Source organism: Ips typographus, linkage group LG6, assembly GCF_016097725.1.
Source record: "Ips typographus isolate SLU linkage group LG6, UJ_Ityp_2.0, whole genome shotgun sequence".
Lineage (NCBI taxonomy): Eukaryota > Metazoa > Arthropoda > Insecta > Coleoptera > Curculionidae > Ips > Ips typographus.
In genome coordinates this window covers 1937661-2168628 of record NC_138427.1, presented here as the reverse complement: position 1 = coordinate 2168628, position 230968 = coordinate 1937661, and the positions used below count along the sequence as shown (strand labels likewise).

The 230968-nt window shown below is 32.6% G+C and overlaps 18 protein-coding genes, 2 long non-coding RNA genes and 1 pseudogene across 28 annotated transcripts; 14 read left to right on the top strand and 7 right to left on the bottom strand.

Moving 5' to 3' along the window:
- Positions 1–646: 646 nt before the first annotated feature.
- Positions 647–1598, top strand: LOC145730730 (uncharacterized). Its single transcript, XM_081982081.1, has 3 exons — positions 647–805; positions 857–1003; positions 1308–1598. The coding sequence occupies exons 1-3, from the start codon at positions 754–756 to the stop codon at positions 1526–1528; spliced, it is 420 nt and encodes a 139-aa protein (XP_081838207.1). The 5' UTR covers positions 647–753; the 3' UTR covers positions 1529–1598.
- A 2233-nt stretch (positions 1599–3831) lies between these two features.
- Positions 3832–6603, top strand: LOC145730724 (uncharacterized). 2 transcript variants are annotated; one of them, XR_014178673.1, is made up of 3 exons: positions 3832–4137; positions 4226–4385; positions 5190–6603. It is a non-coding gene; the product is annotated as an uncharacterized LOC145730724 (long non-coding RNA). The 2 variants fall into 2 exon arrangements; XR_014178672.1 differs by lacking the exon at positions 5190–6603 and having other exon boundaries at positions 4226–4424.
- A 17529-nt stretch (positions 6604–24132) lies between these two features.
- LOC145730653 (uncharacterized) lies at positions 24133–25884 on the top strand. The gene is made up of 3 exons (XM_081981977.1): positions 24133–24835; positions 24883–25371; positions 25423–25884. Exons 1-3 carry the CDS (start codon positions 24548–24550, stop codon positions 25855–25857), a joined length of 1212 nt encoding a protein of 403 aa, XP_081838103.1. The 5' UTR covers positions 24133–24547; the 3' UTR covers positions 25858–25884.
- A 13913-nt stretch (positions 25885–39797) lies between these two features.
- Positions 39798–49391, top strand: norpA (no receptor potential A). Of its 2 annotated transcripts, none has more exons than XM_081982933.1 (17): positions 39798–40133; positions 40510–40707; positions 41594–41673; positions 41837–42073; positions 42136–42330; positions 42387–42595; positions 42654–42890; positions 42948–43141; positions 43271–43415; positions 43493–43650; positions 43779–44018; positions 44079–44306; positions 44359–44553; positions 44653–44707; positions 46654–46831; positions 46979–47240; positions 47371–49391. In XM_081982933.1, the coding sequence occupies exons 1-17, from the start codon at positions 39963–39965 to the stop codon at positions 47626–47628; spliced, it is 3240 nt and encodes a 1079-aa protein (XP_081839059.1). In that variant the 5' UTR covers positions 39798–39962; the 3' UTR covers positions 47629–49391. The 2 variants fall into 2 exon arrangements, with proteins under 2 accessions (XP_081839059.1, XP_081839058.1); XM_081982932.1 differs by lacking the exon at positions 41594–41673 and adding an exon at positions 41319–41398.
- A 132-nt stretch (positions 49392–49523) lies between these two features.
- On the bottom strand, positions 49524–53978 carry AIF (Apoptosis inducing factor). Of its 2 annotated transcripts, XM_081982934.1 has the most exons (13): positions 53817–53975; positions 53538–53640; positions 52503–52723; positions 52274–52429; positions 52152–52218; positions 51835–52090; positions 51600–51775; positions 51357–51548; positions 51180–51298; positions 50828–51025; positions 50587–50698; positions 50285–50490; positions 49524–50142 (listed from the first exon to the last, which is right to left on the bottom strand). In XM_081982934.1, the coding sequence occupies exons 2-13, from the start codon at positions 53629–53631 to the stop codon at positions 49879–49881; spliced, it is 2061 nt and encodes a 686-aa protein (XP_081839060.1). In that variant the 5' UTR covers positions 53632–53640; positions 53817–53975; the 3' UTR covers positions 49524–49878. The 2 variants fall into 2 exon arrangements, with proteins under 2 accessions (XP_081839060.1, XP_081839061.1); XM_081982935.1 differs by having other exon boundaries at positions 52656–52723; positions 53538–53978.
- A 664-nt stretch (positions 53979–54642) lies between these two features.
- Positions 54643–73430, bottom strand: LOC145731253 (glutaredoxin domain-containing cysteine-rich protein CG12206-like). 2 transcript variants are annotated; one of them, XM_081982936.1, is made up of 8 exons: positions 73072–73430; positions 62478–62909; positions 60480–60704; positions 60199–60423; positions 58391–58710; positions 55615–55848; positions 55486–55551; positions 54643–55429 (listed from the first exon to the last, which is right to left on the bottom strand). In XM_081982936.1, exons 2-8 carry the CDS (start codon positions 62905–62907, stop codon positions 55253–55255), a joined length of 1677 nt encoding a protein of 558 aa, XP_081839062.1. In that variant the 5' UTR covers positions 62908–62909; positions 73072–73430; the 3' UTR covers positions 54643–55252. The 2 variants fall into 2 exon arrangements, with proteins under 2 accessions (XP_081839062.1, XP_081839064.1); XM_081982938.1 differs by lacking the exon at positions 73072–73430 and adding an exon at positions 66066–66082.
- A 4278-nt stretch (positions 73431–77708) lies between these two features.
- Positions 77709–80376, top strand: stops (SOCS domain-containing protein stops). 2 transcript variants are annotated; one of them, XM_081981676.1, is made up of 7 exons: positions 77709–77974; positions 78118–78285; positions 78451–78555; positions 78897–79020; positions 79063–79221; positions 79271–79444; positions 79503–80376. In XM_081981676.1, the coding sequence occupies exons 1-7, from the start codon at positions 77848–77850 to the stop codon at positions 79648–79650; spliced, it is 1005 nt and encodes a 334-aa protein (XP_081837802.1). In that variant the 5' UTR covers positions 77709–77847; the 3' UTR covers positions 79651–80376. The 2 variants fall into 2 exon arrangements, with proteins under 2 accessions (XP_081837802.1, XP_081837803.1); XM_081981677.1 differs by having other exon boundaries at positions 77745–77963.
- A 927-nt stretch (positions 80377–81303) lies between these two features.
- On the top strand, positions 81304–81701 carry LOC145730462 (uncharacterized). The gene is made up of 2 exons (XR_014178625.1): positions 81304–81443; positions 81502–81701. It is a non-coding gene; the product is annotated as an uncharacterized LOC145730462 (long non-coding RNA).
- Gycbeta100B (guanylate cyclase soluble subunit beta-1-like) lies at positions 81486–87911 on the bottom strand. Its single transcript, XM_081981675.1, has 14 exons — positions 87831–87911; positions 85921–85994; positions 85667–85767; positions 85298–85416; positions 85059–85214; positions 84445–84598; positions 84157–84311; positions 83892–84103; positions 83673–83843; positions 83463–83581; positions 83277–83395; positions 82158–82295; positions 81919–82076; positions 81486–81844 (listed from the first exon to the last, which is right to left on the bottom strand). Exons 1-14 carry the CDS (start codon positions 87831–87833, stop codon positions 81703–81705), a joined length of 1821 nt encoding a protein of 606 aa, XP_081837801.1. The 5' UTR covers positions 87834–87911; the 3' UTR covers positions 81486–81702.
- Positions 87912–89382: 1471 nt separating this feature from the next.
- Positions 89383–136097, top strand: Gycalpha99B (guanylate cyclase 1 soluble subunit alpha 2). The gene is made up of 14 exons (XM_081982797.1): positions 89383–89536; positions 97192–97441; positions 121390–121466; positions 123516–123598; positions 124032–124202; positions 126416–126611; positions 126749–126891; positions 126946–127157; positions 129399–129578; positions 130112–130250; positions 130423–130589; positions 130694–130837; positions 132935–133089; positions 134053–136097. Exons 2-14 carry the CDS (start codon positions 97262–97264, stop codon positions 134255–134257), a joined length of 2052 nt encoding a protein of 683 aa, XP_081838923.1. The 5' UTR covers positions 89383–89536; positions 97192–97261; the 3' UTR covers positions 134258–136097.
- A 199-nt stretch (positions 136098–136296) lies between these two features.
- On the top strand, positions 136297–137911 carry LOC145731160 (RIB43A-like with coiled-coils protein 2). Its single transcript, XM_081982799.1, has 8 exons — positions 136297–136476; positions 136530–136670; positions 136725–136888; positions 136940–137076; positions 137130–137233; positions 137287–137514; positions 137570–137676; positions 137727–137911. Exons 1-8 carry the CDS (start codon positions 136354–136356, stop codon positions 137866–137868), a joined length of 1146 nt encoding a protein of 381 aa, XP_081838925.1. The 5' UTR covers positions 136297–136353; the 3' UTR covers positions 137869–137911.
- A 444-nt stretch (positions 137912–138355) lies between these two features.
- LOC145731162 (serine/threonine-protein phosphatase PP1-gamma catalytic subunit B-like) lies at positions 138356–140597 on the top strand. The gene is made up of 7 exons (XM_081982801.1): positions 138356–138498; positions 139212–139343; positions 139395–139625; positions 139679–139855; positions 139907–140055; positions 140110–140244; positions 140474–140597. The coding sequence occupies exons 1-7, from the start codon at positions 138441–138443 to the stop codon at positions 140498–140500; spliced, it is 909 nt and encodes a 302-aa protein (XP_081838927.1). The 5' UTR covers positions 138356–138440; the 3' UTR covers positions 140501–140597.
- LOC145731158 (uncharacterized) lies at positions 140292–143658 on the bottom strand. The gene is made up of 12 exons (XM_081982798.1): positions 143398–143658; positions 143242–143330; positions 142997–143174; positions 142723–142947; positions 142518–142676; positions 142322–142468; positions 142186–142271; positions 141923–142130; positions 141415–141871; positions 141257–141365; positions 140952–141204; positions 140292–140892 (listed from the first exon to the last, which is right to left on the bottom strand). The coding sequence occupies exons 1-12, from the start codon at positions 143491–143493 to the stop codon at positions 140863–140865; spliced, it is 2037 nt and encodes a 678-aa protein (XP_081838924.1). The 5' UTR covers positions 143494–143658; the 3' UTR covers positions 140292–140862.
- A 175-nt stretch (positions 143659–143833) lies between these two features.
- Positions 143834–145608, top strand: HDAC11 (Histone deacetylase 11). Its single transcript, XM_081982800.1, has 8 exons — positions 143834–144044; positions 144105–144270; positions 144325–144435; positions 144501–144592; positions 144648–144819; positions 144867–145072; positions 145125–145233; positions 145289–145608. Exons 2-8 carry the CDS (start codon positions 144139–144141, stop codon positions 145460–145462), a joined length of 996 nt encoding a protein of 331 aa, XP_081838926.1. The 5' UTR covers positions 143834–144044; positions 144105–144138; the 3' UTR covers positions 145463–145608.
- LOC145731155 (polyamine-transporting ATPase 13A3-like) lies at positions 145589–154006 on the bottom strand. Its single transcript, XM_081982794.1, has 20 exons — positions 153645–154006; positions 153281–153514; positions 152974–153208; positions 152576–152780; positions 152035–152248; positions 151809–151920; positions 151554–151755; positions 151301–151489; positions 151037–151246; positions 150847–150975; positions 150671–150782; positions 149404–149573; positions 149228–149345; positions 148988–149169; positions 148740–148934; positions 148483–148689; positions 148337–148421; positions 146119–146386; positions 145855–146062; positions 145589–145798 (listed from the first exon to the last, which is right to left on the bottom strand). Exons 1-20 carry the CDS (start codon positions 153664–153666, stop codon positions 145649–145651), a joined length of 3447 nt encoding a protein of 1148 aa, XP_081838920.1. The 5' UTR covers positions 153667–154006; the 3' UTR covers positions 145589–145648.
- A 124-nt stretch (positions 154007–154130) lies between these two features.
- On the top strand, positions 154131–154924 carry mRpL23 (mitochondrial ribosomal protein L23). The gene is made up of 3 exons (XM_081982803.1): positions 154131–154286; positions 154346–154625; positions 154684–154924. The coding sequence occupies exons 1-3, from the start codon at positions 154273–154275 to the stop codon at positions 154846–154848; spliced, it is 459 nt and encodes a 152-aa protein (XP_081838929.1). The 5' UTR covers positions 154131–154272; the 3' UTR covers positions 154849–154924.
- A 94-nt stretch (positions 154925–155018) lies between these two features.
- bon (tripartite motif-containing protein bonus) lies at positions 155019–167885 on the bottom strand. Of its 3 annotated transcripts, none has more exons than XR_014178754.1 (16): positions 166954–167885; positions 165344–165569; positions 165032–165289; positions 164861–164971; positions 164501–164808; positions 164129–164340; positions 163766–163871; positions 163510–163703; positions 163280–163449; positions 161353–161513; positions 161015–161299; positions 160731–160929; positions 160477–160660; positions 158907–159059; positions 157181–158857; positions 155019–157112 (listed from the first exon to the last, which is right to left on the bottom strand). XR_014178754.1 is itself a non-coding variant. In XM_081982796.1 (16 exons), exons 2-16 carry the CDS (start codon positions 167306–167308, stop codon positions 158711–158713), a joined length of 3069 nt encoding a protein of 1022 aa, XP_081838922.1. In that variant the 5' UTR covers positions 167309–167319; positions 167518–167884; the 3' UTR covers positions 155019–158710. The 3 variants fall into 3 exon arrangements, 2 of the variants coding, with proteins under 2 accessions (XP_081838922.1, XP_081838921.1); XM_081982796.1 differs by having other exon boundaries at positions 155019–158857; positions 166954–167319; positions 167518–167884; XM_081982795.1 differs by having other exon boundaries at positions 155019–158857.
- Positions 167886–168121: 236 nt separating this feature from the next.
- Positions 168122–169129, bottom strand: Adi1 (acireductone dioxygenase 1). Its single transcript, XM_081982075.1, has 3 exons — positions 168830–169129; positions 168439–168744; positions 168122–168381 (listed from the first exon to the last, which is right to left on the bottom strand). Exons 1-3 carry the CDS (start codon positions 168950–168952, stop codon positions 168244–168246), a joined length of 567 nt encoding a protein of 188 aa, XP_081838201.1. The 5' UTR covers positions 168953–169129; the 3' UTR covers positions 168122–168243.
- A 6753-nt stretch (positions 169130–175882) lies between these two features.
- Positions 175883–176727, top strand: LOC145731125 (protein rolling stone-like). Its single transcript, XM_081982744.1, has one exon. The coding sequence runs from the start codon at positions 175883–175885 to the stop codon at positions 176642–176644; it is 762 nt and encodes a 253-aa protein (XP_081838870.1). The 3' UTR covers positions 176645–176727.
- Positions 176728–177223: 496 nt separating this feature from the next.
- On the top strand, positions 177224–199851 carry LOC145730591 (uncharacterized; annotated as a pseudogene). Its single transcript, XR_014178648.1, has 12 exons — positions 177224–177369; positions 185695–185748; positions 187415–187612; positions 189439–189610; positions 189658–190040; positions 190768–190887; positions 191277–191478; positions 192984–193114; positions 193362–193551; positions 193656–193715; positions 195215–195387; positions 197999–199851. The product of XR_014178648.1 is annotated as an uncharacterized LOC145730591 (transcript).
- Positions 199852–224713: 24862 nt separating this feature from the next.
- LOC145730446 (uncharacterized) lies at positions 224714–225451 on the top strand. The gene has a single exon (XM_081981659.1). It carries the CDS (start codon positions 224714–224716, stop codon positions 225449–225451), a length of 738 nt encoding a protein of 245 aa, XP_081837785.1.
- Positions 225452–230968: the final 5517 nt, after the last annotated feature.

The following is a 230968-nucleotide window of genomic DNA, read 5'->3' as shown; positions in this document are numbered from 1 at the left end:
AATTTGATTATATATATTTTTTAAGTACTGTTGAAAATTTTTAATATTGGCATTTGTTTAAAGAAACAATTCAAATTCTTAAATTTTTTATTAGCTACCTATACGGTACACAAGTTTCAGACGTCTAAAGAATGGTTAGAACTGTGTGAAGAATGGTGTGTGTCTGATGATGCCTTCGTTAGGCGAAACTCGAGTAACGCAGGTACCCAATAAAAATTGTGATACTTTGACTTTGCACAGTTTTTTTATAAAACCACTTGTAAAGTCTTCTTGAGAATTAGGGACTACTTCTTCAGAATCAAGAACCACCAAATGTGATCAGTAAAGTGCAATTACATGTAACTTTTTAATTATTATTTTCAAAGATTAACTTTGTCCTGAGAACAGCTATTTACGAGTATTTAGATTCGTTGAAACTGTGATAGCAATCAAAAAACGACTTTCAATTAATAAGATACTCTCCTATTTAATCACAAAATGTATTTTTAGTACCAAACCTAGTTAATTTTACAAAGGTAATTAATTCTGGGAAGTGTTTCACAATACTATTTTCGAGAACTTACATTTTAGTAAACATAGAAATAGATCAAATATTGTTATCTGATCAGAATAATTGTATTGCTTGTGAAACGATAACTAATAATCGGTTATTCTTTTAAGTGTTTGAGTAAATAAGATTCAATCAAACCTGAAAACGTAAACAATTAAGCTATAAATAGGCAACTCAAAACAATTCTTACACAGTTACTCACTATGGCTCAAAAAAGTAGTTTGTTTTATTTAGTTTTGGTCTGCTCTGTAGTCGGTAAGTTGCAACTCACTTAAGAGAAATATTTACTTAAATTTTATTTTTTAGGTGTATTTTCCACGTATTGTTACCAATGCAACTCTTACAATGATAACGACCATACGGCTTGTATTGACCCGATGAGTCCTTATCCTGCAGTTAACTATACAATATGTTCAAACTCATACGTTTGCACTCGAGTTTCGTATGTTACACGTAAGTGTCACTCAATCAAAAAGTTCAATATAATACTGGACATTTTAGTTTGTTCCAATACTTTCAGTTAGTTTTACTGGTTCTCCGGGATAGTGGCATATTCTCAAAAATTATCATTTTGTATTAAATTCAAAGTTCAACTAGAAAATTCATCTACATCAGCGTTGTTTATGCTGATGTAAATGGATTTTCTGTTTGAATTTTGAACTTAATACAAAATAACCATTTTTGAGATTTGGTCAGTAGGAGAACCAGCGAGTTGTTCTGAATATAGTGACTAATTCAAGCAAACAATTTCTTGCAGAGAAACAATTTGTTGTATCCAGAAATTGTGACCTGGCTGGTGACACTTGTAACGACATCTACAGGACGTTGACTGTGTATTATCCAGACCTGTCAACATTCAATTGTTACTCTTGTAGTGGCGATTATTGCAACGATGTTTCAGGAACTGCCTACGCCAGCGAATTGAAAACGATTGAAATTTTACAATCTAAGGAATCAATAGATACGACCACTACATAATCGTTAAATATAGTTAATGTAAATAATTTTATACGTGTTGTTTATTAAAGTAAATATATGATTAAAAGTCTGATTAATTTCAAATCTCCTCTTTGCTAACCCAGAAAAATAAATCAAATACTCACATTTTCATTTTTGGCTTGTACGTTTTTGAGATTTCTATATGATCACTAAGATGTGAGGACAGCCACTAAACCGAAATAGTAATTACTGCTATCCGTCGACCTTAATATCATGCAGACGACAGGCCCTGCGAAACACAATACTGCAACGTTGTCCAACTTTTTATTTATGTATGGAAGTTACTTTTTAATATTTCCTGACTTGGGGTAGCAGCTGGCTCGTACAAAATGAACATTTTAAAATAATAGCGAACATAACACAGGCCGAAATTCATTATGAAGACAAAAGTTACGTTCCGTATAACATACGAGTGGCGTTTTCATTCGCCCCATATATTTAGGGTTGGATTCAAGCGGCTTGTAGGTGCACTTTGACGTATTAAGCCGCGAATTTGCGTTCCTGAAATTGTTACTCTACAGTTTTGATCTGTCTTCGGGGTAATGCAAATGGCGTATATGTCTCTATAACGATGAAATTCGCATCTGTGGTTCGTAATCAAGCAAACTGTCACGACGAATCAATGATTGGCGATGACAAACACATATGGAAAGCGAAGCATAAATCGACAAATTGTCAGCAATATGGTAAGCTATTAGGAATGTATTGAATGCGTGTAATTGGAAAAAGCAGGTTTTGACACAGCCTGATAGGTACATTTCCTTTAACGCTAGAAGACGGAGGGGTGATGGAACAGGACTGATAAAACTAAAATAAAAGAAGCGGCCTAAACTTTGGTCGGGCCTTGTTTTAAACAAAGAACAATCTTTCGCAATTCCAGTTGCAGGAAAGTTTGATAGAAAGAAAAGATACAGGGACCGACCCCAAGTTTTCCTGCCCTTTTTTTTACTTCTTTATCCGATCAAGTTTAAGGTTAGGCAAGTCCGCTGGAAAAGTTATTTGATCCGGACAGCTTTATGCTACATACTTTCTTGGAAATTGTATTTACACATTCTTGCACTTGCAAATTTCCAACTCTCCAGACTGAGTGCGCGAAATTTTCAAGTAGATTTACGAATAAAACTTAATTTTTAAAATAAGTACCTTAGGGAAATTGTTTCCAATGTATTTAAATCTTTGCAGATTTATTTTGTAGGAAATATTTTGTGTTGTCTAAATTGTATGTATGATAGTATAGTACGTTTCAATCGCTTTACTTTAAGTATTTCTCACGACCTTAATATTAATTCGTACTGTAACAATATACATAATAAACTGCTCGTCAAAAAGAATGGAACAGCATAATTTTTTTGCAGTATTTTTTATCCTCTTTTTAAAGGTGATTTAGCGAAATTGATTGGAGTTCAAATAAAAAAGTTACAATCATTCAAAAATTGAAAAAATGAATATTATTGGCAATTTTTTATTTTGCTCCAGGAAGGTTCCAATGTACAGCAAAGGGTATATTTATACCAAAGGACCTTAAATTAGGTAAAATAAGTACAAAAAAAGCAATTTGAAATTTTTTATTTTTCTCAAAAATTGAAAGAATGAGGGGGTCTCTGTTTACTACTTTTTGAAAATCAATATCTCGGTAACATGAAGAGCTAGAGTGGAACACAACTTTTGAGTGGATGTTTCTTCATATTGATTCACTCGATTTTAATAATTTTTTTGAAGATTAATTTTTAAGTTTTTACGGATCTGAGTAGGTATACAGGGTGTGATTAAAGTGTAGTCAAAAAATGAAAAATTTGGTCTAAACTTAGCATAAAAGTTTCCAAATTGTATAGGTACAAGTTTTTTCCAAATATCAAAAAATAATTCATAAATGAAATACAGCATGTGCCATCCAGTCAGACTATGTGCTAGTTCAATGATCTTGTTCGTTGATTTTATTAGAATTTACTACTTTTTCAAATCTATTCAAATTAGCTCATTCAAGAATTTGGCGCATCCAATTTACCGAGAATCGAATATAATAATAAAATTCGCAGTCTCCTACAGCAAATTTCGTGCTTACCAACCTCAATGACCTCAAAATTTAATATTGCGCGATAGCGGGCAGAATGAAACCAAAACTTTCTCAAAAGCTTGCACTGAACAGAGGTCCGTTAATTTCATAATTGCCTATTAAATCGTAATTGCGTTTAATTATTCCCACATTCCTTCACTCGAATTGTGTCTGCAATATGATTGTCAAGTAAGGTATTTACGATTGTTGTCTCTTAATTTCGTATGCGACTCCGTAGGATGGGCGACAGTTCGCAGTAACCCTCGTAAACCATTTGAAGGGAATTTGTTTCTTTGCACACGCCACTGAAGCTGGACACATTAAATAACCGATCCTATAAATCCAGGCATAACGCCACATAAATCTGGGCCCCATAAACCACGCTATGCGGGCCCCAGTCACAAGTGCGGGGATCGACGGCACAGTGACAGCCGCATAAACAACAGCCCCCGTTGAGGTAAAACCAGAGATTGAATCATCAATCGGCATTGACTGATACTATTTGTTTGTGGTCTCTGCACGTCTGTTGTTTCAGGTAACCATATTTTAAAATTGCACTGACTTTTTATTTATAACAAATACAGCATTTTGTAACATTTGTGATAAGAGTTCAACGCTTGTAGAGGAGGAAAATATGAAACAAAGTGTCAATTGTACCAGGACCAAATGCTTGATTGTAAAGCTAAACTAGCAGATACGTGAATTTCTTGAAATGTATAACCAAAAGCACCAAGTGACCTACAAAATATATGTGGATGACACCTGGTGGATTTATGTATCAAAGTAAGTCGCAAATAAAATCATAAACGTCTTGGAGCTCAATCTGATTTGATTTTACACTTGTTGGACCTCTGACAACAGTAAAATTCTTGCAGCACTCATTATAACTATCCAAAGTTATTGGGATAGCTTTCTGACAATTCTAAAACAGTAAGAAGCATCTTTTGACTTTATTTTAACATTATTGAAATAGTAAAATGCTTCCAGCACTCATTTTGACTACCCAAAGTTATCGAGAAAGCTTTCTGACAATTTAAAGACAGTAAGAAGCTTCTAATTGTTTTACTTTACCAACTTTGGAATAGTAAAATGCTTTTTGAAAGTTTTTGCCCTCTGAAAACAGTAAAATCCTTGCACCACTCATTTTAACTGTCCACAATTATCGGGAAAGCTTTCTGACAATTTAAAGACGGTAAGAAGCTTTTAATAGTTTTACTTTACCAACTTTGGAATAGTAAAATGCTTTCTGAAAGTTTTTGCCCTCTGAAAACAGTAAAATCCTTGCACCACTCATTTTAACTATCCACAATTATCGGGAAAGCTTTCTGACAATTCAAAGACAGTAAGAAGCATCCGTTGACTTTATTTTATCATTGAAATAGTAAAATGCTTCCAGCACTCATTTTGACTATCCAAAGTTATCGGGAAAGCTTTCTGATATGTATGTTATTTTAGCTAACAAGGAGTTATGTTACGTTTAAGGTAGTTCTTTGCCAAGCTATTGAGTGGGATATAAAAACGTAATCAGTTTGATTGCTCTATTTTGCTATTTTGCACTGGTTTCTTCAATTATAACGTTTGTTCTAGCACTAGAATGATCCATGTGAAGTAGTTTGAACTCTATTCCTAGAATAATTATAGGTTCTCAGTGTCAATAAAAAGCTGTTACATAATGGGAATGTCTCATTATCGGCGTTAACGTGCCAGTAACACCTGTTTAAAGAGCCGGTGGGGACGCAGTCTGTTGTCGGAGCACTAATGGCCTTACCGAGGGAGATATGGTGTTATCTGTCAGCGACAGGCACCTCTTCTTCTTTAGCAAAAGGTCCAGGCGACCTACTTACATCCACTCTCACCTTTGTACCCGAAGGGAGGAATATTGGCTATTTTTAGGGCTCTTAGCAGGATTTCGTAGCCGGATTGCATCTTTTCGCCTTAAAGTGGTGTAAGGGATTGCGTCGAAGGGCTCATTCGAAGGGCATTTTACTGCACGCCAAACCCCGATGCGAAATCCATATATACCAGGTTGTTGAACTTATTTTTTGGAATTTTTATTGTCGTGTCATGTTCCTCTACACGTACGAAACGGTGCAGCAATGCAAAATTGGACTTTTACCTAGCTGATTTTAATAAAGGAAAAGAAAGGAAAAAAAACGTAACATAAAGCCAAGGCAAATTGTGACGTTCTCATGGGGCTCTATTTACCTCTCGCTCTGTTGCCGCAGCTTAAACTGACATTTCAAGTTTAATTTTATAGAAAGACCCGCTTAACTGGGAAAATTAGATTTTTCCGGTACTGTTCGCTTTTCGCGGAATTTATACTTTAAATTGCCAACTTTTCATCCACCAGTCGGACCTTTCTTTTTTTTTTCCTGCCAGGAAGTAATTACGTTTCAATTGAATTGGATGCAGTTGTAGTCTACTTGTTGAGACATTTGATGCCATTTAAATAATTGCCAATACCGTTTAGTAAGTTGAATAGTTTGTGGAAATCAGGAAACTATTCATTCTTCTTTTTACAGCTACGTAACAAATCAGTTAACATGTAATTTGTGGTTAAACTTCCATAAAAATTTCCGTGAACGAACAACATTCATATTCATATACCCGTGATCAGCAAAAGCGGTAAAACTTTACGTCTTAATTAAACAAGTCTGAAGTGCTTAAGGTTCCATTCAAACTAAACAAATCGCCTCTTGACTTTCAATGAACGAGCAGACGCAAAGTGAAACTCGGTTTTTAATTTACAAGAGGCAATTTGCCTAAGATTGCAGGTAAAAATAACGATTTTTCCCGGTTTGGGGGCTCTTTTTCGTGCGAGACGAGGTGTAACTGGTATAAACAACGTTTTAATGAAACGAGCGTCGTACATTTCAAAATTGCGAATCCATTCTGGCTTTTTTAAAGGTTTCAACAGAAAGAAAGCGTTTATGTTCTGTGTGAGTTTTACCAGGAATACATCAGGATACAAAATTGTTAATTGATTTACAAGTTACACTATTAATTAGTTCATTTTGATTACAGCATACAGGAGAAAGGTTTCATGGTTATAAAGTTTATGAAATTCATGGAAATGTCTAACATTTTAATACTATCTAATTATTTTTGAGTGTATCTATTCTGTCCTGTGTTTGAATTAATCTGGATTAAAATTTGCATACATCGGTAACAAGATAGTTTTCGATAAATTTCAATGGTTTTCTGCTTCAGTTGTAAATCAGATTTTACATTCCACTTTGATGTCAAAAAAATTCATGAACTTTGTTTTGGGCAATTTAAATGTAACTTTGAAGTCAGTTTTCAAGTCCATTGACTTGAAAATCAACAACAGTCGAAAACTTGAAACTGGAAAACTGAAAATATCTCAACCATCCAATTTTACGTCAAATTTCTCATTTAACTGAGTTTTCATAGTTTTAAAGTACCAGTAAACAGTGCAGCTAAACACGTCGGTAATTTTAATTTTTAAAATTTTAAAACTGAAGAACTAATAATCAAAAAAGTGTACTTTTTTAAATTTCATCGTTTAGCAAACTTAGAATTTCCATTAGGCAATAATTTTGTGATAATAAATCAATGAATGCCCACACAAAAGCTACAGTTTCTGTAATAAAACCATATAAAATTGACACATCGAGACTATAGTGTGAGATTAATTTCCTGGCATCTAATGGATCGGCGAAGCCTAAAGAGACTGAAAGAACTCGTTAGAGCAATCACGTAGAGTTCTATTAGTTTCATTTCGGAGTTCGGTGCAGTCGCAATCACTACTAAAGGCTTCCTCCTTTTCCAAACCGAATGACAGTGGGAAATAATGCCTTTTGTCTCACGAAACTTTTCAGCAAGATACTTTTTAGTGTGAAAAGAGCACTTTTCCTGCAGGTTTTCTGCAATCTTTGAACACGACCGCACGTTCCTGAAGAATTTTTTCGTTTTTTCTGCCATGCAATTACATAAAACTGTCTCAATTTTTTTTCTTTGTTTACCAGTGCATTAAAACCGTAATAATCAGTAAAAGACCATTTGTTGACGTTAATTTAACGAATTGCTTTAAGCAGTGCCGGATTTAGGTACATTTTTGAAGACTGTACAAAGCGGAAAAACACAAATATACCATAAACTAGTATAAACCATCAGGGAGCAGGCATACAAAAATGCAATTAGTAAGTTAAAAAAGTGGTTTGATACACCCTGTCATTTTTGTCTTGTGACTACTTAGCGAAGCCCTTAAGGGCAAAAATATCTTAATACAATATTGTAGAGGATGAAATTTTCTTCCACTTTCCTTATTTACACTTTTTTGGAGTATCTCCTTAAATAACAGAGCTACGCTCAGTCGAAATAAAGTTAATCACAAGTGGGAAGCATTGCGACGACGAGGTTGCAAATTAAGTTGTGATGATCACACGAGTTTATTAATTTGCCATACCACACGAGTATTGTACAATATTTTATCTACGATTAAGACAAAAATTATCAATTTTTAACTCTAACTTTTAGTTACGTAATGAGGGATCTTACAGTCACTAGTGCGATAATGATTGTTTTATATATATGTTAAGTGACTGTGAAATCTCTCATTACTTAACGCAAAGGAAGCTATGTAATGGATCATTACCGTACTAGTAGTAGATACACTAATATTTTTAAGGTGCAAATAGTCACATGACTACTTTCAATAATCAAATTTAATTACAAAAATGTGAAAATGGTCACGAGACAATTTTCGATTGTCAAATGGGTTAATTAAATTTATTTTAATTTAGTTATTAAAACTGATATTTTTTAAAGTCACGTCACTCTTTTTAAGGTAAGAATGGTCACGTGACAGTTTTAATCATCAAATTTAATTACAAAGATCTTAAAAATGGAATTCATAAGGTCAAGTGAAAAATTTTAATGTCGAAACCGTACTAGTAGTAGATAAACTAATATTTTTAATGATTTTTTTAAGGTGGAAATGGTCATATGACAATTTTCGATTGTCAAATTTGTTAATTAAATTTATTTTCATTTTAAGGTCACATGACTGTTGTTAAGATAAAAATGGACACGTGACAGTTTTAATCATCAAATTTAATTTCAAAGTTCTTAAAAATGGAATTCATAAGGTTACGTCAGAAATTTAAATGTCAAAATGTTATTTGGAAAGTCACCTGATCATATTTCAGTTTGAACTAACATTTTTAAATTCACATGACTTTTTTTACAGTAAATATAATCACGAGACAATTTTCGATTATATATTATTTTGTAAAGATTACGTGACTTCTTTTTACCGTCAAAATGGATCCTACAGGTCTCATGACCGTTTTTTAGTTTTAAATTGATACACTGAATTGCGTGACTGTTTTTAAGGTTAAAATGTCATCTTTAACATTTTAATGTTCTTTACTCACTGTTTCTTTGTGTATTTTTTCCATTTCTTGAAAGAAGTTAAGTCATTCTGAAGTCATCCTTAAGTCACGTAACTCTTTTTAACGTGCAAATGGTCAGTTCCAATAATCAAATTTATGTTTAAAAGTCACGTAACTCTTTTTTAACGTCAAAACGAATCCTGACAGACAGTTTTTAGAGAGATTAAAAATGAAATTCATATTGTATTAAGTAAAAAATTTAAGACTTGGTGGTAAATGAGTTAAATCCAGCACTGGCTTTAAGAGCTAGAATTTTATCTCTTATAACAAGGGAGGTATCAATCTCGGTTTAAAATCCTCAAGCCGAACTATTACCCACATCAATAAACTGCGAAGTAACAAAAAGTAGGTTTCCACTAAAGTGACGCCGCAAATAAATTCGGTTTCGATTGATGACTCTATTGTGAATGAGGTCTGGAACAGTGCTGTTCGGTAATCGTTTAATTTTAGAGTTACTTTGCTGATAATGGGTTCGCAAAAAATTAGGTTTTTCTTTTAACATACGTAAAGCTGAGACCACAGAAAAACCAATTAAAATTGTTCAATTTAAAGATTATAAAAATGTCATTCCATGTGAGTGCCTTTTTGAAATGGGTTTATTTTCAGAGTATTAAAATATACATTAATTTTAAGTGTCCAGTGCAGAGACAATGGCCCTTGTAAACTGCACACCTTGCACGGGAAATGACGTAGTAATTAATAGTCCAGCATCAATTACTGCCACCGAAGCTTAATTTAGAAATGGCCTCGGGCTGCAACAATTAATTGCATCCACTTTTAATCAATTACATTTTATAAAACGTTAACTCGACTCGACAATAGCACGTGCTGTCGCATGATTTGTGTTTCAATACGCGAAATTCCCAACACAATCCGCTGCTTTTGCACAATCGAACTGAAAATCTCTTGTTGCAAAGTACATACAATATCGAGTTTCTTAGAAAATCTCGACATTTTTTACAGATTCTTTGGCAGGGACAATCGCCGTTTAGAGCCGCGTCCGAGTAGATTTTCCGGGAAATAAACTCGAAGCTCCGACGTCCAGCTCATTTCTTCGGCCATTCTTCCTCGATAAGAGAATTTTGCGTTGCCATTCAAATACAATTTAACTGATTTATTCGTGCATCAAATCTTGTTGAAGCATTTTCATGCATTTTCAGTCGGCCGATGCACACGTAAGTGGAAGCTCGCAAAACGTTATACGGCACCGTCTGGAACAAAGCTCTCGTACTTTTAACACAAAAAGTTGAAGACAGAAGCGAATCGGCGCCGTTCATTGCGCGTATAATTTATTAATTCATATGCCAGATCCGCAGAGCCACGTTCTGAGCCATAAAGGGCCATAATCGGTTTTAAAACTGCCTCTTTAAATAAAAATAGAGGCGCTGAAAACGGTTGAAATGGCAGTGCTAGTCGTGATGCACTGCATGAGACATTGTTATTATTATTTGCTTGGCTGAAATACGATTTCAGGAATTACAGGATAAAATAAATGAGTTTTTTTCTATTATAGTACACTTTGTCAGTGTGATATTTCTGCCATTTCTTACAATATAAACTCCATATTGATGATTAGAGTTCTCACCGGGTTTCTGCATTGCGGTTCAAATCTACTACCAACTGCGGATTGAAATTTCTCGTTTGTCAAGCGACTATTTGGGGATAAAACTCCAATTTCATTTTCTTTTTGCAGTAATGCTTTTTTAAAACTAGTCTGATTTTTTTTACTGAACTTTAAAGATCTTATTTTCTACACACTCACATGAGTCAAGTTCGACAAAATACTTGCATTTGCTATAAGCAAACAGCTTTTACTAATAATGTGGTTATTACTGTGTCTTTCAATCATTCAGCCAGGAGCAGAAAAAAGCTTGTTTAAAGTGAAAGCTTAATAACACTTATTCTTGCTTTCTTAGCAACTGATGGCTCAACAAGTTATAGTGGACTATGTATTACTAGAAATGTTGCCGTAAACAAGTGTTCCATTATACTCTTTGTGTTTTGGCTGTCTTTTCTGCTTCACCACAGTTTTAAATCTTCTTTCATACAGATGGAAATACATATACAGTCTAATAAAATTTTAGAGTAGTTTTTTGAGTAACCTGGACAACGTTGCTTACATGTTAATGTAGTACATAGTTATTTGGCATTTGGCGTGTAAAGTAAAATTGGTAAAGTAAAATTTAGTGTTATAGGAAAATTTACCAGTTTTACCAGTAAATTCCAATTTGACCAGTAAATTTTTAGGTCTAATCGAAATTTGCTTAAAAAAATATCATTTTCCTGTCACGGTCAGTTTTGGTCAATAATGTCAAAATAAAATCATGAATAACAAGTAGCCTTTTCTAAAAAATGGCATTTTCAGCTTTTTGTCACTTTTCGATACCTCATGTTTAAATTATGTCAAATAATAGGTTTTTGAGATGACAAAAATGACGCAAATCTGAAGATGTTATTATTTAAACAATTTGTAATATTCATTTACACACTGACAATTGTCAAACCAACTGTCATAAATCTCAGAAACAGGTCATGTTTCAAAAAATGTAAGAAAACTGTGTTAAACTTCTTGCAAATTCTAGGCAAGTTTTGACAGTTTTGACCTTAGTGACAGATATCACGTGATTTTTGGAGGATAAATTAGCTAGGCAGTCACGTGACCACTGTAAAAATAACTGTCATAAATCTCAGACGTTGTATCGAATACTGCAAGAAACTTTTCTCAACCCTGATTTTTGCAACTTTTGAGCAGTTTGACAGTCAGAGACAAAATTGCTTGTCAAACCCACTTGGAGTGACAAAATGACTGTTGTAGGCACATTTTTGAAATTCCCATTAAATTTCCTATCCAATAACATGAAAAAACACTACAAAATTTAGTACAGTCAGGGAGAAAAGCGGTGTCAAAGTTTAAATTGTCAGAAACACAGTTCAAAAAGAAAAGTCAAGGACAAAATCGTCTGTAAAACCCACTTGAAGTGGAATCACATTTTTAAAATTCTCATTAAGTTACCTATCCAATAACATAAAAAAACATTACAAAATTTGGTACAGTCAGGGAGAAAAGCAACCAGTGCTATTAAACAAAAGTGACAACTTCTGTCCGCTTTTAGATACTTATAGTTAGTTCATTAAAATAAACAAAACTCTCACAGTTTTATTGTCCAAGTCTTCAATAATTTAGGAAATTGCGAAATTGTCATTTCACCCAGGGCGCTTAATCAAAGCAAGACAATGCTCTATAAGCTGACAGTCTCCGACAATAGAGCGTTACATAGAACAGGCTTCGGCACAATTAATTCCCCATTGCGCTGAACGCATCCAGCTGGACACTGTCGATAACGATGTTTGTTTGCGACTCCTGTTTAGGTTAGTTCAGGTCTGTTTTCGACAAAATAAAAATATCTGCCTGCCAGAGACAGATTAGGAGAACGTTGCGCGTTCCTCGAAAGAAAACAATTTCCGAAAATTGGCGGCAATGCGCAATACGAATTCGGGCCGATTACTCCAAAGCCAATCATCCTAACTAGGCGATGGATTTGGAATTTATATACCGATCGCGTCGAGCCGCTAGAAACTCGTTTGAAACTCATTTGGTGTGTTAAATTGTTAATGAACCTAATTTGCAGCAACGTCAAGGACAATAGGCACGTGCGAGGGGCGAGCGGTCACGTGGCTAGTAATCGGAGAATGGCCACTAATTAGAAGCTTGACGGGTACCCAAATCGGTTAGGCAGGGACGGACACTCATTATAATTTAATCAGATTTTTAAATTTGTTTTTTCATAATTTATGTGGATATGATACACCGTTTTTTATGAAGAAGGTTTTTTTTAAACTAGTTGATATTGAAGTTAATCTTATTAACTTAGATATTCTTTAAGTCCGAAATTAGGCTAAACTTCCATTTGTTAATCCACGAACCCATCTCAACTTACTCATAGAGTGGTGTATGTCATACATTAATAAATTATGAACGTAACGTAGAACTGAGAATTCCTACGTCTACGAGAAGCAAATTTGGATGACCTTTCAATATCAATCCCAACAAGTTAATTTCTGTAAAGTGGAGAACCTCTAAACTTCCAGGATTGTGCACTGTTATAACAAGGGACGAATTAGTCTCTTTAAAATTTAAGAAAATTGATTATTCTAATAGCTTGAACGACTTGTTGATATATTTGTAAACTTCCCTGGTTCGCACGCAAAGGTTTGCACACGTGTAGATGCCTATTTATTGTTCTCTTTTGAAAATCTTCTTTAAAATACCTTTTTTTCTCTCAGTATTACCGCATACATCACACAGCTTTTTATAGCATGTTTCAAGGCAAAAGCGTAGGTCCTGTCCTGTATTTAGGCTGGTCATCGGAGCTTTGGCCGATCACCCACCGGCAGATCACGGCGTCCTTTGTGATTAATGAATTTGTCACGGTCTGTACCGAAAAAATACTGACTGGGACGACTTTTTGATAACGCTGCTACTGCTGCCGTAGACCGTGTCCGGTTCCTGTGAAATTGACTAATTATGTCGGTCGTTAGATCGACGACACGAAAGCTTGCTCAGCGCTTTTAACCCTGTTATTAATTCGATCCGTCCGAAATGAAACTTTCCTTGATTGTCAGTTGATAGCAAAATCTATTAAATATAGTTTCTGGAAACTTTATGCCAAATTAATTTTCAAATAAGAAGGTATCCAACTTTTAGAACAAAACACCTTGCATATTAAACCATTTCTAGATTGTATATTTAAAATAATATTTTTATTCCCCCAAACGATTGGTTTTTCACTTGAATGGTGCTCTAAAGACAATCGAGACGGATTTATTTTCTTAAAATGATATCCGAATTGTGGATCTTTTTTTCCAATTTTACCGTTATGACAATAGGTTTTTCTTAGTTGTCTTTTTGTTAATATATTAAGAGAATGTAATATTAGATGAGACGACTATAGCTGTTTCATACCAATCAGATTTATTGCCTAAAAATCAGATCCAATTAATGGCAAACGCAACGTGATCCGCAATGCGCCGTATCCAACATCACTAACCTGGATCCAGAGGCTTTTCCAGGATTAATAATCTGCCGCGTATTGGATTACTATAGTTTCATTGCATTCTGGCATTGGACCAATAATAAAACGATTATTATATTAACACTGAGAGGCCATTTACTATGAAACGTTTGAATTTAATTGTTATCGCGTTAACGAGGTCTTGAATTTGAAATGTACGTTCGGTTAAACTCTTGAAAGTAATATAGATTGATGTATTCAGATCCGTCTTAAGGATGATGATATCTGAATTGCAGATTGAACAAACACAATTTCGAAGAATGTAAGGCCCGTTCAGGCGTAGCTTTCTGGCAAAAGAGATCGTTTTATTCCCGAAGATAGAGAGAACGGGCCCTTATTTGCTTTGTAGAATACGGGTCGGCTCAGTCGATGATTTCCAGCTTTTTTATTGAGAGAGAAATTTTCTTTTGGTTTATTTGCATTGAATAATTTTACCCTTAAACCAACGTTACAAAAATTTAAAAAGTTTACTTACTAACAGAATCGAGCCAGAGTAATTACCTTTCATTCTAGCACCATTAAGCTTGTTTTGCTATTGTTTAAAATAAAACTACACGAAACTCGCATTGCTTTTCTACCTTCGGCCTTTCATTTCATGGCAATGTAAAAACTCAGTTTTGCATTGAGTTTTATTCATTAATTGGAAAGTCAAGAGCGCATTTTCGTAAAAACTACGAACGCAAATTAAAGCACTTGGAGCTGCCTAATTAGCGTCCAGTTGTCGACTAAAGATTTTCAATGCGGCATTGTTTCGTCAGTACTTTTTATTTTGCAGTAGAAAATGTTGTTTTCTTATTTTCTTTGTCGTATTTATCCGCAACGATAATTGGTAGTCTGCTCTTTGAATATTCGTCTTGTTTCATTCCAGTAACTTTATTCTCATTGGTAAAACGAAACATATGTTCAAATCTGACAAAGGAGGCTTAGTACTGAAGGGACTCTGGTTTATTCCTAATTATCCGGAATTTGTTATAGGAAATTTTGCATTTTTATTTCAAGGGTAATCCTTAATCCTGACGTTAATCTGACAGTGAAATCGAGGTAGAACAATGAAATTGCAACATCAAGCCTTATTGAAAGAGAATTACTATTATTACAAAAAATTTGGGTATTTATTACTTTCAGCTGAAACTGAAAAGCACTGAAAATTTTTCATACAAATGTAGTTGCTCATAAAAAAGTTTGTAACGAAACAAAAAAATTATAATTGTTTCTTTGGGTGGTAATCGGCAACCCTGTGTAAACAAACTACCATAAAAAATATTTAATTATCTTATAATGTGTACCAAAATGAAATTTTCTTTAAAAAATTTCTTTACAATACAGGGTGTACAAAATCTACATTTTCAATCATCTAGTAATAGGCCAGAAATGTATTTTCCCCGTTATTATTTTAATAATAAATTTGTTTTTAAAGGTTATTGGTAACTTAGTAAAAGTCTAAAACTCCTCGTTCTTGAGATATTCAATTTTGTCGAAACCAAATAAAAAAATTATATTTAGTGTATGTTTTAAAAAACAAGGAGAAATTATTAAAACTTTGATTAACTGAACGAACAAAAAACAGCAACTCTTGGAAACATTATTTTCTGGAAGCAATAATTAGTGGACTAAATGGAATTAAAGAAATCAATAAAAATTGTTGGTTATGGCTAAATGATTTAGTATTCCGTTGAGTTTAATAAAAAACACAACGTGCTATCCCAAAATAGTAGAAATTGTCATTTGGACAACATTGCAAACACTCTTCGAACCAAATTAGTTGAATTGATCAGTTTGGCAACATTACAAACATTACTCTTCAAACATTGCAAAATGTTTGGTCACATTTGCAAACAGTCTTTGATCCAAATAAGTAGAATTTGTCAGTTAGGCAAGATTGCAAACACTCTTCAAACCAAATTAGCCAAATTTGACCGTTTGGCAACATTGCAAAGACACTTTGAAACTTTAAATTAGAGTAGGGCACTCAACTTTCTACAGAAGAAAAAGAAAGACACTTTTTCAGAAAAGTTTCGGGAAGAAATAGAGAAGAGGAGAAGAAGACTGAAATTAATCAACACATAACTTCAAAATTCACGTTTTATATTTTTTGATTATAATATTGTTTGTTCATTGTCATATGATTAACTCAAAACTCTCAAATATCGATAATAACAATAATAAAATTAGTAAACGAATATAATAATCAATATGTGAAAGTGAGTCTCGAGACAACAAAGAACGAAGACAATAACATTGAACATTGAATTGAATGACATTCACAGTTTGACACGACACCAAATGTCAATATTGTTAATGTCAAGAAATCCGAAAATTCCCAGATTTGCTTTTTGCTTATTTATAACTCTACTTTAAATCAGATTGGTAGAATTTGTCTACATAGCAAACACACTTCGAACCAAATTAGTAGAATTTATCAGTTCAGACAACATTGCAAACAAATTCCGAGTTTGAAGTCGGAATTTAATTAATTTCCGAGTTTGAAGTCAAAATTTAAGAAAAATAACGTCTGTGGGCCTTCTACGCCTCAAAAATTTAAACGTTGATGTAAAAAGTTTTAAGTTTCCAACTGACAACATTCTTTGGTTCAAAATCGCAATAGCTTTGCACGACTACCTCTAACTCTAAGGTTTCCATTGCTCTCCATCGAACTGTAACAAGAGCATGACCAGAAAACATATATAAGAGCCAATCTGAGCCATATATTCGGACCTTTCTAAACTGATGGGCATTTCCCTCGTAATTTCTCGCCAGAGCCAGAAACCACCGGGCGATTTCTATTGAGTGTCTTACCCAGAATACTGATGGAGATTGCGGACCTTGCTATCTATTTGCTTGTGTGATCTAAAACTGTTAACTGAAAATCTCAGGACTGATCGATATCTTTTCAAATAATCTGGAAAAAATTATTGTTTATCCGAACAGCCATGCAATCTGTTCGGATAAACTATTTTCAGAGAGTTGCCCTCCAATATATTGACACTAGAGTTTTATCTATATTACCGGCGTCTTTTTTTTTTGTTTCGGGCTATTTTTAATTTGCAGTAAATTTCTACTATCTCGAGGAAAATCGAAGTTAAACCTTCCAGGGAATTACGCCGAGTCCCTTCAATCCTGTTTATCGAAAAACTGAAGCGATTTATTGCGGACGCCGAAATAAATTAGAAAATATTTCTGATGTCGGAGACTTTTTTCTTAACGAAATATGGAGAATAATACCTGCCATTAAAACGAAATAAAGCTGCCTGAAATAGTAAATGGCCAAGTAATAAATACTAGCAAAAATTGTTTCTGTAAACGGTAACTGGATTGTCTGACAAACAGAAAATTTAAGTGATTATTGCAGCAGATAAAGTGTCATAATGTGTTTTTTTTTCCTGGAAGTAAAGTCAAATGTTTGTTTTGAGGAACAGTAGCAGTAGTAGGTCAAATAATCACATCGCTGATTATTTATATTGGTAAAACTTCAAAACCCTAAAGAAGGGGGGGTTCAATGGTTGTGTAATTTTTATGCTACATTTTTTTGATAATTCTGTTAAATTCAAAGGGTCATACCAATCTTTTTATATGAACTGGTGTTCTAAAAGCATTTTAAAACTTTCTTATACTAAAAACAAAGCAGTGTTTATGTTCAACGATAATCGTCCACAGTCATTAAGCGTCGTATTGCTTGTTTGCCAAACTCGTTAAAACACGAGAGCTTGGATTAGATCTGGCCATTTTAAAAAAATAATTTTTATGGGCAAACTTTCTGGATACGTTCCGGCAAACTGCGCATTTCGACAAATATTTCCCCGTTACTGGCGGAATAATATTTGACTTTTGCTGGCAGTAGTTTGTTGTTTAAAATATCGATAGTTTTACTGTTAGTAATAAGTGAAATGGCCTAGTACACGAAGTAGAGACATCTTTGCAATAGAGTCACGTTTAAAGAAAATGTCCCAGCAATCGCAGCTCTACTTTACATTTGCTCGACAAATAATAGATTCCGACCAATAAAAGAGCTTGCGCCACATGTGGCTTCAATTATTAATACCTGCACCAGTCTGCACCGGTTAAAGCCATTTAATTCGTTTTGAAGAGAACTGGGTATCGTTTTCATTATTTTAGCTTCCATTAGTAAAAGTTGTTTTTTTGGTGCCGCAAATTTCCAACTTCAAAATCGGATTGAAGTAGACAAAGACATTCATCACCATCCGAGGGGTTTAGCGTTTTATGCTCATCCATCGTTACGTATGTAAATGAAAGTACATAACATAAATCTAAACCTCAACTGAGGGGTCAGAAAATTATGTAAATTCGGCTCGTATGCGTTACAGGGCATCTGAAATTTGCAGACGTTTATATTGATTGAAGGACAAATTGCTCCCATTTGACTCGTAAGCTTTCAAAGAGGGTAAAGCAATGTCAACAAGAAACTAAGTATTTTCAACTTTACGATCCAAAAACTAAAACCAAGTTTTATTAAAGCCGTTTGCAGCGCTTAAATAATAATATGAAACAAGGCCAAAACTAGCGGAAATAAAGCCGAGAAAATGAAAGCAGTCGTTTTAAAGGGGCAAGTCAAGCGCACGGCAATATCCTAGACCTTATAAACCGGGGGCTAGAAGGAATTAATTGTAATTACGGCCCTGGGGATTCATTAATCACAAACTCGAGTAATTACGCTCTTGGCTCTAAGTTTGTACATACGCGGAGCTCCAAACAATAAGCTCAACTCTGATTGGACGAACAAAAACCATTTTAAAGTTCGAAATGAGTTTTATCTTTAATGAGAAGATGTTTTTGAAAGGAGTCAATAGCGACGTAATATGAGGTTCGAACGTTTATATTCTTTGCAAATGAGGGTGAAACTTGCATACATTGAATTTGATCTTCAGTAAACTCAAGGTAATCTTTATAATAGTACAAGTTTCTGTCTAGGTTTTGTTTGTTAATCTTAACCAGTTTAGGTCTCAATGTTTGCAAAGTTACGGGCCTCTTGAATGTTAAATTTACAGTAAATGAGTCTGAATACTGAAGTCTTTGATACAGTTTTTTTTTAAATTATACTACTGCTCGTATTTTGTAATAATACGACATAATAACAAAAACAACGTTTTCTGAGAGCTTTCGAAATTATCTAGAGCTTACGAAAATAACTATGCCTACATTATTTCTTATTAATAAAATAATGTGTAATAATAACGAACGCAATTTACAGACACAAGAACAACAAAAACAACAAGGAAAAAAAATACAAAAAAATACCATTTATCAATAATCTCAGAGACTTTTAAACATTGTTGAAGAAAGCGGTTTACAGCTTTTACAAATAAGCTTTAAAAACCAAAAATTTTGTTAAAAAGCACCTTTTCACTACTTCTACTCTACTCTTGAATTTAGTCTGTTCTGAAAGCTGTTGAAAGCTTGTAGACTAGTTGAGGAGCATTTGGAAGCTTTTAGACTGTTCCAAAAGTTCATACTTCATGAGCATTTAGGTGTTAGAACCGTTTAAAGAGCATATTCAAGGTTCAGAACTGCTGTAGAGGCAACTGGAAATATTGGACGTTTCTAGAAATTATTGGAAGTATTGCTCTAGAATCGCTTTAGACTGTTTTGAAAGCTTTCAGACTAGTTTAAGAGCATTTGAAAGCTTCTATGCCGCTTCAGGAGCATTTGGAAGCTTCTGAAATCTTTTTAGAGTACTTTAGGAACATTTAGAAGATTTTAGGACAGTTTAAAGAGCATATTGAAAGTTCTGGACTGCTTTAGAGGAAACTAGACATCTTAGACGCTTCTAGAAATTATTTAAAGCTTTTAAACGCTCTAGAATCGCTTTTAGACTGTTTCAAAGGCTTTTTAAAGCTTCTATGGTACTTCAGGACCATTTGAAAGCTTCTAGACATTGTTTTGGAGTTTCTATAATATCTTTTAAGCTTCTGAAAGCGTTTTAGGCTACTTCAGCAGAGTTTAGAAGGTTTTAAGACAGTTTAAAGAGCATATTGAAGGTTCTGGACTGCTTTAAAAGCATTTGGAAATCTTAGACGGTTTTCTAAGACAGTTTCTTAGACAGAAATTGTTGAAAGCTTTTAAACTACTCTAGAATCATATGGAAGCTTTTGTATTGTTTTGAAATTTTTTAAAAAGAGCATTTTAAAGCCCTTTAGACTGTTCCAGGAGAATTTGGAAGCTTTTGGGACAAGAGCATATTGAAGGTTTTGGACTTCTTTAGAGGCATTTGGAAACTTAGACGGTTTTAAAAGTTGTTAGAAGCTTTTAAACTTCTCTAGAAGCATACGAAAGCTTTTAGAATATTTTGAAAACTTTTGAGATCTTCCGGACTAGTTGAAAAGCATTTGGAAGGGTCTAGACTGTTTTGGAAGGTTTATGACTACTTTAGAAGCATTTTGAATTCGTCCTCAAGCTTCTTTGACCGTTAATGACAACGGAACCAGACAGTTTTCTAATGATATTTACGTCAAATCGTCATGTTTCAATTTAAAGAGTACTCTTGATCATGTGCTTACGGGACACCATGTATAATTATAAGCGTCTTATCAAATTTTTAATGTCAAGGGCAATAAATTCATTCCGAAACGTAGTTGTCTTCTCTTTACGAGCCCAAAAATTGTCAACATTTATTACTAAAAACATGTTTAATTTTCAGAAAGCGTCGTCGTTTACCAGTATCTAAACGATTTCAAAGCCTGATAATAAAAATCTTAAACAGTATCCTAAGAATTTGTTGATTACCACTAACTTTCTCAAAATTAAAAGCAAATAGTGAACCAAAGTTCTCCTCTTAGTTCCCGTGTCGTTATTCTAAACTTTAGTTCCTCAAAACCATCCTGTCAAATCTTTTGATTGCGTTCAAAGAATCCAATGAGGACAAAAATGTCTTATCCGTGCTCTAAACTAGGGAAATTCCTAGTCAAACTTCATGACTTTGCCACGGTAATTGGATTCGAGTTTCAATAAAGGTTTCACTAAAAGTTTCAACTATTTGAAGTCCGAACAAGAAATGCCGGAACGTTTTGGATTCCGGTTCGCTTCGAACTTGCTTATTTCGGGTTAATCAAAATTGCCTTTCTTATTTGGATTAACATCGAAAGTTGTCTCTACTTTGGAAAATCCGCCTTTGTACGATTGTTATTCGACGATAGCTTACAAAATTCAATCGGCTTTGGCTTGTATTAAAGTAGCTGAAAATTGTCACTTCTAAAAGTTTCATTATATTTCAAGAGTCCCGCCTGCGACAAATCTTTTATCCAATTTTCTGGATGGCTCTTCCGATTAGCAATTAAATAATATCCACGCAGGAGAGTTGCTTTGATGTCTGGATATTTCCATAATGCCGAAACAACGGACAGCTTGATTTTTCGTGCGGCCCGAATTAAATTTTCATTAAAACGTCAATATTGCCGCTTTTAATAAAATTAGCGTTTTGTCCCGAAAAAAGTAACGACGTTACTTCGACCTGTTGGTTTCATTTTATGGCATCCGTAATTTCGTTTGGCAGACGCGTAATTCACCTAACGAATCGTAACAAAAATTCGGCAGAAATTATGCAAAACTCCACCATTTTGGTAGAACAATGTAATTGGAGCGTAGGTAATTTGGCATGGTAAAAATTATCTAATCTACAGCTTCGAGGGTTTCCAAACAGGTTTTTTTTTAATTAATTGTGCCAAACTAAAAGCATCCATTCTAAAAAGGAACGCCAGGAATTTAAGGATCTATTTTTCCTTCCTTCGGTTTAATTAATTGGCACAAGGTATTGGTCGATTTAAATGAAGGAATTCTTTCACCTATAATGTGCCGGGAATACAAGAAAGCTGCAGCGTCTGTAATTAAAAATTTGACTAATTGACAATCAAGCTCCCTCTCAACGCTTAAGAATTTTAATGTTAAAAGAAAATTGCAATTGAACACCAAAAAAATTGTTCATCACATTGAACAAACAAAACTAATTTACTCACAAAATATCTGAGCTTGTTGATTTTGAAATGTTAGTTTTACAATGGAGGCCCGACAAAATAATTAATTTACAGGATTATTTGGCAATTATTGTATTAAATTCTGCGGTTTTTAATGTAATTGGGCGCTCGTTTTGTCCGAAATGCACAGCCTGACAGGAAAATTATTCAGCGGTTAACTCCAGAGCACAGCACATTCGCAAAACAGTCAATTGTCTGCATTTACTACCAAATAAACTAAATGCGAATCGGGCGATTTTCAGCAAAAATACTACCGCAATTCAAACTAAACTACATAACCTCATAATTTAGAAATCCGCCATATTACATTCGCGGCAATGACGTTGGCAATTTGCCAATTAATTCTCCCTTAAACAGGGATTCACTAGACAAGAACAACCGCAAGTTATGTGTCTTGCACCAGCAGTTCATAACGGTTTCATGATTTATTTCAATTGAAATCCAATGGATTTTAGTAAAAATTATGTTCACCCGATTCACCGAGGTTGTCAAATTTACCACTAAAACTTTCCTGTCTCACAAGAAGAATATTAATATACGTACATCTCTGGATTCTTTTCTAAGTTTGTTTTGTTTTTCTTTACTGATTTTTGTTTATTTGTAGATTTTCTTGAAAAAAATTAAGATTTAAATCAAGCATAGCAGGTAATTCAATATATCCCCTACCCTTTGGCAACATCGACTGTATTCTCAGTAAATTGGTAGTAAATAGACACTCATTACTTAAACCATGTATGTAATAAATTATGAATAATAATATTCATAATATGCAATAATACTAATAATAATATAATAATCTTAACGATACGACATAATACAGAATAATCTCTAATAATACGATAATCAAGCAATAATACATATAATATCAGTATTATTTGGAATAATACAATAATACCGGTATAATACCAATAATATCGCATAATATTGAATAATCTATGATAATCCTCATATAATATGGGCTCAAATTTAAGACAGTGTTACCCCTCGATTTTCAGCAACATTTCACTTTAAAACCCGGAATACTAACTCTTCTATTTGACTCGTTCTCCGAATGTTTGCACGTCAAATATTTGAGCTTTTATGCCGATTCCGGGCTATGATGCAGTTTACTTGTCCCGGAAGTTTTCCTGTCCTGCCAATTTGCAGTTTGAAGACCTGCCAGCATTCGTAAACGTTTAGTTTCAGTGTTTATTTGATCTATATAACAAAACCATTACTTGACAGTAATATCAAATGCTTTTTACCGCATTAGTATTAAGGATCAGTAAAGTGGCACGAGTTTTAAATTAAAGAGAAGTTCATGACGAACATTTTGAGCTTTTCACAGACGCTGAAACCGCAAAAATGACAAAGATAGGGAATATTCTAACCTTTGATGCAATGTCCAAAAAAAAAAATAGAATAACTCGGAAACGGTTAGAGATAAGGATATTTAGCAAGAGACCAAACTAGTTCAAAATTGCGTTAAGACTGTTTATCATAATATTATCCATGTTTCTTTTTTTAGATAAAAACTAGTAAGTAAAAAAAAGCATTTCAGTACAACTAATTTTGGTTTATTATTCAAATAGAACTAAAAAAATAACTATTATAACAACCATGCAGAATCAAAGTAATAACAGTCTTATAAAGCGCAAAATGTAAAGGCTTACTGTCTGATTTACTAAAAAAATCTTCACTTCCATTCCTTTCAGTGTCGATTATTACCACTTTGAAATATTTGTTTCATAACTAAGTAAAAGTTTTGTCTAAAAAAGTAAAAAATATAAAGAATATGACAACTTAATTATTAACAGTTTAGATAGTTGTGTTTGTTTTTTAATTAAAATCTGAAAAGTTCTTACAATAAATTCAGAAAGAAAATAATAAAAGTGATAAAATTTTAGTTAGAGTGATTGCTTTGTAAATTATCGAATTTTTCGTGCGTAAAAGAAGATGTATGACAAACTTTTAGTTTAAGTCTACTTTATTGCAAATAATCATAATATAGATGGACCCCTGCTCCTATAAAGAGTCATTCTTTTAGGCGCACAATGAAATTATTTTATTCCTGTTCATGAATTGGAAATGTAATTTTCTTATCCAGAGATCGTAACCGTAACGGTTAATAATACGGAGGTAGGCAGGAAGTGGTGCACCGAAATGGGAGGACGTCTAATAATATTATGATTGTACGAGACTATAAAATTATTTAGATCTCTTTAAATGGCACGATTTTTAAGTTGCTGCAATAAAAGCAATTTGCTTAGCTTTACTGCTTTCTTACGCGCACAGAGAGAATGTCTTGTGAGTGTAGTAAAAATAAGTTATGGAATTTTATAACTTATAACCATCTATTATATGAGGATATTCAAGTCTATTGTCGAGAGTGCATACATCCTTGTTAACATTTAGACCAATTATTGTAATATAGACAAACAGAGCCGCCGTATTAAAGTCCCTATTATTATTTCAAATAGTTTACGCGTTGCGTTATGACGGAGAAGTTCGAAAGTTTAATTCGTAAGGCCCTCAAAAATGAAAATCTCAATCAATACGAAATTAAATTTCGGGGAGGTACTGAAAAAGGTGAAGGATACATTGGAGATATTGCTTTTGTTGACGTGCACGGCAAAAGGGAAGGTGAAGATAATGAAGTGGTTTACAGTCTGGTGTTGAAAACTGGGGGAAAAGGTCGAACTTTACGATCAATTGTCCGTCTAGGATTCGAAAGGGAAATTCATATTTATTCAAAAATTATTCCATCTTTTTGGACATTACAGGTAAATTATTTTTAACAACATTTCCCGTAAAAAAATTGTATTTACAGCAAGAACAAGAATTACAAAAATTTTCATCAATTCCACGATGCTACTTGACAATTTTAACCGATGACGATGAGGCCCTAGTACTAGAAAACCTCAAATCAAGCGGATTCAAATTATACGACAGAACCAAAGTCATGTCATTGAACCACATTAATCTGGTTCTAGGCGTTTTAGGTCAATGGCATGCTTTGTCATTCGCTCTTCAAAAGATGAAACCTTTTGAATTTGAGCAACTCACCAGTAATTGGAAGTGTCCAGTTACTAAAATCTTTGTAAACAGTCACGTGGGACGATGGATGAACATGGCTCAGAAGCATCTGATTGGTTTAATGCAAAAAGTTGGAGAGGAAAAGTTGTTGAGGAGTTATCAGCAAAAAACCGAAAATAAATTAGCAACTGATATTCTTGATGAGATTTTAAGTAAGGATATTCAGCAAGTTGTTGTTACGCACGGTGATTGCTGGAATAATAATTTGATGTTTAAATATCAGGTTAGTACCCTTCATATTGAAACTTGGATCATACTGTGATCATATTTTTAGGACAAAGAAGAGCTAATACCATCTGAAGTAAAAATGCTGGACTTTCAAATTTCGAGTATTTCAAGTCCAGTGCTGGACTTGAGTTACTTTATCTATGCTGTATCATCTGAAGAACAGCTGCAACACTTTGATGAATTTCTTCAAACTTACTACAACAGCCTTCATGTAACTTTACAACAGTTACATTGCAATTCACAGGAACTGTTTCCTTACCATGATTTGCTGGATCATTGGAGGCAGTACTCAGCCTACGGAGCCATGATTAACCCTTTAATCGTTTGCGACAACTTAGTGGATAAAGATGACGCCGTGAGTTATTCCAATAAAGATTTGAAATATGAGTCTATTATACAGAGCGTTGATCAGAAGCAGAACGAATTGTTTTCCGCAAGACTGATGGCCGTTGCTAGGCATTTTGTCAGTTATAGCGAATAACAGTGAATAAATCTATTTAGAGAAAAACGCGTTGTTTTTATGGCACTAAAATGCACTCACCCTGATGATTCGAGGGGACTAAAATCGAAAACATGTTATGAACCATGCAGGTTTCTCTAAACCCCTACGTTCCCAGTATCAATAACTGATGAGCCATAAATATACATTAGGCCCCGTTAAACACTATATAGAGGCAGTGGTTTGCAGTGACAAATTAATGGCAAAAATAAGTTTAAAACCAAAAAAAAAACCTTTATTTACACGTATTGTATTAAACCTACAAAAATGTTATTAGTCAACCCAAATATTTCACACAATCTCAAATTAGATCCAGTTTACATTGGGTGGAGACATGTAGGTAGGTAATGTATTTTCATCTAAATTTGTTTAACAATGTATGGCTTTAATTACGCAGTTTAATCCACTGTGAGATAGGTTCCATTGTTCTTTGCGGAAATTATGCAATCCCTCGTGAGAGTGCGCCGCATTACTGGCACGTGTATACGTGGAATGCCATTTCGTTTAACTTCAAATCCGCTTCGGTATCATCCTCTAGTGCATTTGCTGGTTCACACTCTTTGAAGTTTTTTTTTTAGATTTACTCTTCCAAGTGAATAGAGGATATTGATAACTTTTAAATAGTATAAAAAATTATACAGGGTGGTCCAGTTTTAAAGGTCAATAATTTACCAATCGATAGCCCGTCAAAAAATAAGTTGACATGCATTATGTCATTTTCCTGAAGAACGCTTCCTAAGGAAGACACAAACCTCCAATGTTATATATTAGCTTGTCTGTGATGTTATTCAAAACTACTGACTATTCAATTCAAACTTTTTTTTTATTCAATTAAACACTGGCAACAGTCCGAATTTCCGGACTAATTTAATTCTAAAAATTAGCGTTCAAGACTAATATCGTAGCATTTAATGCCATAATTGTTTACTTTCATCAATAAAGAGTCTGAAACATAACTTTTACTATTCGGTTTTTCAGTCTTAAATCACATTGAAGCGTCTAGAAGTCAATTTAATACTGACAAAGCGTGAAATGGCATGTTTAAGCCTATGGAAAATGTTAAAATAGTTTTTTAAGTCTGCTATGTCAAAAACTTGGTGAAGATAACCCTAATAAGTACTTGATTTTCCAAGCTGAAAGCAGTTTTAAAGCCCTAAAAATAGTCCAGAAAATAAAAAGCAAAGTAAGAAAACTTGAAAAGTTAGTCTTCAAGTCAATTTTCATGAAGCTAATGTCAATATCCTGTATTTAAGGCTATTTTCAAGACTAAAATATTGAAATATATTTTCAAATTATGAAAACTTACTTTAAGCAAATCAGTCACTTTTTGGTGTCTAAGTCAATTTTCAAAGTTGAAATGTGTGAATTTGTAGTCAAAAATTCTAGATAAAGTAGTTTCTCATGGCTACAAGTCAATTTTCACTACTAAAGTTTTTCAACTTATCTGAAAACTATAACGACTGACTACAAAGACAGTTTTTAAGCCTCTGAAGTCAATTTTCACAGTTTCCAAGTCAATTCTCAATGCTAAAGTCTTTTAATTTGTCTGAAAACTATGAAAACTGGTTACAAAGACAATTTTTAAGCCTCCCAAGTCAATTTTTACCGTTTCAGAGTAAATTTACTGGTTTCTAAGTCAATTTTCAATACTAAAGTCTTTCAATTTGTCTGAAAACTATGAAAACTATCTACAAAGACGTTTTTGAAGCTTCTTAAGTCAATTTTCACTGTTTTCAAGAAAATTTTTAAGTTGGGTTTGAACGTAATATCTCAATTATCTCGTAAACAAAGTTTCAAATCAGAATTTTATAAGAGATACTTATTTTGTCAAATTGAACAAGTAAAAAGTAAAAAAATATTTTTGAAAAATATACAGTGACATAGAGAATGAAGCAAAAACATGAAAACCATCTTTCTGTATTTACACCATTGGACAGTTTCGACAAACGTCATTAACATCACATAATGAGTATTAATTGCACATATATTTGTTATAAATTTGATTAAAATATTGCTCCAGCGGTCTGACAGTTACAAGAAACCGATTTTTTAAACTAAACTTTTATGGACTGTATTTTTTCCTTGGGAAGCATTTTTCAGGAAAATGACATCTATGTATGTTAACTTTTCGAATGGTGAATTATTGACATTTAAAACTGGACCACCCTGTATAAAAAATAGGAAAAAAAGGAAAATACTTTCATTCCTTAGGAGAGTGAAAAGTTATATTTTCTATAGGGGTCGTAGAAAAATAGTTATTTGCGCAACTAGGGAGGAAAGTGCAACTTTTGGCCCGCGAGCAATTTTCCAAAGTTCAAGGGTGCAAAAAGCAGTTTACCCCAAAGTTGCGCATCTAATTTTTTCTACAACCAATGTTATGTTTTATGAAAAAAAAAATGTTAATACCTGGCTGAAAAAGGTGTTACTAAAAAAATGTTTGTCAATTTGTCAAGAAAGTCACATACTGTCTTTAGAGAGTGTGAGTTTTACTGGTGGCACTTTTCCTCCCTAGGTAGTGAAAGTGATATTTTTATCTCTCAAATGAGGGTGAAAAATTTTATTTTTCTACGACCCCTATAGAAAATACAATTTTCCTCCCTAATTTGAGAAATGAAAGTCTTTCAAGGGTCGTAGAAAAAATAACTAATTTTAAAATACCTTCTCTAGTGATATTTTCTGGGCTGTATTTAACAGCATTGAACAGAGTTATACTGTCACAGACCACCTACAATAATCTCACTTCTGATTTGGCAATTACAAGACACAACCTGTTTAACATTCTCTAATGGTCCGGAAATGACGTAGTGTGGGAATTATCAACGCCATCGCTTAACTCTGCATAATTGGTTTTGCATTTGACCATCTGCCTCTAATTATTTGCCTCAAATTTGTTGCAGCCTCTTATAAAGGAGCGTGTATTTTACGCCTGAATTAACGGTATCACAAATCACAAACCACTTTCCTAATTTAAAAAATATGTTTTAATAAAACCATAAATCAGACGACACGCATCGAAAATTGTCTCTACTGGGCGCAATAATTATTAGGATTTTAATTAACCAGCGAGATTGAGAACATTAATCAAGGGGGTGTTGCAGATGAACAATTAGCGTGTATGTAGCTTAAAGCTCTCGCAGAAGTTAGTTGCTTTACGCTTTATAATTTTCGCGCTTACTCATCATAAAATTGGCCACTCGTGTTCAATTACCAAGTGTTTTTGAGCATGTTCACAAAGAGCAACAATTATTTGTTGGCGTTTAGGGTCGTTTCAAATTCGAAATGCAGCTAAACGTAAAAAAACGTGAAATCGCATCGGGCGCTTTCATCCAAAATGCAAATCGAGACGGGACACCTGCCATTTGCAGTCCGAAAGTCCAATAATTGAATCCCGAACGGGTCACCAGAGATCAACGGGACCAACCCGATAAAATCCCGTGGGAATGCCATTAAATCATGCCACATTACCCTGGATGGCGGCAAAGGTTAGTAAAGTAAAATTTGTATTGAATTTCTTACTCTTTTGTTACCTTCTCTCATTAAAAGTTACCAAAAGTAAACTTATTGGAAAATTGCGCGCATTTTTCAGGGGCAATTAATCAAAGACGAAATAAATTGACAAGCGAAAAATTAACGGAAATTATGGGGCTCCCAGACTTTTATCCCTCCGGAGAGAATCTTATTAATGAACAACTTATTTGAAAGCCTGAGAGGCTATAAAACTGTTGAGAATAACTCTTCCGTAACTTTTTATCTGGAATGGAGTTTGACGAAGTTTGTTCTTTAAATCCCATTTACCGTTCAGTTTATTAAATAGTAATGACAAACGAGTTTGACGTTATTTTAAAGAAAAGTTAACTAGCTGATTACTGTTTAATTAACGTTTAGCATTCATCAATTTAAATCTGAAAACAAACAGAGATTCGATAACTTTTCATTTGGGGTCCTCCAGAAGTATATCATCTGTTTCGGGATTTCATTGTGTAGATTTAACTGTTGGTTCTTATGGATCGAATCTGGATTTTAAGACTCTGAAGATGATAGATAGATCATTTTGTTACTTTTAGATGTTTGTGCAACAATACAAGGGAGCAGTAAATTGTTGTTGACGCATATATTGTATTCTAGCACTTTTGCTTCATTAAGATAGAAGCAAGACATTTCTGTTATTGCTTTTATTAGGGATTGATATCGAGATGACAAAGTATGCCCTGGTCTGGTGACTAAGAGTTACCATTAGCTTCCTTTATGGTTTTGGTGGGAAAACCTTGGTCATAGCATCACATCCAAATTTTGCTAAACTTAACCAATTTAGCAACGTTTAATTTATGAATTTACCAATATACCTATTTAACATGTAAGAGGTGGTATGTTCTAACAACAGACGACTACTACTAAGATATAATATAAACTTATTTACTTTTGCATTTTTCTCTATTATATGATATTTTCCTCTTGGCAAAAGGTAAAGAAGTTCAAAACAAAAGCATCGTAATAAAGCTAAAATATCCGGCTTAAATGTGCATTCCACGGTTCCAAAGTGCACATAATCCGATTGCATTTTGCAATTTTCCATTAAAAAGCGCAGAAGAAACTGTTATCTAACCGGACCATTTTTCCAATTTGCCGCATAATTGCTCTTGAAAATTAAGAAATAAGAATGAGATATACAGAGTATGCCGCAGTTATAAATTTGTATCGTTATCTTGGTGTTCAATGCTTGCCTGGCTATTTCCAGCCCCTTAAGCCGTATACTTTTGACAGTTAAGACTTATTTATAAGGGGAGAATATTTCCCATTTGCTTTCTTCCGCTTTTTAATTTGCTTTGTTCGAATGGGTTATGATATCACATTTTAGGTTTCAGGTAAATTGGTTGGATGTTTTAAAACTTTTTATACTTAAACTTTAATATTGTACGCAAAAAAATGCGAGATAACTGCTAAATAAATCGATGGAACATTTACCGAACTAAGTTAATCAAATAGGAATAATGTGGCTGCTCTACAACTGCACGAAACTCCAAAACGTAATTAAGGAGCAATATCAGACGGTGAACGCTGATTTCTCCAGGGGCCCAGGAAGCTCTTCGATACCGAAAATCTGAAATTTTCCCCTGAAAACTAATTTTAAATGTCGTAGTTTAAGTATTCTTTATTACGAGAGAAACTGATAACACACAATATTCTAATGAGTTAATTAGTTTTAAATTATCGAAAAAGTTTTATGTAATACTTTTGGAAAGTTTATCTGAAGAACCCATACAAAATATGGTTCATATCGTTCCAAACAATCACTAAACCCCTTTCAAATAATAAAGTTTCTTAGTACACAAAATATCTTCCATGTAGGGCGAAGCCTTATCAAAGGCGCCCCTATTTGAAATAAATTTTAAACTTATTGGCTCGATATTGTTTCTGCTTGAACTGCCTTTTGATCGAGCTATCTAAAATCTCAGTTGTAAGACGAAAACAGGAAATGATATGGGTTGATAATGTCCAAAATCAAATACTAAATAAACCGTAACGCGTTCGTAAAATTCCATTAAGTGATAATTACAAATAGCTGAACTTAAATATTGCGACACTTTCAGGACCAACTGTGTGCCACTAAATTATGGAATATTACTAAACTGGTGGGGGTCAGAACATAACTTGCGGTAGATACTGTCTGGAATATCTCCAACTCCAGAAATTAATTCGGTCTGGAATTCGGAAGTTAAACCGCTTGAATGTCGGAAAAAGTTACTTTTGCATCGATGACGTTGCCGAGGCTGAAAAGACAAAAAGAATGCAAAACTATAGTCTAAGTAGTAACTAGTAGTTCAGTTTTAGTATTTCTGAAGAACCAGTTAAAATTACAGTAATATTGGCTTATCTTTATTATGACTGAGTACTTTATTACAATTTCAGTAAATGGTTGATAACAAATTATAAGACAGCCAGATAGAATTTCAATTTATTTTCATGATTATAACGAAATTATTAATTGCTTGAGAAAATCCACAAATAATTTAAACTGGTGCTAACCGGAAAACGATCGAACTTCTACAGTGTTAAAAAAAAAACAAAATAAAAACAGTTAAATTTGGAACTAACTCCTGCCAGTTGTGACAGCATTTAACAGGTTCTGAGTTATTATTCTAAACATTTTTTGCTTTTTCAGTAACTGTTTCCGAGATATTCTACTTTTGTTTTTTTTAATATTTTAAAAATTTTGTCTCTCCGTTATTTTTTAGGTTTTAGGGATCGCAAAAATCTCAAACTGCTCTTGCACTTCCTACGATTAAACATAACAATTAGATAAATACGTATTAAATGTTCTTGTAATTCAAGTAAACAGACAGTTCTCCAAAGTTATGGGAGTATAGAATAAGGGGTTCGACATCAAGCCCAAAATCAACAATGTACTAAATCAAAGTGTCGGAAAATCTGCATAATCGAAGGAAAGTTCAGGAAGTCGTAATCCGGCTATGAACGGACCATCGGTCCTTAGATTCAGGAGTTTCAGTCACATTTCTTGCTCCGTTGGACCTGAAAACTAGTGGAGTCGCGTGTGACGTCACGCGGTAACCCTGCAATAAATGACTCGCGAGTAAATGAAGTGCGAATAATAGGGCCGGCAAAACTTTACAGTCTGACGATTTTATTATCCCTACGTTGTTGGTAAATGCTTTGTTTTTGCTGGAAATGCACCCAAAAGTTTTCTAAATATATTCCTATTCCTCACTTAAAAACGCTAAGTTTGCTGAAAGGTGCCAAACGTAGAGAAGAAATCAATATTCGAAATTCAAAAAACATTCGTTAAAAATGTGTATAAGACTTGTTTTAGTTTTAAGATGGGATTAGTAAATATACTAGATATTTAACAGTTTTACGTTATGCTGCATATAAATGCCTTCATACTCCAGTAATCCAGGAAAACAAGGAGCGTTAGTTTCTGGTCATTTGTTGTAATTACCAAATCTTTACACTATTATTATTCATACCTACTCACTTTTTAGAACCAAAATATTTAATCATCTGGTATGTATCACTCTCTATAGTATCACATATCTACATATAATGAGGAAATATAAACATGTAAAATTCAAAATGCCATTTTGTATGACGGATAGAATCAAGTTTAGTCCTAATTTCATTTTTATAGATGCAATCTGTACACTATACTTAAATCATTGATAAAATTTGTCTATTGGCATTTATGACAAAGACTAAATAGATTTATCAATCATATCTCATACATAAAACAGAAGCCACGTGTAGAAGCCTGATTAGATTTGCTTTAGTTTAGTGTCGCAGCATGTAAGATCCCGATAGACAAGGCTAGAGAACATGACATAATGTCCTCGGCACAATAGGGCTAATATTCATGGAGGCTGTCCCTCAACAACAATAGAGAATAATTGCGAATGAACGATTCTGCCTATTGTAGGAAACAGTGGACCGAAATGAATTTTACGAAAAATTAACCATTCACCAGCCGAATAATTTCACCAATTTGGTTCAATTATTATGCTCGGATTTTGGCACGGATTGAGGCAACCCTGATTTTAAGCCGGTTTATATTAACATAATCTTTAAATGCGGCTAATTTCAGCTACAATAATACTAAAAGGAAAAAGCGAAAATTAAACTTTTCGAGTTTCTGGGATTTAAATTTCAATATTCCGCGGGTTTGCCCTCACGGTCGGTTTGACACTGTCGGCTGGAAATAAACGGTGCAAAAGAAAATTAAAGGTAAGAGAGGGCCGAGGATCATAAGTCAAAGTAGCACGTAGAGAGGAGTAGAAGGAAGTAAATGGCAATAAGAAAGAGAGAGCAATGACACGAACTAACTCGCTTTTAATTTAACAGCACCCAGCAATGCAATTTAGAAGATCGCTATTGGCCATTTATCTATCTCGACTCGGTATATAATCGGTTTTTGCGCCTTTGCGGTCCAAACGTTCATTTTTGTGATGGAATCGAATAAATATCTTCTACCCTCATGAACTTTATGTTCATTGCATCAGTAGAAAATATTTTAAAAATAATTTTTAAATTCTTTTTCTTGCAGAAGTTGTAAAAAACCAAAAAACTGACAAGGACAAAAAATGACAAAAAAAAATGTTATTTTGATTTTTACTAAAATTCGATAAGGGCATAATAATATTTAATATAGTGGCACTGCAATGAAAATCCCTATACAAAATATAAATCAAAATTTAATAACGTCCGTAAGCCCCAGTAATTCATGACAAACACATATATAATACCTTATAAAATTACCAGATACGCGAAAAGGGCGCAATTTCCGTATACATATTCGGGTATTAAAATATTTAAAATGGAAACGCAAACGCAAAACGAAATACTGCCGAATGCGCCGACAAGTTTAGAATTAAATTATTATTCAAATGAAAAGCCCAAGACGAGGGAAAACGCTTTTGCTAAACTTGCTGGAAAGAAGAAGAAGATCCATTTTACATTTCCCTTGCCGTTTCCTGCATTACTTTATGGAACACTGCTCTGACCACAAACGGCACAAAAATTGCCTCACAATGGAAATTAGATGTTTGCTCTTTTCCCCTTTGGCTCCTATTTTATCGGTTATTGTTGGTAGTTTCTGCACCCAACTTTATACAAGGGACCCCAAGAAAATCTGACTAACAGCCTGCTATGTAAACTATAAAATGCCATAAACTTAACAAAGTTACTTAATAAAGTTACTAAAATAAAGTGAAACCCACTTAACCTCTAAAATGACTTTAAAGAAGGGATCGAGCGATATTTTATTAATGCCCTACCACCTAACGTAACACTTTCAGGTTGAATCTGAAAGGTCAAAGCCCCTCTAAGTACGTTAGTTCCCCCATTAATGAGATTTCCTTCAGCCTCACGTTCCCCTATTATGGGAAATTTATAATCAACAGGCCCAAACTTTGAGTTAAACTTCCCAGTTTAATCATTTATAGTATTAAGTACCTAGTAAATATTAAACTAGAGTTACATGCTGTGCATTTTTTTACACCATGTGGTCTAAAGGATAAGTTACCTAGTTCGTTATCTTTCCCAAAAAAAAATAATAATTCTTATATTAATACTTGAGAAAGTTCACTGACTTTAAAATAGCAACGTTTCGTATAACTTTGCAAACCCAAGAAACTGTTAAAAATCCATTACAAAAGTAATTTCTAAATGTGAAGTAAACGATGTTGGCTTGAGTGATCACAATAACGCCTTAAGCCAATTTTTTTTTTGTACACATAATTTAATTAACGGTGTGTCATACGACTCTAGATTATGAAGCACAGATATTCAGTAACAAATACTCACAAATTAAGGCATAACCCCAATATTAGGAAACTTATCATTCCAAATTTCCCCCTACTACTTAAGGTTATTACATAAAATGTACAATCAACAAAGTCGAGCGAAAGTAATTCAAAAGCATAAACTATCAGTTTATAAGGATGTAATTCGGAAAATATTCAAATCCAGCGTATGCCGCAGACTCTCTCGGGGCCCATAAAGATCGAATTAAAGTGAGCCTGCCACTATATCTACCTGCCCTGACTGTTATGTGTTTATTGCCAGAGCTAAAGTTTAATCGTCCGATTTGCGCCCCTGTTTGAAGTTTGTTCTCTGTTTATTACTTTTGCTCCATCTAGCGAAAATTTAATTAAATATTGAATAATTTTATATTGGTCTGATATGGCTTATTAGGAATACTTTGATACTGAAAATTGAAAAGAGTATATCAATTAATTAAACTAAAACTATCTGAATGCGGATGTTCGATAAGCGACAACGATCCATATTAACAATTTGCATATTTAACTGGTTCGACCACCGCCCTCTGTACAAGAAAGCCAAGAAGGTGCATGCCAAAAATTCCAATATGGCCGAAATATGGGATTGACAGTTTGCATTTGTTTGTATTGTGGAAATTGAGTTTTTGGATGATTAAATTAATTTTTAAGGTTTAAAGTCAAGACTTGGGATTACTTGCCAAAGTAATTGTTGTTTATATGTTTATTGTTCTAGTGAAAGTGTAGTTTGTGTTCATTTTATTGTGTTATCACTATTGTTATTGTTCCTTCATTGTTCTATAATTTGTTGTTGGTTTTTTAACTTAAATTCTATTGCCTCTACAATATGCCGTCACACTTGTTGTTTGCCAAATTGTAAAAGCAATTTGGAGAAAGGCCCAAAAGAGTCCTTTCCTTTCCAAAACACCCTGCTCGAACCCAACAGTGGTTGAAAGCTTTGAACTGGAATGATTTTACTCCAACACAATACTCAGTGGTAAGTACAATGTGCTTTCTCATTCAGTAAACTTATTGCCTCTTACATACATAAGTGAGTTAAATTTTGAGGCCGCCTGCATTTTGAGAGCAACAAAGGTTTACTCTGAAGAAACAGGACAGCTTTTAGAAGTTTCATTGGCACATTTACATTTTAAAAGAAAGGTCTTGGTAATAATATAAAACCCATTTACCAGTTTTGCTTACCTAGATTCAAGGATTTCCAAATTTTCTTTGATTGAGCAGTTTTTACATTAGTTTGTTGTACTTTCCAAGACAAAGGGTTCTAACCAAACTTGCTTTGGCTGGACTTTATTGGATATAAAAAGCCATATCTATACATATCTGGATCAGGAATGAAGCGTTCTTTGATTTTTCACTCACAACTTCTAATCAACTACACGAAAAAATAAAAAAAAACATATTTTCTACTGCATCTCCATAGGTTTGTGTACAAAAAAAAATTCGATAACGCCGCCATTAAAATGACATTCTAGGCTTTCTTGTAAAGAAGGCGGTGGTTCGACTCGTATCCCTGAATCAGGAAACAAATTTTTCATCATTATATCCTATTATGGGGGTGCCAAGTTAATGAAATATGTATTTATTCCACCGGCGAGGCTTAATAAACCAAATGATAGAGCAATTCCCCATTAGCAATAATTTGGTATTATTTTGGGGACAATAATACTCGCTTTTGAATAGGTCACAATAAATTTTGGTTCGCATTTAATCCGTAACATACAATGGAAATAAAATTTTAGTTTTAGGATAATTTTTGGTAAATGCCAATTCACTTCATACTATTACAACGTTTTGTTCAGCAAATCCGATGGATAATGCAATGTTAAATCATTCGGCTTAACTCGTCAGAGACAACATTTCTAGAAAATGTCTATTTTGTTCATGTTTTCCTCTATTCCAGAATAATCCTGTCATAAACTGCACTCCATTAAAAGGTAAATTGGTAGTGAGGGTAAATGTACACCCAATAGTGCACGCCAATACATAAATAGATATGGCACCATAATAGGATGACCGTTTAAGCCGATCACTAATTTGGCTATTATCGATACGAGCCTATAGCGGATACGCAATTTCAAACCGTTATCATTTTTGGACGAACGCCATTTACCTATAGGGAGTTCCCAATGTAGATAATTCATCCCGTGTTACCGAGTTTTGGATTAAACTATGCAATTGAGTTACCGGTTTACTGTGCCACATAAAACTATACGTATAGAATGTTACATTAGCGCTCGTTTGGGAGTTATGTTTGTTTAGATGGGACTTTAGTTAAAGGTGGTTGATTAGCTACACCGTGCTCTAACATCTTTGAGCGTCGCGACGCATCTCAATTCAGAATTTGTGCTACAAGCGACGTCGGCGAAACACCAAACGTAACCGGATTGACCAAACATCAAACATTGTTAAGGCAGGCGTACGCTGAATACGAACTTGGACTGATTTAGGCACAACGGGGGGATGCAATCCGTCTTATTTGAGGCACAGCCAAGTGCTACGTCTCAAATATTTGCTCAATTTGTATTGTTTGATAACGTATGTGTATGTGTTGCAAAGACGACGGTCTTATTATTTATCAAAATTCAGTCTGCCTTGTAAGGCAATTTAAAAACTGAGCCGTTTCAACAGAAAGAGGGGTTGATATACAAATTGTCTCAACTAAACCATAAATCACTCCTAAATAGAAACATGTAAATAAAATTAAATGAATTCATAGTATAGTTGCGGTGATATTATCCATAAACAGTGTTCACTCAAACGAAAATAAGTGCCCAAGAATTACAGATACTGCCTGAAAAATAGAATCCATTTGGATGGCTGCCATTTGAAAGAAATGAGATATTTAAGCGTACTAGCCTGCTTTTGTTGGCTCTCCGCAAAAAGTCGTTGAACCTATAAAATAAATAATTTTTGACTAGAATATATGTCTTACTAAAAAAACCCATTTAAAATGATAAAATGTAGTCTTTATATAGATAGCATTCTTGATTAATCCATTTATTTAAAATCTCATTCTGCTCTATAATATCCATGTGCATCTCTTAAAGTATCTTTATAACCATTTTAGATGTACCTGTGTAGATTTAATTTAAAGAGAGACTTATAAAGGCATTTTTAAGTGAACAGCAATACAGAAACCATATGATTTGAAGTACCTTTATCTAAATTTGTGTATTAGGTAATATTGCGCTATAAAAGGGTCACAGAAACAGTATTAAAACAGACACAAAACACAGGAAAATATCTAATTATAGAAGAAAGTATGTCAGGTTGTAAATTCAATTAGGAAAATTAGCTTATTAGCTATACTGATCTGAAATCTAAAATCAATACACTATCATATAATGTGGCCCCTTTGCTTTGTAATTGTGCTAAAAAGGTTACAAATGTAAGTATTTAAATGACACCCTTAGTATAGATTGCATTTTTATTAATATTTTATCACCAAAACCAGTTTTAATTCACTATTATGCTTCAGACAACAGATTATTTAATTTACTAATTTCCTCCCCAAGCTTTTTTTCAATTAATGGTGTGGTAAATCTAGTATCTTCAACATTTAAACTCACAAATACAGTTTTATTCAATTTTTTTGTTAACCTACTAGCCATTCCCACTGCTCCTTGATTCACTACAGCCCCTAAAAGTAAAGTTGCACTTGGACTATTTGAAATTCTGCTAATGGTTGCCATAGTCAAATTGTTGCAATATGGAACTGATACATCATTAATATAAATAACAAGTGAATCCTTTAGTTTTATAATTTGGAACAACACTTTGGTGTCAATTATTGTCTCAGTAAATTGATAAACTTTGGTCCTAGGAGGTACAAACTTTATACTACTATCAAGTTCTACACTTTCAGTATTAGTCATTTTGTAGGTTGTATCTGAAAAAAAAAATGGTAGTTTAAACTGATAATTAACATAAAAATGCACTAATAAATAATCATTGGCTGAGGGCAAAAATCTGGAAATTTGATAACTCAAACCCATTGAAATATTTTAAATTTCTTTAATCATATTTGAACTCACTGCTAACTAAGTACTAATTTTTAGTAAAATGAATGCTGCTTTGAATCAACTTTCAACTCATCAACTTTTTTGTCTCTAGAACTAGAATGAGAGTATGCTCAGGCCCTCAGCTCAAGCTTGATATTATTTTTTAACGCTCTATAGTGTTCTTTTGATGTAGATTTTATTATTTTCCTATTATGTATGACTTAACAAAAATTACTCTACCTTTACCCTAAAGCTAAAATTAAAGTACTATCTATGTTCTTACCTGCAACTAATTTGGGACGTTAATTCCTTTATATCGTTTTTTTTAACTGTTATAAAAACGCTTACTACACAATTGGTTTTGTATCAAATTTGATCATAAATTTAAATTATTATCTATTTATTTTTGTATTTTATTTACTCTTTTGAGATTTGAGGTTATGTTATATACAGATTATTTTTTTTAAGGAGTATTTTGACCAGGTTGTCACGTGGACACTATTAGAGACATTTATCTATTGGTCACATGACTGCAGTTGCACATCTGCAAGAGTTGCCTGTAACTGTAAGTAATTTCGACTGACACTGACAATCTAATTTTGAACCTAACCTCACTTTGAATCTGAAAAATAGTAATTGTTTTCCTAAAATCTAAAAATAACAAATTGTTATTAAACAAAACAAATTTCAACAAAATGAAACATGTTTGTGGTAATTACTAGTGCGTCAGTGTATCTAATTTTAGGCGAGTAGGGAACGTGGAACCTGAAGGCGCAAAATGACCAAAAAATTCGAATTTGACTGGCATGTAAATGTACCAGAGCCCTTATTAACTGGCTGTGTGGTCGATAGGTGGTCTGAAGAAAAGGATAATTATGAATGGGAACAAAAGGCCACCTTCAAAGTGGATGAATATGGCTTTTTTATATATTGGAAAAGTGAAGGACGGGTAAGTATTTAAAGGGATTGTCAAATATGCCCTTCCTTCTTTTTGAGTATCTAACTCAACCAGTTTACAGTGCATGTAGGAATTTACTATCTAATTACTATGTTTTGCTAGAACTAATGTTTGCAGATAAGTATCCAGTATTTTTTAGACTGCTGAGATATTCTAAACTCATTAGAAAAATCCAAGATCTTTAAATTATAGGTTGTCACTTTGGGATTTGGATTTTTATTTATTATAAACTCCAAAAACCTTCTCCACACCGTATTTCTGAGTGTTTGTTGGGCATTTCCACACATAATTAATTATGCAGATTGAAATTAATCATACTACCCTAATGTGCAATTTGTCATTCTAGCATAGACATGTATAATTTTAGGAGGGTGATGTAATTGAACTGTGCCAAGTAAGTGATGTGAGAGCAGGTGGTCTTCCTAAAGACACAAAGCTATTAAATAACCTCTTAAAAAAACATGGCAATGACTGGGAAAGTAAATCTCTAACCATATGTAGTGGCACAGACTACATCAACATCAGCTACCAACACATTATATGCCCTACACCAGAAGATGCTAAGGTATTTGTTTCTGACTAATGTTGAAATAAAAAAGTTGCCAGATTAGTATAATCTCCCTTAATATTACTGTGAAAAATATAGCAATCTTATAAACTGTCTCAGGACCCAAAGTGCTATATTTCTGATGTAGTAGATAATTATTAATTTTGTTCCATAACACTTTACTAAGAGTTTGTGTTTTATTTTACTGACACCTTAGCTACTCAGTCAAGACATACAGGTACAAAAAATGTAAAAAATTGTATAGGAAATCAAATATAAGAACCAAACTAACTATTGCTAACTAGAATTCAAAATAAAAGTTGGATGAATCACACATTGTTCTATTGCCATTTAAATTCATGATTAAAAAAGTTTATATTTTTTACAGTCCAAACTGAACATTTAAATGAGACAGATCTATCACGGTTCTTTAATTTAAGAAGCAGTAACAAAAAGATTTTATTTATTTTTCTGTGAAATAAGCATTTAAACAGTTTTTATGTTAGTTGTGCAATGTGCTGACATACTCAATGTTTTTCATTTTGACCCTTATTTTCCTATCAACAGTTTTAGATTTTTCCTATCTGTAGATTATTAAATCTCTGATATTTACATTCAGTATTTTTAAGGTTTGGTTGGATGGCCTTAGAAAAATTACTCACAATGTTAAAGCTAACAATGTTTGTCCAATGACTTGTTTGAAAAAGCAGTAAGTCAAAATCGAAATTATTAAACTAATATGTGCATGTTCTTGTGACAATGTGCTGGGTCTGCATGTAAATGTCAATCATTTTTCTCTTTGCGGTAAAGTGTATGTTTTCCATTTACCTTTTTCCACTTACCTTTATGGCTTTATAATCTTTAAACACTTTTAATTTTTTGCTGCATGTCTTCAATTATATAGACTTGGCAAAATGGTTTAAGGCAAATTACACACAATAACAAAATGGCTAATATTTGTCCCAGGACAGCGTTAATGAAACAGTAAGTTTTTTTTTTACTTTATTAAGGTAGGCACCTCTGTAATCCGCACAAAATGGAAATGATTTGCACTTTATATGCATTGTAGATGTTGCATTTTGTTCTGTTCATCAAGCTAAAAGAAAGAGTGATGTTTACAAAATTGCACTACACCACTCTTTTTTAGTTGGATGCGTCTGGGGTTTTTAGTAGATCAGAAAGGCAAAATTCCGGTTAAAGTTATAGCTCGGACATTTGCTTCTGGCAGAGCGGAAAAACTGGTTTATTCATTCTTAGCCGAACTGGGGCTTCCCAGTGAGAAAAACGACACTATTGAACCAGAACAGTTTACTTTTGAAAAATTTTATGCTTTATATCACAAAATTTGTCCCAGGAATGATATTGAAGAACTGTTTAGAATGATGTAAGAGTACTATGATCTAAATTAATATTTATTACTTCGAAATAATATATGCGTGTTTGCAGAACTCAAGGTAAAGATGATCATATGACAGTGGATCAGTTAATCAATTTTTTAAATGAGAAACAAAGAGATCCTAGATTGAATGAAATTTTATATCCTTTATATGAGGAGAAACGAGCCATAGAAATAATACAGACTTATGAAACTGATGAAGAGCTTTTGAAAAGTAATAAACTCAGTAAAGATGGTCTTATAAGGTATGTTGATTTTTTTGGTAGGCTGAAATGGTTTTGGCTATAATTTTTTCAATTAGATATCTCATGTCTGACGAAAATGCTCCAGTATTTCTTGACCGCCTTGATATCTACATGGAAATGGATCAACCATTATGCGCTTATTACATTAATTCTAGTCATAATACTTATCTAATTGGTAGACAGTTTGGAGGTAAATCTTCAGTAGAAATGTATCGCCAAGTATTATTAGCCGGTTGTCGTTGTGTTGAGTTGGATTGTTGGAATGGTAAGTGTTTATTTCTACACGAAATTAAATGTTATTTAAAATTAATTCTCATGTAAAGGTGAAGACGATGAACCCATCATAACTCACGGTCGTGCAATGTGCACCAATATTCTTTTCAAAGATGTTATTTATGCGATCCGAGATACTGCATTCGTCACTTCAGACTATCCCGTCATACTTTCGTTCGAAAATCATTGCAACTTAACTCAGCAACTTAAATTAGCTCGGTATTGTGAAGAAATTTTTGGTGATTTGCTTTTAAAGGAACCACTGGAAGATTATCCTTTAGCAAAAGGTATTGTATGCAGAATAAGAATTTTTAATCAATAAATAAACAAGGATCTAATTGTAGGGGCGCCTTTACCACCCCCTTCAGTTTTGAAAAGAAAAATTTTAATTAAAAATAAAAGATTAAAGCCAGAGGTGGAAAAAGTGGAATTGGAGTTATTCCGTCAAGGTCAGTTTGTAATTCAAGATGAGGAAAAGGAAGATGCGGAAGCTAGTTCTGATACTGCTAGAGTGATTCCTCCAGATATTTCTGCTGAGGTATTTAAATTTTTCTTAATACAGAGGTTATAAGTAAGTTTCGTAAAAACTAATTAATACACTAGTAAACTAATAAAATATTCAACACGTTTGAAAGTAACTTAATTATTTTTTTTGAATTAAATTCAGACTCCTGCCGTGGATGCCCCACCAGGTGAAGGTGCAGAAGTAGCTACGCCGTATACATCTTCAACGTCTCAAGTTCACCCCTTGCTTAGTTCAATGGTCAACTATGCTCAACCCGTAAAGTTTCAGAGTTTTGACAGCTCAGAAGGTAGGCTCCCAAGAACAATATAATTGACATAAAACGGTGACAGATTGTAAAAACGTCAACTGGTATGGTTGTTTCAGAGAAAAAGATTCATCACAACATGTCCAGTTTTTCTGAACCAAACGGATTGACTTTGTTAAAACAACAAGCAATTGAATTTGTTAATTACAACAAAAGGCAAATGTCACGTATTTATCCTAGCGGAGCTAGAGCCAATTCTTCAAACTACATGCCGCAGGTTAGATGTGAGATTTAATTATTTACACAGGGTGACTTCAAAGCTTAACTTACTCTTTTACCTAGGTCCTCTCTCAAAAAGCTAATTTAGTTAGTAGTATTTTGATTGTGATTTGAATTAAACTTTAGGTGTTTTGGAATGCGGGTTGCCAAATGGTTTCGCTCAACTTTCAAACTTCTGACTTACCAATGCAACTAAATCAAGGCAAATTTGAATACAACGGCAATTGCGGATATCTACTAAAACCTGACTTTATGAGACGTCTCGACAGGACTTTCGATCCTTTTGCTGAAAGTCCTGTAGACGGTGTAATTGCCGCACAATGTTCGGTTCAAGTTATTGCAGGACAATTCTTGTCCGATAAAAAGGTAGTAGTTCTTTAACATAATAAAAAAAAATGATTTAGTTTTGGTGATTTATCGTAACAGATTGGTACCTACGTAGAAGTGGATATGTACGGCCTACCAACTGATACAATTCGAAAAGAGTTTCGAACTCGTATGGTCCCTGGAAATGGTTTAAATCCTGTATACAACGAAGAGCCGTTTGTGTTTAGAAAGGTTGTGTTGCCAGATTTAGCAGTGCTTCGTTTTGGTGTTTACGATGAGAATGGCAAGTTACTTGGACAGAGGATACTGCCCTTAGATGGCCTTCAAGTACGATCACTTCTTATCGGATTTCACAAAATACAAGATTTTTCAATTGTAGGCCGGTTATAGACACATTTCCTTACGCACTGAAGCAAACTTCCCAATGTCACTTCCTATGCTGTTTTGTAATATTGAATTGAAGATTTATGTGCCTGATGGATTTGAAGATTTTATGGCCGCCCTTAGCGATCCTAGAGCTTTCAGAGATGCAAAAGAGAAACAAAATGAACAAATGTCTTCAATGGGTATTGAGGTGTGTACCAGCTTATTTCTTCCTTTCTCTAGTTTTGAGACACTTTGTTTCACTTGTGAAGAAAAATTTAATTGTTGTTTTCAAATTGTTATTCTTCAGGTCACTGACCAAAAAGCTGCTGAGAAACAAGTGAAAAAAGAAGAAAAGAAAGTAGGTGAGTAACTTGGTTGTTAATGACTTTTATTGTAAAAACTTTTAATGAAATCTTGTTATAAGTTTTCTTGAATATTTCGTAATAAGACATGCAACAACAAAACAACGATTTTTTAATCGAGTAACTTATGCTAATAACATCATTTACTAATATACAGGGTGGTCCAGTTTTAAGTGTCAATAATTCACCATTTGATAGCTAATCAAAAAATAAGTTGACTTGCCATTATGTCATTTTTCTGAAAAACGTTTCCTAAGGAAGATACAGTCCTCCAAATTTCAATTTAAAAAATCGTTTTATAGTTTAAAACTGAACATTCAAGACTTGTGAAAGTCCAAATTTGTACTGAATAGTCTAAAAACTTTTTTACTACTAGGAATGGTCTTATGATTCGCTTTTTCAGACTGCCATCCTGGTTGAGTGTCTGAAACTGGCATTCAAGAACTAAAAAAAGTCCGGAAATCAAGACAAAGATTGTATTGTGCATGAAACTCATTTTTTACTACTAAAAATAATATAAAAGTTGACTTTTAATGCTAGAACTGACTTTACTAGGACTAAAGAGAGTCCAAAAGTATATTTTCAAGACTTTAATTGGTGTACAACTCAATTTTCTGGACTGGACACCAAGTCTAGAAGTAAATTAAATTTTCGGACTATTTTATTTCTAAAAATTAGTTCTCAAGACGTATTATTGTAGCATTTGGTACCAACATTTTTTACTTTTATTACTGAAGAAACTTGACTTTTGGAAATAGTCTTAAACTCGTTTTTTCAGTCTTAAAAAGCATTAAAAACAGTCTGAATTTCTTAGAGATGCTACAATTTATTGCACCTATGAGTGTAGAAGTCAATTTAATAGTGAAGAAGCTTGAAATAACATTTTCAAGACTATGGTCAGTGAACAAACTGGCTTTTAGGCCTGATAAGTCAAAAACTTTGTAAAGATAGTCTTGAAACTCGATTTGAGGCACTGAAAACAGCCTTAAAACACTAAAAACAGTCTAGTTTATTAAGAAATACCCGAATTTTTAGCACTGAGGTGTCTAGAAGTCGATTTAATAGTGACAAAGCTTGGAATGCTATTTTAAGTCTATGAAGAATGTAAAAATTGTTTTTTAAGTTTGCTATGTCAATAACTTGGTGAAGATAGTCTTGAAACTCGATTTTCCAAGCTGAAAGTAGTTTTGTAGCACTAAAAATAGTCCAGAATTCGAAGAAAATGAAAAGCAAAGTAAAAAGCACGAGAAGTTCGTTTTCAAGACAATTTTCATGAATCTAATGTCAATGTCCTGCATCTAAGACTATTTTCAAGACTAAAATATTGAAATTTGTCTTCAAATTATGAAAACTTACTTCAAATGCAAATTTTAAGCTTCTGATGTCATTTTTCATTAGTTCAGTCACATTTTGGGGTTCAAGTAAATTTTTAAGGTTTAAATGTATGAATTTGTAGTAACAAATTCTTGAAAAAGTAGTTTTTATGTCTACAAGTCAATTTTCAGTATTAAAGTCTCTCGATTTGCATGAAAAGTCAATTTTCAAAACTAAAGTCTTTCAGTTTGTCTGGAAACTATGAAAACTGGCTACAATAATATTTTTTAAACTTCTTAAGTGAATTTTCCGTTTCCAAGACAATTTTTAAGTTGGGTTGGGTTAGTTTTGGGTCTTTGACCATAATAACGTGTAATAAAGTGCTCGTTCCAAATTTGATCAATATTGCTCCAACGGTCTGACAGTTATGACAAAAAAACGATTTTTTAAACAGAAATTTGAAGGACTGTATTTTCCTTAGGAAGCACTTTTCAGGAAAATGACATAATGAATGTCAACTTATTATTTAATTGGCTATGGATTGGTGAATTATTGACATTTAAAACTGGACCACCCTGTAGACACTAGTAATGGCGATATTTAATACTCAAAAACACTAAACTATGTTACAGAGCCTTTGGTATTCGAGCCGATTACAATTGAATCCATTAAACAGGACAAAGCATTCCAAAAAACTACAAAAAAACAGCTGAAGGACTACGACACCTTAAAAAAGAAACAGCAGAAAGAAAAGGCTGGTATCCAGAAGTCGCAATGTGCTGCGATTGATAAGCTTATTAAAGGAAAAAAGTTAGTTTGTTATTTCGCAAATAACCATACAAATTAGGGAAAAGTTATACAATTTCCCAAACTTTTCCTAACGTTTTTTTTGTTTGTCGATATTTTTGAAAAACCTGATAATTTAACAAAATAAATATAGGCGAGTCTTATTTACAGTAAAGCAGATTTGAGAACCGATCCGAGCGTCCGAAAACTTGTAATCGAGCAAACAGTCGAGTGGAGCTCATTAATGGAAAAGCATCGAAAACAAGAATGGGAATTTTTGCGCAATCAATTAAATGACCAGCGTGAACTGTTAAGAAAGCATATGGAGTTGTTGCAACAGCAACAGATGCGACAATTGGAAGCGAAGCACGAGAAGGATTTAAAAGAAATGAACAGTCAACAGGCCAAAATTGCTGTAGAAACTGCTAGAGAGGTAAGTTTTTTTTAATTGTTGTGTTCTGATTTAAAAAATTAGTTTACTAATTCAAACATTTTCTTAACGTAACATAAAACTCATTCACGTAAAATATACAGCTTGATAAAATAATTACTATGTAATTTAGGTGACCAATGATAAAACATTAAAAACTAAAAAGGATAAAGACAGACGGCTTAAAGAAAAGCAGCAAAACAACACGAAAAAGTTTATGGAAGAACGTAAAACGGCACTAATAAAACAGTCTAGAGAAAAAGAGAAGCTGCAGATCACTCACGAGAAACAATTAGGGGCTTTGTCTCAAGATATCCAGAAGATGATCGACATGTATAAGAACGAGGAGAAGGAATACGACATGTCTTCAAAGAACGAATTTTTTGCCTAGAAATATTCTTATATAACAAGCTTTATTCACCTTAATGTTTGTTATATAAGTAGATGTGTCTTTAAATATTCCTTACTACTCTACGAATTAGCGTTGATAACAGGTGATGACCAAGTAGCATTTATTAATTATTGTTTCAAATATTACTATTAATATAAATTTGTATAGGTATGTAAACATCAAAATTGAAATTTAAACAATTTTTCAGTGCCATTTCTTGCTTTGAACACCGTTAAGTGTTATGATAAGTAGAGTCCGGATTAAAAAGCATAAAAATCTGTAAAAAAGCTTTAAAAAAACAACAAAACTCTTTCAGAGATGTAGATTTTTTACTTTTTTTGAGTCAAGGAAGATTTTAGACTGTTTTGAAAACTTTCAAAATTGTTTTGAATCACTCAAGGAGCATTTGGAAGGTTTTTGGACAATTTAAAGAGCATATTGAAGGTTTTGGAATGCTTCAAAAGCATTTGGAAATTGTTAGACAGTTCTAGAGTTTTTTGGAAGCTTTTAGATTGTTTTGATACCTTTTGGGAGCTTCTGGACTAGTTGAAGAGCATTTGGAATCTTTTAGATCGTTTTGGAAGGCTTCGACTGCTTGGGAAGCATTTTGGAGTTCCTGTAGTGTTTTAAAACCTTTTTAAACTACTTGAGGAGTGTTTGGAAGGTTTTTGGACAGTTTAAAGAGCATATTGAAGGTTCTGGGATGCTTTAGAGGCATTTCAAAATTTCAAAAACAGAGTTTCTGTAGTATTTTGAAATCTGTTTTGATTACCTTAGGAGCATTTGGAAGGTTGCTGAAGAATTTAAAAAGCATTGAAGGTCTTTTAAAAAGCATTTGAAAACTTATGGAGGATTCTAGAAACTTGTGGAAGCTTTTAAACTGCTTTAGAAGCATACGGAAGCTTTTAGGCTGATTTTTTGAGAGCTTCTAGACTAATTGAAGATTATTTGGAAGCCTTTAGACTGTTTTAATAGCTTTGGAAAGCCTTCGACTGCTTGAGAAGCATTTTGGAGTTTCTGTAGTGTTTTAAAACCTTTTTAGACTACTTTAGAAGCATTTGGAAAGTGTTTGAACAATTTAAAGGACATTGAAGGTTCTAGACTGCTTTTAACGCATTTAAAACCTTGTAGACGATTCTCTTTAGACAAAGCTGTCAAACTGCTCTAGAAGCATACAGTCTTGAAATCTTTTAAGAGTTTCTATAGATAAGTTGAAAAGCTTTTGGAAGCTTCTAGGCTGTTTTGTAAGCTTTTGCAAGGCATTTTGGAGTTTCTATAGTGTTTTGAAGTGTTTTTACAATTTTTTAGACTACTTCGGAGCATTTGGAAATTATTTGGTCAGTCTAAATTTGTAAATTGATACTTACCCATTTTGCAACAAATAATTGGTATTTTTTTGTCTCTCAGAAGCCTTTAATATCTCAATATAGCAATATATCCCTATACAAAAAATGGCAGCAAATAAGCACAAAAAGAAGAAAAAAGCATAATAAAAATCTGTCAAATGACGTATTTTTGCGTAAATCGTTCACATTAGCTGTCAAAGTTTGGTTGCTTTTATTATTTACAAAAAACAAAATTTCTAGAAATCCGGACTCTAATAATAAGGTAAGTTTGAGCATTTTTTCATTGGTTGACGTTATTTTGCTTTGTTAAGACCATGATGGAACTTACAATCTACTTCAAATGTTTTAGAAATAGGAAAAAGAACTAGTCAATTGGATCTTATCTATTATAGTTGAAATATATGTTGTTCACTGCAAGTTTAGTTTTTTGTCAATACTTAGTGCAATCATTTTAAAGAAGATGATTTTCTGACCAAGCCAAACCCAATAAAATTACGCTGGAGCAACGACTTCGAGTTTTCTGTTTCTCTTGCAACTATCAAATAAAACTGCCCTTTTATCCAAACTTTATTGACACAGTAATAAACACTCGTCTCAATTATCACAATTAAAATGTAGTTATTAACCTACTGTTATTAGCTAGACAATTACACCACTCGAACGAAATTATGTGTTATGTAGCAACAATACCGTTTCTGCTGTTACACGTCCACACTAATAAAAAATGTCCATTACTATAAATGATTGAAAACTTATGTGTGTAATAGATGCTTTTAACTATGTGACGTAAAGACGTTTTCAATTCAGTTATTCTAATACAAACGGTGTTTCAAAAGAAAAGCTATAAATACATGTCCATTCTTCAACTAACGACAATTATCTTACCTCAAAACTAATTTAAAAGTTATTCCTCTCCGTGTATATTAAACAGTTTGGCTACCTCGTTCAAATCGTCGTACTTTTTCTGATCTTTGATCACTTGCCGGGCTATGGACATTCTATTGAACACATTCCACAGGACAATTCCCACGACGACGTCGTTGCGCAAGTAAAATATTACTCCTTTACCGTAATCCTCACCGTTACTCGGGTTGGGGAGCAGTTTTTTGGATTCTTTTAGTTTTTCTTTTTGTTCGTCTGAGAGGTACTTTTCACATTCTTGAGGTAGCTACAAGAAGGGCAGAAACGGTAGTTTAAAAATATTATATTACAAAAGTAATTTGTTTTTGTGCACACTAGACTCAAATGTCAGTTTACTGTGAATTTTAAAAACGATTTCTTTCTTTAAATGTCTAATTAGAATTACTAACCTCTTCAGTCTTTGATCGATCTCCTTCGCCGGTCTTCTCAACAACAGCTTGAGGAGTGTCTTTTTCCGTTTGTTTTGCAAACACCCCTACAGTAGGTAATGATGAGTCTACTATTCCTATAGCTTCATAGCCGACGTCCGGTCCTAAATCGCTCCAAAACATGCTTTGATGGAAATAAGGGTTACGGGCTCCAGCCATGTTCTCTCCTGAAAACAATTTTGATAAAAGGTTTATCACATAGTTTCATTTATAACTTTGAAAGTAAATCTTTGATTTTTGAATAAAAAAACAAAATAAATTACCTGCTAATCTACCGGACACAACTGCATGATCATGATGTTCAATACGTCTTCGACCTAAACGCGGATCGTAGAAACAGGCGCAGTCTCCAGCAATATATAAATCGGTTCTGGCCTAAAATGTACAAGATAAAAGAACCGGTACTTTGATAGAATAAGAGCATATAAATCATTGGTAAAATATGTACAAATTATTATTATACTTTTATTTTACTTGTAAAACTCCACAGACAGATTTTTTTACCTGGAGCTCAGTATTTACTAGATATCCTCCCAGTTCCGGATCCACTTCTAAATCAGACTGCTCAGCCAATTCTGTATTGGCCTCCACGCCAACGGAAACTACCACAAAATCCACATCCAACGTTTTGCCACTGCTCAATGTCAGCTCAACTTTATCATTTTTCGATTTAACACCGAGTATTTCTGTATTAGGTACCACCTTCAAAACCCACAAATTATGCTTTTAAAAGTAGAAATAATACTACCTGCTTTATTTTATTTGTAGGAAGAACAGAAGGATGTAAAAAAATATAAAAAAAATATGGTGTGACAAATATTCATGTAAGTAGGTAATATAGGAACAAAAAACTTACCCGTACACCTTCTGCTCGCACTTTGTCAGACGTCCACAAACTCAAATATTCAGGCAAAACTTTGCCCATATTACCAGTTTCTCTAAATACTTGATAAATTTCTTTACTTTTTTTATGATCTAGAATAAAATTACCATTCAGTGGACTAAATTGATTCTTCAGAAAATTTTCTCTCACCTTTGCGGCCAAAAGCACAAGCTAATTCACTTCCCAAAAATCCTCCTCCAACAACCGCCACCGACTTTGCTTCTTCAAAAGACTCAAAAACATCTTTAAAATCGTCAATATTCCTAAAAAGCTTAATCTTATTTTTGAGGTTTTCATCGCCAAGAGCCACCTCAAACACTGGAATAACTCGAGGAGTAGCACCTAAAACCATCATCATTATCCCAGAAAATTGTTTCATTTAATTAGGGTCACCTGTAGCAATCAAACACTTGTTATATTTAATAGCTTCTCCGTCTTCTAAATACGCGAGTTTATCCATAACGTCCACTCGCGTTATGGACCAACCCCGGGCAATCGCTACTCCACCGTTTTCACTAGTCATCAAGTCTTTGCAGGAAATATAGAAGTCTTCTGGTTCATAAAACAAACTAAACTCCCCCAGAAGAATTATTCAAACTTAGAAACAGATCAAATATGTAAGGCAAACCTTCGCTCTGAGCCATTCCATTGTCTGAAAGTCAGGTTTTTTGTAACATTTTTATCGTCACTAAACCAAATCTCTTTAGACAAAGGAGGCCGCATGTATGGATAATGTTCTTCATTTGAAACAATCAATACTTTTGCAGTGGGATCGGATGATTTGATGGCACGGAAAGCGGTAAAGGAAGCAGTTCCACCGCCAATCAACAAATAGGGAACCTCTTTTGGAATGTCTAGAGATGTTTTCGGATCTTTAAATGCGCCTAAAGATATTTTGAGCTTTAAAATTATAATAGAGTGACAATAAGTGAGGAAGTTAGAAACCTTTTTTAGTTTTCTTTTTAGAAGTTGTCTTATCTTTAGGAACTTTTCCATACCCAACATAATAAACCTGCAAAATTTTTGAGTGGAAAAAAACCAAACCAACCACTTGTTGAAGAACTTACTGCGCCGATTGAAACAGTGGCTAAAAGAACACCAAGAAGTAGTATTCGTCGACCCTTTTGCTTGCGTTTTTCTTCATGTTCTCCCCAACTACCCTCAGGTTCGGGTATTTTACTTAAATCATTGGAAGGCTCACAATACTTGATGGAGGGAGGTTTCTAACAAGACGTAAAACGCGTTAATCAAAAGCATTTAGTAGCAACGTAATTTCAAGGAATAAATTATAGATACCCTAGGAATACCATAAGGGGTGGGTTTGCAGGGATTGATTTCTACAGGACGACATTCTTTTAATTTTACACTGTCAGGAGGTTCATCTGAAGATGGGTTACTTTGCTTGGATGGATGGGATTTGATTGAGGTTTCACTGGGACCATCACATACCTTTTTACCATCATTACTACTGAAATGGCATTTTGGTGCAATAACAAGTGTTGTCCCTGTCAATGGTTCTGAAAGATAATAAATACTGGTAAGTAGTTAAAGATTTGCAGGCAGAATAAAATTATATTCATGTGGTAATAATAAAAAGTGACTTAAAAGTGAAACCTTAATAGTTACAATAACTTTTTTTTAATTTTTTAAAAATTGTTTTTATGTGTCCTAAGTTTATTTGGAGAATAACAAAAATGAATACATTTTTTTCTCTCTTTTTTTTTGCTCTTTACTCTGTAATCTACAAAATCTTCAACAATGTACTGATATTTCTGTTAATGACAGTTGAGAGGAGCTTTAGAAAGTATACAAATATTTTTAAGGAAGGAGAAGGATAATATTATAGTAACATATTGTTGGTTGGTAAAGTAGGTTTTCCCATACAGGCATTTATTACTGAGCTTATTCAAAAATTCAGGAAAATAAAATTATTTTACCTAATTCACATAAAAATGTTTGCAATATTAGATTACAATTAAACAAAGGGTCAAAAAACACATTGCACACTGGTATTTCTTAATATTTATTATAAAATTCAAGATCAGCAGAAGCAAGTAGATCTGTAAACTGTATTTTTGAGTGTATTTTGCTTGGATTTCTTGCCTTGTAATTTGTGGTTAATTGGAATTTCTTCCTGACAATCTAAGTAAGTGTGTTAGACTGCAGTAGAAAAAGCCACTGCAAATGCAATAACTTTAAGGCTTGAATCAAAAATCAAAGTTTTATTGTCAATGAAAGGAATCTTACCTGCCTGTTTGAATATACTCTTCATATGAAAAACACTAGTGCTAAAAGTGTAATAATAAAAGCAACAAAATCAAAACAACTTACTTTGAGCAGCACATTCTCTAGCACAAATAGCAGATGAAAGGGTTCGAACTGGTGTCACTTTAACAATGTTTAAAACTTGTTTCACACGAATCATACTAATCACCTTAAACAAAGTAAAACTATTGAAGACAATTTCTTAGCTGCGCCCCTGAAATCCAGGGCTATTGAGCATTTTAAGCAAATAAATCGCAATTTATTTGAAGTCACAAATTCCCTGACAGTGCCATAGAAACCATGACAGTAAAAGAAGACTTTTCCGAATAAAAGCGTGCGAAATACCTTAGAGAGGCTTTTGCCGTTAAGCGACTAGGAAAGGCTGGTAAAATTTCGTTCGATTATCTAGTAATAGCATGCGGAAAATTTGATTTTTAGGAAAAGTGCAATTTGGAGCAAAATAATTTGACCTGCAAATTTTAACCTGAAATTATGTGAGGTTATGTTCTGGACTGTTAATTTTTGTCTTGTCTTCTTTTCGTTTCTAATCCTAACTTGTTTGCCTATGAATTTTAGCATTTTGTAGTTGGACAGGGTACACTGAAAAGGTACACAAAATCCAGTTAAGTTTTTAGTAAAAACTAATGGTATTAGGTATGGTAATGGCAATTCTTAATGAATAAACCTACCATATTTTACAAAGAAATAAATCTAACGAGCTTTTATTAGGCAAATATTTTCTATAGTAGAATAAAGTCTAGTGAACAACAAAAGTGAACACTTGCGTGTTCAGAAAAATTCTAAAGACCCAAGAAACGGGCCAAAAACGTTTTGCTCACGTAATAAGCCCAGTTTACCTAGCTAGCATTGGTTTGGCTAATTATTTTCATTGTTTAAAAATTGCCTCAACTACATTTTGTCACACCTGAGGGCTGATTTAGATTATTATTGCCTAGCCTAAATAACTGTAAATCAAATAATCTAATTGTCATAATGCTTTTTTTTATAAATTATGTTTAATTTATAGTCTTTATCAGCTGACCCACTTGTGGAACATGTGTGACGTGGATTGGATAACATCCCGTAGAAACTAAAAAAATTAGACAAATTTCTAAAACCTAAACAAATTGTCTGCAAACTTTTTTGTCTTTTACCCCAATAAAAACTCATATTTTGTAAAAGCCTATTCATATATTTTATAAAAGTAATTCACGTTACAAATATAATTTATATACAAAAAATATTCAAATAAAAAACACAAAAATTTCTTATTTTTAATAACTATTTCCCTAACTTAACACATATAACACACAATATAAATTGCAATTTATATATTTGTATTGGAATTTAGGATCAGGTTTGAAAATGCGTGAAGGTGCCAAAAAACTGTTGTTTTTAGTCAATAATTGATCAAAAATTTATATGAAAGATATAAGCCACTTATATCTAAAATATTGCACAGTCTTAACATCTAGGGCTTAGTCCAATATAAATGTCCCTTTATTCTGAAACACCTGTATTGAAAAGTTTCAATTCCCCAGTTTAATGTATCCATACAAAACCTTTTAAAAAATATATACTGTTACACTAGTGTCATGGAAATTATTTCCTTAGATATGATAATGCTCAGCACTATACCAAAGTTGTATACTATACGTTATGTTTGCAACTTATCTATAATTTGATATGCATATAGTAGATTAATGGCACGAATGCATACAAATTATTACATATAATTTTCCTGAATAATGGATTTTTTTTTTCTTATGTTCCTTGTAAAATTAGGAACAAGTAGTGCACTTGACAAGACCATTTTCGTCACAGTTCATACACTTTAGTGCAACAAACTCAGTGGTAAAATGGTTTCTATGGACCGACTTCTTGCTTCCATTGCAGACTCCGCATGGCAGAAGTCGGTATCCTCCGCACATTTGGCATGTATTGCATGCATCAGGATTCTATGTATATTCCGTAAGTTAGTAATTAATTCAATATTTTTGAAAAGTAAACTTACCTTGTAAGCCCTTAATAATTTACGAAGCTCCCCGGATTCATTCAGCCTCTCTATCGTTTCAGCGTCCTGTGAATAAATGAAGAAATATGTTATCAATTTGGTGAAGAGTCTCAGAAAGGTTTTAATTACCCCACAATGTTGTCCATCAATATAAACTTGAGGGATTAAAATCTGGTCACACCTCATCCTCTCCCTGATTTCATTCTGGTACTCAGTACTCATGAACACATCTCTTTCTTCAAACTTTACTAGAAGAGTTCTCAAAATCTGCTTCACTTTCATACAGGCTTGGTATGTGTCCCTGATAATTCCCATGGTAGTGGTATAAACCACGACTTTCCCAGCATCCTTCTCTTTGTAACTCTGGAAACAGAGACACATTTTTAACATACACAAGGATTTTATTCATAATAAATAATTAATTAATAAGGTCATCAGATATCAATTAGAGAGCAAAGAATGCCACGAGCATGTTACTTTTAATACAGTTAACGGTTTTTTAACTTTATGTGTTTTTAGGAAAAGTTGAATTAGGACAAGGTAAACCGTTTTACAGTAGTAAGGGTCATGCTACGCTGAGTAAACTAAATAGGCATATGAATGTTTAACCGCATTTTGAGTTTTTACAGTTAAAACAAATGCCATCTGATTAATAACAAGTTGTAAACAAGTTAAGTGCTAGTACAACATCAGATAAAAACACAGAATTACAAATGGGGAAGAAACAGTTCCAGTTCAGGTTGTAAATTAAACAAGTTTATTTAAATAGATGTGATTACCATTGAATTAGCCTAAATTGCATTTTTGGCCTAACAAAGTAAAAGGATGTCAAGTAATAGTTCAGTTGTTGTTTAACAGAATTCAGCAGCTGGATATAGATAATAGATAATTGGATATGAATCGTTATTGAATTTAAAATGATTTCAAGAGGAAATTTTGGTATGAATTACAAAAATATAACGTTTTTGAAGATCAGCCAAAGAGAATAATTCTTTGTTGGTGAGAATGCAAGCAATGAACTTTCATTTACCACTCATTAATCACAAAAACCTTCAGCAAGTCCGCGACATTTCATGATATAATATTATTAAAAGCAGTAATTTGCGAAAGGTTGAGGTCATTTTTGCGGAATTACATAGATCTGTTAGCTGAAGGCAAAAAGTTTTGATGAAAAACTAATGCAAAATGTCCGTTCAACTTACAAAACTACTTCATAGACAAATCAGATATATCAGCAGTTTGTTGTTGATCGTTGTCACTAATGAAGCAAGGTCACATACCCATTCGCTGATTTTTACACTGGCTCTAGAACTATTTTCAGAGTGCAGAGTGAACGTAAAACGTAAAATCGTAATCGAAAGCGAAAAATGCTCGTTTAAATTCACATCAGCCAAGCAGACACAAGAAAAAAAAAGGAAATTAAAAGTAAACTCGGAACGAGAGATGCAAATAATGCGTATCAGTGACGCAGATCACGATCTGATACCTATTGATTTAATTTAATGTAGTGGAATTGACGATGAGGGAATTAGACTCAGATTGTGCCGATTGCAGAAAGTTTGTTGTTGAATGTAAATTTTGCTAGTTTACGTGTAGAATTAATGAGGTAGTCGTTTTCACCTGATTCATCTTCACATTATTTTCTTCTTCAAGGTTCCTCCATGGAAGTATAAACATTAATTGTAATGACGAACCAATGGTAGTTAAGATCTATTGGGCCAGTAACTCAGAAATCACCTATTGATAGTAAATTCTGATCCTTTCTTTAAGTGTTTTTCCATGAATTCTAACGGTCTATATGACAAATACCTATCTAATTTGAATACAGAAACAACGATTACCAAATATATTATTCTGACAGTAAAACTGGAGTATTCAAACTACATTTTTTAATGTTTGCTTCAGAATAGTCTAGAATAGACAACAATCACTTTCCCTATTTCTATCTTTTTGCAAGTCGTATAAGTTCCGAACCAGCATGTTAAATACACGTCCAATTTAACATAACACGGGTTTTTAAAATTCTTGTAATGCGGCTCATTAATGCAACAGTTAGGAGTACATCAAGTCAATTGTAAACATGTGAAAGTAATTCCTTGACACTAAAACGTAGGAATACTTGAATATGTTTGTTTGTCGAAGAAGAGAATCCTAATTTTGTAAAGAGGCTCTAGTGTGATGCAATATGCATGTTGGAATTTATTTTAAACTCCATTTAAAAATATACAGTCACAACAACTTTGCAACTTGTACAAGTAAACCATCCATATTCTTTTCTTCTGTGAAATTTACACTAATTGTAAATGAGCAACAACTGGTTTTTGCAAAAAAAATTTTTTTTACATTATCTTAATGCAAAAACTTTTTCAATGTTGTGGTTGCAACGATAATAACAATGCAGTGAGGATTAAATAAAAATGGGTGAAAACTCAATCAAAAATAACAAAACTAAAGTTACAAAACCAAATTGTATAAATTTGCACATAACATTCTTGGTTTATTAAACTCAATTCATTACAATTTGCCTATTAGTGTGGTAAGTTAACCATTTTTCACTAAAATGCTTGTGGTCCTAAATAATTAGGAAACTAATAAACCAAAGAATAACATCATACTGGTAAATGTAAATAATTTCTGGAATTTTAGATATCTACTGTGACACGCTTAAAATAAAGTTTGTAAAAACCGTAAACAATTATTTCCTTAATAAGTTGGTTGTAAAAATCGCTAAAATATTTTCAAGAGAAAGCAGGGCAGAAAAGTGCTATATGTGATTCGATGCCAATTTGTGACCTGACTATTATTCTTTTACTGTCGATTATATGTTTTCACCAACAATCCAAAACACACTAGCCTTTCTTAAATTGTCTAGTAAGTATGTCACCGAAAATAGGCATAAACTTACTTTTTCATTGGAGTTGATTTGCAGGAAAGTGGCAATTCCTGCTCGCACTCGATTTCTCACTCCTCGCACAGTACCTTTTGCACTACGAATGGTAGCCGGTTGACCACCTCCTAGAAGATCTTTGTATCCGGCGAAGGTTTCGTCTTCGATCACAGTTTTAACCGGCACTACGTCATTTTCAATATCTTTCTCGTTCAAGTGGAAATCGAAATACATATCCGAGTTCACTTCATCAATTGGCTTAATTGGTTCAGTAACGATTGTTTCTTTTTGTCGGTCTTCGTAGGATTTTTCGTCTACAAGGTTCGGAGAGTAGAATTCTGAAAATGAGCAACATTTTTATTGATTTAAAAAAAAGACCTAGTAGTGCTCTAAGTGTTAAATCAAAATTTTGTAACAAAAAATTTGAAATTGTTGTCTTTCACATTAAATTGAACAATTTAAAATTCTTCACTTTTTCAGAGTTTCTCAATTAGGCATAACGTCGTTTGTTACAACTAACTATGAGGCTGTTATAAATAAATCATCACAAAACGTCTTTCAAGCCTGAATTTCATCAAAAGATGAATAATTGAGAAAGACGTTGCTAGGCCGTGAACAACACCTGTTCAAAGAAGTCGATAAGATTAATGGACAAACCAAACGTAAGAAATGCGGTTTTTGTGGTTTCCTAACCTTTTTTTATTCTTATACAAGTCAAAAAACTATGAAAAATTGACCAGTATGTGTTAATGTGTTGATGGAAACTCCAACTAACCTAACCAGTTATTAGTTTAGCATCACCAAGAGCAGTTTTGCTGTTGGAATTTGCGTGAAAACTTATAATTGATTTGAAAGTACAATTGCTCCAAATCATATATCAATCATTTTTAGCTTTTCCCTATCGTTGACTTGGTAATGATAAAACAATTTTGTCATCATAATTACTATTGCAATATCACATATAAAGTGCATGAGAGTAGTAAGTCTGAGTAGTTAGGTTTACTTAACACAAAAATATACCAAAACGACAATAACAAAATCACTTTAAAACCTACTTACATATAATTTTCTTTTCAAAATCCTACAGAAATAAAACAATTATGCACACAAGTTAAATACTATAGAAAACATTGTGATATCTCTCACACAAATCACACACTAATCTGCTGTCCGCATAAAATTCATTATTATCTGGAAAATATGAGAACAATTTAATTTATCTAAAATTGATTAGGTTACACTATTCTAATTAGGAATTATTATCAAATCGTGAAGTACTTTTGCAGAAAAAAAACCAGTGCATTATGATAAAACACGTGATTTACACTGAAAAAAGTGACAAACTATTAATTTTAGTTTTTTTTTTTGGTAATTAATTAAAAGTGAAACTCTAAAACTTACTAACAGAAGCGCGGAACTATTATCAATAATCTGTACTATGCAGTTTAAAACTTTCAAAACTTTTAAAGTAAATTTATTGGATCTATCTGATCAGATAATACCTTATTTATAATTAGATCAATGACGGAAGTTATTTTTATATTGTCTCTCCCAATTTTTTTATTGTATATTGTAACTTGATGTTGAAATATGCTTTTGGTGTGTCAAGGGCAAACCTATATGTGTGTAAAATAAGCTTTTTATTCTATGTTGTATTTCTTTTTTTAATTAAAATGTCTTAACGTTCATTAAAATAATTGATTGATCAGTGTTTCAGACAGATGTATTTATTAGTTACATGTTGATGTCTTTTCGGAATGATCTTGAAAGCTTGATTAATGGTTTTGTTGAAAAAGAGTTAAATTAGGGATTTGTAGTGCACTTACCTTTTCTTTGTCTGATATCTTGAAGTAGCATTTGTGGTAAGTTGGATGTACTTTTTCTAACAGACATGATGGGAGTTATGCTACTACTTTTTCCACTATCAATCAGTGAGTTTTTCTCAAAATTTAACGAATCACAACTGATGCTACTAGCACTACTCTGACTTTCACAATCGTCACTGTCTACTTCAGCTCCGCTGCTCAAACTCGCAGTTTTCTTATGCGAACCTAGAAACATTAACAATAAAATGAGTATTTTAATTTGAAATGGAGTTTAGTATTACCTATTAAAGTAACAGATACTCCACCAACGTTCTTCTTCTTCATAAACGGAGGAGGTGTTCCATCAAGATCACTGCACGTGCCCGAATCCAAAGTGTCACTAGGACTCATTTGTCCACTGGACATTATTCCATTGTACTGATTGAAGTAATAGTGTGATGGACTTGATCTTTCCACTGCATCCATCATGTTGTTACTTGTTTGGAATACCTCCGAATTGTTGTTTACTGAAATCATTTTGTCAATATAAAGGAACAACATTCTAATTCTTTAAACTAAGTTAAAAACTAACAATTTAAGCAAGAGTGAAATGTAATGATAATTTGCTTTCTTCATCTAAAGACATTATAATTTTCATCAGACTACTCATTTCCAAGTAGGTTTAAAGCTTATTTAATAAACCAGTGATTACTAAAAGCACTTCAGCGCTCGTAAAATGGTAGAATGTACCAGCTGTTCGTAGTTTTTAGACTAATTGTCGTTTATCGCTCTTTAATTTGCATGAATAAAATTAATCCTATAAATATGAATTGCTTACCAGAAGGAGGGAATAACACGTACGTATACCTAGTCGTTCCCACAACACCTCTATTCTTTGTGGAGACGACTGTATGTTATTCCCTGCTTCTGGTATTTATACAACTACACTGAGAACTGAGAGATCATAGACATCCACTTAACTTATAGATAGTTTGGTTTTTTGTACAGAAGAACAACAAAAACCAGATAATAATTACCATACAAGTTTACCGCAACTAAAATCAGATATTTGAATAATCGTTTTGAGTTAATAGACGACTATTGCATAAAAGTGAACACTAGATAAATGAAAAGGAACATGATCCTGACAATTACTATAATTAGGATCAAAGTGTGAAGAATGTATTAAAAAATTATTCTATTTCATCCCTGCAATTACCGTTATAGATTTAATTGAAAACATTTTTTAAATTAGCATTGTAGAATACATGCTTAATACCTATTTTATAGACTTTTTAAAATAACATCCACAAAATTTCAAACCAAATGACATGAATTAGGAAAACTTTCTGTTCTTCTAGGAAGACTTTTTTAGATGTTTTTGAAAACAATAATTTAAAAAAAAGCATTATTAATCAGGTGAATATACCGGGTATTCCAACTGATTGATAAATTAACCATTGCCCCTAAAAGTAAACTGTAAAGACCAAATTAAATCCAACTCAGGTCATCCAACCAGTAAAAAAGAAATATTTTTTATCTCGAAGGAATGTCCCATGATGCTTTCACAGCTTGATTTTTCGAACTTTATGTTTCCTGTAACTGTCAGGAATACAAAATTACTGTCTGGCGCCCTCAAGATTAAAAACATGTCTTGTAGAGGCTTTAACTGTGTTATTTTTTCTCTTGTCTGTCTAAAGTACATACTGATGTTGTGATTAAACCATTTAGGAAGAATCATTTTTTAAAATGATTAATATCCTTTTACAATATTTGGTGGATTGTTGTAGCATGGTTTGCTAATCAAGTATTTTGCTTTTGTTACAATCGTAATAAGAGCTGGAATTGATCTATTTTCATTCAATTACTTTTGAAATTGGAATTATATGAATGATTGACTTGAAGTAAAACCTTTTCATTATGAGCCAGATTTAATGTTTTCTTCAAAAGAATTTACTTTCTGACACACACCAAATGGTCAATTAAGATCTGACGCCTAAGGTATGTCAATTGAAGATAAAATCAGAGATACAATGGCATCATTTCACAGAGTTAGCAAAATGCAGAAACTGGCGTTTACCGTTAAAATGGCAGTTGAGAGAACCATCTGTAGTCCACAACATTATTTTATTCAAATTAGACTACAAATAACCAAATAGCATTTAATAGTTGACCAATTAATTTTCTAAACCAGAACTTTCATTTTGTGCCACAAACCTCGATGCTGTTGAATTAATTTGCTTAATGTATTAAAAATGGAAGTTGATTTTGACTTTTAAGGGTGGTTAAGTAGTACTGACCTGATATCCTGATGCAAGTTTCCCCTGAAGGCACTTCACTAATACCACTGTCCTTGTCACTGCACCCCCGAACGTCGTTTCTTTCATCCCCGTTACATATCAAACGTGTTTCTTCCGGATTAATCAGGATCTTCACGACATGGCTTTTGCCACTGTTTTTGCACGAGTACGTCAATTCCTGAAAGCCGTCCGGTATGTTCAAGTCAACGGTGTTGAGGTTTACCGTTGTGATAGCGGAAGAACGTGAAGACGTCTTGTCTCGATGCGATGAATAAGATGCACTGATTAATATCCCATCTCTTTCGCTCTCCTGCTGGCCCGAGAAGCGTCTGTTCTTTTCAATTTCTTCTAGAGTTTCTTCGTTCGGCCTCCTGGCTTTTGTCTTGGGTGGTAATGGTGGCGGCAGGCAGGTGACTGGCTGTTCGGACATGGCTGAAAATAATTTCAAAGCATGATTAAGTAATTTGCTAGAATGTAGTTTGCCTTTATTACTGGTTGCTGGCAGCTTTTTTTGCTGCTAGATTTGCTAAGTTGGAAATTACCTTTGGTAATGTATACTAGGTTTTGTAATACGAGTGCAAGCTTTTTGATGGCGGTTTAATTGAATAGCCAATTTATGGGCAGATTAAATTTGCATTTTCTTCTCATTTGTTATTGTCTCTCTTTCCACTTTGTTTTGTCAAAACGGAACGTCTAATTGCTCTGTTTTTGCTGTCTAGTTATTGACTGTTTAATTATGCATCCAATAATTATTATTGCAATCATCAGGATGCAGCGTATGTAAAGTGTTTTTTAAGTTTCTTAAAACATTATTGGAAGCTTTTATCAACCTCATTACAATTATTGATACATAAAGAATAATTTGTCGTTTTAGATGAATAACAAGAATAAAGTAAAGTTTTCAGGAAAAACTCCATATCAAATCTATTGACCTAATACAAAGAAGGTTAAAATAATACCTTAACAGCCATTAATTTAAAAATCAAGCAGTTTTATAATACTTAATTTTCTATTATAACTCAGCATTTTGAAATTTATGTATCTTGTTAAGCGTCAGAGCATATATGGCTTACATTGCCCAGTAGTGCGTAATAATGTATTACTATTCAGTATATTACATCACTAATAGCAGTGAGACTTTAATGGGATCTAATTACTCGTATAGTAAAAGCGTTCAATGACTTATACAAAAATCAATTAAAATTATTTTTAAGTACGTTTTACTGTTTAGGTTTATTTTGCTTTAAAAAATAATTAACTTATGTTTGAGTCATGAGGACTTGTTTTGAGTTTGCGAATCACAGTTTGAGTGAAGTAAAGATTGTTTATCAAAAAAGTGCAGCATGTCCCTTTATTTTAAGATGCAATGAAAGTTAAAAGACAGTTAAAACTGACATTCTTTCATTTCTGATGGTAATGGTCGCAGTTACAGTAAAGTAAAATTTGTTTATAAAAAAATACAGCATGTCTCTGGGTTTTAAGGTCAATTTACTGGCTACACAGCAAATTTTCAGACCGTAATGCTCAAATTTTGAAAATATTGACTGAAATTGCTTTTCATGGCATTGCTGACTTTCCTTCATTTTCATTTTTCAAAAGGATTTATCACAGTTTGGGTTAAGTAAGAGTTGCTAATGGAAAAATTGCTATACGCCTCTGGATTTTATGGTCATTTTACTGGCTACACAGAAAACTCATTGCATTTCTGACTTTCCTTCATTTTCAAAAGGATTTGTCACAGTTTCAGTTAAGTAAAAGTTATTTATGAAAAAAATGTTATACTTTCTTGAATTGTATGGTCACAGTTTCCGTAAAGTGGTTTGTATATGGAAAAAAATACAGTACTTCTCTAGATTTTTTATATCTGGATTATTATGTACGTGAAGCACACATGAAGCAAAGAATGCATTATTTAAATTTGTTAATTAAAAAAAAGTTAAAGTTATTTTAAACAGTAATGTCTCTGGAGTATAATAACTCCAAGCTTTGAATTTAGTGAGACCTGTAGCTTTATTTTCTGGGTATCCCCTTAATATAAAACAAAACTACTTTCTAAAAGTTATTTAGTAGTTAATCACATTCTCCAACATGTCATAAAAATTTCAACAATACTGAATTACAATCAATTAGGGTTGATGATGCTATTTAACCTTCCAGTCTTCAACTACTAAAGTGACCTAATATTGTATGTATAAAAAAGTGTCCAAAATAAGCAAGTATAAAATACAAAACAATACAAAACCTAATACATTTTTGGTTAATTTTGTCTCAACTGTTACTTTAAAAGTTTCCTAGAATTGTAAATAACCGAAATCTGACACTTTAACGTAATGTTTAATTTGTGATCTAACGTTACTTGAATAACTTATAAAATACCATTATAAACACAAAAGCAGTACCGCTTAACCTCGGTTGAACATTCCCATGAAACAAATACGAAATCATCTTGTAATCCCCTCACTTAACTTTTATGTAACATCTGAATGCGCAAATCTTGACCGCACTTTACACAATTTTCAAACGGAATTTGGTAGCAGAGCATTAAACTATTCTAACTGTAGTAAGATTTCTTGCAATAAACCAAATGATAATCTTGCAGCATTATTCTCTGATTATCATAACTGATCTTTCCATTTACATTACTGAATCCGTTAGGACTTCGTTGATGTATGCTGCAATTGAATTAACTTTATTGAGACAATCAAGATGTTAAAGTGGCTAAATTAGGGAGATTTTGACTGAATGATTAAACGGTCTATTTTTCCAATTGTAGAAAGTAAGTGATCCCAGTGAAATTACTACCAGCATAGATTTTTAATTACGAAAGAAGAGTTGGTGTAATCAATATTTATAACACCATACACGCACACGTAATGTTTATTTTCTGCTTCGTGAGTTTTTTCACTTGGGTTTTGATTAATCTAATTCTCATCCACTGTGCATAAACCATTTTTATGGGAAAGAGGTGAGTCCCACAAAAAGCGTTTTTTGCTCCATCTGTATGAAACTAATATTTCACACTAGCATGGATTTCCGCAAACTAAATCCGTTAATGTATTATTCAACAAGTCGGAAGAAAGCCTAACTAAAGTATTCACATCGCTAAATCAATTAGCTTACAATCACTAGATAATCGGAAAATTTTATTTAAAAACTAATTAAATTTGAGTGGATCGATATGATCGACAGAATAGAAAGTATAACGTGATTAACGCCATCGTATAATTATTACAAAGCGATATGAAGGTGAATTTTTACCTGTTAAATCATAAACAAAATTAACAAGAATTGTAGCAAATATTTGCCATACAAGATCGTGTCTTAGCCTTGCCATTGCCGCGATTGTTTAAACAATGCCCAAAAGTAAATGGTAACAATTCACTACACTGTTATCTTTCACTAATAGCTTATTAGTAAATACTAATTAATCATTGTTTTTTTTTATGGTGTTTGACACAGATCGTTCTGTTGATTTAAAAGTACAACACAGCAACGGCATGTTCAGTCCCGGTACTAATTACAAATCTAGATAAAATCAGCCAGATAATAACGTTAAATCGTGCTGTTGCTAAAATACCTTATGCGTACCTGTATAAAGTTACTAAAATTGTTTAGGGTCCATATATGGTAAAACCCAGCATATCCACCTGAAATATGAGCCAAAACAAGAATATTTATTACAAAATGCTGTGAAGGTCGACAAGTAAGAAATACTTAACAGAACCAGACCTGCTTTTAAGAATCGGTATGCCAAACACGTTTTCTATCGTCTCTTTGGTATAGGAAAGTAAGAAAAAAACATATTTTTGTATAAATGCGCACATTTCCAAGAATTCTGACTGGATATGAATGGAAGCCGGTTTTCAAAAGTGTATAGAACGGATGATAATTTTCATGTTTTGCGGTTCGTATGCGGTTAAATAACATGCAAATGATTAAGTTTTTTGTTAGCAGCATGTAAATAGTGCAATTTTGCAAGATTGATTACAATTACTAAATAACGTAGAGTAATAGGTTGGCATTAGCCTAATTAACGTGACGAAATTATTGTTGATTTATCCGACAATTTTGATTAAACTTGTGTTAATTAGTCAATAAATTTGAATCCGCTGTCTTACCAGTAATAGTTTTGTGTTGTGACTGAATTGCATAATAAATTAAATTTGATCAATAAACCACCTTGTATTTTGCGTTAATTACATCGTAAATATGTATTTTCTTGCATTTTTCATCTAACGTTCGCTTAAAGCTTGCCAAATTAAAATAATAGTATATTATTACCCAAGGTTTAGACAGAAGCTTTTATTGATCATATGTCAAGTTTAAATCCCGAAGAGTGAAGCGACGAGGGATTTAAGACATAAGGTCAATAAAAGCTGTCTAAACCGTTGATAATATAGCATTTTTTCCACTATTAACCATATTTTTGATGGCCCTTTTATTGAAAATTTAAAAACTTAGGATAACAATATGAAAAGTCAACCTAATTTATCTGTCTCTGTCAAGTCAAGTATATTTCATATGTCTTAATAGACAATGACATTATTATTTACCTAGGTCAATAATATTTCCTTTTTTGTTGTTTGTGCCAGACTAGAACTAGAGATTTTAGACTCTATTTTTGACCTAGGTCAACAATGACCATTAAGGTAAAGAAAACGAATTTCTCAAGTTACTAATCGGTCAATAATGATATGTTTATCATTATTGACCGATTAGTAACCTATATTAGTAATGGAAAAAATATTAAATGTGTATCATAAAGTTGCTTTTTCCTATTGCTGTATTCAGGGTTTCAAATTAATGTAATTTTGTTTTAGGGTTTATTTTGGATATTTTACTTTTGTAAAGAAAGTACATTTTACTGTACTTAAGAGTAGTTTCAAGCAATTAGTTCTTGTGACACTTCTGGTGTATGAAGGTCTTCAGAAAAATCAAAAGCTTTATAGTAAGCATCTAAAGCATCTCACCAAGAGGATAAGTTTGTTTGAAACTGCATCATATTCCTAAAGCAGGTGTTCTGTAGTTTTTTTAATTTCCATAGAATCTGCATTTACCATTTTTTACTCGATTGAGGAATATCTCGGGTTATTTGACTTTCTTAGTCTAAAAACTATTGATATTTGGGAAATCTGGTTAGGTTATAATGACTTGGTAAAAAATAAGGTGCATGGAGACAGTGAGCAAATTCTCTGCGTTTTGGTTAATAAAAGTATTTCTAGCTGTCTTTTGTCTACTTTTGTTATGCTCTATAATTTCTTCTTTTGTATCGTAGAATATGTTCTTCTTATAATTTTGCTTCTTGTTAATGCGTTTCTTTAACTTTTTGTCTGATCTACTACACAAGTTTATCAGTCAGCGGTATTTGTAAATACTTCACATTTACTTAAGATCAACGACTCTTTCAGATAACTTTATTTCAGGAACTTAATATACAGAAAGTGATTTCATATTTACCTTTCTTTACTTATTATAACAACGTCATCTGGTTAATTTATTGATAATGCTTACAATTTAACATAAACTTCATCATCAATGTTTTTAAATTTTATAACAGGTCACATTAAAGAATAACATGCTAATTTATATTTTGTACAATACAAGTTGATGAAAGAACATTAGTAAACATTGCAATACTGAAATAAAAAATCATTGAATGTCATTCAGATAAACATTTTGATTATCCATCTATCAATCTTTTCGAAAAGAGTTAACTCCGGGACTGATGTAAATAGGATATAAATGACGATGACTACCATAAATAAATGGAATACCCAATTTCTTAAAGGTTACTTTGTCGAAAAGCAGGTTTCTTTATTTATTGTTGCAGATTCATCATCAATCTTTGTAATTCAGGTACAACAAAAGTCTGGAGGGACACCGTAAATTATGGTTTTGTAAATTATTCTTCTTCTTGATAGTAATTTTAATACAAATATGACTAATGTTAAACAGTTTCTTTCCGTATATGCCAACCACTTCAAATATGGACCAGATGTTCATCACTTTAACATAAGAAAACGAGTAGGATTCTTTTAACTATACCGCCTTATAATAAGATATTACTTAAAAAAGGTTTGGCTTTCTTTACCGAGTATAGGTGCTTTGATTAATAGATTTAAGATCAATGACTCTTCAATGGATTATGGCTAAGCAGTAACTTTAAAACTTCACAGATTTCTTTCGTTTAAGTGTTCATATAGTAATGTTTATTAAAAGCTCTTTTAATACCATTGCGATTACCATAATCTTGTAAAAACATGCTATATGTACATTTTAATTACAATGTAAGTGTGTTGGTTTTACTGTACCTAATATTTATGGAGGTTTGCTCAAGAAAACTGTTGGATGAGTAAAGCTGGCTGTTTTTGGGAAAAGTAAAGCTATGTTTTTATCAACTACTCTTTTCCTTGGACATCCGATATTTTACATATACTAATTAAGTAACTGGGTAGTAACTTCAGTAAAGATAAAACAACAAGAAAGCATTTATTTACAATATATTGAACATACAAACCGCAGTAGCTTATAAACCAGAAAAAGTATTTGAGTCAAGGCCTGAATATCAATAAATTGCATATGACCTTTCAAGAACACAGATCAAGATTGAAAGTATGCAAATTGTAATGAGGATAGTATTTCTGACTTTTAAAAACTGTAATTAATCTTTATATTCCAACTTTTCATTGTCAGTTTTAATCTTTCTTTTGAAGATGATGAGTAATCATTCTTCCCCTGAGGATGCTGTTGAGAAGCGTTATTCCACGATAATTGTCCGAGATTGTTTTCTGCCCCCTTTTTAAATATAGGTACGCAGCTTTTCCATTAATTTGGTACTTTTTGTTCTATTAATATGTTTCTGAAGAGAGTTAATAATTCTTTTTGTAGGTTGTCTTCCCCGTATTTCAACATTTTATTGGTTCCTTTATCTCATTTTATCTCGCCAGGTCTTAGGCTTTTTCGATTTTCAAGATGTGTTCTATCGTACTGCCTGTCAATTCTATCTCATTGTCTTCTTCTTGGTCTTCTTCTATTTGTAGTCATTCAGAGAATAGAAAATTAAATAAATCTTTCTCAATGATAAACAAAAGATCCTCCACCCTTAAAAATGAAACCAAAATATGGTAAACCCATTCTATTGAAACGTCACGTTGCTTCTCCTACACCCATTACATAGACCTTTGTCGCCGCATAGAAATGCCAAGCCTTCACTTATTATTCTTTGATAAAGAAAATATTTCAGACGTGATTCATTACAATTACAAATAGGTAGAGGTCAAGAGTTTAAAGATCTAACAAGGCGAAGAACAGTGCTCGACTGCGGCACCTTAAAACAAAGTAAAGCATACGTTTACTGAAACTTTTCAATCATGTACTTTTATATAACAGTTAAATGAGTGAAAACCCGATTTTATTGCGCAAATATCTTGTTTATACACCGTTATTCTTGTAGTTTATTTACTTCTTGTTAATGTGCTCTCCCACAAGGCAAATCAAGGATTTATATAATGATGCTTGTATGGATTGCAAAATGTACAGTTAACAACCAATTAACGGGTGACGACAATCAGTAAATATGCAAATTATAGTATATTGTTCTTCAGTTAACTCATAAGTTTATAAAATAACTGTGAAATTTTATTATAGTTGCTTTGAGATGTGCAATAATCATAAATCGTGATTGCTGGGTCTTAAATATTGCCCAAACAAGACGGAACTATTACCAAATAAAGTGAATTTAATTAGTTTCACTGTCACTGTGACTAATCAGACAAACAGCTCTTTTTATGTAGTGATCTAATTTACTATATCTCGACCGTCAAACCACATTTTCGACAACACAAGGAAGTCTATTATGTATACTGCTCGATCTTTGCCAAATTGCTCCTTTCTATTTGGGATCGTTGATTGGTGTGGGTGGTGATTGGAATTTACGAATCCTGAAAGTCCGTATTATCAAAACGTTTATACTCACATTAGTAACGTCTAAAGTTATTATATCAAAAGTAAAAAAGACCTACAATATTATAATTACATTAGTCATGCAGACGTTTCAGACACGTGCTTCCTGATTGCCTCACTGAATTCTATAGTGTCTTGCCATTGCAGTTGCATATTAATTATCATGGGAAAGAGGGTATTGGCTGTATTATCTGTAAAATTTACAACTCAACAGGTGGTAACTTTAAAAACTAATATCTTCAGAAAATTTGAATCGGTTTTAATATGGATATGCCAAATTTGTGGTCAATGGTTGTAATTACAGTTCTAGTGTAATGTTTTGCACTAGAAGCAAACTTTTTGAAACCCACCTTTGTTAGACCACTTATGGAACAAGGCGGAAATTTGTAAATTGTATAGGAATGGAGCAAACGTTAACCAAGATTTAAAACAGGATAAACTTTTTACTATTTGATCGAGTTGGTTTTGACATATGAGTTCACTATATGCTCTCAAAATTTCAGATTTCTATCTGGCTAAACTTTGGAGATAGCATCAAAAATGTCCAAAAATGACCCCAACGGAACGAAAAAAACAAATTATGCTTCAAAAGTACGAGTAAATAGCTCACCCTGTACAAGACCTATTGAAGTGATTTTCGTTCATTTTTTCTGCTAAGGGCAATTTTTTTATTGCTGGGCAAAAATCACTTTAAAATGTGTTTTTGTTATTGTATAGTACTACTTACTATATGTAGTATTATTTTCGAAGTATTTTCTAAAATTTACACACAAATTAATTCAACTTTGACAATTTAAAAATTTATATGTTTTTTCCATCCGTACATGACTAGTTTTATCTATGTCACGTGATAGAGGGCCCCAAAACAGACCAAAAACATTCTTATCCCATAGTCCCCATCTCTTATCAATTTCGAGATATTTGCGAATACAATTTTTATTTGACAGGTAACTGAGATTGAATATTTAGAATGTATTACACTTTATTTGAACTTTTTCTTCTTCTTACATTTACACGTAATGTACTAAATTTATAAACTACAATATAGCTTTTATAAGAATAATCAAGAAGGTTTGGCAGATTTTTCATTATTTAGGTCAGATTGGAGAAAAGCACAGTGTAGTTGAACCATTATAACTGCACTGATATCGCAGCATCGCAATAAAGAATAAATTAACAGAAAAACTATTAAATTAATCGTGCATAAAAACGTGTTTAACATCGGTGATTTTCCATCTTAAGACTTCGCCGCTCATAAATGATTAGATGCAAAATCGCTGGAGCAATAAAAGTCATTTTCTTATGGTTTTACATAATCTGTGACGAAATGGCATTATTGTTATCGTGTCTCGGGCAACTGGCGGCATATATGAGAATAACACGAAATCGTGTGAAATTCAATTGCATCAGACCGTGAAGATGTGCACGTTGAAAAGAGCATCTAACAGTGTGAAATCTAATTAAACGCTAATAAAAGCCGCCTCCTGTAGTTTTTCAGCTAAAATTACCTAACAAAATTAGATTTATGTTTTTCCATCTTCTATAAGATTTTTTACACAGCCATTTCTTCTGATTTGAAATAATTTTCTCTAATTAGTACTTGGTATTACAATAAGTGCTAGCATTGGTTATACCGCAAATTTTCTGGTTGGCAGCATGTTCGTTTAGTGGTTAAGAGTTGTAATATGATAAATGTGCAAGAAAACAATTATTTTTAAAACTTGTAGGAAGTGTTATTGACTTTCACGGGTATCGGAACAATATGAAAGTAAAACGTTACTGGTTTGTAAATTTATCGCAAAGGAAGTACAATATTTGTATGGACAATACCACCTTTCACTTACATGTAATGTTTTAAGTGACCAAATCATCACTTAAGTGTGATTGTCACGTTTTTGTTGGACAGTCTAGTGTAACTTATGTTTCCAACAAAACGAAATAGATTCCAGTGTCTGTTTTGCCATCATAACTTTATTTTTCGAACAAATTTTAAATAACGTTACAATATTAGACACTGCAAACCAAGGAAGATTTATACTAAGAGCAGCATTACCACTGATAAGTCATGAACGTGAAACCGGATCTTAATGAAATAACAGTGAAAAGATGTTACTTTAAACACAACAAGATGTTTACAGTAGGTAGAAATCAGTATTTTTAGCTTTGCAAGTTACATGTTTGATAAATACGACAAAATATTGATAATCCAATATTCTGTAGTATCACTTTGCTTGTAACTTTCTTTCATTTTGACTTTTTTGCCTATCATTATTAACTAAATTATTGTAGTGTAGGTAAATACCTATAAGTTAGTGAGAGTATTTAATTGAATGAAACTAACTCACAGTAAAAAATTGAAAATTAAATACTATTTTCACATCCTGTATATCTTGAAGTTTTCCTCTGACTATCTTTTCTTAAGTCAGAGTTTACACTAACTACCGATTTTTTGTTTATAGCCACGGTCATTAGCACCTAACTAACTAAATGCAAATAATTATACGGTGGTGTACCATAAGTGGGTTAAAAGTTTCAAAAAAACCGAAATCCTGCATGAAATTAAACCGCAAAACTGAAACCAGTCCAAGATATTTAAGCTCTCAAACCGGTCGAAGCAATTAACACTACTTACTTTTCACAATAAAACAGCCCAATCAGATCCACAAAATCCCAATTACACAGTCATAATCAGTCGACAATTTGCCCCGATTAATTCAAATTCTGCCGAAAGACAACAGATGCTCGGCGTAAATATTAACCGAGTTACCGCGATTTTATCGAATAGGGCAAAGTTTCGCAGTATGCCACAAAATGAAACCGATCGATTCGCGTTTTGAAAGTAACCGGAAGTGTCTTTCTTCTTTACGAAGAATTAAGATGAGACAATATTTCGTTGAAAAAAAATCACCAACTTGCCGAATCAGTTTGAAATCCCAGTGGTAACGGTACTCGGCACGGTCGATGGTCAAGTTAGTACTATCGGCTGTGTGTCGGCTAAGAAATCGTTCGGACGGTGTGCCACTTGCTGGTATTCGATGGTATTCTTGAGCGCTTTCACGGTGACATTGAGGCGTCTCGTACTCTCTCCGTTACGGCCCAAATTGATGTGCAAGGTGCTGAATGTTTTACAGGTGTTTTGTAAACATTGGATAACTTATTAACCCTGCAGCCCGGATATTAGAATAAAGTTTAAAGAATCAATTAGAACTGTTGATTTCTATTTAACTAATTTGTTACTACTCCAACTCAGCCCAATATAGTTCAGATATAAACAACAGTTTAAAAAATGTTGAGAAAGTAGGTAGTTGACGATAACCCTAATAAAGGTAATACCCTTTGATGATTCAGATTATGTAAAAACAACTGTAGAAAGCACCAACCAAACATTCATTTTATCAACATTGATATGCTAGGTAAAGCGTCTTCAAGTGAAAATATACTATTTCTACTAGTATTCTACTCGAACATGCATTGATGAGGCAACAACTTATCAAAAGTATCAAGGCAGGTTGGCAAAAGTACTACTTTTTGTATTAGATTATCTCGAAATCGTAAAGAGCTAGAAATTTTTCTCAGTTTTTTTTGATAAGGTTCAAAAAGGTTCCTTTGTACAGCAAAGGTCATATTAATGCACAAAGAACCATATTTTAGTTAAAAAAAACAACAACAAAAAAATAATATTTTTCATTTTTTCAAACAAAAGATTGAAAAATTCATTCAAATTTGAGAGAGCTTTTAGAATGTCCTGAAAGATTTTCAATGATTCTAAAGGTTTTCAGAATGTTCAGTACGGTTCTAAAAGCTCTCAGAATCTCTTAGAAGCGTTAGGATGCTTCTGAAAGCTTTTAGAATGTCTTGGAAACTTCAAGATAATTCTAAAACCTTCCAGAACGTCTTAGAGGCTTCTAAAAGCTTCCAGAACGTTTTAGAGGCTTCTAAAAGCTTCCAGAATATCTTAGAAGCTTGTAATAACTTCCAGAATGTCTTTGCAGGTTTTGAATGCTTCTAGAATGTCTTAGCAGCTTTAAGATGATTCTAAAACCTTCCAGAACGTCTTAGAAGCTTCTAAAAGCTTGCAGAATGTCTTAGAAGTTTCTAAAACCATATAGAGGCGTTAGCATGGTTCTGAAAGCTTCCAGAACGTCTTAGAGGCTTCTAAAAGCTTTCAAAATCTCTTAGAAGCTTCAGGATAAGCTTCAGAATGGTTCTAAAACTTGTTTAAACTTCTTACTAACGTACTGAATACTAGAAAATGGCTTAAAAAAATATTGTAATTTTGTATACAGGTCACTTTTTACAGTTGATACCTAAATTAGCCTTGTTAAATTTGACTTGTTAGGTTTGGCAGTATTTCTGAATATCTCAATTAAAGTGTGAGTTTGACAGTTTTCACTTTAACAGCCCGTAATTCGGTTATTTTGCCACTTACAGAGTGGTTTAATATATCAAATTGTAGCTCTTAAAACCCTCTTTTGACCACTCTGTATGGTTATGCAGCGCACATATTAAATAAAAGAGTTATGTAGTATTAAATACAGAGTGAAAAGTGAATTTAACAAGTTCAAGTTTCAGACACCATCGGTTTGGTTGGCAGGTACAGTGGTTCAATATATCAAATTATAGCCTCGAAAATCCCTTTTTGACACTGTATAGTAACTCGAAACAATAAATTTCTCTAGCACAAAAATTCTTCTTCAACCCTTCTGTTTAGTGTGTTCTCAGAAGTAAAAATGTATGCATAAATCGTAGAAAAGTGTTAGTATAAAGTGATAAATGAATAAATACATACCTCTATAGAAATAATCGACAACCATTTTAGTCACAAATCAGTCTTTAACGGATTATCCACAAATAATGATAACTAACCGCAAAGAAGATTTTTCCGTAACTAAACAATTCTTCCGTGGATAAAAAGTTTATATAACGTAGCCCACTGAAACCATAACGCTTTACTAAGTAGTTTTAATTGTTAATTATCATAAACAGTCATTTAACATCGGAAACATGCAAAGACAAAATTCAGTGTATTTGTAGGTTTGTGCGGATACATATTTCAATTTAGCGAAATTTCACCGGAAGCATTATTAAATAGAAGATGGTGCGTATAATTATACCATCGTTCGAAACTAAAGTGTTTCCGTTACAAAAGAAATTCATTGCTTCGACTCAATCAATCCGTTTTAAATCGAGGTTAAAGTCTTTAAAACTGATATGGATATGTTCCATTTGTGGTCAGTGACGATAATTCCAACTGAGGAGTACTGAAAGTACTATAAGTAAAAGATATGGGCAGTTAGTTACTAGGTTTCATGTAAAAAGTGTAGTTTAATAAGGTCGCTTTTAACCTTTCAATTGTAGAAAAAATGAGGATTTTTTTCTGTATTCAGATTGCCTTAATTTTTCTAAATCCTGTTGGTAATCTAAATTTGTAATTAGATTTTTACTCGTATATATGGTTACACAATATTATCTGAGTTAGTGGATTTCCTAGAGGTTTCTTTTTATTTGGATAAAAATTGTTTATGCATTTAAAAAAACATGCATCTGAAAAATTGTAATGTTGAGCATATTGCATCATTTAATTTGAATTCAACCATTTAAAATGTGTATCAAACATCACAATAGTACGTGTGTACAAACAATTAAAAACAGGAAAGTTCCTAAATTACCATGCATACCAATTGGATCGTTCTACTTTGTATCCCAAAACTGCTTAATTATCGTGTAATTAGAATAAGAAACAATGCCATAATTTGTCATAAAGCATTGGAGCGATGTAGAAAAAGACACGGAAAATAAATAAACAATACCATTCACTGTGTGCTACATTTGCACTGTTAAAAAGCTATTTAATGAATTTCAGCCGAAATAACCATGATATGCATACTTTCTGATTAGCAACAATAGGAATGAACTTGTAGTGTAACTATTTATATTGTGCATGCATTTAAAAAGCAGAAAATTGTTTATCTTTGTTTAATTGAGTTACGCTGGTTACTTTTTGATGTTTCACTGAGTTGACACGTCTCTTTGCAAAAAAATTGTCAGTATATGAACTTGGTATATCAAATTGTTGATTACAAAAACCAGACTTATTGTTGGTTTAACTAGAGATATGCCACGGTTTTTAATTAAGATTGTTTCATTACTGTTGTCTGGGAATTCCTTATGGTTTTGTTATCGGAGAAATTCGTAACAAAGTTGTCGTATTAAAAAAATAGATTATTAAATACCAGTTGGTTACGGTTGTTGTAATATGTAGCACATCATTTCGTTATAAACTCAATAATAAGCTAAATTTTATATTTCTGGTAGTTTCCTTGATCTCTTGAATAAACATGGCAAAACGAAAATATTTTGTACTTTAGGCTAGAACTTCCCACGATGCTAATTTGTTACCAATTCAATCTTAGACGACATTACTAAATTACGAAACTACTATATTAGCAGGTGCAAAATTTCTTCCAAGTGTACAATTGATTTAGCACCATAGGAGTGTCTACTTATGTAATAAAAATTGAGCAATACTGCAAATTATTGTTCTGAATAAGATTATACTTTCACTCTTGTGATTGGGTTTTTCGGGCCATTTTATGATCGCTAATAATTACTTAATCAATCACTACACCGAAAAAAATCGAGTTTTGACTATTTGTTTTATTGCAGCTTATGTATGATTTGGACCAATTCACATGTGTGTTTAAAAAAAGACCAAATTAGCGTACTAACAAATTTACTGCAATTGTTCTAAGGTCGTTGGTCGATGTTCAACGTAATCAAGACGTGGTTCAGATGACCTACAATTGCCTTGTAATTAAACTTTAAATTAGGTGCATACAAAAAATAGCTATTATATGGAATTAAAGTTTCTTAACGTGGAGTAACGATAGTATATTATTAAATTTTAATCTTTACATCATAATATTGCCTTGTACTTTAAAATACCTAACCCAAATATGCTTAAAGCTTCACCTATGGAAGCTAATAACGTGCTAAATAATCAAATACTGAAGAAGGTTCGATTATGGTTGTGGTTAGGTGTTTTACCAAAGAAATTGCCTTCAAAACGTGTTACAAATTTCTGATCAGGGTTTTTTGTCTTCAATATACGATTAGACAAAAATATCTATCATTGCCAACACAATTCAGAGTTAATGTTTTAAATCTTACTACAAGGTTTGAATTCTTTATTATAAAGCCTTAGTAGTTCTAATTGGATTAAAACAAAAATAGAATGTAGAAAAGGTTTCTAAGTTTTGCTAGTTTAGAAATCACAACTACCTGGCTAGTGTCTGTTATTACCTACTACATCATTTAAAACCAAAAGTCATATTTGACAAAAAAATTTGTTCACCTTTTGCGGATGTAACTGAATGTAGAGAAAATTATAGGGTTTAAGGGCACTGAAATGGAACAGTTTTTAGAATGTTACCTGGCCGAATTTAAGGAAGCACCTAGAAACAGTTTGCATGATAGAAGAAACCGAAAGCAGATGGTCGAGTATATTAATATTCTTATTCAAGGGTGTGCTGGAGGTATTTTCTACCTAAATAATAGTGTATTTATAAATTTATCATCCATTCAAAGTATTTTTTTTAATGCTAAACATAGTAAAGTAACCGCTAACAAGCTCCTCAGCTTAACAAGCTGCAAAAGCTTTTAAAATGTATCTTTGCAGCTAACAATGACGATACAAACCAAACGTGTAGAGAAGCAATATCAACGTTAATTCAATATCACAATAAGGCAAAGACACTCAACGGATCAGTATGCATGATGGGAAAAAATCATAACATTCTTTATGTTGCAATGAAACTGTGTTACTTGTGGCAAATGCAAGATGCAGGTGATTAATATCTATTAAAAAAATGTCAATCGTATAACGGTCGATTCATAATTGAATGATTTATCGTTCCTGACAAGTACGATTGAATTCCATTACTAGTTGTAATGGCGATTACTTCATGACGATAAATTTACAGTTTTATTTATTAATATAGTGGTGTTTCAGAATTGGTTTGCCAGCTGTTGCGTAATATTTATTCGTGTGAAGGAACCTTTGAGCGGATATTTATTGGGGCCATTTTTGGTACTAAAGCTCCTCACTATATTGCAGGTACTTATAGGCAATTATGTATGTCAAAAATTTTGCATTAAATTAGTTAAGACAAATCTCTCGGAAGCAACACTTAACGACATCATCATCGATATTCGTAAAATACTTTCACTATATTATGACGTTCTCTTCCTGGTCTTGAACACCGCAGTCACCACTATAATTCAAGTTCAATAACTCGCTTATTGAATATATTATAAAACATTGAAAATTACATATTATTATATTAGGCTCGTTAAATAAATTAAGGAGGAAACCTAACAAATTAATAGTTATAAGAGCAGTCTGAGTTAAACACTTAAAATATTTGCATTTAATGTTTTACGGAGTTACTGTTTCAGGATGGAAAAGCGATTTTGAAGATGAGGAGGAAAATGTTAGGGGAGTGGTGTATTTTCTGGATAAAGCTAACCGTGGACGATTACAATTGCCATTCTTGAAAGACAATGTTTTAACGGATTTTAGGTACAACCTTCCTAATGGATTTTTTGTTGCTAATTAGAACAGATTTGTAGATTTGCCAATTGAAAGCTGTGGAAAAGCGTCATGTGTGAAAATTTGTTTGCAATTAGGTTTGCCAGATAGGTTATTGATTTTGATGAGATTTGGTGCGTTGATCGATGATCCTTTGGAGCAAATTAGCTGCCTACAACATATTTTAAAAAGGTTTTGTTTTTGAGATTTACTATTTCATAATAATTTTTTTGTATCATAGACTAATGGAGTTTAATCACTGTTATCCATATAATCTGGTAGCCTGTTTGCAACTGATTTTAAGAATTGTTCCTACAATTCCTCTTATAGAAACAACAAATGAAGCTCTAACTAGACACATTATTGAGGAAGAATATTCTGATCTTATCCAGGATGGTTTAATTCCATGCACGAGGCAATAACATAAAAATTCGGTTATTTCAATATAGTTTCCTACAACTTTGTGCTTGCAGATTTGGACACACACCCCCAGAATTAAAACATCTATGCAGATGTTGTGTCAGGTATAATCTATGGAAACATTTTTCACTACCACATGGTATACGACAACTTCAAGTGCCTGATAATATTATGAAGTATTTAGATCTACTAGCAGACTGAAGACATTGAAGTTATTTCAGTTTAATTACTACAAATATTTAATTAACACAAAATCATTAACGCTGTTAAACATTGAAAGGTATTAACAAACACTTTCATTTCTACTAGAGAGTGGAAGTTTGTCACGTAATATTGACATTTAAAAATACATATACATATTCGCACTTAAATAAAATGATACTTAAAATTATGAAACTGACAATCACTTTCAGTAATTACCCAAAAGTCAACGGCATGATATATTTCAGCTATTCCAATTATTAATTGTTTGCATGAGTGGGTACATGCATTTAGACAAATCACTTCAGGGCATTAGATCTCCACACAAGTGAAGGTAATTATGATTCAAAAATGGTAGGCTAAGTTGAGCAAGTTTGTAAATTAGGAAATTCAAACTTAGCACATGCAAATTATGCTGCTTCAAGTACCTATTCAGATTTCTAACTTTTATTTTCTACCTTATTAGGAAAGTTAAATATATTTTGAAATTTGCTCTACTTTTCTATAGCAAATTAGGCAATTTGATATTAATCATTACCTCCCTTGGGGAAATTATAATATTACTCACATATTTAACGTTTTATTGAAAGATTGCATTAAATCGGCTATTAATATTACAGGCTAGTGATTTGAAGCGTAACGGATATGTGGACATACTAATAAACTTTTTTTTATTAATTAGTAGCACTTACAGCCAGAGTTTCATAATAAAGGAATATAAAAACATCGGTTTCATTTAATCAATTATTATTGGAAATACGTGGACGTTGTGGTACACCTATCATAAAAAAAAACTTAATGCAAGCAACATCCAACAACTGACAATATTAAAAGTTTTTTGTAAACTAATAATTAACCTATTAAACAGTAAAACAATTTTTAACACCTACATACATCTTTGTGATAAATCTAATTTTCTGGTTGTCTAATTTATAGCATCTAAAAAATTTTTTACTGGACTGTTTGTAATTACACAATTTCAAAGTCTTCAATCAACCAGATCGTAATTTTCATCAAAGAGAAATTGGTCCAAATCATTAACTGAATTTGTTCAACTTTTTTTTGTGAAGACCAAACAATTTAGTAAAAAAATATCAATAATTCTGATATTTCTTACCCAGATGGCAAACACCTTTCAATAAAATAAGCATTCTTTTGGAAGACCTTCTCTGATGTGCTTTCAATTTCAATATAGCCTGTCTCTATAAATCATAAAAAATTATAAGATCGTTCATCAGAAACAAATTGTATCAAAATCAATATGAACACCGTTTGAAAATACTTTCCTCAATTAAAAACAGGTTCATTCCACAAGCAGACATAATTTAACCTAGTAATTGGTCTGCCCAGAGCTATGTATCTCTAAATTGCACTATGCATTGCAGCACTACACCTCTTTAAAGGTATAAATTAACTTAATAGTTTATCTAACTAGAACATAATTATTATTCACAGCACATTTCCTCCGTTAGCACCGAGAACTTAATATTTATTACGGTATGCTATCAATGGACCGCCTAGTTATGCACGCATGGTTCAAAAGCAGAAAATTACACGTTTCCAAATATGTTGCAGTTATGCGGATAGTTGGTATCTTTTGTGCGAACAGTTCTACTTATGTCATCGCAATGGCCCAGTTTACTAGTGTAGTTGCGGTGAAAATTTTGCAGGTCAGAGAAAATTATAATAGGATTGATAATTCGGTCCACTAGTTGTAGTAATGATGATCTATAATATTATTTTGAGGAAAGAAATATGTTAACCACTATTTAGGTCAGTTTTTGCAATTTGAGGTTAGTACAAGTATTTACAGGTGGTGAAAAAAATGTTGAAACTTATTAGTAATTTCAGTTGTATTCCAGACTAGAATTCAATAATTAAAGTTCTTCTGCCTTATTACTACCATGAAACAAATTTGGCTTAGACTTATTTAAACTATGATTTGAGTATGTTTTATCATATTATTTTCTTATTATATACACCTTAAAAAAGCTAATAATATTGTTTTTGTATGTATTATAAGTGTAATTAATAAAATAGACGATGAACGACTTAAGTATTTTCAACCTGAGGCTTTTCCAGGTTTCTTGAAAGCAAGTAGACGTGCATTGGATCTGATTTGCCTTTCATTTGCACTGGTCCTCTGTAGTCAAACTTGAATTGTTCGTCATAATTGTCTTCCATGAGTAGAACCCTAAAATCATAAATAAGTATAGGTAAGTGTATTTTGTAATTTTCCAGTTAAAGGGAATCTGGGCAATGGTTTACCTATACGCATCTCCAGACACGTTAATTTTGCCAGGATCTCCAGTGGTTTCGGTACGACTAGTCAAATTCACAGTGTTTCCATACAAGCAATACCGTGGCATTCTTTGTCCAATTACTCCTGTAACCACTTCTCCTGTATGAATTCCTATGGTAATTCTCTAAAAGAAAAATGACATAATGTTGAACCTAGTCTGAAGTGGCCAGGACAATGTTTAAAACAATTCAAAATGATTATTTACCACTGGAGAACCGTCAAATATCACAGAACTCCCAAGATCCATCATATCTAAAGCTAATTTTGCGATATTTTTAGCATGCGAAATGCAAGGTTCTGGAAGTCCACTTACTGCCATGTATTTATCACCTACTGTTTCCACCTAAAATTTGCAAAAGTATATAAAATAGCAGAGAGAGAAAATTGTTACAGAAACTAATAAACAAACTAAAATTATTCAGTGTTAATCAAAAATGTTATACATAACAAGACTGATCAAGAAAAGTTTAGTAACCACAGTTTCGTTGATATCAAGGTAAAGGCATCTTTAAAAGAAATACGTTAAAATTCATAATTTCCAAGATTTTACCATAATTTATCTAAAAATAACAGACAAAACTGAATTATCGATAAATTTGCCAACTTTTTATGTTGTTGATGTATTATCAGTATTTCTGAATGGTCTTATGTCAATATAAGCCTTTTTGTTAACTAAATAAATACTCAAACCTCTTTAATGTCATCTAGAGTATCATTTCAAAATAAGGTTATCTTGCGATCCATTTCACTTAAGATTGAAACAAACAAGACGAAATGTGTATTTAGTCATTTTGTTCTTGACTTTCGGTGCTTTATTTCCAATATTTTTTTAGATGTGTGTTTAAGAATAAGGATTATTTGGTAAAAAACAGGGCATACAGCCTTTTGACGAAAATGATTAAGATTGTGAAAGAGAAAATGGTGTTCAGATAAAGCAGGAAAAATTGCTGCTTGCTTTTCCTCTAACTGTATCATATTACATTTACTAATAAAAAAATGTGGATGTGGTTTATTTAACATTATAATGTTTGAACACCCTTTTTAGGACATTCAAGAGCTCAATAAGATAATGTTGAGTCATTTTCTGACTCCAATAAATTGCTCATGTGAGCTTTTCCAAAAGTTTTTCTATTTCTAAATTTAAAATTATAGTAACCACTGGTAACAACTTTTCCTAATTGATTGTTGAGAAAATTGATACAACTTTTAGTTAAAGTTGCGTTTCAAATTTAAACCACTAAAAATAATTTGCTTTTAAGTTTGAATGTTAGCTTTTTTACAGATTTAATTTAATGGATCAAACACCTATTACATTGAATTTTACCTTATAGATATTGGGATTCAATTTCGGATCCGTTAAATCATCAAATTTAGTGTACAAAGTGTTCAGCATCTTCACAATTTTCATTGCTCCATTTGAATCAGCATTAGCTGCGCAATATGCTGTAAAATGACCAAAATAACACTTATTCGTTTTTGATAAATTTAATGCCTCTGATGACCTCCATACCAGAAAATCCGTAAATTCCGGAAAAAAGCAAGGTCACTGAATCGTAACGCCTTGCAGGAACCGGCCTTCGATGTCTTAGTTCACTTGCCACACTTATGGGTAGCACAGAGTAAAGAAGTCTGAAATAAAAAAGGAAAAGCGTGCCAATACTAACATAAAACATTTACAAGTTTAAGCAATTATGGAAAGTTTGAAACAAGCAACATTTACTGGTCGGTTTTCTTCTTTTCAGTGTCTAGCTCTCTGTACGTTTGTTGTAACTTGTCTGTAAGAATTTCCAGGTTTCTTGTCAACTTGTAATCTGCTTCAAACTGTTCAGACATCAAAACCAAGTCCCTCGTTGCATCGTGAAGTGGTATATCACTTATATACAATCCCCTCCTGAAATTAACATTATTGAACACAGTATGAAAAGAATGTTTGAACTACCTTGTCAAATCGTCCAAATTGACCACGCTAGGATAACAAAGAAACGCAACCAAATCACTTTCAGGAACATACAACATTTGCCCTTTGAGTCGTAGAAACTTATATTCAGCAGGAGCATCCACCTGCATGGCACCGTATTTAGTTTTCAGGACGTAAATGGTGTTGATGTGAGACAAGATATTTTCAAAAGTTAACTCCAAATGAGGTCGTATCTAGAGAAAACGATTTCACTTGCTAGTAAAATGAGAAAAAAGTAGTTTAATACCGGATCTAGAATATCGGTGATCAAACAATCTTCCTCAATAACTTGAGGTATTATTCTAGCCACTGTTGAACCAGCTTGGACTATTTTCAAATGTCTGTCAAACATAATGTGGAATGGAAATACTCTGCAGAAGGTTGAAGCGCTAACCTTTGGTTCTGAAATTAAATATTGTTTAGTATTTATTTAGGAATTACCTACACGTTATTTGTAATTTTCCAAAAAGTTGCTGTACAAAAAAACTGTACACAACACTACATTAAGGAAAATACAAGACAAGTGGAATTTTACCTAGGGACAGTGTCTCAATTTCATCAATTTTAGGAGGCAGAGGCCGTTTTGGACCAGATTTTTCTGTGATCAGAAATTGCACATGATCGCACTCTTCTTTGGTTTTCAATATTTCAATTTCCACCTCTGTATCGTGAAGTTTACTGGCAACTGTCTAAAATGAGAAAAAATTTAGTTTTAAGACAGTACTCTTTGAAGAATTCTTGTAGAAAGAAACAATATTTTGAATCAGTTTATAACTACACAGTTTTTAAAAATTTCCTGTTCCGTAACGTTAAGTTAAAAGTAAGCCAACAATTGTCAGAATAGTGCACTAAACTCGAAATTATATTAACCATAGAAGCGAAAAGGTATACAACTAAAAATAAACTTTAAAAAATGTAATAAGGTTTTTTGGCTGACTTTGAGCATAGATAGTACTTAAACTTCCTAAAATTGTCTGCAAATATCATGTTTGCCATATTTTTACTATTGATTTCCTTAATTGGAAATAGCAGGGTGGATTTTGATCAACAAGATCAGGATTGGTTTATTTTTTTTTAAACAAGTAGAATTAATATAATTTGGAATTTTTGATTATACAAATAAACTATACTTAAAATATGTAAAAATACCTTTACTATTCCAATAACAATATGCTCTAATCCAGGTCGATCGGAATAATAATGCAAGACTAAGGCGCCATCTTCGGGTCTTTCTGTACATCTGAACGATGGAGCTTTCATACCTGGGTAGAGAGTTCCCAAATGATCATGCAAAGCATCTAAGTTCTGTAGGAAGAGAAGAATTAGCTTCAGCAACTTTTAAATAGATGGCTATCTAAACATTTAAACTGTAATTCCTAAAAAATTACCTGAAGAAAGTCCCTTGGCGTAGCTCCCAAAACTTGAAGTATTTTATCATATCCCGAATCTTGGCAAAACTCAAAGAAAGTTTTACCGAACAGTTCCAATATTGTATTAGCTGGTATGTCTGTAAACATCAAAGTTGCGTAATATCCTCAAATCAAATCTAGTAAACCCTACACAAACATTTATAATTAACAGTCAATTAAAAGTTTCAGTTTCCTCAAAGCCTTTCAAGTAAATAGGTCGAAAACTTCAGTGATTAACTCTAACACCTCAAACAGGTAATCTCAGTGAACTTGTAGACTTAATATTTTTTATTACTTATTAGGTTCAGTCAGTCAGTTCAAAAGCTTAGTAAACTTTGGAAAACTCACTTAATACTTCCACTGCGGCGGAAATTAAATTATAAGTCAGCTCGTCGTCGTAGATCTGTCGGACTAGAAATTGACCTTCCATTTGGAGTTCCGCATTTTTCCTGAAAGAAAATAAACTCTGATAGATCACGAAGTTACCAAAAGTTTGAAAACTCTTTATGATATAAAGACGGAACTGTATTAAGGTTTTAAAAAGTTGACTCAAGATTTCTGAACCAAAGTTTTGAAGTTTGAAATTTAATTGTCCTACTTACTTTATGGCTTCCCATGTTTCATCTCCAAATGTTTTAATAACCAGTAACTCCAAGGCGTAGTTTACGAACCCGTACTGAAAACAAATTATTATTACTTTAGTACAATTGGTACATGATTACTCACTAACCATTATTGCAGTCAAAATGTTACTAAACTAAATAATTCATTTTACCGAATCAACAGATTTTTTCTGCTGCAGATAACTGGGATCCATTATTGTTCAAATGCACTCAACTCCTGACTTGAATATGTTTGTTATGCTAATGGACATCTATATTTACTAATAATAATATACAACAGGACCATAAATTACAGGGTTTCAGTATTTACGTAACGGGCGGTTCGGTTACATAAATGAGAGTGTGTTTCGAATCCTATACGTTAATAAATGACCGTTTAAATGGGGTGAAATTTGTTATATGGCTGATATTGCTTGAACAAAATACCATAAAAGTAAGTTTTGTGAATGCTCTTTAATTCAATTTGAAATATCAAATTGTTGAAATTATCATGCAGTTTTGAGTACGCAAGCGTCTAATGTATATTTTTAATTTAATATGATATTTTTGCTTCTAATGATACTATCAGGTAAATTTTAAAAAAATGTAGAGCGTATTGTCATTTGGGGACTACGCATTAACCTGGTGATAATGTTTGGTATTTTCCTTTCATACTGAATATTAATATTACAATGACCGATTATTTAGAAAATCTTGCATTCAGACTTGTTGCCCTAAAGAAACAGCTTTCATTCATTTTATGGTTATTTCCCTAAAAAATTCAATCTTCATGCATGATTTTCGGCAATTTTACATGCACTTAACATATTACTATTGAAAATCAACTAAAATTGGGATGACATTGCGCTTTAACCAAAGTTTAAACTTGTTTATACAATTTAAAATTTACGATTGTTTGTTGGACGTTTCCTATATATTTAGAATAAAACCCTAATTAATTATCTTTCATTTAGTCTCGTTTTTATGCCCTAAATTCAGCACCATATAACGACTTTCTCCTTGGGGAGTAACATTATTAGTACACGTTATTTAATTATAATTAACTTTATCAAAGATACCACTCAAAGAAAAGCCAGTTTTCAGTAAAATTGTCGACAAAAAAAAAGGTCAAAGCTTGAGTTTTCATTCTTGTCTGTACAGCTTTTATTTATCATCACGTTTATTATCCTAATTAATTTATTTCTTTTTCTTTTTGTACTTGCTTTCATCAAGAGAACTGTGTTGTGTTTCCCCTCAAGTATGTAGAATAATATATATTGCAAAACATAGTTAATGAACACTACTCCAACTCTAATTACTACATGCATCCTGTTTTGCATTCTAAGTGGGGTTTACACGTATTCTTGCAAAACACATTTAAACCATATCGTGTTCAGACCTAGTAATGTATTGTAGTTGTATGTATATTCAACTCATCCAACCTGAATCATATGTTCCAGCACATTTAGATTGTTGTTATTGTCTAATAGAACATTTGAGATTTAGTAGGGTTGCACCGATTTATTGTTGTACCTACATGTTTCTACGAGTTACAAAATAAAACAAAAATTACTGTTTAGCTGAAAGTAATTTGAAGAATCTTCATGCAAGAAATACTCTGTAAAAACACATATTACTTCCACAATTCACTGGTGTTATTTACAGTCAAAATGTTTAATAATGCACTCAAAGCTTGTCAAATGAAATTGTTTTTTCAAAAACTCTACATTGCATATTTTCTATTTGAGATACACAAAATTCCTTAAGAAAAAACAAATTGATGTAAACCATTCCAAAAACACAAATTTAGTCAAATTAAACAATTCAAGGGAGACAATGGCTATAATACAATTTAGGTAAAATAAGTCAGATAAAACTGTAATTTTTTCATGTGCAAAAAAATTACTCACCATTTTTCGTCAACTAAATACTAACAAAAACTGGGAAAGCTAGCAAACAGCCAGAGTGTGGAAAAGCAACTGAAATTTCACCGAAGCTTCATCCAGAGTAAATCGATTGCAAAGGAGACGCAGGCGTTAAAGTTTTATATTCACAATTATTTACGACTGTGATAAAACAAGTAAGAAAATGCGGAAACTCAATTTTATTGACACAAAAAGCAATTACGTAAACAACGAGCCGAATAATGGAAGAAAGAAATATTCGGGAAAGTCCTGAAAATAATTAAGCTCTACTCCAAAACGTGCTTAGTATCCTGATGGTTCGTGCTTAAGCTTTGTTTATTTGATGATAACAGCTTTATTTTGATTCAAGTTTCCAGCAGTTGAGGTTTTAACAAAACTCGTTGAATTATCAATAGAATAAAACATTTCTCACAAACCGATATTTCATCCAATAATAATTTTCAGTTTACCTAAGCCTGAGCTTAATTCAGTTGTATTCTTTCAGATCGGAAGCTCGCTTTATTACGAAATTAATCTTTTTACCTTTTTTCTCTTGAAAGCAATTTCATCCACAAGGGTTGCTCTTTCCGTTAACTTTAATACCGCGAAGACCTCTTTAACCGTTTCTGTCAGCTAACCGTAATTAGAATTGCTTTCGAATTTAATTTCACAGATGAAATCTTCTTTTATACATTTATGTTTTATTCGGGATATGAGTAACGAAAATATCAGGGCGGATTGCATTTTCGGCTTTAGCTTATTAGAGCGTATGATGAAAACCCTGTTAGTATACTGAGCGGATTAGCTTTAAAAATTAAATAGAGTTTGCGTTTGATGTAAAATTTGATGCAATAGAATTAGCCTTTATGGTTGGATGTTAAATCCATCCACCTGAAAAACGTCTTCAATTTACTTAAGTGAGAATCCAGATTTGACTAGGCCAGATTATCCTAGAAAACAAATGAACTAGGTACTTATTTCTAGCAATTTATGGTATCTAATGATGCTTCTGTTAAGTAACCAGTACAGTTTAAAGTGATATTCAAGTTGCTTGCATACACCAAAGTTAAATTACTCAGTTTAATAGTATACCTACATTTTGCACAAAGTTTTGAATAAGAGTCGTTTATATTAAACTGAAGCTCGTCTAGTTGATAAATGAATTATTATTAATTATTAACTAGCTACCAGGCGTGAAAAAGAATAAACTGTAGAAAAAATTTGCAACATTTATTATATGTTACCTATTGTGACAATCTCACCTACTATTAGCTTGAATGCATAGACAGATAATATACAAACCTTGGTAGTTCATAATGACTTGATGGGAGTGCTAGAGCTTTTGTGTGCATGTCTTCTCCTCCGTAAATCGATACTAATCCGGATATATGAGCAACTATCTGTATAACTAATATAAAGATGATCATTGTAAATTACACCGTTGTTACCTTCCAATTGAGGAGATACTTTAAGCTCCACCGCGCCAGCGTCAAATCCAAGATATCCTGGCAAAGCGACGCCTTCCGTTGTCAGTTATTTTCCCGTAGCTGAGAGAGAAGCTGAGTTTCCGCAGCTGGCTCAGTTACACGCGAGCGCGAGTTTTTGACCGTCAACTAAACAGCTTTCTCGTTTGGTATTTAGTAATTTCGGTTTCAAAGACTCTTTTACCGGACAGATTTTCACGTGATGTGGCTAATCGATTTGCTTTAAAGGTACCTCAACTTTCTTGAAAATATTTATGTAAGAAAGGGAAAAAGGTTATTTAGATAATATTCTCAGCTGAGTTTGTATTGGAATTTGCATTATTGATGAAAATCTTAACCTTTTTGTTTATGGTACATTAAAATCAAAATAATAGTTTCACTTGATAGTTAAATTAATTCAATTTTATTTCGACAAGTTGAAAAAATGTAAACATTATTTGAATTTGAATCAATGCGGTTTGTGTAGTTATAGAGTTTTGACTAGTTCCATGAGTATATCCGAATACTCGCTTAGAAACAAAGAAAACGATTTTGCTGGTGTAACATTCTAAAAGTTCTCCTTTTCAATCTCTATTACATTAACATAGTATGAAAATTATTCGATTACAAGTATGGAAGTTTCAGAATTATCTATACTAAACCAACGGTGAAACGAGAAAAGCATTGAAGTTCACTATTTTTGACAAAAATGGAGAAAAACTTTATGAGTGACAGGTGTCAGTCGAAATCATTGATTTCCAATAGTTTGCTCTTCTTACCATTGATTTTTCTAAGAGTAACGTTCCAGTTTCCATACCTGCATAATTGATTTTAAACGTTGCGATCAATTATACTTGAGTAGCTTATAAAAATTTATATATTTTTTTCAATACCTTCTTCACTGCTTTATTTTGAATAATGTTATGCCAGATAAGGGTAGCATGATATATTGTATGTACTTTAAATTCCTCCTACGCGCTTGGTGTGAGAGACAGGAGACTGAAAACGTTGCCACAATTTTGAAAACTTTAAAGAAAGAAAATTGTCTGTTTAAAACGAAAAAAAAAAAAACTTTTAAATGCATTATTTTTAAAGTGGATCACTCAATAAGTGATTGATTAATTATGTAACTGATAATTACTTCTTAATTTAAATATTAGTTATAAATACTTGAAAGTGCATTTTCTTTTTAGTTCTATAAAATCCACAGTCACTTTGATTTAAATTGAAATAATACAGCAAACCAGAAGACAATAAGCAATATTTACAAGTACACCATTATGTCAAACTGAACTATGAATGTAAACATAATTGCAGTTTTAAGACAATTTTTGTACTTGAATCGATTAAATCCTATCAAAACAAGAAATAATTTTAACCTAAAAACTGTCTAATTAAGAAACATATTAAACTACAGAGACCTGTAAGGAAAATCATCTTTTCCAGGTCTAAAACGTAAGTGAGAGAAAACTTTCAGGAACTTTTGAACACGTTCAAGAAACTTTTGTCATTCCGGGTAATTTATATTCATAGTAAAATTTTAATACCGTCACATAGTCTGCTATATGGTTAATTGAAATAAATGGTTTTGATATCTGTTCCTTAGGGAGCACAGTGTTCGCCTCAACTTTACTAGATCATTTTAGTTTTAAGTTTTCATTACAACTCTATTTTACTTTCATCATTTATCATATATAATTTCAGTTCCTAAAATAACATTATTAGAGCTAATTACTTCAAATTAGACTGACATTCAGTCGTGCCACGTTGAGGTTTAATAAGATTCCTGCTTCAGTTGCCTAAGGCAAATCAAAGTAGCAGTTCAAATTTTCGCAGCTATAAACCAAGGAAATTGGGTAATGCCTATCAAAACATCTATACAATCAATATTGCTAACCTATTTAACATATAAATCAAACTGCATAGCTGATCGAACTAAGTTCACACAATTTCATGCAATTTTTATACAAAAGGGGCCCAACCAATTACAAAGATGAATCTGATATTTTTATGCCCCAATAAAAAGGATTTGAATAGTCTACGATCAGTAAGGAGCTTTTGATAAAAGCATAATATCATTTTACAGTTTTAGAGATTTAAAATAACAATTTTGTCTTAAAGCATTTTCAGGTTTTGAATAACTAATCCGGATTTCCAGCAGTGTATTAATAGTCCATTAATATAAAAAAGTAAAAATAATGATAGAACTTTTTCTAAAGTTCATGGAAAGTTTCTTGAAGATAATGATTTTAGTTTGAAAGTCAATTCGTACAAAATAGGTAGTCTATCAGTTCAGTCTTTCAGAAGAACAGATTTGCATTTTGTTTCAATTCAGTTTAACCTCAATCTTGCTGCATTTTATTTTCTGACGCTATTGCAATATGGTAACGCAAAAATATATTTCGATTTTTATGGTTAGAGTTTTTAACTAAAAATAGTATAATTTTAAACTGAGCTACTGCATTGCAGGCAACCATCAGCTTAGGACCCATACTTTCTGGAAAACATCTGATCGAGGACTGACAAATTAGGGTATCACTGTCTTGGTAATTGAACAGGCTTTATTGCTACGTACCCTTCCATTTTAGAAGTTCGGAGCTTATTTGTTACCCTCGTTAGGAAATTTAACTGAGAATGGAAAGCAATATGATTTTGTCGTAAACCTTATTTTCACATCTATTCACCGAAACAAATAAGATTGAATGACTGGCAAATGAATGTATTAAATAATGATTTAAATTTAGTTAGTGATGAATATCTATTGTTAAGTCTTATTGTTGTAATTTTTTATGCAGTGTTAAAAATATTGACATTTCTATAAATATAAAATATAGGCATAGTATGATAAATACACAATTTAGGTATTTTTTTAAATTAATTAGTGGTTTTGGCTTAAATGACCGTTGAATCCATTATGCTTACAAAAAACAAAACTTATTTACCACCACTATTAGAGCGAAAAGGGCCGAGAGTTTTATAACATTGTTCTTGGATAAGTAGCACCTAGGTTACTCCAGCGTATATTTAACATATTCAGAACTTTTACTTCTTTAAGAATATAGAACACTGTCCGTAAACATTACGTAACATAATCATATACAACGATTAGGGACGAAATAGTGGTTTGCATCATCAGCTATTATTGTTTACTAGCTCATTTTATATTCAGTTTTTTTTTATTTATGTGGTATTAAATCAATTTGAAATTGAACAAAACTTGTGTCACTGTACACTTTACTGATAACATTTATGTAGTACCACCTCAAATAATGTGATTCTCATTGATTGAGGTTATAAACAAAGTTTAAAATTTATTAGAAAAGCTTCGACAGTTTCAAAAAATCCGGTAGCAACGTTTGCACATTTACAATCTCATTCCGGGGATTGGTCCCAATTGAGTCGTATAAATTGGACAACGACGATTTGTACTTTAGAGTTTTTAAATGGTTAATGTGGACGTAGGGAATTACCGGCTTTTGCGGCATTAAGGGCATAACGTTAACGAGCTCAGCTCAAATTGATTGCAATATGAACTGTTAATGTATTATTTATAGGAAGGAAATTATTAACAATTCATAGAATCACTTTTTTGAATAAAATTTGATATTTTAAATTATTTACGTAATACACAAGCACAAATTGACAACTAAAACCAAACCTTGTTATTAAAATCTATGTAGCGGAAATCGATAAATTTCTAGAATGATTTATTATTTAGTGAGAGCCCAATATTTTTTGTTATATAGTCGTACTTTTGGACAGTTTACTAGTTTCCAGAAACATTTAAACTTTAATTTATTTACTCAAATAGTATTTTCTCTTCAGATATTTAAACAACTTTAAAAATATTAGAGGTTTACTTTGATATTTTACAAAAAATTACTTTGTCTGTAAGAGTTCCAGTTTTCCCGAGAGTTTTCCTCGTTCTTCGTAGACTAAGTGGATCTTGCTTGTAAAATTTGCTAAGTTAATTAACCGCACAAAAACGTTCTTCCAGCTATTTTCAATGAAAACCTAAAATTCAAAAACCTCCCGCATTTTCTTAGCCTAGTTTTTGCCAACCGCAAACTCTATTAAAACTTTGAATAAATATATAATACAAGGTTAGAGTAATAATCTTTCTGGAAGACATATTTCATATCTGTTATTGACGCATTAATTTACATTCCATAATAATTACCCTTCCAGTAAAACGTAAATTAAATTGATCAAAAATGTCTGAAACTTTAGTCCTAACGGACATTCATAAATTCAAATTTATGTGGGATGATTTGCCTGATCAAATATAAATGATTTCTTTGTTTAAGGCCATTAACTAGAAAGTTAGAACTTCAATCAGATAAATGGTAGTAAACATCGTATGAAAGTTGCAATTTGTACAGCTAACGGATACGACCAAAGAGGATCTCAAAATGAGAATGTGCGAAGCCTCATGTATAGTCCGGACTTGAATTTCTAATAAAGGAACCCTATAGCAAGAAGTTGCTGGAAAATATGCAATAGCCAGGAACAGAAAGCTCGAAAATTAATTTCTCAGGCCTGCCCACACGGATTCTAGGAACGAGCTTAACCGGTGCATTACTGAACTTCTGGTTATTTTATTTTCTGCTGATTTATTGGCAAATTTGTACCCGTTGTGAAAGTGTATTCCACTGTTCTAGCTGAATTATCGTGCTTGCAAGACTGAATGTATAATTTTGTGAATTTACCCAAAAGCGTAGCTTTGTGGGTCAGTAAATTGCTTGACATTTCTACTTACTTGATAGTTTTTTGGTAGACAAATCAAATAAATATTTCATATATAAAGTGGTTTCAATAATGTGGAATAATTTATAAATCCATCTTGCAATTTGGAATCAATCTATTTGTATGGCTTTTCCTAACTAGTAATTACAAGCAGAGATGTAAACACTAGACGTTTAATCAATTTAATTATTCACCACGGTTGCTCATTTCCCCAAACCAAATTATGCGAATGTGTGGGAGCTATTTGGATAATGGCCCCCGCAGGAAGACTACCTGAAACATTTGCATTATGATCTTGTTACAGAACAAGCAATAATTATTACATATGTAACTTTTCAGCTTGAAGTAATTTTCTGTTAGTTTTAAGAAGACTTAATTAAATGATGTGCACTAATACCATTAAATAATACTACCAGAACAATGATTAAAAATCAATTATTTCAAAAATTCTTTAAAATTTAACAGTTTGATGCGTAAATTAAAACCATCACAAAAAACAAATGATGCCACTTTAGATTTAGATCATCCAGATAATAACCATCATCAATCAATGTTTAAGTTAGTCAGCAGTTTAATTTTGCAGTACAAAATTGAGTTTAGTAATCAAATTAGACCTTTATTAGCTTGTAACTAATTTACACTAAAATTAGTCCTCCAGATAATGAAAAGATGGCCTTGCTGATGAAACTCAATCTGCTCCCAGTTTTGATAACAGCAACCATGTGCATGAAATTAGCCATGAGGATTGATTATTGTGATCTTGCTATAGTTGGATTCCCTGTTAATTACTGTAAAGCGTTATAATTATTACTCTTGGTAAACACTTGCATGTTGTTTGTTGAAGGTTTCCTGTACCGATATTTTCCAGAAGATTAAATATCATTTAATAGTAAAGTTCTAAGATAATTTTACGTAACATTTAATGGAAGTAACAAAGAAAACTTTTTAATGTTTTTATATTTTTTAGACTCACAGCTAAAACAATCCAAAAATACCTCTAAATCGGGTCGTGATATTTAATCAATAACTTGCTCTTTCTGAATGACGGTTTTAAAATGTGATGACCTACATTGTTTGCATTCTAATCACCTTTTTGCGGCTCTTTATGAAGCAGTCAACCGGTTTATATTTCAGATTTGCGGCGGTGAAAGCATACAGAAAAGCTTCATAATGAAGCCTTTTTGTCCTCGAGCACAATTCGCTGACAGCATTCTTGCTGTTTCGGACATTTTTGGTAGTGGTGTATCGATTTATCACCATGTTAATGGAAAAAATAATGGTCGGTTTTGTTGATGATCCAAAAAATGTACGGTTTTTTCGGTTTTACCGTGGTCATTAATTTAATTATCTCTAGGGGCGGAAAATTTCCCGGTAAGGTTTATATTTAATAAGACTGACGGGGAATTAAGTGTGCTTTTATTTTGATAAAGTCCTTCAGTGTATTTAAAAAAGCTCCCAGTTTTTAATGTATGAAAATCTCGTATCTAGTGAGATATCTGGGTTTCTCTAATATAATACAAACTACACAAATATTGATTAGGTTTAGAGTCTCATTTGGGATGAAACTTAATTGTTTGCATCAAATCGTTTAAGAAAGAACGTAATTAAATAAATTAGATTCGTCGGAATTTAATTGCTTCGAATCAGTCCTTTGTCGGAGCTTTAATGGTATTTATAATGAACGAAAATTATCTTTCCGAATTAGTTTTCCTTTGATTAAATTGCAATCATTAAAATCAATTCGATTTGGATTTTTATCAAATTATTAAAAGTAGGTCAACTACATTGTTAAGGAAGTTGATTTAAAAGATATAAAAATCTTTGCAGGAATACAACGGAGGGGTTTTATAATGGCTAAAAAAAAGTGAAATTAAACAGATAACAAGATTTGGAGACATAAACAAAAACACAAAATAAAGTATTAAAAAATATATTATTTAAAAAAATAATCCTGGTTTGTCTACATTTATTTTCATCAATTTAAGAACTCGAAACCCTTATCAATTTAATACAGCAGCAAAAAGAACATTTTCTGTAAAGAACATATTATTGCTCACAAACTGTATTTTAGAAGCAGTTAAGCTAATGGTATTTTAGTACAAGAACTCAACTTGCTGTGAAAGGGCAAACTTGTTTAGATGTAAGTTGTTTAAAACTTATTGCAGACTTGATGGCTGCCATTCTACGTTTAAAGTTTTGCAGCAAATTCACACTTTAAACTACATCCATAAATCGGTGTTTAAAGACGAATACCTTGATTTTTCCTCCGTACTTCGTTGCTAACAAAAGTATAAAAATACCATTCATTTAGCTTTAAAATTTAGCACGCGAAAGACGTACACTAGAGGCCACTTTTTTATTTCTTTAGTCAGTTATCTAGCAGACGTTTCCTTCGTTTATCGATTTCAGTAAAGCTGCAATAATGTAGAGCGAAACATGAGGAAGAAATAACAAGAAGTGACGTCTTTTTACAATGTCATAAAGTTTTTAAACCTTGAAAGATTTCGTTCACTGAAGAGTCAAAATTTTATTTCTGATTGCAAAAGAGTATAGGAAAAAATTTGGTTTATTTAAAAAAAGCAGTCAATCAGGTTTTTTTAGAAAAGTTGTCTAATTTTTACTTCAATAAAACTTTGACGAACTTAACGAAGATGATTTCGATCTAAATAAAGTTTAGGTTTACTAAAGGGTTGATGTGAACATAAGTGTATCCTCTCTCCTTCTGTGAAACTTCATGAATATTTTACAATAACATATAGAAGTCATATATCCAGCAGGGCTTACACCAATAACTCCGCAATAAAAATAGCAGGATATCGGTAATAAATCGGGTCTGATCCATCAACCACTCTCAAAGGAAATCCTTCTATTCCGTTGCTCCAACCTGGTTATAAATTATGTATGACCCTTGTTTTGAATTTTTATAGAACCAGTAATGTAAATGACATACATGCAAAAACATCAGGTAAACAACACATTTTAAAACGCAAAAATTCTGCAGTGCATTCTAATGGAAGCTTTAATTTACTTTACAACTGAATTATAATGTAATTTGAAGCTGGTAATAAAAATGTAGCGTTAGAGAAATGCTGAGAATTAATTTAACTACTTATGTATATTATAATTTTGGAGATAACATGTGTTGTTATTTTTTTCAGATGAAATGGCAAACAAGCGACTGTAAAACTTGAAAACATTGTCCGCTAACCGAATTGCTAACGTTCAATAATGGCTTGTCCATTTCAACGGGTTAAATGTGAGAAGACAGGAGGAAAAGCTCAGCTTAAGCGCGCACTTACAACAAGACAAGGATCACTGCAAATAGCTCTGGAAGAGGAGGAGGAAGACAAAAACACACTGAACTTGAAACATCTGAATTCAGCTATTTTGATTTTGACCAATCCACCAGTAAGTAACTAGAACATTCTATTCCCTAAAATTACCTTTTAACATATTTAATTAAAAACAATAGATTTGCTTTTGGTATAGTGAATTGCGCTCTCTGACTTCGAAGAATCTAGTTTAAAATAACAGCTGAGTCTGTTAATTTCATAAATGAGAAATAAACTTTGCAGCTAATTAAATATTCGAGTTACTGCGGATAGTCCAACTTTACGACTTGCTGAACACAACACTTTTAGCGGATTTAGAATAAAAGATCGATACATTAGCACATTGTTTGCATATCGGATTTCTACTTAAAGGTTGTAGGTTGCGTGACATTGAGTTTTACTTTCAATTACAGTTATATTTTAGGATGGATTTAGGGGTTGAATATACCTGAACCTATCTATTTCCCTTTTCTTGGCATCCTGAAATCGTTTTCGAAATATTACAAACAGACCGTGAATTCTCATCGATATTGTAAGGATATGTTTCCCTAGGGACATGACCGTCTACGTTGTATCGAATATTCTTACATTCCTTTCCAATAAGAAAATATTTGATCCTGATTCACTTTAATATTGGGGTAACCAGTATGAAAATGCATTGCAGCGCATGTTAAACGAAATTGGTAAATGCACATCAGTATATTTCTTTACTAGACTGCACATATTTGGTTATGATAAAGTAAGAGAAAACTACTTCGTGACGCCAAAAACCCCTAAAAGACTTGAAATATTGGCGACATGCCAAAATAATTTGATCGATAGCAACATAATCTTTTGAGACTTTGAAAGTTGGTGGCTGTTAAAACAACTTAAGAAATTTGAATAATGAAGCGTTGGGAATGTTACCCTTTTCCACCCTTTTCATAAATGACTGGAAACAGCCCGAATTATTTTCAAGAAATCTTTTTTATAAAATTGACAGTCGTGCTTTGGCCAATCATAAAAAGTACCCTTATTAAGGCGTAATTTGCATGGAGGGTTTTAAATTAGGAGTCATTTGCAGAATTTCCAATTAGAGAGCTAACCCTTGTTCAGTGTTCTTTTATTAAATTCAGTTAATAGGTACAATTCATTTTATGTTCCAACTTGGAAAAAAAGCACACGTGGTTCACTGGCAATCCTTGGTAACCTAAAAAAAACAACTTAAACCCCCTTATCCTAACATGAATAAGCTGTTTTGTCACAATAACCATAAAAATTGCATTAGTATCAAAATAAATAACCTGATCGTTAGATGCAATAAATTATATTTTGAACGAACAAACTACAGTTAATTTTCTTAAAGAACGATAACAATAAATCAGAACAATTTATTTCCAATGACGATTATAGAAATCAATTTATCATTCTGCTACAAATTCTGAAAATCACTGATAAATTTCGATCAAAATAGATTTCGCAAGTAATCAATTTATTAGATTTTTTACCATGTTCTGCAATTACATGTTGCAAGGTACCAGCGATAGGGGATTTGATTACCGAAATTGATTAGGGATTGACTTAAACTTCTTTCAAACGAGTAAAGATGGCCATATGTTTTGGTAACGATAAACGGTGATTTATTATCAATTTTCTAGCTGTCAACCTGAAGAATCCAATTTTACCTAAGTTATTATGCTAACGCTTTCGGTTCTTCCGCAATACCAAAAGCGTTAATTTCGCATCACCTAACGGTGGTTTGGGTAAGATTGAACGTTTGAATAGGTGAAGAAAACATAATAGCTTTTTGAACTCGAGTCCTCCACTTAGGGGATCGGTTTTAGCGGACTCAAACGGCACTTCAGGGATAATGTCGACATTTTTCAGTCCCCCCAAAAACTGCTACAAGATTGATGAGCTGTTAATTCTCCAGCATCTTTTTCTTTGCTTTTTCGCGGACATCTTAGTCGTAACGGGATTAGGTGAAGAAATCGGTTTTTAAGCTAAATGCCACCCCAATTGGATAAAAATGCTAATTTTATTAAGCATAGTTTTCTGGGATTACCTTAAAGAAAAGCTGCATTGCTTTGTTTATTTTAATTGCTCAAAGTGTTATTTTATTCGTCAGAGACGAACGAAATAGCAAATTTGCTCTAGGGGAAACTAAATTATCGCTGCCCTTTAAATTACCATTTCTCTCATTTTTTTCATGTCGGTTTTGTAAACAAGTGACGGACAAAATATATCAGTTCACTCGGGAAACCACAACATGAAAAAGGGTCCAGAAAAACCCTAAATTGCCAATCGGGCCCTTCGTATAAACATGCATTTACGAATCTTGTTTGTGTATTTAACATATGAGGAATGAAAGAAATACCTATAAGGGTTTTTTCCTGCTTCAAATTGTTACTTAATTTAGTACTTTACCTCAAATATACATAAACCTCTATGGTTTTAATGTCCACTATTAATTTATTATACTTTTGCACCCTTAAATATAAATTTAATTATTATTGAAATTTCGATACTGCAACAATATAATTAAATTTTATTGATAATTTGGTTTGGTTTAGCTAAACTGACAGGCTTTATATAAGTTTTTTTTTAAATTGAATTCCGCATTGAATGGAAATTAGTAATTAATTATTAATACTCTGAATAAAATTATTATTGTAAAATATTGTTAGTTTATTATTTTGAGCTATACTATTATATATTTGAGCAATTCTAAATATATTTTATTACTGGTATTGATATAATAGATATAAAGATGTGTCTTCGAAAATAACTAATCCAAAATTTAATTACGAAGCTATAGGATAGGAAATCACCAATCAAATAATATGACCGTATAATGAAGACGGGTCTATTATTGGAAAAACTACATTCTAGCATTAAAATGTAATAAACTGATTTTCTCACAAAAATTGCTTAGCAATTACTAGTTAGAAAGTTAAATTTTGGTTTTTTTATTCTTTTTCTAATGGCGATTTAGCGAAATTGATTGGAGTTCAAATAAAAAAGTTACAGGCTTTCAAAAATTGAAAAATAGCTATTTATGTAACCAGTTACGAAAAGATCGATTTTGTGTAACGAATGAATGTTTGTAGGGCGAGCGCAGCGAGGTCCTACAATTTGAATGAGTTACACAATAAGACATTTTCGAAACGTGTTGCATACATAATTTTTTCTAATTTTGACCAAAAAGCGGTAGAAACCATCTTTTAAAGTGATTTAACACAAATATTCACTTTCATAGCACCTTGTATAAACAGTGACAACGACATGTTATGATGGATGTCGCCCATATGTTTCTACGGAAATGCATAAAAACAGGGAGTGATGAAATGAACATTTCATAACTAGTTACATAAAGTGATACTTTATGTAACTAGTTACATAAAGTAAAACGTTTTGTCACTCTAATCAGTTTTGAAAAGTGTCACTTTATATGCCATAATTAGAAAAATTACATTTTTGGTCAAAAGTGCAATTTTGGCAAATGTTTATTTTGCTCCATTAGGATTCCAATGCACAGAAAAAGGTATATTTATACCAAAGTATCTCAAATTAGGTAAAATAATCCCAAAAAAACACTTTAAAATTTTTCATTTCTCAAAAAAATTGAAAGAAAGGGGGGCTATTTTTTAACCACTTTTTGAGATACAGTTTATCGGTTACATGAAGAGCTAGAGAGGCGAGTTTTGACTCATTTTGTAGTATTTTTTATCCTTTTTCGAATGGCGAAAATATTTTAGCAAAATTGATTGGAGTTTAAATGAAAAAGTTACAACCTTTCAAAAATTGAAAAATGACTTTTGGTCAAAAGTGCCATTTAAAGACACTTTGAGTGATTTGAGACGTTATTGAAATTTAATATCTCGGTAACATAAAGATAAGGCTATTTTGAAATATTAATTCAAAATATAGTATTTGTAACAAAAATCTGATGCAAAACAAACGTTGTTCAATATGTAGCATAAACAAAAATATGAACATACTAAATTGATCGCTTATTAATATGTCTCGTCGTGAGTTAAAAATTGTTTACTAAATGGGAATCGTGCCATATTAATTAAACAGTATTTAAAATGAAAAGTTTAAATAACAATATTTATGTCGGCCAGCTAAAAAAACATGACGTAACGCGATTGTGTTAATTTTGTCCTGCTTTTTAACCAGAATCAATTAAAACTTTTCCAGGACACAATGCGAGCTGCTTTTTATTTTGTCCTGTCCATCAAACGTCCGTTATAAATTGTGAACTTGTTTTAATTCAAATTTGCATAGTACAAAACAGTTTACATAGAAATACAACTTTGATAATTTAGAAAACTGTTCCTATAAACTTATTAGACTGTAAAGTCTTGATCTATTTTTTTTTCTGGCTTCAATTACAAACTTATGTCAGTGTTAAGAGTGTATTGTTTTATCACCAATTAAATTACAAATGCAAGTGTAATTATCAAACTCATCAAACTTGGGGGCTAAGTAATAAAAACAAAACTGCAAAACCAAAATCATCAGTGGGAAAATATAAAAATATGGGTGTTTTTTGACCCACGTTTTTAGAAACTTTTGAGCTTAAAAAGCTATCACAAAACAACGCTTTGAATTGTATTTAAGGGTCTGAATTATTTTATATGCAAAAAGCCAACCCCGTTGTTTTTGTAGCTTTAAACGACGTCGTGCGTCGGCTAATAAGCGTCCCATGTCCTGATTGTTTGGGTTTGCTAACGTGCAAAGCAGCTTAAAATTATGATAACGCTCAACTTTTTGCTTTAAATAAAACAGTGTAGTATATAATAAAATTTAAAAAATGTTTGTATTAAATAAAAGAACTAGCAACAATTTTTTTTCCTTTGTCTAACGCTTGTTGTTTGTATGTGTCTCAACATGTGAGCAGATGACATTTTACTAAATTTGTTATGATTAATACAGTGTAACTTCTTGACATACGCTCGAGCATACGCTAGAAAGTATAAAAACTTACAACCGTTCTTTCTTACAGACCAATAAAAAGCTGGATCCTAACTTTTTAAGTATTCCTGAGGGAAATCTATAATGGAAAAAATGTAATAAAACCAGATCATATTTTTAACAGAGTAAAGACTACATAAAGTTTAATGAAACAGTTTCGTTTTATAAATTTGTAACTACAACCCTACTTGAATTTTTTGTTCCTTAAAAAGGTTATCAGACAAATGTGCTAATAATTATAAATAAAAGAGTCTGTTCAAGACCATAAACATTCATTAAGACGTTTTTTGTCCCTTTTCTGAATGCAAACTGGTATCAAAGAAAACAAACTCTTCATTAAAAAAAATTAATATTTTTCATCTTAATTCCCTATTCGATGCTCGGAGGGAAAATAAATATTCCTCTTTCTTCTGGCCCTTATCTTTTGGGGCACAACTGAACATTTCTTACCAATTATACAAGATTTTTTCTCCTAAATCTTCGTATTTTTGGTATAACTCAAAAAAAATTTAAAAACCACTTTCGATTAACCTTCATCCAAAATTCCAAATAAATTACATGAAGCTCCCTAGCAGATCTTTTTGTTTACAGTTCAATTTTTCAAGCGAGTCGTTTTATTTCGGTTTCTAATGATGCCGCCGTAGACAGTTACTGCAGGATCATGTTTTTCTAGAGTAACATGTCTTAATCAGACTATTTCTTCACTAGATAATTTTAGAGAGAAAACGTAATTGCTTTAAGAGACATATGCAGTGGCGCGAGAAAGATTAATCCAGTCTTGATTCCCCGCAGACTACATTCGTGAGAAATTACTTTAGGGTATAGGCAACTAATCTGTTGAAACGTTAATGATTTTGAGACAAATGGTTCAGATAACTTCAAATTTATCACCCCATTTTCTTGATAAATAGTTTTACACCGTTTGGTGCTTTGGCAGAGTAGATTTCAAAGTCATTCAATCACAATTTGATCAAGGAGATCAATTTTTATCAATTTATCTGAAAGTAGGTACTGTATGGTTTTGTAAACAATACAAGAAAAGACTGGAAATACAATTCTAAATTTTCAGGTGGTTGGTTTCATATTAGTGTGTGTATTGTTATTTTTTGTATACTCACCAGCAATAGTATATTATTCAACGAGCATGTAATGATAGCTTTTACTCACGATGATGAAGTTTGCGACACGAGCCGGATGTTAAAAATACTAGTCTACTAGTTTCGGAGCTTGCAACACTGTAAAGGCAAAGTGATGTTAGTAAAAAACAGTCACGTGACCAGAAAAAAAGGTAATTTGAGCTGTCAAAATTTGCTAAATGGAATTTAGACAGTGGTGAAAGCTAAATGTGTAAAATACTTGTCACGTGACAAAAAAATGCAATTTCAAAGCTTGTAACACTGTAAAAGCAAAATGACATTAGTCAAAAACAATCACGTGACTAGAAAGTAGTAATAGACATTGTAAATGCGTTATAAATTACACTCATAAAGTTATAAAATATCTTTGGTACTGTATACTAATTTTACTAGATTTTAAAAGTGTTGTGCTTTAACAGCTTGATGGATTTGGAAGGTCGTAATATATATAAAAATACGAAAAAAATTAAGTCAGGACTACACCAACAAATGTTATATATGAGAAAAATATAATGATCATGGAATACAATGTATTCAACCAAAGTCTAAACCAAAAATTGATTTTATTACTTTTCAAACATGTTCGTGGTTTTGTACCTTCATAAGAGTGTGTTGTGGCTCTACTGATTTATGGAGAGGATTTTAACGATTTTTATATTTAAAAATAGGCTAAAATTCAGTCATAAAAAAATAAATACCAAAAATGTACTGATGAAGGTATATAATGCATTCAACCAAAGTCAAACTGATTTCGTTACTTTTGGATGTTTCGTTGTTTTGTACATTAAGAAGAATAAAAAGTAAGTGAAGCCAAAGGAGGCCTAGCTAAAATAAAGATACTTATTATTTTTTCCCTACATGAAATAATTAACATTTTCCCACAAAGACAAATTAATTTATAAATTTGGCAGATCGTATATTAGCATTTAAATATTTGTCATGACTGTAAATGAATTTGTTCATTATTAACACCCTGTACCCCCCCAAAATACAAACAATTGTTTCGTTATAACTAATATTTCAAAATCTCTTTTACCAAAAATACCAACACACTCAATTTTAATATCAAAAGCGAGCCCCCATTGTGCTTTTCGTTCCTCTATGAATTAATTACCAGAACCTTTCCATTCACCCTTTTGCCTATCATTTCCCTTAATATAGCGAGCCTAAATGTTGGAATTCTAGAATCCCAAACGGGTCGTCATTTATTCTAATCCCAAAGGAAAAATTTCCGCTAGTCTAAGCATTTCCTTTCAGATTTATCTTCCCATCTCAAATTCGTACTGCCGAACAATGTTCTCATTAATAACGGATTATTGCCCACACAGTATGTTTTTCTTGACGCAACATTAATGGAAATCGGAAATCAGAATTCGCTAGTGTCAGGTAATCAATAATTTCTTGATGTGATAGTAATCAACAGGTGTAGTTATAATCCAAAACTGCTCAAGACTAGAAAACTGGTGCTATTGGTCAATTTGGATTAAAGGGCTAATAAACAGGCAATCAATCTTAACATTTATTTGTAACAATCCTTAGTAATTCATTTCCGTTATTTAAACTAGAGCATCTCTTTTGTTTGAATTTTTAGCGTTGTATGCCTTTAGGGGCTACTATCTCTAATTAAATCTGACACATAAAAGCTTTCTACCAGCGATAATTTAAATGTACCTCGAAATGCATTAAGGCAAGGATAATACTCTTGAAGGATTTTATAGCTTATCTTAAGAAGCCAACTCGCATTTCAGAGATACGAAAAATATCCAGGTGGTGAGGCTTTGCAAACACAAATTACACAAGTTATTGTTATCTTAGACGTTGGGGTTACGGGTGTTTTTAGAGAACCTCTATAAATTTTTATAGAAAGAAATATCGCTCTCTTGACCACAAGTTGGGTTATTTCCCTTGCTACAAAAACAAACTTTTTGAAAGTTGTATAAATCAACGGTTTAACTTTTCGTGGTTTTAACTCTAATTTTAGAGAATAAATAACCATAATTTGTATGAATGAAAATATATTTTGTTAAAACAAGTGCTCTCTCAAATCATGGTAAACTACCGTACAGGTTTTTTCGCTTAAGCTGCAATTTCAATTATCTCATCTAATATACTTTTCTCCTGTTATCTCCGCCTTCATTCCACGCCCGGGTTGCTCTAAATTATTTAGATTATGCAAGCGCGAGGGATTTCCTATTGCAAAACTGTTTCAAAACTTTGCGGAATTTTGCCAAATGTCGCACATAACGCGGTTTATAAATATTAAAATTGATTTAAAAATTATGGAATTTATTAAACAAATATGGGCAATTTATTAAAATATATAATATGTTTGCAACAGCGAGTTATTTTTATGTAAACATTTACTATATGACAAATGTTATTTAATAGGTTTTCGAGAATTATTTTGTTTTATCTCTATAAAGTTTGATTACTTTTTTAAAACTATTTAATTATTGAAAAATATTATACAAGACACTTTCAAATTTGGTAATTTACAACTATCACTTGTCACACTTCTCACAGATTTTTTTTTTGAGGTCCCAAAGTCTAAAGTCAAAATTGACATATGCCAATTGCCTGTCAACTTTTTTGACACATGTTTTGACTATTTTATATACAACACCTTGTATTTTATTTTTTCTGATTTCAAATATTTGTATTTTTTTCGCGGATATATTGGTTGCTTTTCGAAAAAAAATTACATTTTTTTTTATTTTTTTATTAACGCTAAAAGTAATTTAGACAGCTGTTAAAGCTGTTGTTATGCAATTTTGAACCTGAAATATGTAATAACCAGTTGACACCTGTCAAAATCAGTCACGTGACTTTTAAAATGTAGTTTTAAACGTTGAAATTTTGGTAAATTAAATTAAGACAGTTGTAAATGCTAAAATTGTAAGAGACATGCCACGTTAACTTTGATAGTGCAAATTTTAACTTCCAACACTGTAAAAGCCAGTTGACACCTGTCAAAATCAGTCACGTGACTTTTATAATGTAGTTTTAAACGTTGAACTTTTGGTAAATTAAATTTAGACAGTTGTAAATGCTGAAATTGTAAGAGACATGCCACGTAACTTTGACAATGCAAATTGAACTTCCAACACTGTAAAAGCTAGTTGACACCTGTCAAAATCAGTCACGTAACTTTTATAATGTAGTTTTAAACGTTGAAATTTTCGTAAATTAAATTAAGACAGTTGTAAATGCTGAAATTGTAAGAGACATGCCACGTAACTTTGATAATGCAAATTGAACTTCCAACACTGTAAAAGCCAGTTGACACCTGTCAAAATCAGTCACGTGATTTTTAAAATGTAGTTTTAAACGTTGAAATTTTGGTAAATTAAATGTATACAGTTGTAAATGCTGAAATTGTAAGAGACATGCCTCGATACTTTGATAATGCAAATTTTAACGTCCAACACTGTAAAAGCCAGTTGACACCTGTCAAAATCAGTCACGTGACTTTTAAAATGTAGTTTTAAACGTGGACAATTTGGTAAATTAAATTTAGACAGTTGTCAAAGCTGAAATGGTGAAAGCAACGTCACGTGACGATAATAATGCAATTTGAACTTGCAACAGTGTAAAAGCCAGATAACACCTGGCTAAATCAGTCACGTGACCATAAAAAATCAGTTTGAACTAAGAAAATTGAAACTTGACTTGACTTTAATTATGAAATTTGAACTTGCAACACTGTATGGGCCGGTTGACACCTGTCAAAATCAGTCCCGTGACTTTTAAAATGTCGTTCTAACTTTGAAAATTTGGTAAATTAAATTCAGACAGTTGTTAAAGCTGAAATGGTGAAAGCCACGTCACGTGACGTTAATAATGCAAATTTGAGCTTGCAATACTGTAAAGCCAGATAACACCTGGCTAAATCAGTCACGTGACCACAAAAAATCAGTTTGAACTAAGAAAATTGAAACTTGACTTGACTTAATTATGAAATTTGAACTTGCAACACTGTAAGAGCCAGTTGACATCTGTCAAAAACAGTCACGTGACCTTATGTGCTTTAAACTTTAAAAAATTGGTAAATTAAATTTTTATAGTTGGATCTCACACATTTTTTAAATTGTATTTTGATCCCTTTTAACCCGGTTGTAGTTGATCGTGCAGCTTTAAAAAAATTTCATTTGCAGGTTTTATGCAGCATTTGATGGACAGAACTGGCAAAATATAAAAAAAGTTCGTTTTATACCCTCGAAAAGTTTTAATTGCTTCCGACTAAAAAGTCGAACAAAATTAACCCAATCCCGTTACGTTACAGTGTTTTTTTAAACCATGTCGCCATCGATATTTGCAATTTTCAGAGTACATTTTTAATTCCTTTATGTTGGAGGAATATTGCCTTAATCAGAGTTTATTCAACATTTTATAATTAGTAATTAGTACATAACAGACACAAAACAAAAACTATAATTTCTACAAAAAATCAGCTAATATCCGTTAAATAAACCATAAAATTATCCATCATAGACGATGCTTAAGGGGTGGATTTACAGGCTTCTAAATTCCATCCCTAATTATAATGTTTCTTTGTAAACACGATGTCGTGACAGCAAACATCGTTAACAGAGCTGATTTGAGGAGCAACGTTGTCCATGGTTCTGACAGAATACTGCCAATAGTCGATTAAAACAAGCCATATAAATTCGTCTTTATGAAAGTTTATGACATTCATAATCCTCTTCGCGAGAGTCAGAAAATCGAAGCTATATTAAATTTACACCGCAACGAAGCACGCAATGGAGACCTCGTAAAATTCTGTTTGAATTTCATTTTCGATATATTTAGTGCCCTATTATTTCTTGGGATTTAGGACTTTGCGTTTTGTGGTTTTCCAATATTTGAACATTTTTAATGGTTAATGGAAACTGAATGAAATGTTTTGTTCAGACTTTTTTACCTTCAAAAGTTCTCGTTTACCTAAAGTTTTCCCAACTCTCACCCTGCTTCTTTAATGGGAAAATTAATAGACCTTCGTAATCTTAGGGCTAATTTGATTATTACTTGTTGATCCGTGTTAACACCAAATTGGTGTTTCCTACTTTCTTGTTTTAATCGCATTGCAAGTAAATTATGAAATTGCAACAAAACCAAATTGAAAACAAGCTAGGTGTACTAAGCACAGCATGGTTGTCATCAATCACCCGAGTCATCACAAACTTCACGTAGATTGTATGCTCGGCATGCCTGGACATATCATTAATTTCAGTTTTGTAACAGTATGTAAACTTTTTAACCCTTGTGTGCAGTAAAAAGGGACTTCTCTTCAAAACAGATTCCGAGGCAATCAATCACATCGAGCGCCTGGTAGGCGTGCTATGTTGTTCACTTTTAATAAATTGCTCAGCGATGTGGGACAATATGGAAAAAACTGGAAATATTCTGTGGAATTGCTTTTTTTTTGTGTAGGTGCCAAAAAAGAATAGGAACTAAATGTTTCAAATTCAAAAAGATATTTCTATTCTTCATTTGAAGGGAATTTGACTTTCAATTTTATTATACAACTAACCTGTCGAATAGCCAAAATTATCAGAACACGATATTGCTATTAACGTGATTGTTTCAAGGCACGTATTTCCTGCTTTTCTTGCTACCCCTTTATCGAATAAAGGGTATTGTTTACGAGCAATCTAATTTCGAAATTTCTCCGCAAAGTCGAGCACTCATTTATTAGTTTCTAATTCTAAATAAAGGCTCTATGGGACGCCTACGAAGTTAAACTAAAGTTTCGACTTTTCGAACTTATTAACTGAAGTTTAGTAATAACTTTTATTAAGTTCTGTTACTTTGTAAGTTAGAAAAGATATATGGGAGTGAAATAGAAATTTTGTTTCTGCTAAATGTTTTTGAACAAGCAAATATCATGACACTAAAATGACATGACAGTATCGATCGACGACAGCTTTCCGAGATTTCTGTAGGACGATAATGCAATTGCCAAAATTATTTCATGGCACGTACTTTCTCTATTTCTTGCTGCTCCGCATAGCAATGAAGTGCTGTTTACAAACGATCTAATTTACTTTTTGTTCTTGCAGATTATGCTTCACTTAAGTAAAAACTTAACTCACAAGAAAGATAGCTTTTAAGTTTCCTTTCTAAAAAAGTATTTAGTGTAGTTTGTAAAGTCATTAGTGAACCACACTACAGCGTTAACGGTTTCTTGATGTTTTACAACATGCAAAACAAAAGCAATGTTGTGGTTTCAACTGAGAACTAACAGCTTTACCACAACACTAACGTAGCTAATTTGTGCACAGTTTAAAGCTTCAGAATTTAAAGTAATTACATTAGATTATACATGTTTTTGTGGTCCAAATCTATCCAAAAAGTTGGAATTGGAAATTAGACAGTTGAGGATTAACAGTTATTATTGAACAAACAGTCATAGAAAGCTTATTTGGTTCAGCTATTATTTTAATTATTCAGACACTTAAATAATGAAATTTGTAACCATCGCTTTTTGTTTATATGGAACGTTTAAACTTTGCCACACAACTTCGAAAACTTAATTAGCAAATATGCACGTACGAGTAATCGAATTTTCCTCAAACTATTATTCGAACTCGAGGTAACGTATTTGATAGGAAATAACAGACTTTACTTGGTTCAACCAAACTTATATAGACATGGAAAACGAATTGGAAAAATACTGACATACAAATTACAAACAAGTTTCCGTTGTTTTCCTTTGACGCAACACATCAAGTAAAACTTTCGCTTTTTTGTAAAAAAACTCTGAATTCTAAAAATTAAAGATATTTTTTCTCAGATAATATAAATATTTTTTCTCTGAAATATAAAATCATATTAGATGGGTTTATACTCTTGTCTGAGAAATTCCAGAAGATAAAAACGTAAGGAATGGTCTTTTAATATCCAAACCCTGAAAATACCCGGGCTTTCGAAAATGTATCCTCTCAGCTAGATATTTCGTTCTATATTGATACATGAGACGAAAACTTCAAACCATTATTCTAAATAGTTATCAAAAACAGTTTTTGGTTGACTGTTTGGGTATATTTTAGACTGTGAGTAATATGATTATCTATCCCTTATATGCTCTAGATAATTCCGCAAATTATACCAATTGTTACAGTTATGCATGTCATTTGAGTATCTAGATCTACTCATACATAATTAGCCTTTAATTCAATTAGGACTAATGTCGTATTGTGTACAATTATGTCAGATATGTACCTAAAGAATGCATTTATTACTAACATTGCTAAAAAAAATCTAATTACAGAATAAAAGTCGCTCAAAACTCAAAACTGATTACCTGAGTTCTAATATAATAAAATTTTTCTGAAAATATGACAAATTTCCAGACAAGAAACTTTTGAAAACCAGACGAAACTAAAGTTTTATTAGAAAAGTACACGTAAATCATTTTGCTCTGTATTACAAAACAAAAAAAACTATGCGGAATGTGATAAATTTTGGAGTAATCCCGGAAGAATAAGTAATTTTTCCAGTAATGTTTTGCCAAATAGAGTTTAAGTAAATTGAGCATGTACTCGTATATTTTACCCCCAATATAGTAAAACCATTACAGTGTAGCTGTTTTGGTAAGGTTTCTGAATAGAGCTCTAACAGGATTTATGTTACTGGAGTAAAACGAGAAAGTTTGTGTAGTTGTTAGATTTAATGTGTAATAGGAATAAATAATTTAATTAAGTTACTAATCATAAGAAAAGTCCATTTTCTTCTACTGTCATATTATTATCATAACTTTTACCAAACACCCGATAAAGGATTAATGGAAATGGATTAAACGTGGAACGCCTCAAGATCCAAATTAAATTTTCGCAATGGAAAAGATTTTCCCAGCATCTGTCGTATTCAGGCATTTGAAATTCATTTTCGATAGAATGGTCGCTTTGAATTGTGCTCGATTTCTATAACCGTTTAATTTGCACCTCAGGCAAGGTTTTAATAAAACTAACAAGATTTGTTTAGTTTATTTATTTCGAAAACGTTCTAGGAATTATTCTTTCTATCACAAGAAGGTTTTGTTTCCAGGTTTTCTGTACAAAATTTATTTAAAAGCTTGAGGTTTATTTTCAGCAAGGTGCTACTAGGTGAACTAGTTTTGTCAATACAGAATATACAGGGTGGTCCAGTTTTAAATGTCAATAATTCACCATTCGATAGCCCATCAAAAAATAAGTTAACATACATTATGTCATTTTTCTGAAAAAGGCTTCCTAAGGAAATTACAGTTCTTCAAATTTCACTTTAAAAAATCGTTTTTTTTTGTCATAACTGTCAGACCGTTGGATCAAATTTGGAACAAGCACTTTAGAAATTAATATTCATTATGAATGACGTTTGCCAAAATTCTCCAGAAGCGTAGATACAGAAAGATGGTTCATGTTTTTGCCTTATTTTCTAGGTCTTTGGATATTTTTCAAAAATTACAGTTTCTTTTAATTTTATTGTTCACGATGAAAAATTAATTATCTCTTATACAATTCTAATTTGAAACTTCGTTTACGAGATAATTCAGTTATTACGTTCAAAGACCCAAAACTAACCCAACCCAACTTAAAGATTGTCTTGGAAACGAAAAATTGACTAAAGAAGCCTAAAAAATTTTATTGTAGCCAGTTTTCATAGTTTCCAAATAAACTGAAATTCTTTAGTTGTGAAAATTGATTTAGAAAAGATAAAAATTTATTTCAGAAAGTTAAAAATTGTGTTTCTAACCAGTTTTCATACACATCCAGAGACTTTAATATTCAAAATTGACTGGTTTACATAAAAAAACACTTTTTCTAGAATTTTTTATTACAAATTCATACATTTAAACCTTAAAAATTGATTAACCCCAAAAAGTGACATCAGAAACGTAAAATTTGCATTTGAAGTAAGTTTTCATAATTTGAAAACAAATTTCAATATTTTAGTCTTGAAAATAGTCTTAGATACAGGACATTGACATTAGATTCATAAAAATTGTCTTGAAAACTAACTTTTCGTAGTTTTTACGTTGCTTTACATTTTCTTAGAATTCTGGACTATTTTTAGTGCTTCAAAACTGCTTTCGGCTTGAAAAATCGAAGTTATTGACATAGCAAACTTAAAAAAACAATTTTTACATTCTCCATAGACTTAAAATATCATTCTAAGCTTTCTTACTATTAAATCGACTTCTAGACACCTCAGTGCTAAAAATTCAAGTATTTCTTAAAAATCTAGACTGTTTTTAGTGCTTTAAGATGCTTCAATACTATCTTTTGACTTATCAGGCCTAAAAGCCAGTTTGTATACTATCCATAGTCTTGAAAATGTCATTTCAAGCTTAGCTTCTTTACTATTCTAAAAATCTAAAAATCAACTTTTAGATTATTTTTAGTAGCAAAAAATGAGTTTCATGTAAAATACAATCTTTGTCTTGATTTCCGGACTGTTTTTAGCTTTTACCAGGACGGCAGTCTGAGAAAACGAATTATGAGACTATTCCAAGTAGTTAATAGCAAATTTTTAGACTATTCAGTACAAATTTGGATTCTCACAAGTCTTGAATGTTCAGTTTTACACTATAAAACGATTTTTTAAATTGAAATTTGGTGGGCTGTATCTTAGGAAACGTTTTTCAGAAAAATTACATAATGCAAGTCAACTTATTTTTTGATTGGCTATCGAATGGTGAATTATTGACACTTAAAACTGGACCACCCTGTACAGAAAGAAAATGACATTATATTAAAATGCTTTTTAGCATATACATTTTAGGTAATTTAAACCTAGCTTAACGTAGTACTCAAAAAGGCATTTTTAAATAACATATTCTTTACAATGCTGGACAATTCTTCTGAAATAAACCGTTATAAAATGCGACCGTTTGGAATAGAGCCCTTTTACCAGAAGTAACATGACTAGGTTTAAGTTTCCTTTTACGTTGGACTTGTCACATAAAATTCAAAAGCATATAAGCGATTTTACTTCCAAGCTTGTTTTAAGTAATCCTAATACTAAGTGAATCAGTTAGCAGTTATATGGAAATAAAAACAATAATGAATCTAGTAAGCGTAAAGTGTAAATGAATGCAAAACCGAAACCTGCAGAAAAACGAGTTCTGGCACGTTATAAAAGCTGCATTAGCTTTGTGTAGGTTAGAATCCGGTTTTTCTATGTCACTTCAGTGCCAAACCCCTACAATCTCTTCTCAGTTGATTGCAAAACATCTCTAAACCGAAAATTGCACCTCTGCTAATGTCAATGCATACACAAATGAGTTAATCTTGAGCTTATTTGGGTTTCAAATGAATGCAAAATCGTTGTGACTTTTAGAAAACGATTCTGAAGGTTTTCTACAGGTAGTGTACAATTTTTACAAGGTAGAACCTTAAAGAAACCATTTAGATATAAATCAAAAAACGTATGAAAAAAACAAATAAACTTTGTTTAGTTATTGTTTTTAATACATTTGTGCTCTTAGAGACTAGAACTTTCTCAAGTTTTTATACAGTCAAATATTTTCCGTTGTTCAAGAGCCGCTAACAAACGCAATACTGCTTCAAAGCTTTTCCGCTACAAAATCAGAAAGTAAATCCAACTTTTCGACTTTACCAGCAGGTTTTCCAGGTCAAAGGATTTTTTCGGTGTAAACTTGTAAAAAAGTTTCAGGTTATCTTGCCAGAAGAACCACATAAATTACAACACAAAACCTAAAACGTGCTTCTCAGTTCTATTTAAAAAAAAAGCGTAAAACATTGAACCTCATTCATTCTCGCCATAATGTTTGCTGTTGGGCATTGGACAGACGTGAAATGAGTCCAATATGTTAAAGCAAGAACTAGGAATTTGTTAATTTAGAACTGATTCTGATTTATTAGCCAACATCAATCAAACCATTACCCGCATTTAAGGCGGAATGGAAACAGTTTAATATAGATTTCCAAAGTTCAAGCTGTTCACGAACCATGCGGCAAGTTGGCAATTAATCCCAATATGTAATATTAGGTATTGCAAATCTACTTCTGTAATTAATGTGTAATTTTCTGGTGCATTTAAACTAGAAGCTAACACAAAGATTGTCTTATAAAGTTCTTCTTCCTGTTCTTGTGCCAACTTCGTTTTTATTGCATTATTAATAGCATCCCTTTCACGTAGCTCACAAGCTTCATGCAACGCAAATAATCCTTAAGTTATAATACATTTGAATAACGTATTATAAATTCTTTTCAGCTCTTAAGCGTAGGTTATCTTTAAAAAGAATTATTAAACTAGTAAGTATAATAACTGAAACTTATGAGACAGGCGCCTGAGCTGGATAAATGAACTGAAGCGGGAATATGCTGCGATACTGATAAATTTTCGTATCAAAAATGTGCCGTTACAGGATTTCATTTTCTTGTAACGGTTTTTTAAAAGAATATTATTATTCTACACGCTTACGGCGCATAAAATAAACATTCCGGAAAGTTAGCCGGGAAAGTTTAAAATAGGTTTTCCGTCTTCGAACGAGATAATTTTGCATTGAGCAACGGTTTCAGTATTAAAATGTAAATATTTGCAGTTCGTCGTTATGAAAACATAATTGAATATTTGCTTGAATTATACCGCCTGTTTTGCTTTGATATGTATTAAAAGTTAATTTTCAATTATGCTTTTCAAACAGAAAAGCTCGTGATGTTAATCTACGGGTCCTAAATTTTAGAGAAATTCATTGTTAATTCAATAAGTGGTAGAAATAAACTTCCAATCAAATTCAATGATCGACTTGTTGCTATACTTCTTAAATAACATAAAAAACTTATTCTCCGGACCCATATTCACTAGATTTCTCTGTAAAGTTACTTAAACCTGACCTAACCTAACAAAAAAAAAAACAATAGGAGGTATTAAAACTTCCAGACTTGTTTGTGGGAACATAATCTTTATTTTTTTACGTAAAAAGCGAATTTTATTTGAAATATAAAAGCAACTTTTGGTCCAAATATCAGAAAACACCCCAGCACTTAAACCAACAAGCTCAAGATATTTTCCCCTATTCTTTAGTACACTTCTTAAGATGTTGGTTCGTTCAGTAAAGCTTTTTATAAAGAAAACGCTATTTTGGTGTATCTATTAATAGCTGAGAATTTAGAAGTTAATATCTTGGAAAGTTTTTCGTAACATCAAGACTGAATTGGAAGGATATATACGAAAGGCTGAGTGGATAAAAGTTTCATTAAGAAGATTTTCATCATAGGAAATTAGTTTTTATATAAAAACTTTCGTTTGCAGGGTTTTATTTAGTGAAGTAGAACATTTATTGGAAAAGTACTTCCACTGAGACATATGTAATTTGTTCTTAACGATTTTTTTGTGAAAAGTACTGGAAAGTGTTAAATTTGATGTGAAATAAGTTGTTTTAAAATTATAAAAAAGTCACTAAAATGTCACTGAACTGTCTATTTTATAAAAAGTTTGTGAGTGGATTTCTGATTAACAGAAAATTGTGTGTGCTTTCAGCATCAAAAGAAGACGTTCTAATATGCAATACAAAGTAGAAAGAAAAAAATCAAGACTGCCCCAAAGAAAAATACATGCTTTGAATGGCATGGACTGAATATTTCATCCGGTCTTGCCAGCACTGGAACAGCTTATTAAAAAGTGGGTTTCTCGGCACAGCAAAAAGAATACAAGATGATCAGAGTTTTATTGCATCTAACGGGAAACGTCTATTTGGACAGGGATGGATGGAGGTTTTTTTTTAACCTTTAATTCTGTTAGCAAACCGAGAAATTCAGTGTTGTTAAAGGCTTTAATTGAAAAAATAGCCACAAGCAATCGATGTCTAAACTGAATTTAGATTTTTGTAATAAAGTAAAGCTGACATTATGAATGAAATAAAAACGACTAGAATTTATCTTAAATTACTGTAGAAGACATCATAAAAAATAGAAAACTCTGAAAAAAGCTTGAAACAATCACAAACTACACCATTTCTAAAAGTAATTCAAAAACTGTAATTCAATAAGTGAATTACACTTGACCATTCAGAATAGTGATTTGAAATTTAGAAGTAAAAGTAAAATAATTTAAAATAGTTAACTGTAATTCAGAAATCGTAATGTGTAATTCAGTTTAATTTTTAACCTAAATTGTGTTATTTTTTTCAGCTTTGGTAATTTTATCCACAGATAATGTATTTTATGGAATTGCCTTTGAATATTCTGAATTTCATTTGATGGTTTCTGAATTGCAGTTCCTTATTCTGAACGAAAAACCTCCAAATATGGAAGAAACTCCTACATTTTTTCCTGTGGAAGGTATAATTTAAAAAATGTGAATATAATCTTAATCACGTAAGAATACTTAGACTTCCCAGCTTACATGTAGAGAAAGCAAAACTTAAAGATGTAGAGGATTTGATTTACAAATTTATCTACAAGCTTTGAAATTGACTTTTAAACGTTAATGATTGGCTCAGATACTTATAATTGGACTATCAAGTCAATTTTCAGGTGTGTAACTATCAATTTTTGGCTTCTAGTCTTAAAAATTTCACTTAGTCATATTTAATGTCGTTTGCTTGTGGGTATCACAGTTTCAGTTTGAAAACTGAATCATAATTTGAATATTGACTTAGATACCACTTGCAATTGTGCTATCAAGCCAATTTTCAGGTTGGTGACTATCTTTTCTTTGCTTCATAAAGTCATTCAAGTCATATTTTATGTGCTTTGGGTTCGATTTTCACATTTTCAGCTTGCAAATTGACCTAAAAGCTTTGAAATTGACTTAAAAGTTGAAGAAGAAAAAAGTATCAGATATCATAGAAAAAATCACTAAACTTACTTTTTTAAGATCTACTGACGACTGATGGAGTGGTATTTATTTTTAATGGATGTTTTGAACAAATCTGGATGACAGATAGTTTATCAACTACCTTTCCCTCATTTCAATTTAAGGTCATCTTCAGGCCAATGTCGTAGACGTGCACCCACTCACACACTTGAGTGTTTCAATGTGTACTCAACTATGTAAAGTTACTTAAATAAGTAAAATTGCAACTTCTTAGATAAGCAATTCAGCTAACTGATTGAATTTACTTCTCTCGTGAGGCTTAGAACAACTGCTGGCCAAATATATCTAGTTAAAATACACAAAGCTTTTCCAATTATGGGCTGGTCACGTTCCTGTTTGAAATTTTGTTCGAATCGACCGCAAATAGATACGTAAAGCGACCAGTAATTAGAATGCACTGTTATGGCAGATATGTGCTTTGCCAATTTATAATCAATTGCAATACAGTGAATTAGTTTGTACCGTTGAGCGGATAACTTGTGTGGTGCTTGAACCTGCAAATGTTCTAGGATTGATATCAGAATTGTTAGAACTAGAAGTGTTGCTGGAGTATTGTCGTAATCAATAAAACACGGACAGCTTACCAGCTATCAAAACAATTAGCTTCTAAACCACAACCTTGTAAATAAGTTTTGGCTTATAAACTTTGTACTTAGAGAGGCAGGACTTAATAAGCTGTTTCGAAGCACGCGAGTTTGGATGAATTATTCAGAGCAGGTTTGCCAAACCATATCATTATCTTGAAGGCATCCTCATTTTCTTTCGTCTCTCTTTTAGGATCAGTATTAGAAAATCGATTTTTTTATAGCAGTTAACTCAAAGAAATTAGAAAAACATGATCAAGCAAGCAACAAAAAAAATTTGTATTTATTAAATTTCTCTTCTATACAGGATATCTCCACTTTTTCTAGAGAGTCAAATCCAATATGCTTGCATCACGAATGTAAGCTATCGATTTCAAAGTCTTTTACCAGCAACTCTAAAACCCCTTTTATCTGAAAAGTCCGGTATATCTTTCAAACTAAACCGGGCTAATGTGAGTACATTATATTGCCACGACGTTTCAAGAGATCGGAAGAAAGGTGAGTGCAAATGGATTTTCGATCCGTATCAATGCACGAAAATTGAACGCCAATTGCTGAATTTCTCTTGTCAATTAATTTTGGACTTTGTTTGGGTACTTTTAATTTTTACGGTACCCCGTGGGGCTGTAATAAATGTTGGGGCTTTGTCAAATAGAACACCTGGGATTACGAAAGTCGTAAATAACACCCGAAAAACAGAGCACTCGTTGGCTCAGCGTGTTTATCAAAAGGCGAAACTCTAAATGTCCTGGTTAATTAAAAGGGTGAGTTTGGTACACAAGCTGTCATTTAAAGACCTAGTTATAAACTCATTTAAACTTAAATAACAGTGTAGGTGGATATGTGCCCTTGGTGACGTTATTCTGCTGTTTGCTTTAGTTTAAGCTCGGGAGGGTAATTAAGAAAGTGGAAAATTCCTCATAATACCGTCATAAAGTGGATTTCTCTATTTAAATAAAATGTTGCGTACAACTTACAGCAAGCTCAATTTACTGCCAGTAGAGCAAACACGTTGAAAACATTGATTTGACTAGTTTGAAGCTACCGAACTCCATCTACATCTACATTTAATAACCTATTAAAGCACACATTTGTTCGTGTTCAGCTGACCGCTACTCGTATTTGTTTTGGGACTATCTGGATCCTCGGACGTTCAAATTAAAGACCCTGCTGAAATTCTAGTCCTAAATTCAATTATTTTGGCAAATAAAGGCTGCTCTTTAAATTATCGTATGTAGAATTGGTGCAATTGTTTGAACTGTACACGTGGATTCAAATTAATCTAAAATCTTCTCCCTTTTTTTTATTGGAGTAGTTTTTGAAAAACTGTTAGTTTATTGACCAATTGTTTAATCAGAAAAACAAACTTTGCCATAATTTAACCAGCTCTGAACCAACATCAACACTCAAATATTACACTTCAGTTAATCTACATAACCGTTCCCGAACAAACATTTTGCATAAATAATCTTGACAAATCAGACATTTTACGAAATAATGTGTTCCAATTAGTAAATTCCGCACCAATTTCACTCTGATGTTTCACCGTAATTTTTTACTGGAAAATTGAATAATACGACACAAATAAATTTTCCATACAGAGAGGGAATGAAGCATGAATGGGCAATTAACAAAATTTATAATTTTTCACTTGCGTATTTAAGCGAGGCTGTATAAAACACACATAAACAATTTGTACATTTTTCACTCATTGATTATTCTGTTTGTATGTTTAAAAGCAATTATAAATTGTTTACACAAAGCTCCATCGACTTTATAATACTTTTTTTTTGTTTTAATATACAATTTATCAGGTATGGTCAATTTGCCATTCTCATTGTTAATCAATTTAATCAGTACTGATATTGCAATTTTAATTATTTTGATTTAAACCTTAAAAACCATTAGATTGGAGTACAATCTCGTGCCAAGTTTGGGTTTTTTGAGCATGGTTTTTCCCCTTTGTAGAATTAAAAAATCATTAAATAGATAACTTTCCTATTAAAAACAAGGTCATCAGAAATTATAGTCCAAATCACTTGACAAAAAAAGCACAACAATTAGAGGAAACGAACCGACTGAATATCATCAATCAGTACCCCAGATACAGTTTGTTTACGCGGTTAATTGAAAAAGCAGAGTTTATTAAAAGAACGAAGGTTGAGTCGTAATTAAAATTGACGACAACAGTGGCTTTTCAAGTTGTTTTTTATGTCATTTTTATAAAAACTGCATTATAACAACTCATTTTTGTATTCAAATTGAGGGCAAAACTTACAAAACCATATCGAAAATCATTATGCGTAGTCTATTTTACACATTTCGTAAACTACCCTACTTTTACCTTTCGTGTCATCCCCTAGCATATCTAAAAGCCTTTTCACCGGATGACAGGCTCTTAAGCCACCCTTCGTAGGTTTTTATGTGTAAGTATATTTTATCTGGCGTCGCTATAACATTTAAATTTTCATATCTTTAGCCTATATTATACAGATAAGTTCAAAAGATATCTGATGTAGACATTAACCAGTTTTATATCAATAATGTCTGCAATCATGTTGCAATAATGTCTGTTTTTTGGGAAATTTATAAGAAAAGTTTCGCAATTTAAAGCCATTTGCTAGATAAACAGTCCATTGTGGTAATAAATGAAGCATTTCAGTAAACAGCGTCACAAACACATGCAAATCTCTCTGCAAATTCCCTAGTAAATGGACCATATTTTAAGTTTAATTACCTGTATTCGAGGATATATGGTCGGTTGGCGACGGAAACTTTCAAAATTCGGCAAGTTAGCATGACATTTATCTGATTTTTCTTTTATTGTGTTGATGTGAACACTGAATGAATAACAGTCCATGTTTTTAGTGTTATTCAAGTAAAAAACTGGTTATCTATCTCAACGTTTCATCATTTATGACAGAATGATTTCAGGATTATAAACCATAAAAAAATATTGGAAAAAACGTTTACAATAAGTGCTATAGTTTTATCATAGGTTGATCGAAAATTATGAAAATTACCTCCTGATACAGTGTGTTCAAATTAAGTTAGGTTTCTGTTAGGTCGTCTTCAGATTTATTGGTCTAGTTTACAAAATTGAGTGAGTTTACTGGGTTATTTAAGCCTGATCAGGTGCAAAATAACACAGTCTAAACTGAACTTATCTAAGCTATCCTTAAACTCAACTTAGCTAATGTTAGGGAAACGGACATTACACTGTATAGTAAGGATTTGGCACTCCCAAATCAAATTGATCACTTAAACCTTGTAAAATTGTTTCAAAAAGTAAATGTTTTATTTGTTATTTTTATGGATAGCATAATGTTTCCAACTCTGGAATCACCCATATAATCAAAGACTTACGTGGTTCTTTTTACGACAGTATATTTATGGCCAGTAAAAGAAAATTACTCATTTTGGCTTTGCATACGTAATTTCGCATTTGCTTAATTCTACCATATTATTTTTATTTAAATATATCATATTTTATTTTTACTACAAAATAATTTCTATTCTAGAACGAAGCCATACATGAAGCCATACAATCATTAACTAGAAAAGAAGAGGACGTAAATCCTAACAAATATGAATGCTTGTAAGTATTAATAATGTTTAATTTGTTAGTTGCTCGATAATTGAGTCCCCTAATAACTCTAAAGGTAATAAATATTTGCAAAACGTCACCATAGTACAAAAATAGATTTTTCTCTACAAATAGCTCAATGTAGTTAATTCCAATGTAATCTTCTGTTAGATTTCTGTGGAGGCTAACCAAAGCAAAATACAATCATTTTCAGCTTTATATTCACATGGCACACATCGGATTTAACAAGAAATTGCTTGACGCATTTAAACTAGTTGCAAAATAGGACCTATTTTCCTAAAATGTAATAGAATCAACATGGACCGAGGCACAATTGCCGGAACTGAATGTTATTTACCAATTAACCTTAAATTGTACGCCCTGTTTTGCCAGAAATAAAGTTCCCATATGCAGTGAAACTCGATATAAATATTTCTTATAATTCCTATTGGGGTAATTAGTTTATACGATTGAAATTGTTAATTTAATGCTTATCACAGTGTTGTTAAATAACATAAAATGCATACAGTTAATTATGTAATGTTAATGATATTTGCATTATTTAGTAAAGCAAATATTGTTATGGCTTAACATCCTTATCAAAATTTTACAAAACAATGCTGAATTGCATAGAGTGCATCCAAATAATAATACAAATACTATATCTAATAGAGCAATGGAGGCTATGAGTCTTACTTTGACAGAATCATTTATTTACAAATTTTGGCAATTTTTAGCAGATATAAAACAATTAAATTTCCTTTACCATACTTAATAACATTTGCAAAGAAAACCTTGTGAGCACAAGAAGATAATCTATTGCGAATTTACATGAACGGATGGAAAATATTTGCTTTTCTCCGGAAGGAAATCTGTTGGCTTGGGAAGTCGAAACATTCTATGTCAACTCGTATTTAAGCTTTAACAATACATAAATATTTACTCAGGGAGCTTGAAATACAATCCAATCGATTCCCTTACCGGCCATTGTGATGTTCTCCACTTGTGGCGGACAGCTTGATAATTAAATTATACCTCTTTTCTATCACAGGGATTGGCTTCAATGCTTTTGGCACCAAATACCTGCTACACTAGTGTAATTCTTTACTCTCAAACTCAAATTAACGAGCTATAAATTTTCTCTATATCTCCCAGAATCCCATTCGTCCTACCCTTCTTAAAAAATTAGGATTTATGTGTCTCATCTCTTAAAACAAGCTATCCAGAATCTGTAAAAACCTTGGTTTATTACGTTGAGGGTTCAGGTTTTCCGTTTATTAAGTTTACATTTTCGGTTCTTTCTCAGTTCACATTTAACGACTAGTAAATTTTGCCATAGGGACCTTAACGGAAAAAAATGGTTTAATTTAGCTAAAATCAACCAGACCACTTCCACTCAGAAAAGTCAAGTTGCAAACATTTAATTCCATTAGCGACAATTTTCAAAAGCAAAAGGCACATCCATGAGAAAGATTTTAATTGAAATTATACTTGAAATAAAGACTCTACTGAACGCCCGGTAATAAGGCAGAAAGAAAAATTACCTTTTCGTTGTTCCTTTGTATTCTTGACAGCATAATTAATAATAAGAAATCCATATAAATCCCGCCATCATAATTCTTCCAGTTTTGTTGAAAAACAAGAAGAGATCCAATTATAAAAGAGTGCTTTGCGGGATTTATTGCTTGTTTTGATGGTTAAGAAAGGTTTACCATGTTTTAAAATAAAAATTTGATTATTTCTGTCTGGCGCCAACATCATGTAGTTAACCAACCATACATTTGTCTTTATTCAATATAATTGGAACAAACTAACGTAAACTACAAAAAAGTTATATTAGGTTTGTCATGTAACATAATATTTTTAAATAAGACACTCTGCCCTTCCTTTCTCCTGAAAATTTAAACTTCTGTACTTAAATACCAATTTCGAGCATTTTCGCTCAGTTCTGCAGCAAAACAAACTAACCTAAACCTTACACAAACATTTATTTTAAGTTGCAATATCGTTTGACAGCAAATTGTATCCCAAAACGGGTTTTCAAGTGATTTTTGTTTTCAGAAAACGGTTGCCGGAAAACGTTTCAGACTGCCAGCATTATGCATACTTGGAGGACATATACGACATCCTACGATGGGACAAGGGTGAGAAATAGAATTTTCATTACGTTTTGTGAGATTGCGTTAAGCGTTTCAGTATCATCTTTCTAATTAGAGTTTACTGTTTGCCTTGTTGCCTTGCTAAGTGCCTGTATTAGCCTTTGTCTGGTATTAGGGTAAATGTGTTTCAGACTTAAACCTGCTCTAGGGCACAAACACAAGTTACGTCTTTTGAAATAGTACATGTGTAGCATTTGCATTAATCTCAGTAGAATGTTTACTTTGATTGGTCAAAAAAAAACAGCAGTGATTTGCACAAATACTGCACATGTGGACTTACCATTAAACCTACTTAGGCAAAATTAGAACTTGTGTTACACCAACGATCCTATAAAGTCAAATATAATCAAGAAAAAACCGGTCACAAACTAAAAAGTTTAATTACATTTCCCTAGCAATAACGTTCGTTCTATTCCAGATATAGACGAGATGGAATTTTTCGACAAACTGGGTCAAGAGTTAATAAACACGTGCTGCTTAGATCGAATGGAGCGAGCATTTAAATGTCTAGGTGGTGATCTCAAGGAGTTTCTTACTACTCTCGATGGAGTCCACGACGTACTTAAATATCAGCAGAATGTTAACGATGGTTAGTTGAGAATTCATGTTATTTACAAGAAATTGTCTGTCAACTTGTCAAATGATGCACAAATAACATATACACCACACATATTAACCAACTTCTTCAATATTATTAACGCAAAAACATGTTAAGCAGTTAGTTTAGTTAGTAAGTTTTTTTGCTAAAACGTATTTAAACTTGCTTGCGGCCATTCTACTTGTACAAAGAAAGTCCTACAGAGTCAGGAAAAACAAGAATAATTCGTTTTTCCATGTTTCTTTCTCAAAACATATAGAACACAACTGCCTTTACATGTAGAAGAAAACATAAATTTATGAACAGGGTTTGTAATAATAAACTATGCTCGAGAAGTTTAGTTTTGCACTGCTTTTCATTGATATTGAAATTATACCAAATGTTGAACAGTGTATCGTTTAGGGATTTTAATAGAACTGTAGTCTTTTCAAAGTTTTCAGGATCTAAAAGTAATTTTGACTATAAAATGTTTCAGAATCCAAAATCAAGCAGTTACACGACTAAGAACAACTTGAAAGTGTTGAAATTACATTTTTACTGTTATTTCTTTTAGCATTTCTTATACTAGGCTTTCCTGTACTGCATTATATTTGAAATATTGTGTTTTAAACGACACGTTTGTCGGTAAGACGTTTTAGGACCCAAAATCGAACGGTTTCAAGTCTGAAAACAGTATGAAAGTCTTGAAATTACCCTTTCAAAGTTATTTTTTAAGAATTCCTAAAACTGGGAATTCTTGCGTTAAATTTTAATTTAAATGTAGTGTTTTCAGAACATAAAAGCATTTTTCAGTCAGTAGAGTTTCGAAACAATTACACAGGACTGAGAACAGTTTGAAAGTCTTGAAATTAGACTATCAACGTTATTTCTTTAGTAATTTTGAAAAGTGGGCTTTTCAGCATTGAATTTTAATGAAAATGTAGTGTTTTCAGGACCTGAAAGTATCAGTTTCAGAACCAAAAATCAAACAGTTACAGGACTAAGAACAGCTTGAAAATGTTGAAATGTTCACTCTTATTTCTTTCAGGATTTCTTATACTGAGCTTTCCTGCATTGACTTTTAAATGAACTGTAGGTATAGTATTTTCAAAGTTTTCAGAAACTTGAAACTAACAGTTTTGATGGTAAAAATTGCATTTTTACTGTTATTTCTTTCAGCATTTCTTATACTAGGCTTTCCTGTACTGCATTCTATTTGAAATATTGTGTTTTAAAGGTTTTCGGGACCTGAAAGTATCACTTTTGTCGGTAAGACGTTTTAGGACCCAAAGTCAAACGATTTCAAGTCTGAAAACAGTATAAAAGTCTTGAAACTACCCTTTCAAAGTTATTTTTTAAGAATTCCTAAAACTGGGACTTCTTGCGTTAAATTTGAATTTCAATGTATTGTTTTCAGGACATTTCACAGTTTCGGGGCATTTTTCAGTCAGTAGACTTTCGAAACAATTACACAGGACTGAGAACAGTTTGAAAGTCTTGAAATTACATTTTTAATGTCATTTTTTTCCGAATTTCTAAAACTGGGCTATTTTACATTGAATTTTATTTGAACTGTAGTGATTTTAAAGTTTTCAAGACCTGAAAGAAACAGGTTGCATTAAGATGTTTCAGGTCACAAAGCCAAACAGTCTGAAAACTGTTTGAAAGTAATTTTTTTAAGAATTTCTAAAACTGGGCTGTCCTGCATTGAATTTGAGAGGAAATTTAGTGTGTTCAAGGTTTTCAAGACCTGAAAATATCAGTTTTGACGATAAGACTTTCAAGACACCAAGCCAGCCAGTTTCAAGTCTGAGAACAGTTTGAAAGTCTTGAAATTAGAGAATTGAGTGTTTTCAGGACCTGAAAGTATCAGTTTCAGAACCAAAAATCCAACCAAAAATTTTCACTCTTATTTCTTTCAGGATTTCTTATTATACTGAGCTTTCCTGCATTGACTTTTAAATGAACTGTAGGTATAGTATTTTCAAAGTTTTTAGAAACTTGAAACTAACAGTTTTGATGGTAAAAAGAACAGTTTGAAAGTCGTAAAATTTCACTTTCAATGTTCTTTCTTTCACAATTTCCAAATATGGGCTTCTTTGCATATAATTTTAATTAACAAACAAGTCAAATTTCAAAATTTATTTTATTATGTGATACTCCGTAAACACGTATGTAGTAAAGTGATAAAACTCTGGATAAGTTTCAATATGTCATTGTTCCAGGGGACCATCCTGAAACCGAAGCTGCCTTCATATGCAACGCTCTGGATGATTTCAATCTGAATCTGGATTTCACGACTGAACGGCCAGCTGTAGCGTATCTTTTAGTAGGAAGTTTAAAAGCAGTTGCCAAGATATTGTATTCCACTGATGTGGAAATCAACATGACGCGCAGCTCCGACGATAAAAGGCATTTTAGGTAGTTTACCATTAACTCGGTTATTCGAAGCTTAAAAATAATGAAATTCGTACGTGTTCAAGTACTTTGGAATAGTGACAAACAAAATTATAATTTATTGCGCCACAATCGTATTTAGTTTCAATTTTTTTTTGCAGATTTCACATTCATAAATCGGAATTAAATATAGAAGCTGGAACAATTTATAGGAAATATTCGAAAGCGTTTTCAGATGCAACCGACAATCTACCAATAGGAATTCCCACGTTTTGTAGAGCGTTTCCCTGGCATTTTGTTATAGGTACTTGTAAAAATAGTTTTTGTTTTTTGAATAATCAGCGAATTCAAATTTTAGATAGGAAACTCGAACTGGTACAGTTGGGAAGCGGTTTTATGCGCCTGTTTGGTCGTCTTTTGAAGACCAGCGGCACTTCCGTTTCGACCTACTTCGAATTTAATCGACCTCGAAGTTTGACGCTCTCTTTCAACGAAATCGTGAAAAGGGCAAACACTCCTTTCGTTTTGGCCCTCAAGCAACATCCAGACGATAAGTTTTTTCAAGCAAACGTAAGTAGATCCGACACGTTTTTTACTTCTCAAACGATGTTGAGAACTTTTTTTAATAATGTCACTTTTTTTGTTGGATTTCTATTTCAAGATGATCCAAGTCTGAGCAAACTGCTTACTTTTCCAAAAAACTTACATCTATTTTATTATTGACTTTTATGATATTATCAATCAAGCCAACCAGTGCAGCATTCTAAGACATTTGCAAACAATATGAATTAACACAAAAGCAAACTTCAATTCATTAAATTGAAAATTAATTAAACATCAGGGTTAGCAGTCAAAATATTGTATTGACGGGTTGACTATTAAATTTGATGTTTGGCTATAATAAAGCGGGTTAATGTGTCCGTTGCTGCTGTCTATCAATAGAGAAAATGTCATACATCAAACTGCTCTGATGATGATTTACGTCGAACCAAAGCAAACTAATATTTAATAAATCTGAAACTGGAAAGATATGACAAACATTATTTCATTCAAAAATTATATGAATCAAAACTGATATAAATGGGCATCTGCGGAATAGGTATGAGAAGCCATTTGAACAAAAACAGTCAATCTTTTTCAAAACATGACCCGCGAGTGTAATAAAAGTGTGCCGGTTCGGTAGGTTAGGGTGGTTAGGGCAAGCTGCCCAGTTTCTGGTAAATTTATTTCAATCCGGCGCTATTACTTTCCGTACTGGTAAAATTTACGATTCAAGTTTATCGTTTTTGCCGTCTTGGCCGTTTTTCCACCTTAGATACGAATATAAAGTGGACGGTAGGTATATGTTGAGGAAACTCATTTTCTGGGCTGGACAAATCGTTGTTTTATGGTGTTACTTTCAGTCCCTGATACAAGAAAAAATAACACCAAAAGGCTTTTTTAAACCTGCTTTCTGTACGTAATTTACCAGTAATAACCTGACTGATAGAATACTCCCTGATGTGTTGGTGCCGAACAATTAGAGTGCTGCATCCATCATTTTCGGTCAAACATAAATCTGCTTGCTGATTCCTGTAAACAGCATGCCCTTTAACTAATCAATGGAGGACAGTTTTTACGTAATGAACATCAGTATTTTTGATGACTTACTTTTCCAAAGAAGAAGAAACAGTGTATCTTACGTTTTTTCTCTTGAATGAAACAGTTTCCTTAATTCCATTAGGACTATTCCAAGAAGAATTTTACGTGGAACCAAAATTCCGTGGAATATTAAACGAAACTGTCAAAGATGAATAGAGAAGCTCTGGACAACAAATATTTGATGCTGAAGATTGCAAATTCTTAAAAAATTCACATTCTACATACCAGAAGCAATAAAAATTGTTAATTGGTTATCACCAAAGGGTTAGAGAGTTAAATACACTAAATTCTGTAAACCATAAACACCTGACAAATATAGAATGATGTATTGCCTTGTAAAACATGGTGGGAGTTTTTAACTGTTGCAAAAAGATATAAAATTTCTTCAATGAGGCAAATACTACAAAATTGCTGTAATTTGAATTCTCTTCACCAGGAAAAAATTATCTTCACCAGGAACGTTCAGATGAATATTCCTTAACAAATCCAGGTTAGGAACTTCATGACAAAAACTTCGTGTATGTTCTTTTTAACCATTCTAATATGCAAAATAAAGTATTCAAATCTTTGAACGTCACTACTAAATAGCAAAGTATATTGATGGCTAACATTAATAGGTTTCCAGGCCACTTTGAACAATTTGCGCTCGTGTTCTCGTTGTTTAATTGATGACAAGGCATTAATGCATTGTCATTCGATTTTCCACTAAATCGCATGCACTGACAAGCATACCGTAAGGTATTTGTAAATTCAATTTCCCATTTTGCTTATTCAACAGCCGTTTATCCTTGCCGCATGAATGGGAAGCTCTGCACCGGTATGTCACGTACATTTTGAATGATTAAAAGTTATTTCCAAAAGTTTTGATAGGGCTTGCTAAGCAGCTGTAAGGTTATAAATCTGCCACAAAACACTGGCACTAATTCATGAAATTCATGAACTGAAATTAATTCAAGTTTTCAAAAATAAGTTGCTTTATTTTCGTCAAAAAACATCAGCTTGATTTTCCAGACTTAAAACTGAGTCACTACTTTATATTAAACAGAACAATTCAATTTGGCAAACTGTAAACTGTAGACGCCTAGTGGAAGATTATCCCTAACAAAGCATTTCCAATTACTTGTATCTCACGATAGCAGATTCGATTTAACAGCCTGATCCTTTTTCCAGAATCTGGAACTTAAAGGACAAATGGTGCATTGCCCTGAATCGGATTCTCTTCTGTTTATCGGTTCCCCTTTCATCGACGGTTTAGAGGGACTGACTGGAAGTGGCCTATTTATTTCCGATATTCCATTACATGACGCAACAAGAGATGTAATCTTAGTTGGAGAACAGGCAAGAGCTCAGGTAAATAACGTAAGACTTTTAAGATTTCCTTTTCTGTTGCTCTTAACTGAAACTTTTAGGTTGGAATATGTTACAGTGAGTGAGGACTTTCTTATTTTTCTTCTTTTTATAGAACAAACTATCTTTCGCATACTTTAAGCCGACGGCTCGTATTTCGTCCAAAGTTTCGTATCAGTTGCCTGAAAGCAGCTACTTTGCAAAAACTTATTTTCGTATTCGCTGCAAATCGACAGGATTTTCTCGTTCAACATTACACTTTTGATTAAGCTTAGCGATACGTAACATAACAACCCTCACACGGCTCTCATCTAATTTTCTGCCTATCAACCAATTATGCTTTTTCTCTTTTGTGTGCCAAACTCCGTCTTACTTTGTTTTTTCAATTCCGCTTTAACGGTTTTTTCCTGCTGGGGCCAATTTTTCTATTAAATTTCCACTTTTGACAAGGATCCACAACAACGTTTTGGTACACAAAAACGCCTGCCAGGAAAAGCAATTTATTCGTCATATTTATTTTATTTAATTCGTTGCAGGATGGTTTGCGAAGACGAATGGACAAACTCAAAAGCTCAATAGAAGAAGGAAATCGCGCGGTTGATAAAGAACGGGAGAAGAATGTCAGTCTACTCCATCTCATTTTTCCACCCGATATAGCAAAACGGTTATGGCTGGGTAAGAACGAGAAAGAGGCCTATTTATGAAATTAGATTTTTTTAATGACTGAATATTACGCTTGAAACCAAACTTTTCATCGAATATCTTCCTAAAAAGAATCTGTTTAAAAATAAGAAGGAAAAAGGAAAGACGTCGCAAAGCCGAAGGCATAAATAATTGATGATTACAGGCGAAACGATAGAGGCCAAGACCCACGAGGATGTGACAATGCTTTTCAGCGACATCGTGGGATTCACGTCAATTTGTTCGACAGCCACGCCAATGATGGTGATAAATATGCTTCAGAATCTCTACAATCAGTTTGATGTTTTCTGCGGACAGATTGATGTGTACAAAGTAAGTAGTTTTGCGTTTGGGATGAAAAATATGCGAAAGCTCACCAGAGATTTTGTCTTTAATTGTGACCATTAAGCATTTATTGGAAAATTTTTCCTATCAAGGTAGAAACGATAGGCGATGCTTATTGTGTAGCTGGTGGACTTCATAAAGACACTAAAACACACGCTCAGCAAATAGCTTGGATGGCCATGAGGATGATTGAAACCTGTTCATTTCATCAAACCCATGACGGTCAACCAATCAGAGTAAGTACTTGTAATATTATTTTTTCTAACACTATTGTTACGAATAATCGTCATTGAATAATTTCTAGCTGTTTTTTCTCCATACAAACATTATTAGTTAGGATGTCCAACTATTATTTACTTCTTCAGAAAATGGGTCAAGCTGACTTGAGTATTTTTCACTATTGAAATCCTGACATAAAATGCATTTTCTTTATTGCTCACGCCATTTATCTGAATTGGTCTTTCGCAATCAACTTTCTCAGAAAGATTAAAGCGTTTTAGCAAATTATTTAAAATTTATGGACTAAAATAATAATGTGTCCGATACAGTTATAGTTTTTTTACCATATTAAGAATGTGTGCTTAAATATAGCAATTTAGAATTCTACACTAGACTTTGGATGAGCCATATTGGGAAAGTGCCACTTTCCACACTCATTAGGTAAATACTACCAATTTGTATACTTTTAACACATTTTAGAGTTTTAAAACATTATTTAATTATGCAGCAGCAAACTAAAATTGTGACTATAATAAAACAGGTGCCAAAATAACATTCTAATGGTGTAATAAATTAAAAATTCCATTTTAAATATGCAGGGTCATGCAACAAGCCTTTGTTCACTGTCATCGAAATGCAAATTATTACATTGTTTGTGGTTTACCCTTTAACTACCCAATTAAAACGCATTTTCTGTTATTCATTTATTCAGTCGATTCTAACAGTTTATTCCAGATTCTCTGGCAAATATTCGCAAATTTGAACTTTTCCATTCAGAACACGAGTAGTACACAGTAATTTCAATTTTAGCTAAGTCAGCGTTCAGACAAGAATTTAATAGAGTTAAAAAGTAGTTTAATTAAATTGTTCCATTTACCTTGCACGTTTTAAATGAATTAAACTGAAACGGTATTGGTTAGCTCACTATTTTGCAGTTGTCATAAATAAAGTGTTAAAGACATCTGGGCTGTTCCATTTTCTCTAGAAATTCCATTCTTTAGCTTACATCCAAGGAATTTCGATGAGGTGATGGAAATATCTTGGCTCGCGAAACAAAGACATAAGACAAATAAAAAGCAATCATCACGTAGGACATTTCTTATCGAAGCTTCAGACATTTTCGTCTATTCTCTTTTAGGCCTTCGTAGTAGTATCTTGATTATATTTTTCTTTTATAAGATGAAAAAAAGTATGCTCGTGTGCTCGGAATGAACGATTCTTATTAAAGAAAAAAAAGTGCTCTAAATGCTCTAAGAGGAAAAAAATACTGAACACGACACGATCATTAAACCGCCTTTTTCTTTCATTTTTCAATGTCACCATAAGCACTAAAACAAAAAGTATCATATTTGGAAACTGGTCACGAATATCTGAGCTAAATACAAAAAAAAAAACAGTTTGCTTTAGTGGCTATGTATGCGGTCTCAAAAACGTTTTATATATCATGGATGATGGATTATCCGAAAGTAAGTTTGGCTTGCTCAACGAAGCCTTAAAAGGCTTTCTTAAGATTACAGGAAGAAGCAACGGTGCGGTTTTGTTTGATAAATAGTCGGCCCTCTTTTAATAAGAAGATGTCCCTGAATATGGGTAAAAAATGGACGATCTGTAGTGGAAAGCAGCAGTTTATAACATACAAAACTAACTGTCTTAGACAAGAAGAAATCATTTTGATAATTACATCAACTTTTTTGTAGTTATAAAAAATTGAAGTTTTTGTTGCTGAGGTCTTTGGCCCCTACATCGCTTCCACTTGTCTAAAATGGAAAGCCTTTAAGCGAAGGAAGCTCAGTAAAAAAAGCTAAAAACATTTTAAAGTTGCAGGGAACGAAGCAGGGTGAATTTCTTTTTTTAGGGTCATTTGATTAGCACCAAACCCTGAAATGACAACGCCAATTTTATTTCCTTTCTGTACGGAATAGTGTGAAATTTACTGAAAATTTTAGGACGTCGCTGGGTAAATCTATTTAAATTCAGTCGCCAACGTCTGAATATTACCAGAGAATTCGTTTCATTGACTTTACTTCTTTGCATATCAACTTGCCAGTAATGAGAAGAGAAAAAGGCAAATTTTCAAATTAGTGTGTATAAAGTGTTTTCTATTTCTTTTTCAGATGCGCATAGGACTTCACACTGGATCAGTATTGGCTGGAGTAGTGGGAGTCAAGATGCCTAGATACTGTATGTTTGGGCACAACGTAACCATTGCAAATAAATTTGAATCTGGAAGTGAACCACTCAAGATTAATATTAGTCCTACAACTCATGAGTAAGTTCAATATTATAAATAAATCAGGAACTAAGGTGGCAATAACTTATGCTTGTTTCCCCGACATTTTCAAGTCGATTTTAAGTATAACTTGAGCTAAGTTGACGTTTGTTTAAGCTCTGCTTAAACTCAACTTAGCCAATGATGGAGAAACAGACATTAGGCTAGCCATCCCCTCAATTTCCTCTAACTAAAGTAAACGGTTAATAAAAACTATCCCTTTAGATTACACATCAATTACCTCTATTACAGCCTGTAAATTATGTTGGCAGTTCTCAGCAAACAAAATCATTGCTCTAAACCTCAATTACACACACAAATAACTAAATCCTACCCCTTTAATGCTCCTGAAACCAAAACATACAGATAATACTACACACTGTTATAATTCATTTGAGTAAAGGGTGCTCCAGTTTGACTACATATTACCTACTTAGGAAAAGTGTAAACTAATATTTTCAATAAAGTTTTTCACATATACACTGCATAAACTTTTATTTATTTTTATATAAAGATTGCTCAGAGATGGAAATAGAAGTTTAATTAGTTTCACTGACTCTTTAAAGCGTTTTCTCTTTACACCTAACCACCATTCAAATACAGTTTAACGGAAATTTTCTCACTTTCCCAAGTTAGTGTATTTATTACTTAAATATTTATCTGAACGAAACTACGAACCTTGGAATTTTAATATTTAGATGCAGCAGCAACCTTAGTCTCATTAGTTATTCAAAACATTACTCGCGGATGAATTGGGGTCCTGGCATGATTATTAAAAGCCTGTTTCGTGACTCCAAGCTATATTAGATTACGGTCATAAAGGCTAAATATCATTAACGAGGTAGTATTAACCAACTGAAACATGGAGCTGTAACGTAAACTTTCCAAAATAGTATGAAGAGGGTCGTTTAATGTAAGCAAGCTTTTATCAAATTAGTTTACACCAGTTTGTAAAATTTCCAGGAGATTGTTGGAAACTCCTGGATTTTCATTTGAGGCCAGGGACCGTTCGTGTCTCCCTAAGGATTTTCCGGCAAGTATTCCAGGGACCTGCCATTTTCTTACGAAGTACAAACATCCAGATGTGGCTGACGACATGCCCCTAGCAGACCATATCAAAGCCGGTCTTAGGGATATTGGACTAAATATGGAAAATGTTCAGGATTAATGAGAAGGAAAAGATCTTTAACCAAATAAATGTAAAAATATGTTATTCTAGTTAAAAACTTGCAGAAGCAATAAAAAGTGATATCAGCTTGAAAATTGTGCTTAGCCTGCAACTAATTTATACTGTTCTTAGTTTTATTTATAATTTTTATATTTTTGTTGGTGATAAGTATGTATAAATAAACATGTGGACAAAAAACGCTTTACTTCTAAATATGATATATTTAGCTAAATTTACATATTTATATTCCTAAACAATTACGTAGGTACACTTAATATTACAGGGTGAACCAAACTGGTGACTGTATTTTAAGGAGTGTTTATAGACATTTCAGTATCACATTTGGCACAATTGACTCGTGTTCTCTTGTGGTTGTATTTTGAAATTTGAACACCAAAAACACGCATCACCAGTTTGATCCACCCTGTATATACAGGTGTAAAAGTTTTAAAATTGTCCATTGTTTGTTAATAGTATCGACTGATTTTAACTATCTTGCTTTCAACCGTTTCAACAAGTTAAAGGTGCCATTACATTATTTTTGGGGAGAATTAAGTTAAAATATTTATATTAATAATGAACAATGAATAATTTTGCTATTCCTACACCTGTTTATGCTCTGTTGTAATATAATGACTAAAAATTCGGAAAAGCAATGTAAATATTGTTAATACTGGTAATTATACAAATATTATGAATGAAAGACCAAAGACGTAATCAGGACTTAGCATTAGTACATAATTTTATTACTTTTAAGCATTGGTTGTAAGTTCAGTACAAACGATGTAAAGAAACTAAAGTTATTCGTACTGTTTGATGCATTTTGCTAATTCTCCGAAATAGTAACATATTCGCAAAAATGGTAATTTTTGTACTAAGTAAAAAATCATCTGGAAAATCCATCTACATCAGCAGGAACAACGATTGGTTTACTCTACTTTAATCAGTCGTTGATGTAGATGGATTTTCTGGTTAAAAGTTGACCATTTTTGAAAATAAAAAACAGTTTATGTGCATCTTCTATTCAAACATTTGGTAAACTAATAAAGTAAATCTTATAAGAACTTACTGTGTGATCTATAACTCATTTGTTGTAAAAAGTTGTGTTTCATCATTTTAATGTACCTACCTTATTTCGTTTTACGTTACTGATACTAAAAATATGGCAAAGAACTGCAATGAAGGAAAATGTGATAATTGAGGAATCAAATAGTAAAGTAATATATGATGACAAAAAATCCTTTTTTTATTGTCTAAAATCTGGTAACAAACATATTTTGCAAATTTTAATTCTTTCGTGCATTGTAATAAACTTAAAATTACATTGCTACTTACCTAAACAAGTTATATACATAATAATCTAGCTGTATGTACAACTAATATTAATAACTTGTGAACAATTGTAGATTATAAATATGAAAAGCGATATTTCTAAATCCATAAATTGGAAAATTAGATTTAAGGAGCTTATTATCAAATTCGAACTCATTTAATTTTTTATCGTGGTATTTAATTGTGCTGACGTTTTTAAATGACGAACAAATCTGTAATACCATGGGAAAATTGGCTTTTGAGCTTCATAGACACTTGTTAACACATCAGAGTTCAAAAATGTTGTTTCGTCATATCGTATTCTGTAAAGTTTGATTGAGAAAGCAATTAAATAAATAATACAATAAATGTTACTATAAAATGCACTTTATTAGTATTTTTTAAATTATTGTAGTGATTAGACTGTTTTAGATGTTTTACTTTGTTATAAATGCAATAATTTTGTCTAATTCACTGCTCATTGTACATAATAATACTAAGTTTGGAATATATTATACGATCTGCTTAAGCATAGTGGTTTTACTGATATTGGTTGAGAAATTTACAAACTCATATAATTTTTCTGAAAATTCTAATATAACATTTGTTGCCATCTATTTTAAAAATTTTGTACTAAACTTCCTTCAACCTATTATCAACCAAACGCTAACAGGAAAATAAATCGATGTAACTATAGATACCGCTGTTTTAACACGAATTTTTAGCTTTCAAAGTCACTGATTGAGAATAATATTGTACTTCCAGTAAGATAGCAGAAAACCAAAATGTTAAAATTCCAATTAATGACTGAAAAAGATCGTCGAGAGGCTGCTTATTTGGAGCGTCGGAAAATTCAGGAAGAAGAGAGAAAAAAACGATTTTTTAATCCCAGAGCACGATTAATTGGGGTAATCCTGTGCTTAAAACAAGATGTAGGTAATTAGAAAATTGTATTTTACAGATAGATGCTGAAGCACTTAAATCGCAAGTAGAAGAAAAAAGACGACTAGAACAAGAACAAGAAAGAATCAACAGAATTTATGAAGATGAGTTGAAGAAAGCAGACCAGATAGCTGTAGCTTTGGCACAAAAAGAGCGAGAGGTAATATTAAAAAAATTATATCGATAAAAGTACAACCACTTAACTATTAAACAGGAAAAACTGAAACTTCAACAAGAAATTGACAACTTTCGTAAAAATTTTCAAAAACCAGAAGATAGAAGGGAATTCGACCTAAATGATCCACATTTAATGAAAAAGCAATTGCCATGTAGGCTCAATGATGATGACCCCAGACTGGGTCCCTCTTCAGCTCAAAAGTAATTTATAATTTTTAATATTCATTTATTGATGTCATTTTGGTAAAACAGGTTTGAAGGGGAAGATCTTATAAGCGATCAAAGGCTAAAACTGCAAAGGGAACAAATAAAGGCATGGCTGAATCAACAACTACTTGAGAAGGAACAGGCGGAAAAAGAACGAAAAATGGCAGAAGAAGCTTATAAAGGTACAATTTATTAAATATTGATTTGATCTAAATGACGTTTTATCTTTATTTAGCTGCCGTTATTGCTAGAGACCAAAGAGCAATTGAACTAGACGCAATTGAAAAAACGTGCAGAAAAAAATTGGAAGAAGCAACAACTAAATACAATCTAGCATTGGTTATGGTACTTTATTTTGCGTAAAGAACAAGGAATATTTTTTTTTATTTCAGGCTGAAGAAAAATGCCAAATTGACATGACTAAAAAGCAACAACAATTAGACGATAATACCGCAGAAATTTACAACACATTAACAAGCGATTTAATGACTGAAAACCCGGATGTGTCCCAAAGCAATATGGGCCCTGGAAAAAAAATTGCTTATTCATACAAAGGGATGACAGAAAGTGAAAAAATGCAAATTAGAAAAGAACAGTTGCAGCAAGCTGAGGAGGCTAGAGTAAGAATATTTAATCTAAGCCAGGAAAGGTAATGTCAGAAATAAAAAATTTCAGAAAAGAAAAGAACTGGAGAATCGCACTCAAAGAGAATTTGATGATTACATGGATGGAACACAAAAGTCTATTTACTTAATGGATATTGAAATACAAAGAAAGCAAAGGTAATCTTATATCATATGCTTGTACCGTACTTGACTTTTGTATTTTGCAGGGAGGAAAAGAAGAAAATAGCAGAAGAAAACTTACGACTGGCTGAAGAGCAGAAATCCAGGAATAACTTCTTGAACAAAATTGTGTATGCGAACAGAGCAACTGATGAGTATTTCGATCAATTCAACAAAACGTCTAGATAATATTATGAAATATTTCATCTAATTATACCCTTTTTTACTCAAATTATTTTTATTTCTATTTGAATGTTGTGGGTTATGTTTTTGACTGTATTTTAAATTCACGTCACATTTCTTAATATTGCCTTAGCACAACAGTTGGTAATAAAATTATATTTTAACAGTGTAATCAATGCTGTTAAATCTAAATGCTTGAAACTATTCAATGGAATAGTTTTCTTTAACCTTCACATTTAAAAAATAAATAGTTATTTATAAAATTTAAGTGCAGTGTTCACAATCTAAGTAGATCATACATTTCAAGTTGCAGTAGGTCTCGATATCTTGTAATTTTGTAATAATTATATCGCATTAAAAAAGTGACAGCTTGTTGCTGATATAATTATTAATAAAATCGAATTTTGCCAACATAACACATCTACAACATGGAATAACTTAAAGCGTTATCTTATCTCGATTTGCTGATTATTTATCCACAAAACTGTAGTAGTGTTGTCACTGTATCTAAAGTCTAGTCGATTTTGTAAATAGTGGCGGACTTAAGATCGCTTTTAATTAAAACTAGAGTCCGTACCATGGCTCAGTGCAAATTAGATGTTGATGGAATAATCAAAAAACTCACTGCCCAAGAAGGTAAGCTGAGTTTGCTTTTTTGTAACTAATTTTAAATTCACTCCAAAAAAATATAAATTGGTTTATCTTTAATTAACTCAAAAATAATTGATCTTTAGCACTTAATTGCCACTTAATATTAAAATGTTATTTTCATAACTACTACAGTTACCTACATTTTTTTTCTATAATGTCAATAAATTAAACTGACAATATAAAAATTGCAATAAATCAAAACTTTATAAAGACAAAGGAGGAGTGACTAAGAGAAACTTAATTGACCCAAATCCCCACATTAATTAACCTGCTTCAAAAGACTTATATATGATTGAGATTTTACGATTGAAACAATATATCACCAGCTTAATGCAGATAAGATATCAGTTACTTTTGAATTGCAATTTACAACCATTATCATAGTTTCAGACGTCAAAATATGTCTACGTGAACATATTTTGTAAACTTTACAGTCTGATAATTTAAAAATTTAAAAATATAGCAATAAAAGATTCTAGACGACAGTTTATCAATATAGTTGTAGGAAAAAACCTTTTAGATAAGGCTTTTCAGACCATGTAAATTAAAAACAAAAACACATTTTAAATTTGGGTATAAGCCCCGTATTCTTGTAATTCACAGTTCAATTCTGTACATTTTGGTTGTAAGATGTCATACTTTCTGAAAACGTAAAAAATCTAAGATACACATCATAACTATACCTTTTGAATCTATAGTTCGGGACTCCAAAAAGATCAAAATGATAAACTTGCCAGAGGCCGACATTCGAAATTTGTGCCTTAAAGCCCACGATATATTTATGTCCCAACCAATGCTTTTGGAATTGGAGGCTCCAATCAAAGTTGGTGGTAAGAGGCAATTATTATGCATTCAATCATTTTAGCTGAAAATATTTTTAGGAGATTTGCATGGCCAATACAACGATCTGTTAAAACTGTTCCAGTTTGGTGGTTTTCCACCAGAATCAAACTATTTGTTTCTGGGCGACTATGTCGATCGAGGAAAACAGTCACTCGAAACTATGTGCCTACTTTTAGCGTATAAAATCAAATATCCTGAGAACTTTTTCTTATTAAGGGGAAATCACGAGGCAGCCCAGGTTTGTAAACTGTACGGATTTTTTGATGAATGTAAGTAGCTGTAAACCAGAAAAAAATAGTTTGAATAGTTTAGTAAAATACAGGTAAAAGAAGATATAGCACTAAACTATTCAAAACGTTCACTGATTTGTTTAACGTGCTTCCTGTTGCTGCTATAATTGACGATAAAATTTTCTGCTGTCATGGTGGTTTGAGCCCTGACCTGTTACATATAGGACAAATTAGGAATATACCAAGACCTACTGATGTACCAGTGCATGGTATTTACTCACTAATTTTAAAATAACTTTCCATTAAAAAAACACTTTTAGGACTTCTATGCGACCTGTTATGGTCAGATCCTACCGCAGAATTTGGATGGACAGAAAATGACAGAGGAGTGTCATTTTCGTTTGGTCCTGATGTAGTAAACAAATTTCTGCATAAACACGATTTTGACTTAATCTGCCGAGGACATCAGGTAAAAAAAAACACTCTACAGAAACCAAATATCCAGTAAATGGTAAATTTACAGGTTGTGGAAGATGGTTACGAGTTTTTTGCTCAGAGAAAGTTAATAACCCTATTCTCAGCCCCAAATTACTGTGGGACTTTCGACAATGCTGGTGCTCTTATGTCTGTAAATGAGGATTTACTTTGCTCCTTTCAGGTAATATTTTAATTGTAGATAAATTAACCAATGTAAATAAATAGACAAATTGTAGATAACGTTTAATTCCTCACAACACTGTTGCGGATCTTATTATTAGATTAAGTTTATAATTAATAAGTTTATTGCAGCTACGTGATAGATAATGACATTTTTATTGCATATTGTTTTGTCAAAAAAACGTATTTTTTCATATAAAGTTTAATTAACATCAGATATTTTTTTGCAGATTCTGACACCGAGAAAGAAAAAGTAGTTTTTATAAAACTCCTCTAGTTTCAAATGTGATCATTATTATAGGATAAGATTTGTATGTATGTGCCAGAATTAATGAATAAACAATATTGTATGTTTTTGTTTACATTTTTAATGTACGAAGCTCTGTTTTGGTGAAATAATGTAATAGACAGGGAAATGTTTGGAATTTAATGGTTGTCACATTTATTTATTTCACTTTTCAATTTAATCAGTTTGGGTTTCTGTAAACATTGTTTCTGTAACAGTCCTTGTTTTATGCTAGTACCCATCAGCTTGGTTTGTAATTTAGTCTTTTATTGGATAGTTTCAAAACATTTAGCTGCCAAAAAGCCATCACTGTATTTTTGGTATGCCTGTGAATCAATTTTTATAACTTATATTGGACAAATACTAAAATCAAAGTAAAAAATAGTAACTTTTGTTATTTTATTAATATGGATATTACTTACTGAAATAAATTCTGCTGATAACAGAATACGGTCATAAAATATCATCAAATTATTTTTAAATTTGAGCAGCTTTTCTTCTTCATTGCCTTGTACCAGTTGAGTAAGTTCAGTTAGCAACTCTTGAGAAAACAAATCAGTGTACTTTTCAGTTTCGTTTATGTAACCAACTGAATGAAGTGTAATGAAAATATAAGAAAACACTTTGTAGTAATCTTTTTCAACCAACTTTTGCTTAAACTGGATCAAAATCACACTGAAACAAAGCTGTTAATTATAATGCAATTTAAATTGGTACTAACCAATACCTCTCAGATATATTGTAGAACATATCAGGCTTCACTATAAAACCCAGTTTTCTACCACAAGTGTGAGTAAGATAATCACAAAACTCAATAAAAGTTTGCACTCCTGCTTCTATGAAATATATGAGACTCATACATTTGAGCAGCATTGTACTACTTACCAGCGTTAAAAGGAAGAATAGTTTTTGATGTTCGCAAGTTAAGGCCATAGGCAAAAATTACGTCCATGTCATTTAAAATAAACCCATATTTGTAAAGTAAACTCGACTGATCCCTATTTTCAATACTGAAAGTGTATTCACTCAAAAGAGCCACATTACCTTCAGAAATAACTTCTAATTCACTTAATTTTGGAAAAGGCGGCACGAAAAACTGACACTGGGAAAAATAGAATTGAAAGTTTTCTGGAACTTCCTTGTAAACATTCTCATCAGTTATTTCCTCAATAAGTGGACAGGATACTGATAAATTCAAGTGATAGTAACCGGATTCTAAACCTTCCCAAGTATTTGATGGTGTAGGAAGCCTTACAGTAAACTGTTTAGTCACTGTAAGTTCACCAAATTCCACCAAATCTTCTAAAAACGTTTTATCTAAAGATGTTACTGACAAATCAGGCTGAAAATGATGCACTGTTTAAATTTGTTAACTGACAGTTAAATTACATACTAAAGTAAGCAAATCAATTGAATGGTTTTCATTGTGGATCCACTGCACTTTACAGTAAGTTCTCAAATCAGAAATTGTGACAATTACTTCCACAGAATATGAATGAGACAGTTGGTATTCGATTGAAGGAGATTCGGATAAAACCATAAGCAAGCCTGTGGCACTTTTAATAACCTCTCCTGCTGTTACTGTGAGAATTATCGTATAACTAGAATATTTCAGTAGAAATAAGTTTAATAAAAAATTGTATATCTGTAACGCACTTTCCTTCTTCATGGAAACCACTTTCCAAATAAAATTGTTTCTCTGTCTGACTTTTACAAGCATTTTCCAAACAGACCCATTCTAACTGCAATGGTTTTCTTATTTACTAAACATTTCTTGGGTGTTGTTAATTACCTTATAGTTTGCATCAATTGTACCGTAAATATACGGGGTAATTAATACATTTGACCCAATTTTTACTGTGGTGTAGGTAAAAGGTAAATACACTGCAAAAGAATTTTGGTTTTCTGGTGGTTCGACCATGTCAACTTCAACAAAATTCTGCAAAACTGTGATTAATTTGTATAACTCCTAGAATCAATCAAGTTACTTCCACAACAATTTTTCCATTATCGTAATTTAAAACTTGGCAATAAATTACAATTTTTTCCGGAAATTTGATTAAAGTGTAATTTGCTTCTAGAAACAATGTAGAACTCTTTTCGGGAAGTTTGACTCTCTTTTCTTCAGTGACTATAAACCAAGAAAACTAAGTGACTCATAAGACTGCACAGATTGTTATTAAAATGACTTACATAATGAAAATTAATATTTCCACACAATCGTACTTCAGCGTTTATTATCAATGGCATAGTCCTGTAAACAGTATGGTTGTTTGCTAAGAGTAAATCAAGTTCTCCACGAACAAGTTCCTTTAAATCTACATCATTTTCAATAGTTAAATTGTATGTTTTCTTTTGCAATGTGCCATTAACTTGTTTCAGGCTAACATGTAGCAGATAGTTGAACCCTGGTACAACCTGCAAGAATATTTTACTCTAAAACCATTTATAGTCTTTTAATAATTACCAAACTGTTAGGAAATTCAATGACTCCAGAAATACCTGTGTTATAGTAAAACGTGTTAAGGTAAATTTCAAAGTCACGAATAATTTTCCAAGTCATTCTAGTGCAATTTTCCTTTGCTGTACAGGTTGAAACTCCTTCTGTATTCACGCTGTACAAGATGTTTGTGTTTGGCGGCAGCCTAAAAGATGTATTTACTTATTTTTTTAAATTTTGTATTAAGAATACAATACAAAAACAATACTTACCTAACCAATGTGGTTTGTGTTTTTACTTCTTCAATGTTTCCGCTTTCTCCACAACGATAGATTGGCTTACCAATTATTACTTTTTCATACTAAAATAGAACTTACTAACTTTTTAACTTTCTTCATTTACAACACAGCGCTAGTATTAAAAATTACCTCACTACTTAATATTCCAACAACGAAAGAAAACAGCAAGAATATCCTATAAACAATTATTAAGAGCGAGCAATGTATGCTTATTTGACCATCCATCTCAAATATTGATGATACAATATGTTAATTTTATCTCAGTAACATGTTTTAGTTCAAAAGTCATGCTTAAAAATGAATAATTTCCCACTGATTATATTGCAGATGTACAAGAAATATCCGGTGTATTTAATATAATACTGTGCTGTAAAAAGCACTGAATCGGATAGTTGGTAAACTGTAACAAAAACATCAAAATTTTTGATCAAAAGTTTACTTTATTGGAAATCGCATTTTCGAATAAAGCGCAAATTCAGAGTCACAATTAAAGAATATCCAGTTTTTCTGGCAACGAACTTGGTTTGATTGCCAGCCATGCGCCCAACTGAAAACCCCGACGTAAAGTTAACCCAATTCCCACATCCAGACTGATTGTTCAAATAAATTTTGATGAAAATCAAACACAAAAAAATAATTCTGCTAGTTTAATAAGATTCTGAGTTATTCATACAGTAAAACTATAATAAGCATGTTGGTGGTTAATTTATACCAAGGTAATATAAATCAATATTGCAGTCGTAATAAACAGGAAAAACAAAATTTAAGCTCGGCAGGTAGTAAAAGTAAAATTATTGTTTTTTAGTGGGAAAATAACTGTTTTTAGTGCGTTTCAGGTTGGAATAACTGAATGGTAACTCTTAATACAAGATGCATACTTTGTACATAAATATCACCAAGGAACAACTGCCTATAATCTACCGGAAGGAATATAATGTCAGGTTTGGAGGGCTTGAACGGCTTCATCCATTTGACACTAAAAAATGGGAGAACATATTTAATGTAAGTTATCTTCAAACAGTTTTACATTAGTGTTTTATGACCTGTGCATTGTAGATATTATCCGAAAGCGGAATGATATCCAAAAAGACTGTTGTAGTGCCAAACGAAGCAAAGAAGGAACACTTACTGATGGTTCATAAGAAAAAGTACCTTAAAAGCCTAAAGGTAAAGCAGAAGAACTTATTGCCATGAGACATCTACACTAATAAAAGCATTCGAAACTGTTTTAGTGTAGTTTCAAGGTTGCTAAAATAGCAGAAGTAGCTCCTTTAGTTTTAGTGCCAAACTGCCTAATTCAAAAGGCCTACTTACGACCAATGCGGTAAATCCGCCGTAAGGGAAATACAGATCAAAGTTTTGATATCTTCTGTGTACAGATTTCAGACTGGTGGATCAATATTAGCTGGGAAACTTGCCTTAGACCGAGGATGGTCAATAAATATCGGTGGAGGATTTCACCACTGTTCTTCATCGAAAGGAGGAGGATTTTGTGCCTACGCTGATATAACTTTACTAATACATTTTCTATTTTATCACTTTCCTAAGCAGGTATGAGAATAAACAGAACAGAAACATGTTAATAAAATTATTTATAGGTACAAAAAGTTATGATTGTGGATTTAGATGCTCATCAAGGCAATGGATACGAAAGAGACTTTAAAGACAATGACAGCGTTTACATTATGGATGTTTATAACAAATGGATTTATCCAAAAGATATTAAAGCCAAACAAGCTATCGCCAAAAATGTTCCCTTAGATTACTATACTGATGATGAAACCTATTTAAGATCAGTGAAAAAGTATGTTTTTCAAAAGATTACCACGTTGATTAAACCATATTTAAAATTGTAGACATTTTTTCGAGGCTCTCACCGAGTTTTGTCCTGATATATTAATTTACAATGCAGGTACAGATGTTCTTGTGGGAGATCGACTTGGGGGATTGTCAGTGTCTGAAGAGGTACTTTTTGCATGTTAATTAACAATAGCAAAACAAATAAGAATCATTTTTGTAGGGCATAATATCAAGAGACGAATTTATTTTCCATCAAGCCATTTCCAGAAAGATCCCAATCGCAATGCTTACTAGTGGTGGTTATCAAAGAAAAACAGCAAGGGTTATTGCTAACTCTATACTGAATCTGTACGAATTAGGATTAATTAATAACTCACAAGAGTTTTACTTTTAAGTTAGTGTGTTAGTTTATCATTACCAAGAAAAATTAACTTTTCATTCATTATGACAAAATAGACGTTGTGGGGCTGTAATTGTTTTACCGGATTTGTTTAGGTAAGAGAAATAAAACTAATAAAAATAAACGCATATAAAAATATATATTATATAGTTTGGGTGCTTTTGAATGAACACAAATAAGTCACCTGTAACTGGTAGTGGTTTGCAGTGAATTTAAATACTCTATAAAGTTTTGGTCTTTGAGCAAACGTTTATATTTATTTTTTGGTTGCTTTTTGCACCAAATGCACTGGAACATCCTTTTTAACCAAGTTCTGTCAGACATAAATACCTAAAAATATCAACTTAAACTAAGTACCACACAAGCTCTAATGACCAAGATCTCACCTCAATAATTCCAGCGGTAATAAAATGAGCTATAGGGAAGAGCAACAAGAAAAATCTGAAACGTCTTTGCTCTATTGCTTTATGTGGCACTAACATCAACTCCATTAGTTCGGCTAGAGCTTTACAAGGATAAATCAACATCCATGTAGTAAAAGCCGTTAAAGTGATGACATTGATAATAAACCACAAATTTTTAAATACTGATTCCCTGAAAGAGTTTATCAAAAAAATTCTGTTATAACAATGATTTTAACTAGCAATTACCTATACGGTTTCCCTTTAGATAAATGCCAAGCCAAGATAACATATTGGAAACAAGAAACTGTGAACAAAACTGTATTTTCCCAAGATTTAATGACTTCTTCGTGACCGTTGTTTTTGATTGGTTCAAACCATTCTTGTGTGTATAAGTAGTACAGGGCAGCTAGTTGAAAACCTGCGCAACCTACTATTTGAAGCAACAATGGAAATAAGTTTTTAGCTGAAACAAGGCTGGACATTGGACGTTTTGATGGTAGCACTCTTGAAGGACCTGCAATAATGTTTTTTCTTTCAAAAAATACAAAAGCCTTACAATATTTAAGATATGCATAACAGTTTAAATAATATTACCAGAAGATACCATTAACCTGAATTATTTCAGTACTTTCCTGTATAAAAGGCATGGAATATTAATTCCATGCTAAAATTTAAAATTAAAACTTGCAAAATAATAAATCTTAATAATTCACTCCAAAACCCATGATTTATGTTTAATGCTGAAAGTTGCAAAGCCCAATTCTTCCAAATATTATACAAAAATTAAAACTCCTCTCCTTCATCAATCTGAATTCTCTGCATCTTTCAAATAACATATTTTGTTGTGTAGTTATTAACTAAAATATATTTTTTTTAAGTTGTCAGGAGCCTTTAAATAGAAACAGAAGGCTCTAAGAAGGTCTTACACCCACTAAGAATTTGTTTTAAATTGTCAAAAGCCTCTAAGAAAATTCTGAACACTCAAAGAATCTTTCAAAAGTGCCAGAAGCCTTTAAAAAGGTCCTGACCTGCCTAAGAATTTTTTTTAAGTAGTCAGAAGCATTGAAAAATTTCTTGAACTGTCTAAGAAATATTTTAAAATTGCCAGAAGCCTTTAAAAAGATCCTGAACTGTCTAGGAATTTTTTTAATATAGCTAGAAGTCTCTAAGGAGGTCTTGCAACCACTCAGATTTTTTTTTAAATTGTCAGAAGCCTCTAAAAAAATTCTGAACACTCAAAGAATCTTTTAAACTTACCAGAAACTGAAGCTGTCTAAGAATTATTTTAAAATTGCCAGAACCCTTTAAAAAAATCTTAAACTGCCTAAGAATTTTTTTTTTTTAAATAAAAAGGTCTTGAACTGTGTAAGATTTTTTTTAAATTGTCAAAACCATTTAAAAAAGGCTTGAGCTGTCTAAGAATTGTTTTAAAATTGTCACGAGTTTCTAAGAAAATTCTGAACGCACAAAACATCTTTTAAAACTTCTAGAAGCCTTTAAAAAGGTCCTAATCTGTATAAGAATTTTTTTATTATACTATTATTTAGGTATACTATTATATTTTATTTTTTAAATTGCCAGAAGCCTCTAAGAAAGAACAGACAGCTCAGGACTATGTGAATTAAATTTTTTAGTTTACTATTACACTTTTAGTCAATAAAAATTAAGCTCGTAAATAAGTACGGATTAGTTAAAACTCCTCTCCTTCATCAATCTGAATTTTCTGCATCTTTCAAATAACATATTTTGTAGTGTGTAGTTTTTAACTAAAAAATGTTTTTTTAAAGTTATCTGAAGCCTTTAAAAAGATCCTGAACTGTTTAAATTATTTTTTTAAATTCCCAGAAGCTTCTGAATTTGTTTTAAATTGTCACAAACCTCTAAGAAAATTCTGAACACTCAAAGAATTTTTTTAAATGCCTTTGAAAAGGTGACCTGCCTAATATTTTTTTTTAAGTTGTCAGAAGCATTGAAAAAGGTCTTAAACAGTCTAAGAATTAGTTTAAAATTGCAAGAAGCCTCTATGAAGGTCATGAACTGCCTGAGACTTTTTTTAAAATTGTCAGAAGTCTCTAAGAAAATTCTGAACACAAAACATCTTTTAATATTCCCAGAAGCCTTTAAAAAGGTCCTAATCTGTCTGAGAACATTTTTATTATACATACTATTATATGGGTATACTATTATAATTTATTTTTTAAATTGCAAGTCTCTAAGAAAGTCCTGAACTATCTGTTCAGGACTGTGTGAACTAAATTTGTTAGCTTTCTATTACACTTTTAGTCAATAAAAACTAAGCTCGTAAATAAGTACGGATTAATCTTTAAAAAGTGATGACTATTAAAAATAGTACCAAAAACTGGGGTATTTGAAAAAAATCACTCCTATAATGGAAAAAAGCATTAATAATGATAGTATAAATCTACTATAGTTTAAGCCATAAAACAACAAAAAAATCACAAACCTTGACGTCCCATAGTAACAGCCAAAGACGTTGTTATCACCAGGTCAATAAACAAAAATTGGTAGTCACCCATCATAGAACCACACTGAAAGAACCCAACACTTATGATTCAATACATTTGCAATTATTAAAAAAAAAACACTAACCGTATAAAGGATTAATATTGAGAAAAACTGGATTAAACTATAGAGAGCCATATATTTAAAAATGGAAAAACTGGTAACTAGAGAACATCGTCCCTCCAATATCAACCAAATCAAACAGGATATATTTGGAATTCCCGAGGTAAAAGGAGCGGCTACGCTAGCCTCCGCTTGTGAAAGAGAGACGCCAACATGCGCCGCTTTTAGAGCCTGTAAAAATGCATTTTAAATGCAGAAAAAAATCCTGAAAATATGCTTACACCACAGTCATTTGCACCATCTCCAACCATTGAAACAATATAGTCTAATTCCTGCAAGGAAGTGATTAGCTGCGTTTTCTGGTCGGGTTGAAAACGAGCAAATATTTTCGTTCTAACCAGTAAATTGGGAATTAACTGTTCGTAATGAGACCTCAATTTCAGCCAAGTTCTGCCATCAATAGCAAAATGCCCGCTCTACAATAAAACAATCACTACAAAAAAGTAATTTAATTTCAAACTAAATTTACCATATTGCAAATATCCACTACAGCAACCTCAGGCTGAACTCCACTTCCAGCTTTTTCAATAACCAAACTGGGCATTTCGTTCACATTTTCCTGTTCAGTCACACTTAAAATGTAAATATCCGCAAAAGTTTCTACCATTTCGCAATCTCGTGCGACTGCAATCGCTGTCATTATATTATCACCTATTCAAATTAACTTTTCGGTTATACAAAAAAACCACAACAAGAAAAAAGCAAAAACCTGTAATCATAACTGTGCGAATATTGGCTCTGTGCAATTGTCTAATGACTGATACTGTTTCGGTTTTCAAAGGATTCTGCAAAATCAGCAAACCCAAAAAATGCAAGTCACATTCTATCTGCAATCCAAATTATACAGAATGTACAGTTATTGGGACTATTATAGTTTACACCTACCATTTCTCGTTTTGCTTTTTGTGCATCTTTCCATTTGAATTTAGGTGGTAGTTCCTTATAAGCCAATGCTATAACTCGGTAACCGCGAGTTGTGTAGGAACTAAGACGTGATTGAAAATCTTGAGGAATTGTTTCGGGGTAGCATAAGTTGTATAATTTTTCAGGAGCTCCTAAAATATATCTTTGTCATGATTTTATTGCAGTTTATGTGGACAGTCGTATCAAGTAAGTTTGAAACTGTATTACCAAATATTACAGTGTGTGATACATATACTCAGATTCAAAGTGAAAATGGGCGGCGTTGTCAATGTTAAAACAAACCGAAATTGAAGAATATGATTTTACTTTCAAATTTGAGATGCAATGTCAGAACCGTGTTTATTTACATTTTGAATTGCACTTACAGAAAAGTCTGAGTGGTTTTTACTGTTTTAATTAACCTTTTGGGGTATTGGGAATGAGGGAAGATTAGTTTAAGCGTGTTTAGGAGACCCTGAGTAACTGACTAACTAACCCTGGAAAACTTTGAGTAATAATGGAAACATATGTCAGCTTCGCAGATAAATCTAATAGAATAAAGTTGTTTGGAGCTAGTATTCGACGGTTTTGGCATAACAGACAGCTACGTAATGACCACAGGACAATAGGATCACAAGTCACAACAAATTTCAAAAACGCTGATATTTACGTCAAACATGAACACTTCGAGACGTATAACGATCGGGTGAGATAATCGGTGATCGGAATACCTCGGTAGCAAGAAAATCGAAAAACAGACGACAACATTGCGCACTATTGCCAACATATTTTAAGGCGCGTAATTTAAATTTCCGTATCTATACAATGTTATTGTCCAGTAAGTTCGGTTGGCAATAGAATCACCTTTGTTATGACGTGCAACTACAGTTATAATAATCAGGGTATAGTTACTGATTATTCACTTTTTGGAAAAGTTAACATTGTAAAGCATGTCACTTTGAATTTGCAACTGGCAACCCTGTAAAGTTAAGTTAGAACTTGTCAACAACAGTGACGTGACCAGGAAAATGTCGTCTTTAACTTTGAAAAGTCTGTAAACTAGAATTAAAAGTTGGAAAAGTTTAAATTGTAAAAGAACGTCACGTGATGGTGACAATTTAAATTCGCAGCTGGCAACACTATAAACTTAAATCGACAGCAGTCAATTGACTAGGAAAATATCAACTTTTATCTAGAAAGCTTAAACCATATAAACTAAAACCACAATATAAAGAAAAATGTATCTTACCTTTAGTAAAAGCAAACATATTTGGGCTTTCCAAATCATTACAAATAACTGACATACACTGAACAGTTGAAGAAAATGGAAATTCCCTTATTAAACCGATCTGATATGTTTCCTAAAATACGAACCACATTACACATAATTAATAACACAGATTTAAATCACCAAATGTAACTAACCTGTTCTTCATAAATCCGTTTATCCACGTGGGTTAATTTCAAGTTAATTTGTTTTTTCGGGGGTCTTACAACTGTGGGTGCCAACATATCAAACCTTGTGTTCTCGTCAATTCCCGGTTCTTCCAATTGCTGAAAAAATTATTTAAGAATTAATTCTCTGTTGTGTAGGGTAATAAAATTAATTTCTTACCCACTTAGTGAATTCAAACATGTTTAAGTCTAACGGATCTCCGTTTAATTTCCCTCCAATTCTAGTCAACGAATGGCAACAAGCCATTCCTTGAACAAATTTTCCACGGACCTCCAACTGACCAATGTTGCTTGCTTGCTCAGCAAATGTAGCGTTTACGGATGGTACCACGTAATTCATAGTAAGTCCATCATGAGTTAATGTACCAGTCTAAAATGTAAAGTATATTCGCTGTATCAACTTCAGTAGATTATTAAAACATACTTTGTCAAAGCAAGACAGTTTTATTTTTCCGCAGACATTAATTCGAGGTGGACTGATGCAATAAATTTTTAATTTTTTAAGACGATTTTGACTGTAAACTGTTCCTATAGTCATGGCGGCTGGTAAAGCTGGAGGTACCACGATGGTAATAATATCCAAAGAACGAAGTAACATCTCCTCAATAGATGCCTGAAATCAGTTTTTTTTTGATACAGATTTAAAATCACTTAAGGCACAATTTAAATTCACTCACATGACGGGAAATGTAAAGATATAGGCAGTATAACATTCCAGTAAATGCGATAATAAAAAGAACAAAAACAAACTTGAACGCATCTTTGTGAAACTGTAAATTAACTGGAGTGGGGAATAAAATGCTTTTTACTAGCTGCCCTTTAGTGGTGTCAAATCCAGTTTGGACCACCCTAGCTAAAACACTTTCGCCACCATAATACCTAAAATTCATTAAAATAGGAAAAATAACTCTAAAAGAACAATAGACATATACCTAGTCTGAAGAATGTATGTTCCAGAATACAGTGTATGCCTTTTTTGGGCATTAGTTGAATACATTTCTGAACTTGACAATAAAGCACTTTTAGTTACTGGAACACTCTCACCTAAAAAAAATGTTAATAAGCCAACAAAAACATCAATGTTTTTTAATTCAATAATTATTTTATATTTTAGTAAACCCATTAAGATTTATTTTATTCATTATTTGGACATTTTACCAGTTAAGACACTCTCGTTAACGATACTCTGGCCGGTAAGTAATACAGCGTCACAAGGCATGATGTAATCTGCTGCTGGTAAAACTATTAAATCGCCAGGAACCAATTCTTCTGGATCAATGTTTAGGCAACTTTCCGATCCCAAGACACGTCTTAATACTGTTACTTGATGGCACTTGGAAGATTCGACAGTGTCGTGCAAGTTTTTGCTTTGCTAAAATAATGATTTTCAGAGAAAAGAGTTTAACCAAAAATATAGATATTGTTTTTATACAGGGCTTTCATTTTAGATATGACAAACAAAAAAATGTACTTTTTTGACGTGAAACGTTCTATAATATCCTCCTATTTTATAATATGTTTCAGTTAAAACTTCCAAAAGTATTTAATTTATTAATTTCTCATTATTAAGAACAAATAAAGATTAAAAGTTTTTTTTTTGTGTTTAAGTTAAAGAGAACAACCTATACTTACTTAATGGTAATATCAGAATAGTTGATAATTTTAATTTTCAAATAAAAACCCTGTTAGTTATAAATACCTTGCGAGTTTGAATCAAAGAAGTAATACTAGAAAACAATGTCAAAATAATAACACATCCAGCATATATTAAATAATCGTCCATACACCACAAGCCTACTGAGAAAGCTTGAAAGACATAGAAAGGATTAAACACCTCTTCAACAAACAGTCTCCAGTAAGACTTAATTTCCACTTCTATTTTGTTTCTCCCATACAAGTTAAACCTAAAAAAGTTAGTTTATTAAGCAACATAATGTGAAACTGGATAAGGAAGAATTAATATTTATGCAACTGCTGAATCACTGCAATCTAAACAAACAATAATAAACCCTTTATGCAAACATAAGCACAAACATGGAAAAATATTACAAGGAAAAACAAAGATGTTATGACTGGGTGTAATGTATTATTACTCACAACTCTGAATGTTCCTCTTCACTCAATCCATCTAAATTATCAACAAGACTTTCACATGTTTTATGGCTCCACAACAACTGTGCTAATGTTCCAAATGAGCCTCTTTCATTTACCCAGACATATCTTGTATGTTGGTGAAAGAAGTATTTAACTTTTCCCACTATATGCAAATTAGGCAAGTTAACATTTACTGTATGCACTTTTTCTAGGGTGTAATTATTATGGCTGTCTCTTACTAAAAAAAAAAAACATTTTCAGAATGATAACAAACCAACTAAGTTTACTTATCAGTTCAAATAGAACTTACCTAAAAATAGTTGTGCATTATGTATACTACACTTTTTGTACTTTAAATGGCACCTCACTTTTGGATAGGCATTGAATATAAAGTATGGTATAGTTGCAAACAATATAGCAAAGGCATGATACAACACAGTTTTTGTGAATGACTTTTGATAACTGTAAATTCTGCAGACCAACTGTTCATTTCCTTCATTGTAAATATCTTGGGAAGTGGGATCACCCAAACGGATGTAACCACCTAGAACATGCATAAGTTTTTCATTTACTCCATTGAATTATTATTTAAAAACAGATTTACAAATAGAGCTTTGTAGAAAGCCAACTGTAGATTTTCTTAGAATACTCAATAAACTACACAATTGACTTACCTCTTGTGACTGAGTTATCCATGATGGCACAACAAACTATAAACTGCTATTTATTATAAATTTTATTTTTTCATTGTTTTACACATGACTCAATAAACTTGCTTGTACTTGACTTTGGCTTGGCTGAGCTGTTATCTAACTTGCCAATACTACCTAGGCCAAGCTAATGATAAAAACTTGTTTGAAACTAAAGTTTGCTTTAACTGCAGTCGTTATCGTTCCATTGTTTTCAGATTAATTGCAATAGATAGCAAAATTGAGACTAAAATCAAATTTCTTACCATAAAAATCTAAATTTGGCAGTACAATAAAAGCGAATAAAAAAAGTAGTTAACTAACTATATGGTGTACGGTCAAATAAATTGTTCTCTAAAATTAAACAAGATAAACAAATGAGATAATTATGAAATAAATATAAAAATGCATTAACACTCCTTCATCATCACATTAAATAAAAAGTAAACAAATAAAACTTAGATCAGCTGATTGTCAATGTCAATTGTCAAAATAGAACTGCTTATGTGTTTAACCTAGAAGACTAGAAGAAAATTTTCTATTATAACCTAACTTTTTTGGAACTTAAAAAAAAAACATTTTTTTAAAATTTTCTATAACTTTAGATAAAATCATGTCAACGAGATGGTTTGTACTAAAATAAAATGATAAAAAAATTGTTGTCATTATTACACTTTATTTTTTAGGTATCCACTTTACAAAAAAGGGGCCCCACAGCTCAGGGTGTTTTTGCCTAATTTTTGGATGAAATTGGTGAAACCTAGGTTCGATCAACCGCAGAATGTGATTCAGTTTTCTTGTTCTATGGAAATGAGCAGATTTGACATGAAAAACTATTTAGAAAAGATCTACAATGTTAGGCCAGTTCACATACGCACTTGGATAGCCTGTGGAAAAACTCGCAGAGATCAAGGCAAGGGTTATATTGTAAAGGATGATGACGTGAAATACGCATTTGTTACCCTGGTAAGATAGTTTGAGGTAGTTATCAATAATATGGAAATTACAAATTATTTTGCTTTAGCAAAAGGATGAGAAATTTGAGTTTCCAGACCTGTTTCCTGACAATAAAAATAAAGAACAACAGGATGAATACGAAAAGTCACTGCAATTGTCTAAACAAAGTTTTGATGAGTACAAAGAGAAAAATAAAAATAGACATTCTTTGCCAGGTTGGTTCACAGTCTAAAGCAACTGTTGAGTAGAATTAGACATTTTTAAATAGGTTGTTCTGTGATTTTTACTTAATAAATATGTATTTGAAATTTGTTTTGTGATTATTATACCTATCCCTGTATGGAATTTTAAGAGGTACAGGTTCCATGAATCTGTGAAAAGGAGCTGAAATAAATTATTATAAACTGTGGCATAATATGTATTTGACCTAGTCTAGTATTAACCTAGGTATATTAAAGAAAGTACTAGTTGATTTGCGGTCGTAATACCTTAAAGTAGAAATGTACATCTGGGTAATAAGGATATTTACTGAAAAGCTCGTATAACGGATGTGTAAGAATTCAGTGGCTCATTTCAGCCACTATTTTAGACAGGTTGCTTCAGATTTTAATACGCCAACTATAATAATGTATTTTGATTTCTAAAGTAATCTTTTACCATGTGAATTAGTAGTCCAAAATGTTTACAGATCAATATAACTACTAATTACATAGAGTTGACGTATTAAAACGATGATTATTCCTGTAAAATTACGTATTTTTCTTAAATTGATGAGTACTAGAGGGTTAGGCCCTGCCCATATCCAAAACTGACAATACTTTTGGAGAAGATAAAAAAAAACATTATACAAGCTTTGGTCAAACTCAAAACAAACAATAATACCTATAACCAGATTTGTTTTTAGAGGGCCTGCACTATGCAAAAATTAATAAACTATTATACATTTTAGGATATAAATACCCATCAACTTACAATATCAGGCCCCCCAAAAACTGTCTTATATGGTAATTTTTCCAATACAACATACGCAACTTAAATATGATGAAACGAAGATCGATTATCATTAAAACATGATATAAATGCCTACCAATAAAATTGTAAATAAATAAATAATTTTAACGCGACAAATTTCATAACATATGAATAAAAAAGTTAATAATGTGGTATCAAAACAAATTTACATTATAAGGGTGGTTGATTTTTTGATATTTTATTGCACATGCGATTTTTTACCATAAGTAACTCAAAGTAAGTTATAAAGGGTGTTTCAAGTTTTAATAATAACGGTAACCTAAACAGCGTATTAATACATCTAAAAATAAGAATTATTTCCTATACAGGGTGTCCCATAAGTAATGGTAAATAATTTAATAGCGGCTTTCTGGGATCAAAATAATTTGATTTAGCACAACTTACCTGAGACGAATTGTCAACGGAAACAGATGTGAAATTTAAAAAACCCACGATAAACTTAAAATTTTTTGGTAAAATTAGATATTCGGGGGTTTTTAAGAAAAAGGTCTCCACCCGCAGCAAATAATCGGCTTTAAAATCGGCATAACTTTTTTCTGGTATAGCCAAGTGACAACTGGAACCCGAATATCTGTTTCCCAATATCTTCTAATCAAAAAAGGTATACTAGTTAGTATCCATAAAATCACCGAAGTATTGGACTCGAAGCATTTATGAGAAAATTTTGGTTGAAATAACTGCTTATTATTGTTCCAAACTGACTCAACAGCATTTTAAGTTTGATTTCATAATTTGCCTCGGTTATCTATCATTTCTTCATAGACTTCAAGTGTACCCATACACAAAAATCTGGAGGGTTAAAATTCGAACTTTAGGCTGGTCATGATATTTGGCTTTCCAGCCCAATTCAACGATTTGGAACATTTTTGTTCAAGTTATTTCTCACTTGCAATAAGAAATGAGCTTAAGTTCCATCCTCCAAGAAGATGACAAATTGCAATCATGTATGACACCGAATACTTTAATTGTGAATATACAGAAAATGGTTGATCTTAGGGATACCCAACTAAATATACCTTTTCTGTTCAGAAAATATTGGATAACAGATACTCGGATGTTAGTTGTCATGTCGCTTTACCAAAAAAAAAGGTTTAAATCAAATTAATTATTATAGAGGACGCCCTCTATAAGCTTAAAACTAAGTAGATAATCGGCACCCTCACAAACCTTGGAATATCTAATTTTAACAAAAAACTCCAAGTGGATCGCAAGTTATTCGAAAAGTGCATTTTAAAAAAAATTACTTTGATCACCTGTATTTCTGTTTCCTTTAACTTTTCATCTAAGATAAGTTGTGCTAACTCGTATTATTTTGACCCCATAAATTATTTACCATTACTTATGGGACACCCTGTATAAACTGTATTTCAAAAACGTTTCTTTAAAAAGATTCAGAGGGTCTTAAAGTTTTGATTTTTACCCTGTGTTATCCCCTTAAACTTTTTTCTTCCTAAAAATAATTTTCTCTAAAAACAAAAAGTTTGTAAATTGAACAAAAATTTTGAATTTTTTATAGAAAACCATTGGTGCACCAGAAAAAGTTTTGAAAAGGAAGCCCAAGTCTCAAAAACGACACCCAGTAGCGTTTTTCAAAAAGTAGGCGTATGATATTACCCCGAATTTAAATACAACATAAATAAAAAAGTAAAAAATATAACTTTAACACCAGACTGCATTTCTTTAATGAGGCATTTATAAATAGTTATTTTAGATGTAGAATACGCGGTTTATGTTTGCGTTTTAAAACTTCTTGAAACGCCTTGTATAATGAAGCATTAAGATCATTTCAAACACACATCAGGTCTGCCGACGTATAATTTTCACCAAGACTTTCGTTTAATAAACAATTTAGTCAAATCTCCTTTCAACAGTCGTAGGAAATGTAAACTTTCCGGTTTTAATTGTTATTATTCACAGCGTATAATTAATAAATTAAATATTACTTCATCTAAATATAACTTTTTACTTCCGGTAATTATCAGTTATTTCAAATTATAAAAAAACCACCACTCTTATGTGTTACCTTTTAATAAGTCATGTATCACTTACTATACCCTTAAAATTACTAGAAATAGGAAGCCACTACACCCACCCAGTATAGTGGATTTTTTTTGTTCATTTATGTAAGATCTTCTGCTGAAATGAATTATCCTACAATTACCTAAAACTCCTAAAATTAATTTTGTGATACTAAATTTGCAGTTTCAGTTATTCTACAGGGTCATGCATTAGTACTACTTACACTGAAAGGAAATAAAAATTTAGGAGTCCTAAATAATAGTAAAATAGGCAACATGTTTACTACTTATTCAGGTTCAATTTAACATATAAAAATAAATTCATAAAGGGTAACCAAATGTTAAAATTACATTTTTCCTAACACTGTACAAAAATCACTCAATTTTTTGGAGGATGTAAAATTTCATAAAAAAGAAATTTATGAATATTTTTCCAGGAAAAACATTGACAAATTTGACTATGTACTTTTCAGGAAAACCTACCTTCATTATCAAGACATATTTTTATTTTTAGCCAAATTTCCAATAATCAAAATTTTACAACTTGAAGATTACCTGCTTTCACATCCCTGATTTTGTTTATTATACTTACTTTATTTCTGAGATTAACCTTTCCAATATTTTCCCAATACAGATTCATTCATTTCAGCGACGATTTTTCGAACACTTGGTGGAGAAAACACAATAAACTACCTTTAAAGCGTTAAAACAAATAAAATATTACTAACAACTTTTGGAGTTTTCAACTTTATCAGAACTTAATGCGAACATTAATCTGATAAAGCACCCCAAACGGAAACAGTATTTTTTATTACCGTTACGCGAAAATTAGTCAGTTTTGCTCCTATATATACAGAACCCTCAAACCTGGCCAAAACTCATTCCAGTCTACAAATATATACAGTCCATACAATTGATCAATCCAATACGTCGCAATAAATTGCAAACGTGCTTCATAAGTTTCATAGTGGTTGTCTGCAAGACCGAATTTGAGTATGTTCATAGGGAGAAATAAACTGTGTTATTAGCCCCCTGAACTATTTGTCAGTCGGTGATAATACGCCGATATTTTTTAGGAGGTTGACCGTCTTCGTCGTTCTCGGAGAAAGAATAGTCGGGAAGAAACTTTTCCAGTTGTTCATCAAAGAATTTTTCCAGCGCTTTTGCGTCGGAGTATACTTGAGAATCAACCTGAAAATGTCTATTACAGAATGTTCAATTTAAAACGTTGAGTACATACTGGATTGAACGTGTAGGCGTTATTGAACATGAGCCGTACGTCTTTGACAAGTTCATTTATACTTTTGTAGTGAATTTCGTTGGACCAGTTGAGTTTTTGTCGAATCACATCGAGAGCGATTGGTTTTTTGATTATTTCATGATATTCCACGTTCTAAAAAAAAAATTAAAATACACATGAAAAAGTACATACAGACAGACTAGATAAAATGGAAAATTGTTAGAAATTTATTTTTGGAAAAGTGACTTTTAAGAGAATAATGAAAAAAAGGCTAATAAATGCACTCAGGAAATGGAATTCGTTTCTTAAGTTCATAACTGTAAGTATAGTCTTTATAGCTCCACCAAATTTGACAGTTCTGACGTTAAGGAACACTTATATACATTTCGTACGTCACGTGACAGCTGTCGTAACTGTCGAAACACGTTCACCAGTGACCTAAATCTATAAAATTACAAATAGTTGCTTATTTGAGAAATTACACTGGAAGTTGTGTTTAAAGCTCCATGGAGCAAAGTTTGTCAATTCTGACGCCACGGAAACACTCTGATATTTACGTCATAGATACATCAAGTGTCAAACTATCAAATTAAACGTTCGAAACGGTTATTTAACGTCACAACTGCCAAATTTAACTCCACAGAGTTAGAAAGCCAAACCTTTTAAAAGTGATGGGAAAGAACACACAGCCTTCTCCACAAAAAATTTATTCAAACCCCTAAAATGTTAGAGGGGTCGCTCGACATATGTTTCGGGCACATAAGTAGCCATCTTCAGGAGCTAAAAGTTAGAAAGTCTACATGATGTATTACCCCTAAATGGTTGGATCAAACATACCCCATATGACAAGGTGAAACGCCGGCTATCTTTCTTTAAAGAGGAGACAGCAAGACCCAAGTTTAAAATTAATATGCCGTAAGGCCAAACATTACTGTCGCATTTAAAGAAGTTTAAAAAATCTGTAATTAAGACTAAAATGTTATATAAATAGCGTAAAATACCAAAATGTTTTACCTTATTATGGAGAAAAGAAAAATAAGGTAAAACATTTTATGATTTTAATCATGTAGACTTTCTAACTTTTAACTCCTGAAGATGGGTCCTTATGTGCCCGAAACATATGTCGAGCGACCCCTCTAACATTTTAGGGGTTTGAATAAATTTTTTGTGGAGAAGGCTGTGTGTTCTTTCCCATCACTTTTACACTTACACCTCCACTTTGAGAAAAAATGGACTACTACTTCACATTTCAAACCTTTTAAGTTATTTTGGCAATGTCGATTTGAAGGTAATTTTCAAGCTTTCCCAGGTGGTAAAACTATCATTTTTTCAGTTTGTAAAGGTTTAGTGTGAGTTTAAAACGCCGAAACCACGCGCCATAGAGACAAGACAATGCTTCAGATTTAGTGTCTTGCTTGTGGTAAAAAGCAAGCATTTATTCACAACTGACAAATAAAAAGAAGCATAAGAAAATATTCTTGCTAAATCAATCTTGGTTAATACTTTAAAACTAATGAAACCACAGTAAAAATGAACAATATACAATTAAAGAAAACGTTAAAAAACTCACCTCTGGTCCAATAATTTCCCTGAATGGTAAGCTAGTCTCATACTGACAATACAACTCTAGCACAAGACGTTCCGCAATCTTTTTCTCTCTTTGACTTAATTCACCATCTTTTCTCTCACTCATTAAGCTATCAGGAATATCCGCAAAGTTCATACAGAGCAGACATTGCCATGTATCATTCTCTCTAGAAATCCAGGTTTACATTCAGTAAAAAAATGAAGCACAAGGATTTAAAAACATTCTGTCTGACTTACTCCACACTTAAATTGGGTATGTGGCAGTACTGATGAAACACTTTTGGGCACTTGTCGCAACAGACCAACTCTCCACCGTCCATGCACACAGCGCACCAGTCTTCGTTAGGATCATCTTTACTGGCATCCATAAGCTCTGCTTTTATTTTTGCCGCCGGAGTTGCATCTCCGGTAGAACTATCCACATGAGGTGAACCACCTACGTGAACAAAATATAAGATCACAGTTGGAAAAGCAATCATTTACACCACAGAAAGACATAATTGCCTAAATATGTAACATACCTTTTTGTCTGCCTTCAGCTAAAACTTGGACTCCATTTGAATCAAGTTTGGCAATAGTTGCCATCAGATCATTAACAGATTCCTCACAGAATTTATCCAAATTATGTTCCGTTTCCTGCGGACCTTGAATGTGGTTGGGACTTGGTGTTTTCGGAATGGTCGACGTCACCGTAGCCGGGGTGGATTTGCTAGTTTCTGGTTGTGACCTCAACGTAATTTTAAAATTATCATTGATCGTTGGTAGGCTCGAAATTGCCCGGTTTTGAGCACCGTTAGTGGAATTATCTGAAAAGTACTACATTTCAAGGAGCTAAAATAAAAATTATAAACAAAATTACCGTTTGTTTGTTGAGGTGTGTGCCATTTAGCTACGGCCGAATTAGCGTTTCCAAAAACGCTTTGCTGTTGGGTTCGGGGCTGTTGCGTTTGTATCACCATGCGACCCTGACTTTGCTGATTTGACATCAGCATTCGCACTTGTGGTTGTTGAGTGCCAAACCTTTAAATTATTTATGTAATTACAAAGTTTTGGTTCGTTCAAGAAAACAAGTAAACTAAGAATTCCTGTAGCTTTTTATGTATGTTACAGAAGTACAGATTGAGATCACCTAACATAAAGTTAATATCTACGTGAATGTCTTCCAAAAAAACATTTACTGATTTGCCCTTCTATTTCAGTCATTGTCAGTTTGACAACCATCGAAATTTATTTGATTTGTTTTCTATTAATTATTATTTTCCGTTTCTTTGTGTTGTTAATCATTTATAAAGTTTTCTATTTACCACACCACCACAGTTCTTTTAAGAGCTATTGTTTCTACGCTTTTAACATTCTGTAAGTACTTTCATAATATTATTATTTTTTTTATGTCGGCTGTCACGATCTAACCAAAATTGGCACAATTACTAACCTGTTTTGAAAAAAAAGTGGGAGTGTCTATTATGGTTTTTATTTAGCCATTTGGTTTTTCCTAAATTCGGAATTACTTACTATTACAGTATTTTTTAGAAAATGCCTGCAAAAATTCTCCACAGACAAGCCCAACAGTTAATTCTTAACCTTTGTGAATATTTTGAATTGGAAAAATCCAATGGAGAACCTTTAGAAGCTTTATCATCTGTTCAGGAAGAAAATAAGAAATTTTAAGACCTTACATATTCTTACTGATGTATTTTTTTGATACTAAAAGGTTGCAGCTGCTTTGAAAATTTCCCGCAAAACTGTTTATTCGATTCGGAAAAAAAAGCAAGTAATCTTATGATTTTCTCACCTAGAAAACGTAAATCGACGGGCCAAGACCACTGATTTATCTGAAAGCATTAAAATGGATGTTCGAAATACATTATATGATATGTACAACGATAGTATGTTAATAATAGTAAAATATAATATATTTTGTAAGAAACATCTATTAACATTTCATTGTTTCCAAAGACTGAGATTTTTTGGTTGCATTATAGATTTTTCATAAAAATTTCTTGAAACATATTAATAATAAAGTCATAGAAAAATAAAATAAGCGTCTAAAATGTTTTCCAGCGAGTTTAAAATAAAATAAGTGGATTGCAACCTGAAAATGAGATATGAGATACTACAGCATCACTCAGAATGTCTACATTGAATTTTTAATTTGTTGTATTTATTTTAGAGAAACATGTAACCATCTAGAACCTAAATCAAGAGCTTAAAGGTAAAGAAATACTACATATTGGTGATACATCTCTGCGAATTTTGGTAAATAAATTAGGTTTAAAATTTAGACGGAATTCTATGATTCAAACGGAGACTTCTCATAAATAAAAAATGTTATTTCGGTCAAGATATTTTTGATTTGCTTTGGTATAAGGTTTTTTTAGTGCAAATTTGCAGCCAAAGATCTCTACTTTCTGATTGACAATACATGCCAAATTTTAAACGTGACGAAGCTTTAGACACGCCCTTTTCTATAATATGAACACAACAGGTTTGTTGACGAAAACTTGATTTGATTCATATGATTATAAATGACGTAGCCTTTGTGACGCACGGGTAAACTCACTCTGCGAGAACAGTACAGAAGTACAGATTGAGATCACCTAACATAAAGTTACAAACATGTAATATGCTAACAAGTCCAAAAAAAATGTGTAGTGAAATTTGTCAAAAATAAGAAACAAAATGACCAGACAAACTTTTCAACTTTCAATGTTTAACATCCTTTTCCTACATTAAGTAAGAGAACTTATAAATACCGTCAGCAAATTAAAAATATGTAATTCACTTACCTGATTTGTTGAGCTCCTGGAAACCGTCCAGGAAATTGATGAGGTTGAATTGCTTGGTACTGGGCTGGTCCCGTTTGAATATAAATTGGTGCGTTATTATTGGGCTGAAGCAAATGTCGCAAATTGCTACGATCCTGCATCATTCCGTGAGGATGAGTCGATGAAGACACCTGCGACAAATTTAAACCGTAATTAAGATTTTCAGTTCAAAAGATGCCGATTTTGCGTACCTGTTGCTGTTGTTGATTTAATCCTAATGAATTACCCGACATTCTGGGTATAATCGGCCTTTGAATGGCAGGTCTCTGCATTCTGGTAATATTCAATTGTTGAGCAAGGGAAATAGGAATGGCTTGTGGAATATTGTTCAAACCAGGCGGTCCCATGTTTTGCATTCTGTTCAGCATATTGTTCCCATTTTGGCCTGGAACATACGAGAGAACCAAAAATTGACCTAAACAGATACTACGAAGTTTCATTACTCACCAAATTGCTGAGTGTTTTGGTTTGAATTCTGCATTATTTGAGAAAACTGTTGATTGTTTGATTGAAACTGAGAGTACGGTGGAGGATTACCCATGCGAATTCCAACCTAAAATAAGATTGTTTTAGTCCTAAAAACATGCAAACTCTCAGAGCAATTATGTATTTTTTCATAAAATTTTAAAGATGTACATTTAAAAACTACATTACCATCAAAATTGCAAAATTGACCATCACACCACATAACAACTTACTAGCTAAGATAATTACCTCGGAAAAATACAATTTACTTACCAACTGCGTCGGATAATAATAAAAAAATATATTAAATTGTACAAGATAAAAATGACAATAAAACGACTTTACCTGCTGTTGTTGTGGTTGGGAAGACTGATTTGTACCGTATCCAGACGGCGAAGGTTGTTGCAATAAGGGACTGATAGGTGATTGTTGTTGTGGAGGACGCATTTGCCCAGGAGAAGGCGATTGATTCGGTGGATAAGCTGCCGCACAAGGAGATGTTGCCTGTGAGGGATACACTCGACCATCCACCACAATTTGACCAATAGTAGACATCACTGTGAGAAAAGTTCAAAGTATTGGATAAACGAAAAAAAATAAATACATCCTTCAAGCTTGCATAACTATACGAACCTGAAGATAATCCTACTCAGCAAGAGAACAACAAATATAATAGTATTTTGAAATAAAACAACACAACAAAACTAACTGTCTCACCTTTTATAAGATCGGGCACCTTGTCTAAAGCCAAATGAATCCTCACTGGAATTTCAGGATTCGGAATGTCTGCTCGTTTGCACTTTATCCGTTTTAAATGCTCCGTAACCTGTTTTTTACTATAAAGCAGAGCCATATCGCTGCCATGATCTAAAGCATACTGAGTAAACTCTATGCAATGATCAGTCATTTTAGAGAGCTGCTCCAGAGCAAGTTTCTTCTCTTGAAGTGTCTTTTGTTTCGATTCGCATACCTCAGTTAGTTTGCCCACCAGCTGTTTGCCTCGCGTGCTCACTGTTTGCGTTAATCTTTGAAACACATTTTTCAGTAAACAATTAAAATGCAAATCATATAAATTACTTCACTACAAGCTGCGTAATTTCCCTAACTAGAGCTTGCTTTTTCTCAGTAATCAAGTTTTGCCTATCGTCAATCACTTTCATTGCACTTGTAAGCAACGCCCTTTTATAACTGGAAACCACATTTTGTATAGCAGACTATAATATAACTAACAAATATAGAAATACTTACCCTACATCTTTAAGCATATCAGAAATGTATTTCTTAGCCTCAGACGCAATCTCATTAGTAAATTTGTACTTATGTTCTCTATGTTCAATTAATTGGCAGTCCCTGCACGTTAATTTGTCACATGTTTCACAAAACAGAGACAGCTTTTCGTGAGGATGAATTGAACAGAACAAGTTGGCAGATCCATTGTTTAAAGCGTTTAATTCATTAAATCCTTCATCTTTAGATTTGATCGTATGATCCTTGGTTATTTTCAGCCTTAAAATTTTACTTTGAAATCGAAAATCCCCTTAAGACTTTTTAACTACTGACCGTTGATGGGCTTGAACACAGTTATCACAAATAAACTCTGAACAATCGGCACAATAACTGGAAGCGACCGCTTCGTCGCTGCAACTACTGCATTTCAGTTCAGTAATTTTAGTGGAATTATTAGACTCTTCATTAGTACTATTAGCTAGTTCAAGTAGGAACTGGTTTTCAATGATCTTAGATGAATCACATTGAATGTTACATGTTGGACAAGTTATCTGCATAACTAAAACCACAAAAGAACACAGGTAGAAATATAATTAACAAAAAGTAAATAAAATTAACTACATACAGAGGAAAGCTCTAGACTGAGAGTATATTTTAAATTTAAATTGGATAAAATTCCAGAGTTCTTTATTATTTAAATGGGTATTCGGGAACACCCTAACCATAGATTAATTTACAAAACAGTTTTGTTTGTTAGAAATAGTAATATGTTTAGTATAGTTGAGATTACAGTAACATAGAATCTGTCAAAGTGTGTCTGTAAATGGCTATTCCGAGGGCTATTCAAATGGTATGAATTAAGGCGAGAATTAAGGTTTAGATGCATTTTAATTAAGAATGATTCCTGATTTTTGACCCTGTCTGACTAAAAAGGTAAATATGGACTACCCTGTAGCTTTTTCCCAACTTGAGCTTATGGGGTTTTTACTTTTTAGCAATGTTTTAATGAGAGAGTTACATTGGCAAGCCTTTCAGAACTTGAAAATTTAATTATTGTTCTGAGGGAGGTTCTGACTAAAATTAGGAGAATAGATAAATTGATAATTCCAATTTTTTTAAACACACTTTATGGTCATGAAGATTAAATAAATAATTGGTGTTTTTTTTATTCAAAGCATAATCTAATAGGCAATATGCAAGAATAGCCCTAATAACTCTGTAACCTTATGAATACCATTATTTTTTTCCATGTTAAAATTTAGAACACACAGTGTGGGTATTTGGCAAAAAAATGTGTTTACAGATTGTATATTATTTAAAAACACAATTTCCCTGTTCACCTAAAACAAAATGAATGAGCCTGAAAATAAGTTTATAGGTTGATAAGCAAAAAACACAACATTATCTATCTATTATCTATATTTATTTATTGGCAATAATCTTGAAAAATTCTGTAGGTATAGAATATTTTTTTATAGCACAAAATGCAGTGACTTAGGCTGGAGTTACCCAACTTTGTAGTCATGGACATCCATAAACTTAATTTTTCTTCATAACAATACATAGTAAACAAATTAGTATGTTAGTGTTGTTTACAATGGGTTGTTATGGACAAAAACTAAGTTTAGTTAAGATTACACCAATTACTAAGAACTTAGGTAAACCCAGCCTGATTTGAATTAAAATAATGTCCTACCTACTTGTATGTGTGACAGGTTTCTCAATATGTTTACCAAAAATTTCCCATACTACAGAACTACAAAATATCACAAATATTACTTGTTGAGAATGTTCCAGTTATTATTTTGCTACTTTATTATACAAACCTGACCATACCAAAACAAAAACCATAATTTTACCTTGACATAATAAATTCAATTTGTGTTAAATGAATGAATAAAACAGAATGCCAAGATTGAGCAATAAAAACTGAAAAAACTCACCTGAAGATCCTGAAGACTCATTATGTTCAAACAGTTTGCTATTAATGCAACCAGTACAAGCATTATGCAGACATTCCAATAGCTTGGGATTATCAGCAGCAGAAAGATTTCTATCACAATAAATACATTTGAAAGCAAATACTCCTGCAGTGTTTGTAGGGCTTTCAACATGATGCTCTTCATTAGAATTAGAATTACAATTGTCTGAAGAGCTCTCTTTTTCCATTTCCTTCTCAGATGGCATTTCACTTGTAGGTTCAGTGTTCTGTTCACTGAGAGAATCTGAGAGGGTGGACTCCATAGTGACATCATTATTTAGAGATTCGTTATTTAAAAAACTATCAATCATTTGCATGTTCTCACCCCCTGGAACAAACAAATTATCACCAAGGCTAGGGTGAGTTGTATTTAAACTTGAATCTAAGTCGGTCATCATATTTGGGTCATTCAGAAACTCTTTTGACTCTGAATCTGCCATGGATTCAGACATAGTTAAAAGGATATGAAAAACTCAGCTTTGATGAATTTAGCAGTCTGGGTTGGTGCCGTTTTTGCCCATGTTACCTTCTTGTTTATGTTCTGTCTAGGGTCTTGGTATTCCCATTTTTTTCGAAAAATCCTACACACTTTTCGTTCATTTAAGATTACCGCACTCTTATATTCATCCAGATTTAAGCAGAACTTTAAAAAGACGCGAAACGAGTTTTTCTTTATGTTTTCAATTTTCAACTTTCAATGCGAGTACATTCGGACAACTTTCAACTTTCAAGTTCCAGAAAATACAGATAAAAAGAAAAAATATCCCTAGACCAGGGTCATCAACATGTTGAAAGAGATTTGTAATTCGATATAAATCTTTTATTAAACTTAATATTAATAGATTACAATATTAATAAGGTTTGATTTTTCCAATAAACCCTCAATTTAGTATACATTATTAATAAGTACAAAATAAAAGTGATTATTTGAAGTTGTAGGAATATTGCAAATCCTTAGGTTGGTACAGCCGAACTGTCAATAGTGTCAAAACAAATATTATTGGCCATTGAGCTGAAGGCAGAAATTGGAGACTGGAGAGGATATGCACGTAGACAAACCCCATTTTATTGTATAGCAGTAATATTTTCATGCTATATTTAGTTAAATAATTCAACAAATAAATCAAATATACTTGTACACAAGTTTATTTTAGTAACATTTCAATAAAATATACAGGTTAAACATTTAAATGGAAGACTGCACTTGTAACCTTTAATGTATTGTTAGTAGGATTGACTCAAGCCAGGATTTCTAGCAGTGAGATTTAATAAATTTCCCAGTACTAAAATTCTTGATGTACTCCTGACGGGCGTCCATTTGATCAGCAGGGCGGTTATGAGGGGTCCACACAGGTTCTCCAACAAAAAATCTTCGTGCCACTATGTAGTTCTGAAATTCCATCCAAATTAGTTTGATTATTGATAAAATTGCTTCCACAATACTTACATTTGTATCCAAAGTGAACCTGTGGTAAATCCCAGCTGGAACAATCAACAAATCACCAGGGACTACTCTTACTCTGATCCACTGATCATTTTTGTCTCTTACATCAAAATATCCAGAACCTTCAACACACAAACGAATTTCTTCATCTGTGTGAAGGTGCTCAGTGAAAAATATTGCTAACTTGCGTTCAAATTCTTCTAGTCCTGTGGGGGGTGGCTGCATTGTTATTTGGTCTTCATAGGTGTAGCCTCTATCTTTTTTGATTTGATCCAAGACACCATCACGTTCTAGGGTTTGCATGTTTAACTGCAGAAGGTTATTAATAGAATTATCTAAGAGTCAAAAGATAATGGCTGGGACTATAAGCTGTTAAGCAACAGGCTGTACTTACTTTAAAATATTCCACTCCAGTTAAATTGAATAAATCGTCTAGGTCCACATATTCAGGGGGCGACTTATGGTGCTCCTCCCTTTGGTCATAAGACCCATCATCCATGTACCAGGCTTGAACCATTATCTTAAATACAGTTGAAGCTGCTAACTGAATAATACGCAACAGCTATATGATTTAGCTGAGTAATTATGTTAATTAGTTTTTCTATATTAAATTATCAACCACTGTGAGCAAGCAGAGAACAATAATATATGATAAATTAAATTGATAAAAATAATTGTAAATAGTAAACAAATAATTAGGAAATAGGGTTATGTTTGTACGACTTATCTCTCATCTGTCACTCTTCTTTTCTTCCCTATAGGTATTAGACAACCAAGTAGGTATTGGGCCAATTGAATAAAAATAAGCAATTTACTTTTACTATACTTTTTTATTTTTTCCTAGTGATGAATATTTGAAAATCCACTCCAGTGAATCTAGTAAAAATCGTATATTTAAATAATACAACTATGTATCAAAGGGCAATTGTTAATGTAAATTTAATAAATCAATTTGTTTGTTCAAATCTGATGTTTAGTGTTCTGAGCTGGACACCTAATATAATATAGCTAAACCAGCTCGACCTGATAGGCACTTTGATAATTGTATGATCAATCAACTAGTTTAAATTAGGAACCTAACACAACTACTAAACTCATCAGCAAGTCGAGTTAATTTTGATCAGCAAGTCGAGAGCTAACACAATCTTTGACTTGGGGCCGGGCGGTTTCGGAGGAACAACGTGAAATGGAAAACCGTTATCGATCATCAACCACTAATTGAAAACACCGAGTGTTCATGCCATTACCGTTTGCTAATTACCTGGTTTACGATCGATTTTCTTGTTTTGGTAATGCATTTAATTATACCCTGCTTGCAGTGAATATAATATTTAGAACAAGGTGGTACATGGTTATAAGTAGGTTATTTTGCTGTAAATTTCATTTATCAATCACCCTTTAGTAGGACGTATTACTTGTGTGAGCGTTGTTTCCATATCTACTTAAGTTTTGAACAAATTTTAAATATGTTTTTTCCAATAAGCCTTGGAGAATAACTTTTGATATATAGAGACATTAATGACTTATTATCACTTAGTCAACATTTGGCCTAAAATTGGAAAATTACCAAAGAAAGTACACGCTAGAAATAGATTTATAACGCTAAGCACTTAAGTAAGGCGTTGCATTGCAACCATTTATCTTTATATGTGATCCAAATGTATAAAATGCGAGGCTAGGAAGAATGTATCATAAATAACAATCTTGTATGTTGTTATAGACTGAACGTGTAATACAAAACTGTCAAATCACTTTATGTAATGTATTCTAGTATTTATTTTGTATGTATTTGCTTTAGCATAACATTATACAGTGTACTAGAGGTATGTTGTAACTTTTAGTCAATAAATATTACTTTTCAAAAAATATAATGAGAATATCACATTGACACAACACAAAATATCTATAAATCCAGTTTAAAGTTTAATTTATGTTTAGTTTATAAGGTCAATGAGGTTGGGTCATTGCTAAGTATGAAAGTGATGAGGGCTAGGAATTTTCAAACGTTGTAGTATTTTATACAGTTTAGTTTCTAGTACAATTCAGATTGCTTAATACGTTTAAGAGATTAAGTATAACAGAAAAAATCTACTTTTACTTCAAACAAGACTACAGAGAGTAATAGAAACTACTAATAAATTTTTTAGAGGAAACTTGAACCGTTTGTATACAACATTAATTTACTTTAGAAGATTCTACAACAAATGCCGTGTTAGATGGACATTACCGTAAACATCCGTATAAATAATCTCTAAGGTTAACCTTAAAGATTGTAAAATTCCTTCAAATACGACCTATTTGGATATACAGTGAAGATTGTCACGCTACATGGTCGTTTCGAGTGTGCACTTGGGTTTTATTTACTTAAGGAAATAAAAAGAATTCACAGTTTTCGCAATTTTCTCCCGTTTTTAATTTAAAATTTTCGTCACTTTTAACTTAGATGATTTCACGTAACCAAATTTTTTTAATAAATACACGTAGCGTCTAGTGAAAATACGAAATGCAAAATTAATTTGGAGAGCAAAGCGACTGTGAAAATTAAATTTGAAGTCAAATGTGAATATTTCTCCTAGACTCAACAATTTCATGGAAACATAATTCAATTTCACTTCTGCATGTACTGCTTCAGCTTCTAGCTTTGAGTGCACAATAAAAAAATTGCAACCACTATTTCTATCGGTAATTTTACCTAGAAAGACATTGAAAATTGAAATTGAATGTCACCGTCAAAGGCCAGGCCTGTCCGGTCTAGTTAATTGACAAAGCAGTTTAGTCGTGGATGAAGGGATAATCTGTAAAGGATTTAATACCCGCGGGAATTCCAGATATAAAGCAAGCAGGTATAGCTGAGCATTTTGTTACAATCCTATTTCCGCGGATAGAGGTTTTGGACTTTTCTGTCCTCGTTTAAAACGATAACAGACCGAAGCGGAACGAAGAAGTTTCAAACCCATTTGCATATTAATTTCACAGTTTAATCTACCGCGGGATCGCATCGAAACTACGAAATCCTGTGCCGACAACCGACAGGACAAATAATTATTCCGGGAATGTTTTGCGGGATATATCCTGCTTACTGAATAAATTCAATCTGAAACAACACCATATCGTTTGCTAGTTTGACGCAGTTTCAAATTAGAATTAACTTCTGGCTGTTTGTTTTATCAGGTAGAAAAATATTTCGGTTAAAATTAGAATTTGATACACAATAGAATTGCGAATGAAGATTAGAGGGTAATGGTGCGTTTTTCTAATCAAAACGAATCGGCAACCAACGCAATAACGTTAAGACGACCCTCGAAATTTTCCTAATTTAAAGAGCAGTAAAAATTTGCATGGAAATTACCAGTTTGAATATCTCCAATTCCATTGAGAACCCTCTTTTTTCGCAATATTTTTAACATTTTAACGCTCCCTTCTAAATAAAAACTTGCACGACAATAATAAAAAAATTCCTTGTTGATGTAGAGGTTGTCTTTCATTCGCAGGAAATTGGACTGTCAATACTTACGTAACAGTGTCGTTTTTCAGTTTTTCAGTTGGGCGATTTTTAAATAATGTACAAACGAAAAGGAGCTTAGTATCGAATGATTTGTGCAGAACACGAATTCTTCCTACAGGCAATTTAAATTCTCATCGGATAACAAATTGTAGGACATTGCCGCAAAATGTTGTTGGACCACCCTAAAAGTTCGATTTAGAAACGTCCAATTTCCTTTAAAGGTTTCTTTGGACAAACCGAAATGTAAAATCGGAAGTCGCTGAGGGTCCGCATTTCAAATGTTTCATTTCCGAGTTGGTTTTAAGAGAAACCATTCAAACCTGAGCTACTGTATACAGGATGTCATTTTTAGTCATCTTGTGAATATTTTAAGTGTATAAATTGTATGTAAAACAAGTCATTTTAAATTTTGATGGGCTTTGTCGAATCCTCACTCGACAAACCGTTTGTCTTAGTGTCAATTTTTGTACTTTTATTATATGCTTCTTTAAGCTTCAGTTAAACCACAGATCAGACAAATAAATAGAACAAAACTGTTAAATTAATGCAATTGAACTGTTTGACTTTATGTGAAAAGTCGTATACTTCAATTAACTTGTACATGAAGAACACTTTTTCTAAATCAACTAACGGTTTCTAAATCAAAAATGTCGGAGGAAAACATAAACCGGACCATGATGAAAATTTATGAATCCCGTGTCCCGATAATTAAATTTTAAACTTTGTCTTCCAATCTGGAAGTTTATATTGGAAACGAGCTTGGAAATTTTTCATCCCGAATCAGGTGAGACTTACATTTATTACTTTTCTCTGCTTTCCTCTATTTTAGGATGGTGAGTAACATTATATTGGAAACATTACTTTTTCTATGCTTAATAATATTGCTTATTACTCACTAGTTTTGAATAGGTAATAACACCCATTACCTACCCGTGATAAGTCACTAAATTTTTGTCTATTTTTAAATGTGATAAACGTCAAATCCTTTACATAAAGCTGTAAAACCACAAAACACCCTTAAAATCCAGTAATACCATTATAAACAGTACCAAACGTATTTTATAGCTTTATGAGTGGAATTATGACAGTTACGACGTTTGGCTGTCAGATACTTACATTTCTGTCTTTGTCCGGTTCTAAACCTGAAAACTGTCAATTCAATCCAATGGAGGGACAAAAACAACTAACTATACTTACTACAGTCATAGAAAAAGTATAGTATTCTACACGTTTGTTTCTATGTTTAATAATATTGCTTATTGCTCACTAGTTTTGAATAGGTAATAACACCCATTACCTACCCGTGATAAGTCACTAAATTTTTGTCTATTTTTAAATGTGATAAACGTCAAATCCTCTACATAAAGCTGTAAAACCACAAAACACCCTTAAAATCCAGTAAAACCAGTATAAACAGTACCAAACGTATTTTATAGCTTTATGAGTGGAATTATGACAGTTACGACGTTTGGCTGTCAGATACTTACATTTCTGTCTTTGTCCGGTTCTAAATCTGAAAACTGTCAATTCAATGCCATGGAGGGACAAAATCAACTAACTATACTTACTACAGTCATAGAAAAAGTAAAGTATTCTACACGTATGTAATGGGTATTTATTACTCACTCGATGATTTACGACACTTGCCTTTAGCTAGTGTCGCAAACTTTATTTTCGTGAGTAAGAGCTACCATTACATGTTCGTTGAATAAACTACAAAAAAAGAAGTACTAAAATTAGAATGTTTAGTAATTCAAATTTGTATAAACGAAAATACCAACAAACAACTTCTACATTAGTTCATTAACCTTCGTAAGTTCGATCTTCCCTAACCTATTCCATTGAACGGTGTGTCATACTTTAATAAATTATGAATTCAGTTACAGCTTTTGCATAGAAATTCCGTGCACACAAATTATCGAGTTACTAAACCCGAATGGCAAAACCCTTCAAGGGCGATTGATAAGCAAATTTCGACAACAGTGTCCTGATGACGCGGTTGTTTGCTTGATTATTATGTTTCGTATTTTGAACGTGAAACGAATCAATTAATTGAAGCGCTTTGAAGGATCTTCTACCTTGAATGCTACGTTTCATGTTAAATCATGATTGCGATGGTATACACGATCTGGACTGAAAGCTTTTTGATGTGGATTAGGAAATTTGTCAGTAAAATTACATTAGGAAGATATTACTTTAGTTAAGATAGTGAATTAGTGCTAGAAATTATTAATATGTAAATCAATGCAGGTTTGTATCAAAGTGGCTTTTACCAACGATATTTTTATCTGTAAACAATCTTTCACCATCAATCACTAGTTGCGTGACAGCAACCATTTAGAAAATTTGTGTGCAGGTTTTATATTGTTTTGTGAGCTAATCAAAGTGGTTTCACACATTTTACAACTCAGTCCATTATGCACGATTAGAAACGCATAATAACGAATCAAACTATAGAGAATTATGTTAATGGTGCAGTTTGATACATATTAAATACAGCGTTGTGGTCATAAATTATCTATGTTTAATGCTTCGTGTCCTTTCGTCCTATATTTAAATTTTGCAATTTGCTAGGTCCATCATTCACTGCGCCGCAGTAATTACAAACAGGACACGCATTAAGTATGTAAACAACATACTTCCATTACTGTCATTCATCAATACCAAATGTATTGATCAATGGTTACTATTTAGAAAATTAAAGTTGATAGTTCTAACGTATTTTTGAGACACTCTGTTGAACTAGTGGTAAATTGATTGATTGATTTTGTGGTTCATTCAGTCTATGACAAAGCAACCAGTGGAGCTCAAGCAAAGCTATTAAAAGTAACTTTTAACGTTCGAAACGATACCTTAAAGACAATCTTTTAATCTTAACGATTCCCCTCTGGAGTAAAACATCAAAAGCCCGGCCTTACTTCATCTAAGCCCAGCAGGAACTGATAAGTTATTCTCCCGGCCTGACAGACTGTAAATATTTACTTTCTGTGCTGGAAGAGTTTCTCTAAACCCACTCAGGTTCGTTATTTTTTCAGACAGCAAAAATACTGGGCAGGACAAGTTTGAAGTATCAATTTTAAATTGATTTTTACGACGGCCTATACAAAGTAAAAGTACTGGTTTTAAGCCACGAGGAAAATGGTTGCAGAAAATTAAAACAAGAAAGATTTATGAGACGATAAATTACCTGGACCTATAGATCGCGCTATATTGAAGCTTCCATTGTCTTACAAGAAAGTTCATAAATTTAAATTTATGTTTTTTTCGTGACCGTTTGAGTCACCCCAGTAGAACTAAATAAAGTTAGGACATAGTTATTACAAGACCATTTAATTAATAAAACAGCAAAGAGATAGTAAAGTCTAGAGAAATCGCATTAAGAAGAATTTTTTACTTATTCGCCTTTGTATGATATTTTCAGCTGGGTAATAAAGAATGAAGGCAATGGCCAAAAAAAACAGTATCTATAGAAATATCCAGGCCGACCTAGGGCTATATTCCTTCTAAATGGAGAAAAACAGGAAAAAAGGGCTAAAGCGTTATCTTTCGGAGCAAGAAACCGTTATATCCAGGCATATGTGGAATTTCTGGTGGGCTGATAAGTGATAAGGGTACTTTAAGTATCCCAAAGAGGATGACAAAAATGTTTTTGGCCTGGTGATGAAATTTTATTCAGTTACTTTATGGTTTACGTAAATGATTTATTGTCCATGAATCTTGCAGTCAGCTAACACCTCGAATAATATAATCATGCTTAAAAGTTTTGCTATTGCGTGACTTCCACGTTTAAAGTTTCATTTATAGAATGTTAAATTGGCGTAAATTAACTAACCGTGCATCCGGAATATTAAAAGTTGTATGCCTTGGATAAACTCTATTAAATATTTTTATTAAGTTCTAACCTTTCCAGTCAACTTCAACCTTTCTTTGACACATGTTACAATGAACGTTATATCAAAGTGGTTTCCCAAAAAGGATTTGTTCTTCAGCTATGACGATTCTAAGGATTTTTACCTTTCCCAGTGGCAGGCAGATGACACGATAAAACTATCTTACATAGTGTACCGACTTTGCAACCTTAGTTACTTCTACACGATCGTGTACTTTACTGAAAGAATCACCTCAAATTTGTCTTGGACAATAAAAATCAACATTTTCCTCTACTACACTTATTGGAGTTTTATGTTAGCATCAATGACTTCTTTCATGTATCTGCTTGTCACTATCATGCATTTATTAAAGAAGAACCCAAAATCCAAGATGATCAAAGTTACGTTTTTTCTAAGTGCTTTGAGTTTTGATTCTACTTTGTCCGCCTGTATTGGGTACTGGACTTTCGTGTACTGGTATCAAGGCGAAACACTACGCATTGTTTCCTGCATCATGCATTTATGGAACCCGATTATGTTACTAATGGATTTTGTGATAGTTCGAGTTCCAGCTCGTTTTGCCCATGTAATTTATTCACTTTCTTTGATGGTGGCTTACATGGTTTTCACTTTGGTTTACTACTTATGTGGTGGTAGAAGCGTTACCGGAAAACACTATCTGTATAAAATGATGGACTATCAAAAACCCAGTATACTGATGGGAGGAATGGTTCTAATGGCGATTTACATTGTGCTGGTTAGATTTATTTCAGTTGGATTGTATAGGTTAAGAATAGTAGTTTTTACAAAAGTATTTGCTAGAAGACATGTATAATGGAATTGTCTAAAATTGTAATTTTATATAGAAATAAGTGGTATGAGTAAAAAAAAATCTGTGCCATAAACAGATGTCCAGCAAATTCCCAGTTGTATGTCATCCCTTGTCAAAAATAAGAATTGGATGGAATATAACAAAGAAAATCGTTTTATTCCCCAGTCAATTCTAGGCGGAAACTTGCGGTCGTTTGACCACTTGCCGAAAAAAAAGGGCGCACAAATGAGAGCAATTTGACGCCCTAGCGATAAAGGGAGACACAGTAAAAATCTTTTTTTTTTTTAACGCCTTTAATTCAGGTGTCGAAATAACAACTTGAGACAAAAAAATAAAGTGAAAAGTTTTTCAATCTTTGCCGAAACACTAGTCTCATACTTCTGAAATAAATCGAGTGAAAACTGCCAAATATTGAGTTTCAAAACACAAACAATTTTTTTTGTCTTGACCTTTTCGGGGGGTTGCTGATGCTCCAGGTCGTGGTGGCGCGCACAAAGACGCCACCCGCAGGCGTCTTTGCCGTTGACCAGGTGACGACGACGTCGAAAACGAAAAACGACGCTTCCGAGCTTTCGACAGTTGTTTCGAAGCCCGCGGGTTGTAGAGACCGGAAAATCGAAAACATTCTCTACTGTTGGCCGGAAAATTACCGCGATCGCGCTCCGTGTTGGAACTTTGTGTGATTAAACTTTGATCAGTTTAGTGTAAGATTTATTAATTAAAAAAAGGTAATTTATAGTTTTTAAGGTTTTTCTTATATTATTTGTTCAAGCTAGAAAATTTCGAAACCTTGTAAGTCATTATTGACTATGTACCAAGTAAGCAACTAAGAAAAGACGTCGTCTGTGTTTAGAAAAAAAAAATATAAGTTTGAAACACTAATATTATTCAGTAATATAGCTACATACATCTAAAAATAGAATAATAATAATGTAGAATAAATTTAAAATACAGGATTTACGAAAAAAACACATTTTTGGTCTGTGATGCTCGAGATACTGATAAATTATTGTAATTTTCAATATTTGAAGGGCTGTAAGGCTCTACCAGCAAAACGGTTTGCATCTTCTTATCTTACTTTTTTAAATATTTGTCATATAATGCTAATTTAAATAATTTCAAAATAACCAAATTAAGTAAGAAATATGCAAACTGTTTTGCTGTATCTTCAATCGTTTGCCTGGCACAGCCTTCCAAATATTGAAATTTTCAATGATTACTGGTCAATATGTGGAAAATGTGGTCATTTAGAGAAAAACCAGAGAAATAAGAGAAACACTTCGTATAAACATATCCCAAAAATGCTTTTTTTTAAAGCCGGAAAAATCTTGTATTGGTGTGTTTTCAAATTTTTGAAAGGGGCTTGAAATTGGCTATCCGGATGTAATTAATTTCTTTCTATAACATAAATACGTTGGATTGTCAGGAAGGAAAGCACCTACTCAATAAAATAAATATCCTTCATCCAGCTCAATTAAATGAAATAAATGATAATCCAAATCATCACAAAGAACCTCATTCAGCCTCAGTCATTCCTGGGCTTCTCTTTTGAAAATATGATTTCGCATTCACTATTTGATGAAATCGTTTAATTTACCCATAATGAGATTCAGGATTCAATAATGTAAATTTGTGGGCGTTTTAGCACGAGGCCAGCACAAAGCTGATACGCTTTTGAAAAGTTCTACAACGTGCCTAGGGAAATAGTCATTATCGATATAATTGGAGGAAACAATCAAAACCACAATATTTTGGCAATTTAACGCTAACGGAAATGTTTCCGAAACTGTAATTTTTCCTTTTTGATTAGTTGTCATTGTTGTGAGTAAACAATGACAAATGGTGGTTTATGATAGTTAACACAATTACTACTTTAATAAATACTTTCTTTATTGAGTGATGAGAAAGACAGTATTAAATTGATTTGAACACTTCAGGAATCACCTTTTTTCGTTTGTTTTTCGTATGTATTTTACGAGCATTGGCAAGGTTTAACTACCAATCGATATAAGTTCAATTATTCAACTGAGAAAATATTTTTGTTCATCAAATGTGTTGAAAAGCAGGAGCGACTTTTTATGAGCAAAAACTGCCTCTCTTCTCTAAAACCTAGTTAATGGAAACTTTCCAATTACTGGACGAGTTTTTTCAAAAATAATAACCTAAGGTCATTCCTGTTCACGGATCAGTTCTACTTATACCTAGATAGCAAAAGGTCAAGGGTGAAAACGTAATAAATCCACGGTCAGGCACAAATATGTTCGAACGGAGCAAGGAAAATAATTTCCAAAATAATTATTCCCCATATTTAAATTTAATCAATAAAACGTTAACTACAGATATAGACCGCTATCTAGTTACTGGGGGCACGATATAGTAGTATTTCGTGACTGAGTTAAGTTAAAGATTATATCGTAGTCCCTGGGATCGATAGGAATTAACCTTGTCTGATTCTGCTGTGAATTTCCGTTTTTCTGAAAAGATGAAAACTCACCAGTTTATGAATGTTTTCTTTGTCATCAACATATTTTATGCAGACGCTTCAATTCTCAAGACTTTACAGATTAAAACACTTTTAATCTTAAATACAAACTTGAGAGTTATTCGGGCGTTTAAAACACTCCAGTTTTTTCGCTTCTGAAGTAAGTTTCAGACTGCTGTTTGATAAAGATTGAAAGCACCCTTCCAGCTTTTGTTACCTTTCCCATTTTTTTCTGAAACGAGTTTTCTTGGAGCTTTAAATTCGACGAGTCAACTTATCCAAGTTAAGTGCTGAATTTATATTCTAGTTTGTAACCAAAACTAAATTTTGAATGACTTTATGTTTGTAGGTTGTAGGTATTGTACACTTTTTTACACAGAGTATTTATGATAGTACATTCCAACCCAATCAAATGTAAACTTGTCAAGCATCAGGGTATAATAAATATAAATCAAAATTATATGAACTGCATCAACTTCAATTAGCAAAATACCTCCCTTACAATATTAAAAACCTACTACAAAATAGACAACTACAAGTCCGCATCAATACTATTCTTTCTCTCCCGAGCAAGGGCTTCCTCAAGGCTCCTCACTTCTTTATAACATATACTGCCACGACATTTACAATCATCATTTTCAAGACAAAAATTATATTGACAAAACATCTTACATATTACGCGGACGATACTGCACTTGTCGTACATGACAAAACTACCTCAAAAGCTGTAGAAAGACTTCAGAATCTGACAAACATAAAATATAATGACATGGTTTTATAAGTGGCGACTGACACCAAATGCCACTAAAAATCAACTTATTTTGTTTAATCATAAAATCAATATAAACTCACCATTACAGCTAACGGCCACATTACGGAACCCAAAAACGACATAAAATATCTGGGAGTGACTATTGACAAAAAATTAAAATTTACGAAACATTAGAACTGAAATTATCAGAAGGACAAAACACTTTAGATCACTAACGTACAAAGACAAAGGAATAAGTACTAAAACAGCCACGACAATTTATAAATCCATCCAAACCAAACAATACATACAGACCACTGAACAAATTGCACTAAGACTAATTACATAAATTAGACATCCCAATAACCCTTTACATAATCCATCCAACGAACTCCTTTATGAACGCACATAAATGACAAAAATTTCAGAAAGACTGATAAATTCAAACTAAATAGAAAAACAACCCTAACAACTGGACTATACTTGACCCTCTTGGTCTAAGAAGGCAAACGAGACAATACCGATTTTCCTTTCTCTCCTGCACCCTATTGGAACAACTTAGATTTTAACTGTAAATTAAAATTTGATTTTTTTTTTTTGTAAATATTACTGTTAATTTTCTTTCTCTATGTAATTGTAACACGGGCAGAAAGACCAATTGGTGGATAGTCTATTCTTTGAGAATAAAGATTGTATATATACAGGGTGATTCCAAAGTTGGTGCTTTCCTTTCACCTACGAATAGGGCTTCAAAAAATAAGTATTTTTTTTCCTTTGACGCTTTTTCGAAATATGAACAATAACGAAGATACAGGGTGTCAAAATTTTACTGAAAAAAAACAAAATAAAAAATCACTTAAATTTAATTTTAACTAACTACAGGTTATTCTTTATTATCAGACATAAACGTAAACAAAAGATTTCAGCCGCCTTTGAACTAAGTTTTAATAATTTGACATTTTAAATTAAAACAGCATTTAATTTTAGGCACGCTTTAAGATGGTTTTTATTTTTTTACTCGAAAGCGGTGCGTCGTAGCAAAAAATAAAAAATTAATAAAAGGGGTTTTTAGAATTGAACAAGGAATTTAATAGGGTAATATTTTTTTTCGAAAATGTTTTTAAAAAATTATACGCGCGCCACTGGTAAACGCAAAAAATTGTTGTTTTTTGGAAAATTTAAAGCCCTATTCGCAGGTGAAAGGAAAGCACCAACTTTGGAATCACCCTGTATATATAAATTAAACTCCATAATAAGTTCGACATCAAAAACCAACGACGTACTTAAATGCACTCCAATTAAACCAACGATACAAACTTTCAGTATGTACGCAGTGCGCCTTCGTAAAGGAGAAATCTAACGAAATTCAAATAACGAGTATAGTTTACTCGCGAATATTGAAATGTGATGAAAGTTAACTAACCCATCTCCAAGTTTTGAAACTTTTTTTATTACTTGTTTCTTTCTACAAAGAGGAAATTGGCTCCGTACAAGTTAAAGCTGAAAATTTGATACCGTTTCAGTTGTAAATACCCTCCAGGAAACTAGTCGTATGTTTGCATTTTAGAACTTGGTGCGATAGGAACTGTTTGGAACCATCAACTTTCACCTATTAATAAACAGACACTATCAATTATAACTTATATAAAATCTCGACAAACTGCACTTTTTCAATGCTCATTTCAGCGCGGAATTCACTTTTATGGTTGAATAATTTAAAGATTTTTTGAAGGCGAGTTGTAAGCGCTTTTTAGGGCCGACGCTTCCAGGCAAAAATACCCCAAAGTGTTGTGCAGAAATTTATTTGAGGTTTCACCGAAACTTCATGGCTGGTTTACCTCGAGTTTATAAAACTTATGGAAATTTTGAGAGTGAGCGGCGCTCGTTTTGAAAAGTGAGCTGTTCTGTAAATGGAGTTACGGTTAATTTAAATTTCTAGAAAGCAATGCCGTAAAAAAGATTTTTATAGTGATATAAAATATTGCCTTTTCTACTACCTGATTTAATAGTAGTTATCTAAGAAAATCAATACCTTTTTTATTATTTAATAATTAATATAAAGTAATACAAGATGTGTCTCTAAAGTCTTCTTGAGTGAAACTGAAAGTAAATTATAGGTGAAATCTCCATTCATATTGTTCACATATCACATCCTTTGGGATATTGACGAGAGTCTTATAACAACCCTTAATCATAAATTTCCTTTGGTATTAAGGGTAGAAATAACATTTGATCGACTCCTACACGATTTTCTGCGTAAACCCGATAAGGTTTTATTTCTCTAGCTAGTATCAAGAAAGTGGCTGTTTTAAAAAAGAAAAAGCCTTAAATCCCGTCAAGTTCGAAACTAACCGTTCTTGTTGATTTACTAGTAATACTGATGGTTAATTGACCTTAATATTTTCGCGCCCCTCATCAATCGAACAGCTAATTAGGCTTGGAGATGATTGCCCTGTCACGTTCTAATTATAACTTAGGTTAGGATGAATCGATACCGCCATCCAGGAAAACTAGAGAGGAACGCCTACATTTTTAGTATCCATAATACGTTGAAAGGTTTTATTTTCCTTGGAGAACAACATGAAACTAGTCGTGTATGTGAGTAGAAAATTCGGTAGCTTCGTGTATTTGCTGATTGAAATCCAGAAAATGGCAGGTGATGTGGGTGTCCCAAAGGACACGTGCAATACAAGGTTATCGATCAAAGAACACAACACCCTTGAAAAATTATATGGGAAACACGACGAAACCCCAGTTCACAATTTTTCAAGACTATTGAAGCAGACGTTTTTGATTATTTTGTTTTGTTTTGTATAGAGATACAGGCAAATAACTTGCATGTAAAATAGAGAACTGTCATAAACAATCGTCACTTTACTTGTATTTTATTAACAGTTTTACAATCAATACATATAACTTAAATATAAACTTTTAATTGGTTTAAACTTTTCTGAATGTTTAATTTCACACCGAACGTTTTAATATGATTTATGAGTTTTCTTGCTTTGAGCTTTTTAAGTGGAAAGTTCAATAACTAGATATTTGAAGAAAATTGTTTTGTAGGTGTAATATGCTTCTATAGAAATTTAATTTAATATACTTAAGTAATTAGACAAAACTGTCGAATGTCTAAGTATTTATTTCTTGGAAAAAATAGTTTGATCATAATTTAAGAAAAAAAATGCTTTTTCTTGTCCAATCACAAACTACAAACAAGGCTGTGATTCTGTTCACAAAAATCACAACTTTTAAGCTTTTGCAGTCATTTACAAAATTATTTTTTTCAACTATTTTAATCTGTTTAAGATTACACAGCCTGAAGTTGACCTTTCAAATGGAAGGCTAAAGTTTAACCGTCCTAAATTCAAAATCCTGCCACTAAACTAATCGTCGTTCAGACTGTCCACATTTGCCCAACTTTGCCAAAGTTTAATTATATCGCACTTCACACATTGTTTCACCAACCCGCCATTTCTGGTGGAGTTACAGGGATGGTTAAACCATCCGTTTGATATCGAGAGTCCCAGGATAATGATTTTACACCAAATCTGGGAATTAATAATTTCCCAAAGTTATGTCACACAATGTATTGATTATTACCGATAATTAAACTGGGTGCTACTGCCATTGTAAAGGAAATTAAATCTTTAATTTGAAATACTATTGTTTTGTTTCATAATGCAGAAATGGTTACCCATGTATAGGATGTAACTTTGGTTGATTGTTTTCCTATGCTTTTGCTAATTACAGTCTATTTACCAATAATGATACAGACGTAATGTTTTCTATTAAGTTTTAGTATTTTGTGTGATATTTCCAAAACCCTATTTGTGTCAATATTCCAGGAAGTTCTCATTATAATGTCGTAAGTTGGGGTTAAAATTACTGGGAGTATTAGGTAGTAATAGCTACCTCAGGTTGATTGCAAAGGACTCGCAATTTACTACTTTATGGTCGTATATTTTGTGGTGTGTATTTTGTTATACGGTTGATTATATGGTAAATTGATGAATGTCGTTAAAGGGGGAGTTACACTTTATAAGGCGTCAGGTTAATTTGGTAAATTGTGGAAGGCTTTTGTGTTAAACACCGTGTTAATCCATAAATACTATTATATAAATGATAATATCATAATTGCAATTTTTAGTCTTGCTTTTATGTTTCTTGCAAAGTAAAAGTTTAGGAACGATTGCAGTTACATTTTTGTTCTGGTCTTTTCAGGTTCTGGTCAGGTTAAGCATAATTTTGATTGCTGTTGATTGAAAAATTCTGCATCAAAGAAGATTTTGCTCCGATTTGAAACTATAGTGTTAAATCAAGCACAATTCTGCCTTATGTTAAATATTGTAAATTAGTTTAGACAGAATATAGTGCTTGATTTAATAAAATACTAAAGCATTCAAAGTATTATTAGTAATTTAGTTGAGTTAATCCACTTTAATTAGATTTGCATTATTGGAACTTTTATCAAACTGTTCAAAATATTTTGGCAAACTAGTGGAATTACACTAAAGTACTCTTTCATACAGTTTTCAGTTTAGGTCAGGTTAAGCATGATTTTAAATGGTTAGACAAAATGTCTAATAAACTCTCTCTGCAATTTACTGTTGTTTCAATGTAATAATATAGTTCTCTGTTGTGTTCAACTGAATATAAACAGTCCACACAGTTTGCTCGAATTGTCTTTAATCTTACACACTGAAATTCGGTATATTCCATACAGTCATCAATTACTCGTAGTGGTCTGTTCATTAAAATCCCCGTTTCGTGATACCAATAAATCTAATTCCGTTCTTTAGCTATTTCCTGGCCGACTTCCAGCCCAACTTTAATTATTGTCATTTTGGGGCTCTAGCTTAAATTATTAATCGATGGATTTAGGGATGTCGCAATTTTCTGGTAATTAAAATACGCCAAATGCTGTAAATGATTTCTGATAAACTAATAATGTGTTCTAATCTAATCAAAATTTAGCTTAAGTCAACCTGAAAACGTATAACAGCAAAGCGTTAATTTATGCAAGAAAATGTTTGGCATATAATTATCTTTTTATGCAAAATTGCAACTTTCTTGGCACAAATTCGTATGCAGTGCATAATTTTCCTTAATTTTGTAGTGTTTTATGCTGCATTAAAACCGTTAAGAGGGAATCGTGAATGTAGAGTTTGCGGCATCGGATTTCATTAGCGCGGCTTTGTGTGAAAAAAGTTTCCCAATTAGTAAAGTAAAAGAGACTAATTTTAATTAGCGAACGTCCCTCCAAGGTTTCAAATCAAAACACATAATTCCTGGTTAAATGTAAAAAGTTATAGAACTCCTTCTGTTGAACGGGAATAAATTTGATTTTGTGACAGGTGATACCGCTAACGTCGAAAGTTGATAGATTAATTCCACAGGAAGTGTCGAAATCAAAAATAGCGATTTAATAACGCCATAAAGTTGGAGGCAATCTGTTTGCGATAACATTAATATTGGAGGTTTCAAGAACAAGTGTTCTTTAATCCATCAAAGTAGAGTTCTCGCTACGAGACTTGATTTATAGTAATTGTCTAACACACTTAAAGTTCAGTGGCAATATGTGCTCAAAAAATAAATCATTATTAGCGTCGAAACGTTCTTTTCTGACAAGAATACTTTGCATTCTCTTCATGGCATTTTTTCCAGCCAGGGATGCACGATTAAAGGGATGGATTCCGGATACTTTACGAAAGCGTGATTGGCATACTTAAAATATTCAGACTAAATTGGGATGCGAATTTTAAATACTTTTGTTATTTTGTATTTTAAATAATTGGAATTATTAAAAATATTTATTTTCAGATTAATCATCGTCTGTGGTATCAAATGACGATTATGACACAAAAATCTAAACAGGTAAGTTTACAATTTATAAAATTCGTGATTTTGTTAAAATGAGTGGGTCAAAGCAATACAAGAAAATGAAAACCACTGAAAATTTAGTTTATTAAGCTAGAGAGAAATAACAATAATCTAAATCTAAAAACGAAAACATTACTGAGAAATTGAGTATTATAGCACACTTTTTCTTCCGTTGTCTTATACTCCGTAACTGCAAATCGATAAGCAGTTTTCCATACATAATTCACTACTTCACTCAAAGGCAACATTCATAAAGTATTACTAACTACAACGCAGTGTCAAAATTTCAAGTTAGCTACCGTCTATTTTAGTTTCAAATTAAGTTTGCAATTTCAAACTGACAGTAACAGTAAATTTCAAACTTTAGATTAACGTTAATTTGTAAAATGGCTACTTTATGTCGTGAGGAAGTTAAACTTTAGATTTTCAGACAGTTAGGGTGTCTAAAAAATGAAATTTTTTATCGTTGTTCTAAGAATTCATCAAATATTAACATCAATTGTAATAACATAAAAAAGATTCGGGTCTGTGCATACTCGTATTATTCATAACTCACTTGTTTATGACACACATTTGATGTGTTAATATGAAAGTAGTATTATTAACTTATTTAATTAGAGCAAAATATCTAGAAAAGTAAGAAATTTTGTACCACATTCATCAGAACTTATTCCTTCAGATTCTTTGTGAATTATGGCCCATTCATACTTTACCCGGAAAACTAGGTAATAACAGTATAAGTTAAAAGGTGCCTGAGGAGTGTTAATTACTTTCCACCAGTGGTGGAAGTAAATTTGAAAATGTAATTAAACCCAGTGTGGCTAACTCTCTCGTCAATCCATCTCGCTGGTTATCTTACTTTACTTTTGGTACGTGCAGCTGGAAAAAGTGATTAATGCAGCATTTTTAAACTGACCCGCAACTTAATTAAGCGGCATCTAAAAACGCCCCCACACAAACAGACGTTGGTTTACTGTATCTGAGTTGTTCAGCCACCTAATAAATCTATTTAAGCCTCCCTTGATAGCCTTAGGGCGCGTTTTCTAATCAAGACATATAACAGAAAGCAAAACATTGTTTTTGGGGCAGATTGCGTCACAAAAAAACATAGTTTTAGATATTGAAATACATAAAAAAAACCTTTTCGTTTTTCTGTTGTTCTAAGCAGTAGAAACCTAAACTCAATTTCGAATACGTTAGGAATTGTTTGATATTTATGAGGTGAGTTACACAACAAACGCTAAGAAACAAAGAAAGAAAAGGCGGGAATTTTTATGAGACGGTTTTATTAAATTTCTGCCTATATTTTAGGGAATATTTAAGCACTGTGCCTTTTGGGGATTGTGAAGGAAACAGTAGACAAGCTATATTTGCTAAAGTGTCTAAAATTTCAACATTTTACTATTATGTGTTTAGTATAGTTACTGAAATCCACCGTTCGCGGAAGTATTAGCAACTGAGTTTCGTCGTATATAATTGCATTCAAATTTATCATTCATTCTAGTTCGGTGCTGACATTTTCCAAAGTTTTGTTATTGTTTCTCGCTAGAATTGGCACGCCTGAATCTAGGTGGCATCTGCTTTCACTTCGATGAAAATTTGTTTTAAACAACTTTGCTCATGTGTTGGTTTTGAAGTTATAATTTGATTATTTTTTCAGCACCCTCGCACTCTCGACATAACAAAGGAAATTATGAAACTGCGCTTGAGTGTCAACGATTAAGAAGTTGTCAATAGCTGGAGATGTTGAGCCGGACTACATCTTCTAGACGAAGAAGAGCCTCCAGGTCGGCAGCGTCTTCTCCTGCACAGATTAGTCGTCCATCGGGTGGTACCAGGTCAGCAGCGACCAGCCCAGGTATGTTGTTTTTTAGTTTAGAAAATAAGTAATCATTTTATTTTTAATGCTATACATACAATAACTATTCTGCCTTCATAGAAAATTCTTAGTGTTTTGTTAACGTTTTACGTAAGCCTTTACGTTGGGTTTTTGCCACAAAGTTGTGTGGAGAATTTCATCATCAAAGTGCGTCATTTTCAAAGCCACATAAGGTTGACTGATTGAAGTTCCAGGAATTTCACACTATAGCCTTTAGGATTTCGGAGGTGACTGACTTAACCTGGCTTCACTAATAACACTTTTTTTTGCTTGGATTTTTTCAAAGAAAACTCAACGGAAAATATTGATTAAAAACAGTTTGTAACAAATGGCGGTGCTAGGCAACTCGTTGATTATCTGTATTCTGTGTATTATTGACGATATAGAACTATTCTTTATTGGACTGAGGGTTGCTAACCTCAGCTTGACCATCAATTTTCATCATTGCATCGTCCAAAAATGCTTTCCTTGTCCTTATTGCCTGAAATACTATTTTTCAAATCATTCGGGAAAATTAGGTTAACGTTTTCTTTCACTCATTCAACAATAACCTTTTTGCGCAGAGTGTAATAATTGTCTTTGTGAAACGACTCAAGATAAGGGAAAGCACAACATTTCCTTTTATCTATTGTGTCAGAGAAGTCTTCTGAATAAAATATTACAGTAAATTGCAATTTCCAGCTGCGACACTGCAGCAACTTTCGTTTTATATGCATAATACTGTCGTGTGTGAACACCTTGAACAATTTGTCGAAATAATTCTGCAGACTTTACATCTTGTAAAAGAATATGTTTATTTACTTTTTTATGGTTTGATTTACGTATTTTATACAGTCGCTTGTTTCTAAGTAAAATTGGCTATAAACAATCAATGATAACATTAAAGAACTATTCCAAAAGTGGTCCTAACTTAGTTCTAAAGTAACACAGAACTCAATTTTCCCTACTTTACATATTACCAAATTATTTACATTTTGCTCTTTTTTTTTCAGAATCATATTGTAATAATTCCTACAAGAAAAACAAAAGACTAAACTGGTTTTAACAAACCAATCATTATCAGATTAAACCATTAATTGTATAAAAATGTGTTCCACTAGAAAATGTTTTATTATAACAACAACAGATAAGTGATGTATACAAATTGTGTTGCACATATTCTATCACGATCCCAGAACAACAATTAAATAATAAATAGCTCTGCTATGCCACCAGATAAAAAAAAGCTTTAACCAACGGAAATTCCTCTCTGTCCCGTTAATAATCCAGTCAGTTTTGTCACCGAAAGCGGGGTTTTTAATTTAATAGCCGACATTGTCTGTTTCACGAACAATATTCAGCTGCAACAATGTACATAAAAGTTGACTTAATGGATATTAAATGGCATTTCCATAAGAACCAGTTGGAATTGTTATACGTAATACCAACACAAAGTGAAATGAAATACGTTAGTAAATAAACAAACATCTTAGTATAATGATTCGAAGCTTTTTACTGTAATGAGAACTAAACAGTGTTCAGACATAATATTTTGTTTCTTACATAGTCAGTGTATTATAATGAAGGTTTGAACAATGTTTATCTACTTTGTCCGAAAGTTTGTTCAAATATTCTATTATCTTTATCACATTGTTTGGTTTCCTGGTTGCTGGCACGTGTAAAACTAACATAATTACTTATTCTTACGTAGTTTTTCTTTCGTCAAATCCACTTTTTTGAAAATTGATAAGTAAAATCAATTTGTTCTCTTCTTGCAGACAAACTAATTAAAATACTAGTAGATATTTAAAAATGTATTATTTCAGGACGTAGGGCTAGTATAGCGGTTTCACCTATAGATGGCAATCGTCCAAATGGATTGGGGTTACCTGAACTTAATCGTAGCCCTAGACACAGCATTATCCCTGACATTTCCCTCATGGAAACAAAAGATGAAAATGTCTCAGTGATCCAGATTGTGTTTTAACAAACAGGTAAGTGGAATTTAGTCCACAAAATCTATACTCTCTAGCTTAAAAATTCAGATCACCCCGTCATTCTTTGATCCCGGATAGTGCAATGAGCCCCAGAAACAGTTTAGTACCTGATAGCTCTAGATCACCAAGACATAGCTTAGTACCCAATGATCTTCGAAGTCCACGAGGTAGTTTAATGCCAGATTCGACCATGTCTCCAAGAAATAGTCTTACGCCAGAACAATACAACAGGAGTCCCAGAAACAGTCTGGTGCCAGATCAAAACCGATCACCTAGACATAGTTTAACTCCTGAGTCTAATGTATACGGATCCAGATTGAATATCTCAGACTACAATCGCAGCCCTAGGAACAGCTTGGTTCCTGATGGTTCCAGGTCATCACGACAAGTCGTCCAACCTGCAGAAGGAAAATCTTGGACCTCTGAAGATGGTAAGAAATATTAGTTAGTTTCAGTCAAACTTGAATAGAAGAACAACTTACGTAAATGTTACTTTACATGTTTTTAAATCTAAAATATTCCTAGATTTCAGCAAGCTTTCAGGCTGAATACAGCTACGATCTTTTACATAAAAGAATTTTATTTACGGCTCAATCGATGCAAAATGAGATTGGGCGCCAAAAAAATTGTATTATCAATCTCTGAAGATTTTCAATTTGATTCTACCTGCAGTCAGGATAAGTTTTCCTTGCATCGTGTTCTGTTGGCTCTCAAAATGATTTTTATATCCACAAATACTGTCGTTTATTACAAAGTAGAGAGCTCGTTAGAGCAATATGTATGCACTCCCGCTTGTACTTTCTTATTCTAGGCAAGTAGAACCAACGTTCGATTTTTGAGGTATGCAAAGCAGCTTAAATACAACGTTTATTCTGAAAATTTCATACTTTATTCGTATGCAAGGTAAATCAAAGTTTTAAATATAAACACCATATTTATTGTCTGTCAAAGGTAATTACATCATCATAATTTTCAAAACATGTTTATGTACTTACATCGGAACTCAAATGTGAATGTAACTTGTCATTCGACGAAACTTTGGTTTTCATTCTCGTCAGAACTGATTAATATTTAAATCGTTTTTGCTGCATACTAATAGAGCATCGATATGGTCAGCGGTCAATTTCCAAACTAATTATGATTTTCCGATATTTCCAGTGCCAGCTAACCGCAGTCCGAGGCATAGTATCACCCCAGGGGACCCAGTTAGGAGTCCTCGTGGGAGCATAGCTCCGGAATCATTTTCTTACCGGACTAGTCCCCGAGGAAGTATTGCAGGTAATTAAATACTTTAGTATTGATCTTAAAAGAACAACTTTAAAAGAAAAAACTTAATAACTAATCGAACTTGCTGTTAAAATACATTTTGTGCTTCGCTCTATCGTAGTCCAATATAATCCCAATCGATTTAAAGCAGGATAAGCAATTTACCCTTGAATCCGTGTTTGCGGTGAAGGGCTCCCCACATCTTAGATCTACTTATCCGCTTTATTCCAGAGGTAAATTAAATTAGACCTACTCGTCTTTTGCCCCACCTCACAAAGTTTCCAGTATTAATACAATAATGCCTCTAAACTTACAACATCCTTCTTCACCATAGGCCTTTTGCAGGCTTTGTTTAACGTATAAAGTATTTAGTGGAAATGTTTTTTTTTTTTTTAATTAAGGTGAATATGGAACCGAGCAAAGAACGCCTAGAGGTAGCATTGGTCCGGAAAATGGGTACGATCCGAATCGGAAGTCCTAGAGGAAGCATAGCTGCCCGAAACACTATTGTCAACGATGTGAGGAGTTCCAGAGGAAGTTTAACTTTGACATTTCAAGAACCACCAGTTAACGAAAGAAGATCCAGTGCTGACAATCCCACAAGTACGATTATTAATAATTTAACATTAATTAATCCACTTTCTAGAATAAGAAACAAATTCTCGTATTGAAACTTATTGTCTATTTCTAAAGGAGAACATGGTTACCCTTAACCGCTGTGTTTGGATTAATTTCCTTCAAAATATGCTTTTTGCTGATTATAAATGTCATGTTTAAAGAGGGTCCAGATGCTTTAACCATTTCTGAATTTACCGTGCTAATTAGTTCACCGTAATTAATGACCTTTACTACAATCCATGAATATTCAACTACAACAATAATTCACATTATGTCTGGTTCAAGTAATATACATTTGTTGCCTTAGTTATTAATAAGAACGTTTTTTAAAAAATTTTCTTTTTTTCAGTTGCGGAAAAAATATCACCAAAACTCACTACTTACTTTGCTACTTATCTAAACAAAACACACAAACCTAACCTAAGAAGAAGAAATGGGGCCAAAAACGTAAACACTGACTGTTTTGAGGTTGTTTTTTCTTCTTTTTAACCAGGGATGTAAAAGCGGTAATTTTCGAGTAAACATTCCCATTTTTGGAAATTTACCGGAAAATTGCTCTATGCTTGAAAGAAAATTTTCCTGAATAGGGAGTATAACTGTCAAACTTGTCATTACCATTGCCAAATTTGTCATGCATTCTAATGAAATAACTTAAGATCTAAATTTAATGATTAAAAGTACATTAAACCTTAATAAATTTTTGATTTTCAGATTTTCCAATTTTTCCGGAAATTTTACATCCCTGACCAAAACTCACAAAACGTAACCAAAAAAAAACACTAACTTTACGAAAGATACAAAAAGTCTCCAAAATTATATAACTTCGTGTTTTATCGCCATTTTTTCTTCTTTTTAATTAGGGAAACACTGCCTAACCAACAAAAAACAATAAGTTAACCTCAGAAGAAAAAATGGCGTTAAAAACGTTCTTAGGTTAGGTAAGGATAGATTCTTGTTTGTTAGGTCATAAATTTTTGCGCTATTTATTCAGTAATTAAAAACAAGAAGTAAAAATGGCCTCAAAACAGTTATATAGAGTTATATACCTACATATTTTTGGTAAAATTTTTTTCTTAGGTTAGGTTAGTGTTTTTTCGTTTAATTATGGATTTTGGCGGTATTTTTTCAGTAATTAAGAAAAAGAAGACATTTTTCAGTGAGGAAACCAAAACACGGAATTACATATTTCGGGCCCCATTCTTCTTTTTAGGTCTTTTGTTTGATTCGGTAGTGAGTTTTGAAGTCACTTTTCTTCTTTTTTTTAATTACTGTAACAATCTCGCCAAATATTTAAATGTTCAGCTTAATAATTAATCCTGTCTTTGCAGTCTTATTTCTTTCCAATTTTCAAGATTGCGAATCAATGACCAACATTGTTCTTATTTTGTCCTGTAAACCTCCAAGGGACGGACTACCGATATCATTTTAGAATACAAATTGATCGGTTGCGGTATAGTTTATCGGTCTGAGAAATGCGGCCTTAATTTCAGATTCCCGTGGGAGAAGCTCGTCTCCGTCATATCGGTCCACGTCCAGAGGGAATATAAATACGGGTTATGGCGGAACGAACAGCGGTTTCGAGAGCGGCGGTTCCCGAAGGGCCAGCAGTTCAGTGAGTCAGGTGGGATATTAGTGGCTTATTCTTCACTTCTTCTAGATTCGAGCACATTGAATAATTAAGGAGTTTAAGCAACACAACAATTTTGCTAAAGTCTTATTTAGGTGCATGTTCCTCAATGAACATTAGACTTAGAACTTATGGCTTTTTGGCTGAGAATATGTGGCTTCACGGTAGTAAAACAGTAGTACTTCATTCACAATCACCCTTCCAAAATCGACGTAAACTTAAACAGGTGGGGCTGTCACAGGTCTCGGGAGATGAGCAGAGACGATTGTGTGGAGACCAGAAGTACTCGAGGGAGATGGGTCAGGGTCTCAGCCTAAGTCTCACCCTCACCACCTACGGTTCAGTGGCGTATCAGTTGAAAGATGCCAATCTGGAAGCCACTGGAACCTGCGATTTTGTCTTTCGAGCATTGAGGATCGTCAATAAGACTGGTATGTGTTTTTGACTTGGTTGTTTCTAGTCGCAGCGTTATGTACTCTAAAAGAAGCAGATTCTCGAGCAGATTTCATTGACGTAACTCGGTTTTTGATTACAGTTATGGTAACCATTCTATTGGCATGCCTCTCCATCATGCCCTTGATTATGCTGATAATGGGTAAGTCCCACTACCACTAAAACTGTAGTTTTACTCAGAAAATAAAGATAAACCAGAAACATTTTATAACATTTCTATTCGCTTCTTTACGACATGTTGCTCCCAGAGAGCGATTGTCCATTGGGTCTGGATCTTTACGGCAACATAAACAAATCCTTAGAGCTGTTTTCGTGCTCCACGAACAACAATTTCCTCATATAAACGTTTTCGCCAGGACGTTCTCAGGCATAATAGACGACCCCTGAACTTTGGGCTTTGCATGTCAGTGCCGGCTTCCAACGATTATATTATAATTCAGAAAGTGGCAGGCAATATGCACTTTTGAAAACTGCACGGCAGTTCAATCAATCAATGAACCTCATTGTTGTAAACTTCGAAACAAGTTGCATTTTTCAGCTATTTCAATCAACTGACACTGAGTTTCAAGATGAAATTTATGTTCATATGGAAACTTTGATGCATGCTGGTATCTACTTCTTGTGTAAAGTGAGTGTCACCCTTAGTTTTCTTTTTTATAAAGGATGATCAAAATAAATCTATAAACACAGGGACATAGAAAGTTTAAAGTTACAAAGTAGTTTGCTTTGTTTGAACCGCCTTAAAGCGAGAACTTAGGAGCTGTTTTATTACTGTTGAGCTTGGTTTACAGCACAATGATAGCCCGCAATTGTTGCCTTCTATAAAGTTGGTAAATTATACTTTTAATCTTAAATTGCAAGTTTTCTTGCTAGAACAAGTTTGTTCTTATGTGGTAGTACATTGTTTTATCCTTGTATGCTATAAAATGAAAATATCCCATCTCTCTTTTGCAAACGAATTTTTCATTAGTACTTACTTCATAGTAATGGTTTTTTTTACTACTTTTTGCTCCAGGAGGGTTCCAATGCACAGCAAAGGACCTTAATATAAATATCATATACGTAGCATTTAAAGATTAAAGGAACTTGCATATTTACTAAGTCTAGCGAAAGAAGAAATCAATAACTTTCATCTTGGAAAGTTTCTCCAAAAGGTAATTTAAGTTACTTTAAGAGATTTACTGATAAATTTAAAAAAAGCAATTTTCGTATAGTTTTTGAAATCTATTAGACCACTTACTATGTTGGTTTTATAACTTATGCCTGAAATATCATTCATTCACCTGTTTTGACGCGGACGAGTTTCCAACATCTCCATCTCCAGACAGCTCTATCTAAATTGCGAATTTATTTATCTTGAAGGAAGAGCCGCATTTATCCCGAAATTTCAGAAACAGTTACGAAGTAAATACACATTACTAGATACGATCCACTTGAGAACAGCGACATGATAAACTAAGTAAAGTTTTGGCAAACAATTCTGGCTCGGTTTATGATATTAAGTTCGTATTACAGTATTTACTTGTATGTAAATTCAAAGTTTCTCCAATTGCACAAATTAATTTGTGGGTGCGACGGTTCAAATAGAGAGAAAACTTTAGCAAATAATGTTTTGAGTGTTGTAAATGAGTAACTTTTCAGGAATTCAATTTTTGCGAGACTGCCCTATAGAGCCAAACATTCCCATCTACATGGTGGTGGGTGGTACCATTGGTAGCGTCAAAATGGGACAGTGTTTATGGGATCAGCTTCACACACGTCACGTAGATTCATCGTCATCGGATCATTCATCAATTGCTGCTAAAGTAGCTTCGGTAAGATTTACTGCCAATTTGAAAATAAATCAGTTTTAGCAATTTTAAAATATTACTTCTTTTCCTATTAGGCCAACAGGTGTCGCGTTACGTACCAGAATTATGGTTAATGGCTATTGATCAATCAAACAGAAATTTGATATGATTTATGAGTACAAAAATGTTACTAACATTTCACGCATCCGCGTTTTCGATTCCATTAAATCTCTTTCGATCAGGTTTGTTCTATCACATGAATCAACAGTAAACCGTTCGATATTTGCAATTTGACGATTAAAACGAGTCTGCCTATGGTTATTTATCTAACAAGTGCGGAAAGAGATACTTTTTAACCCTCGAAATAATAAAAAATTCGATAATTTTCTGAACGTTGTGATTGACGTCCCTTGCCATTACTGTGGGCTTCACAATAGAATGAATTATTCTGGGTTTTAAACTGTACAAAACGCATTCAAATTTTGTGATAAAACTTCTTAATGGCGTCTAATTGTACCGTGTAGAAATGAATGTAAACATCGCAGCGTTTTTACTTTCAAAGCACAGTCGGCCCTAATTTTGTAAAATGAATTCATTCGCTTCGTATTTTATTTTTCGTAAACTAAAGTCTACAAACCGTTTTTGTTTAATTTGCGAAAATCCCGCTTTTTAACGATGGTAGCGAAAAGTTGGCGTTCTTAACGTAGTCAAGTGTTAAAGAGTTAGTTTAATTTATGGTATTCTGGTTAATTTAATAAGAGTTTACTTATGTAACAAAAAGTCTTTAAAAGAACTTTTAATAGGTATTAAATATGAACCTTGTCTACAGGGTTTAATGGTTAAACATAGTAAAATTTAATTAATCCTGAAATCCCGCAATTTTATTGCGTAACTTGTAATGCCACTCAAAGTTAAATTTATTTTCATTTTCAGAGTAAATAAATGCATGGTAAAATCAGAACAAAATCAATAACCTGCCAATGGTGTATTTAATTAGTGATGGGTAATTAACTTGGTAGAGTAAATATTTTATTTTACCAAGAAAATTTGATCGGTAAATTAATAGTAAATTACTGGTCAATTACAAATACTGAATTTCTGGCAGTTCGAATTTTGACACCGCTTTTCTCCCTGACTATAACAAAATTTAAAGTGTTTTTTTTTTAGGTTATTGGATAGAGAATTTAATGAGGATTTCAAAAAAGCTCTTAAAACTCTCACTTTCCCACTAAAAGTAGGTTTTACAGACGATTTTGTCACTGACTGTCCTTTCAAACAGTTTAAATTTTGGGACCGCTTTTCTCCCTGACTGTACTAATTTTTTTGAGTGTTTTCAGGTTATTGGATATAAAATTTAATAAAGATTCCAAAAATGTGCTTAAAACTGTTATGTTCTCACTTCAGGTGGTTTTTTTTCAGGTGATTTTGTGCATCACTGTTCTTTCAAACTGTGTCTCTGGCAATTCAAAGTTTGACACCTCTTTTCTCTCTGACTGTACCAATTTTTTTGTGTTTTTCAGGTTATTTATATCATAAAATTTAATGAGATATCCAAAAATGTGCTTAAAACAGTATTATTTTCACTTCAAGTGGGTTTTACAGGCGAGTTTGTCTATGACTGTCCTTTTAAACTGTGTTTCTGGCAGTTTAAACTTTAAAACCGCTTTTCTCGCTAATTACCAAATTTTGTAGTATTTTTGCAGGTTATTGGATAGGAAATTTAATGAAGATTCCAAAAATGTGCTTAAAACTGTTATGTTCTCACTTCATTTGGTTTTTTTTTCAGGCGATTTTGTCCATGACTGTTCTTTCAAACTGTGTCTCTGGCAGTTCAAAGTTTGACACCTCTTTTTTCTCTGACTGTACCAGTGTTTTTCAGGTTATTTAATATAAAATTTAATGAGGATTCCAAAAATGTGCTTAAAACAGTATTATTTTCACATCAAGTGAGTTTTACAGGCAAGCTTGTCTATGACTGTCCTTTTAAACTGTGTTTCGGGCAGTTTAAACTTTAAAACCGCTTTTCTCGCTAATTACCAAATTTTGAAGTACTTTTGCAGGTTATTGGATAGGAAATTCAATGAAGATTTTAAAAATTTACTTAAAATAGTCATTTTCTGACTTTAAGTGGGTTTTTCAGACGATTTTGTTTCTGTCTGTTGTTTCAAACTGTGTTTCTGTCGTTTCAAAATTTGTCACCGGTTTCCTCCCTGACTGTACCAAATTTTGTAGTGTTTTTTTAGGTTATTGGATAGAAAATTTAATGAAGATTCCAAAAATGTGCTTAAAACAGTAATTTTCTCACTCCAAGTGGATTTGACAAGCAATTTTGTTCCTGGCTGTCAAACTGTGCTCAAAAGTTGCAAAAGTCAGGATTTATAAAAGTTTACTTGTAGTATTTGAAACCAAACGTGTTTCTGAGATTTATAATAGTAGTCACGTGACTGCCTAGCTAAATTATCCTCCAAAAACCACGTGATATCGGTGACTAATGTGAAACCTGTCAAAGTTTGCCTAGAAAAAATAGGATTTTTACTTTTACAATTTTACTTTACATTACCGGTAAATAACCGGTTTACTGTAAATTTACGTGCATTGCAATATAGGTATAATTAATTACTATTTTTTGTTACAGATTGCTCTGACTACAATCCTAATAACTTGGTTCGGTCTGGGTAACTACTGGATCTTGCGTATCAAGTACCCGGATTACGCTCCAACCTTGTTCGAACCCAACAAATGGTGCCATCGTACCTTATACGTGTTTGCACTAGTGCACTTGTGTATAGTGTACTCTCTGATTGGTGTTATTGTGTTGTTGGTGATTGTGTTAGCTTTCTGCCAGATTTTCGGTTGCCAATGGCTGGGACCTGCTAGATATAAATAGCAAACTCCCCCTGATTATTTCGAGTTGTGGGATCAACCAAGAGCCTATCGTCATTAGAGGACTCCAATTAGTTGTAGGTATAACATTTCTAGATTTATACAATACTGTACATTAATGAAAATATCGGATGCAACAGGATTTGAATTTTTTTCATGTAGTTATTCACTCATGTTGATTTGTGTTTACAAAATTGATATAATGGCAGAAATTATGGACACATATTATCCAGAAATATAACCAACAGGTACATTTTGAAAGTGATGGTGGTCGAGAGTTTTACAACTATTTTCTATTATTTATTTGAATACAAAAAATAACAAGTTTTACTGATAAAAGACCCTTTTCTCATTTAATTAATCGAATTCCTTTGAGACCACCACCAAATCGATATAAATTGAATCTCTTCGGAAAACAATGGGAATAATGAACACGAACTGAAGCGAAAGAGATTTAAATTAAATTCGTAAATTATATAATTTTCTTTGCCCATTTTCACGCTTTTAGGGTCTGACCTGATTTAACGCTTCTTTTTACTTTTATCTGAAAGGAAAGGGACAGACATTTTTGAAGGAATTTCACCTTACCAAATATTTATTAATTACTACTTTCTGTAAATAGATACTGCCATTTAACAAAAACAACTTAGGTAGAGCTTTCAATGTCCGTAATTTAGTACAATGTCGGAAACTTTGTAAAAATAACGACAGTCACAGCGAGGTCCAGCTTTAAAACTGATAGTTAAGGTTTTGGGGAAATTAACCGCCATATAGTTTGCAAAACGTACGTATAGGCGATAATGTAAATATAGGAAATGTTAGTTTCCCTTACTACCATATACATACATAAACTTAGTGGTGTTTAATAAAATAAATAACCAATTATTGACTGTACAGTGTAGAAAGTTGCTTTTTACAGCATCAGCTGTAGATAAAACTTTATTCAGTGTGATGCTTTAACAACTACAAACGTCCGTACAACCTATGATATATCAAAATATACTAAATGTTAGGTAAATATTATGTACTAGCAACTATTCCATACGGATCTTATCAAAAAACATTCTTATGGTTACCCTTAAATCCTTTTGTATTGTAAAGAATGTGTCAAATTCGGTAAAAAACCTATTTGTTAAATTTCCATTTTACTAGTCGAATTTGAGACACCCTGTACAATGAAACATAGATGTAAATATTATATGACCAACCTAGAGTTTTCTTGCTAAGGATCAATATATATTTTGTAGAATTGTTATTGAAATGTGGTGTGTAAATATATTGAATGTTTCAGTTTATTTCAGTAACTAATAAAGTACAGTAAGTTTATAGGTGTATTAAAAAGGATTTAAAATCGAATTTAAGCATCGAACATTATGTTTAGATATTTATATGAGTTTAGAGAAAGTTTTGTTTGATTTCAGTACTTAAAAACTCAAGTTTATTATTAAGTAATTGAAATTATTATCAATGATTTATCTGTGATACATGTTTCCTAGTGCTGTTATCCTATAGCTTGCTATTAAGTTTATTACAAGTTATTTTATATTGTTATATTGTGTAAACCTGTGTACTCTAGCAGTGTAATAATAAATTAAAGTAATGGCCATCAAAGCAGTATTATTTGCAACATATTCCACTATACACTAAACCATTTATACAAAAAAATTGACAAAGTGACAGAGATATTGAGAAAAGTGTTCTAGTAAATATAAACCGTATTAAATTTTTTACTATAACGAAATATAAAAGCGTTGCAGATCTATGAAATTGAATTTGGGATAAACGACCTGATTTGGCATTGATTTCTTTCAGCTATCGGAAGATGAACTTACTTCAATTTCGGTTCAGATAGATCGGAAAATAAAAGTAAGAGAAAAGCCTCCGGGGAGCACTTCCCAGTGAAAAGTTTCGTCCTTATTCAGGCTCTGTTCGCTAAACCTTCAGTAAAATAGTTTCCGGAGACTTAAGTGCTGGGGAATGCATTGGAATCGTGCACATGGAAAAAAGTTCGAAATGCTGCTAGTTTGATGTTTTTAGTACAGGAAACTCCAATTGGGTTCTTTTAAATAATTCTAAGTGCTCTGATATGCTTGTGTTACGTTACGACTTGATAGCAGTAGTAAAGATAAAGTTTACTGTGCCTTTAAGACTAGACATTTGTTATTTGCTGTGAATAATAACAATAAAATATAAAGCAAAACTAACCGAGAACTTTTGTTCACGTTACATGCATATACTTGGTATATTCCCACATATACATTACACACACAATACAAATTAATTTAAATGAGTTATAATACAAACTTTGACTAGGCATATTCTAAAAGTCATTTGAATAATGCTTGACATGTATAACTGGTTTATGAATAATTATGCTTTTTTATATGCAGTTATCAAATTTTCTCATAACTTAGTAAGATCTTTATGACTAAAAACACAAGACCTTTTGATGCAGTCTACTAAAAATCACTTACGTTTTAACTGTCAAACTTGACTAAAAAAACAAAAAATTTAATAATTTTCAATGTCAAATATTTGAGTCAAACTTTACTAAAAAGTCAATTTCATATTAAATACTGGAAAAATAAAAAAAAAATATACTTTTTAATGTCAAATATTTAAATTAAACTTATCATAGTCAACTTCATAATTTTTACTATCAACCCTAACTGAAAGCAACTAAAATTTTCTTAAGTTTCGATGGTAAATATTTAAGCCAAATTGTCATTACTATCAATAAAATCAATCAATTTCAATTTTTACTGCGAAATTTTACAAAAAAAATATTTAAGTCTAATTTTTTCAAAATTTCAATAAATAAATCAATTTCATAATTTTTTCTTGTCAAATTTCATTGGAAAACCATACAATTTTAAAACATGGAAGAAATGTTTACGCGGATGTAACGAATATACATCCGCTATATTAGTGAAGCAAAAGGACCAAGGATGATAACCCGGCGACACGTGTTTCTGCTGATTGGTTTCATCAAGCAAAAATACGTGTCGCCGGGTTATCATATTTGTTCTTTTCTGCTTTACTCTTTTTTGCGGAATTACCCAAGAAAAACTTTTCTTACATAAAATTTTATACCTAATTTTCGATGTCAAAGTATTAAATAAGACTTATCAATTTTATTAAAATCTCATCAATAAAGTCAATTTTATCATTTTGCACTGACAAATTATAATAAAGACGCTAAAAATTTCATAATTTTAGATGTTAAATATTTAAGTCAAACTTTTTTTTAACTGTCAAGTTTGGCTAAAAAAACAAAAAATTTCATAATTTTCTATTGTAAATATTTAAGCGAATTTTATCAATAAAATCAATTTCATCATTTCTAACTACCAAATTTTACTGACCAAACTTTTTGTTAATTAATTTTGAAGTGTTGCAAAAAGACCAACATTTTCTGGTTCTAAGACGTTCGATCAACAGTCGACTTGTTCTTTTTGTAAATCTTCAATCGATTGCACTTTTCTAATCTTGCTGTTGTCTTATTCCAGTGCACGAAATTGCATACTCTGCATGCAATTGTTTGGCACGGATATAGGGGCAGAAATCGCCTTGGTTATTGACGCTATGCGAATATACATTGAGCCAAATTGAGTTAAGAGCCTCAATTTTTGTTTTCTGGGATAAGAATTCAACTTATTTTCCACGTAAAAATAGTGTAGAAGAATATGGGTGAGACCATTTTTTTGTACTGTTTATGTATGAATTTAATTTATTAGAGAAAACATTATCAAATTTTCAGTATCGTGTCTCATACTCAATGAATATTTATCAAAACAGATTAGTTTCAGTTCAGTTATTTTAAATCAATACAACCGAACTAACCAGCAGTAACCTAGTAACTTTCCTCATTTGATTGGCTAGGAGCAATTAACTGCTGGGAATCAATTTCGTAGCTCTGATATACAGCTACAGCCCTATTCAATAAATTTACTATTGGTTCCAGAGAGGGAAGTGGCTATTTCTCTTTGGGTTAACCTTTGTAACGATTTAAGGGCAGTAGATCTATAGGCCCAAGGAGTACAAATTAATGTTTGCCCCCGGTTTAAAAAAACGAATTTTTCGAGTTTTAGCACCTTTCCTGGCGGAAATTGAGTTCATTAGAGGCTCGTTTCTGGTGTCAACACAAAATTACAATTGCTAATTCTTTCATTTTTCCGACGAAATTTAATTTTGTCGACCGACATTTTTGCATTACTTAAAATCCCTATAGAATACTTTAAACACGCTGATTGAGAGTTGATATTTTATTAACATTAATCTGTATTTTATTAACTTTTGTAAGAAATAATTTTACGTATAAATTAAACACTAATGGCTAGCTTAAACGTGTTCCATAATATTCGAACAAACCCTATTTCCATTAACCAGTACAGTTACTAATGTTTGCTAATAATTCATATTAATATCCAAAGCCCAGCCAAGAAACCTTTACCTAAAGGGACTGTATTAATACCGTTCCATGCCCTAAGCCGTATTCAAAACAAATATTACCGCATTTATGCCTTTAGGTCACGACTATAGAACATGCATTGGTAACGTTGTATCGTATTGTTACGGCCTAATCCAAATCTTGTTTTATATGTTTGCTTAACGTATTAATTTTTCGCCCTATCTATGTAATAATTGCTTTAGAAACAAATTTGTATGACATGTTTGGTTTAGATAGGCTGGCAATATGCGACCCCATAAATTCAAGTCATAAAAACTGCCTTCCAGGATTAGTTTTTAGCATACACCAGGTAATATCATTCAACGAAAAAAATGTAATTTTTGTAACAGACTATAAAGGATCTAATAACAGTAGAATGAAACGTTTTTCAAATTAAAATTCCGGAGAGACTGCCATAACCAAATTTTTCCTTTCAGAAAGAATCTATCATTGACAATAATATTAGCATTAAAAGCGTGGGTTCTATGGTATTTTACTTTTTACTAAAATTGGCTTTCACTCTATTCTTTTCACTTTTTATGCGGGTTATAAAAATGTTTCATTGTTTTCGCACATAAAGTGCTTTCCAAGTAGCGTTTTCCTTTTTTCTTTCTGTCGCGGACAGCATCCCGACTAAATGCATTATTCCTGTTCGTCTGGTCGGATTTTGAGCCTTTTTCCTTTATTGTATTCGTTTCAGCTCAAAACCAGAAAAACCACAGTTCCTCAACGTCAGTCGGGATCTTCGTTGCTTTTACAAATTCCGGGCATCAGTAAATCACGGACCCGCTCCAATTTAAATTAACTTCATTGGCATTGACATCGTTAATAACGCCCTTGGGAAAAACCTTTTATACTCTGCTTCCATGTTAACGAAACCCTTTGAGATTAAATTAAGCCCTCAGATTTAATATGAAGTGGTTTAGGAATTTACATAATAGTGGTTTATATTTAGATATTAATATTGCCTATTAGAATTGGGTCAGTACTTTAAATTGATTAATTTCGGATTATTAATAGATGATCAAATCTTAGTAAAAACCATACAAATGTACATGATGATGGAATTACTAGATGAATTTTTATTTAATATTGCAACATCAGTTGAAGTTGTAATAATATGGAACTTTAAAGCTAATTTAGTATGCTCGACATTATTAGATATGACAACCTTAAATTTTACATTATTTTTTTAGCCCAATAGTGTCAGAATAATTTGAAAATTAACTTTCAGTCAAATTTTGGAGTTTGAGGTCACTTTTCAACCCCAAAAGTGTCTGAATTACTTGAAAATGGATTTTCCTATCAAATGTTGAGGTTTCAAGTCAGTTATTAAATTTTACATTTTTTTTTCAGTGCAAAAATGTCTGAAATACTTGAAAATTTACTTTCCAATCCAATTTGAAGCTTCAATTCAATTTTTAAGCATAAAAGTGTCTGAAATACATGAAGTTAACTTTCCAGTCAAATTTTGGAGTTTGAGGTCACTTTTCAACCCCAAAAGTGTCTGAATTACTTGAAAATGGATTTTCCTATCAAATGTTGAGGTTTCAAGTCAGTTATTAAATTTTACATTTTTTTTTCAGTCCAAAAATGTCTAAAATACTTGAAAATTTACTTTCCAATCCAATTTGAAGCTTCAATTCAATTTTTAAGCATAAAAGTGTCTGAAATACATGAAGTTAACTTTCCAGTCAAATTTTGGAGTTTGAGGTCACTTTTCAACCCCAAAAGTGTCTGAAATACTTGAAAATTTACTTTCCAATCCAATTTGAAGCTTTAATTCAATTTTTAAGCATAAGAGTGTCTGCAATAAATAAAGTAAACTTTCCAGTCAAATATTGGAGTTTGAGTTCACTTTTCAACCCCAAAAGTGTCTGAATTACTTGAAAATGGATTTTCCTATCAAATGTTGAGGTTTCAAGTCAGTTATTAAATTTTACATTTTTTTTTTAGTCCAAAAATGTCTAAAATACTTGAAAATTTACTTTCCAATCCAATTTGAAGCTTCAATTCAATTTTTAAGCATAAAAGTGTCTGAAATACATGAAGTTAACTTTCCAGTCAAATTTTGGAGTTTGAGGTCACTTTTCAACCCCAAAAGTGTCTGAATTACTTGAAAATGGATTTTCCTATCAAATGTTGAGGTTTCAAGTCAGTTATTAAATTTTACATTTTTTTTTCAGTCCAAAAATGTCTAAAATACTTGAAAATTTACTTTCCAATCCAATTTGAAGCTTCAATTCAATTTTTAAGCATAAAAGTGTCTGAAATACATGAAGTTAACTTTCCAGTCAAATATTGGAGTTTGAGTTCACTTTTCAACCCCAAAAGTGTCTGAATTACTTGAAAATGGATTTTCCTATCAAATGTTGAGGTTTCAAGTCAGTTATTAAATTTTACATTTTTTTTTTCAGTCCAAAAATGTCTGAAATACTTGAAAATTTACTTTCCAATCCAATTTGAAGCTTCAATTCAATTTTTAAGCATACAAGTGTCTGAAATACATAAAGTAAACTTTCCAGTCAAATTTTGGAGTTTGAGGTCACTTTTCAACCCCAAAAGTGTCTGAAATACTTGAAAATTTACTTTCCAATCCAATTTGAAGCTTCAATTCAATTTTTAAGCATAAAAGTGTCTGAAATACATGAAGTTAACTTTCCAGTCAAATTTTGGAGTTTGAGGTCACTTTTCAACCCCAAAAGTGTCTGAATTACTTGAAAATGGATTTTCCTATCAAATGTTGAGGTTTCAAGTCAGTTATTAAATTTTACATTTTTTTTTTCAGTCCAAAAATGTCTGAAATACTTGAAAATTTACTTTCCAATCCAATTTGAAGCTTCAATTCAATTTTTAAGCATAAAAGTGTCTGAAATACATAAAGTAAACTTTCCAGTCAAATTTTGGAGTTTGAGGTCACTTTTCAACCTCAAAAGTGTCTGAATTACTTGAAAATGGATTTTCCTGTCAAATGTTGAGGTTTCAAGTCAGTTATTAAATTTTACATTCTTTTTTCAGTCCAAAAGTGCCTGAAATACTTGAAAATTTACTTTCCAATCCAATTTGAAGCTTCAATTCAATTTTTAAGCATAAAAGTGTCTGAAATACATGAAATTAACTTTCCAAATTTTGGAGTCTTAAGTCAATTTTTAATAGAAGCCATACAAATGGTAATAGAATTACTAGATGGATTTTTATTTAATATTGCAACATCAGTTTAAGTCCTAATAATATGGAATATAGCTAATTTAGCATGCTCGACATTACTAGATATGGCAATTTATTGTTAAATCTTACATCTTATCAGCTCAACTTTTTTTTGATACGTCACTGAGACTTCTTAAATTTTTTGATCTATTTAGAAACTTTTATGTTTCTTAAATTTTGTTCGTAATTGCCACCGTTTTGGAGTTATGCATAAGTGTTTAAAAAACGCTTAATTTTGATAAATTTTATACAGTTTATTTAAACAGTAAGTTTTGGAAAAACCGTAATTCTAAGATATATTTTCTCTAATCTATGGGCTTAAAAAATTACACATCCTAAACGTTTTCATTTCCAAAAGGACAATTTTCAATGTCCTCTTTCCTTTCAACATTCTGTATGTCTAAAACGCAGCATTTTTGAACGTCTGTCCTTCTATTTGGACGTTAATCTTGGTCCTTAATTTCAAGCACTGAATTTTGCATTTGAATTTTGAAAAACAAACAAAAAATTCAACCAAAAATTTTTACTTTGTACTCTTGGTAATGTTTTCAAACTAAGCTACCAAGAATATTAGAAAAAATCTGTTTTTATTCTGCAGATCAAACAACACAATAATATTCACACAACAATTCATATTTACAAATTTTTTGTGATCTTGTGAATTGAACTTCAGCCAAATCAGAAATTCTTAATTATTGATTACATTCTAGTCTAGCGATTCTATTTCACACGAGTATGTTTGCCTCTGAATAAATCCTCGATTTATAGAGTTTAGACTGTTTTCTTTTTGGAGTCAGAGGAAGCTAAATAAAGGGTAACTGACCGGCTAAACCATTCGTTAGTTATTGCTGTTTCGTTTGAGTTTTGTTTCCGTTTCGATCCTACGTCTATTGCAATCTCTTATTAACAAAATTTGAGAGAAAATTTCAGGCACTATGAACAAAAATATTAAACCAAAGAGGAATTGTCGCATCGTGTATTATCCGGATGCAGCACTTGGAAACGCATCCTCAGGCACTTTAAAACACAATAAAATCCAGTGGATTTAGAGACGTGTAGTCAGTTTTAATAGAACCTTCCAGTTCTCGACCACTTTAAATTTTATATATTCCCTTCGGGAATGTTCGAGTGTGCCAACAAGGAAAAAATATCATTAGTTTTGTGCAGTGTTCGTTATTTTCTTTTTCCTAGACTCAAAACCACACTTCTGAAAATAAGATTGAAATACTTACGTCGCAAATGGAATTAGCTGCAATATATCATTCTGATGTATATGCTCGGACTGACTCAAGACGTAATTGCAAAGTTTGAACTTGAGAAACTTCTAACCATAAAACGACTGACAATCAGATAAGCGCTAAATAGGGAGGAAAATAAGTGACTTTGAAATGTATTACATTATTATCTACATAAATTTACATTTCCAGTTTTAATTTAATTTTAGAAGTTGACGTAAATCACGTTTACACTTGCCCTAACTTCATTAAATATAGAAATTCCTGCAGCAGAGAAATCAACGCATAAATAATGAATCCTTTTATTTTCTAATGCATTCCTTCTACATTATACATGTTACTCGTAGATCCTGACAATCCAATTCTGTAAAGTAGGTAACTACACACGGAAATCCGAAAGCTAAGGCTGCAATAAATAACCCGAACACTAAATTATGAAAAATACTAGAAGCGACATTCAGATGTCTGGCAAAAGCATACATTCTTACTTAGAGGAAAAGAATAAATAAGATAATACCAAATCACTTCTCGAGCAAATTTCTAAGTTATATAAACTGTAGTTAATCCTCAGGTTTTATAGTACCACAGGTATTGAAAAATCTGGCATAAAATACCTACCTCAACGCTAAATTTTCCAGTATTTTTCCATCAAAATTGAAATATTGATCGCTTCCAATATGAGCTACCTATTGTTTTGCATTCAACCCGATTTTAATAAACGCATTATTTTAATGCGGAAAATATTTTCCGGCACCTGTTTGGAATATTTACCTTTCCCAGGAAGATTTCCGGTCTAGGCGTTTTAAATTTTAATTGTCACGGATCGAGGTTTGTTTTTTGTGTCTGATGGGTTTCCAAAGCGGGGAACCATGTAAAATACAAAATAATAGTCAATGACAATTATAATGTTGATATTATAAGCAGCAAACATGTTCATATAGATGACAGGTAGTTGGAAGATTAGAAACTTTTTTCTTTACTTGTGAGTAAGAAGAAATCTCAATTACTTACTTGAACTGATCGGCAAAGCATACAATTTTCCATAAAATGCTTGTTAAAGCATTCCTTAAGGCAATTTTATGTTTCCATGTTGACGGGACGTGACTTTGGACGGCATTTTGCCCGCAAAATCTGAGTAACCTCATTTAATAGTCAAGCAGCGAGACTTCTGTTTGGACGCCAGTTTCTTGTCTAATAAATTTCAGAAATTGTAGTTGTGTTGTTGCGCAACATAAATTTCAAATAATAATCTTCGTTATCGGAGTACCAGATGCTCAATAGCGCCTTAGGTCTTAAAATGTCATTATGATGATACTCGAAATATTATTGTTTTATTGCTTTATTTAGTTATTGATCTTTAAATTAAACTACACTGCAACCTATAACTTTATTAGCGGGGATCAGTTGTAATGCCTCTACAATACACAACCAGCAATTCCGACTACCGCAAGCAAGGAAATTGAAGTTTCCTTAGATATTAACAGTAACAAGAGAATTAAATTAAAGCATTAGCAGAATACAACACTGGAGTCTGTAAAGTGGTTAGTTTAAAAAAGTTTAACGTCTTGTTCGAATAGTCTTAAATGTTGAATCAAATGCTATTTTACGTATCAAAGTTTTTTATCACTGAAACTTGAAACACACAAATACGAAGGCGTAGAAGGGCCACAGACGTTATTTTTCTTAAATTTCGACTTCAAACTCGGAAATTAACTAAATTCCGACTTCAAACCTTGAATTTAGTTGCAATGTTGTCAAACTGACAAATTCTACTATTTTGGTTCGAAGAGTGTTTTTGCAATATTGACAAATTAACAAATTGTACTAATTAAGATCAAAGAGTGTTTGCAATGTTGCCAAACTGACTAATTTTACTAATTTGGTTTGAAGAGTATATGCAATGTTATCAAACTGACAAATTCTACAATTTTGGTTTGAAGAGTGTTTCCAATCTGTCCAAACTGACAAGTTCAACTAATTTCTTTGAAGTGTGTTTGCTTGCAATGTTGCCAAATTAACAAACTCTCCTAATTTAGATCGAAGACTGTTTGCAATGTTGCTTAACTGACAAAATTTGGTAATTTGGTTCAAAAGTGTCCTTGCAATGTTATCAAACTAACAAATTCTACAATTTTGGTTCGAAGAGTGTTTGTAATGTAACCAAGCTGACAAGTCCGACTAATTTCTTTGAAGTGTGTTTGCAATGTTGCCAAAGTTAACAGAATTTACTAATTTGCTTCGAAGAATGTTTGCAATGTTGCCAAACTGAAAAATTTTATCTAATTTGGTTTGAAGAGCTTTTGCAGTGTGACAATGTAAATTCTGAGTTCGAAATCGGAATTTAACTAAATGCCGAGTTTGAAGTCGGAATTTAACTAAATTAACTAAATTCCGAGTACAAAGTCGAAATTTAACTAAATTCCGAGTTCAAAGTCGGAATTTAACTAAATTCTGTGTACAAAGTCGAAATTTAACTAAATTCCGAGTTCAAAGTCGGAATTTAACTAAATTCAGAGTTCGGAGTCGGAATTTACCTAAATTCCAAGGAATTTAAGAAAAAAAATGTTGTGGCCCTTCTACGCCTTCGTACACAAACAACAAACTGCAAAACTGTATTGTCACTAGTGAATTCAAGTTGCTAGTAACGATCGTAAAGTTGTTAATAACGTTTATTTGTCGACCTGGGTTAACTAAAAGACAACTTTCCAAAACTATGTTTACATGAAATTGTAGCTTATTCTGTTTGTTAACTAGAACCTACAAAAATACGCATAGAATAAAGCATTTTTTCTGCAAATCACAAAATCTGCTCTAATCCTCTCCGGATCAAATTATGCCGTATTTAAAACTTTGCGGCTTACTTTGTAGATAACAGCGTTACAAGCTTTTAACACAGTTTAAAAAAGTATGAAACTCAGTGTTATTATATTAGTAACCACTGTAGAATTTCCGTTGCTTTTATCAAAAAGTTTTCAGGAAAGCCGGTTAGTTTTGTTTTTCAATTCGACCATTAGCTCAATCTGTTTTCGACGTTGCCAGTCTCAATATAAATATGTTACGAAGCATATTAATTAAATCAGTTTTTGTTATTGAGAGTCGCATTAATTAGCGTTTATAATAATTATTAGAGCAGATAACTTGTTCGCTTTTTAGTTAATTTTTACAGCAATTAATATCCATTGCAAACAGTTTTTGAGTGTATCAAACGTTGACTGTAATGATACACTACTGTCATAAGGTGGAAAAGAACCGAGTGCAGAAAAAGAACATGTTTACACAAGATGTTATATAAACCCATACAGTATTCCGCTTGAAAAATGCAAATCTTCTGCAACTTAGAAAGCATGGGAGCAATCGGAATAAGTGGTCATCATTGGAAGAAGCAGTTTTTCCTTCTTCTTCAGTCTCTCTCGGTCCACTGCTGGAGGAAGTTCTCTCCCAGGGCCTTCCAGAAATTTCTACCCTGTGCCACTCGGAACCATTGTCTTCCTGCGCATCCCTTGACATCATCAATGCACCAGACTGGTACATTAGAGTAGCTAGTAGCAGAATAATGGCACATTTGGATGATATTTAGTATTACAATAATCCAATAACTATTTAATCGCTATTCTTGATATCAGACCCACCTTTCGTCGAGAACTAAACAGAACAAACAACACAACTTTAATCCAATTTTATAGGACAAGCAGAGGGTGCATGACGAAGCCCCTTTTTACTTGCAATGCGTTCCAACTTAACATAAAAGGCTTGAAATTGAGCCAAACGTAATAAGCAAAGTGTAACGAAACGTAGCATTGCACCATCGAATTTCAATTTAAATTTAGAACACTTGTAACAGGGGGTGTCTATGTGCAGCTGTCCATCATTCACGCCTTTTAGCACCATTTTATATTAACCTGATAGAACAAAAAGTTTTAGAAAAGATGTCATTGGGTTTATTTGGGCACGTAAACCATTAAAGTACAAGGGTTTTATCGTGGAGATTATACGGTAGGAAACAAGCCACAAAAGTAAACAGAAGTGTATTGTGTTGACTAGTCTCCTGATTAAACAAACAAGATTTTGCTTGCTCCCACAACTCCATAATGGTTACCTTTATAGGATACGTTCGAGTGCAAATATTGAATGGGTTCTCTTTGTATTTGTGTTCGGTTCACAAAAGGGTTAATTATTGTTTTTTATTGCAACTTGCGGTTTAAATTTAAGGTTAGTTTAATTCCTTATATAATGCAGAAATTACGTAACTCCTGGTTCAGATCATTGATCACATTTACTGAGAATGTCTTTTGTTCAAAACTTTGAAGCAAACAATTCCTGAGAAACAGCACCTTTCACTGTTTATTAGCCAGTTTCTTAGAAATAATTATAAAAGTTTATCGTTGATACAATTACAAAACGGGAAAAGCTGCTGAGTAAATCCTTAGTGGAAAACTGAAGAATAAAAATGTAGTATATTATCAAATAGATAACTAACTCATAAACGTTAGTATAATTGTACTGATACCCTAACCTCCGTATTATCTGTTATGCTTTAGTATTACAACAAAGGTTGAAAGGGATCGATGGTCCCCTTTAGGTCGATTTCGCTAAACATCAGATCATCAGTGTCAGGTCGTATTTTCACCATGGTTCAGTGCGTTTCTATGAAACTTTTGTGCCGCTCTATAAAGCTCAATCTGACCCGCGGGCTTTCTTTTGGATAATTATATTTTTGCTAACATCTTAAGTTCTAAGTTAACAAACGTACATTAATATTGGACATTGTTGATACTAGCGTGCCAAATTTCTTGTGTAAAAGCAGGGGAGCAATATTGCCTTTTGAGCCCTCTGTTTAAGGGTGCCTTGTGAATTTTTAATATGTCAGTTATTGTCGGGCCGTGACATTGTTGTTTTAATAGGAATTCTTATTTGAGTGACTAATCCTGTACGACGTTAATAAAAGAATGTTTAAATTAAAGTTTATATTAAATCAGGTGGGCTGTTGACAGTCTGTTTACATGCCACTCATTCTCACATATTAAAGTTTTTTTCAGTGCCGGATTTAACTCATTTACTGCCCGGTGCTAAATTTTATACTTCACATATTAATACATTATGAAGGCAATTTTAAAAATTAAAACAGTCACGTGACCATTTGCACCCTAAAACAGTCACTTGACTTTAAAAATATTAGACTAAAGGCCGGTACTTTAACTTTAGAATAATTTTATTCCAAAGATTATATAGAATATAGATCTATATAGAAACTGTGAAATCAGATGCTGCTATTAGTCAATTTTGTCATTCTCTATAGCAATTATCTTAAGAATATATTTATCCGGAGCTGAAAGCACTGATCCTAAACGTAAAAACTCTCAGGTGACCTTAGTGATGTATTTTATATTTTAACCTTAAAAAGTCTTTGTGATTTAGGGTTCATGTGACCTCTCAAATACGATTTCGACATTTAAAACAGTCACATGACCTTTAGGATTCCGTTTTGATATTAAAAAAAGTCATTAGACCTTTTTTCAAAAAAACTGATGGTTGAAAATATTATTGGACTATTTTCACTGTGAAAAAAGTTAAGTGACTTTAAGAATATCACGTGACCATTTTTACCTTATAACGGTCACGTGACCTTAAGGATTCTGTTTTGACGTTCAAACACTAAACCTTATAAATTTGGAGATTGAAATCCGTCATGTGACCATTTGCACCTTAAAAATAGTCATGTGACTTTAAAAATATCAGTACAATCGTAGAAACTGTCACGTGACGTTAAGGATGACATTTTAGCCTTAAAAAACTTACGTGATTCAGTGTATCAGTTTAAATAAAAAAAACGGTCACGTGACCTTCAAGATTCTGTTTTGACGTTAAAAAACAGTCACGTGACCATTTTTACCTTATAACGGTCACGTGACCTTAAGGATTCTGTTTTGACGTTCAAACAGAGTCATTAAACTTTTAAAAATAAATTTGGTGACTGAAATTCGTCATGTGACCATTTGCACCTTAAAAAAAGTCACGTGACCTTAAAAATATTAGTTTAAACAGAAAAGCGGTTACGCGACCCTTCAAATAATATTTTTATAAAATCGTGCAAAAAAGTACACTTTTTTTAATGATTTTTAGTGAAAAATGTTTTACTTTTTTGCACTTTTTTGTTATATTTGCTGTGCTTTTCTCATCAAACAAGTCGATTTTATAAAAATTGTATGTACTCCTATTTTGCACTTACGTGTAACTTTCACTTGCATGCAAAAAATGTACTTTTTGCACTTGTTGCATAAATAACTATTTGACATTCACACAAAACAGTCACACTTTTTTTCAAACTTCATTTCGACTGAGCGTAGCTCCGTTATTTAAGGAGTTACAAAAAAGTGTAAATAAGGAAAGTTGTAGGAAATTTCATCCTCTACAAGATTATATTATAATGTTTTTGCCTTTGACAGCCTCCTTATAGAGTTACAAGGTAAAAGGTGACATGGTGCACCAAACTGGTATGTTATCACTTTCAATGTAATGTAGTTAAAATATGACATTTCTTGTTTTTCTTCTTGTACTATTTCTACATCCTCAAGAGGCCTAATAAGAAATCTTATTTATATGACTGTTTGATAATGTAAGCCTAAATTTCATAAAACTATGCTCCTTTTATTGTAAAATAACGCTTTTAATTCATACGAAACAAAAAATAAACCATTTAGGCGGTTATTATTTGAACACAATTTATTATTTGTTACTATCCACAGAAGAATACATTTTTGTTTTTTGACAAAGGGTCAGAACATCCTACACATATAAAGAAACGTTATTGAATTAACGGTTAGATCTTTTATGCTTGCCAACAAATAATTTGAGTGTTAGCCAAAAACTCGAGCAGACTATTATTGCGCTTTGATAAATATCGAACCGTCTCAAAAAAACGGAGATTCGCCGAATGATAATAATACAAAATCGAGAATGGGCCGGCATTCTTTGAGATTTTTGCTATTGAAACCCTTTGATAGGACCGCCATTGATCGGGAAATATGCGTGGACGAGCGGTTTTTGAATTGATTCGTATCTTGCTATCCGCAAAAGGGATTGATTCAAGTTGTTCAGGCTACAGCCATTGTTTAGCCAGGCAAATCCGGACATTTTTCTGGTGCATCATTCTCTATTAATTAATTAGTACGTGTGATAGTGTGCCGTTGACGGAATTTAGCCCCGAGATAGTTCACCCTCGCATCCCTAATATTTAGTATCCCACCGGGAGCTGGCACTTGAACGTGTGGGAAACATCAAACAAACTCAGCGACGCACGTTCGACATGAAGCCATTCTAAATAGGAAAACCTATACTCCTCAGGGGGTGCATCCACCCTTTTCGCCTTTCATTATTGCGCATTGCCTGGCTAATTGGGTTGATATCAACAAATAATAGGAACGTAGCTTATTGTCTGCTTAATCAGGTGTCCATAACATATGCTTTATATTATTATAGTATAAATAATAAGAAAACGTATATGAGACATATTTGTTACCAACACAAATTGAAGTAAACTAAAATGGAAGTAACAAACCTTTGACAAAATTCACTGCTTTTATCAAAACAAGCTCTCTATACCTTATAAACGTTCAAATCTTTTGCATCAAAAGAGGCCATTACGCCAAATTACACAAGTCATCCACGTGCATCAGTTGACAAATTCCTAAGAATACGTTGCAGAACAGCCACTAAATCCCCTATAATTGATGGCATGCATTCTTCCAAGGACTTTCTCGGTTCGGCTTGTGTAACATTGCTCTGTGAATGAAAGTGTATCGCACAAAGTAAAATCAGTTTTACTCGAGTGGAAACACAATGCCTTTTTACCAAGTTTGAATTAGATCTGGTTCTGCCAGAGTGGAATTTTAAAGAATCGAACAAGGAGGCGTGGTAATGATGTATGTATTTTTTTCTGTATAGTTAAAGTGGTTTGTTAGATCATGCATAAGAGCTTTGAAGAAGCCTGCAAACTGTCCTTCACTCTAATGACAAACAAACATTACTGAAATTCGTGGCACATAGTCAGCGAGTTTTATGCGTCCCTCGGGACACAATTAATGACCTAATAAAGTGGTGTAATATTGGCTGCTTCTCGGGGAGATTAATCTATTACGAAGCGTGGGGTGACTGGATAAAAGCCCTACAACATATGCATAATGATAAGCGAGTTCAGCCAGGCAATTTAAAATGCTGATTTGGCCTCGGTAAAGACAGACGAGTCGGAAGTTGATTTGCAAATCTTTTCTTGTTTGTTTTTGTACGATTTTTAGTTTCAGTGTCAATCATATTTATTTCTGTCGCTTTTAGTGATGTAATAACGATAAAATAAGAAACATTATTTGTTTTTTCATTCATTCCTTATTTATCGGTCTTACTCCATATCTCCTATTTCTTTTTCATCGTTTTATCAAGGATTAGGATACTTGTAATGAAAACTGATATCAAAAACAGTATGTCCACATGAAAGACGACTATTTTAGAAACAACAAATTTCGGTTAAATTTAACAAAAGGTTTGTGAAATATTAGTAAAAAAATATCGGACAAAATCATCACCTTAAACAGCTGATTCGAACTGTCAGAGACACTGTATTTGTATTGTAATTTACCAGTAATTTACTCATCACTAGTTTTTTCAATATCATTCCATCCAGAGGCACAAAATTAGACTTCTTTGTCTGCAAAAATGATCACTTTCCATCTTCTCACCTGACACTAACATTAATAAAACAACATTTCCAGAACAGTGATTGGTCACTTAGTAAATATTTTAGGAAAGTCAGTTGATTAAAATCAAAGCATACAAACATAACCTGAACAAACCGGTTTCTCTAAAAAACAAGTTTTAAAGCACCATCTTGTCGACAATTAGTTAACTAAATAGGGCTTTCTGTCTTTCCTGATTGTAATTTACAGCCTGAAATTAAAAATAACAATCCCGAAATTACTTGACGAAATAAGTCACGGTTTTTTTTGTGCAACTGTGATTTACGAGTGGTTGTTTGAACAGAAGCCTTCGATAATTATATCCGCGACCCTATCCTTTTGTCGTTTTATCGCTCTTTATTATTTTATCCTAGGGGAAACCCTTGACTCGACGGTTTCAATTGGGAATCAAATTCGTTTCAGGTAGCAATTAAATTTGACATTTACGTGTAGGTCTTATGCAAATCAGGATGGGCCCAAACAACCCTTTCCACTGTTAGATTTGACTGGTATTAATGATTCTTCTAGTGACTGTGCAAAATAATTTGTCAGTTTTTGTCACATCATCATTGGATCATACTTTATTCGGCTTGTTAAACCCTCTTTAAATGCATTTTTTTAGTAGCGTCAATCTTCAATTAACATCGGATAAATAATGAGAAATCAGTAGGAGATCTTTTAGCAACTCAAAACCTTTCCAAAGCACGATACTGTCGGGTAAAAAATTACGGTCAATTTATCAAGGTTTTTTCCTACTTTTTCTGATTATATTTTACCCACGAGAACACTATCTAATTGACAAAAAGGCTGCAAATTGCTTTCATATATTATCGGATGTTTTTTTGCCGTTGTTACAACACTAAAAAAAAATCAGTTGTTTAGGGGCGTTGAGTAATGAGATGCAGGGCAGCACAGCTGCGTCTAAATTTCGCTTATACAATAAATATTAATGGACTTTTCCCTCGTTTTTTACTTTATGGACGGATGAAGTGGAAAAACTATTTCAGAACTGACCATTAATAACCTAATTTCCATATGTACAGGAATATCATTGTTCAGATAAATTGTGGATTCAACAAATATAATGTGCGAAATGTTTAAGGATTTATATGAATTATTCTTCCTGATCTTGTAAGTGAAATAATTGAACATGGAGTGAAAATACTACACTATTAAATTCCTAAACACTGTTTTCTATGCTGCGATGCTTTTTTAACGTAATACCTGGGTGCGTATTCTTCAAACGAGGGAAGGGAATTATCAAGAGAAAGACCTGTAGAATGTGACAGGAACTCGTCATTGTCAGCTCTTTCTGTCACATCCTATCAACACTTCTCTTGAGAATTTCGTTCCCTGCTTTCAAGAATTAGGCCCCTGGTAGCTAAGCAGGAGATAAACCAGACTATAATTGCAACGTCGTAATTGTTGAAATTCTCCAGAGAAAAATGTGACGATTTGATGGAAGAAAAGTGAAAGGGCAAGGAACATTGGCTAAGCGGTTCTTGAAATGTTTGAAATGATGACGGCAAAATATTTCTCAAACCCTCGGCGGCTCCATGTTAAGAGCCGCTTGAATTTGAAAATCTCCGCAGTTCAGTAGTTTCTTCATGTATTTCATTTTGGCAGCCAGACATCTGGAAAAATGCAAAAGGTAGGTCACATTAAGTATAGACTATTCCAGAATTTATTATTAACTATTTGTTACCACACTGTCTTAGTTATTGTTCAGGTTTACATACTAACCTAACCTAACCAGTTAACCATGAAACCCAACTAGTTATGTAATAAAAATATAGACTTAAATGAAAATAAATGTAAGACAACAAAATATTTAGAATCCAATAGAGTGGACTGTGGACACCACCTGACTGGGGGGAGAAATCCAAAAGGGAAGGAAGCTTTAGTAAGAAAACAAATTGAAGATAATTAAGTATTTAATTAGATTATTACTGCATTAGAAAACTTAACTCTGAACACTTACTTATAGATATCATTGTAATTAGTATGTTCACCTTCACCAGTTGAACATTTTCGTCCAGCCAAAGATAAGCTTTCCCTGTTTATATCCATACTGCCTGATAAAACTGAAAGGTCAGGTAACCAACAACAGCCTTGTTTCGTCTTTGAGCTGAAGTGATAAGTTGGCAACTACCAGAATGTAATTTTGGGTCACCAATTTACATCTTTCTGAGGCTTCAGTTGGTTGCAATTTGACAACAAACACACCTTGTTAATTTATAAAAGTAAAACTTGTTGAACCTGTTGAGAGAAGTACCTTCATCTGATGAACAGTACAAACCATTTTCTTGTTCCACACTGGTGTCAACATTCGTCTCAGAAGAAAATGCAACAAGCTTTAAGCATTCAAACCATTGGTTGAACTCTTTTGATTCGGTTTCAAATTCAAATGTGGAATTTTTGATTGATACAACGTTGATAATGTTGGCAGACTTTTGGTAATCTTAAAAACATCTTCCAATGTTATTATTTTGGCATGGCTTTGGCTATTGTTGCTGTCAAAGATTTCAATTCGTGCAACTCCAGTACTGCCTTTGTTGTACAGGATGCAATACTTTTTCTGCCATGATTTCTTACTATACTAGTAATACCTATATGAGATACTTTGGTGAGGGGCTGGAATACATTAAAATAGTGTTGAAATTCTCTAGAGAAGAATGTGACAGAACTTGTCGACAATGACCGTATTCTGTAGAGGTTTTTCTTTACAACCCTACATTTTAATAAGTTACCCATATACATGGTAATAGCAATATTATAGATTTAAAAAAAAAAAAAATAAAATCATTTACACAGAATGTAATATTAAACTTGATTGTTGAACTTCTTTATCAAAAGAAGCCAATCACAATTGTTTAATTTCCGCATTAGAAGCAAGTTTAATCTGATTAATAATAGCTTACTCGGTTCGTAAAATTCAGCAATCTCTCGGTATTTGGGTAAATACCGTCATAAGGCTCTTTCAGCTTCCACAGGAGCATGAAGTGGAAGAAAATGTCGGAAAATAATCGCCGTTTATAAAAGTTTAATGATCAAAGGCAAAAAGCGTTAAGAAGAAACTCCCTGATCGTTCTAATAGCACTCTGAGCTTCCGTGAATATTCAAGACTGCAATAAATGGTTTAACAACCAAGACAAGCCACTTGAATTATACATTCAACTCTGGCTTTAAGTGCTCCATAAGTAAAGTCATAAAAAGTATCTGCTAATGTAAATCTCGATTTTTAACACGAAACTGTTGCAATGGTCTAATTTTGCTTGTTAAAACATACTGGTGCAGTTTGGTAGCCACTATCGTGATCGCTCTAAGTGTTCCCTTTAACACTTCGAAAAGTTGTTCACGCAACGTTATATTCTCCATTAGAAACCTATAATTCAGTAATCACCAAGAGAACGGGTAATTTATAGGCACAGCACGCATGAGATTTCTATCTGACCTTAACAGTTTTTCCAACGCAAAATGATGAAGGCTGTGAAACATACAGGGAAGGCGTGACCTTTAAAGGGCCATTACACACCATACCAATTTGAATGCTTTGTTGCCAAATCATAGGATTTCTTTAAAAAGTGAAGATGTTTTAATTTAAAAAAATAGCAGAAAACTCGATCTGACAGTCGTTTTTGGGCTATGTATCCACACTAATTCTGTTTCTTCTGTGTCTTCCTCATTTGTTGGTTGTACCCTTAATGAAATTACAGTATATCAAGAAAAAAATGCAAAAAACAGAATAAAGTGGTTTACTTTTTTAACTTTGGCAACTCAGCATACATTTTCCCCCAAGTAAACTGGCTCTGTTATTACACAGAACTTTTCAATGTATATTGCCCACCCGTCCCCCCCTCTTTGAGTAATGACAGTGCAGAGTATCTTATTACATTTTCGGAACAATGTCACTCTTTTGTTAACAATCGAAAATGTTCCATTTTCATTTTGGTAACAGTTTAATTATGGAATAATAATTGCTCTTTTATCGGATGGTAATCTGATAGGTTACTTGATCCAAACAATAGATAAAGCTAAATGTTAAGCACCTGTTTAATTGCCAGATTAAGCAAATATAGTTGAGAGTTTGATATTTTGTTTCTACACGTTTAATTAGTTCGATTGGTCAAAACGTTTAGTCAATATACATAATAAAATAGATGAAACCTTTTAACTAAATTTGAAATCGAGTCTATTTAACGATTTGATTGGTATTTAAAATTACTCTATATCTGTAAGTAACTCATTACTTCAAATTCTCACCCTAAGTACTGATAAAAGGTTGTTAAATTTTTAACCGTTGCAACTGACCTCAAAATCACTCCAGCAAAATTGTCTAACAATTTGTTCCCTTTTTTCATAAACTCGACGTCACTCAAATCGAGTACCCAAACCGCTCTAGACATTCAAGTGTTAGATATGGGGGTCTTTGCAGTGTAAAATATAAAGAGTGACAATAAATCGGTGCCCGAATAGAAAGGTATCTCCGTGTAATGGTTTCAGTTTCCAACACTTATTTCAATTTAAGTGGGTTATGTTTCTATTGTGATGGTAAAATGTGTCTGTTGTGTCGAATTGAATTTGAAGATGTAGGGATCACCAGTGTGTGGTAAAAACCAGTTATAGAAGGTTGTCGCAAATTTACTAGAATGTTGTGCTAAAGGACTCTGTCATTTAATAAATAAGTAAAACTTCAAATTTTTAGCATTGTTCCCATTCATTAAGCAACAAAACTCACTCGAAATCGAGCACTGCCCCAAAATAAAAGTTCATTGTTGCCTAAAGGTTTTTTATTCATGAGTTTTATGCTTAATTTCCTCTCAAGCCGCCGTATTGCCCGACTTTTTTCGACGACATAACATTATACCTGCTCGAGACACAATGAACGTTTGACGTTGAGTTGATAAATTATAATGGATCAGTCGCCAATTACCAAAGGACAAATGCGTAATTTTGTCAGAGTGAACAAGATTGAAAACTAAGCGTTATTATCAATGTAAACAGGCCCTTATAAATGGTTTTGTTGGGGCGCGACACTTCATTATTAATGTTTGACTGGCAGGCGTTTAACGGCAGAAATGGAAATCTCCATTTAGTGAGCAACCCTTAATGAATAGGTGAGAGTAATCACCGTAGCACACTGTATATTAGTTTAAATTGGCCCAAACCACAATCACTTGGTAAGTAGTGGCAGGACAGCTAAAAAATATGATCATACATTATTATTAGTCTAATTAACATTAACACATATAAATTGTAAAACAACCCCAGAGATTTTTGTACTGAGTTTGAAACAATAATAATTGTTTAAACTTAACTTTTCTCTCTATCGGAAACCATCAACTTCAGTCCAAAATTGCTACTCAAACAGAACAGGAAAACATTTGCCGGGAAAACTTTCGTTCCCGGATCGTCCCAATATCTCCATAGGGATTACGACTTACGGATGTTTTTGTTCCTGCTGTCGTGAAAATGTGTTGTTCCATTTTGTGGCCGACGGGTGCCTTTCATCGAATTTGACCCGAAGTTTTTCCGATCCAAGATTTTTAAATAATCCCCCGAGAATTATAACTTCTGGATAAATCAAATAACCATACTATGACAATATTAACAGAAATTTTCTCACACTTCTTCCTAAAAGGGGACCCCATCGATCACCTGTTCGAGTACAGTACCACACGGTACCCGCCGTATAAAAAGAAATGCAATAAAACTTACTATAAAGCCGGCCGCTTTCTATACCTTGTAGTACTTGACTTTTCTACTATTCGTAAAGGACCTTTACAAATTTTCGGGCTGCCTATCGTTTTTCTGAATGAACTTTTGGGTTTCAATAAGAAGGTACCTGCCTGGTCGATTTCATTCACCTAAGACTCGAAACATTCACTAATACATTTTAAATGCTGTTTTGCTATTGTCGCAAATACTCTGCTGGCCTCTGACCATTAGTTGCCAAGGTTTGTGAATGAATCTTTGCATAATGGCCATCATTGTGCACAGGTGGTGGACTTGTTGACTCTAAAACGAGATTTATTTCATTCAGTTTTTAAGTGGGTGTATCTGGAGACAGAATGTCTAGGATTGAAAAAGGTGATGGCCTTTGTTCTGAAACGTTTGGAGTATTTCCGGTGAACGTCGATTAGTTATTAAACCGCGTTTAATATGGCAAGTCATTCGGCGAATCGAGACCAGTGTGCATTTTATTGAAAAGGGTGAGAGACGCAGAAAATTAAAACGTATTTCCGGAACGTCAAAAAGCCAGCCAATTTGCCATTGTTGCACGAATATCGGAAACGCGATCCATTGACATGAATATGAGTAACGGTTTTATTACTTCCATCATTTTTTGGAAGTTTATTCGTTAGGAAACTTTTCAAAGTAAAATTGGTTAACGTAGAATTGGTTTTATTTTATTTTTTGTATAATTACAATAAGAATTTCGACAATACTTCCAATTTTTACGAATACTCAGAACTTTCTCTTCGAAAATAATGTTATATTTGTGTCTACGAGGGTACAATAACATTGAATCTGAGCCACCCTCTGTATTCTATGTATCCGTATAACCATTTAACCGACCCTGCGTTTCTTATATTTTTCGAGATTCCTATGTTTCCAGTCGAATTTCGACACTTTATGCATTAACTTAGCTGTCCTAAAATATGATGATGATTGTCAGTGAAAATATCTAATTACGAATACTTTTCCGATACGTAATAACTCTCTTTACGCACAGTTGTAAAAAAACCGTCGACCATAAACCAACTGATCTGATCTTGAAGAAAATTGTTTTCGTTTTCTTTTCATTATCATAGTATATTAGATGGAGGTTAAGTGGTAAAATTGTTAATATTTTTCAAAGTTAGGAAAAAAAAAATTATTCCAATATTAGACGAAAGAATACAATTTGGCACTTATGGACCACGAACAAGCCAAATTCAGCGTCCAATGTCGTCCCAACAGACGTAGAATGGCTCAAAAGTAACAATTATGCAGACTAGAACAACACCGGAATCGATCTTTGCTGGTTTTGAGACGAAAGAATACAATTTAAATATTATTTAGTATTTTTCTTATTCCACTCATCATAACATATTTACTTATGCTTCAGGAATCCATATTTTGTATTGTCATTCTATAAATATTTTTACACTGAAATGTACTCGTATAGGCATACCACTCACCTAGAGGTGTGACACTTGGGTCACTCACCAAATAATATTAATAATATGCTATAATATAATAATCTGAATAATACGGCATAATCCAAGTAATAATCAAGTAATTATACATATAATATGAGTATTATTTGGAATAATACAATAATACCGGTATAATACCAATAATATCGCATAATATTGCATAATCTATGATAATCATTATATAATATGGGCTCAAATTTAAGACACACAGGTATCAAACCCCTCGCTCAAAGTACTACTTCTAGTTAAGTTTGATCAGCACAAATATAATGTTAATACGTTGAAAATATACTTTTTTCATGAAAAATTATTCTTAATTATGTGAGTTGCAAAAACCAGACTACACTTGGTTGTAGGTAAAGTATAATATGTCACATATGCTCTAAGGCATTTTACTCACTCGCAACTACCCGTCTTCCTTCGCAACTTTACCATTTCGTGCATAAAATGCTTTATACAGCACTAGTTACGTAATATACCATAACATTTAATACCTACACTAACCTTTTTTAGCCTAATCTAACCTCATTGACTAAAGAGTCTTGGGAACAACCCAATAAGTGTTAAAAGGGCAAATTTGCAGGCCAGACCATGAAAAAAAATTTAAAATTTACAAGAAAACTTTCTTAGTAAGTTTTCTATTCCCTTTCCAGGAGACGTTTGTGTAGGAGCAAAATTTGTTTTATGGTTGATTACCACAACGTTCCAGACCTTGCTTAATTGGTTTCTAAATTAAACTTGTAAAAACTTGTTCTGGTTTTATATAGAGCATTTCTCGAAACCAGAAAGGCAATAAAAACCGCCAGCTTAGCGTCATGCCGAGCTTGGAAAACAATTTTCAACCCCTCAAACCCAATAAAACACTGCTAGAAACTTCACACAGGGACATATGCAAAGACGGACGACGGATGATGACTTTCTGGAACTTTTCTGGATACCAGACGAACCGCAGTATTAGTAAAGTTGAAAAATTTTACGGCGGCAGATGCAAAATGAGGATAACTTATATTGTGTGGCAAAAATTGTCTCTCAGTCAAAGCGACGAAATTTTAAACAAAAGTAAAATTATTTCAGAGTGATAGGTTGTTCAAATAAATTGGTAAAACTTTGAAAAATATGCTAAAAAAAACTGAAACAAAAAATGGAATATATTTCAAGTTCAAGCAAGTTTAAATTGATGATATTAAAAATGGGACTCTTGCTCAAAAACACTTTGTTGAATAATAGTGTGTTAACTACTGAGTCTCATTTAACTGAATTCGAATCAAAATACAATGACGCGTAAAACGCATGGTACACAATTTAAAACTCAATTTCGGTTTAATCTAAATTTACTCCCCGCTCCCCACTTTTCTCCTTGTAAAACTTTAATACTCATCCCATCACAGGCCAATGTTTGTCCAACCCGGCCCTAATTTGTTTTCAAGGCATTGTGCAAGGGCTGTAAGTATACACCTTTAGACTACTTTTAGGGCGGAGCTTCGACCGACATTTGTGAGGGTAGCAAAACCTAAATCGGGGTGGCAATGACTTAAAAGGACCTTAATCGGTAGCTAGTGCTTTAGTCGACCATCAACTTTCGTCTGGGGAAGTGTGTTAGAAGTGGATTTATATTTACGTATGTGTGTTGAACGGTGCCAGTTAATCATGGAAAACACAAATATTTCCAAGAATTTTCTTATGGAAACTTTGTTGGAAAGAGACTCCAATAGGACAATAAGACGTCGTCAGCAACAACCACTGATACGAGGTAGTCTTCCAATGATGTTGCCATATCCAGCTGACTACGTCAATAATTACATGACATCCTTTTTGCCTTGGATAACTGCGCAGCAATTGTACGCACCTCCAGTAAGACCAGTGCCTTTACTACCACCTCAGCCTGCTGCTCCTTCATGTATTCCGATGAGGACGGCTCCTGCTACAACTCCTCCTACTCCAAGCTCAAACTATTCAGAGCAGGATCCGTTTTCACCAAGAAGAGGCGATGTATCTCCGAATAGCAGCAGAGAATCAACCCCCAGTCCACATCAGAGTAGTTCCCCTACTTATGAACATTCAGAGAAATCGTCATCTTCAAGCAAACGCATTAGAACCGCTTTCACTGCTGATCAACTGCTGAATCTCGAAAGGGAATTTGCCTCCAACAAGTACTTGTCTCGACTCAGGCGGATTGAAATTGCTAATTGCTTACGCCTGTCCGAAAAACAGGTGAAAATTTGGTTCCAGAATCGAAGAGTCAAACACAAAAAAGACCTGGAAGACTATTCAAATAAAGGCGGAGCATCCAGAGGATCATGTTCAAATTGCAAAAATTGCAACCCGAATGCTGATTTGCTAACCCCTAATTCTAGTTGCGAGGATATTGATATTTTGAACGGTTAGACATGTCACAGGTTAAGTAAGATAGTATATTTTTTATTGTATATATTTTATCAGTCAAAGTGAAACGTGTCTGGATTTAAATTATTAAGAAATAAGTATTTTTATAGCACTTTTACTAAACAATTATATTACCTAAAGTAATGATAATCGAGAAAATGTGAATTGCCTGTGATATAGTTTTTAAGATATTTTCCTACTTTATATAGAACTTGTGCACATGCATAATAAATATTTTTTATAAATCAGAAAACATTTGGTTTTATTTTTAATACTCTTGCATTAGTAGTGCTTTAACCATTCAATTATCGACGGATAAGAACATAATACCTTTTCAAACCTTTTTTTGTTTTATTTGTTTTAAGTAATTTAATTCTTTAAGGAGTACCAGAAGTGATGAGGAATAAGAAAACAGTCCCCGAAAGCAGATAAGTTTGATTGTTAGTGAAATATAAGCTGTAGAAAGCCTGTCAGGTTTTTATCAAATTTGTTTCTTTTAATTTCAGTATAACTGATTTATAAAAAGTTATGCTAAAGCATTTCAAGGCAATTTCCGATTGTAAAAATGACTGAAACATGATTGCGAATATGTTCAATGTCAATTGACTGGTAAATCAGCAAGTAAATTTGACTGTGATCACCTGTGATCAAAAAAGCTCTATCAATTTCACCAAATATGACGTATTTGACCGATAAATATACCAGTTATTTGTGTGAAATTTACAGAAGAAAATAGCTATTTATGTGTTCCATCTTATGTAACAGACAGATCTCTGCTTAAAGAGCGTAGTTGAGCAAAGAACGAGAGTTACATAAAAGAAAAGTTTCCATATTTTTTCCATGCATAATTTTGCTTAGTCTTTCTATAAAAGTCGAAAAATAGTAAAAACAAAATTGAAAATTTGGTAGAACTTCACGGGTGTGACAATATATTTCATTGGGTAACTTAATGGTTATATTTAAGCCAACATATGCTACACTGTTACCATGAAAATATCAATAGAAATTATTTGTAATGGATTAGAAGATGGATATGGGATAGAATGAGAGCAAGAATGAGAAGAACTTAGCATGGAATACTATCAATGTTGTAATTTGTTTACTTATTAAAATACTTCCACAGGAAATTTTAAAAAAATATACCTGGAACACATATTTAGAAATTTATATTTTATGTAACACGATTTTCTCAAGATCTGTTTTATGGAAAATCGAGCTTTTCCTAACTAGTTACATAATAATTACATTTTTTTCTGTATCACATGCTAAAACTTATTTTAATTAACCAGAAGTTGGCCAATCAAATAATAAAAAGTAGTCGTGACTTGACTGGTCAAAGACCAATTCTATTAGATTGCGAGTATTAAAAACTGAACAAAATATCTTCTTTTAATACAAAATGCTTTTTTAAATTTAACTAAAATAACGGTTCAAAACGATTATGCTACTTTGTTATTTATATTAGGTAATTATTTTTTATCTGATCAATTCCGGTTGGGTTAAACCCAATTACAAGTACCATAATTGTATTGAGTCATTTTTATCAAACTAGACCTATTTTAATACGTCACTCTAAAAGTCTCCCATTACCAATGAAAAAGAAAGCCTGGCCACAGCCTATTATCTGAGAGTCACATTCCCAGATCCTTTTGCCGGCTTATTATCCATTCATACATGTGCAAACATATTTTTAAAGCACAATAGAATACAATTAAATCCTCGAAGAACATTATCTGCGCTACACTGCAATAGTAACAGGGCCCAATATAAAATAATTTTATTGTCCGATAACCGTGTGGGGTTGTCGCCCCCCTCAAAGGGTGGCTCCTGTCGTTGGTTGTCTTTCATAAGAGGCCGCTTAATAAGCGTTAATAAGGGTGAAGTCATTTCAGGGGCGTCCTATTACCCTTGCTACAAAAAGTCGTTTTAAACTGAACAAAAAGGTGCTACGCCACTGAATGTTCGTTGAATCCAACCCATCCTCTTGTAATCACAACATATGGGTGGGTCCATTTAACTACTATACTGTACCATAGCTGGTATAATATAATACAATAAAATCAGGCTTTTGGCGGTGTGCCATGTTAACAAGGAAAAAAAAACAAGCTTGATTTCAAACTCTGACAGTATCTAATTCGGACAAATGAAGATCTATTCGACTTGACGTTCGTACGGAGATGAAAGGGCTTTATTAAAAGCAATTTCGAGTTAGGACAAATTGGATGCGTTTTGTTTCCGAGCTGAAGAAAAATTTCAGCAAATGGAACTCTTAAGCTTTAAAAAAAGTTGCAATTCCTTAGCGTTGGATCAATTTTATTCTTTGTCTGCACTCTACAAAAAAGTGGAACATAATATCAATTTGAGAATTTTCTTCAATCATGAAAACGTTAGATAAGTATCTGTTTTCATAAACATATTGAAATACAATACTCAAAGTCAAAAGGATGTTCTCCATCCACTTTTTTTTACTTAACAAGTTTTAAGTCTCCGGTATGAAAAGTTTCTTCCTGTCGTAATAATAAGTTGTTCGTTAAAAACAAGTTATTATTAAACTTTTAAATGTATAACGTTACTGAATTTTCTCTGCTCTAGAAAGTATGAAGAAAGTTAGAACTAAGGATTCACAAATAAAACTATCGGAAAAGGTAGGTGATGAAAATGCTTTGAGGTTACCTTTGATCCTAAACTCTCCAGGGATATTTACATCAAACCTTGCTAGGAAGTTTCCTGCTTCAATCTCTTCGTTGTGTAATAACTATTTCCTAAAGACACCAATAATTATCTATTTAGAGTAATCAAAATTATGTTAGCTAAATACATCAAGAGGACCACCTAGATTGCACAATTCTGTACAAAAAATGAGCGCTGTCCATATCACAATTAATCATGTTTTCGACAAATGTTACACGTGTTGAGATTACGTTCGGTTGAAGAGTTTTTCTGAAATTTATCGTTTCTATAATACGGTTTTTGTGGAAACTAAATAGAGGAAATGAGTGGCCGGCTAGCGAAACAACAAATACACGTACAAAACGGCGGGTTTGGGCCGATCTTTTACAAAAATCCGATCGACTAATAAAAGGGCAACAATGCAGCGCGAGACTTTTGTTGCGCTGGTCCACCTGGTCCTCTCGAAATCATCCGTACGTAAAATTGCCAGAAAATTGCCGAAAAAAACCTTTTTTGGGAGAGTAGCTCAAAAGTGGTAATAAAATTTGTTTTGCCAGTAGTTATGGGTTGTGTGGACAGGGGTGGACTCCAATTGGAAGAATGTCAGAGTTTGTTAATATTTGTAGTTGAATAGTCAAAAACCGAAAACTTCAGGTGTAAAATATGAATTTAATTTTACAGTAGTTGCCAATAATTTGGTTGATAAAGTCAATTTACTTTTTTTAATCCTTTTCCTGAACAAAACTTTTCAAACAAAAGGACATAAATCTATCACAAAAACGAATCTCCCTTATGCTAACAGATTATTTGTTTTTTGGATTAAGCCCTCAACGTTACTGTTATTATTTCCACCTGGAAAGTTGCCATTTCTATGAATAACTTCTTTTATACGTATTATAGACAGTGATAATTAGGTTATTTATCTTTGGTTTTTGTAAAAACATGGTTGATTAATTTTAATTGTTGGGACGGTAGCCGTATATGGAAAAAATATTACCATTAAACCATTTTATTAAGTTTTTGAAAGATATGTATAATAGAAGGCTTAGAGTAATATTTGATACAATGTTTTTAAAGGGTTTTTCAAATATGAATTGTTTTATAGCCACTTAATAGCAAATTGTATAATAAGGTTTTTGTTCTAATGAAGGATTGTTCAATTCTGTTTCTTTAGTCCTATTGTCAATTACATTTTAGTTTTTTGGTGTGTTTTTGTACGGTATGATAAAATTTGAAGATAAAGAAAAAAGAAAAATTTTGATGTTACCAAAAATACGTGCTTGAAAAAATTAGAGAATTGGATAGGCAGTTTCTCTTAAAAAGACACTAATATTAAACTGCCATCTAGAATCAAAGTACTCACCAACAAAATGAATTTTTCCCTGGCCAAATTTGATAAACAAAAAATTTGTTTTTTCTGGACTGAAAACTTAAAACTGGCTTAAAAAAAAACATGGTTATACAAGTAAAATACATGAAACAAAATATTTCTAGTACTACCCTGCTGAATAAAACCAACCACATTCACACTAACACGACATAAGGGTGCTTCTTTACGACACTACATACTACAAATAGCAACGTAGTGTTTCTAATTGCGGGTACACATACAAATAAGTGAAACTAATCGGTTTATAGTAGTATTTTATTGATGAATGCCCTACAAAAGGCCTTCTTGTAATGTGATACACTCTTCGAGTACTACGCGTATCTTTTGTCGCTGTTCGCATCATTTATTTTCTTGCCGAGCTTTTACGGATATTACCTTGTGACACTTTGGTTTAACTAAAGCTGCTCGCCGAGGATCAAGTCCTAAAGGGCCAATTTATCGCGTATAAAATAAACTGGGCTGTAATATTTATATAGCTTGTCATTTTCATCTGCCGCTTTGCCTATGACGGTATTTCAGGGAAAAGTTTATGAGCATGCCGAGGGTGTTTTTAACCACCAATAACGCACAATGGCTGCCAATTGCATATAACGTTACAAAATTCCCGTTGATTTATTTTATTCCATCCAGAATTCTATTCAAACTGTAACTGAGCTATGTATTAAATTTGATTTTGCGAATATTATTGCCTATTATTTTGTAATAAAATTATTTTAACTCTCTTTTTGTGGTTTTGTTTTATTAAGCTTTATTTCAAAATTTGTTGCAATATTAGCATGTGAGGAGAAAATTAGTTTCTTTACTACTTTTAAAATATACCCTGTTGCCAAACTGACAATTTTTTTAATTTACAACAAAATTATTACATTGTTGTCAAGTTCACCATCAAAACAAACTAAATCAAAAGAGTGTCAAAGAAAAGTTTTAAGTTATTTCATCAACTGAATTCAATATTACAACAATGCTGATAAGAAAAATTGTTGATGGGCAGCTGAAACTAACATAACTGAAAATCACTTTAGCCGGCATTAATCTTGATCGAATCAGACCCGTGACACAAAACAACTGTTTAAAAAAGGCCCTCACACCAGATTATTTCCTATTTTCTGGATATTCGCTAATCCGAGGATTAAATCGACAATACCAGCGGGGGTAATGTATTCAATATTAGTGTCATTTTCGAGGCAGATTGGTCTTTTTTTGATCGGATTAGCAGGCCCTGGGTCATTGTATCGAATTCCCAATCCACGTGAAAACTTTTGTGTGTCAGCCCTATTGTGTGATTAGGTCCCATTACACGTAGCCTGTTATTACTGTCTTATTACGGTATATTAGACGTATTATTACTTGGATAGGGTTACTGAGTTTTGTTTTGTAACCAATACACGATTTATGGAAATTTATGTTACTAGGTAAACAAAAATAGACAAAAGATACAGATGAATTATAAGTAAGCTATT

Bases quoted from the DNA above. Each gene is read 5' to 3' on its own strand.
- LOC145730730 (XM_081982081.1), top strand. From the start codon at position 754: ATGGCTCAAAAAAGTAGTTTGTTTTATTTAGTTTTGGTCTGCTCTGTA. The intron at 806-856 runs GTAAGTTGCAAC...TTTATTTTTTAG, and splicing joins TTTGGTCTGCTCTGTAGTCG to GTGTATTTTCCACGTATTGT. The intron at 1,004-1,307 runs GTAAGTGTCACT...AATTTCTTGCAG, and splicing joins TCGAGTTTCGTATGTTACAC to AGAAACAATTTGTTGTATCC.
- LOC145730653 (XM_081981977.1), top strand. From the start codon at position 24,548: ATGACGGAGAAGTTCGAAAGTTTAATTCGTAAGGCCCTCAAAAATGAA. The intron at 24,836-24,882 runs GTAAATTATTTT...TTGTATTTACAG, and splicing joins CATCTTTTTGGACATTACAG to CAAGAACAAGAATTACAAAA. The intron at 25,372-25,422 runs GTTAGTACCCTT...TCATATTTTTAG, and splicing joins ATTTGATGTTTAAATATCAG to GACAAAGAAGAGCTAATACC.
- norpA (XM_081982933.1), top strand. From the start codon at position 39,963: ATGACCAAAAAATTCGAATTTGACTGGCATGTAAATGTACCAGAGCCC. The intron at 40,708-41,593 runs GTATTTGTTTCT...TCAATTATATAG, and splicing joins CTACACCAGAAGATGCTAAG to ACTTGGCAAAATGGTTTAAG. The intron at 42,891-42,947 runs GTATTGTATGCA...ATCTAATTGTAG, and splicing joins AGATTATCCTTTAGCAAAAG to GGGCGCCTTTACCACCCCCT.
- AIF (XM_081982934.1), bottom strand. From the start codon at position 53,631: ATGATTCGTGTGAAACAAGTTTTAAACATTGTTAAAGTGACACCAGTT. The intron at 51,026-51,179 runs GTAAGTTTTTTG...TGGGTTTTGAAG, and splicing joins TGCGAGCAGAAGGTGTACGG to GTGGTACCTAATACAGAAAT. The intron at 50,699-50,827 runs GTAAAAAAATCT...TGTACATTTTAG, and splicing joins TAGTAAATACTGAGCTCCAG to GCCAGAACCGATTTATATAT.
- LOC145731253 (XM_081982936.1), bottom strand. From the start codon at position 62,907: ATGTCCGAACAGCCAGTCACCTGCCTGCCGCCACCATTACCACCCAAG. The intron at 58,711-60,198 runs GTAAGTGCACTA...GCTCATTTTCAG, and splicing joins AGATATCAGACAAAGAAAAG to AATTCTACTCTCCGAACCTT. The intron at 55,849-58,390 runs GTAAGTTTATGC...CTCTGTTTCCAG, and splicing joins AAATCAACTCCAATGAAAAA to AGTTACAAAGAGAAGGATGC.
- stops (XM_081981676.1), top strand. From the start codon at position 77,848: ATGGAACAGTTTTTAGAATGTTACCTGGCCGAATTTAAGGAAGCACCT. The intron at 79,222-79,270 runs GTTTTGTTTTTG...TTTGTATCATAG, and splicing joins CTACAACATATTTTAAAAAG to ACTAATGGAGTTTAATCACT. The intron at 79,445-79,502 runs GCAATAACATAA...TTGTGCTTGCAG, and splicing joins GGTTTAATTCCATGCACGAG to ATTTGGACACACACCCCCAG.
- Gycbeta100B (XM_081981675.1), bottom strand. The intron at 83,844-83,891 runs GTAGTTCAAACA...TGTTAATTTCAG, and splicing joins AATTTGGACGATTTGACAAG to GAGGGGATTGTATATAAGTG. The intron at 82,296-83,276 runs GTAAAATTCAAT...TGCAAATTTTAG, and splicing joins TGAATCCCAATATCTATAAG to GTGGAAACAGTAGGTGATAA.
- Gycalpha99B (XM_081982797.1), top strand. From the start codon at position 97,262: ATGGCTTGTCCATTTCAACGGGTTAAATGTGAGAAGACAGGAGGAAAA. The intron at 130,838-132,934 runs GTAAGTACTTGT...TTTCTTTTTCAG, and splicing joins ATGACGGTCAACCAATCAGA to ATGCGCATAGGACTTCACAC. The intron at 133,090-134,052 runs GTAAGTTCAATA...TAAAATTTCCAG, and splicing joins ATTAGTCCTACAACTCATGA to GAGATTGTTGGAAACTCCTG.
- LOC145731160 (XM_081982799.1), top strand. From the start codon at position 136,354: ATGTTAAAATTCCAATTAATGACTGAAAAAGATCGTCGAGAGGCTGCT. The intron at 136,889-136,939 runs GTAATTTATAAT...TTGGTAAAACAG, and splicing joins GGTCCCTCTTCAGCTCAAAA to GTTTGAAGGGGAAGATCTTA. The intron at 137,234-137,286 runs GTTATGGTACTT...TTTTTATTTCAG, and splicing joins CTAAATACAATCTAGCATTG to GCTGAAGAAAAATGCCAAAT.
- LOC145731162 (XM_081982801.1), top strand. From the start codon at position 138,441: ATGGCTCAGTGCAAATTAGATGTTGATGGAATAATCAAAAAACTCACT. The intron at 138,499-139,211 runs GTAAGCTGAGTT...TTGAATCTATAG, and splicing joins AAAACTCACTGCCCAAGAAG to TTCGGGACTCCAAAAAGATC. The intron at 139,626-139,678 runs GTAAGTAGCTGT...AGTAAAATACAG, and splicing joins GTACGGATTTTTTGATGAAT to GTAAAAGAAGATATAGCACT.
- LOC145731158 (XM_081982798.1), bottom strand. From the start codon at position 143,493: ATGGATGGTCAAATAAGCATACATTGCTCGCTCTTAATAATTGTTTAT. The intron at 142,677-142,722 runs GTAAGTCATTTT...TGAGTCACTTAG, and splicing joins GAAATATTAATTTTCATTAT to TTTTCTTGGTTTATAGTCAC. The intron at 140,893-140,951 runs GTAAGTAATATC...CTTTGATTTTAG, and splicing joins TATCAGCAGAATTTATTTCA to TATTTGTCCAATATAAGTTA.
- HDAC11 (XM_081982800.1), top strand. From the start codon at position 144,139: ATGCATACTTTGTACATAAATATCACCAAGGAACAACTGCCTATAATC. The intron at 144,436-144,500 runs GTAAAGCAGAAG...AAACTGTTTTAG, and splicing joins AGTACCTTAAAAGCCTAAAG to TGTAGTTTCAAGGTTGCTAA. The intron at 144,820-144,866 runs GTATGAGAATAA...AATTATTTATAG, and splicing joins TTTATCACTTTCCTAAGCAG to GTACAAAAAGTTATGATTGT.
- LOC145731155 (XM_081982794.1), bottom strand. From the start codon at position 153,666: ATGGATAACTCAGTCACAAGAG. The intron at 153,209-153,280 runs GTAAGTTCTATT...TTTTTTTTTTAG, and splicing joins TAATGCACAACTATTTTTAG to TAAGAGACAGCCATAATAAT. The intron at 149,346-149,403 runs GTAGGTGTAAAC...TTTGGATTGCAG, and splicing joins AAAAAGCAAAACGAGAAATG to ATAGAATGTGACTTGCATTT.
- mRpL23 (XM_081982803.1), top strand. The intron at 154,626-154,683 runs GTAAGATAGTTT...ATTTTGCTTTAG, and splicing joins AATACGCATTTGTTACCCTG to CAAAAGGATGAGAAATTTGA.
- bon (XM_081982795.1), bottom strand. From the start codon at position 167,443: ATGTCTGAATCCATGGCAGATTCAGAGTCAAAAGAGTTTCTGAATGAC. The intron at 163,872-164,128 runs GTAAAGTCGTTT...ATCTTATTTTAG, and splicing joins CCCAACCACAACAACAGCAG to GTTGGAATTCGCATGGGTAA. The intron at 160,930-161,014 runs GTATGTTACATA...TTGTTCACGTAG, and splicing joins AGCTGAAGGCAGACAAAAAG to GTGGTTCACCTCATGTGGAT.
- Adi1 (XM_081982075.1), bottom strand. From the start codon at position 168,952: ATGGTTCAAGCCTGGTACATGGATGATGGGTCTTATGACCAAAGGGAG. The intron at 168,745-168,829 runs GTAAGTACAGCC...AACCTTCTGCAG, and splicing joins CTGGAGTGGAATATTTTAAA to TTAAACATGCAAACCCTAGA. The intron at 168,382-168,438 runs GTAAGTATTGTG...ATGGAATTTCAG, and splicing joins GGTTCACTTTGGATACAAAT to AACTACATAGTGGCACGAAG.
- LOC145731125 (XM_081982744.1), top strand. From the start codon at position 175,883: ATGAACGTTATATCAAAGTGGTTTCCCAAAAAGGATTTGTTCTTCAGC.
- LOC145730446 (XM_081981659.1), top strand. From the start codon at position 224,714: ATGGAAAACACAAATATTTCCAAGAATTTTCTTATGGAAACTTTGTTG.